The following is a 288,358-nucleotide window of genomic DNA, read 5'->3' on the forward strand; positions in this document are numbered from 1 at the left end:
CTTCTTCTTTCTTCTTTTGGTCCTCTTCTTGTTTCTTCTTCAGTTCTTCCTTCTTCTTATCTTTTTCCTCCTTTTTCTCCTCTTCTTTCTTCTTCTCCTCTTCTCCTCTTCTCCTCTTCTTTTCTCTTCTCCTCTTCTTTCCTCTTTTCCTCTTCTTGTCTCTTCTCTTCTTCTTGTTTCCTCTTGTCTTCCGCTTTCTTTTTCTCTTCCTCTTTCTCCGCTTTCTCCTTATCAGCCTTTTCCTTGTCCAGTTTCTCCTCTTCTGCTTTTTCCTTGTCTTGTTTCTCTTTCTCTACTTTTTCCTTATCAGCCTTTTCCTTCTTTGCGTCTGGAGTGACATCTTCAACATCCAATGCATCAACATCAATAGTGTCAACCTGTTCTATAACTCTTTCTCCTTCACCATCAAATACCTCATCCGGTTTGGCTGAGGATAGGTTAGGTTCTCGTTTGACCTTCTTGTTGGCCTCAGACACTTGATGTAATAGAACAACAACTTTGGCATGTAGATGAGTGTCCTTCTCCACTTTAGAGGTTCTGCCTTCTAGCAACTTGAGTCTTCTTCTTCTCATGAAGAAGAGACCTTTATTCTTGTCCATTATCTCAAATAATTTAGAATTGGAGGCATTGGGAAAGTACTGAGCAAAGACTTTCTCCCTTATTTCCTGTTCTTTCTCAATGGCAATGCGCCATTTATTGTCCAAAGAATTGTATAAAGAATCAGGTGTCACAGATCTAATTTTAGATGGCGACCGGTCATTTACACATATATATTTTATCATTTCCTATTCTACTTCTTCTTTCTCATTATCGGAAAAATCATCAAAATATTCTTTTAAGTCATCAAGCACCTTTCTCTTAATATTCTTTAAAGTCCTTTGACAATGTGTCAGAGGATTCTAAGAAGAGATGTCTATATTTACCGGTGCTGACGATGCAGGTGCATTATCGGTAGACTTAGTCTTCTTGCTTGATTGCCTGGTTTTCTTAGGTTGCACTTCTGGTTTGGTATCCTCTGACTCCGGTGAGTTATTTTTGGTCTTCTACTTCCTCTCAAATACTTTAGCGGGTGCAACTTCCGGTTTCTTCTTGGCAGGTTACCGCTTCGTCACTTTTGGGCTGGCTGAGGTAACCGGTGCTGATATTGATGGCACTGCCTTTCCCTTTTTCACTATAGGATCTTCAACTGGTGTTACCCTCTCTAAGTAGGTGTCGGTTCGCTTTTTCTTTGCATCTAAAGGTGAGGCAATCAGGGTAGAGGCATACCCATCCAACATGTCATACATTACTTCATACCCCATAGGTTCTACTGCTTCCTTTCTTGGCTCTAATGCTTCCATTATGCATTCATCTACCTTTATGATAAAGAAGATGTCATCTTCATATTTCTTTACAATATCTCCAAAAATCCTCATCCTTTGGCTCATTTTCCGCTTGAATTAATCAAACTATTTATTCAGAACCTCAGGATATCTGGTTCCCACCGCTTGGAGGCTTTCCCTAATTTTCTTAGTGATCAGTTGGTCAGCAGACCATTGAATATCACCTACTCCAGGAAATAGCCTTGAAAGTAGAAAAATAGGCCGATCAAAAGCTATCCAAACCTGAACCTTAGAGCATTGTCCTGTTTGATGGACTTCCGGTTCAATAGCAGTTATTTCTGCAAACAGGTACATAAGTCAAAAGAGGCATCTTCCTGAATCATTCTGTAGGTGGCATTCACTATAGCAGCGGGGACAGAGTTTATTCTGCTGGCATAAAATACTCGGTAGCTGATCACCATGCAAGCATACTTAACCAAGTCATCTTTGATGGGGTTGATAGTCATTCCCCATTGGTCGCTCAGAGAACCGGTGAGCTTAGTCATTTCAGTCTCGATGACCTTCCTTAAAGCTGGCACCTCACCAATGTTACAGAAACCGATGACGACATGAATTGCTTTCAGTGTGATATCATGCGTCCGCTCGAGGTACATTTTATCACCGTGTACTCTGCTCAAGATGATGCAGATGTGATCTTCTGTGAACTCTTCAAGAAAATAAACTACATTGTGTAGTTTCTTCCTCTCTAGGATGCTATATTCTGGTTTGATTTTCTTGTCATCCCCACATAATAGACCTAGCTGGGAATGGATCACTAGGGATCCTAGGTCTTCCAATTTGCAATTCATATAAGCTGAAATATCTTCCTCAACTATGACTCCAGCGGGTATCTGGGATAGGGCATTGTATTTCATCTTCTTTTGAATGAAATTCGTTGAGTCTACAGGTGCACTAGAACTGGAGTGTGATGCAGAAGCCATGATTAAATGATAGACAAAATTTTTGAGAAATACCTTCACACTTTGAAATTTAGGGTTTTGCAATGTCGTTCACAACACACCACTTCGGTTGTTGGATTACCACTTTGGTGTTCTTCACTTGGTTGATTGAAAAATATCTTTAGATTCTTCTGCAAGATTTTGAATTTACTTTGAATCGGTAGACGAATCACTCTCGTCGCTCTGCACTTGAAAATTATTCGTTCGAAAATAGATAAGTGAAAATGGCGTCAAAAATCCCTTTTAAACGATCTTTCACCTACCATAATAAATGCTCCACCGCTAGGGTACAAACCCTAATTTTGCCTTTTACCACTTCAAAATCTTCTGTCGATTGATAGGTAACATATACCGGTTAAGGTCTTTACTGATATAAACTAGGGTTTCAAATATTTCACCGATATGCTCCCCCTAAGCTTTTCTGGAGCTCAGTTTGCCGGTTCAGAGACTTCCACACTAGGTGCAGAAACCGGTTCATCTTGTGACACTTCTTTAGGTTTCTTTTTCCATGTTTTATTCATTCCCGCTTGAATGGTTTCAACATCAATCTTCCCTTCTGGAGTGATCGGTATATTATCCGATAGGTTCTTTCTCATTCTGCAGATCCTAGCAATGTGTCCCAATTTGTTGCAATGATAGCATACCATTCCAGGTGTTCTCCATGGTCCATTGTTCATACTACCATTCTTCCTTCTGCATGTTGCAGCAGTGTGACCGCTACCATGACAAATCAAACAGGTTGCTCTCCAACCAATTGTCGCTTGATAGCCACCACCACCTGACTGATGGTCATAGGCATTATATCGGTTTGGATTCCGGTTCACAGTGGGTTCCGGGATAACTCCTTGAGTCCTTGGAGGGTAGCTCCCAGTGTTGTGCAAAACAGACCTGCATTCAAATGCTCTATGCCCAAACTTGTTGCATGTATAACAATTTCCATTGAATCTATTGGAACTAGGCTTATTGTTTAGAAAATAAGGAAAATTATTGTAGGCCTTATTTCTACACACATTAGCAGTATGTCCTTCCTTGAGACAATTAAAGCAAACATGTTTAAACTTTTTCTTACCTTTATCCTTTGATGTTGGTTGCTTCTTTGATGCTACATCTTTTGTTCCAGAGGTCTCACCTTCCTCATAACCAGAGAAAACAAGTCTAGTGGTATTCTTTACCGGTTTTGTTGATTCAAGCTTTTGCTCTAGCTTAGCAGTACTCTGATTGAATTTGGCAAGTATCTCCTTTGTCTCAGTAAGTTATTTGGAAATAGAAGCATTGGATTCCTTCAAGTTTGCATTATCAGAAATAGCCATGTTTAGTTCACCTTGCATTTCTTCTTTTTCCACTTTTCTCTCTTGGAGATGAGCGGTAAGGGCACTGATTTCTTACTTCAGCTTGGAGATCTCATGATCTTTGTCTTTTACCAGATCTTTAGCTTTCCTTCGGTTCTCAAGCTCTTGACACATTTTGATAGTCAGTCCTTCCAGTTCCCTTCTCAGGTTGGCATTAGATTCATTCAGTTTTTTAACTTCTTCAACTAGGGCATCCATGTATGCTTCATCAGAAGAACTATTTTCAGTAAGCTCCATTAGTTTCTCAGCATGCTCTCTTCTTTTTGCCAGAGAGGATTTATACTTGACTTTGAGTTCATCATAGGCTCTCTTAGTCTAAGTGAGACGATGAGTAAGTTCCCTCACAGTGTATTCCCCCATATCTCCTTCCAAGTGGTTAGACTTAGAGAAAGGTTGGCTCTGATACCAATTGATGAATACTAAGAGGGGGGTGAATTAGTATACCAAAAATCACTGAACTCAAACTTCTAAACAATTTAGCATAATAGATTCACTAATAAACCGGTTAAGATAAACACAAACCAAATATAAAACCAAGCATTCACCCACAGGAGCACAATCACCGTAACACAAGATGTTTTGATGTGGAAACCCAAATGGGAAAAACCACGGTGAACAGAAACTCACAAGTAACTATCTGCAGAATAGAAACCAGACCGGTTAAGGTCATACATTGTTCTTCACCAGAACAGATCCCGTTAGGAATCTAGATCTCTGTTAGGAGATAAGTCCTGTTAAAGACTACCTTGTGAGAGGATTTCAGATTCACAGTTGTGAACCACCTTGTTAGAGGATTTACAAAGGCTTTGCTAGGCCTACCCGGTTAAGGGTTTTAGACTTGTCGAAGATGTGAGTAATCAACAAGTGAGTGATCTAGTTACTAGCATGGTATGCTTGGTTAGATCCTTGATAGCTCACTATTAATACATTTCAGCATTACTTCAGTCTTCAATATCTCCACACTCTTACTCTTTACATAGACCTAATCTTCTCTTCTATGATCACACATACAAAAACCCTCATCATCATCTAAAACCCTAGACATGATGTCCTTATAAAGGAGTTTGATTTCATGTCCGTCCAATAGGATTAAATTACAAGTTCCTAGGTTCAATGCATCTAGACACATTTGGTAACACAACACAAAATCACCGCCAAAGTGTCGGTGGATGATAACTCATCACAGAAATACCGGTTGGTAACTCATCATAGAGTAATACCGGTTCATACAATTTACCGATTACCGGTTGTCAAAAAATGAAGACTGGAAAAATGTTAACTACCGCTTTGTTCCATCGTATCGCTTGAGATTATTGAACCGCTTGAGGTCTTCATACCACTTGAGGTCTTCAGTAAATTTGTGACCGGTAACATCTTCTACAAAACACCGATAGTCTAAAGACTATAATACATAATACCGGTTGAGCATAACTCATACATCAAGAAAGTGTACACAAAGCAAGTGTGTGTCCATCAATGACAAGCACAACATCATCAAAATGCCAACAAAAGGAAGGTGAAATATGTTTGTACCCGATTGAAAGGTCATGCATATCTTTGGTGGGAACATATTCAAGTTGATAGACAAATAAGAGGTAAAGAGAAGATTAAGACATGGGATTGAATGATTGCTAAGTTAAAATCAAAATTTATGCCAGTTGATTATCAACTGAATCTGTTCCGGAAGTTGCAAAATTTGAGACAAAAGGAATCTAGTGTGAAGGAATACATCGAAGCATTTTACAAGTTGAACATCAGATGCGGATATGTTGATGATGAAGTTGAGGAAGTTGCAAGATATTTGAATGGATTGCGGGTGTGTATACAAGATGAACTCAGTTTGATCAAATCAGAGAGTGTTGAAGAGGCTTACCAGTATGCCCTAAAGGAAAAAGAGACGCTAAACAAAAGACATGAGCAAAGGAAGAGAGGCAGAGGTGGAAAGTTTACCGGAGGAAGATTTCAAGGAGGAAGAGGATATACCGAAGGTAGATGAACCTGTACAGATCAAAACAAGGACAAGGAAGTAAGCAAATAAGGTAATTCATACCGGAAAGATGATAGAAATTTGTACCCGAGGAGAGAACCGGATGGCTACCGGAGTGAGAATTTTGGAAGACAAGACAAGAGAACATTTAGAGGAACTTTCTATAAGTTTGGAGGAGAAAGACATTGTGCTTTCAATTATAAGAAGACAGAGAATACCGGGAGAGAAATAATGGTGGAAGAAAACCCCACCTGATAAGACAATAAACTGAAAGATGGAGAACTGTTGATGATGAGGAGAGCTTTGTGTTATACTCGGAGAGATGAAGAGCCCTTGTGGAGGAAGAATTTATTCAAGACCAGATGTAAGGTATCCTGTAAGTGTTGTTAAGTTTTTTATTGATAGTGGTAGTTCAGATAATCTTGTTTCAGAAGAGATGGTGAATAAGTTGAATTTGGAGAGGTTGAAACACCCTAAACCATATAAGATAGCATGGATTTAGGATGAACATAAGTTGTTAGTAAGTGAGAAATGTTTGGTGAAATTGAAAATTGGGAATTATCATGATGAAGTATTGTGTGATATTATGCCTATGGATATTTGTCATCTTTTGTTGGGTAGACCTTGGCAGTTTGATAGACAGGCAGTACATGATGGGAGGAAGAATACTTACACTATTGTAGCCAATGGGATGAAGAAACCTTGTTGCCTTTAGAGGAACCTTTGAAGAATGAAGTCTCTACGAATGCTAGAATCTGTTTGGTAGATGGAAAGAAATTCTTGGATGGATTGAGACATGAGAATGTGTGTTTTGCCTTAATTCCTAAGAAGATTGAGAATTTAGAGCATGAAGAGGAACAACCGGAAGAGATAAGAGATTTGTTGATAGAATATGAAGACATCATTTCAGATAATGTACCTGATGGATTGCCACCTATGACAAGTATTAGTCATTGCATGGACTTGGTTCCCGGAGCTAGTTTGCCTAACAAAGTTGCACACCAAATGACACCGATAGAGAATAGAAAAATGCAGGAGCTGTTGAAGAAAGGTTTGATTAGGGAAAGTCTGAGCCCTTGTGTAGTACCAGCAGTATTAGCACCTAAGAAGAATGGAGAGTGGAGAATGTGTACTAATTCTAGAGTAATAAACAAGATCACAGTGAAATACTAGTTTCCTTTTTTTAGGATGGATGACATAATGGACTGTTTGAGTGGAGCTAAATACTTTACAAACATAGATTTGAAGAGTGGATATCATCAGGTCGAGATCAGAGAAGGAGATGAGTGGAAGACAACATTCAAGACAAATGAAGGATTGTATGAATGGTTGATGATGCCTTTTGGGTTAACTAATGCACCGAGTACTTTCATGAGGCCGATGAATGAGGTATTGAAGAAATTCTTGGGTAAGTTTGTTATTGTATATTTGGATGAGATTCTGATTTTCAGTAAGACAAAAGAGGAGCATTTGTTGCGATTGAGACAAGTTTTGCAGAGGTTGAGAGAAGAAAAGTTGCTGATAAATATCAAGAATTGTACTTTCATGAAGGACGAGTTAGTCTATTTGGGATTTGTGGTATTTGAGGATGGTTTGAAGACGGAACCTGAAAAAGTAAAGGCAATTGTTGAGTGGCCTACATCGGAAAACATTGGAGAGGTAAGAGCATTTCATGGATTGGCTAGTTTCTACCGGAAGTTCGTCAGAAATTTCAGTTCAGTTTGTAACCCTATGACTGAGACCATGAGGGGAGATCAGAAGGAATTCAAGTGGACCATCAGAGAAACCAAAAAATTTGAACTATTGAAGCAGAAAGTGACTGAGCAACCTTTGTTAGCTTTACCGGATTTCAATAAATTATTTCAAGTGGATTGTGGTGCAAGTGGAACAATAATAGGAGAATTCTTGAGTCAGGAAGGGAGAGCAATAGCTTATTTAGTGAGAAATTGAATGATGCCTAGAGGAGATATTCAGTATATGATCAAGAGTTTTATGTCATAGTTCAAGCCTTGAAGAAGTGGAGACATTACCTGTTGCCTAAGGAGTTTGTCTTGTATACAGATCATCAAGCTTTGCAGTATTTGAACAGTCAGAGTAAGTTGAATCAGAGACATATGAGATGGGTAGAATTCTTGCAGAGTTACACCTTTGTGTTGAAGCATAGAAGTGGAAAATCTAACAAAGTTGTTGATGCATTGAGTAGGAGAAGGAATTTGTTGACAGAGATGAGAGTGGCAGTATTAGGATTTGAAGAGTTGAAGACTTTGTATGATGATGATCCGGATTTTGCAGAACCTTGGAGAGCATGTAGAGAACCGGCTATGGTAGACAGAAGCAAGTGGTTGGATTCCTTCATTCAAGATGGGATGTTATTCAAAGGAGTTCAGTTGTACATACCTAAGAGTTCTATGAGGGAGAATCTGATAAAGGAGAAACATAGTGGAGGATTGGCTGAACATTTTGGTATTGACAAAATAGTAGCATTGGTGAGTGAGAAGTACGTACTTTTGGCTCCAGATTCATAAGGATGTTAAGAAATATGTACAAAGTTGGAGAGTTTTTCAAGTTGCAAAGGGTAGTAGTCAGAATGTGGGATTGTATAAACCTTTGACAATACTGGTAAGACCTTGGGAGGATATAAACATGGATTTTATACTTGAATTTCCTAAAACACCGAGAGGGAATGATTCTATATTTGTGGTAGTGGATAGATTTTTGAAGACAACTCATTTCATACCTTGTAAGAAGACATCAGATGCATTACATGTAGAAGACCTATTTTTCAAGGAAGTAGTGAGATTACATGGATTACCTAAGAGCATAGTTTCAGATAGAGACACTAAGTTTGTTGGTTATTTTTGGAGAACACTTTGGGAGAAGATGAAGACATATTTGAAGTTCAGTTCTACTTTTCATCCACAAACTGATGGACATACAGAAGTACCTAACCGAAGCTTGGGAGATTTGTTGAGATATTTAGTTTGAGATAAAACCACAAGTTGGGATTTGATTCTTGCACAAGCGGAGTTTGCCTACAACAATTCAGTAAATGGGAGTACTGGAAGAACACCTTTTGAGATTGTTATTGGAGTGCATCTCAGAGGTATACCAGAATTAAGGGATATTGGCAGTGAAGATAGGAGAAGTTTAGAAGTTGAAGATTTTGTAGATCACATGGCAGCCTTTCATATTTAGGTTAAGAAACATTTTGAAGACATGACCAATAAGTATAAGGAGAAGGCAGATGAGAAGAGGAGACATAAATAATTTGAAGTTGGCGATGAAGTGATGGTATATCTTAGGAAAGAAAGATTCCCGGTTGGAACTTATAACAAATCACAGATGAAAAATTTTGGACCTTGCAAAATTTTGAGAAAGTTCAGTTCTGGAAATGCATATGAAGTGGAGTTACCGGATAGTCTTAGTATTTCACCTGTGTTTAACATTGCAGATCTTCATGAGTATCATGAACCAGAATTCAGTGAGGATAGTATTGCAGACCTGAAGAAATAGTTGCCCCAGAAGGAACTAGATCATATTGAAGACATTTTGGATAGTAGGATTGGGCGTAGTACCCGGAGCATTCGGTATAATGAGTATCTTGTGAAGTGGAAGGACATACCAGTTGAAGATTCATCTTGGATTTCTCAGGCAGAGGTAGACCACCTTATTTTTCCTCTTGACCCCAACAAAGTGAGAGATTAACTTTTTCAATAACCCCAGATGTCCGATGCAGGAGCATCTCTGTTTCATAGAATTCTTGCATCAACCAAAAACATTTTCCTTTCTTTTTTGCTTTCTGTTTGCAGTTTCAACATTTTCTTTCTATGTATACCAGTTTTGGCTCACCGGATCCTATGGAGTTGGATTCTACTTGAAGACTTGATCATCTTTCTTATTTCTCAACCGCATCACATTTGGATCATTTTCCAGCAAGTTATCGCTATCGATTTCCTTGACATTTTCCTGTTACCAATTGATAGTTTCTTGTTACCGGTTGCCTGGACCTATTTTGGTGATCTACCATAACCCCCTCCTGAAGCTTGCAGAGCCTTGGGCATTGATTCTGATGTTTCTTGGTGTGTGGCCAACCTTTTCCTGTGATCTACACTTCATCCTTTGGATTTTATGGAGGAATCTCTTGGCAGAGGCCGACCTTGTTGGTTTTACACGTTATGTCTTGTTCTTCGGGTTTTGATCCCTTTTTGGGCCAACTGGATCCCCTTGGATCATATATATAATTGTAATTAAGCATTATTATGTAACAATTGAAGGTGGAAGATAGAACATAGAAGATAGATCTATAGTTTTGAGGTCCCGGTTGTGACCTATTCTCTATTTTGAGCATGTTCTAGCATGCCTGTGAGTCAGTTATGATGTAACCCGGTTATTACTGGTTGGTTGTAATCAATTTTCATGTTATAATACAATTTGTTCTGCATTGCCTCTATCATATCTTTGTGTTTTTGTTGTGTTTACTCTTGCTGACTGGTCCAGATTGATCTCTTTGAGGTCCCTCATAACTGGTGACTGCTTCAAGAATATTAGACCATAGAAGTTTAAATATATTTCGTCACTGTTTATCAGCTAATTCCACATTCCAACTTTATTAATGTATTAAAAAGTAGATTCACTTACCTCCTCTCATAGAATAATGTAGGAAGTTTATTATGCATCTTTTATTCCTTCCATTTTGAAGTTTATCTAACATGTAGAAATTTTACGTTTAAATGAAAATTCTTCCCAAATGTGTTCAGTAATGTTTTCCTTCCAAAACTTATTTTTATGCTCAATCCCACATGTGGGACACACTATTGTGAGATCGCTCATTTGTTATGACCCTTATTTTGTGAAGAACAATTTACAAATCATATAATTTGAACAAAAAATACATTTACAAACTGCTTACATGAGAGGGTTGCTTCATAGTTTTGAAAATCCTTGTCTATTGTTTTCTTTTCCTATATAGTTTATTTATTGCTATATTTTTCATTCTAGGTGATCCTTTCTCTTGATAATTTAGCTTTCCTTCACTCTCACATCTTTAGATGATTGTACTATGTGTTAGTATTCACATTGTTACATCTTACATCACATCCTTTTATTGGAGTTATTTGATCAAGCCCACAAGCCCATGAATCGCCTAAAAGCAAAACACCTCTCACATCTGAAGAGTGTTGAACACATCACATGACTAAGAGGAGGGTGAATCAGTATAGAGATTAAAATAGTTTACTTATCATCCTTTAAACTTCCAACCACGATTTACTTATCTCTGCAATTGTGAAACATGAAAGCACAAAGAACAAAACACACAAGAACACTAGATTTACGTGGAAAATGCAAGGAGGGAAAAACCATGGTGTGAATCACCTCACTATAGGAATAATTGATTACAAAGATTTAGGCTCAAGGCGAAGGAGCTCATTGCACTTGATTAGACTTGAAAACCTAAGGTGCACAACCTTAGGGAAAGATACAATGGACTTGCAATACTGAATTGCATTGCTCCATGACAAGATACAAAGAACTACACAGGTTACCAAAGGACTCATTGTCTTCTGGTAGGTACAAACAAATAATAAATTGTAATGAACATTAACTCTTGATTATGAAACTATCCTTGAATCACTATGTCAAGCGAACAATATCATGGCAAACATCTCTGACTTTATTCACCATCTCAACATAATATCGCATTGAAGATATCATCATCAAAGCTCATCACAAATTGAAATTCACACATTTGTAGCTTGCATATCATTCACATCTAGCTCACAACAATCCAAACTCCAATTCAAACATTTGAACTTCCATTTATACAAGTTTATACATTGAAACCCTCGACTAGGTTGGCCATAGACAAAGTATACATGAATTACATAAAGTGGCCACTCTGACCAAAAATACATAATGTGGTCTACTCTAGGAGATAAAGGGGACCCAAATACATCACAACACATCTTCCTAAGCTAGTTGCAATGAACAACACAAACTAACACTTCCTCCAAAGTTGACATCAAACGTAGTGTGTGGAAAAACAATGCAGCAAATTAACCAGTCGGTCCAAAAACATCACCCCATGCAAAATACTCAATGGGGATCTACACACACCATGGTGGAATCCATATCAACATTCTAACATAACTTCCAAAGCATATCCAAACCAAAAGAGTATGATCTAGATAAGATAAACCACCTGAGTTAGCTAGAGGTCAACACAACTGACAACACTAAACACATACCAACATATCTTCACTTGCCAAACAAACAAACACTATAAATATGAACTAGAACAATTCATGATCCATATAAACATGTTCACTAAGCTACAACACTTGAATCAACATGACAGAGAAATGTAGAGCATTCTCCACGCCAATAATGACAGACAACCTCACTGTCAACAAATCACCACAACTAACTACATCATCTGAGCAACAAAGGACCTGAAAATGTGATAGTGCAATATCCATAAAACATAGACATTATATCTAGAACCACAAGCCAACAAAATCAAGAACTGGAGGAATGCAAAGCATTCTTTCATGAAAGCATTTAAATATTATTTTTTGCTTATTGTAACCTCCACTATTACAGCCTTCCAAAAACACCTCATACTTAGTCAATATCACCATGAAACAACATAACAACATTTGAACACTCATTTTCAGACCATCTACAACATCCACAAAATTGAACAACATGCAACTTCTTGTACATTAATACACATAGTAACATTAATGACAACATTAAATAGGTTGGCATCAATGACAACAAAATTGACATCAATGACAATACAACACAACACAACATAACATAACACAACACAAGTTATTAACAATCTCCCCCATTGTTATTAATGACAACACTTGTACCACAAACAACAATAGACTCTCTCCAACTTTATCTATCTCCCTCTCATTGTATCTCTCTCTCCCTTTGACATCAAAAAAAAGGATGCATTATTACAAACAATAACACTCTAAAAATAAGTCTCTCTCTCTCTCTCTATCATAACATTCAATACTCCCTCTAAGAGAAACCACCATATCAATCCAGGAGACAAAAGACAAACTTTGATTTCCCCCTTGGAAAGATGCACCACTTTTATGCATCTAGTTTGAAGGAGGGACAATGACCCCTAACTTATGTTGGAGATACTCAAAGATATCCTTCGCTAATGCCTTGGTAAAGATGTTTGCAATATGATCCTTTATAGGCACATATTCCTACTTGACTTCCTTCTATGCAACCTTCTCCCTTAAGAAATGATACCAGATAGAAATGTGTGTATTCCTTGAATGCATTATCAGATTCTTTAAAATTTTAATTGTACTTGTATTGTCACACAAAATAGGAATTTCTTCATTTATACATCACCTTGATATCTTCGAGAGTTCACTTCATCCACATAAATTGAGTGTAGCAAGATGCTACTACAATATATTATGCCTCTATAGTAGATAATGATATTGAATCCTATTTTTTGCTCAACCAAGAGACCAATCTGTCTCCCAAGAAAAATGCACCTCCACTTGTACTTCTTCTATCATCAACACATTTAGCCCAATCACCATCTATGTATGCTTTCAAAGTGAGATCATCATTCTTATTTTACCATAAACCAAAATTTGAAGTCCATTTCAAATATTTGAATATCCTTTTCATTGCTTGATCATGTGATTATTTTGGATTATCTTGATATTTGACAACCAAACAAACAACATGCATAATATCCAGCCTTGAAGCAGCCAAATACAACAATCCTCCAATTATAGACCTATATTATTTCTGATCAACTTTCGTAGATCCATCATCCTTACTTAACTTGCAACTAGTAGTCATAAGATTTCCAACTGGTTCACAATCCTCCATACCAAACTTCTTCAACATCTCCTTGATATAATTGGTTTGAGAAATGAATATACCATATATTGGTCGTGTCACTTGAAGACCAAGAAAAATTATAACTCACCAAACATAGACATCTCAAATTCTTTCTGCATCTTTTTCACAAATCTCTTACAAATACTATCATCTCCTAAAAAAATGATATCAACATATGCAACAACTATTAACAATTTATCACCTTCAAATTTGGAATAGAGATTACTATTTGTTGTACCTTTCTTGAAGTTTTATTGCAACAAATACTTACCCAACCTTGCATACTAGGCTTTAGGAGCTTGCTTGAGTCCATAGAGTGCATTCTTGAGTTTGCAAACCATATCCAGATCTTCCTGACAATTTAAACCCATCTGGTTGTTCGATATACACATGTTCTTCAAGTTCTCCATTCAAAAAAGTTTACTTGACATGGTATACCTTAAGTTTCTTATATGCAATAAATTCAAGAAATGTCCTTATAGCTTACATTCTAGCTATAAGAGAAAAAGTATCATCAAAGTCTATACCCTCAACTTGTGAATAGCCTTTAACAACCACTCTTGCCTTGTTCCTTGTGAATTTTCCATCTTCATTCAGCTTATTCTAGAACACCCACTTTGTTCCTATCGCATTCTTGTCCATCGATCGAGGTACCAATTCCCATGTCTGATTGTTTTCAATCTGATTCAATTCCTCTTCTATTTCTTTAATACAACCTTCATCCTTGCAAGATTCTACAAAAGTTGTTGGCTCCACCTGAGATAGAAAATAAAAAATTTGTTTGTTCACTAGTCTTAGCAAGTCTTATCATATTTGAACCCCTTTGTCTTTATCTCTAATGATCTAATCTTCTAAATGGTTCTTTCGCACATACTTTGCAGGTGTCTTAGGTGCTTGTTCAAGTTCCTTCTATTTTGTATTTGTCTCTTATTTGCCTTGCAGAGCTTCCTTCTCTTTTGCAACAATAGGAGTACCTTCTATCTCAACCTTAGGTTTAGGTGCAACATGATTCCATTCTTCACTCACTTTGACATTCTTAATTTTCACAATCTTCTTCAACCTCCTATTGTAACATCGGTAAGGCTTTCTCTTTCTAGACTATCTCAAGAATATTCCTTCATTTGATGTTGCATCAAACTTTCCCATGTCTTCTTCACTCTCTTCTAATTTAGCACTTCTAAATATTCTGAAATACTTGACAATAGGTGCTCTTCCATGCCATAGCTCATAATGTGTCTTTGTATGATTCACTCTTACTTGTACCTTATTAAGAATATACACAACAATATGCACAACTTATTTCCAATACACAATAGTTAGGTTAGCATCTTTCAACATAGTTCTAGACATCTCAACAATAGTCCTATTCTTTCTCTCAACAACTCCATTTTGCAAAGGAATCCTAGGTGTAGATAATTGTCTTCTAATACCACGTTCTTTGCAAATTCTATCAAATTTATTTGATCTAAATTCTCCTCTATTAGACCTTAAACACTTGATTTTAGCATCTATTTGATTCTCAACCATAGATTTGAACACCTGAAATCTATCAAATCCTTCAAACTTCTCTCTTAAGAAAGTAATCCATGTCATTCTAGAAAAATCATCAATAAGCAACATAAAATTGTGACCCTGCAATTTTCGACCGCATTTGGGTCTTCACATTGGCGAAATGAATCCCTAAGCCTGATTGGAGACCCGAGACATGTTTGCACCTCCTGAAGCATGCATTTCCTCACATCCTGCACTGCCTACTTTCATATCCTATCCTGAATTAGGGCAAGACAAGGGTGTGGAGCCCTTGTCCTTGCCCTTTTTGGGCCACCTTTGCATTAAACCTGCATCAAGCTTGTCAATTGTGAAGCGTGAAAAGGTTTTCTATGTTGGCATAAGATGGAAAATCAGTTACAAACCTTAATTGGCAAGTATATAAGATGCATTTTCCCCTCTCATTTGCATAAGTGGATGAGTTCAAGAAGCGAAATCAAGCATTCAAGTTTTCAAGCATTCAAGCATCCATTGAGCATCTCATGTCTCCTTTCAAGGCTAGGTGTTGCATTAACGTCAAGGATTCAACCATTGAAGAGGAGATCTCTTTGACATCCAATTCTACATATCCTTTCAAACAACTCTATCAACATTTCAATTGCATCCTCTCTTGAGGTGATTATACTTCAGTCATTTACTTTCATTTACTTGCAAGTACTTTCCATCATTTGGTTAATTCTAAAAATCGGGGTTTCACCTTTAGGCAAACCCCCAATCCCAACAATATTTCCTCTCTTTTCTGTGTGTAGGTTGCAAGTGCGCAACTATATTTGCAGATTTAGGATTCATTTTTAGAGATGAAAAAAACCCTTTTCGACATGCGGATTTTTTGGAAGACCAAGTACACTTTCAACTCGGTCTCGACAAATTTAGCTCAAATTTACAAGGGAGCTTCGTCTTGGCATTTTACTGCTAATTCCAGGTGCACAAATTCATCCTACATTTCTATCTCAAGTTATAATAATTTCTTTACCATCTTTATGTTGGCATATGCACACTCCAATGAGACATTGTAGGTGATTGAAGGTTTTGTCATTGATGGCAACCTTACAATCCTATGACATCGGCAAGACATTCCACTGGCACTAGCAAGATCAGACTCTACACCGGCACTCACATCACCGACACCGGCAGTGAAAGGAAGCATATCAGCACAAAGGCCGATAGGATTTTTGTTGTAATATATTTTGTTTATTATTTGTAAAATCATTGTAAGCCGACTTGGCAAGTTGTAAAATGACTCTTATATAAGAGAGATCATTATAGAACATTTGTAAGAAAGAAAGAGGAATATATTAGGCGAAATAAGGCAGACCTATTATGCGAATTATAGGTTAAGGGTTTATGTAAGAAGCAGAACAGAAACTGGTACTAGATCTGGCATTACAGATGCTATTTTGAAGCAGTACAAGACACTGGATTTGTATAATCCATTTTGTAAGTCAGTGAGACTTCCCATTTTGTATTTGAGCAGTGAGCTCTAGGCAGTTGGCCTTCCTGCATGTGCAGGCCCCTCTTGTAGCAGTAATATTCTCTTATTGGCCAGTCAGTGAATATTGTGGGTCACAAATCCCACTGAGGTTTTTCCTACACCGGGTTTCGTCATTAAATCCTTGTGCTATGGTGTGTTTTTCATGTGGTTGTTTTTATCTCTGTTTATTGCATTACTTTCTGCTTACCGGTACACAATATTAATATGCTCGACATGTTTTAAGTTAAGAAAATCTATTAATCGATTAGATACTGATTCAGCCCCCCCCCCCTCTCAGTATCTGTGGGAATCCTAACACTTTACTTTCCGAATTCATTGTCAATTCACTTGGCATTCAATCTCTTTCCATTGATATCGAATCTAGTGAATTCAACACCCTCTTTTAAATGTAATGTGTGAAAGAGGTTGAAGAGGATGGTTTGTGAAACTTTCATTCCTCTTTTTGACGAAAGTAAAGCTTTCCACTTGATCTCCCCTCACCCATTTTTCACCATTACATTTTGGTGAACCCAACGTCTTACATTCTTGACATTTCACATTATTGCATGTTTTTCATTTACAAGTTTATTTTTGTTGCAAAACTTAGTGGTTAATTCATTCAAAACCCTAGTTGTTAAAATTGGAGTTGAACTTGTGTTTTGAAAAAATTGCTATCTATTGTTTTAGATCTGAAAATTGCATTAAATTCAATTTCTTCTTTGTCTTGTTCAATTGTCAAAACCCTAAATTTCAAAAATCAACTTGAATTTGTGCAAACATGGGATTTACATTTAATTTTCAGATTTAGAACTATTTTTAGCTTTGTCTTCTTGCCTAAAATTCAAAATTTCAATTTCCCCCCTTTCTCCAAAATTCAAAATTTAAAAATTTAGTGGTCAGGTTCTAAAACCGTAATTTCAAATTCAATAGGATTTTGTGTAAATTTCAATCAATCTCTACCAATTTCAGTTTTCAAAACATTATCCAAGGTGGCCTTATCCATTAAGTTTCACCTTTTTCAAATTTGCAATTCAATTTCGTATCTTTTTCAAAACCCTAATAGGGTCCTATTTTCACATTCAAACTTGCATTTCGCCTATCTAAACTTTGTAAAATCAACCAATTTTGGGGGGTTAGCTCTAAAATCATTGTAGCTTTCATCCCTGAGAATTTCTGAAAAAGTTGGGAGGACCGTGTGCACCTTCAACAGGGTCCCTGGCTTTTTCCCAAAATTTTGGGAGACTGTTATCACTGTATTTAATTGCTTAAATCTAGAAAATTGGCTAATTTTGTCAAATTTTGATCCCTCTAAATAAAAAATACTTCACAAATTCAACATCACAACTTTCAAGAACATATATAAAATTAAGTGGTTAATTGTAACCTGCCTTGATTCTAAAAATACAAATTTTGTCAATTTTAATTTTAAAGTTAAGTGGTATCCCATTGGCCCTAATTTTAAAATTTCAATTTCTTTTCACAATAACAATTATTTTGGAAATTGTCTCATTTCTTCTTTCAACAAAGTTCAAATTGTATAATCATCATTTATGCATTATTAAATTTTGCACTTTGTTCACCAAGTTCAAAACTAAAATTCAAATTCAAAATTCAAATTTTCCCTCTAGTGCATGAGTTTTACCACTATTAGTCCTACCTCTATTATCCCCGTTCGACGAAGCATTAGAATTAAGGTTTCGCAAGGTTTAATTCCCAAAGAGATGGAGCCTAATTTGGGTGACTTTTTCAATGAGCATAATGACAATTCTTCCCATCCTAATAACATCCCTATCTACCCAATTGATGATTCCAATGATGAAGAAGCTGCTTTTACTAGAGTCTCCATAGGTCAACTTTCAAAATTGGATAATCAATTTGACAACTTTCAACAATGGTTGTCTCAAGAATATCCTAATAGTGAAGCTCTTCCATTAACTAAAGGTTTAAAATGCATGATTCAAAGTGATAAGAATGGAATTGATATATTGTGTGGCATTGATCACATTGTTGATTCTAATATCATGCCTATAAAGAGATGTGTTGAGAACTTAGGTAATTCACAACCTCCTACACAAGTCAATCATTCATTCCTTTGACCACTTCAATAACTAGCATTCCTACTTTCACTTCAAACATCATGGCTACATCAACTCAAAATGTCATACCTACAACCATTACTCATGGGGCCAATCCCTCTTCTTCATTCAATCCTCCATCTTTATCTATGCCTTCAATGAGTATTCCTATTGTCTCTCAACCGATCAATGTGACACAAGGGGGCAATTCATCCAATCATTCTATCCCTCCTTTTAGTGTCATATTTCCTACTCAATCATCATCTATGCCTACTTACCATCATGTTCCGACACCCTATTCTTAATCAATGCCTTCTTTCAATAACATCACACCACCTTCTCAATCAAACATGTCTAACATAAATTCTTCAGCCGATGCAACCATTAATAATATTGATCAAACTATGTCGTCATTGCAACAACAAATTGCTTCTATGAGTCAATCCAAGTTTAGTGTGCCCACATTTGATGTTGTGAGCCCACTTTGTCTTGGTATTGTTAGAGTTGTCCCTCCTAAACATATTAAAGTCCCTCAGTTGGAACTCTATAATGGAAAAGGTGATCCTTTAACACATGTCAAAACATTCCAAACTTTGTGTACTAACTTTTCTTATGATCAAAGATTTCTTGCCAAACTGTTTACTAGAACACTAAGAGATAAGGGTTGACAATGGCATTGCTCTTTGCCTTCCTATTCTATTACTTCTTTTCAACAATTAGCAAATGCTTTTATTCAACAATTTCAAAACAACATAGGTCCTAAAATCACTTTGACTAATTTAATGCATTGTAAAAAAGGTGTTAAAGAAAAAGTGACTCATTTCATTGGTAGATAGAAGCATTTGTATTCTCAAATTTCTTTTCTAGTGCCTGATAAGGATATTCAAAAAAAATTCATTTCTAATTTGCAAAAAGACATTAGGGAAGTTTACTTCCTTTCTGCAGTTGTGTGCAACACTTCATAATTATCAACTGACTGCAAGTCAACTGGAGCAATCTACTCCTACGGCTCCAAGTGACAAGGGTGAGAGTTCTCAACAACCATTTACGAAGTTCAAACAGAATAAAGGTTTCATCAAATTCAATGATACCATCAACAACAACAATGTGAATGCTACAACAGGTGTGCCTCCTATTTCTAAATTTTTTAGAAGAGAAAGATAATTTACTCCTTTGAATGAATCTTTGCATAGCATTATGTCTCAGTTGTTACAAAGAAATGTTATCAACCTTCCTCCAATAAAACCAGTTGACCCTTCTAAGGCAGCCTCACCTTACTTTGATAATAATTCATTTTGTCAATTTCATCGTTAACCTGTTCATGATACTGAGAATTTTTTTGCATTGGAAAGTAAGATTCAAGACCTGATTGATAATAATACTATATCTGTGGCAGGTGTGAATGATAAGAGAAACAAATCAGTAGCTCCTCCTAATCAAAATCTTAAGATTTTTACTGATCCTTTACCCTCTCATACCTCTAACGTGATTGAGACTGAACATAGCTCTTTCTCTCCCTCTGATCTTACTAGCACGACTATAAATTTGGTGAATATTGTAGAGAAACAAGAAACACCTAAGGATGCATGTATCACATTTGACCCTACTGAGACTATTAGAGCACCCGATGGCCCTTTATACATAAATGAAGGCTATTGCTATCTTCCATGAAGGTTATTTCTTCTCCAATACATAAATGTTTTAAATTTCCCCACAATGGAGAAATCATAACTGTTATCCATAGCTTATTCAGACCAACCCGAATAAGCCCAGGTGTTCCTATTGATTACTTTTGGCCTCAACAATTTCAATCTCTTCCACCAAAAAGTGATGCTCTCTTTCAATCTTATCAGAAATGGAAGAAAGATATGATCTTCCCATCCCCGTAATCCAAAACTTGATATTCCCATCCTTCTTGAAGATAAAGAGTTCTTCCCTTGATGGATAGAACTAATCTTCCTCCTAAGAAATATTCCCAACCTATTCCTATGGATGAAACTATGCCTTCTCCTAAGAAAAAAAATAATATTCCTCCTAAGGTTAGACTTCTACCTCCTCCCCATTGTGGACTTGGTCTCCTTCCTACACCGAACATTCCTCCTTTATATGGTGCAGTTCTACCTCCTTTCTCTTATAGAGAGAAGAGACCTGCCTCTCCTCTTGTCCAACCTAAAAGACCTCAACCTAAACCTCCAGCTACCAAAGATGGGAATATTTTTCCTTCAACAAATATTCCTCCTTTCATAAATATTCCTCCTCCTTCTCATCCTTCCGCCAAGACTCGACAACATTGTTGTACGAGAGATCATCGAAAAAAATGTCGTGCTAGAGCTCGTGAAATTGTTTCTCAAACTATTCAATCTCTGAAAACAACAACAGTTGACATGATTCCCTTTTCTCCTAAGCCGGATGTTGAACATAACTCTCCAAATCATAAGTTGCAAAAAACATGTGATGGTTTTACTTATATTCATGTTAGAGCTCCTCTTTCTATAAATCTTAATGAAGAAATAGGAGAAAATATTATTCATGATGGCAATACAACTCCTAATGATTCTAATAGTGAATATGAATATGTTGTTGGCATTTCTGATGTTCATGTTGTGATTGTCATTGATGGACACACACTTGCATTAAGATCCTCTTCATATGTGTGAGTTAGAGCACAACCGGTATTTGTTCCAACCGGTATGTTGTATTATAGTCTTTAGACTATTGATGTTTTACAGAATGTGTTTACCGGTCTGAAGCGGCATGTCGACCCCAAGCAGTTCATGGATACCAAGCGGTACGAGGGATTAAAGCGGCATAACACATTTTTACCAGTCTTCATTTTGACAAATCGGCAACCAGTATTTTGTATGAACCGATAATACTCTGTGATGAGTTAAACCAATCGGCTTTTTGTGATGAGTTACCATCCACCGATTATTTGATGGTGCCGATTCTCTGGCGGTGCTTTTTGTGTCGTGTTACCAGATATGTCCAGATGCATTGAACCTAGGAAATTGTATTGTAATCCTATTGGACCTACATGAAATCAGATTCCTTTATAAGGACATCATGTCTAGGATTCTAAAGTTTGTTGTTGTTGAGGTTGATGTTGTTGCTAGGGTTCAAGGTAACTGAAGAGTTAGAGAGAGTATGAATGTGTATAAGACTGAAGTAATGTTGTAATGCATTAAGATCGAGCTATCAAGGATCTAACCAAGCAATTTGTGCTATTTGCTAGATCACTCACTTGTTGATTATTCACATCTTTGACAAGTCTGTAGCCCTTAACCGGGTAGGCCCAAAAGCCTCTTGTAAATCCTCTAACAAGGTGGTTCACATCTGTGGATCTAAAATCCTCTAGCAAGGTAGTCTTTAATCGGGCTTATCTCCTAACAGAGATTGAGATTCCTAACAGGATCTGTTCTGGTAAAGAACGTTGTAAGACCTTAATTGGTCTGACCTTAACCGGTCTGGTTTCTATTATGTAGATAGTTACTTGTGAGTTCCATCTCACCATGGTTTTTCCCATTTGGGTTCCCACGTCAAAATCTCTTGTGTTATGGTGTTTGTGCTTCTGTGGGTGAATGCATTATTAGCTATTTGGTTTGCATGTTTGTTAACTGGTTTGTCTGCTAAATTGTTTTACCAGTTTACTGTTAGTCTTGGAAAGCATTTAAGTGCAAAGATTTTTGGCATACTAATTCACCCCCCCTCTTAGTATTCATCAATTGGTATCAGAGCCTACCTTTCTATAAGTTTAACCACTTGGAAAGAGATATGGGGGAATACACCTTGAGGGAACTTACTCAACGGCTCACTCAGTCTAAGAAAGCCTATGATGATCTTATGGTCAAATACAAGGTATCTCAAGCAAAAATGAGAGAACATGCAGAAAAGCTGATGGAGCTATCTGAAAATAGCTCTACAGATGAAGCAAACATGGAAGCCCTAATTGTAGAAGTAAACAAGTTGAATGAATCAAACTCCAACCTAAGAAAGGAGTTGGAAGGACTGACTATCCGGATGTGTCAAGAGCTTGAGAACCAGAGGAAAGCTGAAGATCTGGTGAAAGAAAGAGATCATGAGATCTCCAAGCTGAAACAAGAGATCAGTGCCCTAACTGCTTAACTCCATGCTAGCAAAGTGGAAAAGGATGACATGCAAGGTGAATTGAACAGTGCCATCTCTAAGAATGAAAACCTGATGGAAGCAAATGCTGCTATTTCCAAAGAACTCTCTGAGTCAAAGGAAATACTTGCTAAGTTCAACAAGAGTACTGTCAAGCTTGAGCAAAAGCTTGAATCTACCAAACTGGTCAAGAATACCAATGGACTTAGTTATTCCGGTCATGAGGAAGGTGAGACCTCTGGTACAAATGTTGGAGCATCAAAGAAACAACCGGCATCAAAGGATAAATGTAAGCAAAAGTTTAAACCTGTTTGCTTTAACTGTCTTAAAGAAGGACATATTGCAAATGTGTGTAGGAGTAAGGCTTACAACAATTTTCCCTATTTCCTAAATGATAAGCCTAGATCCTATAGATTCAATGGTAACTATTATGCATGCAACAAGTATGGGCATAGAGCATTGGAATGCAGGTTTGTCATGAATGACACTGGAAGATATCCTTAAAGGACCCAAGGAGTTGGTCCTGAACCTTTTGTGAACCGGAATCACAACCGGTTTAATATCTTCAATCATCAACCAAGAAGCGGTGGATATCAAGCGGCAAGCGGATGGAGAGAAAATTGTATGATCTATCATGGTCATGGTCACACTGCTACAACATGCAGAAGGAAGAATGGAAACATGAACAATGGACCTTGGAGAGCACTTGGATTGGTCTGCTATCACTGCAACAAACGAGTCACATTGCCAGACTCTATAGATCAAGAAAGAACATATCTGATGATATACCGGTCACTCTGGAAGGAGACATTGATGTTGACACCGTTCAAGTGGATATGAATAAAACCTGGAAGAAGAAACCAATGGTGTTACAAGAGGAACCGGTTTCTGCACCTAGTGTGGAAATATCGGAACCGACAAACTAAGCCTCAAAAAAGCTTAGGGGGAGCAAATGGGAAAATGTTTCGAACCCCCGATTTACACCGATAAAAGACCTTAACCGGTATGTGATACCTGTTGCTTGGCAGAAGACCCGAAATGGTAAAAAGGAAAATTAGGGTTTACACCCTAATAGAGAAGCATTAATGGCGGTAGGTGAGAGATATGTTTAAAGGAAATTTTCAAATCATTTCTCACTATCTGTTTTTGAGCGAAGAAAAGTTTTTCAAAGAGTAGAGCGATGAAAAGGCGATTTGAGCTGAGATCTTGAGAAACTCACAAACCGCGAAGGAGATTCAAATTCAAACTGCAAACGGTCAAGTGGAGAACACAAAGCGGTGATTCAGCAACCGACAGAGTGTGGAGTGAAGGAGAATCGGAAGGCCCTAAATTCACGTGTTTAAAAAAAAAAGGTACTTCTCGAAGTTCTTAAAGTTTCTATCATGGCTTCCGCATCTCATACCAGTTCTAGTGTATCTATTGAATCTGAAAGTTTTATTCAACGAAAGTCCAAGTATAATGCTCTATCACAAGTTCCAGTTGGTGTGATAGTAGAAGAGGGAATTTCTGACTACATAGACTGCAAGATTGAAGACCTAGGGTCTCTAGCTATCCACTCCCAACTAGGTTTGTTTTGTGGCAAGGATAAGAAAATCAAACCGGAGTATAATATCTTGGAGAAGAAGAAACTCCACAATGTTGTCTACTTCCTGGAAGATTTTACAGAAGATCACATAAGGATCATTTTGAGTAGAGTCCACGGTAACAAGATGTACCTGGAGAGGACGCATGATATTATGTCGCAGGCAATTCATGCAGTCATCGGTTTCTGCAACATAGGGGAAGTGTCATCCCTAAGGACAATAAGCAAAACTGAAATGACAAGGCTCATCGGTTCAGTGAGCGACTCATGAGGCATGACAGTCGACTCCATCAAGGATGATCTGGTTAAGTATGCCTGCATGGTGATAGGCTACTGGACATTCTCTGCCAGTAGAATTAACTTTGTATCTGCTGCAGCGGTAAATGCCGATTACCAGATGATTATGGAGGACACATCATTTGACCTATGCACCGGTATGCAGAGGCAACTTCTGTCAAACTTGAAGTTGATCAAACAGGATAATGTACAAAGGTTTAAGTTCGGACAACTATTGGTCGGGTTGTTCTTTTACTTTCAAGGATACTTTCCAGGAGTAGGAGATGCCCAGTGGTCTCCTGACCAACCGGTAACCAAGAAAATCAAGGAGAGCATTCAAGCAATTGGAACCGGTTACCCTGATGTTCTAAACAAGTATTTTGATGAGTTTAGATGAAAAATGATCCAAAGGATGAGGATCTTAGGTGATATCGTCAAGAAATATGAAGATGACATTTGCTTCACCATCCAAGTAGATAAATGCATAATGGAGGCTATTGAGCCTAGACATGAAGAAGTAGAGCCAATGGGCTATGAGGTGATGTACAATATGCTGGAAGGGTATGCCTCTACCCTTATTGCCTCACCGCTTGATCCTAAGGTGAAGAGAACCAACACCTACCTAGAGAGGATAGCACCGGTTGAGGAACCACTAGCAATGAAAGAAAAGGAACCGACAGTGAAGAAGGCAAAGGAAGTGCCTGCAACATCTGCACCGATTACTACTGGAACTCCAAAAGTGACCAAGCGGTCACCAGCCAAGAAGAAACTGGAAGTTGCACCGGCTGAAGTATTCCAGAGAAAGAGGAAGACAAGGAACACCTCTCCAGACTCAGAAGAAACCTTGTCTAAGGAAAAGCCAAAGAAAACACGTCAAGCAAAGAGGAAGACAAAGGATGAACCGACATCATCTGCACCGGTAAATATAGGTATCTCTTCCTATAAACCTTTGACACATTGTCAAAGTACAATAAAGAATATTAGAAGAAAAGTGCTAAATGACTTACTTGAGTGTTTTGATGACTTCAATGAGGATGAAAAGGAAATAATTCAGTATTTATGTATTAATAATCAGTCACCCTCAGAGATCAAATCTCAGACATCGGATTCTCTATATATGTCATTAGATAATAGATGGCGAATTGCCATAGAGAAATAACAGGAAATTAGGGAGAAGGTTTTTGCACAGTACTTTCCCAGCCTGTCAAATTCTGAGTTGTATGATGTTATTGACCAAAATAAAGGACTCTTCTTCACTAGAAAAAGAAGACTCTAGCTATTAGAAGGTAGAGTTGCTGATGTCAAAAAAGACACCCATCTGTATATGAAAACAACTGTCCAGACTCAGAAAGCGCGTCTCGCCAACCGACAAGCTGAGAAAGAACCAGTTATATCCAAACCGGATGAAGCATTTGATGATGAAGGAAATCTGGTTGTTGAACCAATCGACACCATTGATGTCGATGCTTTGGATGCTGAGGATGTTACCCAAGAGATACCATCTAAGGCAATAGGATAGGAGCATCAGGCTAAATAGGAGAAGAAAGCCGAGGACAGAAAGGAAGCGGCGAAGGAAGAGGCTGAGTAGAGGAAGAAGGATGAAGAAGAGAAGCGGAAAAAGGAAGAAGAAGAGAAGTGGAAAAAGGATGAAGAGGAGAAAAAGAAGAAAGATGAAGAGGAGAAGAAGAAGAAGAAAGAAGAAGAAAAGAAGAAAAAGGATGAAGAGGAGAAAAAGAAGAAGAAAGAAGAAGAAAAGAAGAAAAAGGATGAAGAGGAGAAAAAGAAGAAAGATGAAGAGGAGAAGAAGAAGATAAGGAACAGGAGAAGACAAAGGAAGCAGAAAAGAAAAAGGCTAAGGAAGACAAGGAAGCAGAGAAGAGGAGAGAAGTAGAGAAGAAGAAAGCAGAAGAGGACAAGGCAGGAGAAGCGGCGAAGAGCACCCAGATGGAGACTCCGAAGGCAACCGGGAGTCAAGCTAAACCAACTGATCTCACCAGTCCTATAGATCTCCAGTCTGCAAGTGAAATGGAGCTAATACAGAGCATCAAGGTAGCTCAAGAGCGCCTTGAAATCATTCGATGAAAGAAGGAGTAGGATGTAATCCAAGCAGCTATGGATACGCTTACCGGTTTGATACCCGATACAACTCTTCCAAACACCGATTCATCACTAGCTGGACTTAAGCTCCTATGCACAGTAGTAGATGATCAGGTGCAGAGCCTTGAAGAGGCAGCAGAAGCTAATGTCAAGAAGGAGCATCAAAAAGCTCTTAATATAGCTCTGGTGAAGAAGTTGAATGAGCTCCGGACTAAACTGAAGAAAGAACAAAAGGATATAAGGGATGCTTTGGATGAGGGAAATCTACTACTTAGAAAAATCTGTCAACCCCATTTGTTCTATGATGATGTGCTAGCTCAGAAGCAAAAGATTCAAATAGACTTACAGTCCTACATGAGCACATTCAAGACGCCTTATGATTCCTTCGCAACTTATGGGCAAACCATTCACCGGTTTCACATCTAGTCAGCCAAAATGGAGCAAGAGATCAGCACACGGTCTACAGATTTGCAGGAGCTACAACTGGTTCTACTCCCACATCTGCAAATTCTTCAGAAGTGTTATCTGAACCTAGATGCCTTGACAGTTACATAGGAGATGAGCACAGTTGATGCCATGGAAGAATAGGTCTCCCAGATGCAAACAGAGAAAGAAGTAGCCACATCCCTACTTGAGTCCTAGTCTCTATCGATGAAACAATTCTTGTAGGACTATAAATCTATTTTTGACAAGTATTATTTTTTGTTGTCATAAACTTTTATTATTTTAATATCAAATGGAAATAGGGTTGTTTAGCAGTACTTTGTCATTGTTGGCAAAGGGGGAGAAGTACTCTATCTATTTTGGAGAAGTATAGGGGAGAAGTATCTGCATTAAAAATTTTGCTATATGCTTTGATATATGCTCTGATATCTCAATGTTTATGCTCTATATGCAAAATTGTTAAACATCGTATTGTTAAAGGGATAGTGTATATGCTTAGGGGGAGCAATTTTGCTAATGGCATGTTTTTGCTGTAAAACACTTAGATGTCAAAATTTTATTTTCCTAAGTGTTGCCATCAATGTCAAAGGGGGAGATTGTTGGCATTTCTGATGTTCATGTTGTGATTGTCATTGATGGACACACACTTGCATTAAGATCCTCTTCATATGTGTGAGTTAGAGCACAACCGGTATTTGTTCCAACCGGTATGTTGTATTATAGTCTTTAGACTATTGATGTTTTACAGAATGTGTTTACCGGTCTGAAGTGGCATGTCGACCCCAAGCAGTTCGTGGATACCAAGTGGTACGAGGGATTAAAGCGGCATAACACATTTTTACCAGTCTTCATTTTGACAAATCGGCAACCAGTATTTTGTATGAACCGATAATACTCTATGATGAGTTAAACCAATCGGCTTTTTGTGATGAGTTACCATCCACCGATTGTTTGATGGTGCCGATTCTCTGGCGGTGCTTTTTGTGTCGTGTTACCAAATATGTCTAGATGCATTGAACCTAGGAAATTGTATTGTAATCCTATTGGACCTACATGAAATCAGATTCCTTTATAAGGACATCATGTCTAGGATTCTAAAGTTTGTTGTTGTTGAGGTTGATGTTGTTGCTAGGGTTCAAGGTAACTGAAGAGTTAGAGAGAGTATGAATGTGTATAAGACTGAAGTAATGTTGTAATGCATTAAGATCGAGCTATCAAGGATCTAACCAAGCAATTTGTGCTATTTGCTAGATCACTCACTTGTTGATTATTCACATCTTTGACAAGTCTGTAGCCCTTAACCGGGTAGGCCCAAAAGCCTCTTGTAAATCCTCTAACAAGGTGGTTCACATCTATGGATCTAAAATCCTCTAGCAAGGTAGTCTTTAATCGGGCTTATCTCCTAACAGAGATTGAGATTCCTAACAAGATCTATTTTGGTAAAGAACATTGTAAGACCTTAACCGGTCTGACCTTAACTGATCTGGTTTCTATTCTACAGATAGTTACTTGTGAGTTCCATCTTACCGTGGTTTTTCCCATTTGGGTTTCCTGTCAAAATCTCTTGTGTTATGGTGTTTGTGCTTCTGTGGGTGAATGCATTATTAGCTATTTGGTTTGCATGTTTGTTAACCGGTTTGTTTGCTAAATGGTTTTACCAATTTACTGTCAGTCTTGGAAAGTGTTTAAGTGCAAAGATTTTTGGCATACTAATTCACCCCCCCTCTTAGTATTCATCATATGTCAATGTTGACAAATATTTATCTTGAGAATTTTCAAAAGCCTTAATCCTAACTCCTAGAATTGAAAAAAGTTACTTGGCACATGAGCATAGTCCTTGTTTGGATCTTGTGATAGCTCCATCTATTGTGCTTGATGTCGCACCTCTGGCGTGTTTGCCACCTTCCCGAAATAGTGATCAGCAAGATCAAGAGGTGGATGTCATGCTAGACTAGCTACATTAGCATCGTAGATCCTCTACCCCTCTCTCTTTTCTTTCTCTTTTCTGATCATTCTTCTATGTGTGTCCCTATTCTTCTATTTATTGTCCCTAGTAATGTCTACTTGAGGATGATGCAAAGCATTGAGATCTCTTTTGGTATCTTTTATGTTGACTCAAAAGACACCTGTATTCCCTTTCTTCCAAGGTAGTTTCCTTTCTTTGGGGAATGAAAAATATTCTATGCATATATATACATGATATACATGAGTTATCATACAAAATACTGACCTCGAGGAAACCGAAACTACCTCATTCTTTGTGTTCATTATCCTTGGGTTTATTCCTTGATTGTGGGCTAAATCCTTGCGATTACGTGATCTCTATCTCTCTCTATCTCTGTCTCTTGGGTGTATCCTACCTTAAAGAAATCACTCTCAATAAGGTGTGCACGATCGCTTTAACGTTGGGGAATACACTTCGCTCATATTTTCCTTCTTGATACCTAAAGTTACTTAGTGAACTTGACCTTACTTTGTAATTTTTTGGTATCCTTTCTTTTTCATGACTACTAGTGAGGGGAACCTTACTACTTGCAGTCATGGTTCTCCCCTTTTGATCTTCCCTTTTACTTTGTCAATCAAAGTCATAAGATCCTTAGTCCACTAGGGGATTGGTGTATCTTGCCTCCTTGACGTGGTGAAAGTCTTTCAATCTTGTTTCCTTGTACTTTATCAGTAGTATTGGTGTACACTTATAATCCCTCTAAAGTGGGGGCTAAATTTAGCGTCATAAAATTGTCACTGTAATTTTCGACTGTATTTGGGTCTACACATTGGCGAAATAAATCCCTAAGCCTGATTGGAGACCCAAGACATGCTCGCATCTCCCAAAACATGCATTTCCTCGCTTCCTGTATTACTTGCTCTCACTTCATGTCCTGAATTAGGGCATCACAGGGGCGTGGCGCCCTTGTGCTTGCCTTATTTTGGGCCCCCTTTGCATTAAAACTGCATTGGGCTTGTCAATTGTAAAGCAGGAAAAGGTTTTCTATGGCAGCCTAAGATGGAAAATTGGTTACAAACCCTAATTGGCAAGTATATAAGATGCATTTTGCCCTCTCATTTGCATAAGTGGATGAACTCAATAAGTTCAAGATGTGAAATCAAGCATTCAAGCATCCATTGAGCATCTCAAGTCTCCTTTCAAGGCTAGGTGTTGCATTCAAGTCAAGGATTCAACTATTGAAGAGGAGATCTCTTTGACATCCAATTCTACATATCCTTTCAAACAACTCTATCAACATTTCAATTGCATCCTCTCTTGAGGTGAATTCTACTTTAATTACTTTCATTTACTTGCAAGTACTTTCCATCATTTGGTTAATTCCAAAATTGGGGTTTGACTTGAAGGCAAATCTCAAATCCCAACAACATTTCCTCTCTTTTATGTGTGTAGGTTGCAGGTGCGCAACTGTATTTGCAGATTTATGCTTTATTTTCAGAGAGAGAAAAACCCTTTTTGGCGCATGGATTTTTCGGAGAACCAAGTACACTTTCACTTTGGTCCTGACAAATTTCACTCAAATTTATAGGGGAGCTTTGTCTTTGCATTTTATTTCTAATTCCAGGTGCACATCTTCATCTCGCATTTCTATCTAAAGTTATAATCATTTTTTTACCTTATTTACACTTAGTCTCAAATTGCTTAATTTATCTTATCCATTCTAAAAGAGGGGTTACTTTTGCTTTCCAAATTCATTGTCAATTCACTTAGCATTCAATCTCTTTCCATTGATATTGGATCTAGTGAATTCAACCCCCTCTTTTAAATGTAATATGTGAAAGAGGTTGAAGAGGATCCTTTGTGAAACTTCCATTCCTCATTTTGAGGGGAGTAAAGCTTTCCACTTGATCTCCCCTCACCCCTTTTTCACCATTACATTTTTGTAAACCCGACATCTTACATTCTTGACATTTCACATTATTGCATATTTTTTCAGTTACAAGTTTAATTTTCTTGCAAAACTTAGTGGTTAATTCATTCAAAACCCAAGATTTTAAAATTGGAATTGAACTTGTGTTTTGCAAAAAATGCTATCTACTATTTTAGATCTGAAAATTGCATTAAATTCAATTTCTTCTTTGTCTTGTTCAATTTGCAAATCAATTTTACAAAATTAAGTGGTTAAATGTCAAAATCCTAATTTTCAAAAATCAACTTGAATTTGTGCAAACATTGGATTTACATTTAATTTTCAGATTTAGAACTATTTTCAGCTTTGTCTTCTTGCCTAAAAGTCAAATTTTCAATTTCCCTCCTTTTTCCAAAATTCAAAATTTAAAAATTTAGTGGTTAGGTCCTAAAACCCTAATTTTCATATTCAATTGGATTTTGTGTAAATTTCAATCAATTTCAACCAATTTCAATTTTCAAAACATTATCCAAGGTGGCCTTATCCATTAGGATTGACCTTTTTCAAATTTACAATTCAATTTCTTATCTTTTTCAAAACCCTAATAGGGTCTTATTTTCACATTCAAACCTTAATTTTGCCTATCTAAACCTTGTAAAATCAACCAATGTTTGGGGGTTAGCTCTAAAATCATTGTAGCTTTCATCCCTGAAAATTTACGAAAAAGTTGGGAGGACTATGTGCAACTTCAACACGGTCCATGGCTTTTTTCCCGAAATTTTGAGAGACTGTTATGACTGTATTTGTAGACACCCAAAATTGTCCAGTCTAATTATCTAAGCTTAATTCTTCTATTAATTAAATAAATCTTTATTTATTTAATTAATCCATTTAACCTCTTCTAGCCTTATTTCTCATTTAAATAAATACATTTATTTATTTAAATTACCCTTTTCCTAAATTAAATAAATATCTTATTTATTTAATTGATTCCACTTCTTCTATTAATTAAATAAATCTTTATTTATTTAATTAATTCATTAGCCTTTTCTACCCATGACACATGTCATTCATCTCTTAATTCATACACTACCTACCCCTTTCATTATTTTATTATTTCTTTTACCTACCCTCTAATCATAGCCGACCTCCTTTTACACCTCTCAATCTTATCCCTCCATTTCATATAGTGTCTTCTATATAAGGAGATGCTTCCTTCATTATCAAACCCTAACTACCTGGCTAATCAATTTATGCACTTGACTACACTACGCTTTTGAGCATATGCGATCCTACTTGCAACCACATTCCGTTCTTTGTTGAGCTCTTGTGCACATAAAATCTGAGAGCAAATATATCAAGCAAGATCAATGGAGATAGGAAGAATGGAGATCCAAACCCTATTGGACATGTGATGGTATAATCTTTGTGGTTTCATTTGATTTGCATTGTCTTAGGTAATCTTCATATGTTATGGTGGATCTTTGTTGTTGTTAGGCTAGGGTTTTTGTGGTTGAATTCATTTAGCCTTTCAATATCGTTATTATTGTTATCCATTTTCACCATATACATTTTGGCACGCCTGGTGGGACTCTTGTCCCTTTTTGCATTTAACATCTTTGTTGCAGATTTTGTGTTTTGAAGTTGCATATCTGACATTTTCGACAGCATTTTGATATTTTCGCGTCTGCGTACTTTCGGATCGCGTTTTCAATTTTCTAGCATGTCTGCGACATCGGGAATCACGTCTATGTTATCGACAATATTTTATTTTGCAGATTCCGGAAATCGTGTTTGTGTTCCTCAGTCGCGTCTGTGGTGTTTATAGACACGTCTGTGTCCAAAAGTCGCGTCTGGGTTCTGGAGCCGCGTCTGTGTCTCACAGAACCACGTCTGCATCAGGAAGTCGCGTCTGTGTCGAAGGTAACCGCATCTGTGTGCACCGGTTTCAATTTTTCTTTTTTGGGGTTTATTGATTTGGTTTTGGGTTTTGCATTTAAGGTTTCAGATCTAGTTTATTTTGAGCTAACATTTTCAGATCTAGCTAACAAAATTGGTGCAGCTTGTCTTGAAAGCAAAATCGTTTTGTTGAAGGCCCCTATTTTCACAAAGTCTTTTGGATTTAAAATTTACCTAACTTGTGTGCTTGCAGGAAGGGGTGATTATTTGAAACAATCCAAACTACTAACAACTCTTTGGTGCAGGTCCTTGGCAAAGGTTTTTTTGGATTTTTATTGTGTGCCTTGTTTTCATAGACTAGCAAACACTTCAATTGGTGCACTAAAATTGAATCATTGTTTTTTGTGTCTTGAGCAATAGGCTCTTTTTGTTTAATCTTTAGAGGGCCTGTCTTCCCGTGTGGTCATTAGGACTACTAGTGAGAAGAGAACGACCCAAGTGGTAGCGAGGAAAACCCACCTCTTCCAAACCACTATAAACAACTGTATTCATTGTGAAAACTATGGATAACGTGTGCTGATTAGTTCATACCGACACTATGTCTCCCCATAAATCTGTTTGATCAAATTTATTTGATCAGTTGTAGGGAATAACCCCTACCGGCTGGGAGCCTTCTATATTTACAGAGTTGAAAGTGCCACATGTATGGCCATACGAGCGGATGCCCTTACTAGCACCTTTTTGTTTTAGAAGCCCAAATCCTTCTAGTTGTTGGGACATGAGGTCGGACCTCTGGTAGCGACCCACACACATACGGTTCTTAGTAGAGATACAAAGTTCGCCACGGGGAGCTTTCGTGGGGACTGATGCTTCGCTGACCCGACAAGTGAGTGCCGAGGGTGGAGCCAGTGAGGTCAAGCATCTAAGTATCCTCTCTGAATAGCGTAGCCTCGGGGGTAAAACCCCATGTGGGATCAACAACTATTGTCTTGGCCAGCCATAAGAATTGTGCTTGACTTATTTTAAACATTCAAACATTCAAGACCAAACAACAAAACATTGTGTCTTTTGTGTCTTCAAGTGTATGCAAAACATTTTTACATCAAACAACACACTTTTCTTGGAGTCATTTTGAGTCTAGACACTTGTAAACATTGAGTCTTCATCAACATTGTGTCCTCTTGTCACGAAAAACAGTCAAACAGTCAGATTTGGTCACAACAAAAATGACTTCATAGATTGGAAAAAATTGCACAAATTTTGCAGAAACGCATCTGTGTTTGATATAATAGCGTCTGTGTTGTATAACCATGTATGTGAAGGGAAGAAATGCGTTTGTGTTTCCAGAATCAACAGTGCACTTTACAAAAATCTCAGAAACACATCTGTGTTAAACAGAACCACGTCTGTGTTAGGAAATCGCATTTGTGCAGTATACAGGCGCGTTTGTGTTTAGAATTGAAAAACTTTTACAGTCCAGTAAATAAACACAGTCAGTTTCGGAATTCTTGGGCTTCCTAGGTCATTTCTCCAGGGTTTCATTTACCATTCAACCTGTCTTTGGGTCTCACACAGTCCATCATTGCTTTACATCTTGCATTACATTCACATTTGTCTAAACTTGAGTCAAAAGGTCACTTGCTTGTCCTCATCATACTTTGTCAACACACTACATACAACAACACTTTGCTAAGTGGTCCCTCATCAAGGTCTATCACCTTTGGGTCTCATTTGGTCTTACTTAGAGTCAAGGTCAACTTACCTCATCAAGAGAAACTATCCTCTCTTTGGAAGTCACACCTACTCTACTACATACATACTTGGTCTTACACTATGGATATTGCAAGTACATCTCAGATTCATTTACATTCCATCCAACTCTTGGTCTTCCATACTTTTTCCATTTTCATCTAGTCTCACATATCTCGGTCAATACCTAGTTCATGGTTGAAACCCGTCTTCAAAAATCTAGGAGAGAAACTAAAGAGGCTCAAGAGTCCGCAACATGAGTCTCTAAGAGTATGACAATGACGTGTTTTTCAATACTGATCATAACACATTACCTGACATGGATGCCTATAGAAACATTCCAAATGTTGAGAACATGGATACTACAAACAACAATGATACACACAATGACAATATGGACAACTTTTCCGTACATTCAGCAGATGTGGAAGAATCCATTATGGACCCCCGATTCAATCGATTGATTGAGGAAATAATGAGGAGAGATAGACAATACTTCTTACAAATGATGGTACAAAGTGGAGCCAAGATACCTCATGATTTTGACATGTCTCAAATAATGGAAAATCGACCTTTGCAACAAACTCACTCCAACATGGATCAAAGGAGACCTAATAGTGGAGGCAATAGAGGACCATTTATGGTGCCTGAATCACCATCATCTTTGTTTCAAAAACCAGACGTCCCACATACACATGGTCATGCATATGATACTCACCTTCGCAGACCATTATGGAAGTCTTATGCAGAAAGATATGTTCAATCACATACCAATGCTAAGGATCAACCACCAAAGCAATTGGATATTCAAAGGCATGCTCAAAATGTGGACACAAGGAAACCCCGTGTCAAATTTGGGGGTAACACATTAGAACATGACATGCCTGTAGAATATGGTATACATGGACAAAATAGATATGGCATTCCTCAACATGAATCTATACCAAGTGGTCCATATATGCAACATCACTATAGACCTCCTCCATATGAACATGTGTATGATCAATATCATCCATATATGCAACATGCTCCTCCTCCAATTGGTGCCTCAAGCATGGGGTATGGTCTAAGAAGTCGATCTCCACCTAAGAGCAATTTGGAGCAACAAATCAGGGACTTACAAAAGAAAATGGAGGACATAAATACACCAAAGCCAACGTACAAAATGAGAGACATATGTCCTTATCCATTTGACAAGAGCATTCAAATGCCTCCTTTTCCTACACACTTTGTGACGCCTAAATTTGATAAGAATAGAGGAAAAGGGGATCCTAAGGCACACATAAGACAGTTTTTCACAGCTTGCATTGAGATAGCAGTAGAAGAGACATATTTGATGAGATTATTCCCATAAAGCCTAGGCGATCAAGCTATGGAATGGTTCTCCCAACTTCCACCTGGAATTAAGTCATGGGGTGACTTAGCAGAGGCATTTATTCAACATTTCTCCTACAACATATAGACAAACATATCAATCACTACTTTGTGCAACACCAAGCAAAAAGATGGAGAGTCTTTTTCATCATTTTTACAAAGATGGAGGAATCTAGCTAGCAGATCCTCTTGTGAAATTCCACAAAAACAAATGGTAGAGATGTTCACCCAAAATGTTAACAAAGAGATTGGCTATGATCTAAGGAAAGCTTGTTCGTCCACCTTCAAGGACATCATTGAAAAAGGCTTAGCGACAGAGAAGGTCCTAATTGAACAAGGAGTCATTAAGATATTCAAGGAAAACAAAGATGACTTTAAAGGAAAGGACAAGCCAAGATTTTGGAATAAAAACAAGAACACAGTCAATGATGGTGTTGTTGATGCCAACACAGTGCGACCCAAATTCATTTTTTTCGGATCAAGCTCTACAAACAATCAAGTGAATACTCAAACAACTTCTAGATCATGAAGGAAGTACACTCCATTGGGAGAACCACTTGAGTCAGTTTTCAAGAAGCTAGTGGTAAACAAGGTAATCACAGTTCAATATTTTCCTCTGTATGAACCAAAGGTTAAACCAAATTGTTGGAATGATGATGAAGATGGTGTTGTTGATGCCAACACAGTGTGACCCAAATTCATTTTTTCCGGATCAAGCTCTACAAACAATCAAGTGAATACTCAAACAACTTCTAGATCATGAAGGAAGTACACTCCATTGGGAGAACCACTTGAGTCAGTTTTCAAGAAGCTAGTGGCAAACAAGGTAATCACAGTTCAATATTTTCCTCTGTATGAACCAAAGGTTAAACCAAATTGTTGGAATGATGATGATTATTGTGAATTTCATAAGAGCAAGGGTCATAAGATAGCAAATTGTCATTGACTGAAGAACATCATACAAGATCTCATTAATAGAGGTGACATTGAGATTGAGGGACACTCATCCAATCAAGAACATGAGATGTTTAAGGAACCATTCCCAAAACATGACAAGGGAAAAGCTAAAGCCACAGATGACCAAACCAACTATACCAGAGCATCCTACAACTATGATTCAACTATCAATCACATCTCGATGGACAATTATGTCTCTACCATTATCATCAAGAACAAAAACCCTGAGAATTCTACCCAGAGACCTAAGATTGTCCTAAAAGGTGTTGGATCTTCTTCCGAACCTGCCTCTAAATGTCATGTTACAACCCGTCGAGGTAAATTCACTTTGCAAGGTGCTCCAGCCAAAAACACCCCTTCTTCATCAACTAAGCCTGAGTATGACCTTGTAGAACAATTAGGGAAAACACCCGCGCTCATCTCCATTCTTGAGCTCCTACGCATATCCCCCGCACATAAGGCCATTCTTGGCAAAATCTTGAGAGACACTATCGTTCCTACTGATCTGAACGTGGACCAATTTCAAGCCATGGTGGGATACCTTTCCATTCCACATTCCCTTACATTCACAGAAGCCAACGCCTCCGTAAGTCAGCCACATAATGCACCACTACACATTGAAGCCTTCATACACAAACATCGAATAAAACGAGTCTTGATAGATGGAGGAGCTAGTCTAAACATTTGTACATTGAGCACAATTAAACAATTGGGATATTCTGATAAAGCTATGAATTCTACAAACAAAATCACCATCAAGGCATATGATGATGAAGAGCGTTCATCCAAGGGCACAGTCACCTTACCTCTCAGAGTCGGGCCAGTTACGAAGGATGTGGTTTGTCAAGTCCTAGATCTAGATCTCACTTACAACATATTGCTAGGACGTCCTTGGATTCATGAAATGAGGGCAGTCCCATCTACATATCACCAATGCATTAAGTTTCCTCACAATGGAGTGGAGGTAACAGTTAACAGTGATCCTAATCCATTCATATACTGCAATAACCTAAGATAAAAAACTAAGACCATCATTCCCAGTAATTGCGAAGCTGTTCCTTCTTCGGCATACATTGATCCTGAGTCATTAAAACCTTCGACATCAAAACAAGGTGAGCTTAAAGGCAAATTTCAGGACAAGGGCACAGGGGAATACACTTTAAATCAGACCATGTACTTACAACAAGTCATGAGTTCACCAAAATAATATGGAGGACCATATCCTAATAAGAAAGTATCCATCATTGTACTCAAATGGGACCCCACTACCTTTCAAAGATGGGGCGAACTGGAAGAGGAAGACTTATACAAAATGCTTTACAAAGACATTGAAGATGACACACAAGATCACATCAGTCTACCATGTGAGAAATATGGCAAAGGTTTCAAGATCCTACAAAAATTCAGGTATGATGGAAAAAGCCCTCTTGGGTTACGAAAGGAAGGCATCATTGAACCTTTACAACCTGAATTGACTTTCAAAAAGGAACGCTCGAAGGGACTTGGTTTCCTGACTTCCAAGGTCCACACTCAAAGGACAAAAGAAGCCTTACAAATCAAAGCTGCCAAAATTCAACAAGAGGATTGCTATTCCACAGACTCCAACGAATGGGAATGGGGTTCAGACAAATCTTCTAGTGATTACGAGCTCACCGAAACATTCAGAGAGCCAGATGAACCCACAGAAGAAGAGGAATTTTTCAAAGTTGGTCAAGAAACAAACCATGAGGATTCCACACAGTCCTTGTCTCTAGGTCCTAGGTTGAAAACACATAGGATGAGAACACCTATTCCAGAATGTGCTACTAGTGATGATGATTTGGATTCGTTCGCGATCGAGACTGATGAGGAGAGTGCCATCGATGACCTCGATAATTACCTTGACATACTCGAATATAATTGCATCTTCACTCTTAGCCCCGCTAACTTCGAAGACATTAAAGGCCTTCCCCTCGTTCACCACCAACTCATTGACTGGGATCATGAAGGACCTGCAGAGTTTGACACATTCCAAAATGATGAAGCTTTTATTGACTATCTTGGCATACGAGATGATCTTCCCCCTGGGGACCATAAAGCGGGATACACTATAGAACTCAATAGCGTGGCATATTTTGGTGAGGGCGTCGGACCTTCCAATCGCAAAAATGTGAAAATAAGAACAAACCAAGGGTCTTATGGCGAAAACCACACTGTGGCGCTGTCTGACCCCAAAAAAGTAAAAAGAAAGGACGTATATGAGGGTGAAAACCTCTCTGAGGCACCCGAAGATGGAAGGCTCGACATTCTCCCAGCATCATATGAGGAAAAGTCATCCATGTTGGTAGAGGAGACTATCAAAACAAACATTGGTACAGAAGAGGTTCTACACAACATATTCCTGGCTCAATCGTTGATGGAGTCAGAAAGGTCAAAATTCATAAGTTTCTTCAAAGAAAGACAAATCAACTTTGCCTGGTCATACGCTGATATGCCTGGATTAGATCCGGATTTGGTAATGCATCATTTGATAGTTAAACAGGGGGCAAAACCAGTAAAACAAAAATTAAGAAAGATGCATCCACAAGTTGCATTATTGGTCAAAGCAGAGTTGGAGAAATTACTGGAAGTCGGATTCATACACCCAATTGATTATCCTGAATGGATCTCCAAGTTAGTGCCTGTCAGTAAACCAGATTGCAACATCAGAATATGTACAGATTTCAGAGACATCAACAAAGCTTGTCCAAAGGATGACTTCCCATTACCAAATATTGACTTGATTGTCGATCTCACAGCAGGTCATGAAATGTTATCGTTGATGGATGGATTATCTGGTTATAATCAAATAAAGATCGTGCCCGAGGATCAACACAAAACATCATTCACTTGTCCTTGGAAAACTTTCTGCTGGAATGTCATGCTCTTCGGGATAAAAATGCAGGTGCTACATATCAAAGAGCCATGACTACTATCTTTCATAATCTCATGCATGTAGCTGTGGAAGATTATGTCGATGACCTCTTAGGAAAATCAATAGACAGAAATACACATTTGGACATACTTTCAGTCGTCTTTGATCGGTTGAAAAAATACAAAGTAAGATTAAACCCCAAGAAATGTGTCTTTGGAGTAACCTCCGGGAAGCTCCTAGGATTCATTGTATCCAAAAGAAGAATCGAAGCTGATCCAACAAAAGTCAAGGCCATCCTAGAGATGCAACCACCAAGAAATATCAGTCAACTTTGGTCTTTACAAGGGAGACTCCAGTCCATACGAAGATTCATAGCACAACTTGTAGATAAGTGTAATCCTTTTCAGCACCTGCTACATAAAAACATCAAATTCAAATGGGATGATAACTGTCAACAGGCTTTCCAGACACTCAAAGATTATCTTCTGAATCCGCCAGTTCTGATGCCACCAGTTCCAGATCAGCCTCTGTTACTATACATATCACGTACTCCAACAGCACTGGGGGCACTCTTAGCACAACAAATTGTTGAGGGCAAGGAAAAGGCAGTATACTATATCAGTCGCACCTTGGTGGGATATGAGCTAAACTACACACCAATTGACCGTGCATGTCTCGTTGTGGTCTTTGCTTCGCAGAAATTACGACATTACATGCTCACTCATAAGACTAAGTTGGTTGCAAGAATTGATCCATTGAAATACCTTCTCAATAAAGCGACACTTACTGGGCGACTAGCCAAATTGGTAATGATCCTGAGTGAATTCGACATCGAGTATGTGGACAGAAAAGCAATAAAAGGACAAGCCATCACAGATCAATTAGTAGATGCTCCCATGATAGATAATGTTCCTCTAAGTTCAGAATTTCCAAATGAATCCATTTTAACAATGTCACATGCAAAGCCATGGCAACTGTACTTTGATGGCTCATACACACAGCATGGGGCAGGAGCTGGCATCCTCTTTATAACTCCTCAAGGGGATTCTATACCAAAATCATACCGCTTATCATTTCCTTGCACTAACAATATAGCGGAATATGAGGCATTAACAACTGGATTACAGATTGTAGTTCAGTGGAAGATCCAGGAACTTCGTGTTTTTGGGGACTCTCAACTTGTAATCCGTCAAGAAACTGATGATTACCAAACAAAAGATGAAAAATTAATGCCTTACAAACAAATGGTGGATGACCTGAAACAACACTTCACAAAGATAGACTTTGAGCAGATACCAAGAGAGCAGAATCGAGCCGCAGATGCCATGGCTACAATTGCTTCACTGATCGATCTACCTCCAAATGAGACCCGCTATGAGTCCTTGGTGGATAACCTTTTGGTTCCTTCATATGAAATCATTCCTACTGAGATGATATGTGTTGTCGGTCCCGAGTCCCAGTTATATGGTTCCATTTTCACATACCTTCGTGACAATACCCTACCTCCTGATCTATCAAATAACCAACGTCGCACTTTCATTCGCTAATCCTCTCGATATGTCATTTTAGCTTATATCCTATACTGGCGAGGTCTAGATGGCACTCTTCTTAGATGTTTAGAAAGTGACGAAGCTTAGATTGCGTTATGTGAAGTACATGAAGGGATATGTGGTCCACATGCTTGTGGTCCTACCTTAGCCAAGAAACTCATCAGGACTGGATATTACTGGCCCAATATGGAAAAGGACTCATATCAGTTTGTCAAGAAATGTAAGCAATGTGAAATTCATGGAGACCTCATACATGCACCAGCGCAAGAATTTCAACCAATTGCGTCTCCTTGGCCCTTTTGTCAATGGGGACTCGATCTCATAGGCAAGATTCATCCTCCTTCTTCCAATGGTCATAAATTCATTATCACTGCCACAGAATATTTCACAAAATGGATTGAATCCGTCCCTCTCACACAAGTCACTGGAAAACAGATTGCTACGTTCATCCTCAACTATATCATTTGTCGATACGGTATTCCTGTTTCCATTATCACTGATAACGAGCGTCCCTTCAAAAATCAGGATGTTCGTGAACTCTATGAGCACTTCCATATTTCCCATCATTTCTCCATGCCATATTACCCCTAAGGTAACGGTCAAGCTGAGGCGTCTAATAAGACAATCCTTAAAATCGTAAAAAAGACAGTCGACGACACTGGCTGTAATTGGCATATCCAACTTAATCCTGCACTTTGGGCATACCACACAAGTGTCCGCACACCTACAGGAGCTACACCTTATTCACTTGTCTATGATGTTGAAGCCATCTTGCCTATTGAGGTCAAGCTACCCTCTTTACGAGTCTCTTTGCAAAACATTATTAGTGATGAAGACTATAGGGTCTCTCGCTTACAAGAACTTGAACTACTGGAAGAACGAAGACAAACTACTTTTAATCATCTCAAGGCTTATCAACAATGAATGAGTCGTAGCTACAATCACAAGGTCAAGCCTCGCACATTTGAGGTAGGTGATTTGGTTCTCAGAGAAAACCCCAAAAATCAGCAAGATAGAGAGAAGAAGGGCAAGTTCAAACCAAATTGGCTTGGTCCTTACATTATTACAGCAGCATATGGATCTGGTGCATATCAGCTCTCAACTACAGAGGGTGAACCTTTGGAGGATCCTATCAACAACATGCACCTTCGCAGGTTTTACACATAGCTCTTCAGAGTATCCTAATTCAAAAATTCAAAAAAATTCAAAAAATTAAAAAATACAAAAAAATCATAAAAACATAAAAATCGTTGCTTGGTAAAAACCTGGCAAACAAGCACCTTGTGACACAAAAAACATTAAAAAATCAAAAAAGTAAAGAGAAATAATTTCGTCCAGCGGTGAAAACCACTTCGGTGGTGCCCTGGGCAAGTACCATGGTGAAAACTGGGTCACCAGCGCCATGCATAGAGACATTGCTCCTCTCTCCTTCAGGATTCACTTTCATCCTTTCACTTTGCACACACTCACAACCTATTCGTTCATAATAAACTTACCCACTCCCATCATGGCTTGTTATTGATCTACCCAAGATTGGTTCGCCATTCATAATAAACCACCCTTTTCACTCTCTGTCCATCTATAATAAATCAGATCCTATCTGTGGCTAAGGCAAATCCTATGTCTAGTGATGGGTGTGGAACTAAGAACATCACATGTTTCGAGGAGTATAGTTTCTTCCAGCTTTCTTCAGTCTATCTGCGCACAATCCGCAATAAAGCAACTATTGCATCACAGATCCGCAATAAAGTTTCGTCTTGTGTGCAATAAAGTATCAATTTCATGGATTCAGTCAGTTTCAGATGAGACATAGCAGCAACAATGGGCTTCAACAAAATCAAATCTTTCAACAGACTCAGACAACATATGGTTCAGTGCTATCTATCCTTTCTGTGAAATTAAACATTGTGACCACAATCAAATAAGACTTATACAAGTGACAAGAGACACTAAATTTGAGGACTACAGTGGATGTTGGTGTCGAGTCTTGGTTTTCTTTTGATTTTATCTTTTGGTGACATGTCTTTTAGCTTTTCCAGGATGTCTCTGACTAGAGATTCTATCTCTAGGATGTCTTTGACTAGAAACGCGAGGATAGGGTATCGTCACCTACTTGTATTTGTTGTCTGTGGATTGTCTTTTAGTAATGCTATGACTTGTCCAAGGATATGAGGACACTGTGAGTCTAGTGTGAACTAGGGCATTCCTTGTTTGTGACTGTCTTATCTCCATGCAAACAGGTACAATGACTTTCTACGTCAAACATATGCCTTGATTGTCATAACCTATTTTGCCATAATAAAGCTCAATGATGATAACGCACAAGAAGCTCTTTCACTTTCATATCTTCTATCTTTCATCCCCCTTTCTTGATTGACTTTCATCATCCTTCTCGAGTCCGCGTAGCTTGCTATCACATGACTGAGTATAATGACACACCAAAAACATTTGCATTTCATGTAGTTGCACCTGCATTCCGCGTATAAGCATTTCATAGATACATATAGATATCACAACTGCATCACATCTTGCACACAACACCTGTTAGCACAATTTACATTTGCATTATCATTACATACATTCACATTCACATTTTCATACACATATAAAACATAAAAGAACACAAAAATATTGCATTTCATCATGTACATATTTACATCCATATCATAAGCATCACATAGAAACATCATAGAAACACATAGAAGCATCACATAGGTACACATGCATATAGCTGCCACAAAGAAGAATCATCTCATATATATAATCAAAAGTGTCATGATACAATGATGTCATAATCATATGGCTACAATCACCCGAAGGTGTCTACATCATCATACAAAAATGGTACAATACTGATACATAGGGAGCTCTCTACGGCTATGATGAACTCCCTCCCTCGGAGCCACCTGGTCTCGATGGAATCTAAGCCCCCGAAGGACCCGCCCCAGGATCATCCCTCCTGTCCCCTCTATTTGGTGGTGGTGGAGGACCCATAACCCCACCACTAGATGCCTATCTCCTCCGGCTCCCTCCCATAGCTGTCGCTGTCCGCGATGGTCTATGGAAGCTCCTCACCCGCTGATCAGCTGGCACCGCACCATAATAGAGATCCCGCCAGTAGCCAATCTCCTCCCCTACCCACAGGACCTAGGCATATCTAGCCCCTGTGTCCTCTATCGCCTGCCTCCCAACCCTCAGTGCTATCTCAAGCTCTGTGTAGTGTTGAATGGCTTAGTCCTGCTCCCGCTCAGTATCTCTGAGCCACCTCCCGAGTCTATCCCTCTCCCTCTCTAGGTCCTGGATCTCATCTGCCTATCCCTGGCAGATCTCCCTCAGCTCAGTCAGCTCATCCTCCTCTGCCTCAGCCCTCTGTGGCTCTGCCTATGGCTCCCCCTATATGGGTGCCTGCCCCTGTGCTTGTGCCTATACTGGTGGCTGTACCTGTACCTGTCCCTGTCTGGGACCCTGTGCTGCTGGCACATGTAGCAATAATCCACCGTGACCCCTCACCACCCGAACCTGCCTGTCGTCTCCACCCTCCCTCTGCGGTGCCACCCTCCTCTCTCCAACTGCCCCTCTCCTCCTCCGTCGACCTCTCCCCCCATCATCTCCATCATCATCACCATCCCCACCACCATCTCCATCTAGTAGCTCTCTTGGATCCGTCAGGCATGGGAATGGATGCTCGACCCAGTATGCTGTGTACTCGGCATCCATGTCGGCATCCTCGATCTCTGGCCATATGTCCCATGGTAGGGGCATCATCTTTACTAGCTGTGTCATAGCCTGATCATATGATAGTAAGGGCCCAAACTGTGCTTGATCCCTGACAGTCCGTGCATACATGCCTGAACCCCGTGGCATCCATTGGATCCTGCCGAACTGCCTACCCACCCTGTCCACTAGCTGCCTCTCTAGTACATAGGGCGTCTGCCCAATCAGATACCTGCTCCGGAAGGTGTAGGGTAGCTCTACTGCATCATCCTCCCACTGCTCGCATCCCAGGTACGACCTCCATATAACCATATCAATGTCATCTATAACCCGCTGCCAGTGCTCTAACTTGCCAATCCGTGGCTGTGAGGTGATCATGTCGTACAAATGCACGAAACTGCATCTGTGACCTCTGCCCCTAAAGTGTATCGGTCTCGTCACTAGTAGATGCTCATAGGCCCACACCTGTAACAATGTGACCCCGTAGCCCAATCCCACTGACCCATGGTACACAAACTGATGCAGCTCATAATATAGGTGTGCCAACACACACGGTCCCCAGGCATATCTGGTGTGCTGTGTCACCAATGTCTCCAATGCACCTCCCCATCCCATAGCCAACCCTCGTGTCGCTCTATCTGGACACAAGAACCCACTGATCGCCCCTCCTATCACTGCTGGCAGCGCTAATCCTGTAGCTGTCATGGTGTCCCAAGCCACATGCCCTGCCCTCATCTCCAGTCCTAGGTCCCGGAACACTCGTCTCAGGGCCTCCCTATCTCCATCTCGATCATAGGGAATCAGCTCCCCATCGATCGATATCCTCAAAATCTTGTATACATCCTCGAGGGTGACTATCATCTTCCCCATCAGTAAATGAAAGGTGCAAGTCTCGGAGTGCCACCTCTCTGCCAGTACAGTCAGCAGTCCCATGTTCGCCCGAAACTCAAGCACATAAAGAATATGTCTCAGACCCATAGCCTCAATAGCCACTCGGTCCTCGAAGGTCAGCTCAGGTCGCAATCTCTACGTCGACGGGAATCTCTCCCATGACTCCAACATAGGCAAATACTCCTGCAGTCAAGCAAATCAATCATGTCAGTCATAGTGGCATTCACTGTTCATCACAAAATGCTACTTTTTTATCTAAGTGCATATGGTACTCTATCCTAGTGACACTCCCTGTTCATCACAAAGTGTTGCTTCAATCCTAGTGACACTCTCTGTTCATCACAAAGTGTTGCTTCTATCCTAGTGGTACTCCCTGTTCATCACAAAGTACTACGTGTTTGGCACTCACTGTTCATCACAAAGTGCTGCTCACATTTGCACTCACTGTTCATCACAAAGTGCTGCTCATATTTTAGTACTCCCTATTCATCACAAAGTACTATATCTTGGTACTCACTGTTCATCACAAAGTGCCTTGATCTATCCTATCCTAGGGCCTCTGCTTGAGTGAATCCTCTTGAGTAGTTTCCTAATTGGCAACGTATGTTCTATCACAGAATTGTCAATCCTAGCCCTATTTGCTATCCTAGTTTTCCCTAGAGGACCTGCTTGAGTGTATCCTCTCAGCAACTTATCCAATCGACAGCGTATGTTCATCATAGAACTGCCGATTTGACCTAGAAGACACAAATTCACATTTTTGGACACAAACGTGCTTTCCTGACATAAACGCGCTTATAGACTGCATAAATGCACCTGTTTTACACAGACGCGCCTAGAATGCACAGAGGTGCCTATGCTCTGCATAGATGCACCTGGGCGACACAAACGTGCCTTCTTGGCATAGACACGCCTACACAGCACAGACGCGGCCGCATTTTGCACAGACGTGTTTTCCGACACAGACGCGCCTGGCACAAACAGAGACGCGCCTAGCGAGCACAGACGCGCTTGGCACCAACGCAGACGCACCTGGATGTTTTTGACATTTTTTGGACCCTAACCTAGATCGCATTTATTACCCTATCTAGCATGCATTAATGACAACAATAAATGCAACAAAGTATGAGGCGGTTTTGTGGTACTTACCGGCTCTCCTGCCTCTGTTGGCCTCTAGAATCGGCGAACGCGATCGAATCTGTGAACAAAGGCCATCGCTGCTGACTGTTGCTGCTCTATTTCGCTGTGTACTCTGCTCTCGTGGATGTGTGGATGACAAAGAGGATATATTTTCCCTCGTGGTCTATCTTATAGACTGCCCTAGCCCTAGTCCTAGCCCTCGTTTCCCGAGTCAGTCTTCATTATCCTGTGACTTTGTCACTTTATCCGGTCAGTCCATTCTATCCCTTTCTTTCTTATCGAGAGATTGTCTGCGATTTTTTCAGACATTTTCATCCAATCTCTCGAGGGGGCATATCATTCCCATCTTGGGGCAACTCTGTATCAGTTCATCTTATCTTCTTTGAAACAACGCGACAAGCCACATTGTCTCAAAGAGGGGCAAAATGTAGACACCCAAAATTGTCCAGTCTTATTATTTTATTTATTTAATTATCTAAGCTTAATTCTTCTATTAATTAAATAAATCTTTATTTATTTAATTAATTCATTTATCCTCTTCTAGCCTTATTCTCATTTAAATAAATACATTTATTTATTTAAATTATCCTTTTCCTAAATTAAATAAATATCTTATTTATTTAATTGATCCCACTTCTTCTATTAATTAAATAAATCTTTATTTATTTAATTAAATTCATTAACCTTTTCTACCCATGACACATATCATTCATCTCTTAATTCATACACTACCTACCCCTTTCATTATTTTATTATTTCTTTTACCTACCCTCTAATCATAGCCGACCTCCTTTTACACCTCTCAATCTTATCCCTCCATTTCATATAGTGTCTTCTATATAAGGAGATGCTTCCTTCATTATCAAACCCTAACTACCTGGCTAATCAATTTATGCACTTGACTACACTACGCTTTTGAGCATATGCAATCCTACTTGCAACCACATTCCATTCTTTGTTGAGCTCTTGTGCACATAAAATCTGAGAACAAATATATCAAGCAAGATCAATGGAGATAGGAAGAATGGAGATCCAAACCCTATTGGACATGTGATGGTATAATCTTTGTGGTTTCATTTGATTTGCATTGTCTTAGGTAATCTTCATATGTTATGGTGGATCTTTGTTGTTGTTAGGCTAGGGTTTTTGTGGTTGAATTCATTTAGCCTTTCAATATCATTATTATTGTTATCCATTTTCACCATGTACAGTATTTAATTGCTTAAATCCAGAAAATTGGCCGATTTTGTCGAATTTTGATCCCTCTAAAATAAAAAATACTTCACAAATTCAACATCACAACTTTCAAGAACATATTCAAAATTAAGTAGTTAATTGTAATCTGCCTTGATTTTAAAATTACAAATTTTGTCAATTATAATTTTAAAGTTAAGTGGTATCCCATTGGCCCTATTTTTAAAATTTCAATTTCTTTTTACCATAACTATTATTTTGGAAATTGTGTCATTTCTTCTTTCAACAAAATTCAAATTGTATAATCATCATTTGTGCATTAGTCAATTTTGCAAACTTTTTTCACCAAGTTCAAAACTCAAAGTCAAATTCAAAATTAAAATTTTCCCTCTAGTGCATGAGTTTAACCACTATTAGTCCTACATCTATTATCTCCGTTAGGCAAAGCATTAGAATAAGGCTTCCCATGGTTTAATTTTTGAAGCGACGGAGCCTAATTTGGGTGACTTCTTCAATGAGAATAATGATAATTCTTCCATCCTAATAACATCCCTATCTACCCAATTGATGATTCCAATAATGAGGAAGAAGCTTTTACTATAGTCTCCATAGGTCAACTTCCAAAATTGGATAATCAATTTACTTCCAACAATGGATGTCCCAAGAATATTCTAATAGTGAAGCTCTTCCATTAATTGAAGGTTTAAAATGCATCAATCAAAGTCATAAGAATGGAATTGATATATTGCGTGGCGTTGTTCACATTGTTGATTCTAATGTCTTGCCTATAAAGATTTGTGTTGAGAACTTAGGTTATTCACAACCTTCTACACAAGTCAATCATTCTATTCCTTTGACCACTTCAATAACTAGCATTCCTACTTTCACTTCAAACATCATGGCTACAAAACTCAAAATGTCATACCTACAACCATTACTCATGGGGGAAATCCCTCTTCTTTATTCAATCCTCCATCTTTATCTATGCATTAAATGAGTATTTCTTCTCTCTCAACCAATCAATGTGACGCAAGGGGGCAATTTATTCAGTCATTCTATCTCTCCTTTTAGTGTCACATTTCCTACTCAATCATCAACTATGCCTACTTACCATAGTGTTCTACCACCCTATTCTCAATCAATTCCTTTTTTCAATAACATCACACCACCTTCTCAATCAAACATGTCTAACATAAATTCTTGAACCGAAGCAACCATTAATAATCTTGCTCAAACTATGTCATCATTGTAACAACAAATTGCTTCTATGAGTCAATCCAAGTTTAGTGTGCCCACATTTGATGTTGCGAGCCCACTTTATCTTGATATTGTTAGATTTGTCCCTCCTAAACATATTGAAGTCCCTCAATTGGAACTCTATAATGGAAAAGGTGATCCTTTAACACTTGTCAAAACATTCCAAACTTTGTGTACTGACTTTGTTTATGATCAAAGATTTCTTGCCAAACTATTTACTAGAACATTAAGAGATAAGGCTTTACAATGGTAAATTTCTCTTTGCCTTCCTATTTTATTACTTCTTTTCAACAATTAGAAAATTCTTTTATTCAACAATTTCAAAACAACATAGGTCCTAAAATCACTTTGACTGATTTAATGCATTGTAAACAAGGTGTTAAAGAAAAAGTGATTGATTTCATTGGTAGATAGAAGCATTTGTATTCTCAAATTTCCTTTCCAATGCCTGATAATGATATTCAAAGAATTTTCATTTCTAATTTGCAAAAAGACATTAGGGACAAACTTCTCCTTTCTGAGTTTACTTCCTTTGCGCAGTTGTCCGCAACACTTCACAATTTACAACTGACTACAAGTCAACTGGAGCAATCTACTCCTATGGCTCCGAGTGATAAGGGTGAGAATGGTCAACAACTATTTGCGAAGTTCAAACCAAATAAAGGTTTCATCAAATTCAATGAAACCATCAACAACAACAATGTGAATGCTGCAACAGGTGTGCCTCCTATTTCTAAATTTTCAGAAGAGAAAGACAATTTAGTCCTTTGAATGAATATTTGTATAGCATTATGTGTCAGTTGTTACAAAGAAATGTTATCAACCTTCCTCCAATAAAACCAGTGGACCCTTCTAAGGCAGCCTCATCTTACTTTGATAATAATTCTTTTTGTCAATTTCATCATCGACTTGGTCATGATACTGAGAAATATTTTGCATTAAATATTAAGATTCAATACCTGATTGATAATAATAATATATTTGTGGCAGGTGTGAATGATAAGGGAAACAAAGCAGTAGCTCCTCCTAATCAAAATATTAAGATTTTTACTAATCCTTTAACCTCTCATACCTCTGACGTGATTGAGACTGAACATAGCTCTTTCTCTCCCTCTGATATTACTACCACAACTCCAAATTTGGTGAACATGGGAGAGAAACAAGAAACACCTAAGGATTCATGTATAACATTTGACCTTAGTGAGACTATTAGAGCACCCGATGGCCCTTTATACATAGTTGTGAAGATTCAAGATAAACCTTGTCGTGGTGTGCTTATTGATCCCTCTTGCATGGTTAATATCATCACTGAAGAGTATCTTTTCACTTTACATTTGCATAAACCAATCTATGATGATACTAATGTGTTCGTTAAGTTATTTGGTGGATTTTCTTGTCCTACTATTGGTTCTATTACACTCCCTATTGAGCTTCACACTAAATCTATAGATGTAAATTTTGTTTTCGTTCCTTCCTTTGAACAATTTCGTGTGAAGTTAGGTTACCCTTGGCTATCTTCCATGAAGGCTATTGCTTCTCCAATACATAAATGTTTGAAATTTCCCCACAATGGAGAAGTCATAACCGTTAACCATAGCTTATTTCGACCAGCCGAAAAAAGTCCAGGTGTTCCTATTGATTACTTTTGGCCTCAGCAATTTCAATCTCTTCCACCGAGAAGTGATGCTTGATAGTTCTGATACTTAAAGATAAGTACAAATGCCTAGCTAATAAGATGAGAGTGGGGGGGGGTGAATCATACAAACTTAATCTTCTATAATGACATCAGATTCAACCTCGGTAACATATACTTCAGTAATATAACCAAAACTACTAAACATGCAAGCTCAAAAGCATATAAACATCATAACACTCATAACACCAGATTTAACATGGAAACCCAAATAGGGAAAAACCACTGTGGGATTTCGGACCCACTAAGAAATATACTCTTCTAGAGTATGCTCGGTTAAAAGCAAATCTTGTTAAAGATTACAAAACACATTGCTAGATGTGACCCGGTTAAGGGATTTCCCTCAGATCTGTTAGGATCTTCACCTTGTTAGAAGTGACCTAGTTAAAGGATTTCAAACACTCAATCAGAATGTCACCTTGCTAGAGGGTTTTACAAATAAGACTGTTAAGTCCACTCGGTTAAGATATTTTTTGTCACTTTCACAAATAACAGTAATAAAAATCTATCTGCAACTTCACATCTTAAAATGCTAAAGCAGATTCTTATTTGCTCAATACAATATAGACATAGAACTAATCTCGTCCATCTGTTGGGCTCTATACTCTATTTATTCAAAACAGGTCTTCAAGCTTCTATGCTCGGTAATCACTATGTAGCATCCCTGTACATACACTTGCCCGCATACATTGTTCATCAATAGTTCCCTATTTATAAACAATTCACCAACCGCTTAATCTCCTTGATCACATTTCCCATGATCAATCATAGCCATCAGATCTTCAAACTTTGACCAGGTTCAATGTATCCTTCGATCTGAAAAATGTTTTACCCTGCTTTGGAACTTGCATACATTTCTTGGAACTTGTGCTAGGGTATTGCGGTTCAATCTAAGTTGTAGATCTTCCTGCCGATTTTCCTTTGCCATAGATTCTTTAACAAACTTCATTCACGGCATACCAATCATTTAATCATAGCCAGCTCATCAGCTTCCTTCATTAAATAACGCTTGTAATCATTTAATGCATTCGGTTATAGCTCGGTTACAACTCGGTGAATACTAAACTTCACTCGGTAGACATTTTGCCTTCATTAACTGATAGCGATAACCTTAGGGTTTACCGACTAGGTTCCTTAGGGTTTACTGACTAGGTTCTTTGCTCGGTAACATAGTATAGTATTAACCTTTCAATCAATAGCATATGTATGATATCAAAACAATCTAAACATCATGATCTCATCATTGTTTAACTCGGTAATAGTTGCCCATTGAATAACTTATTTCTCCCCTTATCCATCATATTCTTTCTGTGTCTTTTACCGACATCTTTATACTCATCAAATCATACTTCTCAAGATATGGGAACATCATACTGAATTAGAAAATCAATTTCTTGATATCAATGACAAAATAATAATATTAAGACAGTAAACATCCTTAGTCAGTTATATCCATAATCATCAACAACCTTCTCAATATCCTTATTGAAATGCCAACAATCTCTCCTTGTCTGTTATAATGCCAAATGCCAAATGCCAACAATGCTCTCTTTCAAACTCATCAGAAATGAAAGAAATATATGGTCTTATCCTTAAGCCAATCTCACACTCCAAAACTTGATATTCCCATCCTTCTTGAAGATGAAGTTCTTCCCTTGACGGATAGAACTAATCTTCCTCCTAAGGAAAATTCCCAACCTATGCCTATGGATGAAACTATGCTTTCTCCTAAGAAGAACAATAATATTCCTCCTAAGGTTAGACTTGTACCTCCTCCTCATGATGGACTTGGTCTCCTTCCTGCACCGAATATTCCTCCTTTATATGGTGCAGTTTCACCTCCTTTGTCTTATAGAGAGAAGAGACTTGCCTCTCCTCTTGTCCAACCTAAAAGACCTCAACCTAAACTTCCATTTTCCTTCAACAAATATTCCTCCTTTCATAAACATTCCTCCTTCTTCTCAGACTTCCTCTAAGACGATGAAATCGTTGTGTGAGAGATCGCTGATGAAAATATCATGCTAGAGCTCGTGATGTTGTTTCTCACACTATTGAATCTCCCAAAACACCAACAATTGACATGATTTCGTTTTCTCCTAAGTCAGATCTTGAACTTAACTCTCCAAATCATAAGTTGCAAAAAACATGTGATGGTTTTACTTCTATTCATGTTAGAGCTCCTCTTTCTATAAATCTTGATGAAGAAATAGGTGAGAATGTTATTCGTGATGGCAATACAACTCCTAATGCTTCTAATAGTGAATACGAATATGTTGATGTTGACAAACATTTATCTGCAGAATTTTCAAAATCCTTAAACCTAGCTCCTAGAATCTAACACAATGACTTAGCACATGAGCATAGCCCTTGTTTGGATCCTGTGATAGCTCCATCTATTGTGCTCGATGTCGCTCCTTTGACGTGTTTCCCACCTTCCCAAAATAATGATCAACAAGATCAAGAGGTGGATGTCATGCTAGACTAGCTACATTAGCACCGTAGATCCTCTACCTCTCTCTCTTTTCTTTCTCTTTTGTGACCATTATTCTATGTGTATCCCTGTTCTTCTATTTGTTGTCCCTAGCAATGTCTACTTGAGGATGATGCAAAGCATTGAGATCTCTTTTGGTCTCTTTTATGTTGACTCAAAAGACACACGTGTTCCCTTTCTTCCAAGGTAGTTTCCTTTCTTTGGGGAATGATGACTATTCTATGCATATATATACATGATATACATGAGTTATCATACAAAATACTGACCCCAAGGAAACCAAAACTACCTCGTGCTTTGTGTTCATTATCCTTGGGTTTATTCCTCAATTGGGGGCTAAATCCTTGTGATAACGTGATCTCTCTCTCTCTTGGGTGTATCCTACCTAAAAGCAATCACTCCCGATAAGGCATGCGTGATCGCTTTAACAGGGGGCATACATTGTGCTCATATTTTCCTTCTTGATACCTAAAGTTACTTAGTGAACTTGACCTTACTTTGTAATTTTTTGGTATCCTTTCTTTTTCATGACTCATAGTGAGGGGAACCTTACTACTTACAATCATGGTTCTTCCCTTTTGATCTCCCCTTTTACTTTTTCAATAAAAGTTGTAAGATCCTTAGTCCACTAGGGGCTTAGTGTATCTTGCCTCCTTGACGTGGTGAAAGTATTTCAATCTTGTTTCCTTGTACTTTACTGGTAGTATCGGTGTACGCTGATACTTTCGCTAATGTGGGGGCTAAATGTAGCGTCATAAAATTATGACCCTGCAATTTTTTACTGCATTTGGGTCTTCACATTGGCGAAATGAATCCCTAAGCTTGATTGGAGACCGAAGACATGCTCGCACCTCCCAAAAATGCATTTCCTCACATCCTGTACTACCTACTCTCACTTCCTGTCCTAAATTAGGGCAAGATAGGGGCATGACGCCCCTATACTTTCCCTATTTTGGGCCCCCTTTGCATTAAACCTGCATCGAGCTTGTCAATTGTGAAATAGGAAAAGGTTTTCTATGTCGGCCTAAGATGGAAAATCAATTACAAACCCTAATTAGCGAGTATATAAGATGAATTTTCCCCCCTCATTTTCATAAGTGGATGAGTTTAATAAGTTCAAGAAGCAAAATCAAGAATTCAAGCGTTTAAGCATTCAAGCATCCATTGAGCATCTCAAGTCTCCTTTCAAGGCTAGGTGTTGCATTCAAGTCAAGGATTCAACCATTGAAGAGGATATCTCTTTGACATCCAATTCTACATATCCTTTCAAACACCTCTATCAACATTTCAATTGCATCCTCTCTTGAGGTCAATTCTACTTCAGTCATTTACTTTCATTTACTTGCAAGTACTTTCCATCATTTGGTTAATTCCAAAACCGGGGTTTGACCTGAAGGCAAACCCCCAATCCCAACAATATTTCCTCTCTTTTCTGTGTGTAGGTTGTAGGTGCGCAATTGTATTTGCAGATTTAGGTTTCATTTTCAGAGATGGAAAAACCTTTTTCGGCACACGGATTTTTTGGAGGACCAAGTACACTTTCAACTCGGTCTCGACAACTTTAGCTCAAATTTATAGTGGAGCTTTGTCTTAGCATTTTACTGCTAATTCCAGGTGCACAACTTCATCCTGCATTTCTATCTCAAGTTATAATCATTTCTTTACTATATTTACACTTAGTCTCAAATTGCTTAATTTATCTTATCCATTCTAAAACAAGGGTTACTTTTACTTTCCAAATTCATTGTCAATTCACTTAGCATTCAATCTCTTTTCATTGATATTGGATCTAGTGAATTCAACCCCCTCTTTTAAATGTAATGTGTGAAAGAGGTTGAAGAGGATCCTTTGTGAAACTTTCATTCATCTTTTTGAGGGGAGTAAAGCTTTCCACTTGATCTCCCCTCACCCCTTTTTCACCATTACAAATACCTTTCACCATTTAGTCCTCTTGTCCTTGTAGATTTACATAGGTCTATGTGAACCAACTCCAAAGGCCTTGTGGTAGAATATTTCTTGTTCTTGAATTTGTTCCTTGTTACTTTCCTAGTTGACATTCCTTTCTTATTGTATTAGTAGGTTTGATAATCTTTGGTAAATCTCTTAGAGCATGAATTGAACTGATCTTCACCATGTTGTCAAAGTTAACATGTCCCAACCTTTTGTGTCATAACCAACATTCATTGTTTTGCACCAACAAACAACTACTTCCTTTGTTTTCCTTCACATAGTAGACATTCCTATTTGTTCTTATGCCTTCTACAACCTTTCTTTGAGAACCTCTCCAATCTCACATCTGGATCCATGAAATATGAGCTTGTAGCCTTTACTATACATCTGAGTCGCACTCCAAAGATTATGTCTCAAACCTTTAACATAATAAACATTGTTTGTCTTATTCTTACCATCAATAGTTGTGGTTCCTTTACCATAGATAGGTGTTGCCTCCTCACCAACAAATTTTACTGATCCACCATCATAATTTTCAAAGTCTATGAAATTATTTCTCTCACATGTCATATGATTTGAGTATTTGGAATCAATTATCCAAGCTTTAGGTTCCACTTTTGCATGCAGTGCAGTCTTCACAATCATTGAACTTTCACTATTATTCTCATCATGCAGAGTACCTAACCTTTCACTATCCTTTTCTTCTATGGATAAAAACCATGATTCTTCATTTTAGTCATCACCATCTTCATCTTCAAAGGAGTAGGTCTCTATTGAACAATAACTCCTTTTAGACTTATCACTGTCATCTACCTTTTTTGTTTTTTTCATCTCTCCTATTATTATCTTTTCTCTCATTATCATCACCTAACCTCTTATTTATATCCTCCTTAAATTACATCTAGAAGCATAATTACCAATTCTTTCACAATTAAAAAATTTAAAGGGAAACTTAACTTTGTATTTCTCGGATCCTTTCTTTAGTCTTCTCACAAAGTTTGTTTCCACTTTGTCCATGTCATTGACATTGCTTGATTCAAGTTCATCTTCAATCTTCTTGGTAACTTTGAATGTTTCTTCTTTCTTCCCATTGCACTACTCACCAAGTTCTACAATCTCAAAGGCAGAGAGTGATCTAAAGTATATTTATCTAGATCACGACTTTCTTCAATGGAAACCTTCTTAGGCTTATAGCTTTTAGACAATGTTCTTATTACTTTTCCAACAACTTCACTTTCTTCCATTGTCCCACTAATACCTCTGATTGCATTACCTAATTCACTCATTGCATGTAACTTTCAATATTCTCATCTTTAGACATCCTCAGTGTCTCAAATCTGTGCTTTAGATTCTACAATTTGACTTGCTTGGTCTTCTCATGTCCTTCATAAATGTTGCTCAATTTTTCATGAATTTTCTTTGTACTCATGCATCCATGATCTTTAAAAATTCTAAGCCACTCAAATTTAACAAGTATATTGCTTGGATTGGCATTATTTTCATGATTCTATACCTCATCTGAAGTAGTAGGACCACCATTTGGAATAATATAACCAATCTTGATAATGTCCCATATTCCAAGCAGCGAAGAACTCAAATGATATTCCATCCATGATTTCCAAGTAGAGTAATTTGTGCCATTAAACTTTAGTGTATTCAAATAGATTTCTTGTGCCATCTCGGACCTTCCTCAAGTGATTAAGCTTATCTTAGAGTCATCTTTCTCTAATACCAATTGTTGAACACACCACATGACTGAAAGAGGGGTTGAATTAGTCCAGACCTTAAAACAATGTACTTATAATTAACTTATCTACGCAATTATGAAACATAAAAGCACTAAGTACAACACACAAAAGAACACTATATTTATGTGAAAAACCCAAGGAGTGAAAAACCTCGGTGAGAATCACACTCACAATATGAATAATTGATTAAAAAAATTTAGGCTCAAGGACAAGGAGCTCACTGCACCTGATTGGACTTGCAAAACTAAGACGCACAACAATAGGGAAAAGATACAAGGAACTTGCAATACTAAAGTGCACTGCTCCTAGGCAAGATACAAAGAACTACATAGGTTGCCAAAGGACTCATTGTCTTCTAATGGGTACATGAAAATAATGAATTGTAATTAACAAGACCTCTTGATAATGAAATTTTCCTTGAACCACTATGTCAACCAAACAATATCATGGCAAATATCATTGACTTCATTCATTGTCTCAACATATTGTCGCACTAAAGATATGATCATCAAAGCTCATTAGAAACTAAATTTTTTAATTTTTATGCTTGCATATCATTCACATACAAGTCACAAAAATCCACACTCCAATTAACACATGTAAACTTTCATTTATACAAGGTTATACATTGAAACCATCAACTAGGTCAATCACAGATAGAGTATACATGAATTACATAAAGTCGACCACCTTAACCAAAAATACATGATGCGGTCTACTCTAGGAGATAAAGGGAACCCAAATACATCACAACGTATCTTCCTAAGCCGGTTCCAACAAACCACACGCACTAACACTTCCTCTAAATTTGACATCAAACATAATGTGTAGAAAAAATTGAAGCACGATAACTAGTTGGCCCAAAAACATTGCCCCATTTAAAATACTTTGTGTAAATCTACACACCATGGTGTGATCCATATTAAAATTCTAACACAACTTCCAAAGTATATCTGAACCTAAAGAGTACGATTCAGATAATATAAACCACCTGAGCTAGCCAGAGACCAATACAATTGACAACACTGAACATAGACCAACATAACTTCACTTGACAAACAAACCAATAGTAGAAATATTAATTGGAATAGTACATGAGTCATATGAACATGTCCACCAAGCCACAACACTTGAATTAGCACAATGGAGAAATGTAGAGTATTATCTAGACTAGTCCTAACAAACACTCATTATCAGCAAACAACCACGACCAACTACATCATTTGAGAAACTGGTGACTTGAAAACATGATAGTAAAACATCCATAGAATGTAGACATTATATCTAGAACTGCAAGCCAAAAACATCAAGAATTGGAGGGATGCAGAGAATTCTTCCATGAAGACATTTAAATACTTTTTCCTAAATATTGTAACCTCCACTACTATAGCCTTCTGGAAACACCTCATACTTACTCAATATCACCACCAAATAGCATAACAACATTTGGACACTCATTTTCGGACTATCTACAACATACACACAATTGAACAACATGCAACTTCCTCTACATTAATACACATAGTGAAATCAATGACAACACCAGATCGGTGGGCATCAATGACAACACAACACAACACAATTTTCCAACAAAGAGAAAAATCCATGATTAATACTATGAAACCTTGGGAGAGAATGATCGAAATAGAAATTTGATAAAAGGATTAACCTGTAAAATGAATTGGATAGATTACAATGAATGAATGAGTTTATTGATATAAAGTAAGAGAAACCTAATCCAAAATCAGCTCAAAGAACTAAAGACTAGCTCAATTAAGTGAACTTAATCTATTATTCGCCTAATCTAATAAAAGATAAAAAGCACCTAAGTTTAGCTTGAGCGAATAAAGTAATTGAAGGACCTAATTAATTCAATAATTAGATAATGTCCTAACTTTTCTAACATCCTCATTAAGATTAACATAGGGATAAGCTAAAGAGAGCTAAGATGAATGTAAAAATGCAAGCATGAATGGGTCCTGACAACAAGTCTTGATTAGGTACTTATGTGCAAACCAATGCAACTCTCACAAATAGACAAAAGCAAAAAAAAAACAATGGGAGAAAATTCCTCTCCAAAAGACACAAAAATAAATGAAAAAAAGTGTGAGAGAGAGTTTATCCAGAGGGGAATCCGATATGTAGATTAACCTATAACTGAATTGGATAGATTACAATGAATGAATGAATTGCTTTATAGAAAGAAAGAGAAACCTAATCTAAAATTAGGAAACTAAAGTTAGTTCAAAGAAGTAAAGATTAGATCAACTAAGTGAACTTAATCTATTATTAGCTTAATCTAATAAAATATCACAAACACCTTAGTTTAGCTTAAGTGAATAAAGTAATTAAATGACCTAATTATAGAATTAATTAGATAATTTCCCAATTAATTAAACCCCCCACCCCACCCTTAAGATTAACTTAAGGATAAGCTAAATAGCTAATGATGAATGTAAAATGAAAGAATGAATGGATCTGAACAACAAGGCCCAATTAGGTACCATGTTGGAGTTATTTGTTCAACCCCACAAGTCCATGAATCAGCTGTAAGAAAAACACCTATCACATCTGAAGAGACGAAGCGATGATTAATGCTATGAAACCTTGAGAGAGAATGATCCAAATAGGAATCTAATAAGTAGATTAACCTACAAAATGAATTGGATAGATTACAATGAATGAATTTCTTTAGAAAAAGCAAGAGAAACCTAATCCAAAATTGGGAAACTAAAATTAGCTCAAAGAACTAAATATTAGTTTAACTAGTGAACTTAATCTATTATTAACCAATCTAATAAAATATAAAAGTACCTAGGTTTAGATTAAGTGAATAAAGCAATTAAAGGACCTAATTAATTAAATAATTAGATAATGTCCTAACTACTCCAACAATTTCATTGCACTTACATGACTTATCCTTCTCGACTATTGTTGGAATTGTCTTATCACTAAGAAAAATTAGTAAGACATCTCATCTCTTGGAATTAATGTTCTTATATGCTTATCTTGCACCTTCAACTTTACATAATTAATGTCTTACACAATGTTGTCTATTGATATTTATTACATGTTTGTCATTCCTTATGTGGTGTTATCTAATGATATTTTTTACATGCATATTATGCTTTTGATGTTATATTTAACAAAATTAAATATTTGATGTTATATTCATGATATTATCATTTTTCCTTACCTTTAAATTATTTTTCTCACTTTACATGAAAAATTAAAGGGCAGATATATATTATCAATAATGTTTATTCATGATTATTATTCCAATGATACATTTATGATAGTTATGATAACCTTATGATACTTGATAGAGCTTCATTACTATGTTTAGACAAAGTACACTTATGATTAGTTAGAGCCCTTATCATGCTATTTGTAGATTCAATTCTTATTTGGTATGGTAAAAACCCTTTTTTGCCTTGTAGAAGCTCTACCAATTTCTATAATAGGCAAAATCTCTCATCCTACTTTATTTTTTTTGTAAATGGTGTTAGCAAATAGTTACTATGCTCATTTGAAATATTTAACATATGCTACTCATTGAGACATTTTTCTTTAATATTTGTAGGTTCTTGATGAACCACTCATGGAAATGAGAGTACACATGGCCAACATTCATGATATACATACTTTACATAGATTTATATTCTTTAAGTGAAAAATATATTTAATTTAAATATTAGCTTCTTGATTTTACTTTGACATGCATTCTCAAGGTAAATCACATGTGAGTGAAAATGGAGGCAAAATATAATTGTTAAAGTTACATACCCATGCCCTTTTCCCTTACATTTTAGGTCCACAATGATTAAGTTGTATTTTAAATTTTTATGCATCAATTGATGTATATGATGGTATATACCTTTCTTAAAAGTTGACAAATTCTATTATTGTAGCCCAATTCCAATACCCCTAATCTTGACAAATCATAAAAAACACATAATTGATGTAAATGATTTTCATGCTTATAGATTTAAACTCCGCATTTCAAATTTCATACATTTTATGAAGAACATAACCTTCCCAATTCACTAAATTCCCCTAAGGTGTTTTTGTAATGCCCCGCCAGGAACCCTAAAGGAAAACAACACAACTAGGCAACTAAAGGGTGAAATAATTTTTTTTTTTTGTTAAAGACTAAGTGTACTAACTATAATCATTGCACATTTAACAACACAACGGAAGTCTATCATAAATTTTCCTAAGGGTAACCAATGAAGATTAATTTCATAGATTATATTAACACCACAGTTAATCCATTTAATTAAATAAATTGAACTCTTAAGTTTAAAACTACACATACATCCAAATTTCATAATAAAGAAATAAAAGTATTCCAATGTATCCAATTTTCATAAACCATTTAAACATAAGATCAAAACAATAACATTCATTTTACTGACATAATAATATTACAATATCCATAAATACATGGCTTCCAATAATATCACTGGTTACAAAAATACAATATCAAGGTTACATAAAAGTCAGTTACAATGATCACAAGGTCTCAACTGAACAATGATCTCGAATAAGAGTTGGTACATAAACCACGATCCAAGAACACCAGCGAAGCCTTTCCTCGCCTGAAGATACAATCCAGAACATCCGATGGGAAGTGGCACTACCACCCGACCATGTGATCCCGAAATGGAACCACCCCACCGTGCTAGGAGATAGTAGAAAACCCTCAAGCAAGCAAAGTAAGACAAGTACAAAAGGACTACAAGACTTTGCAACCATCCATGTAACACAACTCACAAAACACTAGTGACTCTAAGAAGAGAGTGTCATCGCATAACTTGATGGTTACCATGGTACAGCCTCCATAGGTCCCGACCCCCATACTCGGGTTTCTCCTGGTAACCTCTCTCGAGCCTCCGGTTCCAACTAAGTCTCATCCGGACCCTACCAATCCTTTCATGAAGACAAGGTGGTAAGTTTGCCATTCCAGGCCTTCTCGTAACATCATGAGCCCTGTACAAGCACTCATCTATGCACAAGGCACATTTATCTTAATTAATATTTAAATCTACCCACCCCCTAATCAATTATTAGGTTATCACTTTTTAACTAACTTTCGACGGGTTATCCTGTCATCCACTTTGGGCACGGCCCCCGCTCGAAAGCCACTCTCTCTCTTAGGACACTAACAGGAAATGTTTTACGAGAACTCTATGGTGAAACATGCAACCATAAACAATCCTGACAAACACAGGTGATGGATACACAATACCAACCCAAGAATGACCATTTGGACAAAGACACACAATGGCTCATATCAAATAGGTTATACAACAACACCTGGTCTAGGAGAAATAATAACATAGGACACAATGACAATTTAACCAAAATTGCAATGAAATAAAACTTGACTAAGAACACAATATACGCAAGATCCTATTATAGGCAATCTTTCCTTAAAAACAACCAAAGCATAAATAACATGCAATTTACAAATTTTCAGATAACAAGAATTTACAACTTTTTAATACCAAAAACATTCACTTTGTCATTTGTCCAAAAATATTTAAAAATACAAATAATTCTCCTAAAGTATTTTCAACATATTTATTTAAATTAACATTCCAAACTGTAATTAAATAATATTTCAAATAACATTTAAAATATTATAATAACTACCAAAAGAAATATATCTAATATTAAATATATATATATAAACACATATATGAATATACATATATTTATTTATATACATACATATAATAATATCTAATTTATTTAATTCCTTGGGTACAAAACCCAAAACAGTGGACAAGGTTTAAAAATTAATTAAAATTATAAAAAAATCACTTTAATCATTGCAAAAAGGTCTGTCACGATAGCCCATGCTACCGTCAGTAGCTAGTACTACTGTCCAGTAGCACTGCTACCGCAGGTAGCTGCTACCGCCAGTAGCACTGCTACCGTCGGTAGTACTGTGTACTACCGCCGGTAGCGGATGCTACCGTAGGTAATAATTTTTTTTTATTATTTTTTTTTTAATTATTTTTTTATAATTATTTTATATATATATATTTTTTATATATTTTTAAATAAAAAAATAATTAATCAATATTTTTTTTTAATAATTTCATTTTAATAAAATTTTAACAACAATAATAACAAAAGCAATATTTTTCCCATAATTCCATTTTAACAAAATTTCAATCCTTCTTCATTTTTTTCTTTAAATTTAATGTATAATTAAATTTATTTTCTTAAGGTAATTAAAACCATTTCTCAGTTAAATACCCTTTCTCCTAAATCGTGCAATTTCCATGCACCATAAAAACTTGGCAAACTTTCTATAATAATTTTCCTAATTTTCACAAAATTACGTTCTTTCCACAAACAAGAAATACACATCAGGCATGAGTTTTCAAACAAAACTCGAATTCACCAGAAGAGAGTTTTGGATTTGACAATTATTCTACGCACACATCAAGCAAAGAAAAATAGAAATATTTTTAATAAAACACAAAACTAAGAAATCGTCCAACCTGGTATAGCTTTCTTGGAAGAATTTTGTAGAAGAGCCCTAATCCCTTCAATAACTTCCAATAAATTTTCTTCACCCAAATTCTTGACCCGTTCCTGTGTGTTCCTGTCTGTGTTTCTAAAATAAAGACCTAACCCCTATTTAAACTAAAATTCTAGGTTCAATAGCTTTTTCACAAAAAACCTAAATTTAGAATAATAGTAATTTATTTATTTTATTTTCTAAATTTATCACATGCAATAATTTAAAACATTATTCTTTCATTACTTTTCTCATGCACATTAATTAATTTTCTAAATAAAGAATTAATACAATATTTTAATTCCAATTAATTAATTTTCTAAATAAAGAATTAAAACAATACTTTTAATTCCAATTAATTAATTTTCTAAATAAAGAATTAAAACAATATTTTAATTCTAATTAATCCTTTTATTCATTTATTTAATTATAACTTTAGAATACAATTAATCTAATTTATTTTTTAAAATAAAAATATTTTTTTAATACCATGCAGCTTAATTTAATAATTTTTTTAATTAACTAAATTTATAATTTCAATGCATAAACAATACAATAATGAGATAATTTCATAAACTTAATTAATTAATTAATTAAATTCACTAAAACACTCAAATTAAACAAATCTCAAGCAATTACCCATAAAAGATAAAATGACAAAATACGAAGACCGAACTAACTGACAAAACGACTAACTGACGACACTCATACGAGTGTAACTGAGTAAAATAGGGTCAACTACTATCTCCTCCACTTCCATCGGAAAATATAAGGCATGCGTAGACCTATGAAGCCAGGTGGAGACGATACCCCGTACCTACCCGGTACTTGTACCTGCAATATCCTGCATCACCGAACCACACATGCATATATATATAATATAGAAAACACGACATACACACTGATGAAGGAGAATCGCGACGTTCTCTGTCTCACCGAAATGAGTGAAGGAAAATCGTCCCCTTACATCCAATACACTCGCAAACACACAACATATAATTCCACATTGCATAATTAAAGTAAAATGTCAGTACATTGCAATAATACATGAAATGCCATAAATCACAAGTACTGAAATACAGCAAATAAATTATACATCTCATCTCCAAATAAAGCACAATGTCATAAAAATCTGAATAATATGTCATGGTAATGTATCCACTGAAAAACAACCAATAATAAAATATGAGTCTAATGAGTTCAACTAGTAGGGGTACTACATTCTCCCCCCCAAAACTAGGCTTACTCCTGGAAGCCTAAAATAAATAAGAATATAGTTCTCTCATCTTTTCTACATCCTCCCAAGTCGCTGAGGTCTCATCATTTGGCTCCCATAGGACCCTTACCTGGTCGATGGTATGACCCCTGAGGATCAAATCTCGACGCTAAAGAATGTGCACGAGCTCCATGGAAAGTTGCCCATCCTCGACTTGCAAAGGGTTCCAATCAAGAACATGTGTCACATCTAGATGATAAGGTCGAAGAACTAAAACATGAAAGACATCGTGGATGCAGGATAGACTCGGTGGCAAGGCAAGACGGTAGGCAATAGGTCCTATCCTCTCAAGGATCTCAAAAGGTCCAACAAACCGAGGTGCCAACTTAGATCCCTTTTCATAACGGATCGGACTCTTCCGCGGACGCACTCTCAAGAACACACGATCGCCAATAGAAAACTAATGATCTACCCTATGAGCATCTGCATACTTCTTCTGTCTATCTTGTGCTGCTACTAAATGCTCACGAATCCTATCTACCTACTGCTCCATCTCCTGAAGAATATCAGGTCCTATAAGCACCCTGTCCTCTAACCGATCCCAACTCAAAGGAGTGCGGCAAAGACGACCATACAATGCCCGAAAGGGGAACATACCTATGGAGCTATGATATCCATTGTTATAAGAAAACTCCACTAGATATATATAGTCCTCCCAACGTGACTGTTGGTCCATCACATACATGCGAAGCATGTCCTCTAATACTTGATTTACTCTCTCTATCTGACCATCTGTCTCTGGATGATAAGCTGAACTAAAATTCAATTGAGTCCCCAAAGCATGCTGAAGTGAGGTCCACAATGCTAAGGTAAAGACAGGATCTCTATCAGATATGATCTGCCTCGAAATCCCATGCAATCTCACTACTTCTTCTAAGAAGACTCGTGCCACCACTGCTGCTGTGTAGGAAGCTCGAATAGGAACAAAATGAGCAATCTTAGTCAATCTATCAACTATGACCATGATGGCATCATGACAATGTGAAGAGACAGGCAAACCAACAATGAAATCCATGGAAATGATATCCTATTTCCAATCCGGTACTAGATTAGGCTGCAAAAGCCCTGCTGGGTGCTAATGCTCTGCCTTCACTCACTGACACTCTAAACATTTCGACACAAAATCAGCAATGTCACATTTCATACCCGCCCAATGATAAATCTGTCTAAGGTCTGCGTGCATCTTCTTGACACTAGGATGTGCCGAATAAGGTGCACGATGGGCCTTGGTCATGATCAAAACACAAAGACCCTCGAAAGGAGGTACATAAATCTGTTCATGGTGACGAAGAAAACCATCTACCTCAAGGTTATACCCAGAAAATCTACCCTCTAAAGGCCTTCCGGACTCTATCACAGCTCTAACATCCTGATACCAATTATCTTGAGGAAGAACTCCAAGAATTCTCTCTCTCAAGTCTACTCCAAGGGATAATGCTGAAACTTCATGCCGCCTACGACTCAAAGCATCTGCTACTACGTTCTCTTTCCCCTGAATATAACAAACCTCAAAATCATATTCGCAGAAGAATTCCATCCATCTTCGCTGTCGAGCATTCAAGTTTGGCTGTGTGAATATATACTGCAAACTGTGGTGATCACTATGCAGCTCAAACCGACGCCCTAATAGGAAATGCCGCCATCAAACCAAAGCATGAACTACAGCTGCCAACTCTAAATCATGAACTGGATAGTTCAACTTGTGGTTCTTGAGTTTGCGAGACTCATAAGCAACCACATGTCCATCCTGCATAAGTACTGCACCAATACCTTCCAAAGAGGCATCTGTGCATACCATAAAATCTCCAGATGGATCAGGAACTACCAAAATCGGAGCACTGACAAGGAGTTCCTTCAAATTTTTAAAAGCTGCTTCACACTATTCTGACCAAACAAACTTCTTCCCTTTTCTCTGAAGAGAAGTAATAGGGTGTCCAATCCGGGAAAAGCCTTCAACAAAGCGATGGTAATATCCGGCCAAACCCATAAAACTCCTAACTTCAAAAACGTTGGTCGACGCTGGCCAATCAACAATGGCTTGGATCTTTGAAGGATCCACAGATATACCTTCTCCCAAAACCACATGACCAAGATAGTTCACCTCAGTCTGGAAGAAGTCACACTTTGCTAAATTGGCATAGAGTTGATTTTCCCTTAAGCACTGCAGTACCTGACGTAAGTGACCCTCATGCTCCTCCACAGATCTAAAATAAATTAGAATGTCATCCAAGAATACAATGACAAAACGATCAAGATAGGTGCGAAAAACTCCATTCATTAAGCTCATGAAAACTGAAGGCGCATTCGTCAACCCGAATGGCACCACTGTGAACTCATAGTGACCATAACGAGTACGAAATGTTGTCTTATGAATGTCTGCATCTTGAATGCGTAACTGATGGTATCTAGATTTCAAGTCAATCTTAGAGAGCACCTTGGCTCCCTTGACCTGATAAAAAAGGTCATCTATACGAGGCAATGGATATCTATTCTGGATGGTTACCTTATTCAGCTGTCGGTAATCAATGCATAATCGAAGAGAACCATCTTTCTTTTTAACAAAGATAAGAGGCGCACCCCAAGGGGAAACACTAGGACGAATGAATCCCTTGGCCAATAATTCTTCTATCTGCAATTTCAACTCGCTTAACTCCTGAGTAGTCATCCGATATGGAGCTCTCAAAATAGGTTCTACACCAGGAACCAAATCAACACTATAGTCTATATCTCGCTTCGGAGGCATACCAGGAATATCCAATGGAAACACGTCTGCATACTCTCTAAGAATAGGGTGACTATCAAGAGTGATTTCTTGCCCCTCTGACTCATCCAATTCCTCAAGAGTGATTGCAAAAAGTTGACATCCTCTATGCATACACCGCTTAAGTTGCATAGCGGAGATTATACACAGGGATATCGGCCTCTGTACTCCAACAATCTCCACTTCTCTGCCAAGGTCATCTAAACATACTATTATCTTCTTGCGACAATCTACACGAGCACTGTGAGATGATAGCCAATCCATCCCCAATACAACTCCATAAGATCCCAAAGGAATAACCCGAAGGTCCACTGAAGTAACTATGGTTCCTAATTTCAACTCACAACTGGGATTAAAGGCATCTACAGAAACACGAACACTTGTAGCCAACTCTACTGGCCACCTCCCCTAGATTTCCTAGCCATGACCTGGTACCACAGAAGAGAAATGGTTCAGATCCATAGCAAGGATAAGACATGAGAGATACAAACATTATGACCTAAGCAAGATGGTAAACTGAAAGGCACACTACAAACCCAGAGTACCCAGTGTTGAAACTTTGGGCTCTGATACCAAATGTAATGCCCCGCCAGGAACCCTAAAGGAAAACAACACAACTAGGCAACTAAAGGGTGAAATTTTATTTATTTTTTGTTAAAGACTAAGTGTACTAACTATAATCATTGCACGTTTAACAACACAGCGGAAGTCTATCATAAGTTTTCATAAGAGTAACCAACGAAGATTAATTTCATAGATTATATTAATACATAGTTAATCCATTTAATTAAATAAATTGAACTCTTAAGTTTAAAACTACACATACATCCAAATTTCATAATAAAGAAATAAAAGTATTCCAATGTATCCAATTTTCATAAACCATTTAAACATAAGATCAAAACAATAACATTCATTTTACTGACATAATAATATTACAATATCCATAAATACATGGCTTCCAATAATATCACTGGTTACAAAGATACAATATCAAGGTTACATAAAAGTCTGTTACAATGATCACAAGGTCTCAACTGAACAATGATCTCGAGCAAGAGCTGGTACATAAACCACGATCCAAGAACACCAATGAAGCCTTTCCTCGCCTAAAGATACAATCCAGAACATCCGATGGGAAGTGGCACTACCACTTGACCATGTGATCCCGAAATGGAACCACCCCACCGTGCTAGGAGATAGTAGAAAACCTCAAGCAAGCAAAGTAAGACAAGTACAAAAGGACTACAAGACTTGGCAACCATCCATGTAACACAACTCACAAAACACTAGTGACTCTAAGAAGAGAGTGTCATCGCATAGCTTGATGGTTACCATGGTATAGGCTCCATAGGTCTCGGCCTCCATACTCGGGTTTCTCCTGGTAACCTCTCCCGAGCCTCCGGTTCCAACTAAGTCTCATGCGGACCCTACCAATCCTTTCATGAAAACAAGGTGGTAAGTTTGCCATTCCAGGCCTTCTCGTAACATCATGAGCCCTGTACAAGCACTCATCTATGCACGAGGCACATTTATCTTAATTAATATTTAAATCTACCCATCCCCTAATCAATTATTAGGTTATCACTTTTTAACTAACTTTCGACGGGTTATCCTGTCATCCACTTTGGGCACGGCCCCCGCTCGAAAGCCACTCTCTCTCTTAGGACACTAACAGGAAATGTTTTACGAGAACTCTATGGTGAAACATGCAACCATAAACAATCCTGACAAACACAGGTGATGGATACACAATACCAACCCAAGAATGACCATTTGGACAAAGACACACAATGGCTCATATCAAATAGGTTATACAACAACACCTGGTCTAGGAGAAATAATAACATAGGACACAATGACAATTTAACCAAAATTGCAATGAAATAAAACTTGACTGAGAACACAATATACGCAAGATCCTATTACAGGCAATCTTTCCTTAAAAACAGCCAAAGCATAAATAACATGCAATTTACAAATTTCCAGATAATAAGAATTTACAACTTTTTAATACCAAAAACATTCACTTTGTCATTTGTCAAAAAGATTTAAAAATACAAATAATTCTCCTAAAGTATTTTCAACATATTTATTTAAATTAACATTCCAAACTGTAATTAAATAATATTTCAAATAACATTTAAAATATTATAATAACTACCAAAAGAAATATATATATATATATATATATATATATATATATATATATATATATATATATATATATATATATATATAAACACATATATGAATATACATATATTTATTTATATACATACATATAATAATATCTAATTTATTTAATTCCCTGGGTATGAAACCCGAAACAGTGGACAAGGTTTAAAAATTAATTAAAATAATAAAAAAACCACTTTAATCATTGCAAAAAGGTTTGTCATGGTAGCCCATGCTACCGCCGGTAGCTAGTACTACCATTCGGTAGCACTGTTACCGTCCGGTAGCTAGTACTATCGTCTGGTAGCACTACTACTGCAGGTAGCTGCTACCGCCGGTAGCACTGTGTACTACCGCCGGTAGCGGATGCTACCATAGGTAATAATTTTTTTTTTATTATTTTTTTTTTATATATTTTTTTTTATAATTATTTTATATATATATATATATTTTTATATATTTTTAAACAGAAAAATAATTAATCAATTTTTTTTTTTAATAATTTCATTTTAATAAAATTTTAACAACAATAATAACAAAAGCAATATTTTTCCCATAATTCCATTTTAACAAAATTTCAATCCTTCTTCATTTTTTTCTTTAAATTTAATTAACCTAAATAAATTTAATGTATAATTAAATTTATTTTCTTAAGGTAATTAAAACCATTTCTCAGGTAAATACCCTTTCTCCTAAATCGTGCAATTTCCATGCACCATAAAAACTTGGCAAACTTTCTATAATAATTTTCCTAATTTTCACAGAATTACGTTCTTTCCACAAACAAGAAATACACATCAGGCATGAGTTTTCAAACAAAACTCGAATTCACCATAAGAGAGTTTTGGATTTGACAATTATTTTACGCACACATCAAGCAGAGAAAAATAGAAATATTTTTAATAAAACACAAAACTAAGAAATCATCCAACCTGGTATAGCTTTCCTGGAAGAATTTTGTAGAAGAGCCCTAATCCCTTCAATAACTTCCAATAAATTTTCTTCACCCAAATTCTTGACCCGTTCCTGTGTGTTCCTGTCTGTGTTTCTAAAATAAAGACCTAACCCCTATTTAAACTAAAATTCTAGGTTCAATAGCTTTTTCACAAAAAACCTAAATTTAGAATAATAGTAATTTATTTATTTTATTTTCTAAATTTATCACATGCAATAATTTAAAACATTATTCTTTTATTACTTTTCTCATGCACATTAATTAATTTTCTAAATAAAGAATTAATACAATATTTTAATTCCAATTAATTAATTTTCTAAATAAAGAATTAAAACAATACTTTTAATTTCAATTAATTAATTTTCTAAATAAAGAATTAAAACAATATTTTAATTCTAATTAATCCTTTTATTCATTTATTTAATTATAACTTTAGAATACAATTACTCTAATTTATTTCTAAAATAAAAATATTTTTTTAATACCATGCAGCTTAATTTAATAATTTCTTTAATTAACTAAATTTATAATTTCAATGCATAAACAATACAATAATGAGATAATTTCATAAACTTAATTAATTAATTAATTAAATTCACTAAAACACTCAAATTAAACAAATCTCAAGCAATTACCCATAAAAGATAAAATGGCAAAATACGAAGATCGAACTAACCGACAAAACGACTAACTGACGACACTCATACGAGTGTAACTGAGTAAAATAGGGTCAACTACTATCTCCTCCACTTCCATCGGATAATATAAGGCACGCTTAGACCTGTGAAGCCAGGTGGAGACGATACCCTGTACCTACCCGGTACTTGTACCTGCAATATCCTGCATCACCGAACCACACATGCATATATATATAATATAGAAAACATGACATACACACCGATGAAGGAGAATTGCGACGTTCCCTGTCTCACCGAAATGAGTGAAGGAAAATCATCCCCTTGCATCCAATACACTCGCAAACACACAACATATAATTCCACATTGCATAATTAAAGTAAAATGTCAGTACATAGCAATAATACATAAAATGCCATAAATCACAAGTACTTAAATACTGCAAATAAATTATACATCTCATCTCCAAATAAAGCATAATGTCATAAAAATCTAAATAATATGTCATGGTAATGTATCCACTGAAAAACAACCAATAATAAAATATGAGTCTAATGAGTTCAACTAGTAGGGGTACTACAGTTTTAAACACCATTTATTCCTTATCAAATTCAAAGCATATACAAAGAGGAAAACAAAGTTTGTCTAGTTTAGATTCACACTCCTAGAGACAAGTTTTGAACTTGAAAAGGTGAACTAAGATAGTGCACGACTAAATTTCTAGATTAGCAAAAGTCATTTTGAAACCTTTTAATTTTTTACATCTCGATGAATAAATATTCGATATATCTATAATATATTTTTTATCAAATATAAAACGAAGTACCACACATTATATTTATTTTATTCCAATGTTAATAAATAATGCTTATTACAACATATAATATCATTATCCACTCATTTACCTATATTAAATTATTGAAATATTCTTATTTATTTAACTAGTCTAGAAATTTGTGTAAGTGGTCTATTTAGCTTGCACTTATAAATGATTTAAATTATTTTTTTCACATAAACAATTATATTACATAAATATTGACATCCTTGCCATTGCATTAAGCAAGATTGTATATGATGGGTAAGTATACATATAAATCAAAAGTCATTCTTTGATTAACTATCTGAAGTATTAGAAATCAATTTGTTAAAGTCACTTAAATGTCAAATATAGTCCAATCATACTATTCCATAACACATATTTTTTTATCGTATATCTAAATAATTTTGTTTTTGTTGAAACAAGGATATCAATATGGAGAGACATGCATTTTAAAGAATGTTTTTTCTACATTTTTTTTATCCACCTTTTAAAAAAGAAGACCTTAATGTTTGGTAAAAAATATATGTTGATTATAAAATAGAAAATAAACATAATAATTAAATAAAATATATTAGTTGAATTATACTTTTTTGAAAAAAAAAATTCTAGGGTTATGATCTTGTAAATATTATGACATGATGACTCTATTTGATGATCCTAACATTGCTTTGAGGATTTTTTTTTCTAAAAACTAGGTGAACAAAAGGACATCATTGAGTCCTTGAAATGAAAGCACTTTTAATGAAGGACATCATTGAGGTCCTCATGTTAATGATGTAATAAATATGATTTTAAAACTATGTGACAAAAATGGTCAATTCCTAAGCTATAGAATTTATTTTTATCCAAAATAAATAGTTTAGATTGTCTAACATCACTTCTAGGCTTGACTAGTGCATGTGTATCTTTGATCTCTACAATATCAATAAAAATGGACCCCAGCGGTCTCCCAAGTCCAAATTTATGGTCCAAAAGTTGGGCCTTCCACATTGAAAATACAAAACCATCAATGACACATAAAAGAGTTGTGAGGAGTTACACTTGTTAACTAGTTCATGACGCTTGTTATTCTACATCACAATACATCTTTGAAAGAAGATAATGGAGCCTAAATAAAATACCTAAGTTGGTGAGTGGATTATGATGAGGTTATGGTAGGTGGAAGGAATATGTTATGTTTGACATGTGGACTCATCTTTTGATTTGGGTGTTGAATTTTTTACTTGGAATTTGGGTGCCATATTTTAGATTTTTTTAACTCATAGTATTGCAATTACCATATGATTGTTTCATGGATTTTTTCTCTTATTTATCATGTGCTTGAGATAGAGGTTTTTATAGTGACTTTTTCATAGGTATTGCTATCCTAATAGAATTACTCTAGATCTCTGGTTGGTGATACTCATATAAAGGTTGTGATTCTAGGTGATCTCACAATAGTATGTCCCACTTTTGAACAAAGTGGGAAATTGGAATTGTAGAATTTGATGATCAACCACAGGATCCAAGATTCATTTGCAAGAAAAATACCTATCACACAAAGGAGGTCAAGCAAATATAATATGCCCTATAACAAACAGATAATCATGTACTATTGAACAATTGAATATTGGAGAGATACAACTACAATGAATGAATGAATCCTTATAAAGGATGAATGAAACCCTAGATGCAAAACCCTAAAGCTAAAGTCAGGAGAACTAAAGCAATGCAAAGTAGGAGCTAAATTAAGCTCAACTGCATCTATAAGCAATGATAGAAAAATAAACTTTAGATAACAAAAAGTACCTAATTTTAGCTTAAGTGAAAAAGTAGTAAAGGACCTAATTAATAAATAATTAGATAAAGTGTACTAATTACTCCAACACCCCCCTTAATATTAACTTAGGGAGCAACTAAAAAGATAAAGATGAATTCAAAATGCATGCACGAATGAGTCTCGACAACTAGGCTTGATCAGATACTCGTGTATATACCAATGCAAAGAAATGCAACTCTCACAAACAGAGAAAAGGAGAAAAATCTAGTGGGAGAAAACTCCTCTCCAAAAGAGAGAAAAGGAAATGGAAAATAAAGTACAAGTGGTAGGCATGAATGACTCAAGATGTCCCCCCAAACACTAAATTGATCACATAAGTACAATCAATATTTCCCCTATAGGAGAGAAAAGAAGAGACTGTGTATCCTCCCATAATGAAGAAGCTCCAATGTCGAAGATGAAGACTCAAGGTTGAATGCTAATGAAGATCTAAGAGCAACGAACCACATTCCTCCCCTTAGGAAGAAACAAATCAAATGGACAAGGCAAAATAAAATCTTTGAAAGGAGTTGTAGGGAATAGTCTCAAGATGTGTGCTATGGAAGATTGTTGAGTTGTCCAATTGTTTGAATCGTGATATGCCAAATCAACTAAAGCAAATCCAAACAACTGTGAAGATACCGAATGAACAACCTCTGAAGGCATTGAAGATGGGACTACAAGAATGTTCAAACTACCATCAAGGATGAATAGAATATCCTCAATCATGTCCCCAATGGCTGGAGTGTGTGATGTATTAAACAACCTTGCAATATTTGGCAAGTACTCATCTCACTTTATTGAAACTAGAAGGGAACAAGCAACTTGCTGAATCGAACTGATCTTTGAAGAAGTGAGAGGATCAAAATAAATCTTAGGAACCTCTATGGAAGACTAAAGCACACATAGGTTCAAGTGACCAAACCTCTCCTCATATTTTTAATCCACTCTCGTTGCATGAGAGATAAGACCAGTCAAAGAACTACATGCTTAGTGGGTGCAAAATGAGAGGACTCATACAATTGAGATGCATTATCAACACTAACAATTGCAATAAGCTCTCTACTATGAATATCTTTGATGAGCACTAAATCAAGGGTGAACTCAACTGTCTTGGTTGTCCCACAATGAGTAATCTGGTAGATGGAAAGGAGATTGGAAGATAATGCAAGGACACAAAACATTATTGAACATGTCATCATCAACCTCAATAGAACCACTTGCATTGACACATGTAAGTGTTAAATTACCCATCTATATCTGTGAAAAACAATTATGCTCAAAAGAAGAGAAAATACCCTTTGATGATGCCATATGATTTGAGGCTCCCGAATCAAGAGCCACATATAAGACTAAAGATGTATTGATATAAAGAGAGCATGGCCTTTCATCTTGTCTTCACCATGTGCCATAGATGAAGACTTGGAATGTCTATGTCCTAAAGTGGTGGAAGAGGATGAACTAGATGAAGGCAACTGAATATTATTCTTTTGAAGAAGTTCTTTCAGCTCCTCAGTATGTTTTGCACAATACCGATTCTCATCATGTTCTGACTTGGTGCAATAAGCACACTTAGGCTTGTCCTTTTGGGATGAAGACCTTTTGGAAGGGGTGGAAGAATCTAAATCATCTCAAGTGGCTCTAAATATAGAGGAGTAGATTGTGTACCTCTATTCTTCTCTTTCTTCTTCTTTTGTTTTCTTGTACATGTAGGAGTCTAAGCAACCAAGGCTTGAGATTTGGGACCAAGAAGCCAAATCAAGTTTTGAAATCTTAGCCAACTCCCCAATTAGGTGCTCACAAAGCACATCATATGAAGGCATAGTGAATGTGGTACCCAAAGAATCCATGGTGGAATAGAAAGAAGAAGTAAAGAACAAAAATTGGCCTCAAATCTTAGACAAAATCAAGAAGATGCACTCCTTATCAGTCTTCTCCTTGCCACAACCCTGCAACTATGATCTAATGATTTTTAACTTCTCCAGAAAGTAATTAATAGAAGGAAATTAATCAAGCACCAATAATGTCAAATCTATCTCAAGCTAAAGTGCATGAAACTCATTAATACCCCCAAAATTTTGCTCAAATTTAAGCCACATAGCCCTAGGAGTTGTGCATGAATCAATATGAAACTAGAGATTGTTTAAAATATGTATGCAAATCAATCTCATAGCCTCATCCATCTTATCCCTAGATTGAATGATCTTAAACTAATGAGTCAAATTGGGTTGGGTCTCATCTAAACAAGACCATAAATCCCTAGACCTAAGCAATCTGGTCATCTTGGTCTTCTAGCTATGATAGTTATGGGGTGTGAGTATCTCAATAGAGGGTTTCACCATTGGATTTTAGTTTTTAGATTAGGCTAGGGTTAGGGAAATATAGGAATTTGAAAGATGATGATTCTACCCTACCCCCACAACAAGAAAAATGAACCCTTTTGCACTTGTATAAGCTGAGAAATGACAAAAAATGATATCATTGTGTATCTAGTGAATATTCTGAAAAATTGACTATATATCTAGATAGATGACTCTAACACATTTCTGACAATATCCGATTTTCAAAAAATAGAGCTTGAATGTGCAAGATATGGCCCCAAAAGAGAAAAATTGAAGGTTGAATTTGGAGGCCTAGTATAAAAAATTGGTATAGGATTTGACAAAACCGCCACCATGAGAAGATCAATGCCAAAACCATCATTTTGATGATATCTCATTTGCCCTATTTTGACTCTATATGATGAAGTTATGTGGAAAAAACCAACAACAACTATTTAGAGCTTGGAGGGAAAATTCCTAGAAATATTCCTTTCTTGATGCCGAAAAAATGTCTCCCCCCTAGGAAAAATTATAGTTGTCGAGAAAATCAGGTTGGCTAGAAAATATAATTGCGATCACCAAATTTTGATATATGCCCTTAAAATCTTTGTAGATTCTCGCACTACCAATAAAAAACATTACCGCAAAAAATAGCAAACTCTAGTCTAAAATTGGAGGGGTCGATTTTAAAAGGAGTCATCACTGAATATAAAAACTTGTCAAAAAAAACTATCACCAAGGTTGAACAGTGTGCATGCGCATGCATCAACACATATTGATGTCACCAACTGGTATGGTTTTAGGTTAGCGCTTGGGCACTGTACCACTCTATTAACAAATCAAATTGCCTATTTGCCAAAATATTGCCTTTTTCAAAACAAAAAATCGTTCATTTTTCATAAAAATTGTGACTTTTTTATTTTATTTTATGCCCTGGAATTATTTTTTTACTAGGTTCTAGTTTTGCACCTTGTCTTGTGTACGGACCATATATTGTAGGAATCATACAATGGTATGAGAATCTGTGCTGGATAAAAATTAAAAAATAAATCAATTGCACCATTTTTGGCGTTTAAACAAACAATTTTAAGTTTCTTGGCCTCTTTGAGTGCAATGGTGACCTCATTTTGTGCCAAAGTGCCCAAATCTTTTAGCTGCCCCCAAATTTTGCCTCGATTTTTTTGCCCTTAGCCAAATTGATCCAAATTTTCAACTACCCAATTCTTGACAAAATGAAAGTCGATCTTAGGGTTTTTGGGCGTTGTGAATGCGATGATAACCTCCATTTGAACCCAATGTGCATAGAAAAATCACCCCAAGTTGGATCCCTCAAGCATGCAGACAAGAACTTGACAAAAGAGCTCTGATACCATGTCGAAGTTGATGATCAATCATAGGAGCTAATATTCATTAGCAAGCAAAACACATGTTACACAAAAGAGATCAAGCAAAGATAATATGCTTTATAACAATCTGGATAATTTAGTATTATTGCACAATTCAGTATTGGAGAACTAAAGCAATGCAAAGTAGGTGCTAAATTAAGCTCAACTACATATAGAACTAATGCTAGAAAACAAAACTCTAGATAACAAAAAGCACCTAAGTTTACTTAAATGAAAAAGTAATAAAAGATCTAATATATATATATATATATATATATATATATATATATATATATATATATATATATATATAATTTGAGATTATTTTAACATAAATTTTAGTAACATTTTTTATTGAACGATATTTAAAAAAAAATTGAATTTACTCTAGTAAAGCAAAATTTTAGTTATAGAGAGGATAAAATTGTTATTTTTAGAACATAGATTTATAACACTAATATTTAGTGCACAAATATTATTTTATTAATCTTTTCTACATATTTTTAAAAAACTTTGAAGTGAGATGAACTATAATTCAAACATATGTTTTTACTTTGATAATGCATATCTTTTTGTTGAAATAAGAATATCAATACGCAGTGCAAATATATTTTTCACTCTTTTTATTATCTATTTCATATTTGTTCATGTGTGTGGAATAAAGAGCTTGATGATTGCTAAAAAGACTATGTTCACTATGCTAGACCTAAACTCTTCTCTCATTTGAAGAACACAGGGTCTTGTAAAAAAATTTGAAACCGGACTGATGGGTGTATTCTTTTAAATTGTTGACTTATCACCCTGGTCAGTGGTATATTAAGTCATCATTTGAAGGGGAGAAATTTCATTCAAGAATCGGCCCTGGGTCCTTGTCATCACTGTTCGACTAGTAACTTACAAAGGGAAAATAAATCCTTGTTGGTCCATGCCAATTTTATTAAGGATCTAATCAAAGGTGGGTCTCGAATCTTGTGAGACCACTTAGCTTACTTGGCCATTCGAAGGTGTCCCTCCAGAGGAAACTCGGTACTTAGCGAGATGTTTCTTTTGGTTTGGCCAAGTCCCGAGTTTTGCTGCAAAAAGTTGAATACTCTTCCCTCAGAGAGCTCCACTTTCCCAATTGGATGAGCTTTGAGTCTTGCAGTTGCGAGATGAGTGGGGCCACTCGGGACTCGATGGGAACTTCTTTTTTACTCCAGCGAGTCTTGAGCATATGAGAGACGTGTGTTGTGTGCTGAGCAGAGATCGAGTTGGCAACTCAGCACTCGGTGAGATGCCCAAACTAACTTAAGTGAGGCCCAAGATTATGAAGATGGCATGCAAGGATACAAAGAAGATGACATGTGTCATCTGTGAATGCCAAGACAGGTAGTACAAACGGTGATCAAGTCAATAACTAATATTGAAGTTGGCACAAGTAAAGTAGAAGTACACAACATTCCAAGGTGTGAAATGTGTGATCAAGAAGCATGAAGATCATGACAGAATCATCTGTTCATGATGAGTCTCAGAAGGATAAGTGATAGTTATTTATAAATGATGGGACAAAGAGATCAAAGCGACGGTGATAAGAGACTGCATGGACAACTCTAGTGGTGATTTTTTTAAAGGAAAGACGACTAAATTGGCGGTGGGGAGAAAATAGGGATAGTTTTAAAAGCATAAAGCAAGAAAAATAGCATGCATGTATGATTGCATGAGGATAAGCTATTTTTTAGTAATCCCAGATCCTTATAAAAAAGGTAGTGATTTTCATCTCAAGCAAGCAGTCATCACAATAATCTCACGTGTTATCATGAGGATGGTTGCAGAAGAAATAATTTCATTTGCAGAGCAGAGCAATATTGTGCATTCTTGGGTTCTAAGTTCTATGACACAAGATGGAGAATATTTAGACTAAATGTTTTATTGGAGTTGAGGAAAAATCAACTCTATAGCTCCCAAAGATCACCTGCATACAAACCTGTCACAGAAGGAGAGAAGCAAAAAGGCTATGGAGGCCAGAATTCAAAGATCCAGAAAAGAGGAGTCATATTGATTGTGCAACAAGAATGCAATTCAATAATTAAAATTGTTATTAAAATACAAAGAGGGGATCCTTATAAGAGGATACTCAAAACCATAAAGGAGAAAACCCTAAAGAATTATAAGATTCGTAAGTTTAGCTTAAACATAGAGTATAATAGACTAATAATTAAATAAATAATTATTGGCTAATAAAAGATAACTCTAACACCCCCCCTTAAAATGAACTTAGGGAGTAGCTAAAAAATAACTAAGGACTAAAAAAGCATGTAAAAAATGCAGGAAAGCAACAATGGGTCCCAACAACTAGGCCTGATGAGGTACCCAAGTACAATAAATCTCTATAAAGTGGAGAAAAATGAGAAAACCTCGTGGGAACAAAAATCCTCTCCAAGAAGAGATGAAAACTCAAGTGAAGGACTAAGAAGCCTCCAAACAAGAGTGTTCCAGAAGATAGGAACAAAAAGAAGAGAATGAAGAACACCACTGAAGCATGAAATAGCTGTAAACACTGTCAAAGAGTAACTGCTGATCTAAAGAACCTCCATTGAAATAGAACATGACCAGGTAGAGAAGACTGTAATCTGCATGAGTACCCTCAAATGACACTACTCGAATCAGATGGCAAACAAAGACAAACAATTGAACTCAAAGATACAAATGGCATGAAACACCAAAGCCTAAAGAGATGATCAATCAAACCAAGGAAGCATTAGAGCCAATAGGACAAACCTCTCCATAATGCTGAAAAGGGAGAGGGATAGGTACACTGAAAAGAATGACCAACAAGAATTGCATGACAAAGAACCAGGAACATCGAAGGTGTAGAGAAAGTACATAGTGTCATGGAAGGAACACCTACTTGACACACATCATGAGGCTAATGTCATGGAAGGAACACTCACTTGACAAAGGTAGATGGCAAACAAAGGAAAACATCAACCTCCCCATGGCACTTTATAATGTAGTGCATGTACAATAAGACACAAGATGTGTAAGATCTCATGTATGCATTGCATGGTGGCACTTTATCTCAGTGTGTTTGCATAATTAAAATGCTATAATGATAAGAAGAGACAAAAGACTATAACTAGAAAGAACAACAAAAAAAGAGACATCCTACTCAAAGAAAGAGATCTCGGACCCTGAAACATCCAAGATATTCACTAGAGTGCCGAAAAACAAAAAAATGAATAAAATATACTTAGAGCATAATCTAAAAAGAAAAATCATATGAATAGAGATAAAATAGAACAAACTTTCCAATGATATAAAGTTTTCGAAAAACATAGTTCAAATGCTCAAGTTATGTCTCCCGGAGTGCAAAAAGGAACATCTGGATTTGATAGAAAAAAAATGCAATCAAAAAAGAAAAATCAAAAGTTCAAACCTCCAGATCTTGATAGAGCTTGGAAAGAGCTTTCCGACAATATAAGGTTTTTTAAAAAGCGCCTTCGTAAGACCAAGTTATGGCCAAAAGAAAAAACCCCCTCTTGTAGGGCATAAAGAGGGCAATATATATATATATATATATATGTTTTATTTGACGAAAATGTTCTGACGCATTTGCAGGTACAACCGTATGGATTTTTGTGCCTCAAAAAATGTGTCAATAAAATATTATGTCCTAGATGCCCCTATCACCGAAAATAGGCAAATTATATATCAAAATTCATGGAATCAGCCTTCTGAATCCAACTGTGAGGTCCTTTTGGCACCAAAATGTATCAAAAAATCAGCTACCCCCAGAAATGGAAAAAAACAACTGCACAAACCGCCGAATACACAGATCAACTCTACAGCTCCCAAAGATCACCTGCATGCAAACCTGACGCAGAAGGAGAGAAGCAAACAAGCTATGGAGGCCAAAATTCAGAGATCAAGAAAAGAGGAGTCATATTTATTGTGCAACAAGAATGCAATTCAATAATTATAATTGTTATTAAAATACAAAGAGGGAATCCTTATAAGAGGATACTCGAAACCCTAAAGGAGAAAACCCTAAAGAATTATAAGATTCCTAAGTTTAGCTTAAGCATAGAGTATTATAGACTAATAATTAAATAAATAATTATTAGCTAATAAAAGATAACTCTAACATGTTTTATAGCTAGAGGGGCCTTGAAAATGTGTTGGATAACTGAAGGGGTCTTGAAAGGGCCTTTCAGTCGCAAGGAACCTTTCAAGGGTTATCCACAATTTCCCTTGCAGCACCAAATGGCATAGAGACAGTGGAAGAGGATTGGAAAAAATGAGTTGAGGGAGGTGGATGGTTCAAATGCAGATTTGGTATGATGTTGCAGGATTATGGAAGTTGTGACCCCTCCTCTACTTACAATATTCATCTATAAGCTCCTCTTTCCACTTTCATTGTTGTCAGTCTAGGACTGTGAGCTCTTCCTCTAGTTTTGGGGATGCTCCACTTCTTTTGTTGTGGATTTCCTCTGCTAGTTTTGGGGTCTCCTCTTCTAGTTGGATGGGTTCCTAGCTTGCCTCCATGGAAGTAGATGCCATGTGATGGTGGAATGACTCAAAACAATTAGGTAACAACAAAAATTCATTCTCCATCAGGCAGTTAAGATGCACATACCTTTTTCTTGTCTCTTCTGGAACTAGCAAGGAGGTCTCTTTTTGCTCATAGGGATGACGTGTCAATTTTTAAAATGGCCAATTGTAAAGAAGCCTATAGCTTGTGCATTCCTTGTGTTATAAAATGAATACCAGGGTTGTAGTTAGGGAGATGGAAATTTTTTCATATCTGGGGTTGGGTAGTTACAATCTAGGGTTAATCTAGGGTTTTTTGAGCCTATTCGCAGAAGGAATATATGGATTCCATGATGTAAACATTGATTAGTAATATAATCTTTTCATTGTTGCATAATTTGTCTCCTCTTTTATTTTCGAATTCATGTTAGCTGATGTATTAAGGACACATTGGTTTATCTTGATATGTTAATATCATTGTGTGATTTTGCCTATGGGTTTCTCTCAAGGAGAGGATTAAATTATGTATGCAAATTACAATGAGTTCTGAAAGTGTTTGTAGGATAACAAGAATGAATGAATGCGATAGCTGGGTTAATGTCTAATGAATTCTCTAATTCAAATTGTTGTAGAGTGGGATTGTGTTTTCATTTTGTGAGTGTGACGTTGTTCCCTTGGATACACACACTGGGTTGTTTTCTTTGCCTGTGATATATTTTTAAGATTTTTTTTAAATCAAATTTCTTCCTCTTTGTTCCTATTCTTTTATTCTATGCGGGCAGGGGTATATCCCCTATTTTGAATGCATGCCAGATATCCCTTGTTTTGTTTAAAGCATCACATGTATCAGTTTCTCAGTCAATTATAGAACGTTGTGAGATCATGGATCTGTATGCATTATGCAAAAGAGGTCCCCATGCAACTAAGAATCATCTACCCAAGAGTAATTGTTTATGTTAGTACTAAATTTCATGATATTCCTAAGTTTGTCGGTCATAAAAGGAATACCCTCTTGAGCTGGGTAGAGCTCGAAGTGAAGAAGCCATACTCAAGCCTTATTATTGTTGGAATTTCATGTCCTCAATCTGTTGATAGTTTTGAAACCATATTGAAGGTTCTCTCCCTGACTTGAGATGTGATGAGATCCTCAGGGTTGAGGGTTGCATGAAAAATCATGAGCACGCGAGAAAATAGAAAATAAATATAATATTCAAATTAAATATATTCATAATTATATTCACTAAAAAGATCATTTCGAGTGCTACAATCCTACAAATTATATTGTCAATTTGTTGGTTTAATCCAAGATTGGAAATATAAGCTTTTGAGGAAAATTTAAGGCCTAAGGTGGAAAGGTCACTTTTTAGGCCTTTGCTCAAAGGACCTTCATTCATATGTATTCAGGGACCTTTTTTAAAGATTTGTCATTTCCACATTAAAAAAATACAAAAAACGTAAGTAGTTCAAATTCTCTTTTTCCATATTTGAAAGTAACTTTGTTCAAAGTTTTTTTTTAACATTTAACACCTTTGAATGAAGGTACTTTTTAACTCACCTTCGAACAAAGGTATTTTTCACTTCTCACCTCCATCTAAATTGAGAATGTCATGTCTTATGTGTAGGACTCACTATTGTGTGTTTAGCTCTCTACAAATTTACTATAACTTTCAATTACTAAATAATACGTTGAGTTTCTTCAAAATGTGATTTTTTTCTTTTGAAAGGATCTTTTGTACATGATTAATTATATTATGGTATATTTCTTGTGTTTATTTCCTTGCAACTTTGTGAATAGTTTGATTTTTCATTTACCTCCTCTCATAAATTAGTGTAGGAAGTCTATTATGCACCTTTTCTTCCTTTCAATTTGAAGGTTATTTAACATGTGGTAGAAAGTTTACCTTTGAATGAAGAGCCTCCATCCAATTGTGTTTGATAATTTTTTCCTTCCAAAAATTAGTTTATGTTCAATCCCATAGGTGGGATACACTATTGTGGGATCACTCATTTATTATGACCCTTATTTTGTGAATAAGAATTTACAAATCATACGATTCGAACCAAAATTGCATTTAAAAATTGCTTACATGAGAGGTCTATTTCATAGTGTTGGAATCCTCTGTCCATTGCTTTCTTTGCCTATATTTTTCACTATAGGTAGTCATTTCTCCTAATATTTTCACTTGCCTTCACACCCACATTTTTAGATGATTATCCCATGTGTTAGTATTCACATGATTACATCTTACATGACATGTTTCATTGCACTTACATCACTTATCCTTCTTGATTGTTGTTGGCACTACCTTATCACTATGAGAAACCTTCAAGACATCTCATCTCTTGGAATTTATGTGTTTTCTTGTTTTTTCTCATATCTTCAATGTTACATAATCAATAATACCTTACACTTTGTTGTCTATTGATGTTTATTACATGCTTGTCATTCCTTATGTGGTGTTATCTTTTGATATATATTACGCCTTTATGATGTTATATTTAACAAAATTAAATGTTTGGTGATCTCTTCATGATATCATCATTTTCATTTACCTTTAATTCATTATGTTCGTTGGACATGAAAAATTGGAGGGGAGATATAGATTATCAATGATTTTTTCTTCATGATTATGATTGTAGTGATACATTTATGATAGTTATGATCATCTTATGATACTTGATAGAGCTTCATTATTATGTCTAGACAAAGTACACTTATGCTTAGTTAGAGCCCTTATCATGCTATTTGTATAGACAAATCTTATTTGGTATTTGTAAAAAGCCTTTTTTGCTTCGTAAGAGTTCTACCACTTTCTATAATATGTGGAATCTCTCATTCTACTGCTTTTAATTTTTTGTAAATAGTTTTAATAAATCTTTACTATGCTCATTTTAAATATCTTTTTTCTTTAATACTTGTAGGTTCTTGATGAAGCACTCATGGAAATAAGAGTACACATGACCAACATTCATGATCTACATATTTTATATATATATCTATATCCTTTAAGTGAAAATATATTTCATTTTCATATGAGCTACTTTATGTTACTTTGACATGCATTCTCATGGTAAATCACATGCAAGTGAAAATGAAGACAAAATACAATTGTGAAAGTTACAGACCCATGCCTTTTTGTCTTACATTTTAGGTCCATAATGACTAAGTTGTCAATTAAAGTATATGATGGTATACCTTACATAAAAGTTGGCAAATGACATTATCTTACCCCAATCTCAATGCCGCTCACCCCCATAAATCATTACAAATACATAATTGATGTAAATGATTTCCATCCTTATAGATTTGAACTCCATATTTCAAATTTCAAACATTTTATGAAGAAGAACATAACATTCCCAATTCAATAAATTCCTCTGGGGTGTTTTTAAATTTCGTTTATTCCTTATCAAATTTAAAGCCTATACAAAGAGGGAAACCAAGTTTGTCTAGTTTAGATTCATACTCCTAGAGACTAATTATGAACTTGCAAAGGTCAACTAATATAGTGTGCAATTAAAATTCTAGATTAGAAAAGTTGTTTAAAAACTTAATTTTTGACATCTCAATGAATAAATATTTGTTATATATAATACAATTTGCATTAACTATAACATTATGTACCTCACATTAAATTTATCTTATTTTGATATTAATTTTAATACTTATTGTAGACACCTAAAATTGTCATGTCTAATTAAATAAATATTTTATTTATTTAATTATTTAAGTCTAATTCTTCTATTAATTAAATAAATCTGTATTTATTTAATTAATTCATTTATCCTCTTCTAGCTTTATTTCTCATTTAAATAAATACATTTATTTATTTAAATTACCCTTTTCCTAAATTAAATAAATATCTTATTTATTTAATTATCCCACTTCTTCTATTAATTAAATAAATCTTTATTTATTTAATTAATTCATTAACCTTTTCTACTTATGACACATGTCATTCATCTCTTAATTCATATACTACCTACCCTCTCATTATTTTCTTATTTCCTCTACCTACCCTCTAATCATAGCCGACCTCTTTTACACCTCTCAATCTTATCCCTCTATTTCTTATAGTGTCTTCTATATAAGGAGATGCTTCCTTCATTATCAAACCCTCACTATGCATTCAGCCCCGACTACGCTTTCGAACTTGCATATGCAATCGAGCCTACTTGCAACCACATTTACGTTCTTTGTTGAGCTCTTGTGCACATAAAATCTGAGAGAAAATATATCAAGCAAGATCAATGGAGATAGGAAGAATGGAGATCCAAACCCTATTGGACATGTGATGGTATAATCTTTGTGATTTCATTTGATTTGCATTGTCTTAGGTAATCTTCATATGTTATGGTGGATCTTTGTTGTTGTTAGGCTAGGATTTTGTGGTTGAATTCCTTATAGCCTTTCAATATTATTGTTATCCATTTTCACCGCCATACATTTTGGCACGCGCTGTGGGACTCTTGTCCCTTTTGCATTTAACATCTTTTGTTGCAGATTTTGTGTTTTGAAGTTGCAGATCTGACATTTCCGACAACATTTGATATTTTCGCGTCTGCATACTTTCGGATCGCGTTTTTTATTTTTTGTCGCGTCTACGACATCTGGAACCGTGTCTGCATCCTTGACAGTATTTTATTTTTCTGCAGATTTCGAAAGTCGCGTCTATGTGCCTTAATCGTGTCTATGGAGTTTTCAGGCGCATCTGCGTCCAGGAGCCACGTCTGTGTTCTGGAACCGCGTCTATGTCTGCTTTAGGTGCGTCTGCAAAATTTTATAGCATTTGTGTTTCTGATAACTGCGTTTGTGTGAATTTGTTGCATTTTGGGTTTTCTTTGATTCGGTTTTGCGTCATTCAGATTTCAGATTTGGTTTATTTTGAGCTAATCTAGCTAACGAAATTGGTGCAGCTTGTCTTGAAAGAAAAATCATTTTGTCGAAGGCCCCTATGTCACAAAGTCTTTTGGATCTAAAATTTACCTAACTTGTGTGCTTGCAGGAAGGGGTGATTATTTCAAACAATCCAAACTACTAATAGATCTTTGTTGCAGGACCTTGGCAAGGGTTTTTGATCTTTCATTGTGTGCCTTGTTTTCATAGATTAGCAAACACTTCAATTGGTGCACTAAAATTGAACCATTGTCTTTTGTGTCTTGAGCAATAGGCTCTTTTTGTTTAATCTTTAGAGGGCCTGTCTCCCCATGTGGTCATTAGGACTACTAGTGAGGAGAGAACGACCCAAGTGGTAGCAAAAGAAAAGCCATCTTCTTCCAAACCACTATAAATAACTGTATTCATGGTGAAAACTGTGGATAACGTGTGCTGATTAATTCATACCGACACTATGTCTCCCCATAAACCCGTTTGATCAAATTTATTTGATCATTTGTAGGGCATAACCCCTACCGGCTAGGAGCCTTCTATATTTATAGAGTTGAAAGTGCTGCATGTATGGCCACACGAGCGGATGCCCTTACTAGCACCTTTTTGTTTTAGAAGCCAAAAATCATTCTAGTTGTTGGGGTAGGAGGTCGGACCTTTGGTAGCGGCCCACACACATACGGTTCTTAGTAGAGATACAAAGTTCACCATGAGGAGTTTTCGTGAGGACTGATGCTTGGCTTCCCTGAGAAGTGAGTGCTGAGGGTGGAGCCAGTGGGGTCAAGCATCTAAGTATCCACTCTGAATAGCGTAGCCTCGGGGGAAACTCCATGTGGGATCAACAACTATTATCTTGGCCAGCCATAAGAATTGTGCTTGACTTATTTTGAACAATCAAACATTCAAGACCAAACATCAAAAGTATGCAAAACAATTTTACATCAAACAACAAACTTTTCTTGGAGTCTTTGAGTCTAAACACTTGCAAACATTAAGTCCTCATCAACACTATGTTCTCTTGTCACGAAAAATAGTCAAACATTCAGATTTGGTCACAACAAAACAACTTCACAGATTGGAAAAATTGCACAAAGTTTGCAGAAACATGTCTGTGTCTGACAGAACCGCGTCTGTATCATCTAAACGCGTCTGTGAAGGGCAGAAACACGTCTATGTCTTTTGAGCAACATTGCATTTACAACATCTCAGAAACGCGTCTGTGTCTGACAGGACCACGTCTGTGTCATTTAAACGAGTTTGTGTCTGACAGAATAGCGTCTATGTCATTTAAGCGTGTCTGTGAAGTATACAGGCACGTTTGTGTTCAGAATTGAAAATCTTTTACAATCCAACAAACAAGAACAGTTAGTTTCAGACTTATTGAGCTTCCTAAGCTATCTCTTCAGGTTTTCATCTAGCATTCAACCTGTCTTTGGGTCTCGCAAAGTCCATCATTGCTTTACATCTTGCATTACATTCACATTTGTCTAAACTTGAGTCAAAAGGTCACTTGCTTGTCCTCATCATACTTTGTCAACACACTACATACAACAACATTTTGCTAAGTGGTCCCTCATCAAGGTCTATCACCTTTGGGTCTCATTTGGTCTTACTTAGAGTCAAGGTCAACTTACCTCATCAAGAGAAACTATCACCTCTTTGGAAGCCACACCTACTCTACTACATACATACTTGGTCTTACACTTTGGACATTGCAAGTAAACCTCAGATTCATTTACATTCCATCCAACTCTTGGTCTTCCATACTCTTTCCATTTTCATCTAGTCTCACACATCTTGGTCAATACCTAGTTCATGGTTGAAACCCGTTCCCAAAAATCTAGGAGAGAAACTAAAGAGGCTCAAGAGTCCGCAAACATGAGTTCCTATGAATATGAAAATGATATCTTTTTCAATTCTGATCATACCACATTACTTGACATGGATGCTTATAGAAACATTCCAAATGTTGAGAACATGGACACTACAAACAACAATGACACACACAATGACAATATGGACAACTTTTCCGTACATTCAGCAGAAGTGGAAGACACCATTATGGACCCTCGTTTTAATCGATTGGTTGAGGAAATAATGAGGAGAGATAGACAATATTTCTTACAAGTGATGGCACAAAGTGGAGCCAAGATCCCTCATGATTTAGACATGTCTCAAATAATGGAAAATCGACCTTTGCAACAATCTCACTCCAACATGGATCAAAGGAGGCCTAATAGTGGAGGCAATAGAGGACCACATCATGTGCTTGAATCACCATCATCTTTGTTTCAAAAACCAGAGGTCCCATACACACATGGTCAAGCATATGATACTCATCTTCGCAGACCATCATGGAAGTCTTATGCAAAAAAATACACTCAATCGCATGCCAATTCTAAGGATCAACCACCTAAGAAATTGGATATTCAAAGGCATGCTCAAAATTTGGACACAAGGAAACCCCGCATCAAATTTGGGGGCAACACACTAGAACAAACTCATGACATTCCTATAGAGTATGGTATACATGGACAAAGTAGATATTCCATTCCTCATCATGACTCTATACCAGGTGGTCCATACACATAGCATCACTATAGACCTCCTCCATATGAACATGTGTATGATCAATATCATCCATATATGAAACATGCCCCTCCTCCACCTGGTGTTTTAAGCATTGGATATGGTCTAAGAAGTCGATCTCCACCTAAGAACAATTTGGAACAGCAAATTAAGGACTTGCAAAAGAAAATGGAGGACATAAATACACCGAAGCCAACATACACAATGAGAGACATATGTCCTTATCCATTTGACAAGAGCATTCCAATGCCTCCATTTCCTACACACTTTGTGACACCTAAGTTCGATAAGTGCAAAGTCAAAGGAGATCCTAAGGCACACATAAGACAGTTTTGGACAGCTTACATTGAGGTAGCAAAAGAAGAGACATATTTGATGAGATTATTCCCACAAAGCTTAGGTGATCAAGCTATGGAATGGTTCTCTCAACTCCCACCTGGAATTAAGTCATGGGGTGACTTAGCTGAGGAGTTTATCCAACATTTCTCATACAACATAGAGACAGACATATTAGTCACCACCTTGTGCAACACCAATCAAAAGGATGGAGAATCTTTTTCATCATTTTTGCAAAGATGGAGAAATCTAGCCAGCAGATGCTCTTGTGAAATTCCACAAAAACAAATGCTAGAGATGTTCACCTAGAATGTCAACAAAGACATTGGTTATGACCTAAGAAAAGCTTGTTTGTCCACCTTCAAGGACATCATTGAAAAAGGCTTAGTGACAGAAAAGGTCCTAATTGAACAAGGAGTCATAAAGATATTCAAAGAAAACAAAGAGAACTTTAAAGGAAAAGACAAGCCAAGATTTTGGAATAAAAACAAGAACACAGTCAATGATGGTGTTGTGGATGCCAATATAGTACGACCCAAAATCATTTTTTCTGGATCAAGCCCTACAAACAATCAAGTGAATACTCAAACAACTACAAAGTCACGAAGGAAGTACACCCCATTGGGAGAACAACTTGAGTCAGTTTTCAAAAAGCTAGTGGCAAACAAGATAATCAAAATTCCAAATTTTCCTCCATATGAGCCAAAGGTCAAACCAAATTGGTGGAATGACGATGAGTATTGTCAATTTCATAAGAGCAAGGGCCATAAAACAGGAAATTGCCATCGACTGAAGAACATCATACAAGATCTCATTGATAGAGGTGACATTGAGATTGAAGGACACTCATCCAACCAAGAACATGAGATGTTTAAGGAACCATTCCCAAAACATGACAAGGGAAAGTCTAAAGCCACAGATGACCAAACCAACTATACCAGAGCATCTTATAACTATGATTCAACTATCAATCACATCTCGATGGACAATTATGTCTCTACCATTATCATCAAGGACAAAACGTCTGAGAATTCTACCCAAAGACCCAAGATTGTCCTAAAAGGCATTGGATCCTCTTCCGAACCTACCTCTGAATGTAATGTTACAACTCATTGAGGTAAATTCACTTTGCAAGGTGCTCCAGCTAAAAATGTCGCTTCCTCATTGACCAAGCCTGAGTATGACCTTGTAGAATAGTTAGGGAAGACACATGCACTTATTTCAACCCTTGAGCTCTTACGTATATCCCCCGCACATAAAGCCATTCTTGATAAAATCTTGAGAGACACTGTTGTCCCCACTGATCTAAATGTGGACCAGTTTCAAGCCATGGTGGGATACCTTTCCATTCCACACTCTCTTACGTTCACAGAAGCCGATGATGCCTCCGTAAGTCAGCCACATAATGCACCACTACACATTGAAGCCTTCATACACAAACATCGAATAAAACGAGTCCTGATAGATGGAGGAGCAGGTCTAAACATTTGTACATTGAGCACTATTAAACAATTGGGATATTCTGATAAAGCTATGAATTATACAAACAAAATTACCATCAAGGCATATGATGATGAAGAACGTTCATGCAAGGGCACAGTCACCTTACCTCTTAGAGTTGGGCCAGTTACGAAGGATGTGGTTTGTCAAGTCCTGGACCTAGATCTCAAATACAATATATTACTAGGACGTCCTTGGATTCATGAAATGAGGGCAGTCCCATCTACATACCACCAATGCATTAAGTTTCCTCATAGTGGAGTTGAGATAACAGTTAATGGTGATCCTAATCCATTCATATACTGCAATAACTTGAGACCGAAAACTAAGATGATTATTCCGAGTAATAGGGAAGTTGTCCCTTCTTCTGCATACATTGATCCTGAATCATTAAAACCTTCGACCTCAAAACAAGGTGAGCTTAAAGGCAAATTCCAAGACAATGGCATGGGTTAATACACTTTGAATCAAACCATGTACTTACTGTTGGTTAATGGATTGGATTTCTTAAAATTTACAAATAAATACTCCTGTTGCCCAAATAGAAAACCAATGATAACCAGCAGTTGGGTAAATAATTATTGATTTTACCCTCTACATTAAGGTACAACTCCCTATATGATATTCAATGAATTTTGAATAATATTTTTTTTTTTATGTGATTCACTTTTAACCAGAAAGTAAACAAAAGGCTTCAACATTCACTAGTCAACACAATATGAATGCTTAATGATGAATAATGAAATTCATAACAAGACATTTGATCTCAAATTGAAATTAACTCACAGGATGATAAAAAGAATATTTGAACTCTGATTGACACTCACTCATGTCTCACAGGACAAGGGGAATCAGAAAATTCAAAAGCTTATAGCTTGTTTCATTTGCCAAATTTATTCGCAGACTTCAAATGAAAAATCAGAGAAAAGAAATTGATACACGAACACATAATCATTCCAACAGAAATTTTACGCATTCAAAACACACAGGTTTCTCAAGTTGTATCATATATTTCATTCCACTCAAAGATGGGTATTCCACTGAAATTACAAGTGAGATTAGTCTAGTTCTCCAAATTTTTACACAAAATTCTATATATCGCGCAAAAACATCCTTACAAATATATATAGCCGCCAGGCTTAATTGTCTTTTTAAACAAAATGCAAATATGAAATTCAAGAGGCAACCGTCTATAACTGAAATTTAACTAAACGGCTACAAGCCATAGATAGAGTCATAACTAAAAGAACAGAAAACGGCCTAAATTGTCTCTGAAGTGTGCGTGGTGCCACATATATTTCGCCACTCCATATGAGCCGTAGAGAAGTTATGAACTACTTGGTAATGTGGGAGCCCAATGTGTAGGATGCGTTGCTTCCAAACTTCTTTATCCATACCCACTTGCGTGACTTTAGTTTTGTGCACTTCTAAGTGATCTGAACAGACAACCAACATGGATTCAATGCAGGCCACTCTGGTGAAGTCATCACGAGTGAAGGATTTTGATTCTTTAACAGAATTGATTTTCCCTTTGAAACTCTGCACCATATCCACTACCTACTCAATGGTCTGTCCGTCATCCTTCAGAAGTTGTACATCAATGCACTTCAAGTCTTTCTACATCACGACAATGAGTTCTTTCAATTCTTTTAGCAACTTAATGGACTCTTCATGACATTGTTTTATGATTGAATTTCTACATTCAATGTTTTCCTTGGCCACATGCAGTACCTTGTCATCCAAATCATTTACTAACTTTTCTGTAAGGAAGTTCATGACACCATACTTCTGTACATCTTTCATTTGAACCAGTACTGGAGCCCATTTTTTCCTTTCCTTTTCCCATGCCGACACTTCTGTTTCCAGCTCTTGAGTTACAGTCACAGCATCCTCGTACACCTTTACTAGATTAGCAATATACTCTGTTCCTTGCTGAATTATGAACTCAAGCCACTTTTCAAAGGTTTCTGCCAGCACATGATTTCTCTGAACCTTATCCAACAAATTTTGGTTCATGGGAGATCTAGGATCAAAATTTTGAGGAACCTGTGACAGGGGCTGTGGGCTGGGATGATGAATGGCATTAATATACTCCGCCATCTACCTCACGGTTTGTTTCAACTCCCGTTTATCTTTCTCATCCTTCCATGTTCTGGATAACATTTGTTTAACAGAGGACTCTAGGTGTTTTGCATCAGCAGCCCTTGAAGCAGTTCCTAAATCAAGCTTTTCAACAACAAAATCCTGCTCTGTTGCATTTTCTGGATCTTTGTCTGAAATAGGCCTAGCCACTTCAGCTACCCAGTGCCCTGTCTTCTCATCCACCTCCAGTATAGCTTCTGCTTTTAGCTTTTTAGACTTAGGTGTTTTTTCAAGGCATTTGCTCACCATATCCTCCATGGGTACACTGATAGGGACTACGTTGCGTTTCTTACTTATTGATGCTCCTAACCACCTTGAAATGTTTGAGGATATCTTAGCTAGTGACATTTGACATTCGGATGAATCCATGGTCACCAAAGAAATCACTTGATCGGGGCCTTCCCCAAACTGCTCCTTTTCTTTACCTGCATCTTGAGCTGCAGGAATGTTTGTTTCTGGTTCACCCATAATCACTTGCGCCTCCTCAGTATCAAGAACTATGATGGTTTCTTTTCCTGTGATGTCTGCACCTTTCCTTTTACTTCTGGAACGGGTGACTCGAACCGTTGAGGGGCCAAATAGTGGTTCTTTAAGTCTTCTGGTTTGAACCTTTTCACTTTGAGTACCAGTGACACCTGCAATATCAACAACAATGTTAGAAGAAGAAATTGGTACAACAACATGAGATTGCTCAACTGATTTCTCGACTAAGTCGGCAGTAAATTTTATTCCAGGCCTACGATCTCTTAACCATTTCTCCATTCTCCTTATTACATTAAAGGTTCTTGACTGAATATTTTCTTCTTCTTTCCTATCCCAATCAATTTCAGGAATAGGTTGCACATGAACTCTTTTATTGAACTCCGGGTCAAATACATCTTCATCTTCCGCTTCTTGTATTCCTGCAATGTTCATGGGCAATTTCAAAGTAATGATTTGTTGTAAAGTGAACCTTGACCATAACCTTCTCCGAACTTCAAATTCATCACAACAATCCTCCCAATATTCTTCTAATTGGGTTATATGTGAAAAGTTCACATCAACATTCAGGTGCTTCACTGCATATTCTTTGTTGTCAAACCCCTGCCGAACAACATATGGCGGCAAATTCATCTTCTTGAGTTCCAATTCTAAGTTCAATGCATCAGAAACAGTTTGGCAACTATAATGTCCGAGTTCAACTAGGAAAATTTCTTCAGATTCACTTTTCATCCCAAATCTCTTATCCACATGAGCTAGCTATCTGCTAACCTCTAAAAGTACATAACTGTCGAGAGCATATCTGGGTAATCTGAAAGGTTCATCTTCAAAGCCTCCAATTATGATATAAGTGAATCTAGGAAATTGAATGAAACAACTCCCATATGTGGTGACCAACTTTAATGCCTCATGTGACATCCTATTATTCAAATTTCCTTGTAGTTCAAAAGTTAATCTTCCCGCAAAGACATCATTCCATCTCAAGAAATTTTCTGTGTATCTCTGTATTTGCAAATGTGGATAGCACTCGTAGACCTTCATTCCATTAACCCAAGGTTCTTGATGTAATCCTAGCCATTTTCTGATACAAGCTAAAATATAGAACAAGTATGAAGTCATGTGAAAATTAGTTGTTCCAACGAAATTACTCAACCCTTCATGCAATCTCTCAGCAATTACTTGTGCCCAGTCTAGGTATTTTTCACCAGCTAATAATACCTGAATGTAAAAATTCATCCAGTCCTCCCAATAGAAGGCATGTGAATTCCCCTTAAGCCTGTTCAAAAGGATCACGATGTCCCTGACTTCTGTGATGAAATGCTCTCTTGTTAAGGGTTTGGGCAACCTAGAACCTCCCTTTTGTATTTTAAGGAGCCAGTTCCTAGCTATGACGCTCCGATAAACACTTCTTTTCTCAAAGAAAAATGCGTATGAGGTTCCTATGGACCAATCTTCATACGGCTCTTTGTGAGGAATTCCAATTGCAGCCATTATAGTTTCTCTATCAATCCGCACTAGCATGTCTCCATTATTGGCTCTAATACACCTATTACCAGCATCATATCGGTTCATGCATGCGTATACTAATTTTGGGCAAGGAGCAACAATTGGGAATGCAGCAGCCTCAACAAGACCACTGTGACCTATCTTTTCCATCATGGAATAGCTGTCGGGTTCTTGGCCCTCTCTAGAAAGTTATCTAACTCATCTTGAATGAAGGCTGTATCATCTAGCTCTGGAAGGGTACTAACCAAGCATGATGTTCAACCCAATTTGGGCAAAATCGGTCTCGTTTTTGCTTTAAATTGTATCAATCAGACAACATTCAACTCCGAAGCAAAGAATTACACTTTCCAATTTTCAAAACTAAACAGAGCAGGGGAAAATAAGCAATTGAACTCACCTGTCTTCAACATCAAACTGTGAAACCCTCGGAAGAACTGAGCTAAATTACCTTCTGTGTCTCCACTCTTCGCCAATGGCAACAATAATTACCTTACCTGAGACACCCCATATTTAAAGACGGAAAAGACTGAAATGAACCAACACACACTTCAGCCCAGCTTATTCATCCGTGTGAAACCACTTGTGATTTGATATAATTTTGATATGCTTATTAATTAGAAATCAACTCCACACAGTCGACATGCCTCCTCATGATTGTTTCCATAATTACAATTTGAAAACACGAAAACCAAGGAAAATTTTGTTTTGATTGAGCCGCCTTTTCTTCCAAGACACCATCGGGCTGAGTTGAAAACACCGCTTTGAACCTTGAACTCATTTTAAAAGAAGTTCATTGGTTCAAAGTTAAATGACAACAAGTCACATTTGCGAACAAGCAGAAAGAGACAAAAGGAATGTTCAAAAACAAGGGAATGAACCTTGAACCTTGAACCATTTCAAAACAAAAGTTCAATGGTTCAAGCTCAAAGCGACCAACAGACTAGTACTAAAGAGAGCCACAAAACACAAAACAAAAGACCGATTGAACCTTGAACCTTGAATCGAAAAGGTTCAAAGTTCAAGTTCAATGACTATGTTAATGACAACTTAGAACTTTATGGAGCGCATTTCTCTTGAACTCGAATTGTGAACTTTATTAAAGGTTTGATGAATGAGTATGAAGCTCGTTTAATGAAGACTTAAGTCCTAGGAAAATAATTACCCCTTTTTTTGATAGGCTATAAACGAAAAATAAAAAGGGGGCAACACTTACAACAAGTCATGAATTCACCAAAAGAATATGGAAGACTACATCCTAATAAGCAGGTATCTATCATTATACTCAAATGGGACCCTACTATCTTTCAAAGATGGGGTGAACTGGAAGAGGAAGACTTATACAAAATGCTTTACAAAGACCCTGAAAATGATACACAAGATCACATCAGCATACCATGTGAAAAGTATGGCAAAGGGTTCAAGATCCTACAAAAATTTGGGTATGATGGCAAAAGCCCTCTTGGCTTAAGAAAGGAAGGCATCATTGAACCTTTACAACCTGAATTGACATTTAAAAAGGAACACTCGAAGGGACTTGGTTTCGTGACTTCCAAGGTCCACACTCAAAGGACAGAAGAAGCATTACAAATCAAAGCTGCCAAAATTCAACAAGAGAATCACTATTCCACAGACTCCAATGAATGGGAATGGGGTTCAGACAAATCTGCCAGTGACTATGAGCTCACCGAGACATTCAGAGAACCAGATGAACCCATAGAAGAAGAAGAATTTTATAGAAAATTCAAAGTTGGTCAAGAAAAAACCCTAGAGGATCCCATGCAGTCCTTGCCTCTAGGTCCTAGGTTGAAATAACATAGAATGAGAACACCTGTCCCAGAATGCGCTACTAGTGATGATAATTTGGATTCGTTCACGATCGAGACTGATGAGGAGAGTGCCAACGATGACCTTGATAACTACCTCGACATACTTGAATATAACTGCATCTTCACTCTTAGCCCCGCTAACTTCGAAGACATCAAAGGCCTTCCCCTTGTTCACCACCAACTTATTGTCTGGGACCATGAAGGACTTGCACAGTTTGACACATTCCAAAATGATGAAGCTTTTATTGACTATCTTGGCATATGAGATGATCTTCCCCCTGGGGACCATAAAGCGGGATACACTATAGAACTCAATAGCATGGCATATTTTGGTGAGGGTGTCAGGCCTTCCAATCGCAAAAATATAAAAATAAAAACAAACCAAGGGTCTTATGGCGAAAACCACATTGTGGCACTGTCTGACCCCAAAAAAGTAAAAAGAAAGGACGTATCTGAGGGCGAAAACCTCTCTGAGGCATCCGAAGATGGAAGGCTCGACATTCTCCCAGCATCATATGAGGAAAAGTCATCCATGTTGGTAGAGGAGACTATCAAAACAAACATTGGCACAGAAGAAGTTCCACACAACATATTCCTGGCTCAATCTTTGACAGAGTCAGAAAGGTCAAAATTCATAAGTTTCTTCACAGAACGACAAATCAACTTTGCATGGTCATATGCTAATATGCCTGGATTGGATCCGGATTTGGTAATGCATCATTTGACAGTTAAACCAGGGGCAAAACCAGTGAAACAAAAATAAAGAAAGATGCATCCACAAGTGACATTATTAGTCAAAGCAGAGCTTGAGAAATTATTGGATGTCGGATTCATATGCCCAATTGATTATCCTGAATGGATCTCCAACTTAGTGCCTGTCAGTAAACCAGATCATAGTATCAGAATATGTACAGCTTTCAGAGACATCAACAAAGCTTGTCCTAAGGATGATTTTCCATTACCAAATATTGACTTGATTGTCGATCTCACAGCAGGTCATACAATGTTATCTTTGATGGATGGATTCTCTGGTTATAATCAAATAAAAATCGCATTCGAGGATCAGCACAAAACAGCATTCACTTGTCCTTGGGGAACTTTCTGTTGGAATGTAATGCCCTTTGGGCTAAAAAATGCAGGTGCTACATATCAAAGAGCCATGACTACTATCTTTCATGATCTCATGCATGTGACTGTGGAAGATTATGTTGATGACCTCTTGGGTAAATCAATAGACAAAGATACACATTTGGACATACTTTTAGTCGTCTTTGATCAGTTGGAAAAGTATAAAGTAAGATTAAACCCCAAGAAATGTGTCTTTAGAGTAACCTCTGGGAAGCTCTTGGGATTCATTGTATCAAAAAGAGGAATTAAAGCCAATCCAACAAAAGTCAAGGCCATCCTAGAGATGCAACCACCAAGAAATATCAGTCAACTTCAATCTTTGCAAGGGAGACTCCAGTCCATATGAAGATTCATAGCACAACTTGCAGATAAGTTTAATCCTTTTTAGCACTTGCTACATAAAAACATCAAATTCAAACAGGATGATAATTGTCAACGAGCTTTCCAGACACTCAAAGATTATCTTCTGAATCCACCAGTTTTGATGCCACCAGTTCCAGATCAACCTCTATTACTATGCATATCAGCTACTTCAACAGCACTGGGGGCACTCTTAGCACAAGAAGTTGCTGAGGGCAAAGAAAAGGCAGTATACTATATCAGTCGCACATTGGTGGGATATGAGCTAAACTACACACCAATTGAGCGTGCATGTCTCGCTGTGGTCTTTGCTTCGCATAAATTATGACATTACATGCTAACTCATAAGACTAAGTTGGTTGCAAGGATCGATCCATTGAAATACCTTCTCAATAAAGCAACACTTACTGAGCGACTAGCCAAATGGGTGATGCTCCTGAGTGAATTTGACATCGAGTATGTGGACAGAAAAGCAATAAAAGGACAAGCTATCGTAGATCAGTTAGCAGATGCTCCCATGTTAGATGATGTTCCTCTAATTTTAGAATTTCCAGATGAATCCATTTTAATAGTGTCACATGCAAAGCCTTGGCAACTATACTTTGACGGCTCATACACACAGCATGGGGCACGAGCTGGCATCCTCTTCATAACTCCTCAAGGGGATTCTATACCAAAATCATATCGATTATCATTTCCCTACACTAATAACATAGCGAAATATGAGGCATTAACAACAGGATTACAGATTGCAGTTCAATGGAAGATCCAGGAACTTCGTGTTTTTGGGGACTCTCAACTTGTAATTCATCAAGCAACTAATGACTACCAAACAAAGGACAATAAATTAATGTCTTACAAAAGAATGGTGGATGACCTGAAACAACATTTCATGAAGATAGACTTTGAGCAGATACCCAGAGATCAAAATCGAGTTGCGGATGCCATGGCTACAATTGCTTCACTAATTGATCTACCACCGAATGAGACCCGCTATGAGTTCTTGGTGGATAACCTTTTGGTTCCCTCATATGAAATCACTCCTACTGAGATGATATGTGTTGTCGGTCCTGAGTCCCAGTTATATGGTTCCATTTTCACATACCTTCGTGACAATACCCTTCCTCCTGACCTATCCAATAATCAACGTCGTACTTTCATTCACTAATCTTCTCGATATGTCATTTTAGCCGATATCCTATATCGTCGAGGTCTAGATGGCACTCTTCTTAGATGTTTAGAAAGCGACGAAGCTCAGATTGCATTACGTGAAGTACATGAAGGGATATGTGGTCCACATTCTAGTGGTCCTACCTTAGCCAAGAAACTCATCAGGACTGGATATTACTGGCCCAATATGGAAAAAGATTCATATCAGTTTGTTAAGAAATGTAAGCAGTGTCAACTTCATGGAGACCTCATCCATGCGCCAGCGCAAGAACTTCAACCAATTGCGACTCCTTGGCCCTTTTGTCAATGGGGACTCGATCTCATAGGCAAGATTCACCCTCCATCTTCCAATGGTCATAAATTCATCATCACTACCACAGAGTATTTCACAAAATGGATTGAAGCCATGCCTCTCACACAAGTCAATGGAAAACAAATTGCTACATTCATTCTCAACTATATCATTTGTCGATACGGTATTCCTGTTTCCATCATCACTGATAACAGGCGTCCCTTCAAAAATCAGGATGTTCGTGAACTCTGTGACCGCTTCCATATTACCCATCGTTTTTCCACACCTTATTATCCCCAAGGTAATGGTCAAGTTGAGGCGTCTAATAAAACAATCCTTAAAATCTTGAAAAAGACAGTCGATGACGCTGGTCGTAATTGGCATATCCAACTTAATCCCGCACGTTGGGCTTACCGCACAAGCGTCCGCACACCTACAGGAGCTACACCCCATTCACTTGTCTATGGCACTGAAACTATCTTTCCTATTGAGGTCGAGTTACCTGCTTTACGAGTCTCTTTGCAAAACATTATCAGTGATGAAGACTACAGGGTCTCTTGCTTACAAGAACTTGAACTATTGGATGAACGAAGACAAACTGTTTTTAATCATCTCAAGGCTTATCAACAATGAATAAGTCGTAGCTACAATCATAAAGTGAAGCCTCGCACATTAGATTACACAGATATTGGCATCCTTATTAATGATTTTAATGATTCTTGTTTACATAAACATTTAGATCATATAGAAACTACATCCTTGCCATTACATTAAGAAAGACTCCATATAATGAATAAGTATACATCTAGATCAAAAGCCATCCTTTGATTAACTATCCCAAATATCAAAAATCATTTTGTTAAAGTCACTCAAGTGTCAAATCTTCAAACTTTTAAACTTGAATACTTAACATAATCAAGAAATGTATCATCATCTGAATAACCTTTAAAAATATATATATATATTACATGAAGAACAATCCTAAATGGGAACAAAGGAGGTCCCCTTTAGCATGAAGAAAAAATGAGTGCCTATTTTTGGGGAGCATTGGTCCCCCACATAGGAAAGCTCTTGGCGGCCCACACGGCAAGCCTCCCCATTCCCTCTTTCCACGTCAGCATACACAAATAATAAGTTCATGAAATAATAATGATTGCCAAACGTGTGGGTCTGCTATACAAGCATTTCATCGCGTGATGGCCCATGGCTTTCTCCAAATATTATTCCGGACCTCCGGCGCCGGCGCCGCAAAGGCCGCTGACGGCGCCATTTTCCCGGCTTTTCGTACACCGCATAACCATTAAAACTATTTCCCGTGTTGATTAATTACACATTATCTCTATAACATTTTTTTCTCCAAGGTATAAAGTAAAAGCCCGGGAAATGAGAATGTTTTTGGCGGTGTAAGAGATGTAGAACCAAGGTCAAATTTATAAAATTTATATAAAATAATGGAAGATAATTGTATTTTTATTTTAAATGAAATTGAATGAATGAATGATTGGTTTTAATGATGTCTATAGGTTGAACAATCTAAGGGACCAAGAGAATAATAGTCTTCAATCATCTTCAAATGTTGGACCTTCTTGCTATCGATCTTGATTAGAAGGCTAGCAATCTGGTTGATCTCATGCTCATCAAATAAATGCTGCATGTTGTTGACTTTCAAACTATTTTCATACTAAATGTAGATATCCTTGTAGGTTGCGCATTCCATGGCAAAATGTCATTATGTATCCACCACACCCTTATTGCAGAATATGCAAGTTCTCTCTTCCCAAAGTTCCTTGGGTAGCTTCCACCTATCAGCCTCACATCTAAGTGATATTATCTCGTCTTCAATTGAGCAACTAACAACCTTGCTTTTCCTTTAATAGTTGCCCCTGAATAGATGAATATAGAAAATAAATTGGATTAGATTTACATTGTTAAATTTAGATTTATATAGATTTTTGTTTATTTGATTTATTATCAAAAGTTTGGTTTTGGAGAAACTTTAATTGGGTGGAAAGTGATTTGGAGAAGTGTAAAATGTTTTTTTGAGGTAAAGTTGTGTTGTTTTAATAAACACTTTTGAGATGGGAATAACACAAGCTAAATGAAGTGTTGATGAGAATCTTGAGATTATGATTAGGTTATGATGGAGGATAATGTTGATGAGGTGGTTATATAATGTTTATAAAAGTAAAAGCTCTTGATGGTAGTCAATTCGACCCTAAAATGTCAAATATATTACATAAAGGAAGGGAGAAAAGAAAAAATATGTTGTTTCTTAAACAGAAGGTTGATAGCTAGGAGATGTGTGGCCAATGCCATTCAAATATTGTGTATGAACAAAAACAAGATAAAGAGGCTATAAGCTATTCAAAAAGAGGGTTTCCTGTAATAAGATTATAAAAGCTAAAATGATTATGCTAGAACTTAGGGAAGAGGTAAAAGAAGAAATGGGACATTATACCAATATAGGCTTATAGGAAGAGACACAGTACCACTTCCTAGAAGTATTCATGGTAATTTGTCCTCGTTTAGGGTTTCTTTATCATAGTTTGTAATTCTTTAGATGACGAGAATAAGATTTTATTAGATGGACCATGGTTTTGGGAGTCTACTACTTTGTTTTTAAAATTGTGGTATCTAAGCTTTAATCTAATATCTAACAACAACTTCAAGGATTCTCCATGGGAAGGGCTTCCAAATTTTCCTCGTCATTTTTTAATGCATTCTAATTTGAAAAATATTGGTGATGCTTTGGGAAAGTTTATTGCATTCACTACATATCCATAGGTGCACATTAATGTTTTCTATAATGATTTTAGTAGAAATGAACTTGAAATTTTTTTTTTTAAAGAAATTGGTATGAAGGCCAGTAAATATATATGAAAACAACCACCAGACTATGAAAAAATCTTTCTATTATAATTATTTTTAAATGGGGCACAATACTGAAGAATTTTAAAAACTAAAAGATCCCCTAAGCAATCTTCATGATGAAAGGATGCTTGTCCCCAACATTAGTTAGTTGATTGTCATTTGGTTTTAGCATCAAATCGACCAGAATAGAGGTCAAATAATCTTGGTGGATAGCATTAAAGCTACTAGAGGCCATGCTAGAATCTACCTAAGAAGAAGGAAACATTGATAAAAGAGAAAATGACTAAGGCAGAGTGTAAACAATACATGAGAAGAAGTCCTTCCTCAAAATTTTGGGATGCACATTACAACCAAAAGAGAGGATATTTCAAAACCTTTTGGATACAACATATAAAGTCCATAGTTTTTTAGAGCAAGATCATTTTTATTATCTAAAGAGTGTTTCACTTCAAAAGTTGAAAATAGTGAGAAGGATGATAAGGAAAGGGAGTTTGTTACATCTCAAAAACAAAGAACGCCAAATGCTAAAAGTTGGAAATCCAAAACACATAGGAAAACATCTCTAAAAAAGATTTTGAGATCATATTTAAAACAAAAGAAGATAATGATGATGGTGTTGTTGAGACATATTCTTGAACATTATGGCCATCGAGTTTATATGAGAGGGTGTACAAAATCTTGTTATTGTTTCTCATTTTTTAACAATTTATATCTTCCAAATTTTGTTTGTATATATATTGAATTGTTTTAATCAAGGATTGGAGTCCTTATAGAATTTCCATCAATTTATCTACAAAAATTATTAAACAACCTAGTAATTAAAAAATCATAAAATACCCATAAAAAGATGATTCTGAGAGGCTTTCTGCCATCAATTTGACTTGACACAAATCTAGAAGGTGTAAATAATGAGGAAAAGGATGACAAGGTGGTCAAGGATGTATAGAATGAGGATTTGATGACATGGAGGAGGAAAAATTGATAGAATTTTTGTTTGAGGCATGCTTGAAAGCTTATAAGACATGTTGGTTGTTGCTAGGAAGGTATGCTCCAATTATTTCATGTGTTTGTGAATGTAGTTGTTGTTTGATAAAGTTTTCTTGTTGTTAGCGACTCACAATAGGAGCTAAAATAAAGGTTTACCTATCTTGTTTTGTGGCAAGACATAAAGTGTGGATTTTCTCAGCATGTGGATTGTGGCTGGTGAGTGAAATGATAGTATATGTGAAATTTCATAGTTTTTTAGTTGTTTTTTTTTCCTTATGAGTGTTAGTTTAATTATAATTGTGGATATTTGGTTAAATGCTAGGCATTATTGTTTTAGTTTCTTGAAAAAGGTTTGGGAACCTTGTAAAATTCATTTTCTACAATTCAATAAAAAAAACTAAAACTGTCTAAACTACAAATTATTAGCCACATATTAAATTAACAAGAGAGATTTGTAAAGGAATCTAAAAGTAAAGATTTTTTAGTAGATATATACTATTTAATTATTTTTTACATTTAATTTTTTTAGATTGGATAATTATTATATAATTAACAATTTAATATTATAATTGATTGTTTTCTTTTATATACTCTATTTTTATATGGCTTTTTAATTTGAATATGACAAAGGAATATATCTTATGTCATGATCCTGTAGATAAAAACTAAAATACAATCAACAAATATAAAAAAGCCAAAACCATAAAATCTAAAATATAATTGATATAATTAAAATATGAAAATACAACCTATAAATACAAATAATATATGAAACAAAATAATTGTATAATTTATTTTATCCTTATAATAAAAAATAAAATTGTCTAAAATAATATAAAAATAAAATAAAAAGTATATAAAATAATAAAATATAATAATTAAAAAAAAACTTCAAAAGCATCATGCAATTTTATAAACCTAATTCATCATCCCATTGATCCCTCTTCCTCTCTTTTATCAATACGTACAAAATAATTTCAAGTCTCTTAGTCTAGGGGATGCCAAAAGTCTTTAAAAAGGGGATGTCCCCATTATAGTGGAGTTTGGAGATGTGCCTAAAACTATTAAAATAGGTAGATAGAGAATGAACATCCTCTCTCAATTCTTTTAAAAAATTTAATTAAAATATTTTTTATTAATGGTTATTTATAATGTTAATAATTTTTTTATATTTTAATTATATAATTTTTTTTATTGAATTATGTGTGGTTTACATAATTCATTTTTCTTGAACATGAATGGTCCAAAACATCTAGGTGATACCATAAAGATAAAATATTGAAACTCCTCAAAACATGTCCCATCTCAAAATAATCATGAATCAAGACCACTTCCTCATGAAATTTCCTCCTACATTCTTTACATAAACATGCTTGACAAGTTTCTTTACTTAAACATCTTGACAAGTTTGTGGGAAATTTTTTAAAGGAAATTCAATAGTCAAATTTCTTGAAAGATCTTGGAAGAAACTCCTTAGTCAAATTCCTCTTCGGAAGAAACTCCATAGTTAAACATGCTAAATCAAAATGAAAGGAAATTCCATAGTCAAATTCCTTAAGAGATGTGATAGAAACTCCTTAATCAAATTCCTACATGTTCTTTACTTAAACATCCTTGACAAGTTTGTCGGAAAAATCTTAAAGAAAATTCAATAGTCAAATTTCTTGAAAGATCTTGGAAGAAACTCCTTAGTCAAATTCCTATTTGGAAGAAACTCCATTGTTGAACATGCTAAAACAAAATGAAAGGAAATTCCATAGTCAAATTCCTTAAGAGATGTGGTAGAAACTCCTTAATCAAATTCCTACTCCTACATGGAAGAAACTCAAACTCCTTAATCAAATTCCTACATGGAAGAAACTCTTCAATTAAATATGCTAAATTAAAATGAAAGGAAATTCCATAGTCAAATTTCTTGAAAGATCTTGGAAGAAACTCCTTAGTCAAATTCCTCTTCGGAAGAAACTCCATAGTTAAACATGCTAAATCAAAATGAAAGGAAATTCCATAGTCAAATTCCTTAAGAGATGTGATAGAAACTCCTTGATCAAATTCCTACATGTTCTTTACTTAAACATCCTTGACAAGTTTGTCGGAAAAATCTTAAAGAAAATTCAATAGTCAAATTTCTTGAAAGATCTTGGAAGAAATTCCTTAGTCAAATTCCTATTTGGAAGAAACTCCATTGTTGAACATGCTAAAACAAAATGAAAGGAAATTCTATAGTCAAATTCCTTAAGAGATGTGGTAGAAACTCCTTCATCAAATTCCTACTCCTACCTGGAAGAAACTCAAACTCCTTAATCAAATTCCTACATGGAAGAAACTCTTCAGTTAAATATGCTAAATTAAAATAAAACAAAATTCCATAGTCAAATTAACTCCATAGTAAATAAAACGAAATTCCATAATCAAATTCCTATCTTGAAACTCCATAGTTAAACATGCTAAATCAAAATAGTATCAAGCCCATCCCAAAAAATCTATGAACATATTATAAATTTATTTTATATTTCATTTACATTCTGAATCACACCTTAAATCATCATCAAAAATAAAGTTATCGAAAAGCTTTAATACAGTTGATCCATCTTTTCGAAAAACTAAATTCTTATGCGAATTCCACGAGATCACGTAAGTACAAATAACTACCAAACTTCCCGTGGACGAGTAAAAATAACTCCTTACAGTCCGTTCCGTCCTCCATGAATCCCGTTGCAATAATTTAAGGTCCCATTCTCTATAAACTAAAAAGGACAAAAGATATTTGAACATAACTGAAAATGCTGATGCTAAATATTCCAGACAGGTTTTCTTCCAAGCTTTCTACTCACTACCCACTCATCCAAATTATCCTATCCAAAAGTGAACCACAGAATAGTTAAAAGAACATTATTGACTGAAAAACCTGATGATTACATTCTCATACAGTGTAGCTAAGCTCACTAGAATTATATATTACAAACAAAAAATTGAAAGATTACAGAGTTGTATTTTCTTTTGATCACACCAAATGTTTGAACTGAATTCAATGTATTTTGTGAGTATATGAAAATTATCTCAGTAGATGGTACAAGAGCCCTTGATGTTCTGTAGGCCAGTTGCAGTACTGAGATTAGTCCTGGTTCTAGAATGATCAAGAGTGGAGTGTATGTCACTTAACTGACAGGCACCAGGCATGTTGTTCCACCCCACATCTCCCCATGTTATGTATTGGTGGTGGTTATTCACCAAATTATATATGGCCATACAGTCTTCCTCCTCCTCCTGTGTATTGTTAGTTGCAGCTCTAGGAAGGGTGCAGCTTTCTTTAATGACAGAATTGCTTAGAGTGTTGATGGGAGAGGCTTTGCACCATTCAGGAAAGAGATCTGAATCATCTATGTATTCTAAGAATGGTTCTGTCTTTACCTCCTTGGCAGTTTCTGTCACAGAGACACAAGAACATTAGTAAGGCAATACTTAAAGAAGCTAGAACCATGATCTACAACCTTTACTTTTCAATTAAAGTGCACTTGAAAGGATTGAACTTGGGTATAGTTAGCCTTCTTGGTGATTGGTCTATCTTCTGTTCAGATGTGTGTTTCGTTTTTCAAGTGTTTTATTTTCCAACAACAGTTACAGAGGCCCCATGCAATGGATTGTTTAATTTTTTCAAACATGCTCAAAATTGCTGCTTTTATGTTTCTGGTTTTGATTATGTATCAATTTTTAACATCAACGTTTTGGATGTGATCCACCATCAGAATGAAAGAGAATTTAAGGAGATGTAGAATGTTTAGATGCAGACCAAGATTCCTTAAAAGGAGAGAAAGGACAGGAAGAATTTAAGGAGATGTAGAATGTTTAGATGCAGACCAAGATTCCTTAAAAGGAGAGAAAGGACAGGAAGAGAGGAGAGGGAGCAGCAAAATTATTGAAAATAGTCTGGAAGGGATAAAAAACTAATGGGAAAGACAAAAATATATGATAAATTTGTGGTTAAGCAGTGGCTACAAAACCTTCTGAGCTTAACTTCAAATCTTAAACTATAATTACTCTATGACTATTTTAAGAGAAGATTCCAAATGATACATTATAGTAATTAAAAATTACATGGGACCATGTGAACCTAAACAATTAAGCTGTGCTTACAGCTGCATGGAACCATGCTGTCAGTTTTTATGTTGGTTGCCCTGAATGTCCTTGTCTTTTGCCTTATGCCATTTGATGGTGACTTTTGCATAGACTTGGTGTGAGATTTTGTTTTTCTCCATGGGCATATGCCTCGTGTCCTTTGATGATGATGACTTTCTGATAGGCCTTGGGTTAAATTTTTATCCATAAGCTTCAATCTCATGTCCTTTACTGATGGCTTACTGATAAGGTTTCGGATGAGATTTTTGTTCAAAGGCCTCAGTCTCATCTCCTTTGAAAATGAGTATCCAATGGGCTTTGGGGTGAAATTTTCGTCCAGAGGCTTAAATCGTGTGGACAGGTTTTGAGATATAGCTTTTGGTCTTTGATAGTGACCTTTTTAATTAACTTTGGGTTAAATTCCTTGTTTACAAGCTATCAATCCTCATGGCTAGTTTGAGACACCATAAAGAAGTGCTCTTTACTGCAAATCAAACAAATTCAACTTGAAAGCAGCCAAAAGCTTAAGCTACTGTTATTTACAATCTAAATACTAAAAATTATCTAAGGGTTATGTTTAATTGGTTGAAGTATTGGATTATTCGAGATTAAGGTCAAATCTTAAAGAAACATCTGATATGGAATCCGAATTGTGATTCGTGGTCTTTGTGGAAGTGGTTTCTAAATAAGTAAATTTCTAAGTTGAGATTCTTGATCTTCTCTGTGTGATTTCTAGTATGGTCGCTCAGAAGAAACTGATATTCTCTTTGTGATTTCTAGTGTGGTCGCTCTGAAGAAATTGATATTAACTCATGGTTGTATTTACAAAAGCTTGTCTGGATCTCACATGAACAGAATATTTATAAGCCATCAACCATATATATATAAGAAAAAAAACTACAAATTAGACAATATTGAACTTGAAACCTGTAAACTATACATACCACGAAGCATCTCATGTGAACTGAGAAGAATATTTATAAGCCATCAACTATATATATATAAGATAAAAAACTACAAATTAGAAACTATTGAACTTGAAACCTGTAAACTATACATACCACGAAGCATCTCATGTGAACTGAGAACCATTTCAGCTGGCATATCCATTGGAGGCGTGGCACTGGTGATTATATAGTCACCAGATACATCATCTAACTCTGTTTTGGTTTCCCCTACAACTTCCTGTGTATAATTCATATCAATATTATTGTCAGAATCCTGCAGCAGCAGTGCATCCAGAAGGCCTGAACTGGTACACCCAAAATTACTGCTCTCTCCCTCAGACATAAGCTTGAAAGAATAATCATAAGATGTGGGTGTGGTGTCTAATGACAACACTAATTGGCTTGAAGGGAGCTCCAAAATGAGGCCTGGTGAAGCCCCATTTACAGAGTAGCAATGATTATTTTTACTATTACTACTACTACTGACACTGTTAGTGTTATTGGTGCTACCACTAACTTGTATCATGTCAGCACTAGTACTGTCAATGTTCCTTGTCACTCTTTCAACACAATTATTATTAGTATTACTCATCAACTCATAAGAAACACCAAAACTCTCTCCAATACTGTTGTTATCATTAGTGTTATAGACCCTGGGTTCGAATTCTCCAACAGAATGGCTGCCCAAATTCTTCTCTTCATCAATGCCTTCAAGAACAGGGTACAGGGAAAGCCCCAAGCGCATCCTCCTCTTGATTCGTGTGTTCCAGAAGTTCTTTATTTCATTATCTGTGCGCCCTGGCATCTGCAATGAACAAGCTTCTTTAAAATTAATGATTCAAAGTTTCCATCTCAAAAATCTGACCTCCACATATCTGAATTAGGGCCATTAAAATGAAAAAAAAGATCATAGTTTAAGACCAGAACAATCAGAAAGATCAGTATTCAAGACCAGAACAATCAGAAAGATCAGTATTCAAGACCAGAAGAATCAAACAAACAAAAAAGGGATTCAAATTGAAGGCCGTAACAATCAACAAAATTAGAATTCGGACCCCCTGAAAAAACACGAATTCAGAGATCCTTGTAATAAAATCTCAATGATCTCACCTCCACAGAGAACCCAGAGACAAAACAATCAACAAATTTAGAATTTCCACCGAAGGATGAAACTAAACATATGAAATCTTGGAAAACAATATGAATCTTTAAGATAATCATCAGAAAATTTAATCAATCCCAAACTTAACAATCTCTGAAAAAATTACCAAGGCGGCCATTCGAGCCCACTTGTTGCCGAGCTTGTGATGCAGGTCCATTATGAAGCGCTCTTCCTCGGGGGAAAAGGCGCCCTTCTTAAGATTTGGGCGCAAATGGTTGGCCCATCGGAGCCTGCAACTCTTTCCACAGCGAGACAAACCAGAGTGCTTCTGAACAGAATTCCAGTTCCCCTCACCATTCTCCTTCACATAAGCCACCAGAATTTCATCCTCTGCAGACGTCCATGGCCCCTTCTTCAACATATTATTGTCTGGTTTTGAAGAAGAAGAAGAAGAAGAAGATCCCTCTGCGGTCACTCTTTTCCTGCTTTTCCCTTTCATCGCATTTCAGCTAATTTCGTTTCACAGTAGAATTCATTTGATAGACCGACACACACCCACAGCTTTCGGGAACGGAGTGAAATATGGAATCGATTCATTAACCTGATTGAAGTCCCCCGTGGAGTCCGCGATGAAAATATAATAAAACAAACACTTTTGCAACACACCACACCCCACATGACACGATGACGTGCAGACATCGCTTTCATCGTGTTTTGGGGAGTTTGATTATGTTATGGCTTTAAATTTGACGGTCACCATGGCTGACAAGTTTAAAGTATTTTTTATTTATTTTATGTCCAAAGGAGAATTGGCAGGTTACTCTGATGACCTAGTTCTAGACAAGGCGAGCCCCACCTATAATTCATTGGGACCAAGGTACTTTAGATTTGACGGTCATCATGGTTGACAAGTAAGTTTAAACTGTTTTTCTTTTTATGTATGCGAAATTGGCATGTTACTCAGATGACCTCAAGCTTAGCTCTAGATAAGGCAAGCCCCACCTATAACTTATCAAGACCAACAGATCGAGTCCTAACAAGTAGTTAGGACGAATTTGAATGGAGAGAATCGATCTCAAAACCTTCATGGAATGAACCCAAAACACTTAACCAACTATGTCATTAGTTCCAATTTAAGTGTCATATATATATATATAATGGTTATAAATAATTATAAATGATAGTAGAGTTCAAGATAATCAAATAGTATAATAAGTTTAAGAAGAATTTATATTAGATTTTTAAATCATTATAGATATCTTAAATATATCTATTGAAAAGATATGAAGAGATATCTATTTTTGAGGGGTCTTTATTGAATTTGTTATTTAAAATAGATACACACCTTAAGATTATATCTTCTAAATCTTTTAGATATATAGATTTAAGATAAAAAAAGATATATAATTGTTTTTATTCATGTTGAAGAGTTACTATAAGAAATTTCTAGTGTCTATCTTTTTTATTTACTATATATTTAAAAATTTGACGTCTTTGCTTTATTTTACTATAGAACTATTTTATTTAATTTAAAGTCAAGGTTTTTGCATTTAAAAAAAATGTTGACTCTAAATAGTTTTTCTTTCTAACTATGCTTGTATCATCACAATATAATCTGTTGATCTTTTGTTGTCACCAGAGTTTATGTCTCCCTATGTAATAAAACAAAAACAAAAATGTATATGTTAGAAAAGGTCGAGCAATTAAAGAATATATCAAAATAAAAAATACATCACAATTATAGTTCTTTTTTTTAAATAGAGGTGTTTCTATTAGGGCATACATGTCATATTATTAATGTCAACCTTATGCTTTTAACACCATTATTTGAAATCTTGCTTCTTTGACTAGGTTTAGTATATAAAGAACTATCAAATACACATTTTGAACCACTAGAAGAATTTTTTTTTATTCAGGGCAAAGCGGGTTTTGAAGGGATATGAAACCCGATATACAAAATACTGCCATAAGAATGCATGTAGCCAACCAACAATGAAAAAACTCAAAAAAAAAAAAAACCTAAACAAAACCAAACCAGATAAATAAAGAAAAAAAGTAGAGCTCTAACAAAGATTCTCCAAAGCCTCTACAACCTCACCTTCAAGTTGATCCAGATTCTGAGACGGGTTTTGCATATTCTGTAAATCAACTTTAGCTTGCTCCATGGATTTTTTAAGGTTCCCCCGAGTATGAGCACAAGTACCCTTATCATCCATCACCTGCTTACCCTTATCACCATTCTCAAGATCAATAAAAGTTTTATTAGAAAACTTAGAATCTTAGAGTTTCTACCACTTATCCACCAAAACCTTGATACTCTCTACACTATTGTGGATAGTCATGTAACTCGTTCCCACAAGATTGGTGAGATTATTGTTGATCCATTTCATCTTCGCCTCTAGCACACCAATGCGACCTTCATAATCAATATTCAAAATAATAACATCCTCACCACATTCTCTAGGATAGCAAGCATTTTCTTCTCGTCAATATTTGATCCAGAGTCACCTTCACCTTTCTCAAGAGCAACAATATTTCTCTTTAGTGAATGAATGTTAATGTTTACTTGGTTCATTTCAAGGAAAATCCATTTTGACATTATGAATTGATCCATTGCTACATCTCTTGCCATGCCTAGCAAATTCTCTAGGTCCTCGTAATCACCGCTTAGGAAGGGAGAGTCCTGCAAATCTCTAGGAAAAGAGAGATGTGCTTATTTGCCAAAATTAGCCCATGAAGGAGATGGAGGGGAAGAGTCTGCCCCCATGATTTGTTAATCCAAAGATCTTAGATTTTTATTCTCTCCTTGTACTTTGTGCAAATGTGGAGATAAAAAAAAATTAGGATTCTTTTCCATAAGGGGGCCTACTTGGGGATTTCATTACCCCAAGGGATGATATCAACTACAAGGTATAGAAAGGGAGGAAAGAAAAAATTGTATGTCAAGAAGTGGCTATCATCATGTCTAGTTGAGCCCTAAGATCCTCAATTTGTCACGACTAGATAGTGAATAGACTAGGAGAGACCCTTCTTAGCTAATGCATGTAGATGGTCCATTCGTTCTCAAACTTATGCTTCAAAGTATCTAGCATATACTATGGACTCCCTAGACACCATATTTATCTTATTTTAATACCATTTGACCATTATTCATTGTGGTGCACCATTTCTCAAGGGAAGTGTTCATATGTACCTCCATAGGTTGAGAAAGAATTTACTTTGGGAAATGCATTAGCTTCCAAGTTAAGAGGTGTGAGCTGGTAGATGACCTCATAGTTATTATCTATTAAATCATTTGGTAAATGATATTAATGGTGATGCAGAGCCCTCCTTGTACCCTGCCAAACACTCCCAGATGTATGATACTGACCTCTCAAAATAAAAATAGGATCCTATCAAGGCAAGGCTCTACAACATTAGTGCAACACCTCTCAATCTCCAAGACTCATACTTACTCAAATTGGGTAATTTGCTCCAACATACACTTCGAAGCCTCCAAGGGTAACTGACCATTACCACAACCGTTTTGGGTCAAACATGACTCACCTCAACTAGATCAAACACTGGTTGTAGGGATTCAACACCATTCCCTATAGCACCTTCACAATTAGGCCTATTTGCTAGTAGCCCTTTGAAATGGGTAAAGGGATCTTAAGTCCAAAATTTTCTAAACACCCTAAGAAACAAGTCACGGATTAAAATACCCTTTTGGTTCTTACACAATCCCCAAAAGGAAGGGTCAAGTTCTGACAAACAAAGGTCTAAAACCGGTGAAGGTCAACTGTCCTAAAGGGCTAATTAGGTCTCCATTTGTGAAGCAACTATGTCCAAATGAACAAACAATACAATAAAAACCCCATGAGCATGTGGGGAACCATAAACCATCATGGATTCTAGGGTTACATGCCTGGAATCATCGCCATTATCATTCTAGGGTAGCTTTGTTGTTTAAGGACTAGGTAGCCACATAGGGATGTCTACTTAGGGTCGGTTCAAACACACACCTCCCTTGATCCTCCCGCAAATTTTTTTTGGAATCTTAGAATACACTGGCCATACTTTCATTTCAGCCAATCCCATGAGTCTCAGTTTGATAAATTGCAAGTTATGGCCATGGAGAACCAAAACCCTAGGTAAACCCTAGTTTTCTAGGTACCTACAACAAAATTGGAATAACAAGAGAAAAAAACACAATTTTAACCTCAAACCAAAACCAAAACCAAATAAAAGGTGACTTACTATTCTAACAATTCACATCATTGGGAATTGATCCCAATCCGTGCAATGTTGTACCCTGTACCAAAACTCTAGAATTGCAGGAAAAACTTCGAATCGTTAGTTTGCAGTCATCAAAACTTTCCTCCATACAATCTAACCTTGGGAATTGGATCCACAAGGTGTATATACTACTCCACAACTTCTCTCAATTGAAAACAAGAGGTTAGAGCCATTGGAGGAGTTAAAACAAACAAAAATGCAAAAATTACATAAAAAGTTGCTTATGACAACTTTTGACAAAGTTGTCAAAATGTCATTTCTCGCCTCCCAATGCCTTGGGTTAAGACTAACCCCTCCTAAAACACCCTAGAAGTACTAAAACTACTAGGATAACTATATCCTACACACAATTGATCCCCTTTTGTCCAAAAGTCCTAATTGTCTTATCAAGATGCCAAAATAGGAGTTTGGCTCACAAGATGGGGTCTTTTATTACAAACACACAAAGCATGATTGAAACACATGTAAAACATCCTAAAGACATGTTTGATGCCTTATCCTTCCTCCTTTGAGCCTGATTTATCAACTTGAAGGGGGTGCTCCTACACCATACTCCTCGGAAGAAGAAATCTCAAGTCCACTTGAGATGAGAGCCTGTAGGTCTGCACCATGGTGTTTGATCTACTATTATGTCATCCAGACGACTTCAAAATTAGGTTGTCCCTTCCAAGCCACAAAATATTCCATATAAACATTGTTCCTTGTTCTCTTTGCAACCTTGGTGTCTAAAACCTTATGCAACCTTGGTGGTTCATGTTTGGGAATGTCATCATCTGCAATAACCTGAATTGTGTCTTCTCCTGCATCAACACTACATTTATAAGTCACATATATTAAAGATAGGTGAAAAACCAAGATCAGGTGGGAGTTGAAGTTCATAAGCATTTTGGCCACTTTTTTCAAGATTTGACAGGGTCCAATCTTTCTTTGCATAAGCTTTGTATATCTTCCTTTTGGAAGTCTTTCCTTCTTCAAGTGAACCCACACCAAGTCTCCCACATCAAACTAGACATCCATCTTATTCTTGTTAGCATGAGCTTTATATCTTTCTGTAGATTGTTGAAGGTGAGTTTTAACTTGGTCATGAATCTCCTTTATGGCAGTTTCAAAGGTTTCCCCATCAGCACTAATGATTTCTCCTTGAGATAGTTCTCTTAACTCCAACACACCCCTTGGGTGGATATCATATACAACCTGGAAGGGTGAATTACCTGTACTTCTATTCACTGTATCATTATAGGAGAATTCTTCCTAAGAAAATATGCTATCCCATCTCTCTCCATGTTGTCTAGTCAAACACCTTATCAGATTTCCCAATAACTTGTTTACAACTTCAGTCTGGCCATCCGTTTGGGGATGGTAGGCTAAGGAGAAGGCTATATTTGTGCCAAGCTTCTTCCAAAGGGTCCTCCAGAAGTGTCCAATAAATTTCACATCCCTATCAGAGACTATGGTCAAAGGCAAACCATGTATCCGGACAATCTCCTTGAAGAACAAGTCTGCAACATAAGAAGCATCACAAGTGGTTTTACATGGCAAGAAATGTGTCATTTTACTAAACCTATCCACCACTACAAAAACACTATCATATCCTTTTCTTGTCCTAGGCAATCCTAAAACAAAATCCATACTTATGCTTTCCCATGGTCTTGAAGGAATGGGTAAATGCTGGTATAGGTCTGCATTTGTGGACTTCCCCTTTGCCTTTTGGCATATCACACATGTCTCCACAAATCTCCTGACATCTGTATGCAGTTTGGGTCAAAAGTAGTGCCTCTTCACTAAATCTAGTGTCCTGTCAAGGCCAAAATGGCCTGGCATTTCTCCACAATGTTTATCCCTGATTATATTTAATCTCATAGTGCATTTGGGTATGCATAACTATGCACCCTTAAACAACAATCCATTTTGAATAAAAAATTCAGAGAAATCAACATGAAACCACTCATCAAATGAAGCACACACCTTATAGATCTCTCCAAAGTCTTCATCATCCTCATACATGGCTTTCAAGGAGTCTATTCCAACACTCTCCAACTGGATCTGATTTGTAGTTAGAACTCTTCTACTCAAAGCATCTACCACCTTATTCTTGACCCCTTTTTTATTCTTAAGAGTGAAAGTGAAGGCTTGTAGGGTCTCCACCCACTTCATATGCCTGTGATTCAACTTTTCTTGGCTATTTATAAAACTAAGGGCTTGATTGTCTGTGAAGACTATGAATTCTTTTGGTAACAAGTAGTGTCTCCACTTTTTCAAGGATTGTACTAGAGCATACATCTCTAGGTCATAGGATGAATATCTTCTCTTTGCCTCATTTAACTTCTAACTGAAGAAGGCAATAGGCCTTCCTTCCTGACTGAGCATTGCCCCAATAGCCATGTGACTGGTATCACAATCCACTTGGAAGATCTTGTTGAAATTAGGTAGGGCAAGGAACGACTGCTCTGCAACTTTTCTCTTCAATGTTTCAAAGGAGTTATCTGCCTCTTCTGTCCAATTGAACCTACACTTTTGTCCTCCCTTTATGGTATCAAACATAGGAGCACAAATATGGCTGAATCCTCTTATAAACTTCCTATAGAACGTGGCTAAGCCATGGAATCTTCTAACATCATTCATTGTTCTAGATGTAGGCCAAGACAATATGGCACTCACCTTTTCTTGATCCATTTTTAACTCGCCATAGGAGATTACAAATCCTAAGTAGATGATCTCTTCCTGCATAAACAAACACTTTTCCAAATTGGTCATTAAATTTCTCTTCATGCAATCTCCTTAGGACATGGTATACATGTTTTAGGTGCTCTTCTTTGGTTTGACTGAAAATCAGAATGTCATCTAGGTAGACTATGACAAACTTTTCTATGAAAACCCTCAAAACCTCATTCATTAACCTCATAAAGGTACTTGGTGCATTAGATAAGCCAAAGGGCATGACTTTCCACTCATACAACACCTCATTTTTTTTAAATGCAATCTTCCACTCATCTCCCAGCCTAATCCTAATCTGATGATAGCCACTTTTCAAGTCATTTTTTGTAAAGTATCTAGCACCACCCAAGCAATCTAACAAATCCTCAATCCTAGGCATTGGAAATCTATACTTGATAGTAATTTTTTTGATATCCCTTGAGTCGGTGCAAAGCCTCCAAGTGCCTTCCTTTTTGGGTGCCAAGACTGCAGGGACTACACATGGGCTCAAACTTTTGCCAACCAGTCTGAACTCCAACAATTCTTCAATCTGCTTTGCCATTTCAACATTCTGATCAGATGTGAGCTTGTATGCTGCTTTATTAGGCAAGGTGGATCCAGGTATAAGATCTATGCAATGGTTTATATCTCTCATGGGAGGTAGTGACCTTGGCATGCCATCAGAGATGACACCCTTGTACTTGTTTAGTAGTTGTTGCAGTGCAGGGTCAACCAACCTCAATCTGTCTTATTTCTTATCTTCAGACATCTCCACCTTTGTCATTGTTGGACTAGGAATAAGGGCATAACAAACAATGCCTTCATATGCCATGTTCTTCATGAATTTCTGTCCTCCTAACATCAAGACCTTGGTCTCCTTTGGTTTGGTTTCCTCTTCATTCTCTATCAAAGGTAACAACTCAATCACTTTACCATCTTTGGTGATGGAATATGTGTTCCTAGAACCATCAGGTTGTGCCTTTAAATCAAATTTCCATGGTCTCCCAAATAGAAGATGGTGAGCATCCATCTTTGCAATGTCAAACAACAATCTATCCTTATAGGTTCCAATCTAGGATTCTACCCAAGCCTACTCTTCCACAACATCTTGCTGACCTTAGGTGAGCCATGAGACCTTGTAGGGGCAAGGGTGAGGTAGTCTCCTCATCTTTAGCTTCTCCACCATTTCTAGAGACACAAAGTTTTCAGTTGAACCAGAGTCTATTAGAACCTTGCATACCTTTCCACCTGCTTTGCAAGTGGTCTTGAATAGGGACTTTCTCTGTGGGGGCTCTTTGTCAGCCATCTTCATGGTAGTTACTTCTCTTCTGATCATCAAAGATTCACCTCTTTCAGGGTAGCCATAACTATCAGAGGTATTGACACTTTGGTATGTATTTTTGCACTTACCACACTTTGGCAATTAGCTTCTAGAACCAAGTTACTTCTCCTTTCCCCCATGGAACTAGTAGGTTTGTGAGGATATCTGTTGGCCATGTTCCCTTCTTGATTGTTTTTATAACATCTGATTAGACCTCTACCTTGAGATCTTCCCCTGAATGGTGGTCTTCTTCCTCTAAAGTTACCTCTTTGATTGTATCCTCCATTGTTATTGGAACTACTCTCTCCTTTAGTGCCTTCTTGATTGGTTTCACCTTGGTTTCCAAAACCATTTCCTTTACCTCTAAAATTTTTTTTTCCCCCTTTCTGTTGCCTTCCTCTTCCTCTATTGTTCTTCTCTTGTCTCCTCTTGATCTTCTCTTCCACCTTGATGGCAAGTTGATGGCATCTACCAATGATATCCGGGCTAAGGAGGTTTAGCTCTTGTTGAATGTTATACCTTAATCCATTTAGGTACCGGGAAAATTTTTCACTCTCTTCCTCCTTTGTCTTAGACTTCATACATAGCCTTTGGAACTCCTCAATGTAAGAGTTCACATCCATCTCTTTCTGCTTGAGATTTTGTCTCCTCTTATGAAGTTGAATTTCATAGTCTTTGTGTACATAGGCCTCCTTTACTAAGGCACCTATCCTCTTCCAAGAAACAATCTTGTGTTTTTTGTCCTTCTCTCTTTCCTCTTGGACAAAGTTCCACCAAGTTAGGGCGGCTCCCTTCAACTTGGACTTAGCAATCTTCACCTTCTGGTGTCCTGGAATGTCTTCACATTCAAAGAAACTAGACAGGGAGTATATCCAATCTACCACTACATCTGGTTCCATCTTCCCAGTGAAAGTTGGCAAATCAATCTTCTGCTCCATGGTTCTCCTCTCCATGGATTTGAGGGCATTAAGGAAGTGCCTCTAGTAAGGAGGAATCACCTCTTCCTCCGACATAGGGATCTCATCTTTATCTCATTCTTCACCACTACCAGTGCCTCCATCTTTCTTCCCATCTACTCTGCCTCTCAACCTCTCTAACTCCCTCTGCAGTGCCTTGCAATTAGTGGCCTTCTCTCTCACAATCTTTGTCAATTCCATGTTGGTGATCAGTCCTCTAGGGACTTCTTCTTCTTGTCCCTCTTCCATTTCTCAAATCTCTATCTCCTTACCAAAGCCGTTATTAGCTATGATACCACTTGATGCAAAGCCCTCCTTGTACCCTGCCAAAAAATCTCAGATGTATGACACTGACCCCTCAAAATAACAATAGGATCTATCAAGGCAAGGATTTACAACATTAGTTCAACATCTCTCAATCTCCAAGACTCATACTTACTCAAATTGGGTAATTTGCTCCAACATACACGTTGAAGCCTCCAAGGGTTACTAACCATTACCACAACTATTTTGGGTCAAACATGACTCATTTGGACAAGATCAAACACTGGTTGTAGGTATTCAACACCATTCCCTATAGCACCTTCACAATTAAGCCTATTTGCTAGTAGCCCTTTGAAATGGGTAAAGAGACCTTAAGTCCAAACTTTTCTAAACACCCGGAAAAAATAGTCATGGATTCAAATACCCTTTTGGGTCATACACAATTCCTCAAAAGGAAGGGTCAAGATCTAGCAAACAAAGGTCTGAAACCGATGAAGGTTAATTGTCTTAAAGGGCTAATTAGATCTCCATTTGTGAAGCAACTATGTCCAAATGAACAAACAATACAATCACAACCCCATGAGCATGTGGGGAACCATAAACCATCATGGATTATAGGGTTACATGCCTGGAATCATCGCCATTAGCATTCTAGGGTAGCTTTTTTGTTTAAGGACTAGGTAGCCACATAGGGATGTCTACCTAGGGTCGGTTCAAACACACACCTCCCTTGCTCCTCCTACAAACTTCTTTTGGAATATTTTAATACATTGGCTCTACTTGCATTTCACCCAATCCCATGAGTCTCAAATTGATAAATTTCAAGTTATGGCCATGGAGAAGCAAAACCCTAGGTAAACCCTGGTTTTCCGGGTACCTACAACAAAATTGGAATAACAGGAGCAAAACACACAATTTGAACCTCAAACCAAAACCAAATCAAAGGTGACTCACTATTCTAACAAAATCACATCATTGGGAATTTATCCCAATCCGTACAATTCCGTACCTCGTACTAAAACTCCAAAATTGCAAGAAAAACTCAAAATTTCATTAGTTTGTAGTCATCAAAACTTTCCTCTGTACAGTCTAACCTTGGGAATTGGATCCACAAGGTGTATATACCACTCCACAACTACTCTCAACTGAAAACAAGGGGTTAGAGCCATTGGAGGAGTTAAAACAAACAAAAATGCAAAAAATTGCATAAAAAGTTGCTTATGACAACTTTTGACAAAGTTGTCAAAATGTCATTTCTCGCCTCCTAATGCCTTGCGTTAAGACTAACCCCTCCTAAAACACCCTAGAAGCACTGAAACTACTAGGATAACTATTTCCTACACACAATTGATCTTGTTTTGTCCAAAAGTCCTAATTGTCTTATAAAGATGCCAAAATAGGAGTTTGGCTTAGAAGATGGGGTCTTTTATTACAACCACACAATGCATGATTGAAACACATGCAAAACATCCTAAAGACATGTTTGATGCCTTATCCTTCCTCCTCTAAGCCTAATTTATCAACTTGAAGGGGTGCTCCTGCACGAAATGGAACAAATGTTACCCCTCTAATTGAGTGGAGATGGAAGTAGCCATTATGAATCCACAAGGAATAATGCTCCTACTTGAATAAATATAAGAATCGTTCATGTGTTTAGAATGTCTTAATGTGAAATATTAGTGAATTCATTTATCCAAAAATCTAGTAAAATCTAACCAAATTTTTTCTTGTTTTCTATAAGTCAATCCTTTTTCATAAATTTCACCAATCAACACATTCATACACTATTTCAATGCTTTTTCCTAGCTTCGGGGTAAGTGCACCAAGATGGAGAACAAAAAGTGGGGTATAAGTGGCAATTTTTTTTTTTGAAATTAGCTAAATTTGAACTTGGAGGAGCTATTTGGGACTCATCCACTCAAAATTTGAAGATGTCAAAACAACAACAACTGTATTACTTTGAATCTAGTTTCCAAACTACTAAAGCTTTTAAAAAATGGATAAGATTAAGGGGGTCAAATCTTTCATGCACACAAAATTGTTCCTATATTTTTTAACAAAATATAACATATTGTTTGGTGTGCACATCAAAAAAGTTATAGTTGTGTTAGTATTTTAAAAAACACTTTGGTAACAAGAAAGTTAAGAGTGAGTACTAGAAGTTGTGTATTTTTTTGTAAATTTTTGTTGAGTATTTTTTTTATGATTTTTTAAAGTGGACACATCCTGATAATCAGGTACTTGTTTATGTGTATCACATAACTTGCACCAAAATATTCAATAATTTAATTTTTTTTTAAAGTGTAAAGAATGAAGTGAAGAATTATATATATATATATATATATATATATATATATATATATATATATATATATATATATATATATATATATATATATATATATATATATATATATATATATATATATATATATATATATATATAAATTTTGGACAAGTATTTCAAATGTTATTAAAAAAATGGTGCACATATGTTTCTGAGAACTCTGAAGACATTGGTAAAAGAAATTAAAAATAATATGTTAATGTTGTTCAAATTTTAAAAGAAATATATGTTTAGAAAGCTTAGAGGACATTATGGTGGTGATTTTACAAATTTCCACTTGATAATGTGTAAACCTAATGACGATGAAGTTGAGAAACTATATTGGAAGAAGAAAACATGTAAAAAGGAGGGAAATAAAGATTCCAAGTCTAAGGCTTGTCATCCAAGGCACAAGGAAAAACATGTATGTGATATTTTAATTAAGAGCACGTACACTTTATTTAAAAAAACACATATGCGCTTTTATGCAAAAAAAACACGCATGTGTTATAACACGTATGTGCTAACCATAACATGTATGCATTTTACTTGCATTAAGCTAGAAAAGGAGCATGGCCTTAGATGCTAATTCTTGTGGCCTTCCCTTAGTTTTTTTTCATTATGATATATACATAAAATATAAAATTTTAATTAAAAATTATTTTGTCTTTATCTTTTCTCTTTCTTATACTTAAATATTATATTCTCTGTATATATCTTAATGAAAAAAATTAAGGGAAGGTCGAAGTGTTGAAATCAAGGGAACACTAAGAGGGGGGGGAATCAGTGTTCAACAATTTCTAACTTTAACAACCCGATCTTTCAACCACTTAATGCAAATGAATAAAATCAAAGTGTAGAACCACAAATCCAAGATTAGGAACACCATAACACCAAGATTTTTACGTGGAAACCCGATTAAGGGAAAAACCACGACGAGATTCAAACCCACAATATTAATATACTTTGTTAGAAGTATAAAAAATATTACATAAGGGGAATGCACATGCATTCAGGCACACTACCTAAAGCTCACTGCTAAATTACAAGTAAGAGCTACAACCTAGAAGGCTCATTGCCTTACAAAATGATTAAAAAGATACAAGAGGGTTTGAACTATTTAATAACATCAAAAAATTCCTGAGTATAGTTTCAGTTAAGCACAAAACACATGATCACACTTTGCTCTGCTACTCTACTCTGTTTTGATATTCAACATTATGCCGGAGCACCAATCTTCCAACCGCGCATGTGAAACTGCACACAATCGCTCATACACACTTCACACATAACCATCGATATACCAAATGATCACAGTAATCAGTCTAATATATCTACAACATCAAATTAGATCAATTCCATGTCGGCCCAGAAACCACAAAACACACAAATGAAACGTGTTACCCATGTCAGCTCAATCCGATCCAAAAACAACTGAGCGGACAAAAAAAAATGTCCACACACTTCCCATATGTTGGCACAACAACCTCTAACACGCAAACAACCACCAAAATCACTCTGCACGGTCCGCACACAATCTTCACACGCTACTACGACAAAATAATGTTCTACCATAAAACTGTCTACCTAATCTTCCAACTTACTCAATTCACAACACCGTAGGCCATAAACCTGGGATAAGGCATATTACATGTCCATAATGTATCTCTGAGATCTGCAATCACAAATACTCAACATAACTGAATCACCAACCACAACACTGTACACTCTACCAGATGAACTGTTCTTCTCACGGACCTTACTGAACCTCAATCAATCTTCCACTATGAATGAACCATAAACTACAAATTGGATATTTGACTCAAGTTTCCATCAATGACAACATCTAATCCTCAATGCAGTGTCTCTTTCCAACAATCTCCCCCTTGGCATTGATGGCAACACTTAGTGAAAAAATGACTATGTGTTGGACCAAAACCAAGATATATACACTACAACAAGAATCTAACTGGAGGACTCCAAAGAATAAAAGAATCAAATATCTCCCCCTAAGATCAACATTTTTCACTCATCTGTTTTCCCCTTTTGACATCAATGACAAAGGTATGGTCCCAGAAATAAAAAAATGTTATTTACATATGTACACAGTCCTTACACACTCACAAAAATTTGAAGATATCAACATATGAATTCTTCAATGAGTCCAAGTGGTTGTCCCAACCTTTCTGCAGATTCTCCAACATGGTTATGAACCCACTAAACAAGTAAGATTGTGCATTTGAATCCTTTACATCATCCAGATCACCGTTGGACAGAGCATCTTGAGTATCTTTGAGATCACTCAACATAATGTCCAATTTAGGAGTAATGAGAATCCTAACTTCTCCAACTCTCCCAATTATTCTCTCTCGGTCATAGTTCAGGCTTCTGATTTTCTCAAGTAGATATATTACCCGATTCTTATGACTGCTCAATGATACTGATAGGGAATCAACTAACTGAGATATGCGTTCAAGCTCATTCTCATGCACCTCAGACTTCTTCTCAATATCTGTGGTGAACTTATTCAAGGATAGACATGATTTATACAAGTTCCCACCTTCGGACAATGCACCTTGCATGCTCTTCACACACTCTCCTAATGTGGCTCTATCTTTGGCGATCACCCTTTTCAAATTCTGAAGCCGCTTTGCATTAAATTCATTTTGGATTTTCTCCTCAACAGACTTTTTAAAAGATTCAAAATATTTATCTACAAAATTAATCGAACTCTTTAATTTCCCAGATGGGGTGTTTGTAGTGTCCTTCTGAAACGAGGGCATTAATTTCTCCAAAACACTGGCTGCCAAATTTAGCAACATATTGTCTTCTGTATGAGATTTCAAAATATCCTCACTAGCTTTGGCTTGGGCAAATGATGCAAGTCAAAGCTTTTGAATCGGGGACAGAGAGGCAAGGTTAATTGGACCTTGAATGAACTCCAGATCATTAATGACTTGTTATCCTGTCACTGTCTTAGCAATGTCTTTTGCCTCAGGCTTAACTTCAACCTTAGGTTCCATCTTCTCCTTTTCTGTATTCTTAGGAACTGAAGGATTCTCAACCTTTTCCTTTCCTTCCTATGCTTTCCATGTATCCTCTTCTCTAACTTTTTCTTGCACACTGACCTCTACCTGTTCATCAGTCTGGACTTCTAGAATAGAAGTATCATCCACTGTCTGTTCGGTTTCCGGATTGACCTATGATGTCATGTCATGTTCTCCTGGATGAGGTTATTCTTTCCCTTTAACCTCATTTACCTCATACTGATGATCTAATAATTTTTTTATCAAAATCTTCAAATTCTCCTTTGCAACCTGATTTATCTTCCCTAACATGATTTTATTTACCTTGTGCTTACTTCTGAATTCGTTCTTTGCTAGTTTAAGAAATCTATCTATCTCCTCTATAGAAATAACTGAACATAAGCTGACTAATACATACTCATTCAATCTCTCATCTTCTTTATTTGATGTCTGTCTTCTAGCATGCAAAATTGCATACAAGCTCTTGGGTATAACTATCATTAATTCAATTAGAGCTTTACTATATACATTTGGATATTCTACAACAACCTCTTCTAATGTTCTCTTTTTGGATTCATCAAAATTGTCATACCACTCAAATAGTGGCTTTAGGTTACCATTCTTAACTACTTCATTCACAATCTATTCTAATGTTATGGGAGGTACAATAGTGAATTTTTCTTATTTCAATGCTTCATGAAACTCAGATGCCTTAGATTTTGCTTCCACCACATGGTTTTTCTTTGGCAACTTTAGTGGCTCTAAGAGCTTTGGCCTTCGCCTCCTTCACCCCCTCATCAAATTTAGTCTCTTCATCATGAATAGTCACAAATATGACTGTCTTCCTCTTCTTTTCACCACCAGATGGCTTGATTGAATATTTAGGCTTGCTTGCTGGCTTTGCAGGATTGGAGGAGAGAGTTGTGCCTTTGGGTTGTCTTGGCTTAGGCTTGGGCACTTCTATTTTTGATTCCTTCTTCACAGTTTGCTCCTCAAAGAGAATATTTTCCTCTCTATCTTTCCAGACAACTTCCTTTGTTATCCCCATACTTTCCGCAAGAGCCTCTACCTCCTTCCTTACCTTCTTCTAGATTACAGGATTCTTGAACTATTGATGATGTTTTAAGCTTTCTCCTTGTTTGTTCTGAATCTCTCCTCATTGGGATCCACCAGTTTGCTCAACATATGTTGTGCATACAGTTCCAAAATTTGTTCATCGACCTCATAGCCCATTGGCATAATCTGTATTGTCTGAGGCTCTATGAGTTCCTTCAAACACTGGTCTGTATCTACCATAAAGCCGAAGGTGTCCTGATATTTCTCTACAATAGTTTTAGGGATTATTTCCATTTCATGCATTTCCTTTTGGAAGTTCTTGAAATAACCCCATAGATTCTTGTTTTGGACCTTGGAGTCACTGGAAATGTATAAGAACTCTTGGATTTGAATTCCTATAGGTCTATCAAATGCCCATTGTACTTGCCCAACACTTGGAACCTCTTGCACAAAGTAGAAAAACAAACATAGAAGCAATGTGCCAAACTTGAAAGGATGTTTCTTATTTTCTTTGATCTTCTTAATATTCTTGATAAGATCACTCTAGAGAAACTCGCAAAGATCATATTTCTTATTCTCTCTCATCATCCCATATGCGACATAAATGGCAGTAGCGGAAACATAATTTTCTCTGCTAGAATAATAGATTTTATACCCAATGACCATTGATGCAAACCTAGTATCGTGCTCTAGGATATCATTAATTGTCATTTCCCATTTGTCAAATTTTGATCCTATCGCATTGGTCACAATTTCATTCCTCATAGCCTTTAGGGATGGAAGTTCTTCGGTTGCACATAATCCTATTATGGCTTGAATGAATGTCTTATTGATTTTGTGAGGCTTATTCGACCATATAAATTCATAATGAACTCAGCTCAAGATGAACCAGATCCATTCCTATTCATAGAACATCATAAACCTAACGAACTGCACAAAACCCTTGTTTTCTAATTCTTGAAATTCCTGTTTCAATATCGAACTCTTGTCTGATAGCTGAGTGTTGTATAGATTCAACATTTACGAGCTACCCAATTCCTCAATGGGTTAGTGTGTATATACCCTAATATCTTCAATATGCAGCACTCCATAGGGAATTGATGAAAATGCACTCTTAGGATCGTCTTCCATCAAAATGAATGGATGATTCTTGAAGCCCAAACGCGCACTCTCAGTGATTTCAACAACCAAAGGAATTGCAGTACCAGATGCAACCATCTTATCAAAATCAAATTTCAAACTTCAATTGAAAAGGGGTTTCACTGTTAAATGCCTTTCAATCGGATGCAAGATCGCACACCAAATCTGGATATTGCTCAGAATCTTTGCTAATTCTCCTTCACTGTGCTCTTCTTCTCTCTCGCTTCAAATGCAAAGTGAGAAATGAAAGGTTGATTTTCTTTTTATTCTCCACATACCTAAATTTTAGGTATAATAAATGCTCTTAACCCTAATTATTTTGGATAACCTACATTCGAAAAGTTCGCCCAAAGGGTCATCTACGGATTATCAAGTCTGATTAGAAACTTCTGGAAATTAATCTGTGACCATCTGTAATGCCCTGCCAGGAAACCCCGAAGGGATTAAGACATAACACAAGAATAGAGTGCAATAATTTTTTTTAAAAAAAGTTACACCACATTAAGATACAACAAGATATCAAAGATTCAGATTACATAGCGGAAGACATCAACTAACACCTAAAGAGTTTCCCAACGTGATTACTTAATTTACACATTTCACTTAACTCACACAATTAATCCAATAAGCTGATTATCTTAAAAATGAGATAATTCTTAACTAAGGATAATTTCTTTCAAAAGATGGAAATATAAATCACATGCTAATGTTTATCCATTATGATTCATTCATACTTTACATTCAAGCTTTTCATTAAAATATAAGCCATGCATCTACTATTCTAACACACTAGAATTTTATCATAAACATATGAGATCTTCCATACACACTTAATTTCCTTAATAATGATTGAATATAATCCATTATCCTAAGCTACATTCTTTCATATTCCAATTTACGGCATTCAAGAAAGGACTGCGTATAAGCATTTAAAGTTAATTCCATCTTATCCACTTATACATTCTAACATAAGCTATTCATATATGATAAAGTTGAATAAGGGAAACATGAGAGAATAACATCACATAACACCATAATGATCTCGGAGTTCACCCCTAAAGGGCTACATCTCCGGGTCTGCTCAACTGCAAGACCCCTCTGATAATTAATAAAGTTAAGAATACAAGAGGTTACACCATTACAATCCGGCCACCAAGGCGAAACATAATCAATATACAAACGACCGCATCAGTCAATAAATACATAAACGATCCCTGAAAAGAAAAGCATCCAGTTGAACATAATCAAAGCTAATAAAAAAAAAGGTCCATTGGAGCATCCACAAAACTGAGTCATCACCACCCAAGGTCTAACATGAAACCAAGTACTCACAAGGGTATCAACAATAGGATGACCCACAAATGTGCTCCTAACAGGACAAAATGACAACACACTAGCGAACGTAGGGACAAGTGTCATCACACAACCTGGTACGGTCACCATGGCAGGTCTTCATAGGTTCCGGCACCATACACTGGTTACCCTGGCAACCTAATCCGAACCTCCGGCCCATCCAAGCCTCATGTGGACCCACACATCCTTTCATGAAGACAAGGATGATGGTTTGCCATTTCAGGCCTTTTCATAGCATGTCAAGTCTGTGTTAGCACTCGTCCCATGTGTGAGGCACAATTATCTTACTTAGAGATTAACATCCTAATCTACTATTAGGTTATCACTTATTAGACTCACTTTCGATGGGTTACCCAGTAGCCACTTTGGGCATGGCCCCCAATCGAAAGCCACTTTCCCATACAACACTAGACTAAACTCGGACGAACTCAAAAACCAAGGAATACACATGGTCAGACGAACGGAGTTCAAGAAGGAGGGAACAACCATTTGGTCAAACACGACTCAAAAGAGGTACACTTACTGACAGTACTCTAACCAGAGACCTGACCAACTATGGTCAACCACGAATCATCATTTGACACCCACACAAAGGATATGACCAACTACGACACCACCACAAAACAACAGTCAACTCGGGACAGAGGACTGAAACAGGTACCCAAATCAACCATACGATCAGGTCCAATCAAACAAAGCACGACTTGCCATTACTTAAGAAACAACGAATACAGAAATTAAACTCACAAAGGCAATAACCGAAAAAGACAACATTTTCTCATATTGATTTGAACATTAATAGTCAATCAAGTTTTCTAATGATCTAAGTTTTCGAATTGCATTGATAGAAAAATCCTCATTACCAGGTGAGTACAACACCACAATTCCAATGGTCCATTTGCCTATGTCTCAAAACAGAGGAAGATTATAACTATACCATTTATTTTACAAATTGAAAATACCATTAACTCACCAACATTCCAAACAATACATTATTAATTTCCAATAGTATATCATTTAAATGATCAAAATATCCAATGATAAAATATTCATTTACTTCTCAATTACTCAAATGATATATTCTTGAATAAAATATTATTTAAAAATAGTCAATTAATAAATATATTTTATTTCAACAATTTCCAATTAAAATATTATTCTTCCTCAATAAGACAAATACCTAAATTAACTATTAATTGATGTATATATTTATCAATCCAAGATTAATAAAATATAACAAATTAATAATTAAAAACCCAACATTAACAATCAAGTATTTAATTTAGAAAAATACTCATTAATAATTTAAAAAAATAGAATTTGAGTATTAATAAGTGTATATTTTCCATCATACAATTGATTAATAACAAATTAATGATAATTTATTATTTAATGAACATTTAATCCAAATTAAAAACTTAATTAAAATATTAACATTAAATAATATTTAAATATTATATATATTTTTTTTGAATAAAAAAAAAACATAAAAAAAAATATTTTTAAAAAACTAAAAAAAAAAGGCATTTTTATATGGGAGAGGGTACCCACGTGGGCCCCCCCCTTGGGAGCTCACGCTGCTTCCCAATGGGAGCACGCAGCCCCCATGGGAGCGCTGCTGTTCCCCAAAGGGAGCACGCAGCCCCCATGGGAAGCGTTGTTGCCCAATGGACACGCAACACCCCTCCACGTGGTGGGGAACTCTCCCACGTGGTTGGGGTTTCCACTTTTATTTATTTTTATTTATTTTTTATTTTTTAAAAGATTACTGTGTAAAACACAGTCTGAAAAAACCAGTCTCCAAGAGACTAAAAAGATTTATTTAAAAACCAAAACTCCATTTGTTTCTTTTTTTTTTTAAAACACACAACTTCAAATAAACTTAAAATGAGAATTTCCCAGCAAGAATAAAGTTTCAAATCCCCAAACAATTTGAGGAATATCAAACCATAAATAGTTTCTTCAACAAAAAACCCATACTTGGGCAAAATGGGGCATTTAAACTCAATAATTCAACTATTCTTTCCAACAACATCTAATCTCTAAAATAGAATTTGAATTTGAGAACACGCAATGGAGATTTAAACAAGAGTTCCTCACGAACAACCATTTCCAATTGATATCCAAAATTTGGTTTTGAAAAAGCAAGAACAATACAACCAGAAATCAAAGAGATGGATCTGAATCCTACCTTATCTCGCATTCCTGACAAGATCTGCTGAAGAGCCCCAATCTGTAGCTCAAGGAATCCTTCCCCATCCAAAACCCCCAAATTACATCCAAAAATATTTTTTTCCAAAAACCATTTTTCTCCAAAAGAAATTCCATCCCCCATATTTTCCAAAAGTCTAGGTTATATGGGAAAGGTTGACCAAAAATTTCATTTTTGGAATTAAAATTTTTATTTAAAATAATTCCCCAAAAATTACTATTTTCCAACTATATCAACAAATTAAATTGCTTTTCAATTCAAAAATGATTTTCTGAATAAATTCAATTTAACCTTTCTATTTAAAAAAAGCCAACAAAATACAATTAATTCTATTGCAATTAAAATTAAATCTTTCTTTTCGTAGGCATAAACATAATACATTTAATATTTAAATTTAACCATTTAGTTGAACTTGCTCCCAATTTAAATCGAGCAATTCAAATTAACGATAAATCACATAAAGAAATCCTGTTTAAACTAGTCCATAATCTTTAATGCATGAACACATATTTAAACAAATTAAATACTAAGGACTAATTAATCAATTTAACCATACACACCAAACACGCAAACCAAGAAGGTCAACCAGACAGACGACTCGCAAACCCAAACAAAAAGGGAGTATCGACGACGACTGGCGATGCTTACTTGAGCACGACTATGGTCAACTAGGGTCTTAAGACCACCTAATCCAACTCTAAGGATTAAAGAGGTACACTCAAACCTACAAATCCAGGTGAAGACGAACCTCGCACTCATGCGGCGTTGTACCTGAAATCTCTTGCAACCAAGAGTCATACATGCATACATATATAAACTTAATGAAAGCATTAGCCCGATATTAGTACCATGAAATAGGAACACTAAACAACTTGCATACAAGTAGAGTGAAAACACATTAACAGATATCCACTAAATCAACACATCTGACTATAATCATTATATTATGATAAACTAACTAAGATAAAACTGAGATTAAAAATTGATTAGGGCAGGGGTACTACATTCTCCCCCCTAGGTTCCAACTTACTCCTAGAAGTCGTAAGGCTAGATGGAGAACATGTCGCACACTTTAGCCCTGAAACTCATTCAACAAATATCAAATTGCACATAGAAATCTTTCCATAAATAAATGAAATATTACTGCAAAATCCTTTACAAATGCCATTATCCATTGGCAAGATACATCTAAATCCATACATTTCTTAAAATATTCCAGGAATTATCAATAATCATAGGAGAGATACAAGAACTTTCTTCCTTTCATTACACCAAATCAATGCATTACAAAGAGGTAAACAACAATTACCATACTTATCTATCAAACATGACAAGAAAACATGCCATCAAGATCAATTTCCTTTACCAATCCATCTTTTTCATAAAACTTTATCGCATAGAACTAGCTTAAATATCAATTTCTACAACCAAATTAACTTTCATGAAATAAGAGCAACGTAAATAACTCAATTGTTTACACTTGCTAGGCATAAGAAAACCTTTCCAAAGGCTATGTCCCATAACATAGTGACAAGTTAACACAATTTACTCCATGATACAAATAATAACTATCCACATAACTGGAATGCATAACTCAAAAGGCCACATGTGAGCATGTCTAATGCTCAGTCAAAGGTAACATGCACGATCAGCATCTCTATGCCTGATCTCAGAACAACAATATGATCATAAATATCCAATATCTCACTCAAAGGCTTGATGGTGCTAGGGTACACCATAGTGGTGCTACCTTCCATACAAGACCTTTGTGAATATCCCTTGTTGAGCAAGGTGGTTAGCCTCCAAGAGATAGTCACCACACATAGGTAGGTAGTGGATCCTAGCTGCATCACAGCCTCACATACCCCCATCCTCAAGGTTCCTTACGACCACTTCCTCGTACACACTCTACCAAATCTGTATCATATGTCCTTGGAGAGGAATTTCACATTTCAACACAAGACCAGCATCCGAAAACAATAATGATAAACTAGTTTAGCCATCAAGATACAGATGAATAAAGATAATAAATCATCGATTCCAACAATAAGACAATAAAATAATCCGGAATTGCAGCACCAAATCAAAAGTGCAAAAGATCACAAGATCGTGGCTAAACCTTCCAAGTCAAAGTAAAATAAATTGCTGGTCCCCAAAGAAATATAAAGAATATCACAACTACACATAACATCACTATGTGACTAGCATCTAGCCACCAACGAGGAAGGAAGGAACAACTGACTAGCTATTGCAGTAGCTCTTCATGTGGTGTGACATAGTCACACTACCCACATGGCATGGCGGTGTGCACCTCGACATCACCCCGCATCATGTCGTCACGTGGCATGGCAATACCCCAAGTGGAGAAGACAAGCAATGGGCATATCTCGCATGGTAGTGTACCTCACGGAAACAAGCACGCGCAGGTCACGTTCCGCATAGCGACGTATCTAGAAGGATACTCACCGTAGCTAGAGGTATACATGACTAGGGTCCACCCACATGCCCACCAACACGTACTAACTGGCAGCTCATGTGGATAAACCTACCTTTCATGAAGACAAGGCAAAGGATCCTCCAAATTACACCATCACTATGCTCAAGAATCACCATCGAAATGCTCAAATAAAGGAGAGGAATAGGCTGTCACATATAAACCTATAAATAGATTCATCAAAAGGGAAAGTATTGAGTACACCTTTGATACAGTTTAATAGTACAACTATATCATTCCTCAAAGTAGAGAAGCTAAAGTTGCTTCGCACCGACATTACTCATATGCCAATCCATACTATTCAAGGAACAGTTACTTCAAATACTACCCCTTAACATACTGAGTTACCCACAACCCGAGGTTTGGTACTCAGTAGGGAAACAAATAAGCAACATCACATAAACAGTATGGTTTCCCATACTCATAAGCAACATATCCTCCATGGTTGATTACTTCACCAATCCATGGGCACATATAATAAGTACTGGTTTCTTACAATACACACAATTACACCATCACTGGTTTAGTCACATTTACGGGGAGTACTTTTCAGTACGCTAACATCTATTCAAGGAAGATTTTAATTATGCTTTCTACATAAATAACTGAATCAAGTTTACTCTAGATACAAGTACTGAAATTATTAACAATTCACAATTACATAAGGAAATAACATCATTCCTATATCTTTCTCAAATTTCACTAAGCATCCGTAACTAAATTACTAACTATGCAAATTCTTTTCCCAAAGAGGACTTTCATCTATCAATATGAAGCCAAATGCAAACATACAATTTCACATGTTTTATAAACATTCTATTTAAATCAATGCATTCTTTAATACCATTTCTAAAAAATATTATGATTAGGCAAAGAGAAGGGGAAGAGAGTTTGATAACCAAACTATTTCCTACAAAGACACAAGATCAACAAAATCACACTATAATATCAAATTTCTCACTATAAGCCTATCATTTTAATTGCACGGTTTTCATTTCGCTATCGTTTAGAAGGATGCCAAAATAGTCTAACATGACGTTTCCAATTATTATGGTTGCAACAGGAGGTTCTAGTTTTCCAAACAACAAGGATCAAAACAGGCCATCTTTTCGATAATACCAGACCTCTTGAGAACACTCACTTATTCTTAATACAATATAGATACATGTCATAATTTGCAACCTATTATAGAAAATCACATTACGATCAAAGGCGGTAGGCAAGGAGCTATCAACAAAATAATACATATTAGTGCATGCACATCAAACAAGCTTTTCATTCACACTTCCTAAACACATTAAGGTAATTACATATACCCAAAAGTGAGTTCAATGGAGCATTTGCTAAAATAGATCCTCAATCAAACTGGTTTAATGCAACACATAAAACAATCTTTCGGGGAACACATTAATACTCTCTCGAAGCTACAATAACATGCTCCCTTTAATACTTCTTCTACAAACCAAGTGGTATCACATAATTCAACTATTCGCATATTAATGCACCTCACTTAAGATAGAATTTAATTATGTTACTCCTAGAAAACACATGGAGAATTCTTTAAATGTACACATACAATTTTCTCCCAATAATCAAATGATCTTTTAAACCCGCAGCCCCTTTTTTTATCTAAACACACAGACACGTCATAGGGTTCACACAAGGGTTCAAGAAGTTACACCCTTTCTCTCGCAAACAAGAAAACTCAAATCAAAGATAATTGCACACATATCCTAATCATTTTAATTTCTAGAAAGAGAGAGAGAAGGAAGAGTGATAATCATTCAATTTGCTACAAAATAAGAATTCAATAACTACCATACTAGTCCTTCAGGTGGATAACACTAAGCTAGATCATAATCTTAAACAAGCACAAATCGCACTTTCAGATTCAAGACAAGCACTGACCAACCCAAATGGATTAGTCTAAAGAGCACAAGACTCAATAAGGAAGGTACATACGATTCTCTTTCAGAATATGAGTAATCGTAGACCAAGACATCAATAAGCACATAAAGCACGATCAATCACTCAAAACACCAACATCAAGAAGGTGAGAACAAGGTGTGAACACACAAGTTAAGCTCTGCTCAATCACTCACATACACAAGGGAGGATAAGCATGCACATAAGATCGATACACCTCACAACAACTAAGGGCACAACAAAACCAGAGATCCCAGTGTTTGCAACTTGGCTCTGATACCAAATGTAATGCCCCGCCAGGAAACCCCGAAGGGATTAAGCCATAACACAAGAATAGAGTGCAATAATTTTTTAAAAAAAAAGTTACACCACATTAAGATACAACAAGATATCAAAGATTCAGATTACATAACGGAAGACATCAACTAACACCTAAAGAGTTTCCCAACATGATTACTTAATTTACACATTTCACTTAACTCACACAATTAATCCAATAAGCTGATTATCTTAAAAACGAGATAATTCTTAACTAAGGATAATTTCTTTCAAAAGATGGAAATATAAATCACATGCTAATGTTTATCCAATATGATTCATTCATACTTTACATTCAAGCTTTTCATTAAAATATAAGCCATGCATCTACTATTCTAACACATTAGAATTTTATCATAAACATATGAGATCTTCCATACACACTTAATTTCCTTAATAATGATTGAATATAATCCATTATCCTAAGCTACATTCTTTCATATTCCAATTTACTGCAATCAAGAAAGGACTGCCTATAAGCATTTAAAGTTAATTCCATCTTATCCACTTATACATTGTAACATAAGCTATTCATACATGATAAAGTTGAATAAGGGAAACATGAGAGAATAACATCACATAACACCATAATGATATCAGAGTTCACCCCTAAAGGGCTACATCTCCGGGTCTGCTCAACTGCAAGACCCCTCTGATAATTAATAAAGTTAAGAATACAAGAGGTTACACCATTACAATCTCCCCATCAAGGCAAAACATAATCAATATACAAACGACCGCATCGGTCAATAAATACATAAACGATCCCTGAAAAGAAAAGGATCCAGTTGAACATAATCAAAGCTAATAAAAAAAAAGGTCCATTGGAGTATCCACAAAACTGAGTCATCACCACCCAAGGTCTAACATGAAACCAAGTACTCACAAGGGTATCGACAATAGGATGACCCACAAATGTGCTCCTAATAGGACAAAATGACAACACACTAGCGAACGTAGGGACAAGTGTCATCACACAACCTGGTACGGTTACCATGGCAGGTCTTCATAGGTTCCGGCCCCATACACTGGTTACCCTGGCAACCTAATCCGAACCTCCGGCCCATCCAAGCCTCATGTGGACCCACACATCCTTTCATGAAGACAAGCATGATGGTTTGCCATTTCAGGCCTTCTCATAGCATGTCGAGTCTGTGTTAGCACTCGTCCCATGTGTGAGGCACAATTATCTTACTTAGAGATTAACATCCTAATCTACTGTTAGGTTATCACTTATTAGACTCACTTTCGATGGGTTACCCAGCAACCACTTTGGGCGCGGCCCCCAATCGAAAGCCACTTTCCCATACAACACTAAACTAAACTCGAACGAACTCAAGAACCAAGGAATACACATGGTTAGACGAACGGAGTTCAAGAAGGAGGGAACAACCATTTGGTCAAACATGACTCAAAAGAGGTACACTTACTGACGCTACTCTAACCAGAGACTTGACCAACTATGGTCAACCATGAATCATCATTCAACACCCACACAAAGGATATGACCAACTACGGCACCACCACAAAACAACAGTCAACTCGGAACAAAGGACTAAAACAGGTACCCAAATCAACCATACGACCGGGTCTAATCAAACAAAGCACGACTTGCCATTACTTAAGCAATAGCGAATACAAAAATTAAACTCGCAAAGGCAATAACCGAAAAAGACAATATTTTCTCATATTGATTTGAACATTAATAGTCAATCAAGTTTTCTAATGATCTAAGTTTTCGAATTGCATTGACAGAAAAATCCTCGTTACCAGGTGAGTACAACACCACAATTCCAATGGTCCATTTGCCTATGTCTCAAAACAGAGGAAGATTATAACTATACCATTTATTTTACAAATTGAAAATACCATTAACTCACCAACATTCCAAACAATACATTATTAATTTCCAATAGTATATCGTTTAAATGATCAAAATATCCAATGATAAAATATTCATTTACTTCTCAATTACTCAAATGATATATTCTTGAATAAAATATTATTTAAAAATAGTCAATTAATAAATATATTTTATTTCAACAATTTCCAATTAAAATATTATTCTTCCTCAATAAGACAAATACCTAAATTAACTATTAATTGATGTATATATTTATCAATCCAAGATTAATGAAATATAACAAATTAATAATTAAAAGCCCAATATTAACAATCAAGTATTTAATTTAGAAAAATACTCATTAATAATTAAAAAAAATAGAATTTGAGTATTAATAAGTGTATATTTTCCATCATACAATTGATTAATAACAAATTAATGATAATTTATTATTTAATGAACATTTAATCTAAATTAAAAACTTAATTAAAATATTAACATTAAATAATATTTAAATATTATATATATTTTTTTTGAATAAAAAAAATACATTAAAAAAAACATTTTTAAAAAACTAAAAAAAAAAGGCATTTTTATATGGGGCAGGGTACCCACGTGGACCCCCACGTGGCCCCCCCCCTTGGGAGCTCCCGCTGCTTCCCAATGGGAGCACGCAGCCCCCATGGGAGCGTTGCTGTTCCCCAAAGGGAGCACACAGCCCCCATGGGAAGCGCTACTGCCCAATGGACACGCAACACCCCTCCACATGGTGGGGAACTCTAATGCCCCGCCAGGAAACCCCGAAGGGATTAAGCCATAACACAAGAATAGAGTGCAATAATTTTTTTATAAAAAAGTTACACCACATTAAGATACAACAAGATATCAAAGATTCAGATTACATAGCGGAAGACATCAACTAACACCTAAAGAGTTTCCCAACGTGATTACTTAATTTACACATTTCACTTAACTCACACAGTTAATCCAATAAGCTGATTATCTTAAAAACGAGATAATTCTTAACTAAGGATAATTTCTTTCAAAAGATGGAAATATAAATCACATGCTAATGTTTATCCATTATGATTCATTCATACTTTACATTCAAGCTTTTCATTAAAATATAAGCCATGCATCTACTATTCTAACACACTAGAATTTTATCATAAACATATGAGATCTTCCATACACACTTAATTTCCTTAATAATGATTGAATATAATCCATTATCCTAAGCTACATTCTTTCATATTCCAATTTACTGCAATCAATAAAGGACTGCCTATAAGCATTTAAAGTTAATTCCATCTTATCCACTTATACATTCTAAGATAAGCTATTCATACATGATAAAGTTGAATAAGGGAAACATGAGAGAATAACATCACATAACACCATAATGATCTCGGAGTTCACCCCTAAAGGGCTACATCTCCGGGTCTGCTCAACAGCAAGACCCCTCTGATAATTAATAAAGTTAAGAATACAAGAGGTTACACCATTACAATCTACCCATCAAGGCGAAACATAATCAATATACAAACGACCGCATCGGTCAATAAATACATAAACGATCCCTGAAAAGAAAAGGATCCAGTTGAACATAATCAAAGCTAATAAAACAAAAGGTCCATTGGAGCATCCACAAAACTGAGTCATCACCACCCAAGGTCTAACATGAAACCAAGTACTCACAAGGGTATCGACAATAGGATGACCCACAAATGTGCTCCTAACAGGACAAAATGACAACACACTAGCGAACGTAGGGACAAGTGTCATCACACAACCTGGTACGGTTACCATGGCAGGTCTTCATAGGTTCCAGCCCCATACACTGGTTACCCTGGCAACCTAATCCGAACCTCCGGCCCATCCAAGCCTCATGTGGACCCACACATCCTTTCATGAAGACAAGGATGATGGTTTGCCATTTCAGGCCTTCTCATAGCATGTCGAGTCTATGTTAGCACTTGTCCCATGTGTGAGGCACAATTATCTTACTTAGAGATTAACATCCTAATCTACTGTTAGGTTATCACTTATTAGACTCACTTTTGATGGGTTACCCAACAACCACTTTGGGCGCGGCCCCCAATCGAAAGCCACTTTCCCATACAACACTAGACTAAACTCGAACGAACTCAAGAACCAAGGAATACACATGGTCAGACGAACGAAGTTCAAGAAGGAGGGAACAACCATTTGGTCAAACATGACTCAAATGAGGTACACTTACTGACGGTACTCTAACCAGAGACTTGACCAACTATGGTCAACCACGAATCATCATTCGACACCCACACAAAGGATATGACCAACTACGACACCACCACAAAACAACAGTCAACTCGAGACAAAGGACTAAAACAGGTACCCAAATCAACCATACGACCGGGTCCAATCAAACAAAGCACGACTCGCCATTACTTAAGCAATAGCGAATACAAAAATTAAACTCGCAAAGTCAATAACCGAAAAAGACAATATTTTCTCATATTGATTTGAACATTAATAGTCAATCAAGTTTTCTAATGATCTATGTTTTCGAATTGCATTGACAAAAAAATCCTCGTTACTAGGTGAGTACAACACCACAATTCCAATGGTCCATTTGCCTATGTCTCAAAACAGAGGAAGATTATAACTATACCATTTATTTTACAAATTGAAAATACCATTAACTCACCAACATTCCAAACAATACATTATTAATTTCCAATAGTATATCGTTTAAATGATCAAAATATCCAATGATAAAATATTCATTTACTTCTCAATTACTCAAATGATATATTCTTGAATAAAATATTATTTAAAAATAGTCAATTAATAGATATATTTTATTTCAACAATTTCCAATTAAAATATTATTCTTCCTCAATAAGACAAATACCTAAATTAACTATTAATTGATGTATATATTTATCAATCCAAGATTAATAAAATATAACAAATTAATAATTAAAAACCCAATATTAACAATCAGGTATTTAATTTAGAAAAATACTCATTAATAATTAAAAAAAATAGAATTTGAGTATTAATAAGTGTATATTTTCCATCATACAATTGATTAATAACAAATTAATGATAATTTATTATTTAATGAACATTTAATCTAAATTAAAAACTTAATTAAAATATTAACATTAAATAATATTTAAATATTATATATATATTTTTTGAATAAAAATAAAAAATAAAAAAAAACATTTTTAAAAAACTAAAAAAAAAAGGCATTTTTATATGGGGGAGGGTATCCACGTGGACCCCCGCGTGGCCCCCCCCCTTGGGAGCTCACGCTGCTTCCCAATGGGAGCACGCAGCTCCCATGGGAGCGCTGTTGTTCCCCAAAGGGAGCACGCAGCCCCCATGGGAAGCGTTGCTGGCCAATGGACACGCAACACCCCTCCACGTGGTGGGGAACTCTAATGCCCCGCCAGGAAACCCCGAAGGGATTAAGCCATAACACAAGAATAGAGAGCAATAATTTTTTTTAAAAAAAGTTACACCACATTAAGATACAACAAGATATCAAAGATTCAAATTCCATAGTGGAAGACATCAACTAACACCTAAAGAGTTTCCCAACGTGATTACTTAATTTACACATTTCACTTAACTCACACAGTTAATCCAATAAGCTGATTATCTTAAAAACGAGATAATTCTTAACTAAGGATAATTTCTTTCAAAAGATGGAAATATAAATCATATGCTAATGTTTATCCAATATGATTCATTCATACTTTACATTCAAGCTTTTCATTAAAATATAAGCCATGCATCTACTATTCTAACACATTAGAATTTTATCATAAACATATGAGATCTTCCATACACACTTAATTTCCTTAATAATGATTGAATATAATCCATTATCCTAAGCTACATTCTTTCATATTCCAATTTACTGCATTCAAGAAAGGACTGCCTATAAGCATTTAAAGTTAATTCCATCTTATCCACTTATACATTCTAACATAAGCTATTCATACATGATAAAGTTGAATAAGGGAAACATGAGAGAATAACATCACATAACACCATAATGATCTCGGAGTTCACCCCTAAAGGGCTACATCTCCGGGTCTGCTCAACTGCAAGACCCCTCTGATAATTAATAAAGTTAAGAATACAAGAGGTTACACCATTACAATCCGGCCATCAAGGCGAAACATAATCAATATACAAACGACCGCATCGGTCAATAAATACATAAACGATCCCTGAAAAGAAAAGGATCCAGTTGAACATAATCAAAGCTAATAAAAAAAAAGGTCCATTGGAGCATCCACAAAACTAAGTCATCACCACCCAAGGTCTAACATGAAACCAAGTACTCAAAAGGGTATCGACAATAGGATGACCCACAAGTGTGCTCCTAATAGGACAAAACGACAACACACTAGCGAATGTAGGGACAAGTGTCATCACACAACCTGGTATGGTTACCATGGCAGGTCTTCATAGGTTCTAGCCCCATACACTGGTTACCCTGGCAACCAAATCCGAACCTTCGGTCCATCCAAGCGTCATGTGGACCCACACATCCTTTCATGAAGACAAGGATGATGGTTTGCCATTTCAGGCCTTTTCATAGCATGTCAAGTCTGTGTTAGCACTCGTCCCATGTGTGAGGCACAATTATCTTACTTAGAGATTAACATCCTAATCTACTGTTAGGTTATCACTTATTAGACTCACTTTCGATGGGTTACCCAGTAGCCACTTTGGGCGCGGCCCCCAATCGAAAGCCACTTTCCCATACGACACTAGACTAAACTCGGACGAACTCAAAAACCAAGGAATACACATGGTCAGACGAACGGAGTTCAAGAAGGAGGGAACAACCATTTGGTCAAACACAACTCAAAAGAGGTACACTTACTAATAGTACTCTAACCAGAGAGCTGACCAACTATGGTCAACCACGAACCATCATTTGACACCCACACAAAGGATATGACCAACTACGACACCACCACAAAACAATAGTCAACTCGGGATAGAGGATTGAAATAGGTACCCAAATCAACCATACGACCGGGTCCAATCAAACAAAGCACAACTTGCCATTACTTAAGCAACAACGAATACATAAATTAAACTCGCAAAGGCAATAACCGGAAAAGACAACATTTTCTCATATGGATTTGAACATTAATAGTCAATCAAGTTTTCTAATGATCTAAGTTTTCGAATTGCATTGACAGAAAAATCCTCGTTACCAGGTGAGTACAACACCACAATTCCAATGGTCCATTTGCCTATGTCTCAAAACAGAGGAAGATTATAACTATACCATTTATTTTACAAATTGAAAATACCATTAACTCACCAACATTCCAAACAATACATTATTAATTTCCAATAGTATATCGTTTAAATGATCAAAATATCCAATGATAAAATATTCATTTACTTCTCAATTACTCAAATGATATATTCTTGAATAAAATATTATTTAAAAATAGTCAATTAATAAATATATTTTATTTCAACAATTTCCAATTAAAATATTATTCTTCCTCAATAAGACAAATACCTAAATTAACTATTAATTGATGTATATATTTATCAATCCAAGATTAATAAAATATAACAAATTAATAATTAAAAACCCAATATTAACAATCAAGTATTTAATTTAGAAAAATACTCATTAATAATTTAAAAAAATAGAATTTGAGTATTAATAAGTGTATATTTTCCATCATACAATTGATTAATAACAAATTAATGATAATTTATTATTTAATGAACATTTAATCCAAATTAAAAACTTAATTAAAATATTAACATTAAATAATATTTAAATATTATATATATTTTTTTTGAATAAAAAAAATACATAAAAAAAAACATTTTTAAAAAACTAAAAAAAAAGGCATTTTTATATGGGGGAGGGTACCCACGTGGACCCCCACGTGGGCCCCCCCCTTGGGAGCTCGCACTGCTTCCCAATGGGAGCACGCAACCCCCATGGGAGCGCTGTTGTTCCCCAAAGGGAGCACGCAGCCCCCATGGGAAGCGCTGCTGCCAAATGGACACGCAACACCCCTCCACGTGGTGGGGAACTCTCCCACGTGGTTGGGGTTTCCACTTTTATTTTTATTTTTATTTTTTATTTTTTTTAAAAGATTACTGTGTAAAACACAGTCTGAAAAAAAATCAGTCTCCGAGAGACTAAAAAGATTTATTTAAAAACCAAAACTCCATTTGTTTCTTTTTTTTTTTTAAAACACACAGCTTCAAATAAACTTAAAATGAGAATTTCCCAGCAAGAATAAAGTTTCAAATCCCCAAACAATTTGAGGAATATCAAACCATAAATAGTTTCTTCAACAAAAAACCCATACTTGGGCAAAATGGGGCATTTAAACTCAATAATTTAACCATTCTTTCCAACAACATCTAATTTCTAAAATAGAATTTGAATTTGAGAACACCCAATGGAGATTTAAACAAGAGTTCCTCATGAACAGCCATTTCCAATTGATATCCAAAATTTGGTTTTGAAAAAGCAAGAACAATACTACCAGAAATCAAAGAGATGGATCTGAATCCTACCTTATCTCGCATTCCTGGCAAGATCTGCTGAAGAGCCCCAATCTGCAGCTCAAGGAATCCTTCCCCATCCAAAACCCCCAAATTACATCCAAAAATATTTTTTTCCAAAAACCATTTTTCTCCAAAAGAAATTCCATCCCCCATATTTTCCAAAAGTCTAGGTTATATGGGAAAGGTTGACCAAAACTTTCATTTTTGGAATTAAAATTTTTATTTAAAATAATTCCCCAAAAATTACTATTTTCCAACTATATCAACAAATTAAATTGCTTTTCAATTCAAAAATGATTTTCTCAATAAATTCAATTTAACCTTTCTATTTAAAAAAAGCCAACATAATACAATTAATTCTATTGCAATTAAAATTAAATCTTTCTTTTCGTAGGCATAAACATAATACATTTAATATTTAAATTTAACCATTTAGTTGAACTTGCTCCCAATTTAAATCGAGCAATTCAAATTAACGATAAATCACATAAAGAAATCCTGTGTAAACTAGTCCATAATCTTTAATGCACGAACACATATTTAATCAAATTAAATACTAAGGACTAATTAATCAATTTAACCATACACACCAAACACGCAAACCAAGAAGGTCAACCAGACAGACGACTCGCAAACCTAAACAAAAAGGGAATACCGACGACGACTGGCGATGCTTACTTGAGCACGACTATGGTCAACTAGGGTCTTAAGACCACCTAATCCAGCTCTAAGGATTAAAGAGGTACACTCAAACCTGCAAATCCAGGTGAAGACGAACCTCGCACTCATGCGGCGTTGTACCTAAAATCTCCTGCAACCAAGAGTCATACATGCATACATATATAAACTTAATGAAAGCATTAGCCCAATATTAGTACCACGAAATAGGAACACTAAACAACTTGCATACAACTAGAGCAAAAACACATTAACAGATATCCACTAAATCAACACATCTAACTATAATCATTATATTATGATAAACTAACTAAGATAAAACTGAGATTAAAAATTGATTAGGGCAGGGGTACTACACCATCACACACATCTCTGCAACCTGCCAAATTTAGGTACAGATCTCCAACAGGGGGTTTGAAATATTTTTATGAAAACCTCCCCCTAAGGCCGGATGCCTTAGCTTAGTTACAAGATGAGGTTCCAACACCGAAATTAAGTGCGGACCCATTCACTGCTTTATCATAACTCTTCTTCACCCAAGTCTTCTTCATTTGCTCTCTGATATTTTTAGCTTTTGCTTTGCCTTTTTCATCTGGCATTACATTCTTGCTTTTGTCTTCCATACGTCTCCTATTCACAGTTTGCTTCTGTAATACTTAGCAATGTGACCAGTTTTGTTGCAAGCATAGCAAACAACATTTCCTTGCATCAGTCTGAAGTTTATTTGGTTTCCCCTTGATCTGCAATGATTAGCAACATGTCCAAACCTGCCACATGCATGACATCTGACATTTCTCCTATTTTGAAAGTTATTCATCACACTTCTGCATACATTTCCCTTATGACCATACTTATTACATTTGAAACATTGACTAGTAAAAGATGGACCATTATTGTTCATCCTATTTCTGCACTGACTAGCCATATGACCAAATTTATTGCAAACAAAACAGTTACCATTGATTTTATGAGCATTAGGTTGCCTTACCAGAGACTTTCTTGATTTATTCTTCTGTTGTGCCGATTTGAAGATTTCACCCTTATCATAGCCAAGACCTTGTATATGATTAGGATTCTTCTGACTTGCAAGCATCTCATCTAGTCTGGCTGAAATGATCTAAACTTATCCTTGTATTTTTTGCAGCTTCAAGGTCAAACTTAAGAAGTAAGTCCTACTTTCCAATATCTTTCTCATGTTCTCTAGCATCTTGAAGATCACTCATCAACTATCCATTCTCATTCTCAAGTCTGCAACATTCTTCAGGTTTGTCTTCAAGGATTGGGAAAGCCTTTCCTCATTCTTCTTCCTTTCTTCAATCTCCCTTGTCAATTTCATCACAATGACTTCCATCTCATTCTTCTGAACTGCATTAGCTTTAGCAAGTCTGTCACATTCTTCTATATTTTCCTTCAAGGGTTCTTCATAAATGATTTGATTTTCTTTCTCCTAAAGCTGATCAACAAGCTCCTTTCTCTTTTCCTCAGACTTACTCAGTTGCTCCTTTAATGTCTGAATGAAATTTTCAGCATCCTTGAGATTTGTTTTTAATTCCCGTACTTTGGATTTGGACTGATCAAAATCATTAAGTGCAACAAGTAGCTATTGTCTAAGACCGATGGAATCCATTATGACAACTTCCTAGATCTTCCTGAAGTTTTTAGGCTCCTTTTGAGGAACTTGGCTCTAATACCAATTGTTGAAATCAAGGGAATACTGAGGGGGGGGGGGGAGGAATCAATGTTCAACAATTTTTAACTTTAACAACCTGATCTTTCAACCACTTAATTCAAATGAAGAAAAGTAGTGTAGAACCACAATTCCAAGATCAACAACACCATAACACCAAGATTCTTACGTGGAAACTTGGTTAAGGGAAAACCACAGTAGGATTCAAACCCATAATATTAATATACTCTGTTAGAAGTATAAAAATATTACACAAGGGGAATGCACATGCATTCAGGTACACTGCCTAGAGCTCACTGCTCAATTACAAGTAACGGCTAGAACCCAGAAGGCTTGATGACTTACAAAATGATTAAAAAGATATAAGAGGGTTTGAACTATTTAATAGCATCAACAAATGCCTGAGTATAGTTCTAGTTAAGCACAAAACACATGATCACACTCTTCTCTCTTCTGATATTCTACATTATATCAGAGCACCAATATTCCAACCGCACATGTGAAATTATGCACAATCGCTCATACACACTTCACATATAACCATCAATCTACCAGATGATCAAATCAATCAGTCTACTATATCTGCAACATCAAATTAGATCAATTCCATGTCGGGCCAAAAATGATATAACACACAAATGAAATGTGTTACCCAAGTCGGCTCAATCCAATCCAAAAACAACTAAGCGGACCAAAACAAAATGTCTACACTCTTCCCACATGTCATCTCAACAACCTCAAACATGCAAACAACTGCCAAAATCACTCTGCATGATCCACACAAAATCTTCACACGCTATTGCCACAAAACATTGTTCTACCAGAAAACTATCTACTGGATCTTCCAACTTACTCAATTCACAACACTAGAGGCAATAAACTTGGGATAAGGCATATTAAATATCCACAATCCATCTCTGAGATTTGCAACCGCAAATACTCGACACAACTGAATTGCCAACCACAACACTATACACTCTACCGGATGACTTGTTCTTCTCACGGACCTTATCGAACCTCAATCAATCTTCCATTACAAATGAACCATGAACTGTTGATTAGCATCTTGCCAATATATATATTAAATATAATAAAGTATAAGTTATATTTATCTTTCTTATACTTTAAGTTATATTTTATGTATATATTGGTGGGATGTTTGAGAGTGGTTTCAGATCTCTAGTAGTCATAATACAAATTATAAATTTTAGGAGATCTTATAATTTTTTAGATAGTAAAATTTAGTAATCAATAGGCTCCTATCATCATTGTTTTGATATCTCTATCTCATTCTCTTTTTCTCCTCGAGCTCTAGACCTATCTATTTCCCTATCTCTCTCATTTTCCTTCATCTCTACCTCTCTCTATCTCATTCTCTCCTTTCTCCCCAATCTCTAGATATTGTAATTTCTGAGACAGTCAAATTTTAGTAATTACTAAGCTCATATTTTCTCTATCTCTCTAGATCTCTATTTCACTCTCTTTGTCTCCCTTGATCTTTTGACCTAACTCTCTTATTATCACTCTCCCTCTCCCTCTCTCTCCCCCATCCCCACATATCATTCTCTCCTCTCCCCAATATCTAAACCTATCTCTCTCACCCTTCTACTTTGTATGTCCCCTCTCTTCTCTACCTACCTCACACACACTCTCTCCTCTCTATCTCACCTTTCTCTCCCTCTCCTCACCTCTCTTTCTATCCTTCCCTCTCTCGACTTATCTGTATACCCTCTCTCCCTCTCCCTACATACCTCCCCTCACTCCCTTCTCTATTTATTTTTATCTCACTCTATTTGTCTCCCCAAAGATCTCTCTCTCTCTCTCTCTCTCACTCTCATTCCCTGTTGTTGGCAACAACAATGAATGAAAACTGAGAGGGGGGTGGGGAGTGAATCAGTTTTCACTGAATTAAACAAATCAAACACAATCTTAGATTTCAATCAACTGCAGAAAGAATAAAGATAAACATAATAACAACAACGCAAATAACACCAAGATTTTGAATTGGAAAACCGGTTAAGGGAAAGCCCACGGTGGGAACCTACCCGTAATAAGATGATACTCTATAGTAGTATGTGTAAATATTACAATGGAGAATGCACATGCATTCAGGTACACTGACTAGAGCTCACTGCTCAAAATATAATGACCCAGAAGGCTCCAACCCTCAAGAAAGGTTCACTACCTTACAATAATGATTGGACTACAAGCTTGAATACATGAACTACAAAGATAGCATATACTAATGCTTGATGACAGTTTTGGTTAAGCTCATTTGTTTGCTCTTCAACAATCTCTACTCAACATACCATATCGAAGGATAAATTATCTTATGCACACATACACTACTCTCTGATAATGCAGACACCACATCGACACACAAATTATATGAATCTAACACCTATTTATACAATTCATCAACCTTGACTACAAGGTCGACTAAACCCTCAACCCTTAATTACAAAATTACATCACACGATACATAGATCAACCACCAAACCAATATAAGGTCATAGATGACATAGAATGGACCTAAATCAAATCTCCAAACATACATCACCACCAGAAATCTTGCCAAGAACAACTGCAACATGCTACACCACCACAAATACTGCATAACACGAAGAATATCACCAAATCAACAAGATCACCAATACTGCACACAAGGATCAATACAGACCAACAAAAAAAATAGGACACGATTAGGAAACACCAACAAGCACTTTAGAACCATCTGCAATAGCTGCACCAAAACCACTTATTCAAATCGTCATCGATTAGCGTGCTAACACTCAAGAGCACTCAACAACAACAATTCGAACTAGAAAAATAAATTGTGGAGCACCAAATCATGAATGATCTTAAATGATAATACACATGAATATCCAAAAACATTCTCCCAAATCCTCAACCAAAGATATGATCATACCAGAGCACAATGGATCAAACACCAGAATACTGCAACACTAAACACAGAAGAACAATCTTCATACCAGAATCTACAACTCAACCAAATCATCACATAACATCATGGAATCAATAAGGAAAAAGATATCTCTAGTTGATTCAATATCTCAAACAGGTAAACCAACCAGATCAACTCAATGCAATCACCGGAATACCAAAAAACTCTCTACAACACCAGAACACAAGAATATGTTGGCATCAATGACAACAACATATCCTAGCAACAACAATATCCAACACCTCTATTTTTCAACATAGATCTCATTTCCTCCTCTCTATCCCCTTATATCTCTATTTATATCTATCTCCCCTCTCTATCTCTTTACACATACCTATTCCTCCTTCCCTACCTACCTCAATTTATCAAAATAAATCTCCCTCTCACCCCCTTTCTTTATTCCTACAATTTCCCTCCTTCTCTCCACCTCTCTATTTATCCATCTATCTATACTCTCTATCTCTCCTCTCCCTTTCTCTATTTATCTTATCTCTCTCTATCCATCTATCTTACCTCCTACTCTCTTTATCTCCCCCCCCTCTCTCTACCTACCTCTCTTCCCATCCCTCTCTAATTTTATCTTCCCTAACTCTCTACCTTTTTCCCTCCATACTACTATATATATCACCTCTCTCTCTCTCTCTCTCTCTCTCTCTCTCTCTCTCTCTCCATACTCTATCTATAACTACTTATCTCTATCTACCCTCCCTTTGAATACCTCTCCTTCCCCCCCTTGCTGCAACTCTCCCCTCCACTTCTATCTATCTCACCTCTCTATATCTCTCTCTTTCCCTCTCCACCTCTCTCTCTCTCTCTCTCTCTCTCTCTCTCTCTCTCTCTCTCTCTCTATTTCCCCCCTCTCAACTTATCACTCTCTCCCTTGTTTCTCTCTTTCTCTATATATATCTCCCTCCCTATAAGACCTATATTTCTATATTTTCTTCTTTCTCTTGAACCTTCCCTTGCCACTTCTATCAATCTCACCTCTCCTCCCACTCTCTCTATAAGCTCTTTCTCAACCTACATTTCTCTCCCTCCTAGCGCATTTTATACATCTCTCTCTTTCCTTTTCTCTCTACTTATTTATATCTACCTACCTCTCTTGTACTCCCCCCGTACTATATTTATGTAAATACCTAGATAGAGAGCGAGAGAGAGGCAGAGAGGGACGTCTAGAGATAGAGAGAGGTGAGATAGACAAAAGTGGAGGAGATATTTGGAGCGAGGGAAGGAAGGAGAAGTATTGAAAGAGAGGGAGGGTAGATAGAGACAAGTAGTTAGAGAGAGAGTATGAATAGGGAGGGAGAGAAATGGATGAAGAAGTAGGAAGAGAGAGAGAGAGATTGAAATGCGATAAATAGTAGTATGGAGGGAAGGAGGAAGAGAGATAGGGGAGATAAAATCAGAGAGGGATGAAAAGTGAGGTAGGTAGAGAGAAGGAGAGGGGATATAAAGAGAGATAAAGAAAAATAGAGAGGGAAGGAGGGACAAAGGGAGAGAGAATGTAGTACCCCTCCGTTGATCAGACTAGATTTTTGATACTTGTTTTGACCATGGTTGACTTTTCAGTGGTTTTTTGTGGATACACTATGTGGTGATGTTTTATTCAGCTATTATGCTATGATGAACTATGCTTTGATGTGTGATTCAATGAATGTTGTTTATGCATTATTTCTATATGGATGATTAGATGTTAACTTTATTTATGTGTTATTGACCATGGACTAACACATTTATCTTATGTATGAGTTGCATTATGTATCTATCTTCATGTATATGTGGAGTCTATATGAGGTGCGAGGAGATGATTTTCCGTCACTCACTTTGGTGAGACACAAAATGCCATGATTCTCCTTCATCGATGAGTCTATCGTGTATATATATATATATATATATATATATATATATATATATATATATATATATCTGTGTGTGTGTGTGGGGTTCAGTGATGCAGGAATTGTAGGTACAAGGTACTGAATTCACCTAGCTCCACAAGTCTGAGCGTGCCTAATTAACCCGATGGAAGTGGAGCAGATAGTCTTAAGGCCCTAGATATCATCCCTAGCCCTGCTTGATAGTGAGCATTGTCAGTCTTTTATCAACCTTTCCTATGTTGGTATGCGAGTCAAGTCTTTACTTTATTTAGTTGAGTTTGTGTTATGCGTTTTGTGACTTTATTTATCCTTCTATTGTATTTTATGTGAAATTAATTAGTAATACCTTAGGGTAATTAATTAGTAATATGTATTGTCAGGCTTAAGTTATATTAAGGATTAATTAATATGGGACCCTTATATGTTAAAATAGATAAATCAAATATTGTGTCATGTGTTTTTTTGTGAAAAGTTATTTTAACTTTATATATATATATATATATATATATATATATATATATATATATATATTGTTGACATTTTGGTGTGTGGGGAAATTTAAATGTTTTGTTTTTGGAGGAAGAGAATTCAATTTGAATTTTAGAAAAAGGGGAATTTTCATAAGGAAAAGAATTTTGCCCTAAAATATATTTTGGGTAAAAAAAATTCTTTATATTTGGGGATTTTTCCAAAATAGGGAGTTCTTTCATTTTGGGAAAATTTTCCTCTCTGTTGTTGAAGAAATTTTGAAGGGGTTTTAATTTGGTGGACAGATTTGGATTCATCAAAAGCATATCAGGTTGGGGTTTTAAAATCTTTGTTTTTGAATTTTAATGTTGTTTAAGAAATCTCTATGTTTTTGTAATTTCTCTGTTAGTTTGTTGTAATTTCTGCATGAGAGTCTTAGAAATGTTGAGCAATAAATCTAGGATGGAAATTTTAAATTTTAAAATTTTAATGCCTATTTTGTGGCTGGCCAATGGAGAAAACTTGTTTACTTGAAGAATTGTGTGTTTTGTTGTTTATAAGCAACTATATTTTTGTCTGGTAAAAATTTGATATTTTTTTCTGTTCTTACATTGCAGAAAAAGAGAAATCAAAATTTTGTGTTTTTATTAAAAATTGGGGGGGTGCTATGGTGTTTGTTTTATTTTTATCTTATTTAATTATTTTTGTTGTTTATATTTTTTTTATTTGGGGGTATTTTTTTTATCGTGGTTAACCCCATGGATGTGGGAAGCCACGACTGTGGCTTTTCCCACAGTCGTGGGAGCCCACGACTGTGAGAAGCCACGACTGTGGCCCCTCCCACAGTCATGGGAGCCCACATATTGTGGGAAATCCACAACCCGTTGGTACTCCCACGACTATGGGGTGGGTGGGAACCCATAGTCGTGGGTCCCACCAAACCCACACCCACCTCCTCTCCCTTGCCATGTTCGTGGGCCCCGTAGGTTACAAAAAAAATTAATTTAGTTTTTTTTATAATATACATATATGTATATGCATATGTACATATACATATATGTATATATATGTATGTATATATACATATGTATATATATACACACACACACACACACAAACACATAATTATATATGCATAAATATGTCTAGATTTATCTATTGTTATTTTGGAATTTTTATATTGATGTTAGTGAATATGGATTGGAGGATTATATTGCTTTTGGAAATTATTGAAGAAATTGGATTTAAATTGAAATTTAGAAATTATAGTAAAACTTGGTCAACATGAACTTGATGAAAAACAAATCTTTATTCTAAAGTAAATAATGGTTTTGTTTCATATATGTTTGGTTTCGTAATTAAGTCTTCGTACAAGTTAATTGGTTATTTGTTGATTTTTCCTTTTCATGTTTCTTTCCCTTTTGTGGTCTTGTCTTGTGAGTAGACCGAATTGCGTTATATCATCTCTAGTTGGTTAAACCTATATGGTAGGGTTTGTGTGACCAAGTGTACTTTTTAGTGGTGTTTGAACTCTTTGTGTATGGTTAGTTTTTATATTTTGCCTTGGAGTTCTTTTGGGATTTTGTAGTGTCATAAGGAAGAGTGGCTTCCGAGTGGGGGTCGGGCCCAAAGAGGCTGACAGGATAAACCCCTCAGAAGTTGGATAATTAAGTGACCACATATTGTGGGAAATCCACAACCCATTGGTACTCCCACGACTGTGGGGTGGGTGGGAACCCATAGTCGTGGGTCCCACCAAACCCACACCCACCTCCTCTCCCTTGCCATGTTCGTGGGCCCCGTAGGTTACAAAAAAAATTAATTTAGTTTTTTTTATAATATACATATATGTATATGCATATGTACATATACATATATGTATATATATGTATGTATATATACATATGTATATATATACACACACACACACACAAACACATAATTATATATGCATAAATATGTCTAGATTTATCTATTGTTATTTTGGAATTTTTATATTGATGTTAGTGAATATGGATTGGAGGATTATATTGCTTTTGGAAATTATTGAAGAAATTGGATTTAAATTGAAATTTAGAAATTATAGTAAAACTTGGTCAACATGAACTTGATGAAAAACAAATCTTTATTCTAAAGTAAATAATGGTTTTGTTTCATAAATGTTTGGTTTCGTAATTAAGTCTTCGTACAAGTTAATTGGTTATTTGTTGATTTTTCCTTTTCATGTTTCTTTCCCTTTTGTGGTCTTGTCTTGTGAGTAGACTGAATTGCGTTATATCATCTCTAGTTGGTTAAACCTATATGGTAGGGTTTGTGTGACCAAGTGTACTTTTTAGTGGTGTTTGAACTCTTTGTGTATGGTTAGTTTTTATATTTTGCCTTGGAGTTCTTTTGGGATTTTGTAGTGTCATAAGGAAGAGTGGCTTCCGAGTGGGGGTCGGGCCCAAAGAGGCTGACAGGATAAACCCCTCAGAAGTTGGATAATTAAGTGATAACCTAATAATGTATTAGGGTGTTTGGGTAGCTTAAACACTAATTAAGATTAAGTGTACCCCGCTCATGGTTGAGTGCTTGTACAGACTTAGGATGCAGTGGGAAGGCCTGGAATGATAAAACCAACCACCTTATCCTCACGAAAGGTTTGTTGGGTGCGCATAAGACTTGGATGGGGCTGGGGTTTGGGAGAGGCTACCAGGATAACCCAAGATGGGAGACGAGGCCTATGGAGACCTGCCAAGATAACCATGCCAAGTTATGCGATGACACTCTTCCCTTATGTTCACTGTTGAGTAGTCTTGTTGATGTCACCTGGAGTATTATTGTGAAGTCATCATTATGTGTGTTTGTTTTATCTAAGTTACCCAATGTCATGTTTAGACCATGTGTGCATTCTTTGTTTTTTGCTAAAGGGTCTTATTGCTATCTCCTAGCACGATGGGGTGGTTTTTTTTGAGCCACATGGTCAGGTGATAGTGCCACTTTCCATCGGGTGTTCATTCTTTTCATGGGAGGGTTGTCTTTGTAGGTGCTCTAGTTGTTCTCATGGATTTGATCATCTCTTGTACCAGTTGGATCCTATTTGTTCTTCTTGGATCATTATTGTAGTTCTTGGACCTTATGTGGTTGGATGTATCATTTGTTATGTATGCCTTCATGGCAAGATCTAATTTTGATGTAATCATTATGTACTCTCATGAGACTTGGTGTTTTAAGTGAAATGTAATATTTTGAAAACCTCGTAATGGATATGCAGTGTATTATGATGAGAATTAGATGATAGGATTTATATCTCCAATTAGAAACATTGATGTAATGTAAATGAATGTAGCATACAAATGTTTATGTTCTCAAATGCAAAAGTATGAATCAATCATTGTTTACTTTAATTATGTTCCTAATTGTTAAATATATCTTAAGTGGATTAATTGACCTTAAGTAATGATTACCTTAATTAAGTAATCCACGTTGAGAAACCCTTTAGGAGTTTAAGTTAAGACTGACGCATGTGCAATTTAAATGCGATGTTTATTTTAATGCATCTTTAGTTTAGTAATGTTAAAAAGAATTATTTTGACTCTTTTTCTAATTTTTTTAGTTTAATCCTTTAGGATTTCTTGGCGGGGCATTACAATTGGTATCAGAGCCCAAGTTTCAACACTAGGTACTCTGGTTTCATATGAGCCCATCTAACTAAACCAATTTCTAAGACTTAGTGTATGTATTTTCCTTGTTAGTATCCTTGTTGGAGATCTAAACTTTTATTCTTGTGTTGTTGTTATGATTAAGCCTGGTAAGCGTAAAGGTCATGATCGTTGTCCAGGTAGAGGTAGAGGACATGGTCGTAGGGCTACCCGTTAGAATCCTTCACCTCAGGATACCCCTGAGAGTGCTGAGGCAGAGCAACATTAGTTAGTTCACTTGAGTGAGAAGAGGGTTGTGAGTTAGCATAGTTAGTATCCTAGTGTTCAGTAGGTTCCTGAGAGGTATGAGTTGCATCAGATATTTCAAGAGGTCTTTGATCAATTAGGCCCTAGACCTAAGGTTGAGCAGTAGGATAATATGCAGTTTGGGGAATCTCACCAATTTGAGCATGTGGATAGAGGTAGGGAGAGGTCCCCTAGGAGGAGAGAAAATGCAGTTGATCAAGAGGTTGTAGTTGTCCATCACATGATGGATTTGTTGAGATATCACCCTCCTACATTTGATGGTTCAGGCAGTGGACTGGAGGCTGAGAACTGGCTTATTGATTTGTACCGGTGTTTTTCCATGCATCCATATGGTAGCAATATAGAGGCAAGATGCACCATCATGAATCTCAGAGCTTTTGCTTCCCCTCGGTGGAGCCTTGAGGAGAAAAATATTAATGTTGACATAGGTTGATCTTCATGGGAGTTATTTTTGGAGAGGTTCAGGGCTCATTTCCTTTCAGTTCAGTGGAGGAAGCATCATGTAGACGAATTCCATGAGTTGCGCAAGTTGGGGATGACTGTAGAGAAATATGAGCATAGATTTTATGAGCTCAAGCAGTATGTCGGTATAGGGAATGATGAGGCTATATTGGTGCAACACCTTATTAGAGGTTAGGGTGTTTGAGCCGACATCTGTAGAGTTAGTCATAGTGAAAGCTTAGCTAGTGGAGCAGAATTTATCTCATGCACTTGGTGGACAGACCGGGGTTCAAATTGGTAGTGCACCATTAGGTAGATCTAGGGCTAGAGGTGGTCAGTCTCTGGCTATTGTACCTTTTAGGAGTTTTCAGGAACCTGCCAAAGGTGGTTAGTAGCAACAACAACATCAAAATTTCCAACCTAGGCAGAAGCATTTTCAGGGTCATTGTGGGGGTAATCCTTAGTTCAGGAAGGATAGGAACTGGCAATGAGCTAGGTAGAGTTTTTCGGGTCATTCCTTGCAGAGTGTTTTACAGGCCCCTAGTAGGGGGTAGTTTTTCAACAATCCAATGGGCCGGTTGGAGGTAGAGGGCCCAATAGAGGAGCATATTTTTCCCATGGTCAGTATGATCACATAGTTGTGCATTATCCTCAGAGATCACATTAGACAACTAGTCTGAGACCTTCAACTTCATAGCCTATTTTTGGGGATGCAGGCTGATCTCACAAAGTATTTAAATTAGTTGATAACCGCAAGACGGAGCATCAAGGAACCATTATTGAGACCACAAGTGTGTTGGGTGGTATATCTATTTCAGTACTATTTGACTTGGGTGCTTGTGATTCTTTTTTAGCTTCTTCCCTTATGGAGCGGTGTGGGCTTGCGTCTACTAGATAGGCAAATAGGTGGCAAGTAGAGTTGGCTACTGGTTCTCCTGTGGCTGTAGATTCCTTCATTTTGAGGTGTGAGTTGGACCTAGGACCCTTTGCTACCATAGTTGACCTTTGAGTCATTCCTTTGGGGTATTATGGAGTTGTGTTGGGGATGGATTGGTTAGCATCGCACAATGTTTTTTGTGGACTATCGTGAGAAGACAATAGAGTGTTTAGATGACCATGGTAGGAAAGTGGATATAGTTGGGATTCCTAGACCGATATCCCTCCGTATGATCTCCGCTATGTAACTTAAGCAGTGTATGCATTAGGGATGCCAGCTTTTTGCATTTTCTCTTGAGGACTTGGATGAGGAGAAAAGTCAAGAAGTTGCTTTTGATAGTCACCCTCTTCTTCGAAAGTATGTTGATGTGCTCCCTAGTGACGTTCTCGGTATACCTTCGAAGCGAGATATAGACTTCTACATTGACTTATTTCCTGGAGTGGAACCTATTTTGAGAGCACCATATTGGATGACCACTCAGGAGTTGAGTGAGCTGAAGTTGTGGATTAAGAAGTTGTTGGACAAGGGGTTCATCCATCCTAGTGTTTCTCCTTAGGGTGGGCCAGTTATCTTCATGAACAAGAAGGATGGTTCCCTTTGGTTATGCGTTGACTACCGATAGTTTAATAAGGTGATCATTAGGATTTGGTATCCATTGCCTTGTATAGATGATCTCTTTGATTAGGTAAAGGGAGCCAAGATGTTATCTAAGATCGATCTGAAATCTGAGTATCATCAGTTGCGTATCCATGATGCAAACATTATAGGATGACCTTTCGAACTCGTTATGGTCACTATGAGTTCATAGTGGTGCCATTTGGGTTGATGAATGTGCCTTCAGTGTTCATGAGCCTCACGAATGGGGTTTTCCGCACCTATCTTGATCGGTTCATCCTTGTGTTCCTGGATGATATTTTGATTTACTCTAGAAACATGGAGGGGCATGAAGATCATTTGGGGCAGGTATTGTAGTGTTTGAGGGAGAGTCAACTTTATGCCAACTTGGCTAAGTGTGATTTTTTCCAATCTAAGGTGAAGTATCTTGGTCGTGTGGTTTCAGGAGAAGGTGTAGCTATGGATCCTTCTAAGATCCAAGCCATTGTAGATTGGCCAGCATCAACTAATTTCTATGAGGTTCAAAGTTTTATGGGCTTTGCCAGATACTACCATCGTTTTGTTCAAAGTTTTTCTTGGATAGGTCAACCGATTATTTCTCTTCAGAGGAAAGGTAATAAATTTATTTGGTCAAAGAAGTGTGAGGTAGCCTTTTGTACTTTGAAGGAACTCCTTGATAGTGCGCTGATTTTAGCAGTTCCTAATCCATCCAGAGACTTCATGGTTTGTACAGATGCCTCTCTAGAAGGCATAGGAGTAGTGCTTATGCAGGATGGTCGTGCGGTAGCCCATGAGTCTCACAAACTCAACGACCCTAAGCTAAACTATCCTACTCATGGATTAGAGTTGGCAGTTGTAGTTCATGATTTAGTCAGGTGGTGACATTTTCTATTAGGGCATTGATTTGAGCTACATAGTGATCACTATAGCTTGCAGTACATTTTCACTCAACTAAACTTGGATGCTCGACAATGGAGATGGATGGAATTCCTCTGTGAATATGATTTTGAGGTTTGATATATTCAGGGGAAAGAGAATATGGTTGTGGATGCTTTGAGTCAGAGATGACATGAGGTTTCAACATTGTCCCTTGGGGTGGATTTGAGAGAGAGAATCCTTGGGATTTTTCCATAGGACACCTGGTATAAGGGAGGTTAGAGTCATGACTGAGACTGTAAGACTATTAGAGGGAAGAGATTATGGATATAACCTTGAGGTAGATGGTCTTCTTCAACATCTTAAGAGGATCTATGAACCTTTGTTGGATGGACTTCGTACTTTGATCATCACTGAGGCCCATTGTGCACTTTACTCAGCACATCTTGGTGTCAAGAAGATGCATGTTGTGTGCGGGAAATGTGGGGTAAAGAAACATAAAATTCAGTTTCCAAAAGATCCACACACCAATGGGACTCTTGGTGAAAGTTATGGAGCTATATTGAATATCTCAACTTCCCAAGGGGTGTTCCATTATTCTCTATCTCACAGGATCCCTGAAGCCAATGTCTTTGCTCTCAGATCACTGAGCAAATTGACTTAGGAATGACAAATCCAAGAATGAGTGATGTTTGATTAATTTAGTATGAATGCATTCCTAGATATGTATGATATTTAATCTATGATGATTTAAACTAGCATTAATATGATGTTATGATGAAGATTAGTAATGCTATCCTAACAATATATACTAGTCTAACATGGATATACTATGATATTTAAAATTATTTTTGAAAAACTATTTAAGATGGTTTTATCAAAGAGAGACTAAATGCTTAGTAAAATGACTATAGATTAGATGCATGAAACTTGGATATATCAAAATAAGAGAATGAGAGCTCTATTTATAAGAAAAATAGGGCAATGGTGGTCAAGATTGGATAATCTTAGCAAGGGCTAGGATTGAAAGTTATGAATCCATGTTTACAATTCTCACAAATGAAATGGTGACAATTGTCAACAAGAGGTTGCTTGAGAGGAGATGAAAGAAGCATTAAATGCTTGAGAAGACATGATGGTTATCTTAGGAGGTAAGGGTTATCCAATGGATAAAGCTTTTACCCAAGGGATAAACTATTGTGCAAGGGTTAAAGGGATAACCAATGTTAAATCCATGAATGTTTGATGAGACCCTTGGGTTAGATGGGGGTTGAGTTAGAGAGAGAGTCTCCAATCATGCAAGAAGTTTGAGTTAACCATTAATGGTTATGAAGACTTTGAAGGTTAACTTGTTGAAGACATAAAGCCTTTAATGGTTATTCAAGACTTTGAGGGTTTAAGAATTGACTTCCCTTTGCTTAAGGATGTGACAATATTTAGGAGATGGATTAGACTAAATTAGAAGTGATTAGAAGAATCTAGAAAGGGGTTTAGAGAGGCAAATGGGAGATGTAGGATTTTGCAAGTGGATGGAGGGGAATTTTGAATTAAAATAAATTACTTTATTTCAACAAAAATAGATGCAACCTGCATAAATACAAGTAGGGAATTTAAAGAAATAAATTATATTTATTTACTTGCAAGGATCAATTTAATTAAATGTAAATTTAATTAAAAGGGGAGAAAGGGGATTAATTAAATAAAGTGATTTATTTAATTAAAGGTTATGAAACGCTTAGGTGAACTTAATTAAATAAATTAAGTAATTCATTTAATTAAATAGAGGAATGAGATTAAAATGAATATTAAATATTCACTTAGGAAAGTGGTCATTTTTATACGTCTACACACGCAGATCTGAGATAGATATATCATTGGGTTGGCATGAAACATGGCAGTGCTAATTTTGTGTCAAAATGTTCAGAGTGTCAGCGGGTTAAGGTTGAGCATCAACATCTTGCAAGGCTTTTACAACCTAATTTGGTACCATATTGGAAATGGGGCATCATTTCCATGGACTTCATAGTAGGGTTGTCAGTTTCTTCATGTTATCACGATGACATCATGGTCATTGTTGACAGATTGACCAAAGTTCCTCATTTTATCCCTATATGATCTTCTTATACGATAGCTATGGTGTCATTAGTTTTCATGGAGGATGTGGTGAGACTACATGGGATTCCTAGACAAATCATCTCATATAGGGAACTTGTCTTTACTTCAGCATTGTGGACTCACTTTAGCATGCATTAGGGACCCAACTAAACTTTAGTTCAACTTATCACCCAAAGACCGATGATCAGATTGAGCACATGAATCAAGTTTTGGAGGACATGCTTCTCATGTATGTTATGGACTAGCAGTCGTGATGGGAGGACAGTCTTTATCTTGTGGAGTTTTCTTATAACAATGGATATCATAGCTCCATATGTATGTCTCCCTTCCTGGCATTGTATGGTTGTCCTTGCCATACTCCTTTGAGCTAAGATCAGTTAGAGGATAGGGTGCATATGGTCCAGATATGCTTTGAGAGATGGAGCAGCAGGTTGAGCAGATTTATGAGCAGCGCAGGATAGGCAGAAGAAGTATGTCGATGCTCATAGAGTGGATCATCAGTTTTATGTTGGAGACCGATTATTCTTGAGAGTGTATTTGCAAAAGGATCTGATTAGTTATGGAAAGGGTTCTAAGTTGATGCCTTACTTTGTTGGCCCTTTTGAGATCCTTGAGAGGATAAGACCTGTTGCCTACCATCTTGCCTTGCCACGAAGCCTATCTCACATCCACAATGTCTTTCATGTTTTTTTTCTTAGACCATATCATCCTGATGTGACCCATATTATTGATTGGAATTCATTGCAGGTCAAGGACGCATAGCTTTCCATGGAGCCCATGCACATTCTTTAGCATCGGCATTTGACCCTCAGGGGTCATACCATTGACTAGGTAAGGGTCCTATGGGACCCAAATGATGAGACCTCGGCTACGTGGGAGGATGTAGTAAAGATGAGAGAAATTTATCCATTTTTGTTTTAGGCTTCCAGGAGTAAGCCTAGTTTTTTGGGGGAGGATGTAGTACCCCTCCCTTGATCAGACTATTTTCGATACTTATTTTGACCATAGTTGACTTTTGAATGGTTTTTGTGGATACACTATGTGGTGATGTTTAATTAAGATATTATGCTATGATGAACTATGATTTGATGTGAGATTCAGTGAATGTTGTTTATGCATTATTTCCTTATGGATGATTAGATGTTAACTTTATTTATGTGTTATTGACCATGGACTAACTCATTTATATTATGTATGAGTTGCATTATGTATCTGTCTTCATGTATGTATGGAGTTTGTATGGGGTGCGAGGAGATGATTTTCTGTCACTCACTTCGGTGAGACATAGAACGTCACGATTCTCCTTCACCTGTGTGTCTACCATGTTTGAATATATATGTATATATATCTATATATATGTATATATATATGTATGTATGTATGTATGTATGTATGTATGTATTTATGTATGTATTGCTGGCATTTGCATGAAGATTGCATTAATGATATGTTATGTTGTCATTGATGTCAATTGAACCGGTAATGATATTAATGATGTTGCTGATATTGTTGTTATTGTTGATATTGTCTTGTAACTAGTAGGAAGAGCTTTGTGAAGGTTATTGTAAACCGATATGTAAGTTTGTGAGTTGAATTGGTAATCGAAGTAAAAGGTTAAACCCTTTCTATGTTATGTAACCGATAAACCCTACCAGTTATTTTTGTTAAACCCTAACTGATTAAGGTTGTTGAACTGGTTATCTTGGTTGAGTGGTAATGATGGTGACACGTAAGGTCAGTGTATGAAGACAAGTTCAAAATATTTTGGCATGTTTGTTTGTCTAGGGAATGAACAAGATGTATTGCATCTAATGCAAAATGTGTGATGAGTTACTAAGCTTGATGTAGTGGTAATCAAGGAGTGGTTGAGATTTTCTTGATTATGTGTTGAGATTGCTATGAAATCCAATGGTCATGCTTGTACTGACTTTTTTGTAATCTCGATGAGAGGATTAGATTTTTGTTGTGTTACCGACCTAATTGATTTGTGTTGGCAAGAGTTGGCAGAAATCAGTTGAGTGTGTGATTGTCGAACCAGAGAATGAGTCTACAGTTTGAGTAAAGGCAAATAGAAGCTTAATTGGATCTGATCAAGCAAATGTAGTGCTATTCAGATAGATCAAGAAACTCCTTTTGTTTTCTAACAATTACAACAGAATTGAAATCCCCTAACCGGGTAAGCTCTAACAAGCTTGGTTACTTATTAAATCCTCTAATAAGGTGGTCAATTAGATTGGATTTTCAAATCCTTTACTGAGGTTACTCCTTATAGGGTATTTACTTCTAACAAGGCATTTGTAGTCAATCCATTAACCGGGTGATTCCCAACTGGATCAGTTCTTAACGTGACTTTTATAAAAGATTTAATAGGCTTGGCTCCTAACAGGGCAAACTTTAGAAGAGTTCAAATATTATCTTGTGAATCTCATCTCACTGTGGTTTTTACCTATTTGGGTTTTCCACGTATAAATACTTGTGTCATGTGGTGAATTTATTTATGGTTATGATCTTATGATTGATTTGATTAACTATTTCTGATAAGGCATGATAACCGGAAGCATTGAGAAGTGAAGTATTGACATATGATAAAGCATTTTTTTTATGTTTACAAGTTAAATGATGTTTACTGTTAAGTTGTTGTAATAGTCAGCCGGTATTCTTATGAGTATTGATCTTGACATTGGTATTTCATTGATAAGATTAGTTTGCATATTTGAGTTTGATTTTGGAGAGTTTGTATCAGTTTTTCTATTTAATGATTCACCACCCCCTCTCAGTAATCTACCGGATATTTATTCTTTCATCATACCATCAATTGGTATCAGAGCATTTCAGGTCCTCTAAGGTCTAAGCCTAACAACTTGAGGAAAAGATCTACTAGATCATGATGAAGAAGGAAGGTCTGAAGTTCAATAGAGAAAACTATAGGATATGGAGTGGCAGAATAAAAATTTAAATCAAGAGTCTAGGAAATCAGTATTGGGATCATATAGATACTAAGTATATTGCAACTACTGGAATTTTGACTGATGATCAGAAGAAAGAACAACAAGAAAATCATCAAGCATTGGAGGCTATTATCAGTTTCTTGCCTGATGGTGAATATGTAGATGTTCATGGTCTTGAAACTACATATGAGGTATGGAAAAAACTTGAAGAGATTTATAGCGGTGATGAATATGTTAAGATTGCTAAAGAAGAGAATCTAAGAGGAAAGTTTGATGACATGAGGATATATGAAGGTGAGAATATCTAGCAGTATGGTCAAAGGATAAAAGAGATAGTCGGTAAAATTAAGAGTGCAGGAGGGAAAGTGGAAGATGCCATAATAATCGGTAAGGTACTGAGAACCCTGCTACCAGTCTATGCTATTTGAGTTGCAACTATTCAGGAGATGAAGTCCATTGACAAAACTAAGGAAATTCTTGACTCCATCATTGGCAAGCTTACTGCTTTTGAATTAAATGGTTATGATGGTAGTGTACAAAAATCTAAGTTTGAATTTAGAGCTTCTATTTCTAACCCATCTGTGAGAAAAAGTAGAGATACTAGTCATGGTTATGAATCTAGATCCAACAGAGATGTTGATGATGAAGACAGTTTAGTGGAGCTCAAAGCATTATTGGCAAAGCGATTGCCTAGAGGCACTGGTAAATATAGAGGTAAATTACCTTTAAAATGTTTTGCATGCAATAAGATTGGTCACATAGTGGCTAATTGTCCTAATGGTGAAAATGAATGCAAGAGAGATAAATTCAAGAAGTATAAGGGTAAAGACAAAAGAGAGTGTCTTATTGCTATTGATATATCACTGATGAAGAATCTGATGATGATGTTAGTGAAGATATTGTGTTTGTAGCTATTAAGGAAGAGATATCAGACCAAAAGGCATTATTATCCAGGATGGATAACTCTGATGCTTGGATCATTGATAGTGGTTGTTCACATCATATGATCGGTGATCGGAGCAAATTTATTTCCTTGAAAGAATTTGATGGCGATGTTGTTAGATTTGGCAATGACTCACCCTGCATGGTTAAAGGTAAAGGAGTTATTTCTCTTAATGGTAAAAGCAGTGAAAATGATGTCTACTAGGTTGAAGGACTCAAGCACAATCTTTTGAGTGTGGCACAAGTTAATGACAAAGGATACCCACTGGAGTTTAAAAATGGTATGTGCAAAATCTTTGACAACAAAGGTGAATTGATTGGAATCGAGAAACAAACTAAAGGTAACCTGTTTCATCTTAATTCTAAAGTTAGCAATTATTTTATTGCAAAAATAGATGATAGCTGGCTTTGGCATAGGAGGTTTTGTCATATAAACTTTGATAACATTGTTAAAGTGTGTAAGTCCAAGACAATGAGAGGTTTGCCTCAGTTAGACAAACCGGTTAATACTCTTTGCAAATAATATCAGTTAGGAAAGATGACTTCTTCAAATTTCAAAAGAAAATCCTTCTCAGCGGAGCACTTGTTAGATTTGGTTCATACAGATCTTTGTGGACCAATAAGAACAAAAAGCATTCAAGGTGACATATATTTTATGATTCTCATTGATGATTGCTTAAGGATGATGTGGGTCACATTCTTGAAGGATAAGAATAAAGCTTTTGGTAAGTTCAAAGCATTCAGGGCCTTAGTTGAGAAAGAGAGCAGTAAGAAGATAAAATGTTTGAGGACAGATCAGGGCAATGAATTTACTTCTAAGGAATTCACTAGGTATTGTGAAGAGAATGGTATCAAACGACAACTTTCTACATCAAGAACACCACAACAAATTGGTATCGCAAAAAGGAACAATCGGTCAGTTGTTGAAGCTGATAGGACAATGTTGATACAAGGAGGTGTAGCGAAAACCTTTTGGAGAGAATCTGTTAGCACAACTGTCTACACAATGAACCGGGTTTTGGTAAAGAGAGGTAAGGAAAAGACTCCTTATGAATATTGGTATGGAAGATCACCCAATGTTAGTTATTTTAAGATATTTGGAAGAAAATGTTTTATTAAGAGAGGTGATTACATTAGCAAATTTTAGGTTAAGAGTGATGAAGGCATATTTCTTGGCTATTCCACCAAGAGTAAGGCCTACAAATATTTTAACAACCGGACACGGAGAATTTTTGAGAGTGATGATGTTCGAGTGGATGAATTTCCTGAAGTCTCAGAAGGAACTAGTTCAGAGAAAAAGGATGAAGATCATTGCATTTTGTTTTTGGAACCAGAAACTATGAAATCTGAAACCGGCAAAGCAAATTCCGATGCACCAGTTCAACCTGAATAGATAAATTCAAAAGAAGATGATGACAATGAAGAAGTTTAACTTGAAGATAATGATCATGTTATTCCTAGATATGTGAGACTGAATCACAATCCTAAGAAGATTATTGGAGATAAAGATGCTGGAGTACTAACCAAAAGAAGAATCAGAGAGAATTATTGCATGATCTCCACAATTGAACCAAGAACTGCTAAGGAGGCATTTGGTGATGATCATTGGGTTAAAGCTATGGAGGGGGAATTGGATCAAATTAAGAAGAAGAACACTTGGACCCTAGTATCCCAACCGATAAATAAGAATGTTATAGATACTAAATGGGTATACAAGAATAGATTGAATGAAGATGGTGTTGTTGTTCACAACAAGGCAAGATTAGTCTGCAAGGGTTATACACAAGAAGAAGGAGAAGATTATGGAGAAACTTTTGCACCAGTAGTAAGACTACAAGGTGTCAGAACTTTACTTGCATTTGCAGCCCATAAAAAGTTCAAGATATATCAAATGGATGTTAAGTTTGCATTTTTGAATGGGATATTTGAAGAAGGGGTCTAGATAGAGCAGCCAGATGGTTATGCTTTGATTGATGAGAAAGACATGGTATGCAGATTGCATAAGGATTTATATGGATTAAAGCAGGCACCCAGAGCATAGTATGAAAGGCTTCATACACATCTAATAAAGATAGGCTTTCTGAGAACCAATAATGATAGTAACATATATCTCAAGTCTGAAGGAGATGAAATACCGGTCAGTGAAGTATTTGTTGATGATATTATATTTGGAGGTAATGATGTCATGAGCAATACTTTTGTAGATGAAATGAAAAATGAGTTTGAAATGTCTTTAGTAGGGGAAATAATTTTTTTTATAGGTTTGCAGATACAACAAAGGAAGAATGGTATTTTCATTACACAGTCTAAGTATGTGAAAGAGGTTTTGAAGACATTTGGCATGAGTGACTGTAAACTAGTTGGAACACCAATGGTTACAGGTTGTAAGTTGTCCAAGGAAGATGAATCTAAGTCTGTTGATGAGAAGGAATACAGGTCAGTGATTGGCAAATTGCACTATGTGGTTCACAATAGACCAGACATAGCCCATGCAGTTAGCATAGTTGCTAGATTCCAGGAGAATCCTAAGGAGACACACTTGATAGCAACCAAGAGAATCTTTAGATACCTGAAAGGTACTGTTGACTATGGATTATGGTATCCATATGGAGGAAACTTTGATTTGAAGGCATACATAGATGTTCATTGGGCAGGAAATGTTGATGATCGGAAAAGCACAACTGGTGGAGCATTTTTTCTTGGAGGAAGGCTTGTTTCATGGAGTAGTAAAAAGCAGAGTTGCACTTCACAATCTACTGTTGAAGTTGAGTATCTTGCAGCTTATATGAATTGCACACATGCTATTTGGATGAGGCACATTTTGGAAGGTTTTAAGATGAAGATTTCAGAACCTATAAAGATTTTATGTGATAACACAAGTGCCATAAATATTTCCAAGAATCCTATTTTGCATGCATGAACCAAACACATTGAATTGAAGTATCATTTCTTGAGGGAAAAAGTTCGAAACAAAGATGTTATCTTAGAGCATGTTTCTACCAAGGAGCAGCTTGGAGATATTTTTACCAAACCTCTGCCTAAGACTACTTTTGAGTATCTTCGAAGTCAGTTAAACATGATGTTGACTGAATCAGTCCCTGAAACACTTACAAAATTTTACAAGGGTTGATGTAGAAGTGGATGTATTCCACAGGGGGAGCATCAAGTTGCAGTATGTTGTTGATGCACAGTGTGAATTTTAACATTACATGTTTTAATTTCAATTTGGCATTACTATCAAAGGGGAGAAGAATTATGTGATTATGGGAAGGAAAACTAGTGATAGACTGAAGACAGAGAGAGCATGTGAATACTTGGTAATGTAAACTAGGATTCCTATTCACAATCACAACAACAAAGCAATGATGTTGATATTTTATATTGCCATCAATGCCAAAGGGGGAGATTGTTGGCATTTGCATGAAGATTGCATTAATGATATGTTATGTTATCATTGATGTCAATTGAACCGGTAATGATATTAATGATGTTTCTGATATTGATGTTATTGTTGATATTGTCTTGTAACCGGTAGGAAGAGCTTTGTGAAGGTTATTGAAAACTGGTATGTAAGTTTGAGAGTTGAACTGGTAATCGGAGTAAAATGTTAAACCCTTTCTATGTTATGTAACCGGTAAACCCTACCAGTTGCTTTTGTTAAACCCTAACCGATTAAGGTTGTTGAATTGGTTATGTTGGTTGAGCAGTAATCATGGTGACACGTAAGGTCATTGTATGAAGACAAGTTCAAAATATTTTGGCTCATTTGTTTGTCTAGGGAATGAACAAGATGTATTGTATCTAATGCAAAATATGTGATGAGTTACTGAGCTCGATATAGTGGTAATCAAGGAGCGGTTGAGGTTTTCTTGATTGATGTGTTGAGATTTCTATGAAATCCAACGGTCATGCTTGTACCGACTTGTTTGTAAGCTCGACGAGAGGATTATATTTTTGTTGTGTTACCAACTTAATTGATTTGTATTGAAGGTCGATGAAGTTGTTTTGTTTTGGTGTTGGCAAGAGTTGGCAGAAATCAGTTGAGTGTATGATTGTCGAACCAGAGAATGAGTCTGCAGTTTGAGTAAAGGTAGATAGAAGCTTAATTGGATCTAATCAAGAAAATGTAGTGCTATTCAGACAAATCAAGAAACTCCTTTTTTTTTCTAACAATTACAACAGAATTGAAATGGCCTAACTGGTTAAGCTCTAACAAGTTTGGTTACTTATTAAGTCCTCTAACAAGGTGGTACATTAGATTGGATTTTAAAATCCTCTACTGAGGTTACTTCTTACAGGGTATTTGCTTCTAACAAGGCATTTGTATTCAATCCCTTAACTGGGTGATTCCTAACAGGATCAGTTCTTAACAGGACTTTTGTAAAAGCTTTAACAGGCTTGGCTCCTAACAGGGCAAACTTCAAAAGAGTTCAGATATTATCTTGTGAGTCTCATCTCACCGTGGTTTTTACCTATTTGGGTTTTTGACGTATAAATACTTGTGTCATGTGGTGAATGTTTTTGTGGTTATGATCTTATGATTGATTTGATTAACTATTTCTGATAGGGCATGATAACCGAAAGCATTAAGAAGTGAAGTATTGACATATGATAAAGCATTTTTGATGTTTACAAGTTAAATGATGTTTACTGTTAAGTTGTTGTAACAGTCAACCGGTATTCTTATGAGTATTGATCTTGACAGTGGTATTTCATTGATAAGATTATTTTTAATGTTTGAGTTTGAGTTTGGAGACTTTGTATCAGTTTTTCTCTTTACTGATTCACCCCCCCCTCAGTAATCCACTAGATACTTATTCTTTCATCATACCATCAATTATATATATATATGTATATATATATATGTATATATTCATACATACATATATATATATATATATATATACATATATATATGCATGAATAAATGTATATATGTATGAATATATATATATAAATGTATATATGTATATACATATATATATATATGTATGTACATATATATATATATATATGTATGTATGTACATATATATATATATGTATATATATATATGTGTGTGTGTACACACACATATATATATATATATACATACATATGTATATATACATATGTATGTATATATATGTATATATACATATGTATGTATATATATGTATATACATATGTATGTATATATATATATATACATACATATGTATATATACATATGTATATCTACATATATATATATATATATGTATATATATATATATACATATGTATATGTATGAATATGTATGTATGTATGTATGTATGTATGTATGTATGTATGTATGTGTGGCTCAATGATGCATGAATTGCAGGTACAAAGTACTGACTTCACCTGGTTCCACAGGTCTATGCATACCTAATTAACCCGATGGAAGTGGAGGAGATAGTCTTAAGGCCCTAGTTATCATCCCTAGCCCTGCTTGATAGTGAGCATTGTCAGTCTTTTGTCAACCTTTCTTATGTTGGTATGCGAGTCAAGTCTTTACTTTGTTTAGATGAGTTTGTGTGTTATGCATTTTGTGACTTTATTTATCCTTCTGGTGTATTTTATCTGAAATTAATTATTAATAACTTAGGGTAATTAATAATTAATGTGTATTGTCATGCTTAAATTATTTTAAGTATTAATTAATATGGAACCCTTATATGTTAAAATAAATCAATCAATCATACTAGTTTGATTATTAAATTAATTGTTTAGTATATATATCATTAGTGGAATTTATAGTGTGTCATGTGTTTTTTTGTGAAAAGTTATTTTAACTTTAAAAAAAAAAAATCTTGTTGACTTTTGGTGTGTGGGGAAATTAAAACTAAAATTTAAATTTAAATGTATTATTTTTGGAGTAAGGGGATTCAATTTGAATTTTAGAAAAAGGAGAATTTTCATGAGGAAAAGAATTTTGCTCTAAAAGAAATTTTGGGTTAAAAAAATCCTTTATATTTGTGGATTTTTCCAAAATAGGGAGCTCTTTCATTTTGGGAAAATTTTCAAGATGGGTTTTGGCTAGAGGTGTTGAAGAAATTTTGAAGGGGTTTTAATTTGGTGGAGAGCTTTGGATTCATATTCAATTTTCTTCAAGGAAAGCATATCAAGTTGGGGTTTTCAAATCTCCGTTTTTGAATTTTAGTGTTGTTTAATAAATCTCTGTGTTTTTTTGTAAATTCTTTGTTTAGTTTGTTGTAATTTTTCCATGAGAGTCTCAGAAATGTAGGGCAATAAATCTAGGATGGGAATTTTAAATTTCAAAATTTTAATGCCTATTTTATGGCTGACAAATGGAGAAAACTTGTTTACCTAGATAATTGTGTGTTTTATTGTTTATAAGCAACTATATTTTTGTGTGGTAAAAACTGATATTTTTTTTTGTTCTTGCATTACAAAAAAAGAGAAATCAAAATTTTGTGTTTTTAGGTGTTTGTTTTATTTTTATCTTATTTAATTATTATTGTTGTTTATATTTTTTTTATTTGGGAGTATTTTTTTTTACCGTGGTTAACCCCATGGTGGAAATGTGGCTTTTCCCACAGTCGTGGGAGCCCACGGATGTGGGAAGCCACTACCGTGGCCCCTCCCACAGTCATGAGAGCCCACGATTGTGGGTGTGGGAACCCACAGTCATGGGTCCCACCAAACCCACACCCGCCTCCTCTCCCTCGCCATGTTTTTGGGCCCTACAGGTTAAAAGAAAAATTAATTTAGTTTTTTTTATTTTATATATATATATATATATATAATTATATGTTTAGAAAATGAAAATAGATAATTTTGTTTTATAAATTTTCAAATTAAATAAATGCTATATATATATATATATTTTGTTATATGTGTGTGTGTAATTATATATACATACATATGTCTAAATTTATCTACTTTTGTTTTGGAATCTGTATATTGATGTTAGTGAATATGGATTGGAGGATTATATTGCTTTTGGAAATTATTGAAGAAATTGGATTTAAATTGAAATTTAGAGTAAAACTTGGTCAACATGAACTTGATGAAAAACAAATCTTTATTCTGAAGTAAATAATGGTTTAGCTTCGTATATGTTTGGTTTCTTAATTAAGTCTTCGTACAAGTTAATTGGTTATTTGTTGATTTGTCCTTTTCATGTTTCTTTCCCTTTGGTGGTCTTGTCTTGTGAGTAGATCGAATTGCATTATATCACCTCCAGTTGGTTAAACCTATATGGTAGGGTTTGTGTGACCAAGTGTATTTTTCAGTGGTGTTTGAACTCTTTGTGTATGGTTAGTTTTTGTATTTTGCCTTGGAGCTCTTTTGGGATTTTGTAGTGTCATAAGGAAGAGTGGCTTCCGAGTGGGGGCCGGGCCTAAAGAGGCTGACAAGATAAACCCCTCAGAAGTTGGATAATTAAGTGATAACCTAATAATGTATTAGGGTCTTTAGGTAGCTTAAACACTAATTAAGATTAAGTGTACCTTGCTCATGGTTGAGTGCTTGTACAGACTCAGGATGCAGTGGGAAGGCCTGGAATGACAAAACCAACCACCTTGTCCTCACGAAAGGTTTGTTGGGTTCGCATAAGACTTGGATGGGGCCGAGGATTTGGGAGAGGCTACCAGGATAACCCAGGACGGGAGACGAGGCCTATGGAGGCTTGCCAGGATAACCATGCCAAGCTATACGATGACACTCTTCCCTTATGTTCACTGTTGAGTAGTCTTGTTGATGTCATCTGGAGTATTATTGTGAAGTCATCATTATGTGTGTTTGTTTTATCTAAGTTACCCGATGTCAAGTTTAGACCATGTGTGCATTCTTTGTTGTTTGCTAAAAGGTCTTATTGCTATCTCCTAGCACAATGGGGTGTTTTTTTTTGAGCCACATGGTCAAGTGATAGTGCCACTTTCCATCAGGTGTTCATTCCTTTCATCGGAGGGTTGTCTTCGTAGGTTCTCTAATTGTTCTCATGGATTTGATCATCTCTTGTACCCGTTGGATCCTATTTGTTCTTCTTGGATCATTATTGTAGTTCTTGGACCTTATGTGGTCAGATGTATCATTTGTTATGCATGCCTTCATGTCAAGATGTAATTTTGATGTAATCATTATGTACTCTTATGAGACTTGGTGTTTTAAGTGCAGTGTAATATTATGAAAACCTCATAATTTATATGTAGTGTATTATGATGAGAATTAGATGTTAGGATTTATATCTCTAATTAGAAACATTGATGTAATGCAAATGAATGTATTATTATGAATGTACCATAGAAATGTTTATGTTATCAAATGCAAAAGTATGAATCAATCATTGTTTACTTTAATTAGGTTCCTAACTATTAAATATATCTTAAGTGGATTAAATGACCTTAAGTAATGATTAGTTTAATTAAGTAATCCACACTAGGAAACCCTTTAGGAGTATAAGTTAAGATTTTTGCTTGTGCAATTTAAATACGATGTTTATCTTAATGCATATTTTAGTTTAGTAATGTTAAAAAAAAATTCCACTCTTTTTCTACTGTTTTTAGTTTAATCCTTTAGGATTTCTTGGTGGGGCATTAGAGAGAAATATTTATTTAGATGAATAGAGGTATGGAGGAAGGGAGGTAAAGGTATGTGGAGAGAGGGAGAGGGGAGACAAAGGTAAGTAAAGGGAAAGGATGAGAGTGAGATAAGTAGAGATGAATCATAGGAGGGTGGGACAAAGAGAAAGGGATAGAGAGAGGGGGATAGAGAGAGGGAGAGAGGTATGTAGAGAAGTAGAGGTAAGGAGAGAGTAAGGATATGTAGGTAGGGAGAGGGAGAGAAGAGATATAGATAAGTAGAGAGAGCGAAGGAGAGAGAGAGAGAGATCTGGGGAGGGGGAGAGAAGGGTGAGATAGAGAGGAGAGAATGTGTGTGAGGTAGGTAGAGAAGAGAGGGGAGATACAAAGAATATTGAGAGAGATAGGTTTAAATATTGGGGAGAGAGGAGAGAGTGAGATAGAGAGATGGGGAGAGAAGGGGAGAGGGAGAGTGATAGGTCTAGAGAGTGAGGGAGAGAAAGAGAGTGAAATAGAGATAGAGAGGGAATGATATTAAGAGATTAGTGATTGTTGAAATTTGAATAAGTTTAAGAAATTATAAGATATATAGCTTAGGGAGAGAGGAGAGAGTGAGATATAGAGAGGTAGAGAGGGAGGAGGAGAGAGATAGAAAAATAGATAGGTCTAGAGATTGGGGGAGACAAAGAGCATGAGATAGAGATATAGAAAGAGAATGATGATAGAAACCCACTGATTACTAAAATTTGACTAAGTCTAAAAAATTATAAGATCTCCTAAAATCTATAATCTGCATTATGACTCCTAGAGATCTAAAACTACTCTCAAACATCTTGCCAATATACACATAAAATATAACTTAAAGTAGAAGAAATATAACTTATACTTAAATATTATATTTTATGTATAAAAATTGGTGAAAAAAACTAAAGGAAGGCCAAAGGAATTATCATTTAAGGCCATGTTCCTTTTCTAGCTTAATGTAAGCAAAGTACGTACGTGTTTTTCTTGCTAACCATAACACAAACGCATTATAACACGTGCACGTTTATTTCCTCATGGAAGTACGCACACATTTTTATTTTAAATAACATGTACACATTTCTAATTCAAAGAGCACGTACAGGTTTTGGCTCATATTTTCCAAGCCTTAACATGTACACGGTTTTTGAATTTATCAAAAACATGCATGTGTTTCATCTGTTTTAGGCATTTTTTTGCTAGTTGCCAGTTTTTTGTTCACCATCTTGGTGCACATACCCAATGTGAATACAATTAGGCAAATATTACGTTAGAATCAGTGCACCTACTAATTTTTTGACAAATCCCTGTTGATTTTCAATGATTATGTTCTCCCAAGTCTATAGGTTGAGTAATATTCCCTCACTATCCATTTTTTGTACAACCATGTTTTAGGAGTCTTGACTGTCATTCAAAAGATTTGTTCCATGATTTAGTAGATATATTTCACTATTTTATAAGAATTGGTGCTATTGTCACTCAATTTTTTTGAACTTTAGTTTAGCACACATGTTTAAACATCAATAGTTCTAATATATGTTTCAATGGTTTTATCTCATATCAAAATCCGAGTCAATTTCCATGTAAAAATAGAGATATAGCTCCCCAAACACTAAGACAAAAAGAAATCATCCTTAACACATCACACCCAAACACAATAATTTTCATCCTTCACCTCAAGCATCACACATCAAATCAAATGACATACCTTGTTTAATAGTAAGGACAAAGTTTCAATGCAGCATCTCATAAAAATCAACACTACACCATATAAAATTAAAAAAGCAAACCTTGATAGCTTGAATCGGGATCTTAAATCTTAAGAAAAACATCTCATAAAGCTCTCTTGAGAACATAGCCTATCTCAAGTTGGAAAATCCATCAACCAAGGTATTCACCTTAATCCAAATGCATAGCTTGCATCCATACTCCTTCACTTGAGTGTTGGAGTAATTGGGACACATTATCTAATTATTTAATTAATTAGGCCCTTTAATTACTTTATTCACTTAAGATAAACTTAGGTGCTTTTTTCTTTTATTTATTTAGGCTAATAATAGTTTAAGTTGTCACCTTCATTATGATTATGACACTTGGCACTAGCTAGTTCAATCTAGCTATAGGTTTTGCATCTAGGATTTCATTCATACTTTATAAATTCATTCATTTTAATCATATCTTTTTGTGTGATGAATACAAAATTCTCAAGTTGTGTTGAGAAAATTATCTTTGCTTGATCTTTCTATGTGACAGGTGGTGTGCTTATATTGGATTCTTGGATTGTGAGGTTGGATCATCAACTTCTAAATGGTATCATTATAGATCTACTAAGTTTTTGTCCATATTATTGAGGTATCTAGTCTTGAGAGATTGTTTGTGCACATTGGGCTAAAACAAATATTTTCATTGCATTCATAGCGTCCCAAAACTTGTAGATTGACTATCAGTTCATCAAATCCAAGCAATTGAATTTTTGGGTCAATTTTACCAAGGACATGCAAAACGATGCAAAAAACAATGGTCGGGAAAAATATAGGCACTTCGGCCAAAATCAACCTCACCATTGCAAGAAAAATGAGTGAAAACCTTAAAAATGCATATCAAATCACTAAACTCAGAGCTAGATAAATTTTGGGTAAACTTTTTTGTGGGTAAGACTTTTGAGGCACAAATTTTAGTGCAATTGTATGGATCCATACAATTTTACTATATTTGTACCCTACATCAACAAAAATAATAGTGCTCGGGAATTTGTTTTAACTCGCTGGTAAAACAAAATTTTGTGAAAATCTATGTGTTTTTCCAAATATTTATTAATTTATTTTTTTACAAAAGAGGATGCCTTTTTTTTTTAACCTTGGTATGGTACAAATTTCTTGGTCATGCTTGTGCATGCAAACAGATGCGCTAACGCCATAGAGAATAATCCACATTGAATTAGAATATTTTGACACGTCAACATCTAGTCAACAACACAAACTCATGTGACACATCAAAATCCTTTTGTTATGTCAGCCATATCTGCACATTCAGTCGCCACGTTAATGCCTAATAGGCCCAAGGAATATTTCAGGTTTCTTTGTTGATTCCATGATTTTATGGATGCAACCTAAGCAGTTTTCAAGCTTTCATTTTGGTTTTTGACGTGCCTTTGGTTTTTTCTCCATAACTTGATCATAAATACTTGAAATTGTTCAAATAAGATGTTGTTAGAAGGTTAGTTCTGACATCAATCCACTATTGTTAGTTTTGTTGATTCTACTCTAGATTTTTGTACCAGGTCTATGAAAACAAATCTTCAGTTTTGTGCTTCTAGGCCCATATCTTGCACATCTAGACTACATTTTTCACAAATGAGTAGGTATTAAAAATATGGTTCTATTCTCTATCTATATTTGTCATTCACTTTTCCAAATTTACGTTAGGTACTTAGAGATCTCAAATTATGTTATTTCTCAGCTTAAAAACTTGCAAAAGGGTTGGTTTTAATTGTTGGTGTGGGTAGATCATCATCTTTAAGATTCATATATTACCTTAGTATTTACCTAATTTTAAAACCAATTCCAAAGGCAAAACCCTATATTGAGAAACTTACACCCCATAACTATCATAGTTGGAAGACCAAAATGACTAGATTGATTTGATTTAGGGGTTTATGGTCTTTCTTAGATGAGATCCAACCTAATTTGATATGTCAGTTGGAGATCCGTCAGGGAAGAGAAAAGATAGATGAGGCTATAAGTTCAATTGGTTTGCATGTTTTAGACAGTCTCTAGTTTCATATTGATTCTTACAACACTCATAGGGCTATGTGGCTCAAATTTTAGGATATTTTTGGGGGAATTATTATGTTTTGTGCATTTAAACCTAAGTCATATTTGACATCATTGGTAATTGATTCCTTCCCCTCCATAGAGGAATTTCTTGAGAAATTCAAATCCATTAGATCACTTTTGAAGGGTTGTGGAAAGAAGAAGACTGACAAAGAGTGCATCTTTCTAATTCTATCAAAGCTTCAAGGACCCTTTCAATTCTTTGTTTCCTCCTTTTATTACACCATGTATGCTTTGGGTATTTCCTTCACTATGCCTTCATTTGAGGTGTTTTGTGGGTGCCTGACATAGGGATTGGCCAATTTGGCACAACTTGATTCAGTTTCTAGTTCCAAATCATAGGATTTGGTTGGAACCATACATCTATAGAGAAATATAAGAAGAAGCATAAGCACCTAGGTTTTGTTGAAATCAAGGAACACTAAGAGGGGGGGTGAATCAGTGTTCTACTGGTAAATAAATTTTCAAAATTATTTTCAGACCATCAAAAGAAAATGCAGGAAAGTAAAATAGAGAAAAACAAGATAATCAACCACAAAATTATAACACCAATATTTCTACGTGGAAACCCAAAAACGAAAAAACCACGATGGGATTGGAACCCACAATATTCATATACTATGATCAAGAGTACATAAATATTACAAGAGGGGAATGCACTTGCATTCAAGAACACTGCCTAGAATCAAAGGTTGAATTACAATGTGGAAGTCTCACTAACTTACATATCATTTACAATGATAAATACAATGATTGAACTCCAAAATAGCATTAAACAATGCCTGGATGAATTTTGGTTAAGTGCAAAAAGTCTGACTGTAACACCTCTACAACTCTTCTCTATTCTACTTCTTAGTCAGCTACCAAATCAAGAATGTGCACGTGAAACTACGCCAAATAGGTTTCTTGATCACCACTCACTCATATCATACCTCAAAAATATCCCCTACATCGATCATATATATCTGCAATCACAAAATAAACATTCATCAAGTCGGCCAACAATAATATGCAATGTAACATGTAACCAGGTGTTGGCTTAGACCGGATCTCTAAAACATATGCAGACCAACCAAATGATGCCAAAATGAATTCTACATGTCGGCCCAATTATCCCATGCATAAGTCTGACCACCACAATCACTGCAAAGATTCCAAACCAAAAGTGCTCTGCTTATCCTGAAATACCGGTGACAGATTACCGAACCACTTCCTCTACCGGTTACCAAAATCCATAACTACCACATAGAATTTCCAAGGAGAGTTTCCATCAATGACAACCCTAATCTATTATCCATGGACTATAATCCAACAGATGAGTATCAATTTCCAACAAGCTCCCCCTTTGCATTGATGGCAACACTTGTGAAAAGTGACTAAGTGTCAACCTGTATACCAGATCAAAATTTCTAAGGCTCCCCCTCAGACTAAAAACTCAAAACTTGTATTAACAAAAAAATTGTATCATTCTTTGTACATTTTCCACTCCACTCCCCCCCTTTGACAACAATGCCAAAGTTGGGGAGCTGCACAAAAACATGTATACAAGGATATATACCAGATATTATACATACTTGAAGATATCTGCAAAAATGTTCTTCAAAAATCCTAAGTGGGCATCCCACCCATTCTTCAAGTTGTCCAAAACTATGATGAAAGCATTGAAAAGATAAGCATATATCTCCATATCTTTCAATTCTGTCGAAACAAGTTGTGCCATTGTCTTCATGTAATCAACTTTGTTACTTAGCATGGTGTCCATCCGAGGAGCAACAAGGTTCCGAAGTTCACCAACCTGCCTCAGTATTCTATCCTTTTCTGAGTTTAGGCTCAAGATTTGATTAATTAGAGCCACCACCTGACCTTCTATATTGTTGGCAAGGGCTACATTGGAATCAAATGACTGAGATATACTATCAAGCTTTCCCTGGTAAACACCGATGTGCTTGTCTATATCTAATGTGAATTTGGGCAGTATAAGGCATGAATTGTATATCTTTCCTCCTTCACTCAATGTCTCAAAGATTGTTTGCTGTCCTTTGTTCAGTATAACTCTGTCATCTTCAATCATCTTTCAGAAAGTCTACATACGCACCTCCTTGAGTCTATCTAATACTTTCTTGGTGGTTGCCTTTTCCAATGACTCAAAATTGATACTGATATTGTTGATTAACTGTAGCAGATTACCAAAGGGTTAGAATTTGTATCTAATTGCAGTTTCGGTACCACCTTTTGCAAAACACTTATCGACATCTCAATCATCTTTTTGTCCTCAGTCTCTGATTTAACCATGTCTTGACTAGCTTGAGCCTAGACCGCTACAACAACTATCAACCTTTCAGCTAAAGACATCTATCCAATGTCAATAGGTCTATCCAAATCAATGGAGATTTGCATAACAGTCTATTCAACCAGCTTCAAAGTCTCATGCACAAGATCTATATTATAACTCTTCTTCCAAGAGGTCTTCATCTATGAAGGGCAAGCCTAAATGTACTTATTGCACCAAGACAAGAAATTATGAGCATCACTATTATGCAAAGTAAATTGATTAGTTGGAAGATCTTCTTTGAAAGAATCATATTCAACTTCCTTCATCTAGTGCAATCTCTTCTACCACATCCAGATCTACACATTCTGGGTTAGCTTATATGGCATGTGGTGAAGACATGATAAAAGGTCATTCTCTCTTTGTAATGACACACCTTTAGTTCAACATGTGGCTTCTTGATTCAGGATCATCTCATCATATGACATCATTCAAGGGTATGTTCTCTTCTTTTGAGCATTGCACATTTCCATACATTATGATGGATAATAACACACATGTGTGTTACTTAGAGTGATTCTATTAAGGTTGATGGTGGAACATTTGATAATGTTCTTTGTGTCCCTACATTATCTTCCAACCTCCTTTCCATCTACCACATTACTCATAGTGGGATGGGCAAGATAGTCAAGTTCACCCTTAATTAAATTCTTATTATAGATCTACATAGTAGATGTAATGGAGGAAAAACTAATGTTTCACCAATAATGATACTAAGACCCATAATTTGTTTGGGGGACCACTACATTGAAAGAGGGGTGAACCTAATACATATAGCCACTATCCAAATATGGAAAGGGCTGAAATTCTGATTAGATTCATTGGTTAAATAATATTTCCCCCTCTTTCTAGTTGAAGAGTGGATATGAATTGTGAAATTAAGGTAAAACAATGAATGGTTTAAGTAAATTATCAAAAACAAACTACTACAGATACCCCACAGAGCCATAAACTGAGATTTGGGCAAAATAAGATCTGTAGAACTTTTTCCTAGAAGTCCGGCCTAATTTTTCGAGACCAAGTAGTACAAATTTGCCCTTGTCCTTTGAATTTTACTCTGTCAAAAGTTGAACCTATTCATCATTATCGACTATATCAAAATCCTAGAGTACAATTCTCGAACTTGTTCCTTGCACACAAAAAGAAAGGAAATATGGTTGTGGATAGGGGATTGCCTCAAGTCAAAACCTGATTTAGGAATTAACATTGAATTGAATAATATAAATACTGATGTAATAAAAACCTAATCACACACATGTTTGCACGAAGATTTATGCAACTTTGCTCCACAATTATTAAAGGATGAAATGCAACCTTTGATGTTTTAAAAATACATGATGATGAATGCTTCACGAATGCACGAATGATGGATGGAGTCTTAGATCTAAAATGAATAGATAAAATGTCTTTATATAGGGTTCGCTTGATAAATTACTGATTAGGCTAGCCTCCAATGATCAAGTGTAGCCATGGGGACCAAATTCTATTAGGGAGGGAAAGAGCCTACTCCATTTCAAATTGGGGCATGTTTAAGGGGGACCGGGGCATTTGGGGTGGCTTGATCTAGGACCAAGGTGCTCCACGCCCTGGTCCTCCAAAAATAAGACCAATGGATGAGAAAAAGGAGAGGACAATCTCCAAGATGGGGCTCGCCTAGTGGTGCCAACAATTGACATTAAGGTTGGAGCAAAATGGGGCCAAAACGGGCCTAGGGGAATGGAAATGGGACACACTAAAGTGGGAACATAAACACGATGTGTAAATTGGACCGGTTAAAATTTACAATGCTTCATTTAGCCCCCACTTTAATGGGAGTGTGAGCCTATGAAAATATTCATGGTAATGTAGAAATATGAGAGAGAGGAGAAACTATGATCAAGATCACAAGGAGATAAGACATCACTAATTTCAAGGAACCAATACCCCAATCTTAGGATCTTAACTCACACAATCACATTGAAGGACACACAAAATAAGATAAAGACAAAAAATCCAACAAAGACAAAATACACACAACACAAGGGGTTAGTACTAAAAACAAAAAGGGTCCAAGTCAACTAGTTGAAGAGACTTCAATGATTAAATGTCTCAACCACTAATATGAATCTCATAATGATATCATAATAACACAAGTGATCACATAAAAAGAGTAATAGCATACATAAAATGATGAAACATGATCCACAAATAGAAAAGCTATTATCTCATGGGGAGGAGAAAAGAGAGGACATGAACGACATGGGCTAGCAAGCTACGTTGTGCTAGGTGATACATGAGAAGACGAGAGAAGTTGTGGAATACATAGGCTAGAAAGTTGTGTTGTTCTAGGTGACCCATGGGAACATGAATACTCACAGGACAAGTTGTATTATAGTGTGATTCATGTAAAGAGGGAGAGTTGGAATAGTCTAGCATGCTATGTTATGCTAGTTCTACTCTCTAAAAAAGGAAGAGTTGAATGATCTAGCAAGTTGTGTTATTCTAGTCAAATCAACCTGTTGCATATGTTATTATATGGTTTCATGAATCAAGTATCTCGTATAAGACTTTTTGGTCTGGTTTTGAGAATGCAACAACCTGTAAATGACATGAAATAAAAATAAAATATGCATGGTTTTGGGCATGAATCATCACATATAAGACTTGTTGGTTTGGTTTGGTTTCGAGAATGACCACCCTGCATAAGACATAAAAAAGGCTACATCTATTTTTGAAAATGAAACATCTCATATAAGACTTGTTGCTCTAGTTTCAAGAATGAACACCCCCTATAAGACATTCAAAATATAGTACAAAGAGGTCAATATGAAATGCCTCCCCTTAAGATGTCAATATAAGACTATGTTAATGTCTTAAGGAAGCTAGAAATAAGGATAAACACCTTCAACACCAAGGAGATATCCTTTTAGGCAACAATGTTCATAAATCCAAGCTAAAGAAGCATTACTCTTATAAGCAAGGAAAATATTGTTGTAAAAGAGATATCTTGCAACAAGTGTAAATGGAATCCTTAGGAGGAGAAGGAGGGAGAGATATTTGCTCAAAATACATCTACCTCCAAGAGGATATTTTTAAGTGAAGATAACATCATTGACCAAAAGAAAGGAAGGAGAACATGAATTCATACCTTCCTCCTATTGCTAGAAAAAAGCGATTCTTGATGAAGGATGGCACACCCAAAGTGAAGGGTTTGTTTATAATGGACATAAATTGCCAAGTGAAGAGGAGGTTGTACACAAGGACACACACCTCTTGCATAAGAGAGAATCCTTAAGAAAACAAGCCACATCACATAAGGAATAACATCATATCATAAGAAAACACCACTCAACAAAGGAAAAGTGGATCCTTAGAAAGGATATGAAAGATCAATGCCCCCAAGGAAAAGGTACAAAGAGAAGTACTACAAAACCTCCAAAGAGAGATTACACATAAGATGATGTGACACTTCAAGCAGAGAAAAATGTCCTAAGCAAGTAACACACATGTACTCACATGAAGGAATATTCAATGAGAGAAAATAAATCAAGATATGCAAAATGCAACTCAAAAGAAGAGGTAATATTCAAAAAGAGAGAGGATTGAATATATTGTCCTTTCCCACCAAGTGAGGAGACAAGGAAGGATTGTTTTGCTACCCAAGTATGATTGTTATAAAAATGAATCACCACTCATGACAAAGAGCCCCCAATGAAGTTAAATAGTAGTTTCATAGGGTGAGGAGAAACATGATAAGGTGAATGGAGTGCTAAGGTGCTACCTCTTCATCAAGAAAAAGTGCAAGATTAGTTGTAAGAGCTATGCGAGCTCGATCATATTGTTCTTGAACAAATGCTTTAAAACCTTTACAATTTCCAAGAGAATGAGAATAACAATGATGAAAAAGACAATAATCATCACCATCTTGATTATTATAACTATATTTTATGGGAGGAAAAATAACATTCTTATCATATTTCAATCTCCAATCTTGTAGCTAACTTTTCTTGATTTCCAATAGGGGTAGGTCTTGTCTCTTGAGATGTAGGAAAATGTGGACTAGAAGGATAAGAATTGTCTTCTATTATTTTTATTTCCATCATAAATGAGTCCTTTCATTCCATTTTGAAAATCAGGTCATTCATTTGCATGGTGATAATTAGTTTGATGATATGAGCAAAAAGGATTATTTGAGGAATATGCCCATTTTGATGGACAATAGAGAGTATGTTTTAAAAAATACTCCTTAAGCTATTGAGCTTTAAGGAGATAATCCATAGGTGAATGATGAGGATGTCTTAGACCTTCTGTACTAGATTGTGAAGGAAGGTTTATAGGGACTTTGATTCGTTATTCATATTTTCCAAGTCCTTGTCCACTATAACCTTGTTATGAAACTATATTATAACCACTCCTATAAGAAATTTTTAAATGTGAAGAAGAAGGACCATTATCATGAATCTCTTTAAACTTTATAGTGTAAGTCACCTGGAGGGATCAAAGGGATGATGAGATGAAGAAGGAATATCCTTTTTAGAGATTTTTTCCTTGCTATCATCATTACTCATATATTCTTTGGTTGGTTGGGAAGGGGAGTCCTTTATCATCTAAGGCTTCATAATTGGTTTATGTTATGTGAGGAGATAGATCATGAATACAATGCATAACATCATCTTCTATACAAATATTTTGATTATTGAGATAAGCTCTTGGAGAATAAGGTTGATTTAAGGAGCTTGATACAACAACATTTTGATCTTGGCCCCCTTGCACTAGAGTATGCATATGAGAAGCAGATGGTGCCATGTTGCTCTCCAATGCTTTCTATCCATTAGAGAGATCATTGATAGGAGTATTGAATCTTTTCTCATTCACATTAGATACCCTAAGAGAGGTACAAGTATTAGCTCTTTCAATATCATCTCTAGGATTATCATTGTCTACAAAAGCTTTTATGTGATCTACACATGTAATACATGTTCTTAAAAATTTCATCATGAAACAACATATAACGTGGATAAAAGCTTTGAAAGATGATTTGCAAGTACTAAATATCTTTGAAACCCTAAAGATGCAATATGCAAGAGTACTATGAATAAATAGAAGTAATGTAAAGTGAAAGAAACCATTATCCAACACGTAATTTTGATAAATGCAACTAAAAAGCAATGTAATCATATGTGAAATAGAAAACAAAATAGATTTAGTAAATTTTATTATGAAAAACCCTTAATCAGATTTGAAACATAATTAAAAAATTATGCAACCCACAAGTCACTTTTATAAAATTAAATTAAGTTTTTTTGTTAAATTAGCCCCTAACTTTATGTAATTCAATTGCAAATGTGATCCATGAGTGCAAATTTTATTGTTTAAATGCCTACAAATAAGATCTGATAGCATAAATAAAAAAATAGCATGAAAGAAGTTGGGTTCACCAAAATGTAATGGAGTTGAACTAGCTATCAAATTAATGTAACTATAAGTGCATAAGCTATATGTTTTAGAAATGATTGAAAACATGAATCAAGTAAGTGCATATGAATCAAATCTAAAAATGAAAATTAGAAGTATTGAAAGAACTTGGGTTCACAAAAATGTAATGGTAGAAAAATTAGGGTTTCACCAATAAGGATAGTGACTGCTATTTTGTCCTTTGGGGACCACTACTATGAAAGAGAGGTGAACCTAATAGATATAGCCACAATCCAATTATCTAAAGGGTTCAAATTCTAATTGGATTTGTTGGTTTTGTTGGGTGAATATTTGGTCACTAGCATACCAATGACAAAATATATGGTTCACACACAACTATGTTGAGAAATTAATCCCTCCTCTCAGCAAGGGGAGGTTCCCTTTGAAATTTCTTCTCTAATTACAAGGAACTTAAATCTATGGGTAAGTTTCGAGCATATAAATCTTATTTTTCAGAGTTTATGTATTCTCCCTCCACTTTGTTATAATTCTCTATCACTTTTGATACTTAAAGAAATTAACAAACTACTCCAACAAATCACACCAAACTTACAATCAAGAAGCACAAAGTATTTCTTGAATGTAATTATAACTAAGCTAATGACTACAAAAGATAAGAAATTTAACTTGCAGCTCAAATTCTGCAAGTATAAATTCCCAATTCCTTAAACTACAAGTAATAGCAGCAATACAAAGCCTACCACTAATCACTTAACATTAGAAAATTTCCCAAATATGTAAGGAACACAAAGTCTACTTCCACAATTAGAAAGCTCTTTTACTCACATAAACAATATCACCAATTATCAAGGAATTAAAGAACATACATAAGCAATGAACATAGGAACATTAACTCATATAAATAATCTTTGACACAACACAAAGCTTGAGATCAAATAGAACTACTTTCTATTATTCGCTTGATTGAATCTTCACAACAAAGCTCAAAGTCTTAGTTGAGGCAAAAATTCGCCACAGTCTTGCTTAGCATAATACAACATGATTATCTACAAATGAGGCTCCTCTATATATAGGAGAGAAAAGGAGAAAAAGGTGGGAACAATTAACTAATTCAACAGCATAGTCCACTTGATTACAACTACAACATATAGGGAACATGCAGCTCCGAGAAAACTTACAACATCTAAAAATACAACTACACTAAAAATGCATCTACATGAAAAACTAAGTGTAAAAAAAATGACAATTTATTCATATTTCTCCTCATTAGATTAAAATTCTTCAAATTTAGACAAAATGGATCTCAGCTCAATTTCATCTGGTAGGGCGATGGAACTAGATATGCCATTGATCCAACATATAGCATCTCCCGTATTCACATGCTAATTCTTTCCATCCTTGAGCAAATAGGCAAGCAACTCTAAACCAACCTGTATTTCAAGGAGTTTATCAAAGGTGTTCAAAGTGAAGTCTTGCTCTGTCCAATGTGAGATCAAAGAGTGGAATTCCTGGATGAGGATATCACTGGAGACCAATTGTTGATTATCCTTACCATATAGGTAGCAAGGGATATCAACTATTATTGCTGAAATCTAATCAATACCATTATCACAACTCTTGATTTCACTTTCAAGATTACTGACCATATGCTTGATCAATTCATTCCTATGTGTTAGTAGAGACAAAACTTGAACATATTTTCCTCGTGTTCCTAACACTTTATTATCTACAAGAAAATCAATATCAAAATCCTCCATCTTTTTCCACACTTGCATGTTTCTTCCATTATCATTCATCTCTTGTGTGAAAGCGGCTTTAATTCCTTGCATTTGGCTTTGCATGATTTCAAAGTCTTTCATCAACTTTATAGTTGAATCTTAGAGGAGGGAGCCTTCAGATTTCAACCTTTCAATCCATTGGTCAACCACTCGACCCTTAGCCCCCACTTGTTCCATTCTTTTTAGTGCTTCTATATCAATGGATGAAACAACGGGTTCCACTTGTTGTGAAGTCTAGGTCACCTTGATCAAAACATTAGTCGGTTGTTTACACTTTTCCTTGAATTTGAGCTTCTCAGCACTCTCTTCATCCAATCTTTAAATGATAGCTTCATTTGTATCTCTTGAGTCACACTTCACACCTTCATGAGTTTCTTCTCCAAGCTCGATAGTTTAAATTGTATAATCTGTAGTTTGAATGTTTTCTTTGGTCTTACCTGTTGCTAGCACAATTACTTCAGTACACTTCCTTTTACAAACTAGATCAACAAGCACCCTTGATATTGTCTTGGGATTTTTGGCTACCTTAGCCTTTGAAGAAGTTAACTGTTCAAAATCAAAATCATCTGGTGATACAACTTGCTTCTTCCCTTTTGGTGCCACTATTTCCAACCAAGGAGGCAAGATTGAATGTGTGGTTGGAGTAGTGACCTCCACTTGTGTAACTACAGGAAAACTAGTAGATGTCTAGCTAGAAGATACTACTGTTCTTGTTGATCCCACTTGTACCAAAGCTATTGTAATAATAGGCACAACTGGAATTGTAGAAACTAATACTGGTAGCATCAGTGGCATAGAGATTGGTAGATCGTTAATTGTCTCAACTGTTATATTTGTTGGTAGTGTTGATGTAATAACACGAGTTGTTGCCACATAAATGACAATTGTGCTTACCAAGGGTGAAGTTTTTGTCATGGCAACAAAAAACTGATAGACTCACTACCTGTTTATCCTTGATGGCCTGTTCCATAGCTTCATTAAAGTCCAAGATTGATGACTCAATCATTGAAGTTGGAATGTCATCAAAACTGGGAAGATTAGAGAGAGTTACAAATTCTACATTGCCCCCTTCTTGTTCTTGTTCTTCCCCTAAGTCAACATTTGTTGCTTCTTCATCACGTCCTCGCACCTCCTCATCAGAATCAGTCAATATAATGAAACACAACATGATTTGATGATGATGTGTGAGAGGCGGTAGGAGTAGAGCTTTCTCCTTGTTCCTATTCTCCCCTAGCCAGAGGAATTTCTCCCTCTTCTTGTTCTTGTTCTTCTTCCTCATCTTGATCAGGCTCTTGGACTGATTTTTGTTGCACGACCATGGAGGAAGACTCCCCTTTCTTTGGGCCTTTAAATGTGAACTTGAATTTTGGTACCTTTCCCTTAGATTTTGTTGGTGAAGGTGCCAAAGTATATTCCTTATTCTTGGTTCTCAATTCTGAAGTTTTTCCCATTGGACCATCATTATCTTCCTCACTTGAGCTAGTAGGAAGATGTTTCATCTGGATTCCCTTTAGTATCCATTGGTTTGTATTTTCCATGATAGGCGCAAACCTCTTAGACCATTGAATTAAAGGCAAGGGAGTATCAACAATTTTCTTCTCATAGTAGATCAGGTCCACTATATCATTCGTATCTTCCATGGTGTTTGGAATCTTTGGCAAATCCAAGTTCTCTATTTTCTCCAATGTAAGATGACTATAGTCCAACCTTCTTACATCTTCATCACTTTTACAATCTGCCCAAACATTCTCAAACCTATGTACATGCACATAGCTCCTCTTGGTCTTGCTTCTCATATTGCGAAAATCAAAGTTTTCTCGAGCCTTAAATCTCCTCATTGTGACCCATAACATTTTATTTTCCATATTCTTGGCCTTGGGCATGGTGAGCATTGAATACCGACCAATAGACAGGCCATTTGAGACCTTCTTTATTAGAAGAAGCTTGCCTTGCATGCACATGCACCAATTGACGACAAAGTTCCATAAGGGAAATTTTGTCTGAGGGATATCGAGGCAATATGAATGGCTCACCTATAAAGCATCCAATGTGGATATATGTAAATGTAGGAAATTGCAGAAAAACACAACCAAAGGAAGATACCAAGTCATATGCTACTTCTGAAATTCTTTCCTTGTGCAAATTCTTGTTGAACAAACATTTCCACACTACAAAGAAAGCATCATCAACTCTTCGGAAATGAGATCCCTGATTATTGATCACTAACTGATCATAATAATCCCACACATGTAACAACCTTCTATCTCCTTTTGTAGACATGCCTAGGTATTGCCTCATTGAAGTGACTGCATACACAAGATAAAAAGTTATACAAAATTTCAATGATGTTTTGACTTATTTTAATTGAATACAGAGAGCATCACTGATTTTCTCCCCCCAATCAATCTTGGTTGTCCCTTCCTTGATGATTTTCATGTAGTAGCACATCCACTCCTAGAAGTAGTGAGAGTCTTTTAAACCTTTAACTCATGCAAGCATTGTAACCATGTCATTATACTCTTCACTGAAACCACTTCTATGAAAGTACTTGGACCATCTAGTAATAGTTGAGTCACATGGAGTAGATAAAAATATGGTGTTAATCATTTTGTTACACTTATCTGTGTGCTTCTCATAGTATGCTTGTGCGTTCTCCAGGGTTACATCAACAAATTCAACTTCCTTTACGCCCTTAAAAAGACACTATCCAGTGTCATCACCACATTATTATCAACTTCCTTTATTTGATGAGTGTTTGGATCAAAGTGCTCTACCACAACCAATACAAATTCTGGATCATGAGCTGCAACAGGAAAAGATGCATATTTGTGTAATTTTGACCTCATCAAATTAGTGATACGGGATGGAGCCTTCTTGCATCTATCTTCAAACTCTTTCATGTCCACATGCCTGATTTCAGTGTCCCTAATTTCTGACACATTTGAATCCACAAAAATTTCTGGGAACATATTCAAGTACTTGTCATACTTGTACTTCATCTTCTTGTACACAGGTTTGCCAGGTGATGGTTCAGTGTGACTGGGCGAGGCCTTTGACTTGCTTGCAGATGGATTGGACATTTACAAGAATTCTGCAAAGAACATATTTGTTAGGCCCATGATCAGTTTTCATCATTAGAAAAACAAATTGGAGATCCAAAATCAAACAGGACGAAAATCCAGTCAAAATTGACTCTGGAAGAAAAAACACTAAAACTAGCAAGTCAGGGTTTAAAACCCAGCCTGCAAAGTTGCCAAGGCAGAATACTGGCATGTTGGGTTTTAAACCCCGACATGCTAGCATAAAGGATAAAACAAATCACTGACAGGTCAGGCTTTAAAACCTGACATGTCAATAAAAATGACTGGCAGGTCAGGTTTTAAACCCCGACTTGTCAATTGGAAGGGCAAAGACTAGACATGTCGGGGTTTGAAACCCGACATGCAGCTTGAGGGAACTTCCTCACATGTCAGGTTTCAAACCCCGACATGTGAGCTTTAGCTTACTGGCTGACTCGCATGTCGGGGTTTGAAACCCGACATGCGACTTGAGGATTTTACCTCCTCACATGTCGGGTTTCAAACCCCAACATGTGAGATGAAAGTATTGCGAGTTTATCAAAACCCAATATGAGAGGGTATAGAAAGGGGAAAAAATGACAACAATGGTGGTCAGGTTTTTAAGTCTGAACCACCGCATGGGGTAGATCAAGAATCAAAAAAAACAAAAAAACCCTAGTGATAAAAACCCGCAAACAGATTGAAAATAAAAATAAACAAGAAACCTACCTTAAATGATTCATAGATGATGAAGGGTAGACAAGATCCAACAATAGGCATGAGAGATTAGGTGAGGATCACCTATGGGAGAACACCAAGAGACTTGAAAAAGACAACTAAAAAATAAAATGCAATTAAAACCTAAAATTGAGTTGCAATAAATGCAACTCAGACTAACAGTTCGAAGTTTAAAACCCAACCTGTCAGCTTAAGACCTCGGCAGGTCGGGTTTTAAAACCCAACCTGTCAATTCATCAAAAAAGCAGGTCGGACTTTAAAGTCTGACCTACAAGTAAAGCACAATGATAGGTCGGGGTTTAAAACCCAACCTATCAGCTTAAATAGACTGACACATCAGACTTTAAAGTTCGATGTGCTAACTCAAAATACTGACATGTTGGGTTTTAAAATCCGACCTGTCAGTAAAACAAAGAAAACTTCAAAACACAAAAATGACCAAATGAAAAGACACGAAACAAAAAGTGATTAATCAACAAGGTCGATTAGCCTCTCCTAGAGCCCGTGAGGTACAAAATAGATGAGTTTCGTAGGGTTTGCTCACGATTTAGGCCACACTGAAATCGAGGACAATAGGTTTTTAGTTTGCTCCCTCTTTCTAGTTGAAGAGTGGAAATGAATTGTGAAATTAGGGTAAAATAATGAATGGTTGAAGTAAATTGGCAAAAACAGACTGCTACAAATATCCCACATAGACACAAAATGAGATCTAGGAAAAATAAGATATCGTGAACCTATTCCTAGAAGTTTGGCTTGATTTTTCAGGACCAAGTAGTATAGATTTTCCTTGATCCTGTGAATTTTAGTTCGTCGAAAGTTGAACCTGTTCGTCATTGTCCACTCTATCAAAATCTCAGAATACAACTCTTGATCATATTCCTTGTAGACAAAAATAAAAAGAATAGGATTGTGGATAGGGCTTTACCTTATGTCAAATACCAATTTAGGAATTAATCTTGAATTGAATAATTTAAATATTGAAGTAAATGCTAAGGAGATATACCTTAGATATGCAATTGTTGATGATGATGCAATTATCTTTGTATATATATTAATAAATATGGAATGTAATGGCATGGAAAACACATGAACATGAAAAATCTAATCACGCGCACATGCTTGCATGAAGATTGATGCAACTTTTCTCCATGATGCTTGAAGGATGAAATGCAGCCTTTGATGTCTGAAAACTACTTGATGATCAATACTTCATGGTTTTGCAAATAATGGATGGAGTCTTAGATCTAAAATGAATTGATAGGATGTATTTATATAGGGTTCCCTAGGTTAATTATCGATTAGGCTGACCTCCAACTGTCTAGTTTAGCCATGGGGACCACATTCACTCAAGGAGGGAAAGAGCCTACCCCATTTCAAATTGGGGCCTTTTTAATGGGGACTAGGGCATTTTGGTATACCTTGGTCTAGGACCAAGGTGCTCCATGCCTTGTTCCTCTAAAAATAGGACCAACATATGAGAAATATGAGAGGACAATCTTCAGGATGGGGCCCACCTAGTGGTGTCAACATTTGACATCAAGGTTGGAACAAAATGGGGCCAAAACAGACCTAAGGGAATGAAAATAAGACATGCTAAAGTAGGAGCACAAACATGAGGTGTAAATTGGACCAGTCAAAATTTATAATGCTATAGTAGAGAGCTTATTGTAGTTGGCAATGTTGATCATGCATGCCAATTATATGAGTTCTCACATTTTTCTCCCATTGATCATGTAGTTTCATTGACTTGTCCTAACCTGTATGCATCTAAAGTGGATCGGGTATCTAAGGAGAGGTTTGGTCATTTGAACTTATGTGTGATTCAATCATCCACCATGGTTCTTGAGACTTGTGTTGAGCCTCGTCCTTCACCTTCTACTTCTTCAGAGACAAACTGATTTCAATAGGTTGATAGTTCCCTTCTAGTTTTTGCTTTGTGAGATGAATACTTGCCAAATATTGTAGGGTTATTTGATATATCACACACTCCATTGCATATTATTGAGGATATTTCATTCCTCTTTGATGAAAACTTCATTATTACTATTATTCAATCTTCAGTACCTTTCGAGGTTTTTCATCTGTTATCTTCACAGTTGTTTGATCTTGATTTATTTTCATTGGCATAAGTTGATTCAGACATATGGACAATTCAGTAGTATTCCATGGCACACATCATGATACTATTCCTCCTTTCATAAGTTTTCTTCTACCTTGTCCATTGGATTTGTTTCTTCCTAAAGGGAGGAATGTGGTTTTTCGTTGTTGGATCTTCATGAACATTCATCCTTGAGTGTTCATTTTCAACATTAGAACTTCTATCTTATGGGGGAATACATCATCTCTTATTTTCTCTCCTATGGGGGGATATTGATTATACTTTTGTTATTGATTCAGTACTTGGGAGAACATTTGAAGTCCTTCATGCTTAGCCACATGTACTTTTTTTCATTTCCTTTTCTCTCTTTTTGAGAGGAGTTTTCTCCCGTTGGGTTTTTCTCCGTTTCTCCATTTGTGAGAGTTGCATTGATTTATACATGGGTATCTAATCAAGCTTTAATTTTCTAGACCCATTCATGATTTCAAATTTGCATTCATTTTAACACGTTATCTTATCCCTAAGTTCATCTTAAGTGTGTGTGTTGGAGTAATTGGGACACATTATCTAAGTATTTAATAAATTAGGTCCTTTAATTACTTTATTCACTTAAGTTAAGCTTAGGATCTTTTTTCTTTTATTTAATTAGGCTTAAGTTGTCTCATTCACTATGATTGTGAAACTTGGAACTAGATAATTTGATCTAGCTTTAGGTTTCATCTAGGGTTATGTTGATCTAATATGTTCATTGTAATCATATATTTTTATGCAATCAATACATGATTCTTAGGTTATGTTAAGAAAATTGCAATAATTTATCAAATATAGCCAAGATCTAGGGCACAATGTGTAGCACAAAGAGAGACAATAAATTTGATAAGAATAAACTATATTCTAATCAAGATGCAAATACTATCAACTGGATCATTAAAATTACATACAATGTAGATGAGCCTTCTTATAAAGGAAAGGGAATATGGATATGTGAGAACACAATCATGACATGTGGCTCAATGAAAACCAAGGGTAGGTGAGGGTAGGTAGGAGAAATAATAAAATATTCCACAAGAGATAGATCAACCAACAAAGGTGGAATGTAACAACAAGATAAGACCACAAAAGGTGGGATTTCTCTTACATACATCATCCCCATGTACACACTTCCCTAAGTGTCTCATATCCAAACTAGTATGAAATGCATTACCCTAAGTCAACTTAAGTAAAGTGTAATCATGAGACATAATTTACACCAACACCCCAATTTAAGTGCAACTTAGGGGAATGTAGACTTAAGTCAACAATGCATGATGGGTCCCGACTACTAGGCCATGTTAGGTACCCATGTACAAATGAAAATGCACACAAACCAATGCAATCTCTCAGAAACAAAGAAAGGAAGAAAACCCAGTGGGAAAAAACTCCCCCCCCCAAAGAGAGATGAAAACTATACAAAAGAACTCTCAAAGAAGAAGGAGAAGGACAAAAACCCATGTGAGGAAAAATTCCCCCCCATAAGAGAGAAGAAGAGAGACCAAGTAAACCCCAATCAATGTAGAATCTGCACCAATGGTAGAAGCTTGAAACTGAATGAAGAAACTGCTCCATGATCATCAAACAATGTTCCTCCCCTTAGGAAGAAACAAGACCAAAGGTGTATCTATGAAGTTTCCCCAATCATGAAGGGAAGATGCAAGAAAAAAACTCACAATGTATGTAGTCTCTAAAACCTGCTCAAGTGTCCCCATGTTGATGTTGAAAGTTGTCCCCTCCAAATTAGGTGTATTGATCCACACTTTTGAAAAAAGAAATCCAAGATCTAGTGGAGATGAATGTAGAACATGATCCAAAGACTCACATGTCTCCTCTAAGGATAAGGAGACCTCCTCCAAGTGTTGTACATAAGAATCCACATTCATGTCAACATCAAAATAATGATCATGTAGAGAATGAACAAGAGGGTCGGAGTGTTCCCTTGAAACAATCTAAGAAGGATCACCTTCATCAAAGAAAAGTTGAATATCATCAATGATGTCTCCCAAATCTGCAATGTAGGACTCCATAAACAAACCTACAATGTCTCTCAAGTAGTGATCCCAATGAGCTAAAGTTGGAAGACAAGGAATACCTTGTTGCACTGAATCACAAAAAGGCAAAAATGTTACAATATCTACATCATCAAGTGCAATAGGTGATGTGATATCAATTGAAGGAGATGAAATGCAAGGCTCAAGAATAGGGTCACATGTGATAATACCCAAGTTCAAGTACCCAAAATTATCCTTGATATCTAAATCATCACAAGTGTGATCAACATATAAAGAATCAACCTCATCAACATGACCAAAATATGAAAAAGGATTAAAACCAAGATGCATGATCAACCACCCCAGTTGCAATGATAGCTCTACTCTCCAAGTCTCTAATGATAATGAAATCAGGTGTGAACTCCATAGTTTTCCTTGTTTCTCCATGAGTGATCTGATAGATGGAAATAATATTATTTGTCAAATGGGGTACACACAACACGTCATTGGAGGAGTTATCCCCAATTGAAATAGATCCTTTCCCAATCACATTCATATATGTATGGTTGCCCATCAAAATTTGTGACATGTTGCAAGACTCAAATGAAGAAAACATAGACTGTTAAGATGGCATATGATGAGAACCTTCTGAATCTAGAAGCCATCTCCCTGAATCATGACGTGTAGTAGCACAAAGAGATTGTCCTTTACTTGTCCCAAAAGAGTGATCCTTCCCATTATCCTTTTCTTTGGAAGAAGAATTCATAGTAGGCATTCTAGTAGGAAAACCGATTCTATTCTTCTTAAGAAGATGTTTCAATTTATCAATGTCCTTGTAACAATGGTGTTCATCATGTCCTGACTTCTTGCAATATGCACAAAAAAAATTCTCCTTATAATATTTCCCCTTAGGTGAGGATGTAGAATCACCTTCTTGTGGAGAGGATGATTTTGCTCCGTCTTGTTGTGTCTTTAGCTTAGACTGCTTTTTGTTCTTGCCTTTTCCTTGATTGATTTGAATCCCTTTATTAGCCACCAAAGCTTGTGACTTTGAAGATTTTAGAATCCCCATCTTAGTCAACTTGGATTCCTCAAGTATCAACATCTAAGTGAATGCATCAAATGATGGTAGAGTGTACAAGAAACCTTGAGCCAACCGATGGGTGTGAAATCTAGAAATAAAGTTTGCATACTCGGATGAAAGCTTGTCCAACAAGTTGTAAACCAATTGAGAATCCTTTTTGTCAATGCAACAATTCTTAAGCTTTGCTCTTAGCTTATTTTATTTCATGACATAATCTTAGATTGTATCAAAATCCTTGGGATCCAATATTGTAAGTTCACCATCAAGCTTATAGCCCTTAATCTCATCAACTTGACCATACAATTTGGCATAAATATCCCAAGCCTCTTTAATTGTAGTACATTTCTCAATGTGAAAAATGAGGTCATCTGATACATACTTTATTAATGTTCCAAGTGCCATAAATTTTTTAGTGAGCCATTCAAATTGAACATTACGATCAACCTTAGGATCAGGTGGTGTTGTTATTGTTCCATTTACATAATGGATGAGTCATTTTTCCATTAGCTTACTCCATGCTTTAAATTTCCATGATGCATAATTATGTGGAGTTAAAAGTGAAAATTTAGGAGAACCCATATCACCAAAATGAAAAAAACATGAGATAAAGAGAGGCACAATCACACAAGAGACTCCCCCCCAAAATGATGATTTGACACTTTATACTTAGTGCGTTTACAATGGCTACTTACAAAATAAGGAAAGAGTGGACTTCTGATTTAAAAATACAACTACCTTAAATGGCTATAGGAGACTCCAAAAAAAAACTGCAAGAGATCTAATCTGAGATCCAAGCAAATTAGAAGTACCAAATAGGCCAAAAATGACCAAATATTGAAAGTATAATTTCTACTTAAGATGGTGAAAATCAGATAGTACCACGTGAAAGTAGACAAAAAAATTATGCACTTTCAAAAAAATGGCACCTATAAAAGAGGTCGTGTGACCTCGAATGAAGCCTCTAAAATTGCAAAATCGAGGATTGGACAGGTACAGTTATGAAAAAATAAAAATTGTGAAAAATATGTCCACCAAAATCATAAAATACCACCACCACTATGGAGAGCATGAAAAATTATCCCGAATAAAAAAAAAATTCACAAAAAAAGGAGCTAAAATGAGCAAGTTATGGGCCTCCAAAGTTCTCTCTAAAAACCAAAAATTGATGACAACAATAGGGTGGCAAACCCCTCACACACTCACCTTTCTCTTTCTCCCAACCTCAAGCCTTTGAAGGCCTCAACTCACACCAGCACCCAAATTTGAACTTTTAACCTTCACAAGGGATGGTATACACCTTTATAGGGTCCTCAGGTCCTAACAAGACCTTTCACAACTTTCTTGTTTCACAGGGATGACAACTTGGTTCTTTACCCCTATTCACACCTACCTGGCTAGTAGCCCTATTTTCCTTCTTTTTCAATCTTTACTCCAAAAAGTTCCAAACAAGGCCCAATTTTTTTTTTCAGTTTCAAATACCCTTTTTGAACCTCTTTTAGACTCCAAAGAATCAGGTCTCTAACCTGCTCCAGCACTCCTAAACACCTACTTGGGTCACAAACCTAGTTGATCAAATTAGGCCTGGTTTGCAAAGGAAGTGTATGGGAATGGGATCACAAGGAAGATCCAATGATTTGAAGGGATTTTCTAATGTATCAATGCACCAATTCAATCATCTAACTCATTTCCCCAATGTTATGCATCTTGTAATCAATCAACCTTTGACTACTCTAATCTAAACCCTCACAAAGTTTAGACTAGGGCTTGGTGGAAAAATGACAAACCAAATCCTCAAACCTCACCCCTTTGGAATATCATAATAAACCCTCCTAGCTTGAATTATACCAATGGCCTTTGAAAACCAATGAATATATTGCAAGTTAGGGCATTATCTATACGACACCCTAGGAAAATGGAGGGTTTCAGACCTACAGAGGGCAAATTGTCAATATCTTCCTTCAAACACCACTTTAAGGGGTCAGACTAGGTTCATTTGAAAGGTAGCTCAATTATCTACCTTACCAAGCCAAAATATTATAAAAACATTCAATTCTTTGTACAGACAATACAGAAAAGTAACACAATTTTGGTAAAATCAAATTTGTTTTATTCCACACTCTCCACCAAACTTCTCCAAATCATAAAAACTATCAACCAACCTTGCACACTGGTTGTACAAGAATATATGGGCTCCTCTCAATGACCATAATAAAATTTTAAATGGTTGTGACCGTTGGAGAGAAGTTGCATTCCAATCGACAACTTTTGAAAAGTTGCTTTGACAACAATGACAACATTTATGCAACTTTTGCAACTTTTAATCCCTAAACACCTAAACCTTATCAAACACATCTAAGATCATCATTAACCTTTAAAACACCTAAGACAACATTCTAGGATCATAAAACACAGAAATTCATAATTCAAGCCCACATGGCCTAATAGACCTCTAGGTTTATATGTGCACCTAAGAGGTTATTGACCACACAAAGCCATTTTATTACATCCAGGGTGACCCTTGAGATCCAACCCATTATTTCAACACAATTAAGCATAAAACAAACACTAGACACCCCTAAGCCATGAAGACATTGTGAAAAGATAGAGGTGCCCTGCACCATACTCCCTAGGCCAAAGAAACTCAAGTCCCTTCAGTGGGTATGTCTGCAATTTTGGTTCATGTCTTCTCAATAGCCTTTGAAGTCATCCATGTAGCATCCTCTAAAGGTTGATTTCTCTATTTGACCAAATATTACAAATAAGTCTTCCTCCTTGTTTGCTTGCTGACCCTTTGATCCAAAATACACTCAATTTTAGGTTTTATTTGTGTGGGAAGTCCTTCTGTAATGTCTACAATAGATGAATCAGATTGATTTGCATCACAAACATCATTAACAGTACCCTTATATGCATAGACATCAGAAACATTGAATATAGGTGATTGTCCTACATCTGGGGGTAGATCTTTTTTGTATGCATTGTTTCCACATATTTTGAGGACCTTGAAAGGACCTATCTTCTTCATGAGAAGCTTGGTATATTTATCCTTAAGGAGTCTTGATTTGTTGAGATGAATCATCACCACATCTCCCACCTTAAACTGAACATCTCTGCTATTTAGATCTATTGCTTTCTTATATTTCTCAGAGGTTTGAATCAACTTGTCTCTTACCTATTGGTGTATATCCTTCATGACTTTGACAAAGTCATCTACCTGAGCACTTCTTCTATCAACATTCTTCACATCTCTAAGTTCAAGAATACCCCTGGGATGTGTGCCATACACAATTTGGAAAGGACTTAACCCTATACTTCTATTCATGGAGTCATTATAGGCAAATCCTATCTGTGGAAGAATGGTATCCCAAGTAGTTTTATGATCCTTGGTCAAGCACCTTAACAAGTTTCCAAGGGACCTATTTATTACCTTAATTTCCCCATCAGATTGAGGAAGATAAGCAGAAGAGAAAGACAAGTTAGTCCCTAACTTATGCCACAAAGTTCTCCAAAAGTGTCCTAAAAACTTAGGATCTCTATCCAAGATAATGCTCAAGGGTAGTCCATGAAGTCTGATAATTTACTTGAAGAATAAACCTGCAATATTAGAAGCATCATGTGTAACCTTTCATGGTAATAAGTGTGCCATCTTTGAAAACCAGTCCACCACAATATATACACTATCATACCTTGATTTAGTCCTAGGAAGGCCTAAGACAGAATCCATACTGACTGAATCCTAAGGTTTGGTAGGGATTGGTAAAGGAGTATAGAGATGTGCATTTGAACTGGTACCTTTAGCTCTTTGACACACCATGCATTCTAAAATAAATTTCCTCACATCTGATTGCATTCTTGGCCAAAAATAGAGCCTTCTAACGAACTCGAGTGTCTTATCAAGTCCAAAATGTCCTAATAAACTTCCACAATGCTTTTCCTTGACAATATTCTCCCTCATTGAGCAATTAGGGATACAAAGTTGACTTCCCTTGAAAAGTAAACCTTCTTGAAGCATATACTCAAAAAAATCAGCATGATACCTTTCATTCATAGCTTGACAAACCTCATAAGCCTCCTTTAAATCTGCATCTTCTTGGTACACGTCCTTCATAGAAATGATCCCCATGCTTTCCAATTGAATCTCTTGGATTACTAAGTTCCTCCTACTAAGAGCATCTGCAACTTTATTTGCCACCCCTTTCTTATTATTGATAGTGAATGTGAAAGCTTGAAGTTACTCCATCCACTTCATGTTCCTATGATTGAGTTTCTCCTACCTGTTCAAAAAGCTTAAAGCATGGTTATCAATATATACAAAAAATTCCATAGGAAATAGATAATGCCTCCACTTCCTAAGAGATTGCACCAAAGTATACATCTCTAGATCATAGGTTGAATATTTTTGTTTTTCTTCATTTAACTTCTCACTGAAAAAGGCCACAGGCCTACCCTCATAACTCAAGATTTCTCCTATAGCCTTCTTAGATGCATCACATTCAATAGTGAAAACCTTATGAAAATAATGGGTTGCTCTACAATATTTGTTTTCAAGAACTCAAAAGACTTATTAGCTTCATCATTCCAAGCAAATTGACACTTTCTTCCACCCTTGATGGTATCTATCATAGGTGTACTAACCCCTCTGAAATTTCTTATAAACTTTCTATAAAAGCTTGCTAATCCATGAAATTTTTTTACCTCACTTACAGACCTAGGTGTTGGCCAATTGAGGATTGCCTCCACCTTAGATGGATCCATTCTCAGGTTACCTTTAGAAACAACAAATCCAAGAAACACTAGTTCTTCCTATAAGAAAACACATTTATCCAAGCTGACCTTTAGTTGCTCCTCATGCAACCTTTTCAACACCAAATCCAAGTGCATTAGATGTTCATTTCTATCTTTACTAAAAATTAGTATATCATCCAAGCATACTACCACAAAATGATTGATAAAGGGCTTAAGAACCTCATTCATTAACCTCATAAATGTACCAGGAGCATTGGAAAGCCCAAATGGCATTACTATCCACTCAAATAAACCTTCATTGGTTTTAAATGTTCTCTTCCATTGGTCTCCATCTCTGATCCTAATTTTGTGATAACCACTCTTCAAGTCTATCTTGGAATAGTACTTGGCCCCTCCTAGAGAATCCATCAAGTCCTCTATTCTTGGTATTGAGAATCTATATCTTATTGTTATCTTGTTAAAAGATCTAGAATCTGTACACAACCTCCATGTTCCTTCTTTCTTAGGAGCTAGCACATGGACTTATACTCTTTCTAATGAACCCTTTCTCTAGTAATTCTTGGATTTGTCTTGCAACTTCTGAATTTTGTTCAGGGGTCAGTTTGTAGGCTGCCTTGTTAGGTAATGTAGCACCTGGTATAAGGTGAATGCAATGTCTGATTTCTCTTTGAGGAGGTAAGTTATCTGTGGTATTGTCTGCAACTATTCCCTTATACTTATCTAGCAGATCTTGAACCTCCTTAGGACCTACTTTCCTCTTTGCCTCTTGGCTCTTAGGCTGCTTCTTAGGTTCATCTTTAGGCTTGACAACTATTGCAAAGCAAGGGGTATCCTTCTCCTTCAAATATTTCATGAACTCCTTCTCATCTACTAGCATGACACTGGTCACAATGTGCTTATCCTTACTGTCATCCGAGAGAGGGGTCATGGTGAATTTCTCTCCATTCTTGGTGATGGTATAGACATTCTTCCTACCTTCATGCCTAGCATCTACATCATATTGCCAAGGCCTACCAAGTAACAAATGAAAAGAATCCATTTCTACCACATCACACAACACTCTATCCTTAGATCCACCAATTGAAAAATCTACCCAAACTTGTTCACTAATCAACACTTGTTGTCCTTTGTTTAACCAAGATACTTTATAGGGATAGGGATGAGGTATTCTCTTCAGGTTAAGCTTGGTGAGTATTTCAACAGAAGCTATATTATCTGTGGAACTAGAATCTACAATTACTCTACAAACTTTCCCTTGTAACTTGCAGGTGGTTCTGAAAAATAGACTTCCTCTGAGTGGTTCCTTGTTGATAGGCTCCTTCAAAAGTGTCCTCTTGATCATCAAGATCTCTCCTTGCTTCAAGTCTGTAGGTCTTGAAGTTGATGTGTGGTAGGAGGTCATACTTTGATTATCTTCCTCTTCAATCAAATGTGCTCTTCTTTCACCCTCTTGGCTACCATTTCCTTGCTTCTCTGGACACCTAAAGGATTGATGTCCAACTTGGTTACAAGAGAAATACCTACCGGTTAAAACACTAGGTCCTCTTCCACCAAACCTTCCTCTACCACTTTCTCTTCTTCCTCTAAAACTACCTTTGTTCCCTGATTCTCCTTCAGGTTCCTAACTACTTGTTTCTCCTTGGGGTTTAGGATATGATCCTCTACCATTGAATCTACCCTTACCTCTGAAATTTGTATCCCTTTCTCTATTATGGTCTTCTCCTCTCCTCTTTTTCTTCTCCTCATTTCTAAGTGTCATTTGATAACACTTATGCATTGATTCAGGATTAAACAAACTTAGTTCATCTTGAATGTTGAACTTAAGGCCATTCATGTACCTTGCTAGCTTTTGCGTCTCACTCTCTGGTATCTTTTCTTTAAGTGTCATTATGCGGAACACCTCGATGTAAGAACTAACATCAAAATCCTTTTGCCTCACATTTTGCAGTTTCTTATGTAGGATTATCTCATAATCCTCAAGGACAAATTGCTTCTTAACTTCTGACACCATCTTCTTCCATGAAGTAATGGGGTTCTTACCTTCCACCATTCTTTTCCTTTGTCGGACATTCCACCAACTAAGGGCAGGACCCTTCAATTTTAACTTAGCCACCTTTACTCTTTGTTTATCTACCACCTCCTCATATTCAAAATAGTTTTCTAAGGCCTAAATCTAGTCCATGCACTTCTCTGGATTCATCTTCCCTTGAAACATGGCTAATTTTTCCTTAGTATCTCTTCCACCTACTCTCTTAAGGGCCTCAATAAATTGCCTTTGATCAACAAGTACAACTAGATTCTCTCTTTGCTATCCTCCTTATTCTTCTCCTTCAGAGTCTGAGACAACTTCCTTCCCCACCCGATCCTTCTTCAACTTTGCTATTTCTGCTTCCATCTTTCTGTTCTTGGCCATTTGCTCCCTCACTATCCTAGCTAATTCTACATTGGTGATTCTAGAGGTATCTCCTCTTCATTTTGTCCCTTTGTCCTATCTCCCATGGTTTAAACTCTTGCCAAGGTTTTTCTAGGGCTCTGATACCACTTGATGCAAAGGTCTTCAACAATAGGGTGGCAAACCCCTCACACACTCACCTTTCTCTTTCTCTCAACCTCAAGCCTTTGAAGGCCTCAACTCACACCAACACCCAAATTTGAACTTTTAACCTTCACAAGGGATGGTATACACATTTACAGGGTCCTTAGGTCCTAACAAGACCTTTCACAACTTTCTTGTTTCACATGGATGACAACTTGGTTCTTTACCCCTATTCACACCTACCCAGCTAGTAGCCCTACTTTCCTGCTTTTTCAGTCTTTGATCAAAAAAGTGCCAAACAATGCCCAATTTTTTTTTTAGTTTCAAATACCCTTTTCGAACCTCTTTCAGAATCCAAAGAATCAGGTCTCCAACTTGCTCCAGCACTCCTAGACACCTACTTGGGTCACTGACCTAGTTGATCAAATTAGGCCTGGTTTGCAAAGGAAGTGTATGGGAGTGGGATCACAAGGAATATCCAATGATTCAGAGGTCCTTTCCAATGTCTCAATGCACCAATTCAATCATCTAACTCATTTCCCCAATGTTATGGATCTTGTAGTCAATCAACCTTTGATTGTTCTAATCTAAACCCTCACAACGTTTAGACTAGGGCTTGGTGGCAAAATGACAAACCAACTCCTCTTACCTTGCCCCTTTGGAATCCATAATACACCCTCCTAACTTGAATTCTACCAATGGTCATTGAAAACCAATGAATAGATTGCAAGTTAGGGCATCATCTATATGACACCCTAGGAAAATGGAGGGTTTCAGACCTACAGAGGGCAAATTGTCAATATCTTCCTTCAAACACCACTTCAAGGGGTCGGACTAGGTTCATTTGAAAAGTAATTCAATGCTCTACCTTAAAAAGCCAAAATATTAAAAAACCATTCAATTCTTTGTACGTTCAGTACGGAAAAGGAACATAATTCTGGCAAAATCAAATTTGTTTTATTCCACACTCTCCTCCATACTTCTCCAAATCACAAAAACTATCAACCAACCTTGCACACTGGTTGTAATAGCATATATGGGATCCTCTCAATGACCAAAACTAGCTTTGAAATGGTTGTGACCATTGGAGAGAAGTTACATTCCAACCGACAACTTTTGAAAAGTTGCTCTGACAACAATGACAACATTTATGCAACTTTTGCAACTTTTAATCACTAAACACCTAAACCTTATCAAACACATATAAGATCATCATTAGCATTTAAAACACCTAATACAACATTCTAGGATCATAAAATAAAAAATTCATAATTCAAGCCCACATGGCCTAATAGACCTCTAGGCTTATATGTGCACCTAAGAGGTTATTGACCACACAAAGGCATTTTATTACATCCAGGGTGATCCTTGAGATCCAACCCGTTATTGCAACACAAGTAAGCATGAAACAAACACTAGACACCCCTAAGCCATGAAGACACTGTGAAAAGATAGAGGTGCCCTGCACCAAAAAAGCTCAACGGGAGGGGGCTGAAATTTTTTCAAAAAATATTGACACAGTGTTGATCTTAGCATTTGATGGGCTTAAATTTGTTGTCTGTCTTCCCATCAAGTGAACTTCACCTCCATGCCTGTGTGGGATGTTCATATGAATAATAGTATGCCACGTGGAAAATCGGGTGGCAAATCTCAGCAAGTTGCAAAGTGTCACGTGGAAAGTTTTTATAAAGTTTGGGAGAGAAATAGATCTCTGAGGTGGATCGGCACCGAGCGACACTAGAAGACAAATCTAGCAGGAGGAAAGTGGTGGGGGCTAAGGGCCGGTGGGACCGATGAGAAGTGGTGGTGGAGGATGAAGACCTACAGAAGCTGAGAGTGGGCATGATTGAGGAGAAGAAGTGGTGGGAGTGGTGTCGAGCAAGGTGGGGGGAGTTGAAGATCGCACAGAGTGCTGAAAGGTTGAGTGGCTGCCGAAGATGGAACATGGTGCCAGTGTAGAGTGTACGGGGTGACAGGGATCGTAACCAAATATTTGTTGCAGAAAAATTAATGTGTAGTACAATGATGAGGGGAGAAACCCCCTCGTCAAACAATATTTATTTTATATAGGTAAATTTTACTCAAAATTCATGGAAACAGCCTCTTAGATGCAGCAGTGAGGTCTAAATTGCCATAGGATGCCCCAAAAATGTGAAGATCCCCAAATCCAAAAAATGAATGCTCTAAAATATCTCCAAATAGACTACTCAATGAAGCCCCAATGGCTTTGATACCATGTAAGAATTTTTCAAATATAGCCAAGATCTAGGGCACAATGAATAACACAAAGAGAGACAATAAATTTGATAAGAATAAATTGTATTCTAATCAAGATGCAAATACTATCAACTAGATCATCAAAATTATATACAATGTAGATGTGCTTTCTTATAAAGGTAAGGCCATATGGATATGTGAGCACACAATCATGACATGTGGCTAAATGAGAAACAAGGGTAGGTGAGGGTAGGTAGGAGTAGGTAGGAGAAATAATAAAATATTTTACAATAGGTGGATCACCCACTGAAGGTGGAATGTAACAACAAGATAAGACCACAAAAGGTGGAATTTCTCCTACATACATCATCCCTATGTGCACACTTCCCTAATTGTCTCATATCCAAACTATTATGAAAAGCATTACCCTAAGTCAACTTAAGTAAAGTGTAATTATGAGACATAATTTACACCTACAAAAATTATCCTTGCTTGATCTTTCTATGTGATAGGTAGTGTGCTTGTAGATGATTCTTGGCTTGTGAGGTTGGATCATCAATTTCTATATTGAGAACTTAGCCTATCTCAAGGAAGAAACCAACACTAAATTAAATTCACCTTAAGATATTAACCATAGTTAAAGGCAAATTTGTTAGGCCCAATATGGAAAGCTAATGTACTGAGAGGGGAGGGGTGAATTAGTAATCCAAAACTTTTCTTCAATAATAACCTTACTGTTATGCATAAACAAAATAGTGCAGTAACATAAAATAAAGTTAAAACAAATAGATAACAATCATACATGATTTACTCCATAACACATATATTTTGGTTACGCAGAAACTCTTGGTTAGAGAGAAAAACTGCGGTGGGGATGGCACCCACAACTTCACTACTGCAATAATAAAGAATGCTCGGTTAGAGCTACATTTAGCTATTTCTGATAGCTTACCCTATTAGGAGTAACAAGATCTGTTAGATCTACCTTGCTAAAGGATTTTTACAACATTTATTCTGAATGCTGCACCTGGTTAGAGGCTTTACAATTTATAGACTTGGTTAGAGTCTTTTACCCTGTTAAAGGTTTCTCTTTCAATCTTCACAATATTACAATAAAATCATTACAAATATCTGCAACTTTACATTTGAAATGTTATAGCAGATTCTATGTGCTTAGAATAAGATTACCTTGCTTATAGCATACCTCAACTCGGTAAACCCTTCTGTTTACTCTGTTCTTCGACTGTTCTCTGAAAACCTTCTTGGTGACCTCTATGTCTCTGTAAAAGTCTTCCTTCATGCATACATGCACTTAACTCATGCTGTATAAATAGATCTCTTAAAATGGTGATCCAATTCATTGCTTCGATCTTACAAACAAGATTCCTCGAATGAATAACTAAACAAAATATTTCATTGGTTAGATTGTCCTTGTAATCATACCCAATATTCTGGTGCAATTTCTAATGTAATAACGGTTAGATGTGCCTCGATCTTGTAACACATTTTCATATGCATGTCCAAGTTCAATGTATCTGGTAACACGTTTCACTCGGTGAATATCAACTCGGTGTGTCATCTTTGCTACTCGGTAGTCTCAAAAAGATACTCGGTAGACAGCTCAGTGTATATTGTGTTCTGTAACTACTTTCTTCTGTAACTGACTAGACTATGCATACCGACTTCTCTATGTGTATACCGACTACATGATTCGGTAGTGCTAACCGACTAGAATATATAGTATGACTTTGAATACAAAACTAATGGCAATTTGATAAGTAGTAACAAAATTATATAAACACCCATTCATAAATTACCCCACAATCTAACCATGTCCTTACAATTAAGAGTTCCATCCTACTAGAGATAACATACCCATAACCGTATCCACACTTACCAATTGCATGCATGTCACATTCCTACAAGCTAAGAAACAAATAAAGCAACACACATCCTTCTCCATGGGAATGCCTAGATATGATTATCATGATTTATCCACCCTAGGAGGGTCCTTCACCCATCTAAATCCACAAGAGGAACCAAGTGAACAAGAATTCAAGGTAACACAACCCAAATTCTCTCCTAGGTTCTAAGATTTTATGCTCAACTCTAAGAACATGGACTTGACTGATAGAGTAATACAATTGAAAAAAATGCCATTCTTAAAAGAATCAGATAAACCAAGGTGCAAAACTTTCTCCTAATTTTGACATGCAAAAATTAGGAGATATTGTGAGGAAAGAAACCCTTGACCCATCTTTCAAGAATCCATGGGGTAATCTCTACTCCCAAGAACTAATCCTTGGTAGTAGTGTATTGGTCCAACTTCTGTACATCCAACATCCTAAAATTGCTTTGCTTACCAAACATATCATAATTCTTGGTCATAACCAAATCTTCACTTCTCAAATCCAACTCAACATACCATCCATTTTGACTCATCCCACTATACCACAAATTGTAGCTCATGTTCCTAGCTCCATACCTCTTATTTTTCCATCTATTTGTTCTTTTAATTTACTTATGCCATATTTGTTTTCTCTAGTAATATTTCACACTCCATCCACACATCATGTACTCGCTTATTCCTATGTGTCTCACCCATCCTCCTCACACATCACTCAACCACCTTCTTCATGAATCCTCCAAGCCTATTCTCACATATTACAAGTTTATACCTCTTACATTGCTCAAACATTTCATATAATTTCCTCTCATATTCACTTCAGACTTGACCTAGCCACACTCCTATCTTTTTTATTTCAATACCTTACACCACCATCCAACCTATAATACACCACTCCCCAACCTAATATCCAATATGTTATACATCCAAGTGCATCTCTCAACATCACATGAAAAGTAGGAACTAGCCCTCCAACACCAATTGATCATCAAGAATGGGAATAAATGAAAATTGCTTTCAAGAATTTACAAGCAAGAACAAGAAGGAAACATTATAAATTTGAAAATTTGGGCCCTTGCCCATTTGATCAATCTTATATCAATGGTACCTTTCCCACAATATTTTGAAATACCAAATTTTATCAAGTACAAAGGGAAATGTGGCCCCTGTTATCATGATAAATGATTATTTATTGTATGCTAAGAGGCCACATACAATAATAAACATATCCTTCACTTGTTTCCTCACAGAATAGGTGGATAAGCCTTGGAATGGTTCATGCATGCTCCCCAATATTTTGTCTCAACCTTTGCAGCCATATCTAAATAATTTGTCACTCATTTCTCTTACAACATTAAACACGAGGTCACTATGCCTAAGATTTCTAGTGATAAACCACATGATGTTGAGAGATTTGTGGAATATCTTCAATCATGGAGAGGATACGTTAGTCACCATCCTCAGTCCATGCTTGAGATACAACTTGTCAACATTTTCATTCAAAACTTAAATCAAGAGATGTCATTTCACTTGTACAAATATATTACCTCCAGTTTTGAAAAAATAGAAAATGGGGTAACCATTGAAAAGGTCCTTATAGATAAAGGATTAGTAAAGACCTATAAATAAAATAATGAAAAAAAATCCAACAAGAAGCAGTAATTTTGAGCTAAAAATAACAATTTTGTGAGTGATAAAATCACCAATGCCAAACATGTACATCAAATGCTAATTAAAAAACAACTAAAATAATTCATAATATTTTAAAGAAAAGGATAAATATTGATGGTATGATGAAAGAATAAGTATCCGGTAGAATACTGAGAGGGTTGGGGGGGGGGTGAATTAGTATATTGAAAAACTGATACAAAGTTCCCAAACTCAAATTCAGTCTCACAAAGGAAACATATCTCAGTTAAGATCAATATTCATAAGAATACTTGACATCAATCGGTTTAACTGTTATGACAACTTAACAATAAACAACTTCAATCTTGTAAACATCAACAATGCTTAATCATAATATTCATATTTCAATGCTTCTACTTATCATGCCTTATCAGAAGTTAACCAAATCAACAAATAAGATCATAACCACAAAAGCATTCACCACTTGACACAAATGTTTATACGTGGAAAACCCAAATAGGTAAAAACCACGATGAGATGAGACTCACAAGGATGGCTTTCTAAACTCTTCTGAAGTTCACCCTGTTAGGAGACAAGTCTATTAAAGCTTTACAATAAGTCCTATTAAGAACTAATTCCGGTTAGGAATCACCCAGTTAAGGGATTTACAAATATGCCTTGATGAAAAGCACAATACCCTGTTAGGAGTAACCTCGCTAGAGGATTTAAGAATCCAAGCTAATGGACCACCTTGTTAGAGGATTTAATGAGTAACCAAGCTTGTTAGAGCTTACCCGGTTAAGGGATTTCACTTCTACTGTAATTGTTAGAAAACAACAAGTTTTCTTGATCTGTCTAAGTAGCACTATTTTTGCTTGATCAGATCCTTCTTGAGCTTCAATATACCTTCACTCAAAGTGCAGATCCATTCATTGGTTAGGCAACTACACACTCAACAGGTTTCTATCAATCTTGCCAACAACCTTTACAAACAACTTCATCGACCTTAAATACAAATTAATTAGGTCGGTAACACAGTAAAAACCTAATTCTCATCATCGAGATTACAAACAAGTCGGTACAATCTTGACTATTAGAAATCATGAAAATCTCTTCACATTCTTCAAGAAAATTCTAACCGCTCCATGATCACCACTTCATTGGACTTTGTAACTCATCATGCGTTGTGCATTGGATGCAATCCACTTTGCTCCTTCCCTAGACAAAAAACAAACTCAGCAAAACAATTTGAACTTATCCTCATACAATGATCACATGTGTCTCCATCATTACTTCTTATTAGATAATAAACCAACAAACTTGATCGGTTAGGGTTTAACAACTGATAGGGTTTACCAGTTACATTGCATAGAAAAGTTTAACCCTTTACACCGGTTCAACTCACAAAGTTTACATACTAGTTTACAACATCTTCCACAAAGCTCTTTTTATCGGTTACTAGCTAATATAAAAAACAACAATATCAACAATCACATGAATACCATTACCGATTCAATTGACATCAATGACAACATATCTTTAATGCAATCTCTATGCAAAATGCCAACAATCTCCCCCTTTGGCATTGACGGCAATACAAATATCAACGCCTCTGATTGCTGCTAAGATTTGTGAATCGGAATCATAGTTTACATTACCAAGTATTTACCTTGCTACTATTTGTCTTCAGCCTACCATTGGTTCACCTAATTAGACACTTAATTCTTCTCCTCAATCAGATAATTCTTCTCCCCCTTTGACAGATAATTCTTCTCCCCCTTTGACAACAATGCCAAAGTGAAAGTAGAAAGAAAATGTAATTCTTCTCTCATTGTGCATCAACATCAGACTGCAACTTGATGCTCCCCCTATGGAATACATCCACTTCTTCATCAATCTATGTAAAATTCTGCAAGTGGTTCAGGGACTGATGCAATCAACATCATGCATAACTAACTTCATGAAGAGGGACAACCCCTAATTGACTTCTAAGATAATTGAAAGTGGTCTTAGGAAGAGGTTTGGTAAAGATATCCGCAAGCTGCTCCTTGGTAGAAACAAGCTCCAAGATAACATCTTTACTTTGAACTTTTTCCCTCAAGAAGTGACATTTCAATTCAATGTGCTTAGTCCTTGTGTGTAAAACATGATTTTTTGAAATGTTTATTGCACTTGTATTATCACACAAAATCTTTATTGGCTCTAAGATTTCCATCTTCAAACCTTCCAAAATGTGTCTCGTCCACATAGCTTGTGTGCAATTCATATAAACTGCCACATACTTAGCTTTAGCAATAGATTGTGAAGTACAACTCTTCTTTTTACTACTCCATGAAACTAGCCTTCCTCCTAGAAAGAATGCTCCACCGATAGTACTCTTCTGGTCATCAATATTTCTTGCCCAATCAACATCTGTGTATGATTTTAAATCAAAATTTCCACCATATGGATACCATAATCCATAGTCGATAGCACCTTTCAGATATCTAAAAATTCTTTTGGTTGCCATCAGATGTGTCTCCTTTGGATTCTTCTAAAATTTGGCAACAATACCAATTGCATGGACAATATCCGGTCGACTGTGAACAACATAGTGTAATTTGCCAATCATTGACCTGTATTCTTTTTCATCTATAGACTTAGATGCATCTTCTTTGCAAAATTCATAACCTATAACCATTGGGGTTCCAACTGGTTTACAGTCATTCATACCGAAAGTCTTCAAAACCTCTTTCAAATACTTGGATTGAGTAATGAAAATACCATTCTTCATCTGTTAGATTTGTAAGCCTATGAAATTTTTTATTTCCCCTACTAATGACATCTCAAATTCATTCTTCATTTCATCTGCAAAATAATTACTCATGTCATCATTACCTCCAAATATAATGTCAACAACAAATACTTCACTAGCCAGTATTTCAGCTCCTTCAGACTTGAGATAAATGTTGTTGTCATCACTGGTTCTAGAAAAGCCTATCTTCATTAGATGAGTATGAAGTTGTTCATATTATGCTCTGGGTGCCTTCTTTAATCCATAAAAAGCTTTATGCAACTTGCATACCATGTCTTCCTTATTTGTCAATGCATAACCATCAGGTTGCTCTATATAGACCTCTTCTTCCATTATCCCATTCAGAAATGCAGACTTGACATCCATCTGGTATACCTTGAAATTCTTATGAGCTGAAAATGCAAGCAATGTTCCGACACATTCTAGTCTTGCTACTGGTGCAAATTTTTCTCCATAATCCTCTCCTTCTTCCTGCACATAACCTTTGCATACTAATCTTGCCTTGTTGTGAACTACAAGACCATCTTCATTTAACTTGTTTCTAAACACCCATTTAGTACCTATAAAATTCTTGTTTACCAGTCGGGGTACTAGGGTCCAAGTGTTGTTCTTCTCAATTTGATCCAACTCTTCCTCCATAGCTTTCACCCAATGATCATCACCAAATGCCTCATTATCACTTCTAGGTTCAAAGGTGGATATCATGCAAGAGTTCTCTCTTATTCTCCTTTTCGTTAGTACACCGACATCCTTATCTCCAATTATCTGTTCAGGACTTTGATTCAGTCTCACATACCTAGGAATAACATGATCATTCTCTTCAGGCTCAACTTCTTCATTATCATCTTCCTCTGAATTTATTTATTTCGGTTGAACAAGTACATCAGGATTTGCTTTACCATTTTTTGATTTGACAGTTTCAGGATCCAAAAGAAAAATGCAAGGATCTTCATCCGTCTTCTCAAAATGGGTTCCTTCTGAAACTTCAAGACATTCATCTACACGAACATCAACACTCTCAAAAATTTTTTGTGTCTGGTTGTTGAAGCATTTATAGGCCTTACTCTTGGTGGAATAGCCAAGAAATATGCCTTCATCACTCTTAGCTTCAAACTTACTTATGTAATCACCTCCTTTAATAAAACATTTGCTTTAAAATATCTGAAAATAGCTAACATCAGGTGATCTCCCATACCAGTATTCATATGGGGTCTTGTCCTTACCACTTTTCACTAGAACTTGGTTCATTGTGTAAACAGTTGTACTTACAACTTCTTTCCAAAATGTTTTTGCTACAACTCCTTGTATCAACATAGTCCTAGCAGCTTCAACCACTGATTGATTGTTTCTCTTTGCTATACCATTCTGTTGTGGCTTCCTTGGTGCAGAAATGATACCATTATCATCACAATACTTAGTGAACTCCACAGAAGTGAATTCACCACCTTGATTTGTTCTTAGAAATTTTATCTTTTTGCCACTCTCTTTCTCGGCTAGGGCTCTGAATGCCTTGAATTTACCAAAAGATTCATTCTTATCCTTCAAGAATGTAATCCACACCATCCTTGAAAATTCATGAGTGAAGATCATGAAGTATCTGTCACCTTGAATGCTTCTTGTTCTTATTGGTCCACATAGATCTGTATGAACCAAACCTAACATGTTCTATGCTGAGAAGGACTTGCTCTTGAAAGTTGAAGAAGTCATCTTTCCTAGCTGACATTATTTACAAAGATCATTAACCGGTTTGTCTAGATGAGGTAGTCCTCTTACTGTCTTAGACTTGCTTACTTTAACAATATTGTCAAAATTTATATGACAAAATCTTCTATGCCAAAGCCAACTATCATCTATTTTTGCAATCAAACAGTTGCTAACTTTAGGATTGAGATGAAATATATTACCTCTGGCCAGTTTCCCTATTGTAATCAATTCACCTTTGTTGTCAAAGATTTTGCACATTCCATTTCTAAACTCTAGTGGGTATCCTCTGTCATTAAGTTGTGCCACACTTAAAATATTGTGCTTTAGACCTTCAACCCAATAGACATAGTTAGCACTACTATTCCCATTAAGAGAAATAACTCCCTTACCTTTAACCATACAGGGTGAGTCATCGCCAAATATGACAACACTGCCATCAAATTCCTTCAGGGAAAGAAATTTGCTCCGATCACCGGTCATGTGATGTGAACAACCACTATCAATGATCCAATCATCAAAGTTATCCATTATGGATACTAGTGCCTTCTGATATGATATTTCTTCCTTAATAGCTACAAAAACAATATCTTCACTAGCATCACCATCAGATTCTTCATCAGTAATACCACTGTCAATAGCTACAAGACAATCTCTCTTGCCTTTACCCTTATACTTCTTAAATTTGTCTCTGTTGTATTTATTTTCACCATTAGGGCAATTAGCTGCTATATGACCAATCTTGTTGCATGCAAAACATTTTAAAGGTAGCTTACCTTTATATTTACCAGTGCCTCTAGGGAGTCATTTTGCCAACAATGCTTCAAGTTCCACTAAGCTGTCTTCATCATCAGCATCTCTGCTAGATCTAGATTCATAACTATGGACGGTATCTCTACTTCTTCTCACAGATGAGTTAGAGACAAAAGCTCTGAATGCATATTCTAATTTCTGTACACTACCATCATAGCCATTTAATTCAAATGCGGTAAGTTTGCTAATAATAGAGTCAAGAGTTACCTTTGTCTTGTCAATGGATTTCAGCTCCTGGATAGTTGCAACTCGGATAGCATAGACCGGTAGCAGGGTTCTCAGTACCTTATTGATTACTGTGGCATCTTCCACTTTCCCTCCTGCACTCTTTATCTCTCCAACTATCTCTTTAATCCTTTGAACATACTACTAGATATTCTCACCTTCAGACATTCTCATGTCATTAAAATTTCCTCTTAAACTCTCCTCTTTGACAATCTTGACATGTTCATCACCGCTATAAATTTCTTCAATCTTTTTCCATACTTCATATGCAGTTTCAAGACCATGAACATCTACATATTCAGCATTAGACAAAGAACTGATAATAGCCTCTAATGCTTGGTGATTTTCTTGTTGTGCTTTCTTCTGATCATCAATCAGGATTCCAGTAGGTGTAATATACTTAGTTCCTATATGATCCTTGTGAGAGCTGAGAAATACAACACCATAAGAGCCCAAATGATCTCTACAAGCTAAATAAACCTGTTATAAGGAGAAGCAAGGAAGCAACAAAGAAAAATAATAAACACAAAAAATGCTCAAGAATGTGAGAGCTCTGTATTCACAAAAATGTGTGATAGAATGATGATACAAAAGAAAAGATTGAACCTCTAATAGGTCAAGAAACACTAAAAGGGAAAACCCTAGGCTTGCACATAATAATTAATGAAAGAATTAATTATTATGCACCTAATGTTAGCTTAAGTGTAAAAGAGATAAAGGGGAACTTAATTAATTAAAAAATGTCATTTAATTAATCAAGTAAAGACTCGATTACTCTAAAACCCCCCCTTAAGCTAGACTTAGAGAGAAGCTAAAACCTAGACCAGCTACTAAAAGCAAGAAAGATGGGTCCTAACAACAAGGCCTGATCAGGTACCCAAATACAACTAAATCTCTATGAACTGGAGAAATAGAGAAAACCACGTGGGAAAAAACTCTACTCCAAACAGAGATGGAAAAGCAAGAAGAACATCATTGAAGTAGGAAATAGCTACAAAGACTGTCGAAGAGTAGCTGCTGATTTGAAGAACCTCCACTGAAATAGAACATGACCAGGTAGAGAAGACTATAATCTTCATGAGTGCCCTCAAATGACACTACTCAAATTAGATGGCAAACAAAGGCAAACAACTAAACTCGAAGAAATAAATGGCATGAGAAACCAAAGCCTGAAGAGCTGATCAATCGAACTATGGAAGCATTAGAACCAACATGACAAACCTCCCCATAATGCTGAAGAGGGAGAGGGACAGGTACACTGAAAAGAATGACCAATAAGAACTGCATGACGAAGAACCAGGAACATCGAAGGTGCAGAGAAAGTACATAGTGTCATGGAAGGAACACTCACTGGACACACATCATGAGGCGAATGTATTGGAAGGAAAACTCACTGGACAAAGGTATATGGCAAACAAAGGCAAACATCAACCCCCCCATGACACTTTATAAGTAGTGCATGTACAATAAGGCACATGATGTGCAAGATCCCAAGTAAACAATGCATGATGGCACTTATCTCAGTGCGGTTGCATAAATAAAAAGATACAATGATAAGAAGACTAGAAACAGAAAGAACATCCAAAACCAAGACATCCTACTCAGAGAAAGAGATCCCAGGACCTGAAACATCCAAGATATTTACCAGAGTGCTGAAAAGCAAAAAAATGAATAAAATATTCTTGAAGCAGAATCTTGAAAGAAAAGTCATATGACTGGAAATTAAAAAGAACAAGCTTTCCAACAATATAAAGTTTTTGAAAAATGGAGTTCAGATGCTCATTCTATGGCCCCAGAAGTGCAGAAAAGTGACCCCACTTTGACTGGAAAACAGAACAGTCAAACAAAAAAATTGGAAAAAAATTCCAATACCATGAGGTTTGGCTCAGAGCCAACTTTCAGACACCTATTCATTTTTGAAAAAATGACTCCATTTGCCCAAGTTATGACAAAAAAACCAACCCCCCATTCAAAGGCAAGAGAGAAGGGAAACGATGGCTATTTGGTGGCAAGGTTGGGCGGAGGTGGCTCGGGGACGATGCTCCGGTCGTGGAGCGGCGGGGTTGCGGTCGGTGGAGGTCAGCGATGGCCGGAGGAGAGGCGGTCGTGGGCGGTGGGTGGGGCCAGGAAGTGCTGACAAGCTGTCGGAGGGGTCGGGAAGTAGGCGGGGGCCAGGGGCTAGTAGCGGCGACAGATGCATGAGGCCAAGGGATAAAGGGACCCGCAGGGCCTGCTATCGCAGGTACCTGCGGGCACTTTGTTATAAATGCCCCCCCCCCCCCCCGCTTTTTTTAAACAAATCCACCTACGCCAAAAAAACTTTTTGAAAGATGATTTTTGAGTTTTTTTTTTTTTTTTCAAAAAATAAAATTTTGGCCTGCATGCCATAAAAAGGCAATTTTTTTTTAATAATTTTTCTTGAACTACATGTCAGGGTCGTATGGCCTGGTATAGAACAAAAAAACCCCAGAGGCTTAGGAGTCAAAAATGGTCAAGTTATACATGACCATAAGGGTTTTTGGGTCTTCTGAGCACAATGGTGAGGTCTGTTTAGGACCAAAGTGCTCAGAAAAAGGCCTATCCCTAGGTGCACAAAAAAAACTTCTGAAACCCCAAATCTACTTCCAATACAAAACACTCAAAACAAGAACATGTAGCTGCAGATCTGAAGCTCTGATACCATGTGAGATTTGAGAAATACAACACCACAGGAGCCTAAATGATCTCTGCAAGCTAAATAAACCTGTTACAAGGAGAAGCAAGGAAGCAAAAGAGAAAAAAAATAAACACATAAAAATGATCAAGAATGTGAGAGCTCTATATTCACAAAAAAGTGTGATAGAATGATGATACAAAAGAAAAGATTCAACCTCTAATAGGTCAAGAAACCCTAAAAGGGAAAACCCTAGGCTTGCACATAATAATAAATAAAAGAATTAATTATTATGCACCTAATGTTAGCTTAAGTGTAAAAGAGATAAAGGGGAACTTAATTAATTAAACAAATGTCGTTTAATTAATCAAGTAAAGACCCGATTAATCTAACAATCCCAATACTGACTGCCAAGACTCTTAATGTAAATCTTCATTCTGTCACTCCATATTCTGTAGTTATCTTTATTGAACTTCAGACCTTCTTTCTTCATCATGATCTACAAGATCTTTTCCTCAAGTTGTTAGGCTTTTAGATTAAGAGGACCTGAGATGCTCTGATACCAATTGATGGTATGATGAAAGAATAAGTATCTGGTAGAATACTAAGAGGGGGTGTGAATCAATATATTGAAAAACTGATACAAAGTTCCCAAAATCAAATTCAGTCTCACAAAGTAAACATATCTTAGTTAAGATCAATATTCATAAGAATACTTGACATCAACCGATTTAACTATTATGATAAATTAATAGTAAACAACTTCAATCTTGTAAACATTAACAATGCTTAATAATAACTCAACTTACTCATCTTTCAATGCTTCTACTTATCATGCCTTATCAGAAGTTAACTAAATCAAGAAATAAGATCATAACCACAAAAGCATTCACCACTTGACACAAATGTTTATACATGGAAAACCAAAATAGGTAAAAACCATGGTGAGATGAGACTCACAAGGATAGCTATTTGAACGTTTCTGAAGTTTTCCCTGTTAGGAGCCAAGCCTGTTAAAGCTTTACAATAAGTCTTGTTAAGAACTAATTTCGGTTAGGAATCACCCGGTTAAGGGATTTAAAAATATGCCTTGATGAAAAGAACAATACCTTGTTAGGAGTAACCTCACTGGAGGATTTAAGAGTCTAAGCTAATGGACCACCTTGTTAGAGGATTTAATGAGTAACCAAGCTTGTTAGAGCTTACCCGATTAAGGGATTTCACTTCTACTGTAATTGTTAGAAAACAACGGGTTTTCTTGATCTGTCTAAGTAGCACTATATTTGCTTGATCAGATCCTTCTTAAGCTTCAATCTGCCTTCACTCAAAGTGCATATTCATTCACTGGTTAGGCAACTACACACTCAATAGGTTTCTATCAATCTTGCCAACAACCTTTACAAACAACTTCATCGACCTTAGATACAAATCAATTAGGTCAGTAACATAACAAAAACCTAATTCTCATCATCGAGATTACAAACAAGTCGGTACAATATTGATCGTTAGAAATTATGACAATCTCTTCACATTCTTCAAGAAAATTCCAACCGCTCCATGATCATCGCTTCATCGGACTTTGTAACTCATCACGCATTGTGCATTAGATGCAATCCACTTTTCTCCTTCCCTAGACAATAAACAAACGCGCCAAAAAAAATTGAACTTATCCTCATACAATGATCACACGTGTCTCCATCATTACCGCTTATTAGATAATAAACAACCAAACTTGATCGGTTAGGGTTTAACAGCTGATAGGGTTTATCGGTTACATTGCATAGAAAGTTTTAACCCTTTACACCAGTTCACTGGTTCAACTCACAAACTTTACATACCGGTTTACAACATCTTCCACAAAGCTTTTTTTACCAGTTACTAACTAATATAAAAAACAACAATATCAGCAATAACATGAATACCATTACCAGTTCAATTGACATCAATGACAACATATCATTAATGCAATCTCTATGCAAAATTCCAACAAATATAAGGGTCATGCACGATGGAAAGTTCATCTCCTCCACCATCACTTGTTACATCGAAGTTCAAAGGCACTTCATAGAGATCATCTAAAGGTTCTTTCTAGCAAGACTGCACATAGATCATTTTAGCATCATCATGTGTAAGGCTACATAGTCTCTCTTTTCTCTTGTATGGGGGGTGGTATTTCTTATATGTTTTTGTATCATCTCTCTTTTGAGGAATTTTTTTTCATGGGGATTTCTTTCTTTCTCCACTTTTATGAGAGAATGCATTGTACATGAATTGGACTCACATGGCTAGTATCCATGACCCATCATCATCACAATTTTTTATATTACTCCCTAAGTTACACTTAAGGGGGGTGTTAGTGTAAATAGAGTCATTCCATAGCTAGTTAGTTATTATCAATTTCAAAGGTTACCTATTCACATTTAAGTTTACTTAGAATTTATTTAGAGTTTTGTCTCACCTCATGTGGCCGAGGCATGTTTCCTCACTTTGTGAGACACTAGTTACATGCACACTTTCCACTCACTATAACACTTGTCAAGTGAGTTGACAAGTGTTCCATCATTGGAGGGGTAGGCAATTGTTGTTTCCTACCATCCTACCTCTATCACCTTGCCTATATATGAATAGTTTCTACATGTACATTCTAATAAACTCTTGATAATGTCATTTGGTTTATTTTGTGTACTCATATCTTCTAGAATTTAATCTTGGTTGTTTCTTTCTAATCATGGATAATTCCAATAGTAGTACATTCATTTTCTTTCATAGTAATGGAATAAGGCCTTCAATGAACCATCTATTCTTAAGGACATATGTTGGTTATTTTTCTAATTTCAATAAAGTTTATTTGAGCCTTCATTTGTGAGACCTTACATTCTTATGCTTGACTTTCTTTATATTGAACAATTATATTTTATTTATATATTCTATTTGAAAACAAAATTGGGATAAGGAACTTGTAGCACAATCATGTCTCTTGTCTTGACTACAAGATAAGTATTAAAACATGTTGATAGTTGCTAAGGAATTCACAGTCATCAACAACTACCCAAAACTACTATAATCAACTGACGAATCATAACTACACTTGCTAATTGTATAATATAACTAAAGAAAACTAATATATGGTGTATCCATCTACATAGAAAACACATCAAAACATGACTAGGGTAGACACAAGAGACAAAGGATACATAGGTCTAATATCTATAGAGTTGATGTTGATCAATGTTCTCATCAATGATTACTTATTATTGATGTTGATCTATTTTCTCATCGATGATTATTTTCACGTAAGCTACAAGAAGTGTTGAATACATAATGAATATTCAATCTAAGTTTGCCACACAAAATAATTACTTAATGCAAACCCTAGAATACTCAACTAAAGTGTAAAATATAATTTAGTCCCAACCCAAAAAAGTAAACAATGGTATGACTCATTTTGTGAAGCATAACCAATGAAAGTTTTTGAAAAAAATGGGTGGGTAAATTTTTAAAATACCACTTACATGTTAATTTAATATATGAACTGAAGAGTTATTGTTTAACCATCATATTTAAAAATAGGACATACATTTAGGAGTTTCTAATAGTATTTTAAATGTCACGTGGGTTACGTTATCTTATCTTTGAGAGCTAATTCAAAGGAGCTCCTAGTGCTTTTACAAGTTTATTCATGTTCTAATTGATCTTTGGGATGTTTCTTGGTTGACCATAGAGAAAATTTGATGCAAATTTACTTTTCTTATTTTCCAATACTATGTTAAATCTATTCATATAGTGTTGAAGTAGATAGTTCTCAATACATAATCATTATTTAATTTTATACATTTTACTTTAGATACATTTGTGAAGACTTTTAAAGATCATTTGCAGGAAAGTAAGGATGAAATATAAGATTTATAATTGTTTCAAGTAGGAGAACAATGACCAATATGAACAAGAATGAAAAAAAAATACTAAAATTGTAGAGCTTGTTTTGTTATAGTCAAAACTACTTATTGACTTTCTTAATTTAAATCACTTTAAGAAATGGAGATGTATAGGGAGCCTCAAGATACAAATCGTATTATATTTCTATGTAAAGGTATAGATATATATGTATAGATGCATGCATGCATGTACACACACACACACACACACACACACACACACACACACGTATACATATACATATATGTATATGTATATGTAGACATACACGTACACATACACATACACATACACATACACATACACATACACATACACATACACATACACATGTATATTTACACATATATACATATATACACATATGCATGTTGTGTATGCTACACACATGTATATTTATATACACACATATATGTATATATACATAAATGTATATATATACATAAATGTATATATATACATAAATGTATATATATACATAAATGTATATTTGTATATATACATATAAAGTGTGTGTTTGTGTCTTCAAGTTCTCCTTAAGAGGAACAAATTAATCATGTTTTTAAAAAAGAGTATTACCCATAATAAGCTTGTATGTAATTCTAAAAGAACTACTTATTAATGGATATGTAATAAAAAAATTATAGTGAAGAAAAAAACATAATTCTCTAGGGAACCACCTCTAAAGAAGTAAGAGCAATGAGAAACAAAGGATTAATCAACAATTGCACCCATTGCTAATGTCTTTACTAAGAGCATTAATTTGAGGCAAGATGAAAGTCATTTACTCTAGGATAAAATAATTGATGCTCCTTGTTAGGACGAGGATGATTTCTTGGATGGTGATCTTTCTAATCTTGTTGTGTGATAATGTAGGAATTTTTATAGTTTACTTATTCATCTACTTATCAAGTTACAATTAATTTTTCTTTTCAATGTGTCCTTACTCTTTGTCCTTTTATTCCCATGTTTTTTGTACATCTTGTATGGTCACTACACCTTTTTCATTATTTTATGTATTATCTCCTACTCAAGGGAAACTTTCCTTTTTTATTCTTGCATTTTAAACTCTTGTTCTCTCTTAAGTTATCTCTTGAATACTTTTCTAAATTACTTGAAATGTTCCTATCTTTTATGTAAATAACACCTATATTTTCCCATGTTCCTTTATTATCTTGTTTGTCCTATGTCACATATATATGATTTTTCTATGCTTGATTTTTTTTTCATGTTTCTGAAGTCTACCTATATATTATTCTTATTGTGATGTTAATAATGTTTACACATACTTATGATATCACTTCAAAACCATATACTTCTTGCTTATATGTTTAATGTATATGATCCTTATCATGCTTATAAATAATGTCTTACATCTTACGTTCCTCATTATACCTATATCTTACATCTTATTTATGCCTACATGATCCTTATCTAATATTTGTGGATATCATTATCTTGTTCTTGTCGTTCTTCAGGGGCAACATTATGGGGAACCTTACTTTCCCATATTATATATACAACTTTCATGATCACATCTTATTTATATGTTTTTACATGCTTATTATATGATTATACTTTTACTAGTCTTTGTAGTGTCATAAATTACACCCTGTGTAATTCCACACTACATAAGCACCTTCACTTTATGTTGATTGGAGATCTCCCTTCCTTTTTGTCCTTTTGTTTGCTCGGCTTTCCCCATCTCCCACTATCTTGGCCTTTTCTCCAACCTCATTAGCAATATGACTCATGGACAATAGCACAATGTAGATATGTTTGTACATCACGCTAGTGTCCCGTGAATCTACACTTTGTAGGTGGTAATTTAAGTGTTACGTCTACGACTAGGAGATTTCGTAACACCCCTATTAGTGACCAACGATGTCAATTTCTCCCTCAACATGTATATATTCCCTCTCTTGCTTCATTTTTACACTCTAGCAACTCATTTAAACCTCTCAAGAACTCCTTGAGCTTTCTACACAACCTACAACTTCTTGATCATTGGTCTTGCATTTTTCCATTGTTGCACTTCATTCATCTTGTCACCATCGTCACAGTTGTGCATTGGGAGATTCTTGGTTCTCACCTTCACTCTAGTAGGCTCTTGTTCCCTTGGTGTTGAAGGGGAGTCTCTTTCTTTTTATCTTCATTATAGCGTATATCTCCAATAGCACATTATTTATCTTGTTTGTCTTATGTTATCACATACCAGCTTCTTTATCCATTATCTATTATTTTGGTTTTCTATGGAGGTGGAATCACCAAAATAGGGGTCTGACTATAGAAGACCTCTAAACATAGCCACAACATTTTTTATTTCTATCTTGTGTGCAGGTTCATTGGAGAAGGGTTGATTTGTTGGAGACTTCAATCATGGTTCGCTTATAAGATCATTTCCTTTATCTTTGTTATTTATCTTCTTTAATATCTATATTTGTTTTCTGCTTTCTGTTATCCATTCATTTAGTTTTTCTTTATCCATAGCATGTACATGTCACTTTGAGTTCTTTGTATGAAACTTTGTATTCTGTCTATATGGGACACCAGTTGTAACATCCTAAAAATGCACCCCTTGCAATTTTCGACTGCATTTGGGTCTTCGCCTTAGTGTTTGCATCCCTTGGCCTGATTGGAGACCTGCATATGCTCATGCACATCAAAAAAACCTTTCAATTCAACAATGCACTCAAGGGCCACCTTGATCCTACCCCAAAATAGGGCAGGACTAGGGTGTGGTGCTCTAGGACCCCCTTAATTAGGGCCTATCTTGATCCCCTCCCTTGGACCTAACTCAAATTTGAAGCGGGAAAACCCTCCTATGTCGGCTCAAGTCAAGAAATTAGTCAATTAATCCTACTGGAAAGTATATAAGAGGGATTTCCCCTCTCATTTGATAGAACACAAGATCATCAGGAAATTACATCAAGCATTCAAGAATTCAAGAGATCAAGCATTCAAGCATTCAAGAGCAATTGAGCATTTTCAGTCTTCTTTAAAGCTTTGGAGTAGCAATAGAGTCAAGATTTCAAGCATTGAAGAGGAGATCATCATTCTACTTCACCAAATAATAATTTCATGTGGAGGCAAGCAAAAATTCACAAGGAGGTATAAGCATTTCATTTTCAAACAATTCAACATCCCCTCAAAGAGGAGGATTTCTACTTTCAGTCCTTTCATTTACATTATTTCAACCACTTGGTTAATTCCAAAACTGGGGTTTGACCTAAAGGCAAACCCCTATTCCCAACACATTTCCCTTTCTTTTTGTATGCAGGAAATAGGTGTGCAACTATACTTCTGGAATTAAGCTTTATTCGCAGAGACGGAAAAACCCTTTTTGACGCGCAGAAAGTTCGAAGGATCAAGTGGAGGGCACCCTTGTCCGGACACATGGCCCCTACAACTTTTGCCCAATTTTTGTAGAGAAACTCAGAATCATCTCAAACTTCTTAGATCTAGGTGCATGACTAAATCCCAAATCTATAGCTCACTGTTTTCGCATACTTTGTCTTCATTTTTCAGCACTTTGCCTTAATTCAACTAGTCAGCTTAATAAAGAGGGCCAATCTCAATCAATCTACTTAGTATTCAATCTTTGCATCATTTAGGATTGGATCTAGTAGATTCAACCCCTCTTTTGAATATAAAGTTCCCCAAGTAAAAATTGAGCTTAGTAAATTCCCTCACTTCCAAGTGGAGAGTTGGCTAAGCCCCTAATTTTCCACTTTATACCAGTGCGTCGCATTGTCATTTAAGACCCACGCATGTGCCCTAATATAGAGAGTTGGTAAAGGGAATCAAGAAGCCTTTGTGACCTATCCTGTACTATCTATGGGGTACTTGAAAACCTTTGGATTTTTACTCATCCCAAGTGGAGAGGTTGATTAGTGAATCCTCAAGAGATTGATATCTACTTGTCAGAGTGGTTCACTTTTCCCCCTCTACATTTTGGTGAACCCAATGTGAATCTTGTCTTGTTCATCAAATTTAAAATATTGAAGCATTTGTATTAGGTTCATTATTCTCACCTCTAGGGACTATCAAAGTTTTGTAAGGCTTGTCTATGAGATTTATGACCAAATTGCCTTTGGGGTTGTTGTAAGTAGAACTTCCAGATCAAGTATTCTCCCAAGCCACTATAGTCCTACCCAACGAGGTTAGATTTTTGTAGGTATGATGGATTTAAGTGATCCCTTTGCCTCTTATCCCCTTAAGGGTATTATCATCAAGGGCTCTTCTACAAATAGTTCACAAAATAATACTTTGTTGAATATCCCTTGGAGTCTCCTCTTGCAGTTGATCATGAATCTTCTCTTGAGGTTTTGTTCAACTAGGTACACTCCTTAGAGGAGAATTTGAAAGACTTTGAGGGTTTCCTTGAACGAGAAAATGATCTCCCTTAGGTTGGCTCTATTATTCACAATCTAAGAGATATGCTTATCTCGAATAAGAAAACCCTGAAGATGTTGAGAGCTATATTTATGATCATTAGAAGTCACGTATTGTACTATTGCTTGATGAGATCCCTAGCCAGGATGATCAATTTGGTGCTACTGGCCCACAGATTAGTGTCGGTATCCCTAGGGCATTGGTCCATGACCTCTGGTGGCTCTGTTGGTACGTGTTGTAGAGGTAGTACTTGTGGTGGCACTGACCCTCACAACTCTACTACTCTGCCTCCACCACCCTCACCTAACAATATGGTCTTTAGGTCATACTAACCCTCAAGGCTCTACCACTTTGCCTCCACCACCTTCACCTAGAAATATAGTATTGAATACAATTTTATAGAATATGGGACAATTACAACAACAACTTACTACTCTTGCATCTATTGCTAATCAGTCCTCTCTACCTTCTTATTATCACCGTAGTCCTCTTGATCTAAGAATCTTAGACACAATCACCCCTCAAGGGGGAGAATCGTTAAAATTTGATCGATATAATGGAGAAGGAGATCCTAATGTTCATATTAATTCTTTCATGACTATTTGCAGTGACTATCACAACTTGGACTTTGTATTATTAAAATTATTCCCTTGTTCCCTCAAAAGAAACCATGCTAGAAAGGTATAATAAATTTAATAATTACTATACCGTCATTCGATCAACTTATGGATGCCTTCCATATGCAGATTTAGGCAAATATTGGAAGCAAGGTCACTATTGTAGACCTTGTTCATGACAAACAAAATCCCAATGAGATGATTACAAAGTTTATTTCTTGGTATTATACAATCTCTATGAAGATCCATTTTGCCTTGCTAGATAGTGATTTACAAAGAATGTTCATCAACAATTTGCAATCACTAGTAAGGGAGAAATAGGCTCTTAATCGTTATTCAAACTTTACTAATCTATGTTCTACACTCAATAACTATCAACACATGATGACTCAGTTTGGTGAATCTTCTTCAAGCTCTTGTGTTGACACACTTGGAGGTGTGTCTTCCATGGGAGGGTCTAAAATGAACAAGGCTATGTCAAATTTTATCATTGTCCCTTAGGCTATTGAGAGGTCTATGTAAGATCCATATTTAAATCAGGTCTTTACGAAGTTATCTAATTCGTATTTAAGCATAATGAAAAAATAGTTGAAGGCAATCTTAAAACCCTAGACCTAAGATCAAACTGCTACCCAACAATAGACCATACCCTCGATGGTATGATGGTTCCAAATTCTTTTAGTATCACTATGTTCCAAGACATGATACTAAGAGTTGTATTCATCTTTGACATTTAGTCTAAGATCATATAGATAGTAGTGTTATCTGGGCTAGTGAACATAAACAAAAATCTAACAAATTTTGTTGATGAAACCAACAATCGGCTCCAAATATACTGCAACCCTTTCCCACCTCATTCATCAAACTTCATCTGTGCATCATTAGACCCTATTTGTTAACATGGTCACCACTACTTCAATCTCCTCCCCTAGCTAGAGGATGAAAAAAACTAACATATCATTTACACCTCTAGATGCTCCTTATAGTGCAGATCTTGCCTTGTTGCACATCTTGGCTAAGATAAATAGTTACACTTTCATAGGTGTGATGGTAGATCCCACATTTCATGTCAATGTTATCACATAGTAGGTCATATCCATCAATGGTCTACATAGGGTGATATATATATTGAGTGGTGTGCCTTTCTTTGCACACTCGATGGGCTAATCATTCCTCCTTTAGGCAACACCACTTCTACTATCCTCATGGGACCCAAGGTGGTGTCAACTAATTTTATCATTATTTTTGAATTAGACCTATTTCAAGTCAAGTTGTTTTTCCCCTAGTTGATTTCCATGGAAGCAATTTCTTCGGTTGTGCATAAGTGTTTAAAATTCCCTTATGAGGTGCATGTTGTTCAGGACACTAGATTCAGCCACTAATTTCCCATTGAGGCTTTTCATTGGATCACTTATAGCCTGCTATGAGTGTTCCTATTCTTCCCCATAAAGATCTACTATATAAATCTTATTATAATTATAAAATAGAGGAGTTGGCCTTTACAACAGTCTAGCTTGCAGTTTCTTTATCTCCCCCTACATCAATTTTCACTCCTCCTTCCTTGTCCACTCATGTGTTGTAATAGGTTGTATCTTCCACCCCTTCTTCATCAGGGGCCAATAATGGACCCATTCCTCAGGGTAGACCTCCTTACTTACCTAGGATTACACAACCTCCGATGGTGTTTTTTTTTACTTCTGACTACACATAATGTAGGCAAGGGAAAGACACCTATGTTTTCCAAGTCCACTGTTTACTCTCCTTTTGATCATTTGATCATGATTGTTCTCCCTCACCATACTCGATATAGAAAGGGTAGGAATTCACCTCGAGATCATTCCTCACCTTTGGCTCTTGTATCATAGCCTCCAAGGGCACTTACAATTTCTTCGACTAGTCTTAGAGAAAAATGAGGAAGTGAGCCTATGATTGTGTCTGCAAGACCTGCTTTAGTAGCACCTCTTGCTTCATCAACTAGGTTTTCTCCTTTTCCAACAATGACTCTGAAAGAATTTCCTATGGAGCAAGATGTCACTAAGCCTTCTCAAGCTTCCATACCCGGTCTTCATTTACATCAAAACTAGCTTGCATGTGAGCATAAGTGTTGTTAGTGGCTGATGGCCTGGAGTATGAGGTTGTACTAAAGGGTATGAGTGAATTATCAGTGTCCACCTTTGCCTCTAATATTTCCATGATTTCTCCCGCTCTTGTTTCTTCTTTTTCTTCTGCACCTACTTCATCTTTTGTGTTGTTGTCAGCCGCTCCAAGGACTACCGATGAACCTCGCTCAAAAAGGGTACAAATCTCTATCACTTCCTCCATAGAGGCAACTCTTATCATCACCTTCCCTGACCTTCCTTTGTTCTCCTAGTTTGTTGGCATGTTGCATACACAACTTCTATTTAGTGTGGCCTTGTCTCCTTTACCTGCTTCACATCCTTCTCTACATCAGAGATTTCTTAGGGTACTTGAGCCTACTATAGTTGCTCAAAGATCTTCACCTCTGTAGAAACCAAAATCAAAGTTTGAGTGGGGTCATGTGCCCGAGTCTCCTAATTGGAAGCAAGATCTAACAACCTCTATTTCAGTTTCTTCGTCTATTTCGATGCATGTTTCTTTGTCTACATCTTTTTGCATTATTGAGAAGGGTCCACCTTTTCTAGAGTTTATCTTTGCCCCTCTTTTAAAGGTCAGCAACTTGACTCCTACTTCATAGCCTTGGGCTAAGTCATTGGCCTCTTCTAATGAGGGGAATTTGTTTAACTCTTTAGAGGATACCTCGATGCTATCTATGATATTCACATAATCATTGACCCTTCCCTATAATGTCCCTACTAGTTAGGGATCACTGTCCTGCAAAACAAATTGTTAGAATACAACATATACATCAATTTGTTACTAAATCAACTTGCAAATTAATTTAAGATTACTTAATTAACACTAATCACAATTCTTATCTATAAAAAGGATATGAATGCCATACAAAGTATGTCCTTAGGCGGCTGTGAGGCTCGCCTTCTTGGAACCCCTCTTGGTTCCAAGCCATCCAGAAAAACGAAGGTGAATTCAATTCCTATCTTGGATGTAATTTCTTACATCCAAGCCATCCAGGAACCAAGGTTTTAATTTGATTCCTGTCTTGGGTGTAATTTCTTACACCCAAGCCATCTAGGAAATCGAAGGTTAATTCGATCCCTATCTTGAGTGTAATTTCTTACACCCAAGCCATCCAAGGCATACCATAAGTCAATTCCTTGCCTTGGGTGATGTACCTCATCACCTAAGTCCATTAGAGGGGACTGACCAGATCCGTCTCTTCTTGGATGAACTTGTCAACCAAGCCATTCATATATGCATATAGATCATCAGTATATATATAAATATATATATATACTGCCAACCTTCAATTCGTGTATCCCTCCATTAGGCTTAAGGGAGTTTCCCCCCTATGACCTTCATTATTTAATCATATTTATATTGCATTTGACAATTTGATTATTATTTCTATTTCGTAATTCACATTATTAACATATATTCTTAACTATTCATTAATATGTATTTGTTAACATATATTTTAAATATGCCTAACTATCATCATATTGTTATTAATTTCCTTAATCAAATCTGTATTAACATGTTCATTCCCTAATGTGTTAATTTGTATATTATATTCATTAATAAAGTAAATAACATTAACATGCTAATTACCTACGTTCCTTGATATTAACACATTACTTATATTCCTTATTTAAATAAAGAAAATTGTAATAGCATACTAACCCCTATATTCCATTTATACATATTAACATATTAATAACATTACGTGAAAAAAATATAACATGTACCTATTTGTACGCAGCCAATGTCTCTCCCTTCCTTTCCAATGCTGGTCCTCCCTTCCTTGCCTTCTCCCTTCGCGCTTATTATTTGTATCCTGTGAGGGGTTGTACCCCTTCACGGTGCCCTTCCGCATGGAGGGGTGTGGCTGATTACCGTCACACCTCTTGTGCGGAGGTAATTGTGGGGGGGGGGGGGGGGGGCATTAAATACTTTCGTTTAATTAACTTGCTTTATTTTATTTAGTCTTATTTGCTTTTGCTTATTCGGTTTAGTTTTTGTAAAAGAATTATTAAATATTAAATAATTCACTTTTGTCATATTTAAATGTATTAAATATTTGATTGACATGTATTATATATTAAATATATTTTATTAATTTAATCATTTATTCATTTGGAACTTATTTAATTAATCTATAAATATATTGACATTATGTAAATACTTTTTCATTATGTGATACCTTAGGGGTTATCACAGTCCCTCCGTCTCAATTTTGCTTGTCCTCAAGCATCTTTAGATCTTCCTCTTTTTCTCAAGTGGCATCCTCATGGGGAAGATTCTTCCATTTAATCAGGTGTTCGATAATGGTCTGGTTCCTTAGTGCCTTTTTTCATGTATCTAGAATGACCTTAGGTTACAAGGTGAGTTTCCCTTCATCATCTAAGGGTGGTAGTTCACTGCATGGAGTCAAGTGTTGCCCAAGAACCTTTTTGAGGTGGGAGACGTGGAACACATTATGTATTTTACTATCTTTGGGAAGTTCTCTTTCATAAGCTACTTCCCCAATCCTTCGAGTTACTTTATAGGGTCCGTAGAATCGGGGTTTCAATTTTTCAGCCCCATTCTTCTTGAGGGAAGATTGCTTATATGGTTGTAGCCTTAAAAACACCAGATCTCTGACCTCAAAAGTCCTTTCTGTATGCTTTCTGTTTGCATAGATCTTTTGTTGATTTTGGGCTTGTTGTGGATTCTCTTTCAAGGTCTTCATGATATCCTTACTCTGTTGAACAAAACCTTGTGCTCTTGGTACTTTACTTTCCTGGTTTATTAGTTCTCCAAAGCTTGTGGCCTCATCCCAATTGACATGTGGTGTGTCATGTTGTAACAATGTTCTCCTAGGTGTAACCACTTTACCCATGCCATCTGTTGCCCTGTAACATAATTCCTTAGGTAGCCTTCTATCCATTTGTTCACTATTTCGGTTTGCCCGTCCATTTGGGGATGGTAACTGGTACTAGGGGTCAAGACTATTCCTGCCATTCTAAAGAGTTCCTGCTAGAATTGGCTAATAAAGTTGCTATCTCTGTCACTGACAATATTCAGAGGGAGTCCATGGAGTCTGAAAATTTCCCTGAAGAACAAATCGGCTATTTGATAGGCTTTATATTCGGTGGAGACTGCCAGGAAATGGGCATACTTCGTGAGTCTGTCTACCACCACAAAAATGCTATCTTTCCCTTGTGTTTTTGGTAACCCTGTTATGAAGTCCATCGAAATGCTCTCCCACTTCTGTTTGGGAATAGGTAATGGTTGAAGCAATCCAGCTGGGTGAGTGAGTTTGATTTTATTTCGTTGACAAGTTAGACACTCTTGTACGTATGTCTGGACATCTCTTTTTTGGTCTTTCCATGCATACTTTTCTCTTATGTGTTTATAGGTTTTATAGTATCCTTGATGTCCTGCCAAGGGGTTATCATGGAATTCTTTTAGGAGCTTGTGCTTGAATTTGGTTTGAGGGGTCAAATATACCCTTCCCTTATACAAGATGAGGCCTCCCCTAACTTTAAAGTCTTCATTGGGAAGGTTTCCCTCCAAGATTTCCTTGGTTTGTGGATCTTTGTTATATTCCTTTAGGATTTCTTCCTTCCAGTCCTTCGAGATGCTGGTAAGGGCATTGAGGTGTGTCCTTTGGGATAATGCATCTGCTGCCCTATTATTCACCCCTTTTACATATTCTATATCAAATTCATAGGCTTGTATTTTGCTAACCCATTTTTGTTTCCTATCATTAAGGTCCCTTTGGCTCAAGAAGAAGCATAAACTGTTATAATTGGTTTTCACACCAAACTTCCCACAGACGAGGTATTGGCAAAATTTGGCCAAGGCATGCATTATGGCTAGCATTTCTTTTTCATAGATGGAGTAGAGTCTTTCTGCTTCGGTAAGTTTACGGCTCTCAAAGGCTAGGGGGTGTTTCTTTTGCATGAGGACTGCCCCAATTCCTTCCCAGATGCATCACATTGTAGTTCAAAAGGTATAGAGAAGTCAGGAATGGCTAATACTGGGCATGAGCTCATGGTTATTTTCAGTTGTTCAAAGGCCTGTTGGGCTTGGTCATTCCATGTGAAGGCTCCTTTCTTAGTTAAGTCGGTGAGGGGTGCTGCTATTTTGGAAAATCCTTTTATAAAACGTCTATATTAGCTGCATAGTCCCACAAACCCTCTTAGTTGTGTTAATGTTCTAGGGGTGGACCATTCCTTGATGGCCTTGATTTTTTCCTCATCCACACTTACTCCTACCTCACTAATTTTGTGTCCTAGGTAGATGATTTCCCTCATCCCAAATTCACACTTGGAGGCTTTAGCATATAAGGATTCAGATTCAAGAATATTTAATACCTCTTCAATGTGCAGGAGATGTTCTTCCCATGTCTTGTTGTAAATGAGTATATCATCGAAGAATATTAGAAGGGATTTCCGTAATTGTTGCCTGAATGTATGATTCATGCATGACTGAAAGGTGGTCGGGGCATTAGTGAGGCCAAATGGTAGAACCAAAAACTTGATCCATAGTGACATCTGAATGCTGTTTTGGGTATATCCTCCTCTCTCATTCTAATCTGATGATATCCTGACCTTAGATCGATTTTAGAGAAGTATTTTGCTCCGTGGAGTTCATCCATTAGTTCATCAATTCTTGGGATAGGGTATCTATTCTTTATAGTCTTTTTATTCAGGGCCCGGTAATCTATGCACATTCTCATCGTCCCATCTTTCTTCTTGACCAATACTACTGATGAAGCGAACGGGCTGCTGCTTGGCTGGATGTGTCACATTTCTAATAATTCTTTTATGGTTTTTTCAATTTCTTCTTTGAATTTGTGGGGGTGGCGGTAAGGAGTGATACTGACTGGTTTTGCTCCTTCTTCTAGTTCAATGGAATGTTCAAATCCCCTTTTTGGGGGTAAACCAGGAGGAATGTCTTCGAAGACTTTTTTGTGCCTCTTAAGGATGGGTTGTATATCATTTTGAATGATTTGGCCTTCGGTTGGAGATTTATCCAAGACCATACATTGGGCGACCCACTCTCCTTGATCATGTCTAAGGATTTTCTCCATTTTATTGCATGATACTATCTTTGGAGAGTCGTCGAGAATTCCCTTTAATGTTATCTCCCTCCCTTCATGTTGGAAGCATACCTCCTGATTGGGACTATCCATGGTGAATTGTCCCAATGAGTTTATCCATGGCATCCCCAAAATGATGTCATTCTCTAGGTTCACCACAAAGAAGTTCCTTGTAATGGTATGTCCTCCCAGGGTGACTTCCAATTGAGGTATAATTTTGGTGCACCTGTCTATGACTCTATTTTCCATGATCACTTCAAACCCTTCAAACTCTTGAGTTTTCAACCTTCTTTTTGCTGCTAAGTGTTTGCTAATGAAGTCATGTGAGGCTCCTATGTCAACTAATGCGATTACTTTCTATCCTTTGATAGTTCCTTTAAGTTTGAAGCATCTATTCTCACTCCCTTGGGTGATGACTACTAAGGTACTTGGTTCGTTGTTCTCAAATCTGGCCCTTTTATAAGGTCTTTCCTCGTCCCGTATTTCTTCTGAGTTATTTATTTGTCCCTTTTTACATTCATGGCCTCTCCCCCATGGAGTCTTGCATTTGAAACATAACCCTTTCTCCCTGAGTTCCTCTTTCTCCTTACATTGGTGATTCACACTCCAAGGTTTCTTGCAAAAGCAGTAGGGCCTCTCCCGGCAGTCCTTCTGGAATCCCTCATTCCTATGTGGTGTTTTGGTTGAGGTACTCTTGGGAGCACTAAGTTCGACCATCCTAGTTTTTTTAATGGCCTCCCCTAAATTTTGTGGTTCCAGGGGTTTTACAAAATTTCTAATAGAGTCTTTCAAGCCTTCTAAAAACATGTAGGTAAGCCTTCTCTGAGATAGGTCGGGGACCATTACTGACAAATTTTGGAATTCGTCTATATAGTCTTCAATGCTTCCTAATTGCTTAAGGTGTGTTAATTCTTGGAAGTACCACTCGGAGTCTTTCTGGTCGAATCGGCTGATGAGCTTTTGGGTAAATTCATTGTAGGTGGAGACATTTTTGTGTCCTAGGGTAATGAGACCGTTGGGCCACCAATTATGGGTTGCTCCTGTTAAATGTAGTATGACAAATTTTATAGCATCTCCTTCGGTCATGGGCCTGTATGAGAGGTATGTGTCTAGTTTTTGTACCCAAGCTTGGGCGATGTCTTTCCCTGACCCATCAAAGCATGGTAAGGATATTTTGTTGACTTTAGCTTTGAGGTCATTACCCATAGGCTTCCTTCTTCTACCCTCATTAGTCTTGGATTCACAGAATTCTCTGAAGGAAACTACTCTTTGAACTTCCAGCTCTAAAATTTCCTCTACCCCAAGTGTGGCTGGTTCCTCTTCCTCTCCCACACGTTCCTCTCTAGGTAGAAATTCAGGAATTGTTTGTCTAGAACTCTGAGGAGATCGTTCGTTATTGGTGTGACTAGAGTGTGTGTCTCTCCTAGGGTTTGTCATATCTCTATTGTTGTTATTTGTACTTTGGAGGATTAATTGGCTCATTCTTTCGAATTTTTCATTGGTTTGCTCCATGAAGGCCTGAAGTTGTTTGGCTAATTGATCGGCCATTGCTTTTGCGCCTTTCTTCCTCTGATATGTGATCATCAACTAAGAATACCTCCCACAGGTTGGCAGGATTATACTCTGATACCACTGTAATGTCCCTACTAGTTAGGGATCACTGTCCTGCAAAACAAATTGTTAGAATACGACATATACATCAATTTGTTACTAAATCAACTTGCAAATTAATTTAAGATTACTTAATTAACAGTAATCACAATTCTTATCTATAAAAAGGATATGAATGTCATACAAAGTATGTCCTTAGGCGGTTGTGAGGCTCACCTTCTTGGAACCCCTCTTGGTTCCAAGCCATCCAAGAAAATCAAGGTGAATTTGATTCCTGTCTTGGATGTAATTTCTTACATCCAAGCCATCCAGGAACCAAGGTTTTAATTTGATTCCTGTCTTGGGTGTAACTTCTTACACCCAAGCCATCCAGGAAATCGAAGGTTAATTTGATCCCTATCTTGAGTGTAATTTCTTACACCCAAGCCATCCAAGGAAGACCATAAGTCAACTCCTTGCCTTGGGTGATGTACCTCATCACCCAAGTCCATTAGAGGGGACTGGCCAGATCCATCTCTTCTTGGATGAACTTGTCAACCAAGCCATTCATATATGCATATAGATCATCAGTGTATATATATATATATATATATATATATATATATATATATATATATATATATATATATATATATATATATATATATATATATATATATATATATATATATATATATATATATATATACTGCCAACCTTCAATTCGCGTATCCCTCCATCAGGCTTAAGGGAGTTTCCCCCCTATGACCTTCATTATTTAATCATATTTATATTGCATTTGACAATTTGATTATTATTTCCATTTCGTAATTCACATTATTAACATATATTGTTAACTATTCATTAATATGTATTTGTTAACATATATTTTAAATATGCCTAGCTATCATCATATTGTTAGTAATTTCCTTAATCAAATCTGTATTAACATGTTCATTCCCTAATGTATTAATTTGTATATTATATTCATTAATAAAGTAAATAACATTAACATGCTAATTACCTACGTTCCTTGATATTAACACATTACTTATATTCCTTATTTGAATAAAGAAAATTGTAATAGCATACTAACCCCTATATTCCATTTACATATATTAACATATTAATAACATTACGTGAAAAACATATAACACCTACCTGTTTGTACGCAACCAATGTCTCTCCCTTCCTTTCCAACGCTGGTCCTCCCTTCCTTGCCTTCTCCCTTCCCCCTTATTATTTGTATCCCATGAGGGGTTGTACCCCTTCACGGCGCCCTTCCGCATGGAGGGGTGTGGCGGTGATCACAGCCTAGGCTGTGATTACCGTCGCACCTCTTGTGCAGAGGTAAAAGAATTATTTAATATTAAATAATTCACTTTTGTCATATTTAAATGTATTAAATATTTGATTGACATTTATTATATATTAAATATATTTTATTAATTTAATCATTTATTCATTTGGAACTTATTTAATTAATCTATAAATATATTGACATTATGTAAATACTTTTACATTATATGATACCTTAGGGGTTATCACATTCCCTCTTAGAAGATTTTGGATGAGACTATAGAATTTGCATTGTCCTTGGCTCTTGTTGTTGGCACTATGCTTAATGGTTCCCTCGTCGTCATCTTTCTACGGTCTTAGCCTCCCTCCACATATGATCAAGATTGGGAGGATGATGACCTGTTGGTAGAAGACCTGTAGGACAATACGTCCTTTTCTTTATCTTATGGATTAGGGTGTTCCTGTTTGTGCTCCCTCATGCTTTCTTTATCTGTTTTTGTCCCTTTGAAGGACCTGAGTTACTTTGTTGGTGCTTGGAAAATAGGGAGTGATGATTGTCTTTACTCCTTTGAAGGAGCCAAGCCACTCTATTGTTGCTTGGAAACAAGGCATTCTCTATCGTAACTTTCTTCCATTTGTTAATCGCCTTCTTCTATTTGTTGTATCTTGATTTTTGATATTCAGGGACGATGCAAAGTGTTGGGGGAATTTAGGTTCTCTTCCATGTTGACCTGAATTTTTATTTATCTTTATTTTTATGTACCTTCTTCAGATTTGTACACTTTGAAACCATGATAAGTAACTCATATGCAACCATATACATTATCTAAATTTCATTGTTGCAAGTTTTTCCAATGTTGAATCAGTGGATCCCCCTATCTCTTTGTTTGTTGTTGATGTTGTGGGTCATATGTGTCATATGTTGTAAGGTGGCATTCCATGGAAACATCTTGCTATGCTGAAGTGACACAACATCTCTTCTCCTTAGAATGTCACATGTTTCATGCATGACATTCTAAGGGGGGCCTATCATATCTATGTATCTTTGCATACCTGCATTTGCATATTGTATTATATTTGATGATCTTATTATCTATTCCTTTGTGGGAGCCAATCCACTTGATCTTATTATGTCTTGCCTTTGTGGGGGCCAATCCACTTGATCTTTTGTCTTTTGTGGGGGTCAAACCACTAATTAATTTAAGGTCTCACTATCGTATGGCTATTTAGCATAACACAACTTGCTACCAACACTGAAAAAATCTTTTTCTTTTTATCATTTAAGTGATCGTCCCCCTATTGTATGGCAATCTAGAATAACACAATTGGCTACCCATATCATCAAAATATTGTTATCTCGGTGTCTAATCATATGATTTTCTCTTTTTCATATAACATGTTTGTTTGCAGCTGACCTATTTTCAATGATACATCTAAGGAGTATCTCATGAAGGTTCAGGTCTCTTCCCTAGGGGCAACTTGGTATAGTTAGAGGATTCTGCTTCCCCTTTGTATCTTAGTAAATTATTTTAACTTTTTATCTTTACTTTAGCTTCACATCTCGTGATAATGATATGCTTGCTAAAGTGGGGGCAAAATGTAGTGTCGTAAATTGCACCTCGTGTAATTCCACACTACATAAGAACCTTCACTTCATGCTGATTGGAGATCTCCCTTCCTCTTTTGTCTTTTTTTTTCGCTTGGATTGCCTTGTCACTTGTTATCTTGTCCTTTTCTCCAACCTTTCTGGTTGTATGACTCGTGGACACTAGCGCATCATGGAGACATCTATGTGCCACTCTAGTGTCTTGCGAATCTGCAATCCGTAGGTAGTCGTTTAAGTGTTGCGCTTGTGAATGGCAAAGTTCGTGATGCCCCTCTCAATGACCAATGACATCAATTTTGCTCACAACATGCATATCTTCACTCTCTTGCTTCATTTTGCCACTCAAGAAACTCATTCAAACCTCTCGAGTACTCTTTGAGCTTTCTACACAACCTGCAACTTCTTGATTATTGGTCTTGCATTCTGCCATTGTTGCACTTCATTCATCTTGTCACCATTGCTGCAGCTATGTGTTGGGGGATTCTTGGTGCTCACCTTCACTCCAATAGGCTATTGTTCTCTTGGTGTTGAAGGGGAGTCTCTTCCTCTTTGTTTTCATTATAGCATTATATCTCCAATAGCATATTATTTATCTCGTTTGTCTTGTGTTATCGCATACCAACTTCTTTATCTATTATGTATTATCTTGGTTATCCATGGAGATGGAAACATACAAAAATGGGGGTTTGACTATGGTAGAACTCTAAACACAACCCCAATATTTTTCCTTACTAGCTTGTGTGAAGGTTTTGTTGAAGAAGAGTTGCTTTGCTATAGGCTTCAATTGTGGATCGGTTGTAAGATCATTTGCTTTCTCTCTTTCATTTATCTTCTTTAATATCTATAGTCATTTTTTGCTTTCTATTATCTATTCATCTAGTTTTACTTTATCTGGAGCACGTATCTATCACTTTGATCTCTTTGTATGAAACTTCATACTTTGCCCCTATAGGATGTCAGTGTGTCGTGTTGTTGTCTAAGACCCATGCATGCATCCTTGGATAGAGAGTTGGTGGAGGGCGTCAACAAGCCTCTATGACCTATCTCGTGCTATCTACGGGGTATTTGATAGTGTTTGGTTTTGTACTCATCCCGAGTGGAGAGGTTGATTAGTGAATCCCCAAGAGGCTGATGTTTTCCTATCAAAGTGGTTCACTTTTCCCCCTCTACAATCTTGCATATTTTATTAAGATCATATATTTGTCTCCTTACCTCCAAATCTTTGTATCCTTTGTATGCAACAAATTTTTTGGGGCATATATGCCACTATCATTTATTATGTGTATTATATTTTGAAATGCTAGGCTCATAACTATTTCCATGGTAAGGAGGGAGAGATTTACCAATCTTTTTACATCATCAATATCTTGGATACCTCATTGGAGTCCTGCATTTTCTACTTAATTAAAGCTTTCTCCTTCTACTTTCATTTTTACTATTTTTGGAGATAGTTTTCAAGAAAGTTGTCCTTTGTGTTTATTGTAAATAGTGACAAATGATACTAAGTGCATCATTTTTTTTTTACTTTTATAGGTTTTTGATGGAGCACTCATTATGAGAAAAGTACAAGAATCATTGTCCATGTGTGTATACTTTGAGCATTTGAAAAGTTTACTTTCCATAATAATTAGTTGTTTTATTTGGCAAACATATTCATATTAGCTTGTGTTCAAATCAAAGTAAGGGTGAAATGTAATGGTGAAAAACACACATCCATGTCCATTTCCCTTATGTTTTGAGCCTCATTGACTAGAGTGTCCTTTATACAATAATAAGTCTATAGGTGGCATATTCTTATGTTAAATCCATCTTGCAATCTTATCTAGTATGTCCCACCATCACTCATCCCCAAGAACCTATTTTGATCCCTAGATCTCCCATTCACCACATTATAACCATGAGTAGAGAATTGACCTAGGTAGTTTCTATGTTTATGGATCTAAATCATAAAGGAATAAACCAATAAACCCTAGAAGAATATTTATATAAAATTATCATAATGATATTGTAGAGCATCCTACTTGAATCATAATCTTAGGCATAGTATAGGCTTGCTATTGTATTCAATCTTTTTCCGTTGTTGTTAAATAGGTCCACCTAGGGGCTTGACCAATGGAGAATAAACCATTGGCTAGCAAGTTCCTAAAAGTTGGTATCACTCTACTTTAGAAATAGGTATGATGAGTTGAGGTACACATATGATAGTCCTAAATTCTCTATTGGTTTAAGCTCATAGGTCAAACCTTCATTTTTGTACATTGGGGTCGCTTTCATGGGAAGGGGGATCAATTCTATCAGTGTAGATTTGAACTATAGTGAAGCACGGTCAATTTATAGGTTATGAGACATTCACTTAGATAAGAGCTTATTTGTCCACCCCTTGGCAAATCAATTCTCAACAACCTAAATATTATATGCTCCATTTAAAATTCAAACTAAATGTCACATTTAATTCATCTAATTTCTATAATTTCAATTCTACATTTATTTTTCCAAACCCAACTACTATTTTAGATTAATTTTTTTTATCATTTCAATTTGTACTACCCCATTTAAAATTCAAACAAAAGATCATATATAATTCATTTTATTTCCATAATTTCAATTCTATACTTATTATTCAAAACCCAACTAATTTTTTTATATTAAATTTATTCATCATTTTAATTTAATTGATTTAACTGCCCTAAGAACAAACATAGACCGTTATGGAGGTGGTTTTATATCACAGTAGTAGCATCTACTATTTTTCCCTTGTGTAGTTTTATGTTGTTTGAATATAAATAACATTTGGGTGTTTCTTTTTGAGCTCTGCATCTCATCTCCTCGCCTGCTCTTTCTGTTTCTCACACAGTACTAGGAGGAGGAGGAGGAGGAGGAGATAGAAAGGCAAAGGCACTCAAATTAATCAGTCTTTTCAATAAATTTCTTGAAGAATTTGCTCTGACTGTTTATAATAGTTTTCAATCATTTTTCTCTCTCCAAGATGTATGGAAGTAGGGCAAATGATTGTCAGACCAGATTATATATTGGGTGCCTTTCAGCAGACACGAGAGATACTGATCTTCAAATAAAATTTCAACGATTTGGAAGGTATTTTGCATTCTAATTTTTTACAAATTGTATTCTATTATTCTATTAGCATTTTAAATCGAAAAGATCTATGTTTCATATCAGAACTCTGGTGATAGATAACAGAATGATCCGAAATGTTATAAAAAACTTGTACACAGTCTAATTCAAAAACAGCATCTAACAATTATGTATTTAGAAATCTTATATCATTAAATATGATCTATGTTTAAACAATTCTATAGATTTGATATAAAACTCTTAACGATAATAGATTGGAAAACTTCTTATTTAAAATAATATAAATGATGACAAAGTTTAACATCTTTTAAAAAAAATTAATTTTACAAGATTTGTTAAGGGTATCATGATACAAAATCTGATTTGGTTTTTGTTTTTTAAGGTTGTAGTAATGTGCCATTTAAAATCATCCAACATTATTGTCATCCTGTTAGGATTTCATATTATTTAATTCTTGAGAATTTAAATTGTTAGTATTATCATTCATATTGTAATCTTTTATCTGTCTGCAATTCTTGTTACACAGGAATATATAAGCATGATGATCTTGATTTGTTTTCCTGTATTTTTCACAGGGTTCGAGATGTGGATGTTAAACGTGGCTTTGCTTTTGTTGTACGTTAACAAATACCATTTAAATTGTTTCAAAAGAAGTTTTCAGTTAATGTTGAATTTTGGCCTAATTCAAGATTTCAGAGGCTTGGTTTGCTATGTTGATACTCAGGAATATTATAATCATGGTGATGCTGAGTTAGCCAGGAGGAGAATGAATGGGTTTCTTCTACATGGGAGTAATTTAAGTGTAGAGTTTGCCAAAAAGGTTTTGTTTTGTTTTACCTTTTTTTTTCTATAATTTTTCTTTGTTTTGTTATTCTAAAAATTCAAAGAAAAATTATTTGGTGTTCTAAATGAGTTGGATGGATGAATCTATAAAGGAATTAAGAAGAGCAATTAGAAGAGGTGAGTCATATGAAGAAATGAGGCGTGTAGAAGGTGGTGTTCATAGAGATCATTATTATGAACGGAATGATCATTATTATGAAAGGGCTGGTACATGTCGGGATGTACGAAGAGGGCTTAAAAGAACAAGAGGTGCTTTAAATAACCCTGATTCCCAAAGTTTCTTTATCAATAGAGAAATGGGCTATGGTGGTCACCCCACCTATGCGCACTCTAGTTCTTCACCACCATTTCGTAAAGGTAATATATTTTTTAAATATTTTTTTGTTATATTAGTATACAGTAAATTTTTTATAAAAGATCTTATAATAATTATATTATACTGACTTAACTCATTTCTTCCAATTGAAACATCTTTTACCTTCAAAAATTATTGTTGTATTAGGTCGATTCCTTGTGCATGATTATAATAGGAGAGAAGTGTGTTATAACTGTGGAAGAGAGGGACACTTTGCAAGGGAATGCAAAGAAGGTGATTGGAGAAATAAGTGTTATGCATGTGGGCAGACTGGTCACATCAGAAGCCAATGCTCCAATGCTGCAAGGTAAATTCAATTCAATTCTTTAAAAAAGATTTAAATGGAATAGCTAAGGCCAGTCATATTTCTATAGAATTTGTAGAATGCATGCAACTTTAACAAGAACATTGAAAAATGAAAGTGTACACAATCCTTTTAATTTGCAATATTACAATAAGAATTTGTTTGTTATAGCTTTTATGTTAGATTAGGGTTTAACTTTTTACTAGTTTCTTCACTGTTTGTGAAGTATGAGCTTGAACTCTGTAATGATTTCTTCACTGTTAGTTCTTCTAGTATGATTTGAGCATGAAAGATTGAGACCTTAAAACAAATAAAAACCCAAATGAAAGTAAATTATCAACGAGAGCCAGTCACATACTAACTATGATTGAACGAATGAATTCTGTGTCTAATTTGTATATCTAAAAACATTAAATGGTGGGCATCTAAAATATGTTTTATCTTCTGCTATTCACATATTTTTTACGAGTTAATTTATGAGTTGATTCTTAGTTATGGATGACTAAATTTCTTTTATCTTGTGATAGAGATACATTAGTTTTGAAATTGATGATATTGAAGAATAGTCTATTTAGTTCTGATGAAAACAGTTATTCAGTTTTTAAGATGCACCAATGTATAAGTTATGATGTCTGAAGGTAAGTTATGCATTGGCCACGGCCTTCTATGTTGATATATACTAAGAACTGTTTTTTTCCATCTTACAAAGACAATTTTTTAATGATATGACAGGTATCATTCAGTAGCTCCTGAAAATGGCTACCACTCGAGGTCTCAATCTCCTCAGATTTATGCCAGAAGAAGAAGAAATCAGGATCCATCTCCTCCTCCATACAAGAGAAGATATAGGGAAGACAGATGTCCAAGCCCTCTAGAAAACAGGATTTATAGAAGCCCAAGCCCTGTAAGAAACAGGGGTTATAGCAGTCCAAGAAGAAATCAGGATCCATCTCCTCCTCCATACAAGAGAAGAAACGGGGAAGACAGAAGTCCAAGCCCTCTAGAAAACAGGATTTATAGAAGCCCAAACCTTGTAAGAAACAGGGGTTATAGCAGTCCAAGAAGAAATCAGGATCCATCTCCTCCTCCATACAAGAGAAGAAACAGGGAAGACAGAAGTCCAAGCCCTCTAGAAAACAGGATTTATAGAAGCCCAAGTCCTGTAAGAAACAGGGGTTATAGCAGTCCAAGAAGAAATCAGGATCCATCTCCTCCTCCATACAAGAGAAGAAACGGGGAAGACAGAAGTCCAAGCCCTCTAGAAAACAGGATTTATAGAAGCCCAAACCTTGTAAGAAACCGGGGTTATAGCAGTCCAAGAAGAAATCAGGATCCATCTCCTGCTCCATACAAGAGAAGAAACAGGGCAGACAGAAGTCCAAGCCCTCTAGAAAACAGGATTTATAGAAGCCCAAGCCCTGTAAGAAACAGGGGCTATAGCAGTCCAAATCAGGATCCATCTCCTCCTCCATACAAGAGAAGAAACAGGGAAGACAGAAGTCCAAGCCCTCTAGAAAACAGGATTTATATAAGCCCAAGCTCTGTAAGAAACAGGGGTCATAGCAGTCAAAGCCCTGTAGGAAACAGGGGTTATAGAAGCTCAAGCCCTGTAAGAAGCAGGGGTTATAGCAGCCCAAGCCCTGGTTACAGGGGATACAAAAGACGGTTTCAAAGTTCACCTTATAGTCATTCTCCCAGCCCTACTCCCAGAAAATATGGAAATGCTAATAATAGCCATAGTAAAGCACAAGGTTATGACAGATCTCACAGGTTGGTTTGTCATTACAACGGTCATTATTTTTTAAATAAGTCAGTGACTGTAATTCATGTCTTAGTCTTCATGCATTCCACTTTGATTGATATCATTTATTCTTTTATGGTCTATTTACAATTTGTTCATTCATTCAAAGTTTTGATTTTTGTTACATAGTTTCTGTCTAAAGTTTATTTTCTGATAATCAGAATCGACCGTAATTGAATTTTTTTTCTGAAAACCCCATTACAACAAGGTTAAACTAGGAACTCTAATTAATATTTCTTATTCTTTACAGTCCATTAACCGAAGACCCAGCTGAAGAGCTAACTGCAGGCATGCATAAAGACGGAGAAACCATCTTAAATGATAGAAAAATGGATGATGATGATAGTCCTGCTACTGCTTATCCTTATACAACCAACAATAATCATGAAGATCATAAAGAAGGTGATCAAAATCAAACAAACCCACATGGTACTTCTAGTTCTGGTAGAGGAGAGGATAGCACTAGTTATGGTCATGTTCATGTTGAAGGTGGGGGTGATAGTAGCACCAAGAGCTCTCCTGCAACTAATTATGGTCAAGTTGAAGATGGCACCAAGATCTCTCCTTCAACTGATTATGGTCATCTTGAAGATGGGGGTGATGGCGTCACCAAGAGCTCTCCTGCGACTGATTGTGGTGGCGCCAAGAGCTCTCCTTCAACTGATTATGGTCATGTTGAAGATGGGGGTGATGGTGGCACCAAGAGCTCTCCTACGACTGATTATGGTCATGTTGAAGGTGGGGGTGATGGGGGCACCAAGAGCTATCCTGCAACTAATTATGGTCACGTTGAAGGTGGGGGTGATAGGGGCAACAAGATCTCTCCTGATTACGGTCACGTTGAAGGTGGGGATGATGGGGGCACCAAGATCTCTCCTGCAACTGATTATGGTAATGTTGAAGGTGGGGGTGATAGTGGCACCAAGAGCTCTCCTGCAACTGATTATGGTCATGTTGAAGGTGGGGGTGATGGTGGCACCAAGAACTCTCCTGCAACTAGTTGCCCATTTCCGAATACATAACTTTGTTAAAGTGAAGAGCAAATCTGCCAGTGATGTAGGTCTCTGATATTTCTGATGGATTTGCAGTGTACAAATGAAGCGTTCCTGTACTTTAAGCAAAGATCAGATGGTTATAATACTTCAAGAATTGAAGTAAAAAAGGTAAGGATTTATAAGAGTTTATAATAACAATCCTCCTTTATGAAGTTTTGAAGGTAGAATTGTTCTATTGACATTGTATTTCTAAGCATAAATGGAATGTGTTGAAAACTTTGTTGCGTTGATATGTTGAGATCAGTTGGCTAGGCACAAATAGTTTGGAATAACATGGTTATTTAGAAATGACATTGAGGATAGTTAAGTTACAGTAAGTTTCAGATAAATGATTTGTGATGATATATGGTTTGAAGTTAGAAGTATTATCTTGTTTTACAATTAATAATTATTTTTCATTATATCAAACAATTATCTCATTTTAATGGGTTATTTAACTATAGAAACATTATTAGCTTGCATTAGATGAGAGTCAACCAACCAAATATGAATTTGAGGTGAATCATAGAATAAGTATGCTTATAATGTAAGGATAGGGCCAATGTATGGAAATGTGTGAATATGTAAATTGGGTAAGGGATAAGTATATTAGAATGCATGCAATGATAGGTAGATGACATAGAGCAAGCTAAACATCTTTTTGTACAAAATTGATCCATTTATCAATATATCAATGTAAAGGTACTCTCTTCAAAATGGATCTAAATTTAAATGAGAAATGAAATTGCTATGAAATTTTCATCATTACAGTATTAAATGGGATAATTTTTATTTATACAAATGAAATTTAACAAAATTTATAACACTAACAAAATAACTAATTAAAAAAGGGGGCATATAGATTCCAAAGTAAATGTGAAAATTAAATATAAAATGTAAGGCTTATATTTGATTTATCAATGTAGAGAAAATCCATTATAGTCAACAAATGGAATCTAAAAATGGATGGTTTCTCATTCTAGGTAACAAATGACTTACATGACTTCAAATTTACCTAGGCCTATAGATCTTATCTTAGTAGGCACTGATTTAATATTTTTGTTATCTACATTTCTATTAGCTTATCTTTTGGGAGCTTGCTAGGTGAGGATTAATTCAACAAGGAATAAGGATCAAAGTGCAATGAATGCTTTAATTTATTTTTGGTATCTACATTTCTATTAGCTTATCTTTTGGGAGCTTGCTAGGTGAGGATTAATTCAGCAAGGGATAAGGATCAAAGTGCAAGGAATGCTTCAATTCTAATGCAAAAAAGTAATGCAGTGGTTAAATGATTTAAAATTAGTCTTATCACTTAAATGCAACTCCAAAGGTGGAAGCAAAATGTATCACACTTCAAAATAACACATAATGACTAGTAGGGAAGGTTGGATTGACCCCAAATTTGAAGTTAACTTATAAAAGTTATGGCTATTTTTGACAATCATAGAATTAAATTGGCTCAATCCCACACATTGTGGATTTGAATCTAGTGGGAAATGGGAAAAGGGGAATCTAGGGACTAGAATTAATTACTAGGAATGAGTGTAGATTACACAAGGTAAGGCTCAATTATACACTTGTCATGGCATATTGAGGACAACTAGGTAAAATTTCTCACCATTACATTTTTCCTCACATTGACTTGCATGTAAATTACTATAAGGATGCATGACAAAGTAAAATTAAAAGGATACAAATAAGGATATACATGTTTCTTTATTTCATGCTCCCTTTTAATGAGTGTTTCATTAAAAAAATATAAAGATTCAATGAGTAACATCAAATAAGCATTTAAAATAATGTTTGTAACTAAAACAAAAATGAGGATCTAGAGATTCCACTTTTGGTCCAAAAGAAGGATATAGCTTAGAGACACCAACATCAATGCATGTACTACTTTTGGAGAAGGAAAAAATGTATTGTGATTTTAAAATAACAAAGGGACATTTAAGGTATTCACTAGACAATCATATTCAAAATGGAACATTAGTTACCTCGTATGCATTACAATAAATTTCAAATGTGTGTGTGCGTATGCATACACATATATTATGTACATGCACACTCACACAAACACACATATAATTATGCAAGATTTGGAAAGCTCAATAATCATGTAAGAAGAAAGGATATCATCATGTGACAACATAAGATATATATCAAGATATAAGCTCATGCAATCATATGTATGGATAGGAAACAACTTGGTGCCTCCACTAAAAAGTGAAAGATCATGTAACCACTAACAAGTGTAAGATATCGATTTTCATGATAAATATAATTAGCATAAAGAGCATAAGATGTGTGGTATTCGTGGCTAATCCTATAAGAATCGCTAGAAAATTCGTAATCATCAAAATCACATTTGAAAGTTTTTGAATCTATCCTCATCATAATAGAAATGTTGGAAATGCCATATCAAATATGTCTCCAAGAGGAAGATTCCATCTAAATGAAGTAATGCATGTATAGATAAATATGTAGAGAAAGGAACTCCAAATCTCAACCAAAAATTCCAATATTTTTTTATATCATCTTGATCCCAATTGTGTATGTGGAAACCACCCTCAAGGAGGTGGCTCCATAATGATAGGAAGTAGTAATTCTAGTAAAACTTCATGAAATATGTGGGACAATTGTCTTGAATTTTTGTGCCCATTGTTCTTGTGACTTTGGAGATCGTTATTCCTTGATATTAGAATTATTCTTTGGTACCAAACTAATAGAAGGCCCTTTAGATGTAGTAATGGAAGTTTTCAAATTTGACATTATTTTCTTGTTATAGATGAAGCATTCCTTTTTTGATACATATAGAGAATAAAAAACTTGGTATTTATTTTCCAGTTAGGGAGGATAAGAATTGCATAAATGTTATTTTATTATTTTGAAAGTAACTTTGTAAAATAAGTATTCATTTTCTCATAAAGAGGCTCATAAATATTGAGAGAATCTCTCTTGAGAGGTTATCTATGTGTAAATTTAGTTACATTGGAGTTTAACTTGATTTTTAGTGGAGGCAAAGAGAAGGGTTTCATTTGCTCCATATTTTGTTTCCTTACAATTATTTCTTTGATTCATATAATTTTTCATCTAAATACATATTAAATAGAAATCATGGTATTGTCTTCATGCGCATATATGAAACTTCAATAGCAGTTTCCACATGTGTTTAAAGTAAAAGTAACAACTCATAAATAAGTACATATGCATTTAGCTTTAACTTTACAATTATATTGAACCATAGACACAATTTAAATAGTGATTCAACATGGATGGAACTATCCTCAACTACTCAATCCAAGTTCTTCAAGTGACATAGAAAATATGTCAAAATAAAGTGACATAGAAAATATGTCAAAATATCATTTTTGTTAAGATTGCTTGGTTATTCATCTCAAGCTATAAATAAGTACCCCATTGATCATTTTTAATTAAATATAAGAATGTGCATAGTTATCTTGTCACAAATTATGGTTATACGAAAATCTTGTGTTTAAATATTAAATTGATTTATTGAATAAATAATAATGACATGACATGGACAACCATATATAGTGCCTCGAAAATATAATAACCCATAATAATTGTTATGAAAGATTTTTTTATCATAAAATGAAATCACTAGAAGTGCACTAGAAGAAAGAATTATATCACAAGTCATGCCAACAACAATATACATGAAGAAGAATCAACATCTTAAATTAATATATAGTATCTCTAGCCATGTGCATATGTTTCATATTGCTAGCTAAATGCTTTCACAACTATTGAAAATCTATATTATTAGATTGAGTATATGATGGAAAAGGGCTTATATAAATTTATAAATTTTGAAGTGAACAAATGAATGATTTCGCTAACATTAACACTATCAACTTGCATTATCAAATCTTGTATCTTTGAATATGTGCGAGATGAATGAAAATGATAAAAATAACTATCATTATTTTCTTTAGTAAAATTGCTCTATATCAAGTACCCAATGGATGGGTTGATGAGAGGAAGAGCAATTAAATTAACATTCAATAAAATCTAAAAGGCATTATAAATGGTAGCCACATTATTGGTATTAGGCTTTTTTTTTAATTTTTGGTAAGTGTTCTTTTAAAAAGAATTTGGGTTCTAAAACTTTGATGGTATGAGAGACTGTAGGAATATTCATATTTAAAGCCATTAGAAATCAGCAATTTAATTGTGCATTAAATGAGCACATAAACTCAAAGGAAGAATAATTGTTACCATATACATTATTATTAATTAATAATCATTGAGCAAAAATATTTTGTAATTAGTCATTACAAAGATGGTATTTCATATTAGAATGAAGAGACTAAAATTAGATGATATAATCATTCATGCTTTTATTAGAATCTTTTGTATATTCAAATAGATCTAGAATAATATAGAATTAAAACTTATATTCACTTATAAATGGATATGGATAAGGAAAGTTGTAGCTAGCTTACTCACAAGTTTTTGAACTAAAAAGCCCTGATTAAAGTCGATCAGCTAATTATAAGGTCAAGTCCTCCTAAGGCCCATACAACCTTGCACCCTTTTAATGACTTTTGTATGTCTTATTCACATTCTGAAATTAATTAATATTAACTTTGGTTTTCTATTCAACAACAATACTAAGTTTAATTTAATCTAAATTGTTCTATATATCTATACACTATTTACAAATATAATTATTAATTGAAATAAATATATTTTTAATAATATACTATTGAGTTAAGATCATTTTATATTATAAAAATAGCGTGAGCATAGTAATGCATAACACATGGCATGCATCAATGCAGCTGCAAGTTAACACATCAACACTGGATAGCATTTAGATAAATAATATTTAATAAATTGTTTAAATGAAAAAAATAAGCCTCATTAATTCTTCATTTTTAAAAGAGACAAGTGTCACATAGTGTCGAGTACTTGTCGTCATAGTATTGTAATAAAAATATTTGTTCTAATTTTTAATTTTTTATAATTTCTAATTGTAATAACATATTTGTAATAAAAGTATTTGCTTTAATTTTTAATTATTATAATTTTGAATGATTTTTATTTTTAAATTATATTAGTATAATTATATTTAGGTAATATTAACTATAACTCTTATTTTAATAAAATAATTATAATGTAATAAAAAATTTATAGTGAAAATATATATTTTACTTAAAAACATAATCCAAATTTAATTTTAAAAAATTATATAATTATAATTATAATAATAAAATTAATCTGAATTTAATTTAATTTGATTTAATTTTTTTTTTTTTTTTTTTAAGATAAGTGCTATTATTATAGGGGATAACTCCCTATATTGCAAAAAATAAAAATTACATATTGTTTCGGGCATCTGCCACACTAGCCTTTTCTATCATAAACTACTATTGACACACCTATAAACACCCAAACCCGACAATCAAACAACAAGTGATCAATACAAACATAAAGCATAATCCCATTACCCATAGACCCGTTACATTTGTCCACTTGCATTATATATCACAGCTGCAAATTCACCAATATTGATAGCATTGCAGGTAGAGTTCTCAGGGAGCCACCAATCATTAGATTTCGTCATCCTTCTAAATGGCTCCATGTTACCATTGAAAACAACACATATGAACACTTCCCACACATTCTCCCCAAAAGCCTTGATACGCTTGCACTCGTCCATCCAAACCTCCCTTCTAGCCATTTCATGTATGACATCACTGTCAACAGAGCCACCACTGCCCGCATCATCAGTATCCTCTAAATCCTCCTCCGTCACAGAAGATAGGTGTAGCATCGTAAATTGTACGCACTTGCTAGGGTGGTACAATTTCACACCTAGTTTAGCACCCGCCTTGGCACATTTTGCATTTTGCATTGCATTTCCCCTTTAGCACTTAATTAATCAAATTAATTAGGTCTAAGGTTCTATTTTATCATCTCCCATATCATAAAGTTGGGCCCTTTTCATTAAAGTGTGCCCCTTTCATTTTATTCTTCCAATACATCATTTAATCAAAAACCCTAATTAGGTCCTATTTTGAACTTGGGGGCTTGATTTCGGGGGTCAAAACATCTCAAAATCAGCTGTAACTTTGGGATTCTCTCTAAAATCATCATATCCAACGGCCCTGAAAATTTGGTGAAAAGTTGTCAGGACCATGGCGCCCGGCGTGCACATGGTCCCGGACATTTTTCCCGAAATTTTAGGAGCACGATCCAATCATAAAATAAAGCTTAACCCCAAGAAATTGGCAGGAGATTCAATCTCTAGGTCGGCCTAAAGTTGAAATTAAGACCTAGGGTTTCATATATAAGAGCTCTCTTTCTTCATTTGAAAGGATCCACGAATTTTGGTTTTCAAGGACCTTCTATGCAGTGAAAGAGCAGATCTTTGAAGACTTCAACAACATTCAACATCCATCCATCAAGCATCTATCAATTTCATTCATCCATTTAGGGCTTTGAAGGCATTGAAGAACAATAGGGGATTACCGACTGAAGATTGGCTTGTACCCCTCCCTTGGGGTTGGGTATGATTTCATGTTGTTTTCATGTCTTTGCATAAGCCTCATTATATCACTTGTATTCATGCTTTAGATCTCTTTACATCTTGATTTGGAGCATTTACATTATCATTTACAAGCAATTAGGGTTTACTTTCTAGGTTGCTCTAGCTTGCTTACTTTCATTTTAGGATCTTGCACACACACAAGGTCTGCACACACACTACTTTTACAATACAACTTGGCTATTCATGGAGGTGGAAATCACCAAAGCGGGGGTTTGACTAAGGCAAAACCCTATATAGCTGCCCACCACACCTTTTCAGATATAAGTGCAGGTTTCGGAATTCGGACGACGCTGCAAGTTGCAGATCCGGGAGAAGCAGATCGAGACAGAACTTCACACCAAGTTTCAGAGAAAAAGACCAGGACAGGGGCATGGGGTGCCCTGGTCCTGCCAGGACAGGGGCGCTGGGCACCCTGGTCCCTGGGACAGGGGCGCTGGGCGCCCTGGTCCTTTTGTCAGATAGCAACTTTCAACAACTTTCTGACAGCTTTTCAGGTTGCAAAAATAGTAGTTTCAGGAGTAGAATCAGGACAGTGGCGCCCGCGCCCCCATCCCGAACATTTTCACTCATATTTTAACACCGGGTACGCATTTACATTCTTGTTTTGTCCTTGTGTTTACATCTTTCCATAGTTTAAGTTCAATTCTGCAATCTTGTTATTAGTTCATACTTGCACTTTGGGGTTGGGAATTGAACTTGCATCATTCTATCTATCCTTTGCAACAAAGGAATAGAAATCCTAATAGGTAGCCCGTGGCTCTCTCTTCCACAAAAAGAAGTAGCCAATTGTGTGATACCTCTAGGCTCTTTCGTATTCCACAAATGTGTGATTGAAAGTGAGATTAGGGCATGTTTGCTTAGTTTCACTTTTTCCCCCACACATTTTGGTGAACCCGACGTGAACTCCAATCTTCTCTAATTCTGATTTATGTTTTCAAATTTGAGTGTTTATGCTATTTCAAATTCAAATTTGTATTTACAAGTTTTAATTTCTTGCAAGATTGAAAAATTTATAGGAAATTTTTGCTAAAACCCTAATTTTTCAATTCAAAGTTGAACTTGTGGATAGCTTAATTGGGATCAATAATTTCAAATCTGATTTAGGAATTCATTTGAATCATAAATTTCATTTTCTAAATCTACATTCTAAGTGCTTGCATTGTTTAAAATTATACATTTCCTTCTATTTTGCATGTGTTATCATTTGAAAGAGGAAAATTGTTGTCATGATGCATTCATTTCATAGATGTGATAATGGGTTAGCTTCCCTTGTTTCAATTTTTCCTTCTCCTAAAGAACCTCCCCCCATCTATAACAACATTTTAGTGCCTAAAAGAGTTGCTACCAATCCCTTTGAGACTCTCCCATGCTCTAAGGATGAAGACTTTAAGAGTGATCTTGACAATTCTCCTAAAATGTGCCCTTCCTATTTAGCTATCCTAGAGGAAGAGAATGATATCATAAACACCTTTCTTAAGGTTACTTCACCTTCCCTACATGATGCCTCTCTAAGTGAAAAGGCATTGACGGATATTGACTTGTTTTCTCCTAAAGTTGGTCCTTCCAATGGGGGCATGTTAGTGCAACAAGAGGTTATGAACACTTCTTTCAAAGATCTCCCTCCTAAGCATGAATCTTTGGAGAAATATGTTCATGTTCCTCCTAAAAAACACTCCCCTCATGAGGATCCTTTTGTGCAAGAAGATGACATTATCCCTACATTTCCTAGTGATGGCATTTCCTTTTCCAACAAAATTCCCACTAGAGATGATGAATTAATGATAAATGCTTACCCTTCTCCTAAAGTTTGTCTTACCCATAAGCATCCCTTAGAGAAAGAAGATGAAATAATAAGCAATTTCCTTAATTCTCTCTCCCCTAAAGATCATATTGAACATATTTTGAGGAAAGAGGATGAGTTTAACACATCTATTGACGCTCTCCCTCCTAAGGATGAGGAATTAATAAACAATGTTATCTCCTCTCCCGAAATTGACAATACTCCAAACATTCCTTTCAACCACTTCACTATTTGGGATGAACCATTAGAAGAAGGTATAGATTATTCTCTACCCCTAGCAAAAGGGGATGAAATCAAGATTGAAAACTCCCTTGATAGTTTCTCACCTTCCTTGAATCTCAATTATTCTCCCTCTCCTCAACTTGGTTCTACTCATAAGGATACCCTAGTTCAAAGCAAGATGGTTAACATCTCTTTCAAAGATCTCCCTCTCAAAAGTGAGACTTTAGAGAGTAATGTTGATCCTTCTCCTAGAGAGTTTATTCCCCATGTAGATACTTTGATGATAGAGGATGATATGACCTTTCCTAGTATTACTTTTCCTACTAGAACATCAATGACTACCCCTTGTCTCTCTCCTAAAATTGATTTAATCCGTGATGAGATTTTAGTGCAAGAGAAGACTATCAATAATTCTTCCAACACTTTTGTTCATTCCTCTAAACCATCCTCAATCCATTTGATACATGTGAATGAAACACCTAACAAACCTCTCTTCACTGTCCAAGGTGCTTGTCCTTCTCAAAATTCTCAACCTTTAAATAAGCCTATCTTAGTGGTTCAAGGTGGTTAAGCTAATGATTCTTTTTGCACTCCTAAGAAACCTATTATTACTGTGCAAGGAGGTTATTCTACTAAGAGCCCTTATGAGTATGCTAAGCAATTAACTGGAGAGAGTTATCATGCGGTTGCCCATACCTATAACACAAGAAACAATAGGCAACCTAATCCTCCTTTAGTTATCCCAACTTCACTTCCTCCTTCCCAACCTATTCTTCCTCAAGCTCCTCGTATTTCACAAATGCTTGGTAAGGAATATGATCTCATAGAACAACTTAAAACTACCCCTGCTAAGATATCCCTTTGGGATTTGATCCAAACTTCTTCCGCTCATCATGGAATGTTACAAGATGCCTTGAAAGATTTGAATGTTCCTCCACCTAATACATCTAGTAATATAGTGTCTTTGGTTAACTCTGTGATGAATCCTAAAGCTCAAATTGTGTTTACTCAAGATGAGTTGCCTACTAGTGAAATTCAACATCAATATGATCCCTTGATGATTGTGGTTATCATAAATGACACTGCTATAAGACGAACACTGGTAGATAATGGTTCTGGCCTTAATGTGTGTAGCATTAATCTATTGCATAAGATGAATGTGGATACATCCCTTATTGAGCCTGACTCTCATCCCATTCGAGGCTTTGATAATGTGGCTAAGTCTTCATTAGGTATTATCACCTTACCTATCACAGTGGGACCTGTTACTTTGCTTACTCCTATCCATGTTATGTCGGGAAATCTAACATACAAGTTGTTATTAGGGAGACCTTGGATTCACAATATGCAAGTTGTCCCCTCTACATTGCATAGACAAGTTAAATTTATTTATAACAATAAGACATATACCTTGATAGGCGATACTAATTTTCAAGCTTGTTTGCAAACATCTACTTCCAAAGGGAGTTCTTCTAAGCCTTCCTCTTCTAGTGATGACTCGTTAAACAAGATACCTATGGATGAATCATCACCCTCTGATAATCAAAATTCTTTGGATGAGTCTGAAGTTCCTGAAGAAGATTCTCCTCAACTTGAATCTACATATGAAAAGGCTTTTGATCCCGAGAAGGTTCTCACAGAAGACGATTGGGGATCTCTTGATTTTAATCCCACCTTTGTAGGTGAGTATAGGGTTCCTCCTAGAGAGCTTAAAGTTAAAAAGAAGGAAGAAACTAGAGATCAATCAGTCTTACCTGAACCTATGAGCAATAATTTTGTGGCCGCTTCTCAAACTTCTTCTCCTCACACCTCTAATTTTGAAGAATTTGATTCTTTGTCTTATGAAAAACCACCTTTTCTTTCTGAAATGGCTAATCGTTATGGTCGTGGCTTCCATATTTTGGCTAAGAGTGGCTATAGTGGAAATGGTTGTGGTGCAAATGAACAAGGAATTAAAGTTCCTTTAGAACATAACATGCATGAATATTTATTTGGACTTGGATATAATCTTTCTAAGCCCACCAAAGTATCTAAAAGACCATCTCTCAATGTGAATGCTATATTTAGTAGTGATGATGATCTCACTTCAACTAAATCATCTTCTACTTCTATCAACTCTCATTCCCCTCATAAGGAAATCTTGGCGATGAACAAATCTCTTTATGACTCCCCTCAAATTTCTAAATCCAATTATGAATCTTTATCTCCTATTCATCATAAAGTCCTTTCCTCCAGGGATAAGGCTCTAATAAATTACACTCATCCCTCTTCTAAGATTTCTTGTGACTTTTCTTCTTCAATTTTTATCATTTTATACATGTTTTTGATCTCACTTATGGTTGAGCATTCAGCATGTCATATTCAAATACCTCATTCAATCTATCATATCTTTAAATAACATTAATGGCTATTATGTTGCTCATCATTATGTGACATTGGTAGCTCATTTACTGGGGGCTCATTGTTATTCATGATGGTACAATTTCAAGTGCAATCATATTTTTGAAGCAACATAATAGCCTAATTTTTCTATGTTATCTCTTGTTCCTATGGGGTAATAGTGTAGAAATATTGATCATCTTTTCTTTAGAATCCTCTTTTCCTAGATATGGGAGAAGATGTGTATTCTCTTTCTTATCCTACCCACTTCTTGTGAGGAGCATTTTACATACACTAATGTCTTGCTTGCATGAACTCATATGAGTATGTAGTACAATTTGCTTATGTCTAAATCTCTCCCTGGAAGATTGTGTAAGTCCTTCTCATTGACCTTATCCCTGGGAGGCAATGATCTTTTCTTATTTTTATCTAAGGATCCACTTTTTCCTATTTCGTGGATAGTGTGAACTTTATTACTTGATGTTATTCCTTGTATGCATTTGTTGTTGTTTGTTCAAGGATTCTCTCTTACAAGAGGTGTAAGTTCTTGACTACAACCTCTTTTGCACTTGGTAAAATACATCCATAATGAATTCACTCTCCCAATTGGGTTAAAAAAAGCGTCATCCTTAATTAAGAATCACTTTCACCTCGCAAAAGAAGGAAGTATTGCATTCTTATTCTCTTCTTTATTGTACAAAGATCTCTTCTCCTCTAAGGATCTCCTTTACACATACTACAAGATATCCCTTTTCAACTATCTTATCCTTGCTTAAAGAGTGCAAAACTCTCTTGCTTGGATCTACGACATTGTTGCATTTTTTGGGTATCTTCTTTTGTGATGAAGGTAGGTATCCTTGTTCTACTTTGCTTATAAACATTACACTTTTTGAGCAATGGGTCATTCTCGGAACCAGAGCACAGACTCTTAGAGCGAGATGTCTCCATTTTTCTTTTATGCAAGGTGATTATTCTCGGAACCAGAGCATAGACTCTTAGAGCGAGATGTCATGCTTTTGTACTATACATATATAGGTTGTAGCATACTCGGGCATAGACTCCTATGAGGTGCTTCTAACCCCCCTTACACACACATGCACGAGGTTGAGTGGAACTAGCGGCATAAGGCTAGACTTTCTCACTCTCCTCCCTTACATGGATCACCTAGACAGACTCTAGGGGCTAGTCTTCCATGTCCTTTTTCCCATGGATCACCTAGACAAGATCTAGGGGCGAGAAGTCCATGTTTTCTCTCTCACTATTCTTCTCATGGATCACCAATGTGTGTATTCATGCTTTTTTCCTTTCTTTTCTTCTCTTTGCATTTTGTTTCCATTCACATCCTTCATCTTGTGTTAGAGAACTCTCAAATCCTCACACTCTTTGTTGTGTTGGAATTGAGATTTGGTCCTCTTTCTTATCAAATGGTTCTCCATTAGTTTTTGATCTCATATCAAATCTTCTTGTGAGCATTTGTCATCGATATTCTTTAACAACTCGAAGTGGTAAACATGATACCCTGTTTCAACTCACTAAAATTAGCAAGCCGAAACAGGGGGGGCATATAGCTACCCTCGAATTTTCATCACCTTCCTTAGTAAGCATTAGGTGATTTTGTGATCTAACGTGTGTTTTGTAGGGTGTGGTTCCTAACTGTGTACTGCAGATACCACCGGGGCTTCGTTCGACAGACTTATGGATATATCCTTTTTCAAATAATGTTTACTTTTCTGTACTTTAGCTTGCATATGCACGTAGTACTCATATGACCGCTAAAGTGGGGGCTAAATGTAGCGTCGTAAATTGTACGCACTTGCTAGGGTGGTACAATTTCACACCTAGTTTAGCACCCGCCTTGGCGCATTTTGCATTTTGCATTGCATTTCCCCTTTAGCACTTAATTAATCAAATTAATTAGGTCTAAGGTTCTATTTTATCATCTCCCATATCATAAAGTTGGGCCCTTTTCATTAAAGTGTGCCCCTTTCATTTTATTCTTCCAATACATCATTTAATCAAAAACCCTAATTAGGTCCTATTTTGAACTTGGGGGCTTGATTTCGGGGGTCAAAACATCTCAAAATCAGCTGTAACTTCAGGATTCTCTCTAAAATCATCATATCTGATGGCCCTGAAAATTTGGTGAAAAGTTGTCGGGACCATGGCGCCCGGCGTGCACATGGTCCCAGACATTTTTCCCAAATTTTAGGAGCACGATCCAATCATAAAATAAAGCTTAACCCCAAGAAATTGGCGGGAGATTCAATCTCTAGGTCGGCCTAAAGTTGAAATTAAGACCTAGGGTTTCATATATAAGAGCTCTCTTTCTTCATTTGAAAGGATCCACGAATTTTGGTTTTCAAGGACCTTCTATGCAACGAAAGAGCAGATCTTTGAAGACTTCAACAAAATTCAACATCCATCCATCAAGCATCTATCAATTTCATTCATCCATTTAGGGCTTTGAAGGCATTGAAGAACAATAGGGGATTACCAACTAAAGATTGGCTTGTACCCCTCCCTTGGGGTTGGGTATGATTGCATGTTGTTTTCATGTCTTTGCATAAGCCTCATTATATCACTTGTATTCATGCTTTAGATCTCTTTACATCTTGATTTGGAGCATTTACTTTATCATTTACAAGCAATTAGGGTTTACTTTCTAGGTTGCTCTAGCTTGCTTACTTTCATTTTAGGATCTTGCACACACACAAGGTCTGCACACACACTACTTTTACAATACAACTTGGCTATTCGTGGAGGTGGAAATCACCAAAGCGGGGGTTTGACTAAGGCAAAACCCTATATAGCCGCCCACCACACCTTTTCAGATATAAGTGCAGGTTTCGGAATTCGGACGACGCTGCAAGTTGCAGATCCGGGAGAAGCAGACCGAGACAGAACTTCACACCAAGTTTTAGAGAAAAGGACCAGGACAGGGGCGTGGGGTTCCCTGGTCCTGCCAGGACAGGGGCGCTGGGCGCCCTAGTCCTTCTGTCAGACAGCAACTTTCACCAACTTTCTGATAGCTTTTCAGGTTGCAAAAACAGTAGTTTCAGGAGCAGAATCAGGACAGTGGCGCCCGCGCCCCCGTCTCGAACATTTTCACTCATATTTTAACACTGGGTACGCATTTACATTCTTGTTTTGTCCTTGTGTTTACAACTTTCCATAGTTTAAGTTCAATTCTGCAATCTTGTTATTAGTTCATACTTGCACTTTGGGGTTGGGAATTGAACTTGCATCATTCTATCTATCCTTTGCAACAAAGGAATAGAAATCCTAATAGGTAGCCCGTGGCTCTCTCTTCCACAAAAAGAAGTAGCCAATTGTGTGATACCTCTAGGCTCTTTCGTATTCCACAAATGTGTGATTGAAAGTGAGATTAGGGCATGTTTGCTTAGTTTCACTTTTTCCCCCACACAATAGGTAATTTTCAAACTGAAAATATACCTTCTGAATGCTTACTTTGACACCCTCATCTAGACTTAAAATGGCATTGGCAACACTATCCACAATGAATGGCTTTACAAATCCATTAAGTAATTCAACCACGCGTTCCCTAGAGTCAATGACATCGACGAGGGGCAAGAGGACCGCCTCCAGCACTACAACATCACACCAGTGTCTCTCAAAATTGAGAGCGATTCCCATAAGCCCACGAATAGCATCATAAACATGCTCTTCGGTGATGAAAAATTTGTGTAGTTGTGTTCCCAATGCTTGTTCACAGTTAACACAACTCACGGGTCCAAAACAAGTCATCTGCCACAATCTTGTCTCTATGTATTTCACAAAAATAGCACAACCATCCACAGAAAAATATGTCTTATGAAGAGTCTTTATAGAAAGGCGCACATTGTAGATCACCATCATTCCTTCACCACCAAAATCTATTAGAATCTAACATGTAACAAAAGCACAGCCGAAGTGATGGTGTGTTCTAAACAACAGATGGTATAGTCCAGCGGCAAACCTTGGAAGTTCATATGGTGAGTCTTTTCACTACCAAATTGGATATAAGTACCAGAGCGGATACATAAGCAGTCAATGATGTATGATTCTTTAATCAACCGAGGCATATGTCGGAGCCACCAATCAGCCCAAGCGGGCATGCAAATCCATATGAAGCTGGCATATTACCCGATACCTTGATGTGGAGATCTACGGTAATCCTTCAAGCACTGCCTTGTAATATCCTCCGTAGCCGAGGCTTGACTGAAAAAGACAGGACCATCATTCTATCCAACCTCAATATTCACAAGGAAATCTTCCATTTGATTGCCTTCTCTAAAAACATACATAATTTCGTAGCACTTGATTGATTTGAGGTGGTCTTTTATTAGGGGTAACCATTTATTAAGCTTCCAGTTATGAAACTTTGACTTAGTAATCCCGTTTATAATAACCTGCGATTCTCCTTCAATTATGACATGGGTGATTCCATGCAAAGTATAGAGGCGTAATCATTCCTCAAGTGGATGAATCTCAACTTCGTTGTTTGTGGCAACTCCAATGCCATCAAACAGACCATATAAGATATTACCCTGCGCATCGTGGATTATGGCACCAATACTGGATTCCTCAGGATTCCCCTTACTAGCTCTATCGAAATTGAGTTTATCCCAATCCTTTGGGGGGGCCTTCCATCTGACAAGGTTTCGACCAATAAACTTTGAAGGGGGGGCATAAGTGCTAGGTTCTTTAAGAGCCCACCGTTTTTCCATTAAGGCATCCCAGTTATTGTATACTTTAGGGCCTCCTTTTAATGTCTTGCCATTTATTACTTCCTCGATTGCAACTTTTATTTGGTCCACCAACATTATATTTGGAAGTGATGATTCTTTGAAAATCCTTCTATTCTTTTCCTTCCAAATGTGCCATACAATCATGGATGGACCAATCAACCATAAATCACTCCATTTTGACTTCTTTTTGATTGGCCAGGAGATAAGGAAGTCCAAGATATTTTCATTTTTCACCGTAGCCCAATTGATCTGATCAAGGAACTAGTTCCAACAAAATTCAGCCACTAGACAACTAAGTAGTAGATGGTTGGCAATTTTTGTGTGTGTGAAAAGTGAACCTGTATCTGTATCTGAAATACAGAACACTTCAATTAAGTCATTAGATGCATGGTTAGTAAATCAATAATCAATGAATAATAAACCATTACAAAGAGACCCATTGCCTTCTAGTAGATGCGAGTTTAGATTGCTCTTAGATTGCTAAGTTATCCAGTGACTAGACAACACCTAAACGAAAGATTTCATCTATATGAGCATGGATTTAAGCTAGATGGATGCAAGATTAATCTAACATGATTTAAGAAATATGAAATAACTAATATGCAATATCTCAATGCAAATTCTCAATGAACCTAGAGCAAAAACAACATAATAACAATATATTCTCAATATTTTTTTAATGAGAGATGAGAGTCTGAATTTATAGAAAATTAAGAAAGAAACCAACGGCTGATATTAGATGATGATGAGCGGTCAAGATTTTCCAAGAGGAAGCACAATCCAGGTGAATTGATGTGATTGGACGCTTTTCTCAGTTTTAAAGGAAATTGAACTAAAATTAAGATAAAATCAGGCAAAACAGATTTATTCTCTATTTCATTCAATTTTAATATTTAATTGTTTTAATTGCTTTCTTTGAGGTTATTTATCAATTTTTAATTTGTTTTTCAAGATTATCTCCAATTGATTTCTTTTCTCAAAATTTTAATTCTTTTTTGCCAATTAATTCCTTTTTTGAAGATTTGTGCTCATAATTTCCAATTCCTCTTTCTTGATTTGTTTCTTTTTTTGAAGATTTATGGCAATTTTTAGTTATTTTCAAATTAATTCCTCTTTTTTGATGATTTAATGGAAAATTGATTTATTTAATTAAATATGCAAAAGATATTTAATAAAAATAAATAAGATAATTGTTTAAAATGATTTACTTGGAGTGATTTAATTAATTAAATAAATATTTAATTAATATTGAGTGATTAATTTTGCCATGTGACATTGATGATTATAGAAATTAATTGTGTGCTCAAGATTTATTTAATTGCCTTTAGTTAGGACCTTTGTGACGCTGTCGAGATTAGGGGCTGATGGTTTAGATGACCATTTTTAAGGTATTACATTTGCCCCTCTTTGAATTAATGTGCGAGCAGCGCGTTGGTTCAAAGAATAGTTGATGTCTAGGAGATACCAGTTCTGAACTTGATTGATCACGAACCAGATGAAGAGTGAGGTGTTTAGCTTGATTTGAAGTGATGAAGCTGAACAGAGTTGATTAAAGCGATACCGATCCCAAACTTTATTGAATTAGGAATGATAGAGAGCAAAGATACCGAACTTGAATTTGATTGATCAAGAAGCAAATCTTATTGATCTAGAACTTGATTGAACTAGAGACAGTGAGTGAAGATAAAATCGATCTTGAACTTGATTGATCAAGACACGATGAGCGAAGATAAACTTTCCAACTTGATTCAATGCGATGAAACTGAACACCTGCTTAGATTGAGTGTGATCAAAGATACTCTTTAAACCCTTGATTGAGTTTAAATGAATAGTCAGCTTGATGAAAAATGATGAAACTGATTAACGTTAAGAGATAGATTCAGACAAGGAGAAATATCAGCTTGATATGAAGCGATGAAACTGATATGCCCCTAGAGATTGATTTGATTTAGATGGTCAAGAAATCTCAACTTGATATAAAGTGATGAAGTTGAGATGCCCCTAGTGATGAGGCCTTGTTTGATGTTTACAAAAGATTAGTTTCTCGAATTGCAATGAAGATTTTTGAAAGAAATTCTCGACTTTGAGGTCATGAGTATGCCCCCTCGGGAGTGAAATCGAAAGATAGCGAGGGTTGCGCAAGATTGTAGGCAATTTTTAGCGATGATAAGTTGTTTGAGCACAAATTGATTCAGAGGAATTTTTAAAAATTTTACGTTTGATTAATAAGAAATTGAGCGCAAAGTTGATTTGTAGAAATTAAATTGAGATTTAGCATTGATTCATGAGAAATTGAGTGCAATTAGAAGAGAGAATGAGTTTTTGATGAAAAGCGCTAAGTGGTCCAAATTTTGTGAAATTGACTAGGAAAATGATCTCGAATTTTGATTTCGATCCCAAAAATGGAATCAGAATGGATGAATTAGCTAAGGGTACAATTTTCATGTCCATCAGAGCAAGTTGAAAAATTAGGGTTTTGGCTATATTAGGGGTAAAAATGTCTTTCAATTCATTTCATCCCTCCAAGTTTGAAAGGTCAAAAAGCGTTCTGCGAAGAAAATGGTGGTCCCTACTTGTGAGCACCGATTCGAGTGCCAGAGATGACATTATTAACTTTGACACTATGAGCCAGCGGTAAGTGATCAATCTTAAGCCTCTTTATGTTCTCAATTTTGAATTTTTTTGTTCATTTTTTAAGTTTTTTGCATAGTTTAAGTTGGCCAATCTCATTTTGTCGTGCGAGACAGAATTTTGTCTCGTACAAAAAATTGCTAAGTTTTGTTTTGTCATTTGAGGCCATTAGTTTTGTCGTTCAGACCCCACCCTTATGTCGTATGACAACCTTCATAAAAGACCATTTTGTCATCCTAAGTCTAATCTTTTGTTGTATGGGAGTCTTTTGTCGTACGGGGCATAATCCTGATTCATATGAGTTGCTGCCCTTTTGTGTTTTGTCATTTGGAAAATAGTGAGCATTTTTGAATGTCTAAACTTGAAATTTTGATTTTGCAATTGGCATAGTTGGATTTGCGTGATGTTTTGCTTCTCTTGTAGGCTTATTCAGAATGTTTTCTGACGCTTCGTTGATTGATTTTTCCAGGCTCAATTGCCTCATGTTCTCTTCACATGTGTTTATCCTCCTACCATGACATTAGTGGGGTGGTTATCAGAGGTTGATTAGGCTCATATTGATTTGTGTGGCTTGACACATCTTGGGTTACCAAACATCCGTGTGAATCACATAATGCTCACAACATTGGTTGAGCGATTCCATTCAGAGTATAATACCTTCCATTTGCCAATTGGGGAGATGACTATCACTCCCAAGGATGTATATAGGATCCTTTGTATCCCTTTTGTTGGGGATAAGGTGGATTATGATGCAACACACCTTCTCGGATTACAGGCAGTTAGGCATGTCTTCAGGGATCCTGATATATTGACACGTTCCATCAGTTGGGACATCATGGTGAGAAGATACAGTGAGGAGTTTCCTCTAGCTTGTGTGCTAGCAGGGTTTATCGGTTGTTTTCTGATGCTAGATAGAGGACAACAGGGATTCCAGTGCGGATGGGGTAGGATGCTGGAGAGATTGATGGAGACCCCTCAGAGGCTTGGCTGGGTTTCTTTCTTATTAGCCCACATGTATCGCGAGATGCATGAGATAGTGTATAGGGAGGGCAAGAGCATAGTCGCTGGTGTGTTGATCTTACAGGTTTGGGCTTGGGAGCACCTTCCTGTTTGTCAGCCTATTGTAGATGACAGTAGAGACCCTGGGCAGCTGATTATATATAGGTATGCCAGTTATGTTACACAACCCCATCTGGGGAAGACCGATTTTTGGCGACGATAGTTAGATGACCTTATAGCCATGATATGGGGACCTTACAGAGGCCTAGAGCCATGGGATGACTGACGACTGGTACGTCGAGATATTTTTGTTATGCGCTCACTTATTGGCAAATCGCAGACTATGGTGGAGCGATTTGTAGTATCTCGAGTGATGAGGCAGTATGGTAGGCCTCAAGGATCTCACAGGAGTACACAACGTATGCCAGATATGCTGATGAGGAGAGGCGAGGATGGTCACTAAGGTTATCCTATGCCTTGAGTATGTAGGAGCTGACTAGTCTACAATGACTGAGATGGGACTACATGGATGATGTTGCGGATGCGGGGTTATTGCCCCAGTACAGGGATTGGTTCTAGCAGCATCCATTCCTTAGATTGACAGATTCAACTAAGCAGGCTCCTCATATAGAGGAGGTTGAGGATGATGCCCCCGCACCAAGACAGGGACAGGACCAGGGACAAGGATAGAGAGTCGAGGCTCAGAGACACGCAGGTGGTGATCTTGGTGCTAGTAGCAGCAGGGTTCTAGCTGGGGTTGGACAAAAGAGGGGTGAGGGCGGATCCCTTGGGAGTATAGGTGTGAGGTTGGGTGGAGCTGAGGAGGAGAGAGCAGTGCCAAGATAGGTCCAACAACGGAGGGAGGAGCAGGGTGGAGTTGGAAGTGGAGGTGGGAGTGGAGAGCCTACGAGAGAGTAGGGGACTGACGCGAGGCGGTCGATGAGAGAACGTCTTGTGGAGTTGCAGTCACAGTTGACAGTGGCTCAGATGCAGCTGGCGGAGTGTGACCGACAGCTAGCAGAGCTTAGGGATGAGTGTGACCATTAGGTCATAGAGATGAGAGCAGAGACAGAGGCTTTGTGGCAGGAGGTCCTTCACCAGATGAGTAGTGCAGTTTATTATGTTGCAGCGTACAGCGTAGCAATTCTAGTTGTGTAGCAGGTTGTCCCCTACTCGCAGTATATGGCACAGTCGAAGGAAGCTTGGGCACCTCGTTAGGATCCCGGTCAGCAGGCTCCACCTCCTCCACCAAGCGATGAGGGAGAGGCTGAGAGATAGATATTCTTTTTGTAGCTATGATATTTTTTGTAGACACACCCATTTTTTGTAGCCATACGATTATTGCTCTGATGGGAGTTTGTATATGTCATTTGACATCGTTTTGTACTCTGAGACTTTATACGATATATATATGAGATCGATTTTACTTCATTGTAATTGTGTTGATTCAATTATAAGATGCTTTTATATGTTGTAATCTATATGTATGCATTTCTGATTCATCATGAATGTATGTAATGCAAATGATCATGGATGTCTATTTTTATTTCTTTTATATGCAAATAAATGAATGTGAATGAGTAATGAGTAATGAGTAATGCAAATTTTTCATTTTTTTATGCAATAAGATGAATGCAAATAAGTATGAAATGAAATGTATGGATCTATATAAAATGCTTATGTATGCAGCTAACATCTCAAAACACAAGTACTCAATTGGAGAAATGATGAAAAGAGACCACTTAGCTAAGAAATGATGATGCTTCCAACTCTCATGCAGAAGATAAAGAGATCATTGTTATTGTTAGGGTTTCAAGCAGATCTGAAGCAAATATGAACTAACAATTATATGTAGATTTAAATATGAAAGATAAAGAAATAAAACATGACACAGATAACACAGAGATTTAATGTGGTTCACCCAGAATGGGTTACGTCCACCATACACAGCCGTCCAATCTTTCTTATTATCCAGCAAAAATAGTACATCAACCTTCCAATGCCTTAAGCATCCCAGCCGCTTATAACATGCATTTTTAGGGCAACAAACAAAGTCAGCCTTTTTAAGGTTTTATTACAATGTTGGTTTTCATCAACGAAAAATGGCAAAAAAAAATTTCTGAGTGTACAGTACTTTGCTGATCAGTCACCACATTTCAACAATCTCCCACTTGGAGACTGATCAAGCTCCACACCGAACACTCTCCCACTTGGAGACTGATACTACATGACACCACTGTACATGCAACATCCGTTGGATAAAACACTAGGACTTGACTGGTATAAATTCCACAATTATCAATCAAGAAGACCAACAGAAACTGATGAAGAAATCAGCTTCTCCTGTGGAACTGCCTTTGTGAACATATCGTTAGGATTCTCACTTGTGTGGATCTTCTCAAGCCGTAACTGACCTTCCTCCAAAATAGTCCGGATGAAGTGGTACCTGAGCTGAATGTGCTTTGTCCTTGAATGAAAAGCAGAGTTCTTTGCAAGATGAATGGCACTCTGGCTATTAGTATACAATGGGCTATCCTCTTGTGTCTGACCCAATTCCTTCAGAAAACATTGCAACCAAATCATCTCCTTGCTGGCTTCTGTAGCAGCAACATACTCAGCTTCAGTCGTTGAAAGTGCAACAACCTTTTGCAGCCTAGAAATCCAACTGACTGCAGTTCCCCCTATAGTAAAAACATACCCTGTAGTACTCCTCCGTGAATCAATATCACCCGCCAAATCAGAGTCAACAAATCCACTTAGAGTAGCATTAGATCCTTTGAAACACAATGCCTTTGTAGTAGTTCCTTTCAAATACCGAAGAATCCATTTCACAGCATTCCAATGTTCCATACTCGGATTACTCATAAACCTGCTCACAACTCCCACTGCATGTGCAATATCTGGCCTTGTGCATACCATTGCATACATCAGACTGCCAACAGTTGATGAATACAGGATGTTAGACATTTTATTAACCTCTTCCTGTGCCTTTGGGCACATCTCCTTAGTCAATTTGAAATGACTAGCCAAAGGTGTACTAACTGCTTTTGCACCCTGCATGTTAAATCTTTTCAACACCTTCTTTATATACTCACTTTGGGACAAATTCAAGGTTCTATTTTTCCTATCTCGTGTAATCCTCATACCGAGAATTTGCTTAGCTGCACCCAAATCCTTCATAGCAAATGACCTGGCTAATTTCTGTTTAAGATCATTTATATGTTTCATGTTAGACCCAGTAACAAGCATGTCATCAACATAAAGCAACAGGATAATATAACTGCCATTATCAAATCTCTTAAAATATACACAATGATCAGAATGACATCTATGATAACCATGTTCAGCCATGAAACTATCAAATTTTAAATACCATTGTCGGGGTGCTTGCTTTAGGCCATACAGACTTTTCTTCAACCTGCACACCAAGTTCTCCTTACCTTTGACCTCATATCCCTGTGGTTGCAACATGTAAATTTCCTCCTCCAAATCTTCATGGAGAAAAGCTGTTTTGACATCTAATTGTTCAAGATGTAAATCATCTGCAACCACAAGACTAAGTACAGTTCTAATTGAAGTCATTTTTACAACTGGAGAAAATATTTCATCATAATCTATACCCTTTTTCTGTGCAAAACCTTTTACCACAAGTTTGGCCTTATATATTTTCTGACCTCCTTCCTCCTCCTTCAGCCGACAAACCCATTTGTTAGGCAAGGCTCTTTTTCCTGCAGGTAAAGGGACTAAGTTCCAAGTCTTATTTTTCATCAAGGAGTCCATCTCCTCTTTCATGCCTAGCTCCCACTGTTGTTTGGCATCTACTTGCATTGCTTCTTCATATTCTTCTAGTTCACCAGAAACCGTTAATAAAATAGAATACAAAGAAGGAGAAAATCTTTCAGGGGGGTCTACTTGTCCTCGTAGAACGTCTAACACTTGCAGGAGTTTGTGGGACAATCTGTTGTTGCTGAGCATCAGGTACCTGTGGCATTTCATTTTCAGGAATCTCATCCAACACCACATATTCTTGTTTGTTCTGTTCATGCTTCTTTTCCTGCATCTGTTCTTTATACATAAACTTCTCATTGAATATAACATCTCTACTTCTAATTATTTTCTTATTTTCAAAGTCCCATAACCGATAGCCATATTTATCTATCCCATATCCAATGAAGGTACATTTCTAAGATTTAGCATCAAGCTTGGTTCTATTTTCTTTATCAACATGGACAAAAGCTTCACAACCAAAAGTTTTTAGAAAAGAATAATTTACCTTTTTACGAGTCCATGCCTCCTCTGGAATACCACCATCCAAAGGGGTTGAAGGTCCCCTATTTGTCAAATAGACAGCAGTATGTACAACATCTGCCCAAAAATGTAAGGGCAATCCAGCATGCAATCTCATGCTCCTCGCATGTTCCATGATAGTCCTATTCATTCTCTCTGACACACCATTTTCCTATGGAGTTCCTGGAACTATCTTCTGCTTTCGAATCCCATTTAAGGAACAGTAATCTTCAAATGTTTTGCTGCAATACTCACCTCCATTATCCGATCTGAGACACTTCAACTTTTTTCCTGTCTCATTCTCAACCAAAGCTTTCCATTTCTTAAAGGTTTCAAAAACATCTGATTTTTGCTTTAAGAAATATACCCATGTTTTTCTAGTTGAGTCATCAATAAAAATAACATAATAACAAGAGCCACCAAGGGATGATACCTGAGCCGGTCCCCATACATCTGAATGTACAAGCTCTAACTTCTCACTCTTCTTCTCTTTCCCAACCTTGAGAAATCTGACTCTTTTTTGTTTACCATAAACACAGTTTTCACAGAACTCTAAATCAATCTTCTTTAGTCCTGGCAATAGATTTTTGGAGTGAAGGATTTTCATCCCTTTCTCACTCATGTGCCCAAGCCTATGGTGCCACATTATCGAATCTGTTCTTGCAACATTTATTGTTGTTGTCCCTGCAGTAACTTTATCTGTAGTAGCTAAGGTAGAGTAAGTGTTACCAGTACACAGATATAATGTACCTACCTTCACACCTTTAGCTACTACTAATGATCCTTTAGTGACCTTCCACATACTATCTAAGAAGGTAACTATGCAACCTTCACTACCTAGTTGCCCTGCAGAAATTAAATTTCTTTTTAAATTAGGAACATGTCTTACCTCCTGCAGAAACCAGTCATTACCATTCTGCAACTTGATCTTTATCTTTCCTTTTCCAACAATTTGACAGGGCTCATCATCACCCAAATATACCTGTCCAAAATCACCTTGAACATAATCTAGAAAATATTTTCTATGGGGTGTAGCATGAAATGAAGCCCCAGAATCTATTACCTAGGAATGATTAACATTATCCAAACATAAGATTAAAGCATCTTGTAAAGTATTACTTGCAATATTAGCTTCCTTACTGTCATTTTCATTTTTGTCTCCTTCTTTGTTTTTCCGAGACCAACAGTCTTTCTTTAGATGACCAGGCTTTCTGCAGTACCAGCAATCTTTCTTTCTTCTAGATTGAGAGCGTCATTTCTTTGACTTCCCTCGTGACTTCTCATTCCCAGGGCCTTTTCCTCTTTCCTTTGATCTTCCTCTATTCTCCACATTCAAAACACTACCCAATGATGTTGAAGTCTCACTTGTTCTTTTCCTTCGCATTTCCTTGCTTAGGATAACACCAACAATATCATCAAATACCAAAGTATTTTTACCAGAGATAGAGTTACTTACAGCCATAACCAAGCTATTCCAGCTTTCTGGCAAAGAACATAAAATCAAGAGAGCCCTAACCTCTTCTACAAAGGTAATTTTTACCGAAGACAATTGACTGGTAATTGTATTAAATTCATTTAAGTGCTCCGCTACAGATCCTCCCTCACTCATTTTCAAATTAAACAAACGCTTCATAAGAAATACCTTATTTGAAGCCGAGGGTTTCTCATACAACTTAGCCAATGTTGCCATCAAATGTACAATCGTTTTTGCTTCTGTTATATTGAATTCTACAGACGATGCAAGGCACAATCGAATGGATCCCAGTGCCTTTCTATCTAAAATGTCCCACTCTTCATCTAATATTGTGATCGGTTTCTTTGCCTTTCCTTCTAATGGTTGCCACAAATCCTTTTGATACAGGTAATCCTCCATCTGCATTTTCCATAACTGATAATTCTGGCCGTTAAAATTTCCGACCTTGAATTTGGAATCCTCCATTACTCCCACTCAAATCTGAAAGTCTTGCCAATTTATAGAAAACCTCGCTCTGATACCAATTGTTAGGGTTTCAAATAGATCTGAAGCAAATATGAACTAACAATTATATGCAGATTTAAATATGAAAGATAAAGAAATAAAACATGACACAGATAACACAGAGATTTAACGTGGTTCACCCAGAATGGGTTACGTCCACCATACATAGCCGTCCAATCTTTCTTATTATCCAACAAAAATAGTACATCAACCTTCCAATGCCTTAAGCATCCCAGCCGCTTATAACATGCATTTTTAGGGCAACAAACAAAGTTGGCCTTTTTAGGGTTTTATTACAATGTCGGTTTTCATCAACAAAAAATGACAAAAAAAAATTTCTCGAGGGCTGTCGCCCCTGAACCCCTACCCGGGGCCCAGCCCGGCCCCAGACCCCGGCGAGGATACGTGTTGAGTGTACAGTACTTTGCTGATCAGTCACCACATTTCAACAGTTACCATACCGAAATCACTCTAAATTCACAAAATGCGGAATGAAATGCAAAATGATATGCAAAATGCAACCTAAACCTAGTCATTGGATTTTGAAAAGCTTAATTTTCATCATTGAGCATTTTACAACCACAACAGGCAAATTAGAGTTCCTTGCTTTTCATGTGCAATATTAATTATCTTGTTTGCAATGACCCTTTTTCGTTCATATCTTGGATAGATTTCATGGGGACTTGGATTGCATGATAAAGAAATTCCCTAAAAACAGACAAAGAAATGATGTGGGCCTCCCTGTAGCATTCAAATAAGCGAAGTCGAGGTACGTGTGGCAATTTCACCTTTATGTGAAGGCACTTATCACAGACACCCAGCTGATTAGATGTTTTTAGATCATCAGAATCATTCCTACAAGCAGAAAACAAAGAAGATATTATGCCCCCAATCCTTTCTCCTCATAGTCATAATAGAATTCCTCGAGTTACTCAGAGGGATAATAATTGAAAACCAATATAAAAGACAACACACAAAGAAAATTTTCATTCATAGCTCAAACTGTTTAGTGATTGTTTTCCATTATGTTGTTTTGCTTGTTTACTCAGTTATAAAAACTCTTCAGTATTCAAGAGACAAGTGACTGACTCAGAGTTGACAACCAGGTTTCACTGACGTAAAGTTGACTTGGTTGATACTGCTTAGGATATGTAATGTGCTCTGTTGATTAACCTAAGACTAGGACATTGATCAGTTTCAAGCCACGAGGGTTCCAAAAGAACTAGGATGTCACGAAAGTGACTAAAAGATATGTACAAGAGAAATCAAAGAATTATATGAAAACGAGAATGCCAACGTTGTGTTGATAGATGGAGCACTTGAGTACAAGAGGCGCTTGTTTGCCAGGTTTTCACCTGCTTGGTAGAGATGCATTTTTTCCTTACCGAGGTGCCTGTTTACCAGGTTTTCACCAAGGCTTTAACCATTACACAACACTTCAATTAAGTCATATTGCTTAAATCATGTTAGATTAGTGTTTCATCCATCTAGCTTAAATCCATGCTCATATAGATTAAATCCTTCATTTAGGTGTTGTCTAGTCACTAGATAGCTTAGCAATCTGAGAGCAATCTAAACTCGCATCTACTATAAGGCAATGGGTCGCTTTGTAATGGTTTATTATTCATTGACTATTGATTTACTAACCATGCATCTAATAACTTAATTGAAGTGTTGTGTATTTCAGATACAGATACAGTTTCACTTTTCACACACACATATAATCGAAAACCAATATAAAAGACATCACACAAAGAAAATTTTCATTCATATCTCAAACTGTTTAGTGATTGTTTTCCATTATGTTGTTTTTCTTGTGTACTTAGTGATAAAACTCTTCAGTAGTCAGGATACGGGTGACTAACTCAGAGTGGACGACCAGGTATCACTGACGTAAAGATGACTTGGTTGATACTATTTAGGACATGTAAAGTGCTCTGGCGATTAACCTAAGACTAGGACATTGATCAGTTTCAAGCCATGAGGGTTTTAAAAGAACCAGGATGTCATGAAAGTGACTAAAAGATATGTATAGGTGAAAGCAAAGATGCATGAAAGAGGGAATGCCAACGTTGTGTTGATAGATGAAGCACTTGAGTATAAGAGGCGCATGTTTGCCAGGTTTTCACCTGCTTGGTAGAGATGCATTTTTTTCTTACCGACATACCTATTTACCAGGTTTTCACCAAGGCATTTTTCTCTCTCTTTTCCCTTTTTTTTTTCTTTTCTTTTCTTTTTTTTTTTGAATTTCTTCAGGACTTTTTCCGATTTTTAGGATTTTTTTAGGACTTTTTCTAATTTTTTAGGATTTTTTTTAGGACTTTTTCTGATTTTTAGGATTTATTCAAGACATTTTAGTTGTATAGGCTACTGGAGCAGAGAATATTTAGGTGAAGAATTTCTTTAGATGGATGGTGTTGATCGGTTCATGGAGTTGTTCTCCTTCCGATGTTGAGAGTTGATAGGAACTAGAGCCAAAAGATGCAGTAACGATATAGGGACCCAGCCACTTGGGTTCAAACTTCCCTTTGTTGTCTTGAAACTATTTATTTTTAGGATTTTCTCTAAGAACTAGGTCACTAACTTGAAATTCTCTTTGTCAAACTTTCTTGTTATATCCTCTGGACATTCTCTTTTGATACACTCTGAGATGATCAAACGCCACTTGTCGACGCTCATCCAGCAATTCGAGCTCTTGCAATCTAGATATTCTATAGTCTTCATCAGTAACAAGACCTTGTAAAGAAACTCTTAGAGATGGTATTTCCACCTCAATAGATAATATTGCTTCAGACCCATACACCAAAGAAAAAGGTGTAGCCCCAGTAGGTGTTCTGATACTTTTTCTATAAACCCACAAGGCAGGATTGAGTTGCAGATGCCAATCCTTTCCAGATTTATTGACTGTTCTGTGTAAGATAGTCAACAGACTCTTGTTAGATGCTTCGGCTTGTCCATTACCTTGAGGGTAGTATGCAGATGACCAGTGTTGTTTTATTTTAAATTTTTCACAGAGTTTGTTTAGATCTTTGTTCTTGAACTATCCTCCATTGTCAGTTATAATGGATGAAGGTATACCATACCTACAGATGATATAATTAAGAATAAATAGAGCTACTTGTTTACTGGTTTCTTTGATGAGCAGAACTGCTTCTACCCACTTAGTGAAGTACTCAGTGGTGGTCATAATAAATTTGTGTCTGTTAGATGATGTAAGATATATTTGGCCAATTAGATCAAACGCCCATTGTTGAAATGGCCAGTGTGTCACAAAGGGTATGAGATCCCTTGCTGGAGCATGGATAAGGTGCCCATGCAGTTAGCACTTTTCACATGTTTTAGCAAATTTTATAGCTTCTTTTTCCATGTCTGGCCAGTAGTAGCCAACCCTTAGTAGTTTTTGTGCTAAAGTTAGACCGTTTGAATGGGATCCACAAACACCTTCATGAACCTCGAATAATGCGCCTTGGGACTCCTCATTTTCTAGACATCTAAGCAAATTATTATCTAAACCTCGCCTGAATAGGTCATTAGCAATGATGACGTACCATGACATATTTCGGATTAGGTTCCTTTTTTCATTTCAGGAAAGATTAGTAGGGACAACTTGGTCACATAGGTAAGAGTAAATGTGGCTATAATGAGATGATTTATGTCCAATAATAGAACAAACCATCTAGGACTTGGGAGAATCATAGGCAGGATAATGTAACTCTTCCACCAAGAATTCAAAGCAAAAATTAGATTCCTGTAGCTGTGATGCCAAAGTGGCCATTGCATCTGTTGTTCTGGGGATCTGCTGAAATGATACGAAAGTAAAGTATTTCTTGAGATCATCCACCATTCTCTTATAAGGCATTAGTTTCTCATCTCTTGTCTGATACAAGTCATTGATTTGGTTGATAATGAGTTGAGAATAGTCATAGAAGTGTAATTCAACAATCTTCCACTCGATGGCCAGCTTGATTGTGTTTACCAAAGCTTCATATTCTACAGTGATGTTTGTGCAAGGGAAGAGAATCTTGTAAGCTTTTGGGATTGAATATTTTTGAGGAGTAATAAAAATTATTCCGGCACCAGAACCATGTTGAGTGAAAGACCCATCAAAGAACATCTTCCATGATTGTTCAGTAAGGTGCATGATTGATTCATCTGGGAATTCTATATGCAGAGGTTGACTATCTTCAAGTGGAGCATCAGCAAGTTGGTCTGCAATAACTTGTCCTTTGATGGCTTTACGTTCCACATATTCAATATTAAATTTTGTAAGAACCATGACCCATTTGGCCAGTCTCCCCATAAGCGTTGCTTTACTAAGAAGATATTTGAGCGGATCAATCTTGGCTACCAGCTTAATAGAGTGTGCTAACATATAGTGCCTTAATTTTTGTGATGCAAAGAAAAATGCCAAGCATGCTTTCTCTATTATAGTATAGTTCATTTCATAAGAAACCAATGTTCTGCTGATGTTAGAGATAGCTCGTTCCTTTTTATTATCATCTTGTTCTGCCAGAAGTGCCCCCAGTGAAGTATCTATAGCTGATATGTATAGAATCAATGGCTTACCTTGAATTGGTGGCATTAATATGGGTGGATTAGAAAGATATTATTTGATTTGTTGTAAATGTTGTTCACAATCTTTATCCCAGTTGTATTGAACTCCTTTCCTTAATACCTTTGTGAAGGGTTGAACTTTGTCTGCTAGCTGAGATATAAAACACCTTATTGATTGAAGATGGCCCTGTAAACTTCTCATTTGATTGATATTCTTGGGCAGAGGCATTTCCATTATAGCTTGGACCTTTTCAGGATCAACCTCATTTCCTTTTTTTGAAATTATGTAACCAAGCAATTTTCCTAATGTTACCCCAAATGCACACTTTTTAGGATTTAATCGGAGCTTGAATCTTTCCATTCTATCTAGATAAAGCCTAGTTCTTGAATATGTGTAGATCTCTTCATAGTCTTTACCAAGGTGTCATCAACATAATTTTCCATTTTTTTATGTAGCATATCATGGAAGATAGTAGTTACTGCTCTTTGGTAAGTTGCTCTTGTGTTCTTTAGTCCAAACGACATAACATTCCAGCAGAAGGTTCCCCATGAACACATGAAAGCTATCTTTTCTTGATCTTTAGGCACTATCTTGATCTGATTGTAACCAGAGAATCCATCCATTAATGAATACATCTCATATCCAATAGTCATATCTATTATCATGTCAATGTTGGGCAATGGAAAATTGTCTTTCAGACATGCTTTGTTGAGATCCCCGAAGTCTGTGCAAACTCTAATGGATTTGTCTGCATTTGATATAGGTACTATGTTTGATATCCATTATATGTAGTCTATAGCTCTGATAAATCCATCTTTTAGCAATTTCTCTAATTCAGCTTTGACTAGTAGTTGTCTCACAATAAGATGGTTAGTGCATGATTAATATTCAATAAACACAAAAACCATTTAAATGAGATATCAAGAAATATTGAATAAGAACATCATGAAAACAAAACAAATACTCATGAAGCTCCCATTACAAGTAGCTCTTCCTTGTCCTCCTTGCCTCCACGAACTTTGCTAGCTCCAAAGTTTGACTAATGGAGAGTTGGAGAGAGATAGAATGAATGTGGATTGCTCCTTATGCTCAACAAGGTAAGTGGATTATTGGATTGGATTTGAGTGATGGATTATGAATTTGATGGATTTGGGAGAGGATTAGAAGAGAATGAGAGAAGAAATGGTAGCATGACAATGCAAGAGAAGTGGATCTGATTTGTGAGGATAATAAGCTCCAATTTATAGATTGGAGGAGGTCAATGGAGGGCCAAGATTGAGTTGATTATGAAGGGTTGATATTGATTTTGGATAGAAGGCATGGATCAAGGGTGCCTTGGGAAAATAAACAGGAATATAAAATTCCTTTGGAAAAGGGGGGAGAAATTTGAATTTCAAACTTGAAGAATTAAAAATTTCAAAATAAAGATGCATTGAGGGATTCAAAGAAATTTGAATTTCTTTGACAGGCTCAATGTTGATGTGACATGAGTGGAAACTAAAAATTGGAGAATAATGATAACCATGATTATGAGAGATTCAAGAAGAATTAATTAGGTTGAGTGGGATTAGGAAAAGTGATTTGTAAGAAACACATGACTAGGATAATTAATTAGAATTAATTAACTGAGTGGGTTTTAGAAGAAATAATTGTTGAGAGGACTTTAAAAGAATAGGGGAATAATTAATTTATTTGATAAATTAATTATTGGATTATAGTGACAGGATTAATTAAATTAGATTTAATTGATTCTGAGAGGAATAAAGATAACACAATTAAAGTCAATTAATTATGTTGATAGGCTTAAATTAATTAAATATTAATTTTAGGTGTCTACAGTAGTGCCGTATGAGGATGCATCTTACGGAGTTTTTGCTTGACTGGTTTAACTCCTGGTGTAATAGAGAGATGATGCATGATGAGATCGGGATCTAGTCCTGGCATATCTGAGTATGTCCATGCAAAGTTGATCTTCTTTTCTAAAAAAAGGTTGCTGAAATTTTTTAACTCTTATGCTGATAGTGATTGAGCTAAATGAATGATGTGTTGTGTCTCTTGAATCCCAATGTTCATTGGCTGAGTTGGCTCAATCAATATGGAAGATCTCTCCTGGAAGTGACTTGGCAGTATATCAAGTATCTCACCTTTAGGTGCCTCAAAGAGGTTTTCACCTTTAGGTACATCCTTTATTTTCTCTTTTTTAGACTCTGACACCGCCACGATGTGGTTTTCACCATCAGGTCTTTTATTTTTATTTTTCTTATTTTTGCGACTAAGATACTTGATATTTGTTTCAGTTCTGTTTTCATTTTGTTTACTGGTGGAAGAGTTCATGGGTTCAACTGCATTGAGATAATAGGCTGACGTATAGTCATTGGCAAAAGTAGGTACATTCAAGGGTTGGTTATAAAGAGTACAACCAATCAGTTCAGGATGTATTAAGGATAAGGTTGGAATAGGCTCAAGGGAGTTCACGGTACTATCATCATGGCTTCGGACCGACCAGTTGAGTTCCAAAAGACTACCTTGCGTATGTGTCTCGAGACCAGGAAGAGTTACAACATGATTATCGAAATTCATGTTAGTATTTATTGGACCTAATCTAACTGACCTACTCCTAGTGTCGTCACCTACTTTAGACTGGACTACATATCGTGGTGTGATAGTAACAGGGTCAGCAGACAATCTCTCAACATTCATGACAGAGTAGTCATAATGCGTTGTTGAATAGTTGTTATAAATAGAGTTCTTGTCTGAGGTATCAAAGTCATAGGATGAAATTTCTGACTCGTCTTCAAGTGGATTAGTAAAAGTATATATAGTATCAATACCCACATCTTTGATGCTGCAAGTTCCTTCATGATTTGTTTCATTGATTACTTGTATTTGACACACTTGTGGATATAACCTCGATGGTTCTATTAATCCCTGTCGTCTGTTCCATTCAACTTCCTCTGGATTGATGACTAGTTCTGTTTCTGTAGCTTTTGATTCTTCTTTTGTATTTTAATACCTGATTTGTCTTATCTCATTAGAGGGAGAGTTGGTAGGTGAAGAAATTGCTTGTGTTCGTTCTTCCTCCAATTGTTGTTCATAGTCTTCTTGTCTTTTTAGTCTGATTTCTTCCATTTCCCTTTGCATTCTTAGGCATATCAGCTCTTGTGCGTCATCTATGATATTACTGGATTCTTTAAGGGTTTCTATAGTAGATGTATCTAAGAGGTGGTCAGGACCCCATTCATACTCATTTGAATCAATTTCTTAATCATCTACTTGTTGTCTGCCAGTATATGTGACTGGAACTTTCAGTGGTGCAAGCAATTCTCTGATTCTGTATACTTCGTCTTTCATACCACTGGGACTTCTACTTCCTGTGGTATTATAGCTGATACAATCGAAATATGATTACCATCTATTTCCTCTCTCTGGGTTGGAAATTCTTCTTGTTCATCGTCGCACTCTTCCGGAGTTTGTTGAGTATTAATTTCTTGTGTTGTTAAAGGTAGTACCTTTTTCTTCCACTTAAGTTGATGGTGGGATGTGCGCTTCTGGTTTGATGACTTTCTTGGATCATATCCTAGTCTAGCTTTATCATTGGAAGACTTGGTTTATAACTAAATAGGTTCAACAATACCTTCTTGACGCTTGCCTAGAGGACCGGTACCTAAATATCCCATGTGTTGAAGCATCTTATAGCCTGAACAATATTGTGTCGGGGAAATCTCACAATGTCGTATTTCTTTGTTTGCACTATCTTATTTGAAAAGCAATTTGAGAACATCATCCCCTTCTATTTCATCTGCAAGAGAAGTAGAGGATTGTATAAAGAGACCATCATAAATGACTTTTGGAATTGAAGTTTGTGGCTTCGTAACCTCTGATGGTTTTCCCGACTGTCTTGGTGATGGAGGAAGAGACATCCGTGAGAGTATAGGCTCTATCTTGTAGCCATCTATGCCAGTGTTTGTGATTTTCATTTTTTTTTCTAAATCTTTCAACAAAGATTCTGAACTTTCAGCTGTAGAGGTTGCTCTATTATGATGAACAAAAGCATCAGCACCCTGCGTTAATGCATTGCAGGTATAGCTTGTATCAGCAAGAATACCAACTTCAACTCCATTATAAGGAAATTTCAAGACTTGATGATACGTAGATAGTACTACTTTCATTTCATGAATCCATGGCCTGCCCAGTAAGATGTTGTACGAAAGATGAAGATCAAGGACCTGAAAAATGACATCTCTTTCTACAGGTTCTACCCTGATTGGTAATAGTACTAGAACCTTAGAAGTTCTTTCTTCTTCATCATAAGCCTTGATTGTTATTTTCTTTGTTGGATCAATAACATTTTCAAAAAATATCAGTTGTGTCAGTAGATTGTAGGTACAAATATTCAACCCAACGCCTCCATCTATCAAAACACATTTAACTCAATGTTTATGGATCATGGCTTCAATGTGTAATGGCTGGTTATGTGGGTGACTTAGTTATCTTCTTTAGAGAAAGTGAGGTAATGAGGTGAAGTTAGGTGACCCACCATAGATTGAAACCCATCTACGTCTAAATATTTAGGGACACTAGTGGTGAACAAAGCCTTGTCCATGATCTCTCTATAAGCAGAAGAGATCTTAAGAAGTTCCAAAAGGGAGATTTGAGCATTGGTTCTCTTCAATTGTTCGACAATACTATAACCAGGAGAAGATGATAAAGCCAATTGTTTTGATTTGGCCGTGATTGTGTCTGTTTATCTATTTGGTAGATTTGATGTTGTTTGATCGAAAGTTGAGGAACTAGCTCCTGGGAGAGTAATCTTCCTTTGAGCATGTGTCATAGCATTAGCAGTTTGTGCTTGACTTTGGTGATCCTAGATTATGATCACATTGCAATATTCAGGTTGGGAAGATTCAATCATGTTGATCACGTACAATGTTGGCATTTTTGATGATTATGTTGTGATTGTCATTGATGGACACACACTTGCTATTAGATCACTTTTTGTATGTATGAGTTATGCTCAACCGGTATTTGTTTCAAACCGGTATTATGTTATAGTCTTTAGACTATCAGTGTCTTGCAGAAAGTGTTTACTAATCTCAAGTGGCATGAGGACCTCAAGCGGTTTGAGGATCTCAAGCAGAACGAAGCAAAGGAACTAGAAGCGACAGTTATCATTTTCCCAATCTTCATTTTTGTCAACCGACAATCTGTCTAATAGTTAAACCGATATTACTCTGAGTTACCAACCAGTAATCGATAAATTTGTATAAACTAGTAATACTCTATGATGAGTTACCAACCAATATATCTTTGTGATGAGTTACCATCCACCGACACTTTGACGGTGATTTTGTGTCATGTTACCAAATGTGTCTAGATACAATGAACCTAGGAACTTGCAATGTAATCCTATTGGACCGACATGAAATCAGATTCCTTTTAAGGACATCATGTCTAGGGTTTTAATGTGTGTGTAGTTGTTAGGGTTTGTGGTGGTTGATGAGTTCTTATATGTGAGATCTTAACAGAAAAGATCAAGTTTGTGCATTGTAACAGAGTGTGGATTTACTGAAGACTGAAGTAATGCTGAAATGCATTAGCAATGAGCTATCATGGATCTAACCAAGAAGATTGTGCTATTTGCTAGATCATCCACTTGTTGATTACTCACATCTTTGACAAGTTAGAAACCCTTAACCGGATAGGCCCAAAAAAGCCTTTGTAAATCCTCTAACAAGGTGATTCACATCTATGGATCTAAAATCCTCTCACAAGGTAGTCTTTAATCAAACTTATCTCCTAACAGAGATTGAGATTCCTAATAGGATCTGTTCTGGTAAAGAAAATTGTATGACCTTAATCGGTCTGACCTTAACCCATCTGGTTACTATTCTGCAGATAGTTACTTGTGAGTTTCATCTCACCGTGGTTTTTCCCATTTGGGTTTCCATGTCAAAATCTTTTACGTTATGGTGATTGTGCTTCTATGGGTGAATGCATTACTTGTTGTTTGGTTTGCATTTGTGTTAACCGGTCTGTTAGTTAAACTGTTATACCGGTTTACTGCTAGACTAATAAAGTGTTTGAGTTCAAAAAATTTTGGTATACTAATTCACCCCCCCTCTTAGTATTCATCAATTGGTATCAGAGCTAACCTTTCTATAAGTCTAACCACTTGGAAAGAGATATGGGGGAACACACTATGAGGGAACTTACTCATCGGCTCACTCAGACTGAGCAAGCCTATGATGAACTTAAAGTCAAATATAAGGCCTCTCAGGCAAAAAGAAGAGAGCATGCTAAAAAACTGATGGAGCTAACTGAAAATAGTTCTTATGATGAAGCGGACATGGAAGCCCTAGTTCAAGAAGTTGAAAAACTGAATGAGTCCAATGCCAACCTAAGAAGGGAATTTGAAGGACTAACTATCAGAATGTGTCAAGAGATTGAGAACCGGAGGAAAGCTGAAGATCTGGTAAAAGACAAAGATCATGAGATCTCCAACTGAAGCAAGAGATCAGTACACTTACCGCTCATCTTCATGAAAATAAAATGGAAAAGGAAGAAATGCAAGGTGAACTACACATGGTTGTTTCTGAGAATGCAACCTTGAAGGAATCCAATGCTGCTATTACCAAAGAACTTATTGAGTCAAAGGAAATACTTGCCAAATTCAATAAGAGCACTGTCAAGCTAGAGCAGAAGCTTGAATTAGCTAAACTGGTAAAGAATACCAATGGACTTGGTTTCTCTGAATATGAGGAAGGTGAGACCTCTGGAAAAAAATATGGAGCATCAAAGAAACAACCAGCACCAAAGGATAAAGGTAAGCAAAAGTTCAAACCTATTTGCTTTAATTGTCACAAGGAAGGACACACTGCTAATGTATGTAAGAGTAAGGCTTACAATAACTTTGCTTATTTTCTAAACAATAAGCCTAGACCCAATAGATTCAATGGTAATTGTTATGCATGCAAGAAATTTGGGTATAGAGCATTTGAATGCAGGTCTATCATGCACAACACCGGAAGGTACCCTCAAAGGAGTAAAGGAGCTTTTTCTGAACCCTAGGGTTCTGAAACCCAAACCAGTTTAATACCTATAATTACCAATCAAGAAGCAGTGGCTATCAAGTGAAAACTGGATGGAGAGTAACCTATTTGATCTATCATGGTAATGGTCACACTATTGCAACATGCAAAAGGAAGAATGGAAACATGAACACTGGACCTTGGAGAGCACCTAGAATGATTTTCTATCATTGCAAAAAACTGGGTCATACAACAAGATTCTGTAGAACGAGAAAGAATATATTGGATGATATACTGGTAACTCAGGAAGGAAAGATAGATGTTGAAACCGTTCAAGTGGATATGAAGAAAACCTAGAAGAAGAAGCCAGAAGAAGTGATTCAAGAAGAACCAGTTTCTGCACCTAGTGTGGAAGTCACTGAACCGACAAACTAAGCATCAGAAAAGCTTAGGGGGAGCAAATGGTGAAATATCTTGAACCCCTAGTTTACACCAGTAAAAGAACTTAACCAATAAGTGATACCTGTCAACTGGCAGAAGACCAAAAATGGTAAAAGGCAAATTAGGGTTTATGCCCTAATAGTGGAGCATTTATTATGGTAGGTGGAGAACTCATTTAAAAGGATTTTTCAAGTCATTTTTCACTTATCGGATCTTGAGCGAAGAAGTTTTTTTTAAGCATCGAGCGATGAAAAACGATTTGAATTGTGATTCAAAGAATTTTCAAAATCTTGAAGAAGAATTAGAGAAGCGAATATCAATCGATCAAGTGTTGAACACAAAGCGGTATTTCAACAATCAAAGGAGTGTGTGGTGAAGTGTAATTTGCAAGCCCTAAATTTTGAATTATGAAGGTATTTCTCAAATTTCTTTGTTTATCATGGTTTTCGTATCACACTCTAGCCCTAGTGCACCAGTTGATCCAGTAGACTTCATTCAACGGAAGGCAAAATACAATGCCCTATCTCAAATACCCGCTGGTGTTATAGTGGAGGAAGGCATTTCCAATTACATTGACTGTAAAATTGAAGACTGAGGATCTCTTGTAATTCATTCCCAGTTGAGTTTGTTCTACGGGAAGGACAAGAAGATTAAACCAGAATTTAGTATCCTGGAAAAGAAGAAGCTTCACAATGCAGTCTATTTTCTTGAAGAGTTTTTAGATGATCACATCTGCATCATTCTGAGCAGAGTGCACGGTGATAAAATGTACTTAGAGTGGACACATGACATCACACCAGAAGTGATTCATGTCATCACCAGTTTTTGTAATGTCGGTGAAGTGCCAGCCCTAAGGAAGATCAGCAAGACGGAAATGACCAAGCTCACTGGTTCTGTGAGCGACCAACGGAGAATGACCATCAATCCCATCAAGGACGATCTGGTCAAATATGCCCGCATGGTAATAGGTTATCAGACATTTTATGCTAGCAGGATCAACTCTATCTCTGCTGCAATGGTAAATACTGCCTACCAGATGATCATGGAAGATGCATCATTTGACTTATGCACCTGTATGCAAAGGCAACTTTTGGTGAACCTAAAGTTGATTAAACAGGACAATGCCTTGAGATTTAAGTTTGGACAACTATTGGTTGGGTTGTTCTTCTACTTCCAAGGTTATTTCCCAAGAGTCGGAGATATTCAGTGGTCTACTGACCAACCGGTTACAAAGAAAATCAAGGAAAGCCTTCAAGCAGTTGGAACCGGTTATCTAGAAGTTTTGAACAAATACTTTGATGAGTTCAGACGTAAAATGAGCCAAAGAGTGAGAATATAAGGTGATACTATCAAGAAATATGAAGATGACATCTGCTTCACCATCGGAATTGATGAGTGCATAATGGAGGGGCCTCACCCTAGACAGGAAGAAGTGGAACCGATGGGATATGAGGTAATGTATGACATGCTAGATGGGTATGCCTCTACCCTACTCGCCTCGCCCCTTGATCCAAAGGTAAAGAGAACTGACACCTATTTGGAAAGGGTTACACCAGTTGAAGAATTGTCAGTAAAAAAGGGAAAGGCAGTGCCTTCAGTATCGACACCGGTTATCGCAGCAAGTCCCAAAGTGACAAAGCGGTCACCAACAAAGATGAAACTGGAAGCTGGACCCGCCAAAGTATTTGAGAGAAAGCGATAGACAAAAGACACCACACCAGACTCAGATGACACTATGTCTGAAGAACAACCTAAGAAGACTAGGCAAATGAGGAAAAAGACAAAGAGTGAACCGACAACATCTGCACCGGTAAATATTAATATTTCCTCCTACAAACCTTTGACACATTGTCAAAGAACTATTAAGAGTATTAGAACAAAAGTACTTGGTGATTTGAAAGAGTGCTTTGATGATTTTAATGATGATGAAAAGAAGGAAGTTGAACAAGAAGTCATCAATTATTTATGTATTAATGACCGGTGGCCATCAGAAATTAAATCTGAGACACCTGATTCTTTGTATAATTCTTTAGATAACAAGTGGCGCATTTCCATAGAGAAGGAACAGGAAATAAGAGAGGAAGTATTTGCACAATACTTTTTTGATGTGCCTAAAACTAAACTTTATGAAGTAGTGGAAAGATATAAGGGCCTCTTCTTCATGAGAAGAAGGAGACTCTTGTTGCTAGAAGGAAAAGTTCCTGAAGTGGTAAAAAATACCCACTCTCATGCCCAAGCCACTTTAAGGTTGCATCAAGTGGCTGAAGCCAACAGGAAAGCCGAGCAAGAACCGACAACCAATAAACTGAATGAGGTATATGACAGTGAAGGAGAACAAGTCACTGATCAAATGGACCCTATTGATGTTGATGCCTTGAATGGTAAAAATGTCACTCTGGGTACACTATCAGAAGCGGTAGGATAAGAAAAATAGGACAAAGAAAAGACTGCCAAGGAGCAAGCAAAGAAAGAGAGGAAGCAACATGAAGAAGAAAAGAAACAGGCAGAAGAAGAGAAAAAGAGAAAAGAGGAAAAAATGAAAAAAGAGGAGGAGAAGAGGAAACTAGAGGAAGAGAAGAAGAAGAAGGAAGAAGAAAAGAAAGAAGAAGAGAAATGGCAGGAAGAAGAAAAGAGGAAGCAGGAAGAGGAGAAGAGGAAGCAAGAAGAGGAGAAGAAGAAGCGGGATGAGGAGAAGAAGAAGAAGGATGAAGAAGAAAAGGAGCGGAAAGAAGAAGAGAAGAAGGAAGAAGAGAAACACAAGCAAGAAGTAGAGGAGCAAAAGAAGGTAGAAGAAGATAAGTTAAGAGCCAAAGAGAAGGAGGAAGCAACACAGAGCACATAGGTGGAGACCTCAAAGGCAACTGGTAGTCAAGACAAATCGGCTGACATTACCAGTCCCATTGACCTCCAATCTGCTAATGAATTAGAGCTGCTACAAAGCATTAAGCTTGCTCAAGAAAGCCTAGAGGTGATAAGGAGAAAGAAGGAGCAAGATGTGATCCAAGCTGTAGTGGACACTCTTACCGGTTTAATACCTAGTACCAACCTCCCCAGTACCGATTCCTCTCTGGCCCAACTAAAACTCTTATGCACAGTTGTGGAGGACCAGTTACAAAGCCTGGAAGAGGTTGCCGAAGCACATGCCAAGAAGGAGCATCAAAAGGCTTTGAACACTGCCTTGGTGAAAAAGTTACATGAGCTCCGGTCCGATCTAAAGAAGGCACAGAAGGACATCAGAGATGCAATGGATGAGGGGAAATTGTTGCTCAGTAAGATATGTCTACCCCATCTATTTTGTGATGATGTGCTTGCCCAGAAAGACAAACTACAAACCTGATTTGCAAACATTCATAAGCACCTTCAAGACCCCATATGATTCCTTTACCACTTATGGGCAGACCGTTCACCGATTTCAACTTTAGGCTGCAAGAATTGATTTGGAGATTAACAACCGGACCAAGGATTTGTAGGAACTACAACTTGTTCTACTACCAAGACTACAAATACTTCAGAAGTGTTATCTCAATCTAGATGCCTTGACAGTTACTCAAGAGATGAGTACCTTGGATGCCATGGAGGAGTAGGTATCCTCGATGCAAATAGAGAGTGAGGTTGCTACCTCATTACTTGAGTCATGGTCCTTATCCATGAAGCAATTTATGCAGGACTTTAAATCAGTTTTTGACAAGTTTCACTCTTTATTGTCATAAACATTTATTCAACTAATAGGAACAGGGGTTATTCAACTGTATTTTGTCATTGTTGGCAAAGGGGGAGAAGTATTCTGGTATTTAGAATTTTGATGCATGCTATGTATACTCATGTTTATCTCTGTAAGGAAGTAGTATACATTTTTTTTCTGCAAAGGGACAGTGTATATGCTTAGGGGGAGTATTTTTTATTATGGCATATTTCTTTTGTAAAAACACTTAGATGTCAAAATTTTTCCTAAGTGTTGCCATCAATGCCAAAGGGGGAGATTGTTGGCATTTTTGATGATTATGTTGTGATTGTCATTGATGCACACACACTTGCTATGAGATCACTTTTTGTATGTATGAGTTATGCTCAACCGGTATTTGTTTCAAACTGGTATTATGTTATAGTCTTTAGACTATCGGTGTTTTGCAAAAAGTGTTTACAGATCTCAAGCAACATGAGGACCTCAAGTGGTTCGAGGATCTCAAGCGAAACGAAGCAAAGGAAATAGAAGCGACAATTATCATTTTCCCAATCTTCATTTTTGTCAACTGGTAATCTGTCTAATAGTTAAACTGGTATTACTCTGAGTTACCAACCGGTAATCGATAAAGTTGTATAAACCGGTAATACTTTGTGATGAGTTACCAACCGGTATATCTTTGTGATGAGTTACCATCCACCGACACTTTGATGGTGATTTTGTGCCATGTTACCAAATGTGTCTAGATACAATGAACCTAGGAACTTGCAATGTAATCCTATTGGACCGACATGAAATCAAATTTCTTTTAAGGACATCATGTCTAGGGTTTTAATGTGTGTGTAGCTATTAGGGTTTGTGGTGGTTGATGAGTTCTTGTATGTGCGATCTTAATAGAAAAGATCAAGTCTGTGCATTGTAACAGAGTGTGGATTTACTAAAGACTGAAGTAATGCTGAAATGCATTAGCAATGAGCTATCATGGATCTAACCAAGCAGACTATGCTATTTTCTAGATCATTCACTTGTTGATTACTCACATCTTTGACAAGTTAGAAACCCTTAACCGGGTAGGCCTAGAAAAGCCTTTGTAAATCCTCTAACAAGGTGATTCACATCTGTGGATCTAAAATCCTCTCACAAGGTAGTCTTTAATCGGACTTATCTCCTAACAGAGATTGAGATAACAGAATATGTTCTGGTAAAGAACATTGTATGACCTTAACCGGTTTGGTTACTATTCTGCAGATAGTTACTTGTGAGTTTCATCTCACCGTGGTTTTTCCTATTTGGGTTTCCACATCAAAATCTTTTGTGTTATGGTGATTGTGCTTCTATGGGTGAATGCATTACTTGTTGTTTGGTTTGCATTTGTGTTAACCGGTTTGTTAGTTAAACTATTATACCGGTTTACTACTCGACTGATAAAGTGTTTGAGTTTAGAAATTTTTGGTATACTAATTCACCCCCCCTCTTAGTATTCATCAGATCACATTATCATTGTTAGTGTAGGTATAATTGACTCTAGCTCCTCCCTTGTACTTTGAGGAATCTCCTTGTTCATAAGTCGGTAAGGGATCTTTAAAGGCCTTATGATCAGCATTAGTCACGTGACTT

The 288,358-nt window shown here is 36.3% G+C and overlaps 2 protein-coding genes across 2 annotated transcripts; one reads left to right on the forward strand and one right to left on the reverse strand.

Annotated features, from left to right (window-relative positions):
- Window positions 1–107,645: 107,645 nt before the first annotated feature.
- Window positions 107,646–111,547, reverse strand: LOC131072139 (transcription factor MYB101). The gene is made up of 3 exons (XM_058008207.2): window positions 111,099–111,547; window positions 109,945–110,635; window positions 107,646–108,192 (listed from the first exon to the last, which is right to left on the reverse strand). The coding sequence occupies exons 1-3, from the start codon at window positions 111,429–111,431 to the stop codon at window positions 107,828–107,830; spliced, it is 1,389 nt and encodes a 462-aa protein (XP_057864190.1). The 5' UTR covers window positions 111,432–111,547; the 3' UTR covers window positions 107,646–107,827.
- A 129,241-nt stretch (window positions 111,548–240,788) lies between these two features.
- On the forward strand, window positions 240,789–245,649 carry LOC131072114 (uncharacterized). The gene is made up of 7 exons (XM_058008178.2): window positions 240,789–241,073; window positions 241,649–241,688; window positions 241,798–241,893; window positions 242,009–242,273; window positions 242,419–242,578; window positions 243,308–244,345; window positions 244,627–245,649. The coding sequence occupies exons 1-7, from the start codon at window positions 240,967–240,969 to the stop codon at window positions 245,396–245,398; spliced, it is 2,478 nt and encodes an 825-aa protein (XP_057864161.2). The 5' UTR covers window positions 240,789–240,966; the 3' UTR covers window positions 245,399–245,649.
- Window positions 245,650–288,358: the final 42,709 nt, after the last annotated feature.

This window comes from Cryptomeria japonica, chromosome 6 (assembly GCF_030272615.1).
Source record: "Cryptomeria japonica chromosome 6, Sugi_1.0, whole genome shotgun sequence".
NCBI lineage: Eukaryota > Viridiplantae > Streptophyta > Pinopsida > Cupressales > Cupressaceae > Cryptomeria > Cryptomeria japonica.

What these genes read in the sequence shown, in the direction of transcription:
- LOC131072139 (XM_058008207.2), bottom strand. Translation starts at nt 111,431, where the DNA reads ATGAAAGGGAAAAGCAGGAAAAGAGTGACCGCAGAGGGATCTTCTTCT. An exon ending in GGGCTCGAATGGCCGCCTTG is followed by an intron (nt 110,636 to 111,098) that starts GTAATTTTTTCA and finishes TGTTCATTGCAG; the next exon opens with ATGCCAGGGCGCACAGATAA. An exon ending in TTCACATGAGATGCTTCGTG is followed by an intron (nt 108,193 to 109,944) that starts GTATGTATAGTT and finishes TCTCTGTGACAG; the next exon opens with AAACTGCCAAGGAGGTAAAG.
- LOC131072114 (XM_058008178.2), top strand. Translation starts at nt 240,967, where the DNA reads ATGTATGGAAGTAGGGCAAATGATTGTCAGACCAGATTATATATTGGG. An exon ending in AACGTGGCTTTGCTTTTGTT is followed by an intron (nt 241,689 to 241,797) that starts GTACGTTAACAA and finishes GTTGATACTCAG; the next exon opens with GAATATTATAATCATGGTGA. An exon ending in GTGTAGAGTTTGCCAAAAAG is followed by an intron (nt 241,894 to 242,008) that starts GTTTTGTTTTGT and finishes GAATCTATAAAG; the next exon opens with GAATTAAGAAGAGCAATTAG.